The sequence below is a fragment of the Balearica regulorum genome, chromosome 6 (genome assembly GCF_011004875.1).
Source record: "Balearica regulorum gibbericeps isolate bBalReg1 chromosome 6, bBalReg1.pri, whole genome shotgun sequence".
NCBI lineage: Eukaryota > Metazoa > Chordata > Aves > Gruiformes > Gruidae > Balearica > Balearica regulorum.
In genome coordinates this window covers 1949862-2165142 of record NC_046189.1, presented here as the reverse complement: position 1 = coordinate 2165142, position 215281 = coordinate 1949862, and the positions used below count along the sequence as shown (strand labels likewise).

General features: G+C 46.6%; 6 protein-coding genes, 1 long non-coding RNA gene and 1 pseudogene across 23 annotated transcripts; 4 read left to right on the top strand and 4 right to left on the bottom strand.

Moving 5' to 3' along the window:
* The first annotated feature begins 18385 nt into the window (after positions 1 to 18385).
* On the top strand, positions 18386 to 55236 carry SH3BP4 (SH3 domain binding protein 4). Of its 4 annotated transcripts, none has more exons than XM_075755891.1 (5): positions 18386 to 18449; positions 40477 to 40691; positions 43764 to 46126; positions 52134 to 52322; positions 52553 to 55236. In XM_075755891.1, exons 2-5 carry the CDS (start codon positions 40574 to 40576, stop codon positions 52775 to 52777), a joined length of 2895 nt encoding a protein of 964 aa, XP_075612006.1. In that variant the 5' UTR covers positions 18386 to 18449; positions 40477 to 40573; the 3' UTR covers positions 52778 to 55236. The 4 variants fall into 4 exon arrangements, with proteins under 4 accessions (XP_075612006.1, XP_075612008.1, XP_075612007.1 ...); XM_075755893.1 differs by having other exon boundaries at positions 18396 to 18462; XM_075755892.1 differs by lacking the exon at positions 18386 to 18449 and adding an exon at positions 26759 to 27015.
* Positions 55237 to 60144: 4908 nt separating this feature from the next.
* Positions 60145 to 66831, top strand: LOC142602304 (uncharacterized). 2 transcript variants are annotated; one of them, XR_012835965.1, is made up of 5 exons: positions 60145 to 60313; positions 62078 to 62363; positions 63753 to 66072; positions 66503 to 66578; positions 66700 to 66831. It is a non-coding gene; the product is annotated as an uncharacterized LOC142602304 (long non-coding RNA). The 2 variants fall into 2 exon arrangements; XR_012835964.1 differs by having other exon boundaries at positions 63753 to 66578.
* Positions 62951 to 98406, bottom strand: LOC104637473 (UDP-glucuronosyltransferase 1A1). Of its 6 annotated transcripts, XM_075755899.1 has the most exons (6): positions 76355 to 77148; positions 70951 to 71044; positions 66647 to 66778; positions 66310 to 66397; positions 65323 to 65542; positions 62951 to 63998 (listed from the first exon to the last, which is right to left on the bottom strand). In XM_075755899.1, the coding sequence occupies exons 1-6, from the start codon at positions 77122 to 77124 to the stop codon at positions 63701 to 63703; spliced, it is 1602 nt and encodes a 533-aa protein (XP_075612014.1). In that variant the 5' UTR covers positions 77125 to 77148; the 3' UTR covers positions 62951 to 63700. The 6 variants fall into 6 exon arrangements, with proteins under 6 accessions (XP_075612014.1, XP_075612013.1, XP_075612010.1 ...); XM_075755898.1 differs by lacking the exons at positions 70951 to 71044; positions 76355 to 77148 and adding an exon at positions 97466 to 98406; XM_075755895.1 differs by lacking the exons at positions 70951 to 71044; positions 76355 to 77148 and adding an exon at positions 79795 to 80722.
* Positions 77544 to 79503, bottom strand: LOC104637474 (UDP-glucuronosyltransferase 1A1-like; annotated as a pseudogene).
* On the bottom strand, positions 84015 to 88304 carry LOC104632580 (UDP-glucuronosyltransferase 1A1-like). Its single transcript, XM_075755774.1, has 2 exons — positions 87357 to 88304; positions 84015 to 84202 (listed from the first exon to the last, which is right to left on the bottom strand). Exons 1-2 carry the CDS (start codon positions 88195 to 88197, stop codon positions 84015 to 84017), a joined length of 1029 nt encoding a protein of 342 aa, XP_075611889.1. The 5' UTR covers positions 88198 to 88304.
* A 1898-nt stretch (positions 98407 to 100304) lies between the features above and the next one.
* Positions 100305 to 139213, top strand: USP40 (ubiquitin specific peptidase 40). 7 transcript variants are annotated; one of them, XM_075755882.1, is made up of 32 exons: positions 100305 to 100437; positions 103193 to 103409; positions 103954 to 104021; positions 105044 to 105157; positions 105740 to 105904; positions 106492 to 106638; positions 110357 to 110500; positions 111476 to 111604; positions 112110 to 112211; positions 112543 to 112650; positions 113931 to 114252; positions 114771 to 114852; positions 115896 to 116067; positions 116866 to 116950; positions 118129 to 118199; positions 119360 to 119679; positions 120629 to 120755; positions 121470 to 121527; positions 122170 to 122223; positions 123848 to 123936; positions 124576 to 124662; positions 125448 to 125484; positions 128260 to 128324; positions 128906 to 128980; positions 131634 to 131760; positions 132863 to 132957; positions 134178 to 134296; positions 134633 to 134698; positions 134926 to 135136; positions 135275 to 135370; positions 136175 to 136269; positions 136744 to 139213. In XM_075755882.1, exons 2-32 carry the CDS (start codon positions 103211 to 103213, stop codon positions 136850 to 136852), a joined length of 3738 nt encoding a protein of 1245 aa, XP_075611997.1. In that variant the 5' UTR covers positions 100305 to 100437; positions 103193 to 103210; the 3' UTR covers positions 136853 to 139213. The 7 variants fall into 7 exon arrangements, with proteins under 7 accessions (XP_075611997.1, XP_075611996.1, XP_075612000.1 ...); XM_075755881.1 differs by lacking the exon at positions 100305 to 100437 and adding an exon at positions 100501 to 100654; XM_075755883.1 differs by lacking the exon at positions 100305 to 100437 and adding an exon at positions 100511 to 100536.
* Positions 139214 to 140708: 1495 nt separating this feature from the next.
* On the bottom strand, positions 140709 to 146115 carry LOC104642773 (anterior gradient protein 3-like). The gene is made up of 7 exons (XM_075755889.1): positions 145977 to 146115; positions 144899 to 144962; positions 144496 to 144548; positions 143838 to 143914; positions 143315 to 143378; positions 142599 to 142682; positions 140709 to 141443 (listed from the first exon to the last, which is right to left on the bottom strand). Exons 1-7 carry the CDS (start codon positions 146113 to 146115, stop codon positions 141394 to 141396), a joined length of 531 nt encoding a protein of 176 aa, XP_075612004.1. The 3' UTR covers positions 140709 to 141393.
* Positions 146116 to 153472: 7357 nt separating this feature from the next.
* TRAF3IP1 (TRAF3 interacting protein 1) lies at positions 153473 to 196502 on the top strand. 2 transcript variants are annotated; one of them, XM_075755873.1, is made up of 15 exons: positions 153473 to 153682; positions 154532 to 154600; positions 158840 to 159001; positions 160848 to 160988; positions 161145 to 161615; positions 162820 to 162897; positions 169598 to 169673; positions 174848 to 174946; positions 180174 to 180264; positions 181014 to 181097; positions 181731 to 181851; positions 182001 to 182037; positions 182903 to 182979; positions 193161 to 193384; positions 196073 to 196502. In XM_075755873.1, the coding sequence occupies exons 1-15, from the start codon at positions 153560 to 153562 to the stop codon at positions 196236 to 196238; spliced, it is 2019 nt and encodes a 672-aa protein (XP_075611988.1). In that variant the 5' UTR covers positions 153473 to 153559; the 3' UTR covers positions 196239 to 196502. The 2 variants fall into 2 exon arrangements, with proteins under 2 accessions (XP_075611988.1, XP_075611989.1); XM_075755874.1 differs by having other exon boundaries at positions 153498 to 153641.
* Positions 196503 to 215281: the final 18779 nt, after the last annotated feature.

Here is a 215281-nt window from a genome sequence, read left to right as displayed (position 1 = left end):
ACTCTCTATCTGGGGGTTTTTTGGATGATTTGTGGCAGGTCAGATGGGCAGGGCAGGTTTTGCTGCAGACAGCTGGCAAAACTTGTGCGTGCCGATGCGTGAGCTCCGGAGGAACGAGCGTTGCTGCAAACGATTGCCAGGAGCAGCATTTCCCTCCAACCAGACCTCGGTTTAGGCAAATGTCCCACGTCTGCAGCAGCCTCTCCAGGTGATGACTTCCAGCCTGGCCACCAGAAGCCACATTTGCTCAGGCCTCCATCAGCCACACCAGCCTGGAGCAAGGCTGTGCAGAAGTGCTCTCTGCAGCCCCTGCGCTGTGCGGGGCACAACCCCGGGGAGGGGGGGGGGGGCTGGCCAGCATCTCGGGGCCACGTCCCCAACCCTGCGCAGCTCCTGCTCCAGCAAGGCACGTGCTACATCAAGGTACACCCTCAGGTGTAGCCACAGAGCGATCACAGCTTCTCCTCCCTCAGGCCAGAAAGTTTTGGAGCCGTGTTGCCCTGGAGGGAAGGGAAACACCCCTGAGTTTCTGGCTAGCTTCCTTCTTGGCTGCAAGTAGTGCTTCACCCACGTTCTACCTAAACCAGCACAGGAAGAGCACCTAGCTTTGCACCAACACCCCTTTAATCCCATGGAGCTGCCATTCCTGTTCCTTGTGTGCTTCATAAACTTGGCTGGAGCCTTGCTTCCCTTTGGCACGCTCCCCGGCTTTGTTTCCAGCCCTGCATGGAGGAAAGGAGCTGCAGAGCTATAGCATGGGTTGTCCAAACCCCACGGCCCTGAAGGTATGGTTGCACCAGGTAGGTGAGAGGCCGCACGTGGAGTTGCAAGAGCTGAGCAGTGCACAGGGCAATGCTGCTGGGAGGGGAGGTGGCACATCCTTCCCCAGCAGCAGGAGTAGCCCAGGAGCTCTCTGTCCTCCATGCAGGGCAGGGATGGAGAAAGAGGTGACTTTGCACCACAGCCATCCCTGCAGCACCTCCTGCTAAATCCTCACCTGCCTTCTGCAGATCCACAGCCATGCATCTGCTCCCCATGGGTGGAAAGCGAGGCTGAAATGGCCGGGAATAAAACGAAGCTGGTGCAAATGAGAGCAGGCTGTGGCCACCAGCCGGGTTAGGCTCTGGGGGGACGCTGGAAGCCCTTGGGGTGATCAATGAGCCGACAGGTACGAGCAGAGGATGCAGCCTCTGGTAAACAGGTGTCAAAGAAGATGCACAAGATGTCAGGTCTTTCCCCGTCGTGTCGCATGATAAACATGTTGTCCTCTTTGCAGGACACCCCCGTTTCCTAGAGGCAGGAGAAAGCGGTGGCTGCAGGACAGCAGCCCCTGCAAGGTCACCGCTCCTGGTCTGCATGCTCAGATGTCCCAGCTCTCCCTCCGGAGGCAGGAGAAGGGGCACAGCAGCACCCCAGAATGCTGCAAGGCACCTGGCAGGGTTGGGATGGGGATTCCTGGAGGAACAGGGCTTATTCTGGAGCAGGAATAAGCAGCCACATGGTGTGGTCCAGGTTGGAATAACCAAATCCCTCCACTGGTAAATAGTGTGCACCGGGGGAAGAGAGTGTGAATGGGATTTGCTCCTCGAAGAGGCTTAGAGCGGCTTTGGAAAAGCCTGTCCGGTGCATGAGCCCTTGCTCCACGATAAGGCACGGTGCGCTCTCCTTCGGGGATGCGCTGTGCACGCGGGGCCCTTCTCCCAGCTCCTGCCTGGGGGATGAGGTTGGGGTGCTGAAGGGACACAGCAGAACCGTGCCACCTTCCTGACTTAAAAAGGTTCATTTTCAAAAGAGGGGATTAAGGAAATAGGTTTTGTGCACAGTAGCCCCCTGACGTTACTTATGCCTATCAGCAAATTAGGACCGCTTGTGACATCTGTCCCTGTGTTTTGCAAAATAGATTGAGTTTCTTGGGCCTGATGTCTTTCAAAAGACCAAGAGAGTGCAGGTGACGTGCTGGAGCTTTGCAGCAGCCAGGGATGTTGGACATGGAGAGGGCGATCTCAGCCACCGCGTGCAGCAGCTCGGTCCAGCCACCTTGATGGAGACTTGAGCTGCACGACCATCGCTGTCAGCATCCTCTTCCATGAAAAGGCTGACTACAGCTTTGCTGGCAGACCAAAGCGTCGCTGATTTCTCAAAGTGGCCAAAAATGTGGCAAGTTTAGTTTCCCCGGGCCACACTTCCAAAAAAAAAAAAAAAAAAGAAAAAAAAAGAAAAAAAAAGAAAAAAAAATCTGTAGTTTCATACACTCAGTAAATGATATACCAGGCTTGCCTAAGAAAGAGCAAGTAGTTTTATGGATAGTGACGTGAATGTTAATAGTAAATGAGTTAGAAAGTCCGGTGAAGCATGACACTAATCAGGAAAGGTGATTGCATCTGCGCTTTAAAGTATGTGATTAACCCCGCATCACCCGAATCTGCTGCTCCGCAACGGCTGGTGCAGCGGAGCCTGCAGCGGGAGGAAGGCTGCTCATCGCTAAGGGGACCTTGTGAGTTTGACAGCTCTGATGAGTGTCTCCTGAGACCGTTTCGCAAAACCCTGGAACTAATGAAAATGCCACTCGAGCAAGATGCAGTATTTAGGGATGTAAAATACGGAGCTGAATTGCTTTCTTGGGACTGAGCGAAGGTGAAGAGTCTGAAAAGTGAGTGGTCCACAGCTGGTACGGGCACCTCAGAGTCCATCGTGACCTTTTCCAGGTCTGGAAGGGACATCTCATTCTCTTCTGCCCTCTTTTTCGGGGCCGGGCGAATCCACCAGGAGACTTGGATCTGTTGTCCTGGTGGTCCAGCCTGTCCCGGATGTGCTGGACTCAAGGGCTGAGATCCTGGAGAGTGACCAGCGACCCCGAGGAGCAAAAGTCCTGTCCTCTGCCGTTAGGTTTGGTGGGGTAATGTGCTTTATAAGTATCTATATAAATACACATCCACGGTTTTAAAAACATATAGCACATATATAAAAATATATTTATATACCAGATAACAGTTTATATATGTTTTAATGAGCAGATTCTAAAAGCCCATGAGGTCTCACTGTACTAATTACAAAATGGGCCAGGCCTAAACTTTCCTTCCCTGTTACCCATGTTCCTCCTGTTGATTTTGAGTAAGCCAGACTCGACTATTTTTATGCAGTCTGAAGCAAATAAATAAAATAACAGTGAAGTGAAACATGCCATTAATCTGTTGGCAAACTGGCAAGCTTCCGACTCTGCAAATGATTTACTGGAATCTTTAATGAAGCCTGCATGAGTGAGTTATGGACAGCAAAACTGGCAACAGCATTGGGTGATGAAAAGGAGAATAAGGATAGAGTATTTTTTTTTAGCCATTTACCTATCAAATTTATGCTTTTCTGAAGCTTTATGTTGCTTGGACATAACTCCTGATATATTTTTAAAATGGTGTTTTCATCCCAAATGAAGATTGCGTTGTAAAAATGTCCGCCACAACCTATGTCATCACAGCTGCTGCAACACCCACGTTAGTTTTGCCACTACCACGGCACCAAGTTATCCGGCTGGGCTGGGCTGGGCTGGGCTGGGAGGGACACAGGCTTTTCACATCGCTGCTGAGGTCCTGCCTGAAGTTTTTCCACTCTCTGAAAAGCTGAGATATGCAAAAAGAGCCATCTGCTTCTACTCAGGCAGAACCATCTGCGGGGAACCAAACGATTTAGCTTACGTTTTTAATTCTTTTAAGTAAATAATGAATGTACATGACACCTCCTTCCTGCTCAGCTGTGGCTTTCACAAGGCATGAAGATGAAGCCATCAAGAAAAACCAACTAGTTTGTCGTATCAATGTTTATCTGCCACCTCGCAGACCAGAAGAAAAGGGATTTGGACACAAATCAGAAGGGTTGGTAGAGTTGGGTCCAAATGGGCCTAATGCCTCGACCAGACTGTGGCTCCACGGGAAGGTCCTCAAGCTTGGGTTGACGTTGTGCCTCTGGAGCCCATGGGGGAGATGGAGAAACGCAGCTGGACCTGCTCAGGGACAACGTCTTGGGCTCCAAGAAGATGGTGGTGGTGCCTTAAAGTTGTGTGTCGAGTTGAGTTTCCCAAGGCTGCAAGCTGAATTTCTCACGGCTCCCCTCCAAAAATGTTAGCCTCCATCAGTGGTATTGAAGCCCGATTCGGGAGGACCCTTGTCAGTTCCTTCCATCAGGATGAAGGCCAGCAGGCAGGCTCCCTCCATGCTGGCTGCACGCCTCCTTGGAAGGAACCTTGCTGAGAAACCACCAGCCTCATCCTGTGACTCCCCCTGCCCTTGCACTGGGTCAGGAATCACAACAAATTGAGGTTTCAGGAGCCCCAGCATCTGAGGAGGAGGAGGAGGAGGCTGCTCCTTGCTCCCCCACCCTTACGGCACCGGCTTCACCGCCCGAGTGTAAGATCCATCCTCGTAGTGCTAAAGGCTGTGATCAAAGCGGTGTCCGTGCTTTCCTGTTTGTCCCAGCTCCTGACGAGTGCGAGAGCTGCTGGGACCAGATAGGAGCAGGGAACGTGCTCTGGGGGAGGTGAAAGCCTTTTGAACTGCGGACTGCGTGGCATGAAAAAGCTCGTCTGTGTTTCCCCAGCCCTCCCACCTCCTGCAAATCCTTTGGGGTGGGAAACCGCCCTCATCCCAAAAGCTTTGCTGTGCGAAAGAAGTCGAGGAGTAGCAGTTGGGTGCTCGGAGCTCTGTGTCGGCATAACCTTGGTTCTCCTCAAAGCCCAGGGAGAAATAACTCCTAGAAAAGCAGTAACGCTGGTTCTGTCGGTTCAGCTCGGTCTGCACGGGGGTGTTTGGGGTACGGCTGCCTCGAGTTTATGATTTTTAAGGCTGTGTTTCTGTGCCAGCTGAAACCTTGGAGGAGATATGGCAGCGTCGTACACCCCGATGCAGCTACAGCCAGCCTCTCTGTCCTGCTGTCTCCCCCTGCATTGCCCTCTAAGCTCTGGAGCGTGTTACGGGCTGAACCATCCCTTGCTACCTGGGAGAAAGCTTCTGGATCCAGCTTTTCGCTACCGGTTTGCATTTGCCCAGCCAGGCAGAGCCAAATCCAGCCCTGCCAACCCCAGGGAGCTTCAACCAGGGGGGAGTTTGGCCCAAGATGTTTCTATCACAAAGCTGTCAAAGCCAATCTCCTCTGATGGGACTGACTTGAAATCCCAGCGGAGGCAATCCATCAGCTGCTGGATGCTGGATGTATCGGCAAATAAATGTCAGAGGCAGGAAAGCCTGGCTGGAGATAAGAAATCTTGTCCTGTGATGAGAGGTTATGAACCTATCTTATCTTATCTTATCTTATCTTATCTTATCTTATCTTTTATCTTTGGGTTTCACAACGAGAAGCCTGATGTGGCGATGGGGCTCACGCCGAGCAGCCTGTCCCTGAGCCCCCGCTGGGTGCTGGGGTACCTGGGGGTGGCAGACGGACCTGGGGGTGCTGCAGGGGGACAGCCAGCCCTGCCACCCCCCCAGGTTTATGGTGTCTCTTCCAGGATCAAAGACGTGATCTTTGGGTCCGCGGGGCTGACTGCTGGCACAGCAAAGTGTTTTCTCGTGCCTTGGGATTGGGGGGGTGCGGGGTTGAAGGACGAGGCGGGGAAGGAATGTGCCAGCGTTAGAGCCATGGTGGATTTAACAGCAGATACTTCATCTGCTGCCAACACGCAAACAAACCCCTGTGGGAACGTGCCAGCCCTGGCCAAGGTCCTTCCTACAGAGCTCTCGCCCGTGTGCCCATGGTGGCTGCTGCTTTGGGGTGCAGCCGTGGGATACCCCGGCATGGGCGCCAGCAGTGCAGCATCTTCATTCCCTTCACCTCCTGCTCATGTTGTCCTTAACGGTGGTACCTCCACTTGCCAGAGCCCTAGGACACCTCTGAAGGCCACCTGTGACCACAGCTCCGGGCATACGGTTCATCTCCATGCCATGCAAGACCCCAGCACCTCCATCCCATCCCACCTCTCTGGAAACGGGGTGATTTTTGTTTTCCTATTTGCCTGCAGTAGCTGTTACACATCTGCTGAGTGAGCTAACCCACGGGGATGAACCCATTCCACCAAGCTCCCATGGGAAATCGGTGGCAGAAGCAGGACTGGCCACCCCGTCCCCCGACTCCCATCCCCGCACCGCCTCGCTGGCGGCCGGCATCGCAGCAGCGAGGAGGAAATGCTGGGGCTTAAGTGATTTAGCTTGGGGAGTGGGTGAAATCTACTTATATGGGCTAATTGATAGTGAATGATTCCTTAATTAGAAATTATAGAAGTGCCTCCTAACTGACGAGGAGAACAGGACCAATGAATTGAGGAGCTGAGGGGGATTTTTCGTGGCTGCTGTTGATTTTCCTTCGGAGATGCTCTTGCCAATTAACTTTTCATGACATAAATTTGTTTGCCTTAAAATATCCAGTTAGAAGCATTTTCAGATACATTATTTATGGCCTGAAGATAAATATTGGATGCTCAGGCTGTGCTTTGTGAAAGCTCAGAGCAGCTTGCCTTCTCACTCAATTATTGATCGTGCTTTCCGCTGCATTGGAGACGCTCCCACAGGCACAGGGGAAAAATCCCGGCTTGTTTACTCGCTCATTCTATTTCTCAAAGTCTCTAAAAACTCATCCAGCAACGGATTTGGGATGTTTGTCACAGCAGAGAATTTATTTCTGATGCTAAGGCCCCATCAGGGAGCTGCCAGCCCCTTCTCACCGCCGGCACTGAGGATGGGCTGATGTATTTCTGTTAAAAGGGGAAATGCCGGTGATGGCACAACACATTTCGATCACCACCGGGAAAGGTGAGCCTTGCATATTTGCTAGCTGGGTAAGCACAGAAGAGCTACCAAAGCCTGGCTTCTTCAGCAGCCAAGACTGACTGCACGGTCTGATGGATGCTTTTCTCGCATTAGGGACTTTTATGTCTCTCTCTCGATGTGGGCTTTCTGATGTTTAATAAGGTATGAGCATCTCATGCAATTTTTTTTTCCTTGCTGAGACATCTGCAGGGTTTTTTTCTTCTCAACGCAGAAGTTATTCGATATAAAATTTTGCCAGGACATATTTTTATCCTTGGAATTGCCACGCTGATGTCAGATTTGATTGCAATTAGCCCTGAAGGCTCCTTAGGGAGGAGAGCAGCCTGCCAGCCAGCGTGGTGGCTTGGACCTCATCTTCTACAAGCAGCAGGAGAGAGGAGCGGCGAAAGCTCGTAGCGGTTGAGTAGCTACGAGTTATGAGAGCTGGGGGGGTGGAGGAATTGCATCAACTTCACCTTTGGAAGATTGCAAATGGGTTCACGGGGATGTTTGAGGGATGCAGTGCCCCAAACAGGCTCTCAACCCCTGCGAGACGCCAGCGCCCAAGAAGCGCTCGCCCTCGGCTTCGTGTCAGGAGATCTGCCAAAAATTTGCCGGTGGAAAACCGGTTAGCCCGGCTGTCTCGCTTTGCAGCCGGAGTCTCGACAGAAATGGCGTGCCCACGGGGAAGGTTTCCGCACCCCGTGAAACATTGCCACCCAAAGAACGCTGCTCTGACGGATGCTTCTTGAGCAACGGGAGCCCCAGCATCACCCAAGATGGGTCTGAGCGTCGCCAGAGGCAAAAATAACACGGGACCCGTTTCAGAAGTGTCGCACGGGGGAATTCCCTTCGCAGCCCTGCTCCTTCCCGCACGACGAATTGGAGCCACAGAGCTTGAACCCGATGCGGACTCGCAGCCCTAATTAATATTGCAAACAACCCGGCAGGCTCCAGCTACGGGCTTGGCTGTCCGCAGGTCTGCAAAGTCCTCTTCGTGCTAAGGCCGGCGGTCAAATCCAGCGGGAATTTCACCACTGACGTCAAAGAAACCAACGTTTTGCCCCAAAGCCCTGCTTCTCCCGTCGGCTGCTCGCCTGCGACGCCGGCCCCGGTGTGGACCACGGCACGAACGGCCCACACGAACCCCAAGTCCTTTCCATCTGATGCCCACCAGGACATAACCAGCTCGCTCGACGCTGCCTCTGTCTGCTTTAACAACCTCCAGCTCCAATTTTTCCTCTTTTTAAATGGGAATAATGCCGTTCACACCGGTGGCGATTCCTGTAAATAATGCTAAGGGGGAGGAAGCTCAGCTTTTTGGGCCGGCGTTGCCCGATTGCCGCCGTTATTGCAGTGAAGGGTACGGTTTCTTAACATCCGTGCAAATAATCGCATGGCACTGGGAACTAAATGAGAGCCCCGCGCTTGCCAGCTGGAAGAGAAGAAAACTGGGTATTTCTTTGCCATAGAAAAGGAGTGCGAATAATGGACTTATAAAAGAGGGAGCGTGAAAAAAAAAAAAAAATTGTAGACCCGAGCGCTTTCCGTTCTCCTTTACATGCTTATAAGAAAGCAATTCAGGCTCGGCGCATGCATTTATTAAACAAACAAAAAAAAAAAATTCTTGTGACTTCGTTTCTTTCCAGGGCAGTCGAGCAAACTGCTCGATACGCCGTGACCTTGAAACATAATGAAGCATTGAAAAGCAAATCCGGCGGTACAGAAAGGAAGTGTGTTTCGCCATGCAAGAGGAGGTATTGAGGTCCGAGCAAGAAACAGCCAAGCGGTTATCTCTGACGGCTTAAATCTCATCCAGGCAGCGCTTTTTCACAAGACTCCCTTTGTTAAGAGAGCCACAAACGCTGCAATGTGCGGAGGGCTCTGCAGAAGAGTACCTGGCATCGTGGCGCGCATCTGACATTTAGCATCATTTTATATAACGGTATAACCGGCTCGCGTTGCTCTTTGCCCTTGCCAGCGTGTAATAACCCCCGGGACCAGCCCCCGCGCACCCGGTAGCGGTGGTGATTGCAAAAGGCGACGGCGTCCTCGGGTGCTGCTCCGGGGAGGGTAGGGCAGAGGAGATGCCTCGTGCGAGTAGGAGAGGGTTTGCACGTGGTTATGGATTTAAAATCCAGCCAGGGTGCTGGGGGCTAACGAAGGAGCTCCGAGCCGGCCCGTTGCACATCAGCATCGCTCCATTGCCACCGGCAACAAATGTCCCCAGTTTTATCTCAGAGCCAGTTTTGGGTAGGTGGGGTGAGAGTCCTGTGGGGCAGCAAAGAAGCCAAGAAGGGGAAGATGGGGGAAAGGGACGGTGGGGCTGCTCAGGAGCTCCTGGGGGGAGAGTGCTGGGGTGAGGGTGTCAGCAGGGACATTTCTGCAAACAGAGAGTACCCAGAGTTAAGATTAAAGGACAGCAAGTCTGCAGGTATCTGGTATTGCAGAGTCCTGGGTGCCCTCTGGGTCCTGGCCGTGCTCAGCATCGCCAGGATGGGACCCCACGGAGCCACGCCTGGCTCACGCGTTGGGGCTTGTGCGCGTCAGAGGAGGAGCAAAGTCAAGACCCTGCTCCTGCCTGATGGTTAAATGTCCCTCAGTGCTCCGAAGAAGGAAAGAAGGGTGAGAAGCCTCAAGACCCGTGCGAAACTTTCCTAATTTTCATTGAAGTTTAGGAAGGGAAAGGGCATGAAATGTGGAGCAGCTCTTCAGGTGACGTAGGCTTCAAGCTCTCCCTGACCCGGGTTATAACACACTTAGGACGGATGCAAGTTTCTTCACAGAGGGATTATTTCAACTCCAAAGTCTTTGGGATGAATGGAAAAGTTTCCAACGTCCCTTGAAAATCAGCTGGAGCAATGCAGCCCCGTCCGGCCCAGCGCTCTGGAGGAAAGCCAAGGGGACGGCACGAGTTGCGCAGGGGCTGGCAAACGCCGTCGGGAAGGGATCTTGAACAGGATGCTGAGAGGAGTCTGTGGGAGAGAGCACCTCTTGACGGGCGGCTGCTGTCACGTTAATTACTGATTAGTAGAGTCACTACCTGCGCGACCCTGACATCCGTGAGATCATCCAGGAGATGCTACACAGATGACTGGCATCTCAAGGTGGGACAGCAATCACTGAAAGTACCCTGAATTACGGGCACGTTTATGCCCCGGCTGTGCTAAATGGGCAAAATGAGGATGACGTGTCCCCAGCGGACACAGCGGCCGTGGAAATGCAATCACACGGGCTTCAGCCTGAGCAAAACCGCCCAGGAGAAAATCCTGATTGCCAGGGTCTGGATGGGCTTTGGTAAATAAGACTCAGGGACTGCAGGTAGGAAAAGGAGGATGAGAAGAAGGGATGTCCCTCCTGCCTATGGGGCAGCAAGGAAAAAAATAGCGTCCACGGACCATAGGAACAGGGGGAAAGCGCCGTGCTGGTTGTGCCGGTGTTTGCTTTGGGAAGATAACGTCGCCATAAATCATCATCGCACGTCCTCTGCCTGCCGCTGTGACGCTGCCGATGGGGCACGCGCTCCGGCAGGTCTTGCTCCAGCCCTCCTCGCCGCGGGATGGACGGCTCTTGGCTCCTCTGGGTTCCTAGGCTAATTCCTCGCTCCCGTTTTCCTGTGCCTCTAAAGACCTGGGAATTATTTTTTTTTTTTTCCCTTATCTTTTGAGTCCCGAGCCCTCTGGGGGGGTATGGTGGGGAGACCCGGGACCTCCTGCTGCTTGCTTCAAGGTGGAAACAACCGCGAGCAGCTCCGCTCTTCTGACAGATCGTCACGTTAAGTGGGGCTAATGATGTGAAACAGCTGCTCCAAACACAAGCCGGTGCAATCATCAATTCAATTAACCACATTGATTAATACAGGAGCTCAGCAAACGTCATAAAGGAGGCTGCCCGTCACCGAACACGGGAAATTACCGCGTCTTACACAACTAAAACGAGGAAACTCTCCTCTGTTTTATCACGGTGCTGCCCGAAAGGTGGAAAGGGTCTGGCAGCTATTCCATGGAAGGAAATAAATGACGGGCATCCCCCCCCCAGCACCCTTAAATGGCTCTTGCTCCCCGTGTCTTTGCCCCAGAGAAGCTCTCGAGATGTACAGGGGGAAATGTGGGAGTCGGCAGCCAAAACTGGCGGAGAAAAGGCTGCGCTGAGCCTCCGAGGGACACGGAAAGGCAGCCCGAGAGGACATGGTGCTGAAGACCAAAGTCCTCCTTGGCTGTACAACCCCTTTCTGCTCCTCTAACTCCCTCCTGCAAGCTCTGGGCCTGATCCAGACTCACAGAAATCCGCTGGAACCTCTTCACCGACTGCAAATCCTGTAATCCAGCTGAATTTGTCGCTTCACTGGGGGCAGAGGGTGTTGGTGGGAGCCCGTCTCTCACCTCTCATCCTCATTTCCAGGTTCACGGCGATGCATCGATGGATAATCGCGCCCTTTTGCACACCTCCTCTGCTAGGCAGCGATATTTGTCCATCTACAAAGCCATCATAAACGGCAGCGATTTCCCCCTTCCCATTAGCTTGGCGTTTTCCCCCCTAACGATGATAACACAGACTCATCTTGGTGGTTAGTTTTTTTTATAGAGCCGTCATTGAGCCTCGGCATTTTTTGCAGCTTCCGTCATTCCGTTGCCAGGAGAATCTCCATCGCGAACAAAAGCTGTTTTATTTTGCGCCATCGGACTCGGGGAGGAAAAAGAAAGTCTCTATGGGAAACCGCAGCGTTAAGTCGTGGGTCGTGGGTTTCGCCATTGCGATCGGCGCTTTGGTTTGGCCAGCCGGGGTGGGAGGTACGGCCGGGGGATTGCTTGGCTTCTACTGAAAGGGTGAAGAGTGCTATTGACCAGAAATGGTTGGTTAAAATAAAGGATTTTGGTTAAAATAAAGGGTTTTCCAGGAGGAGGGAGGCTGCCCAGAGCAAACTCCACCGCCCGTCCCTCCCCACGGGGCAGAGCGAGTGGTGGGTAGGAGTTGCGCCGTTTCAAGGGTGGGGGATGCGGCGGGGGCGGAACGGCGTGCAAGGCTGCTGTGGGTGGAAGGACGCTGTGGGTGCAAGGACGCTGTGGGTGCAAGGCTGCTGTGGGTGCAAGGCTGCTGTGGGTGCAAGGACGCTGTGGGTGCAAGGCTGCTGTGGGTGGAAGGACACTGTGGGTGCAAGGCTGCTGTGGGTGCAAGGACACTGTGGGTGCAAGGCTGCTGTGGGTGCAAGGACACTGTGGGTGCAAGGACGCTGTGGGTGCAAGGACATTGTGGGTGGAAGGCTGCTGTGGGTGCAAGGACACTGTGGGTGGAAGGATGCTGTGGGTGCAAGGCTGCTGTGGGTGGAAGGATGCTGTGGGTGCAAGGCTGCTGTGGGTGCAAGGCTGCTGTGGGTGGAAGGATGCTGTGGGTGCAAGGACACTGTGGGTGCAAGGCTGCTGTGGGTGCAAGGCTGCTGTGGGTGGAAGGATGCTGTGGGTGCAAGGACACTGTGGGTGCAAGGCTGCTGTGGGTGGAAGGATGCTGTGGGTGCAAGGCTGCTGTGGGTGCAAGGACATTGTGGGTGCAAGGCTGCTGTGGGTGCAAGGACACTGTGGGTGGAAGGCTGCTGTGGGTGCAAGGCTGCTGTGGGTGGAAGGCTGCTGTGGGTGGAAGGATGCTGTGGGTGCAAGGATGCTGTGGGTGGAAGGATGCTGTGGGTGCAAGGACGCTGTGGATTTTACCTCCAGGACCACAGAAGGTGCAAGGCGAGTCCCGGAGCCTCTCTCACCCCTCACCTCCGCCTCTTTGCTCTCCTTTGCTCCTTCAGTCCGTCAGTCAGTCGATGTCAGGCAGCCAAAGCAATGAAAAGCCGCTCCGGAAGCCCTGTCATTCGCGTCGCACACTTCCTCATCAGCCTTAAAAAAAAAAACCCTACTCCCTGTTATTAGTAGGAAGCAATCATTACCTGGCCGGCTGTTTCCCTCACAAACACCGTACATGAGGGCTCAGCGGTTTGCACGGCGGTCACGGGTGACTTGCAGCCCCCCCCCACCATTCCTGCAACTTTCCTCTCCCTTCGGTACCAAGGCGGCCCCGAATTTACGAAGGGAAAGGGGTACTCACCTGCTGCAGCGCAACCGTCACCCCAGCGAACGCGTCCGGGGATGCCGCGCTGGGAATCTCGAGGATAAAACAAAAGTAGAGGCCAGGCTTGCAAACATAGCGTCGGAAATTGCGGCTTTCAGCCGTTGCAACGGATGGAGACCTCGCGTTACGTTCGCGGCGCGTGGTGGAGGAAGGAACGGAAAACAAAATCTCCGGACTCCAGCTACAAAAGCAAATCGGATAAATGGACGTTCGAAGAGGAGACGGGCGTCGGAGGAGTGAATCTGCCCTGCTTTCATTACAGCCCGGCGTAATCTAATTCAGAAAATGAAGCAGAAAAAGAAAAATCCATTTGGGGCGTCTGGCGAAAGGACGCCGCCGCTTTGTTCGCCAGTTCCAAATGCACCGAGACTTATTTATTAGAAACTTTTTGCGGGTAACCGGTTTTGAAGCGAGAAAGTTAGACATACAAAACCAAATCTTGCCTGAATCATTTATTTACTTCATCCTAGTCATAAAACCCAAATATCCTGACCAAGCAGAGTTCAAACCCCTGGAAGTGCCTCCTGTGCCAACGACGCTCCGGAGCCTGCCTTGCTCCCTGCCGAGGGATGCGAATAAATAAAGAGCCGATGCTTCCCGGGAAGGCAGCGATGGCTCTGCCGACCGCTTCCACAGGAGAAGATCTGTCTTGGTACGGCACAAAACTGAGAGGGACATCGAAACCCGCCAGCTATCCCTATCCCTCATCATTAACCAGCACGGCCGTAATTAATTCGCAGCAAGGGGAAGATTGGCCCCGGGAAGAGCTCACCCCGGGGGAGTTTGCCGGGCTCGCTGTACTAACGAAGCGTTGTTAAACGTACCTTGGCAGCCACGCGCTCTTTTTTTTTTCCCCAGTTCCGGAAAGCAATCTTATAGCATGATACGGGCAAAGGGATTTGCTGGACTCCTACCAAAATTGGAGGATCATGGAAAAAAAAAACAAACCCAACAAAACCAACCAAAAAAAAAAAAACCGCTCCCTCCGGCGCGTAGCAACAGGCTGGAACAAACCCGGGCTGCAGCGGGAGCTCGGACGCTCCCACCGAGGGCCGGGATTTTATTTAGATTCCATTTGGGAAGTAGATTTTATTAGGCTTAGATATGGGAACACTCCTGTCCGCAGGGTTTCAGGAGCTCAGTGTTAGCGGCTGAGCCACCGCTTCGCCCATAAGAGCATCTGCAGCCCCCGGGGAGGGCTTTGGCGCTGCCGGGTTTGGTGCTCGGCAGACCCGGCCTCGTTTGCAGGGCAGCTCGTTTCAGTATTTTCCTCTAAAACAAGTTTCTAGCTGCAATTTCTTTAAAGGCAGCAGCAGAGCAAAGATGATTCCTTCTCGTTCTGAAAGAGCCGGACGCGCTCACGTATCTGAGTCACGGGTATGGCATCCCGGACCAGCCCTTCTCCTAAGCGAACGGAGACAATTACCGTTCAGTTTGGTCTGAGCGCTCGACAAACCACCGCAGGCGCGCGGACGGGGAAAGTCTTGAAAGGAACTTTACCGTGGAATTCCTGCCGGATTCATTCCCAGCACCGTATAAAAGCCTGAACTCGTTAGGGCATCCCATCCGGGTCTAATCGCTCACGGGTATCGCCTCCCGGCAGGGGAAGGGGCACACATCCGAAGGTGGGACGGTTCTGCCGCCGCGCCCGGCTCGCGCCCGGCTCTCCGCGGTGGCGGGGGGGAGCGGAGGGGACGCGGCAGCAGAAGGCAGGTACAGGCAGGAGAGGGGTAGGAGCAGGAGCCGCCCCCCCCCCGGCCCCGGCACCGGCGCCCGCTGGAAGGATGCTGGGGGAGCATCTTCCTCCGTACCCGCGGATTTTGGTCCCTGCCACGTACAGCACCCACCCTGCGAGCAAACACCCCGTGACCTTGTATCGCTCCGAGCTTCCTCGGGGCGTTGCAAAAGACTCGTTGCAAAACAGAGAGAGGGACGAGATGCCGACGGGGATGCTCATCCCTCCAACCCCAGGCTCGGCCGGACCTTCCCCACCACCACCGTGCCCAAACGCGCATCCTCGGCACCCGGAAAACAGCGGGCGTCGCGCGTGGATTGCTGATTTTCAATTAAGCCACGAGTTTTGAGCGTTTAAGCTCGGTTTTACCGCCTGGAGACGTGGGTTTACCGCGGAGGCATCACGAGGCTGGCTGAGCTGAAGTTCTAGATGCGCGTAGGGTTCCTCCAGCCCCGGCAGCCGGCTCATCGGAAAAGACGCTTTTGTCCCCAAAGCGTCGAGGCGTCGGGCTGGGACGCCGCCGAAATCTTCTCCCCCCCCGCCCCGGCCCGGCCTGGCCCGGCCCGGCCCGCCTCATCACTTCTCAGGGCTTCGGCTATTTTGGAAACGGTTAAAACGAGGGAGAATAAACTGGGGGTTGGGGGGCAGAGGGGAAAAGTCGATGCAAATTTTGTCGGGGACGGGAGAGGATTTACCCCTGACCCGGAGTCATTCCTTCAAGAGCGAAGCAGGACAATAAATTTTGTGAAACATCAGCTTTTTGGGCATCGGAAGCTGTTTCCATAGGGAGATTCGATCCTTTAGTACCTCTAATCTAAAAACATCGAGCGCGACACGGAATTTTGGACTTTACGAGAGGGATACGCGATCAGAGAAAGGACGGAAGAGCTAAATAAATCGGCGGCTCGAATAGTGCCGCCCGCGGGAGCTTTGCACCGCCCGTGCGGGGGCAGAGGGACCGGAGCACCCGGGTCGGGGTGCCGCGGGCTCGGCGTCGAGGACGGGAGCAGCACCCCGGCACCCGCGCCAGGACCCGCAGCCGCACCGGCCGCCTGCCCGGGAGAAAACCCCGTCCCCGTCCACGGCGCTGGAAGTTTGGGAGCAGGAGGAGCCAACGCCAGGAAAAGGAAATTTAATCGTCGGATCCTAATTAATCCCAGGAAAAAACAAGGCGGGGGTTAGGAAGAGCGGTGGCTCGCGTAGCCCGGGCTCGTCCACGTGCTCGCCCCGTTATTTCTCGCCCTGTGATTTCTCGCCCTGTGATTTTTCACCCCATTATTTCTCGCCCCGTTATTTCTCGCCCCATTATTTCTCGCGTTATTTTTCGCCCCGTGATTTCTCGCCCCGTTATTTCTCGCCCTGTGATTTTTCACCCCATTATTTCTCGCCCCATTATTTCTCGCCCCGTTATTTCTCGCCCCGTGATTTCTCGCCCCATTATTTCTCGCGTTATTTCTCGCCCCGTTATTTCTCGCCCCATTATTTCTCGCCCCGTGATTTCTCACCCCGTGATTTCTCGCCCCGTTATTTCTTGCCCCGTGATTTCTCGCCCCGTTATTTCTCGCCCCGTTATTTCTCACCCTGTGATTTTTCACCCCATTATTTCTCGCCCCGTGATTTCTCACCCCGTGATTTCTCGCCCCGTTATTTCTCGCCCCGTTATTTCTCACCCTGTGATTTTTCACCTCATTATTTCTCGCCCTGTGATTTCTCACCCCGTTATTTCTCGCCCCGTGATTTCTCACCCTGTGATTTTTCACCCCATTATTTCTCGCCCCGTTATTTCTCGCCCCGTTATTTCTCGCCCCGTTGCTGTTCCCAGAGGCGTTTCAGGACGAAGCGGCCACCGCGACGCTCCCCGTGGCCACCGTCCCTGCCTGCGCGTTGCGTCCATCCCCGACCCGACACAGGGGTTGGTTTTTTTTTGCTCCCGGTAACCCCATTTCTTAATCCAGCATCCAGCCAGCGCCGGGGTGTGGCACTCAATTAGTCCGTCCGGTTTTAACGAGCACAAACCTTTTTTTTAAATTTTTTTTTGTTTTTTATTTTTTATTTTTAATTTTTTATTTTTAATTTTTTAATTTTTAATTTTAATTTTAATTTTTAAAATATTTATTTTTATTTATTTTTATTTATTTTTATTTATTTTTTATTTATTTTTATTTATTTTTATTTATTTTTATTTATTTTTATTTATTTTTATTTATTTTATTTCTTTTTATTTATTTTTAATTTTTTATTTTTTAAAATTTTTTACTTTTTAACTTTTTTTATTTTTTAATTTTTAGGTTTTTCTTTTTTATATTTTAATTTTTTTATTTTTTTTTTTCCCCCCTGCATCGGGGCCGGAGCTGTCGCAAGCTTTTTGAAGCCGCCTTCTGGAATCGCGCTTAATTCGAGAAATCGGGTTGCGCGCCTTGCGGCTTTATTGAGAACAAAGATTTCGGTTGAGCCTTTCCCTCCTCGGTTTTTCCCCTCTTGTAGGAATTTCCATCCTTCCCATCCCGGAAAAGGAGTTTTTGGGGAGGATTTTTCACTCCGGTCCCAGACAGCGCGGGGAGTTTCGCAGCGAACGCTCGCTCCCTTTACAAAAACGCACGAAAATGCAAAAAAAAAAACCCAAACCCCCCCAAACCCCCCCCCCACCCCCATAAACCCGGAATTGCCCAGTCCGTACGGATAACGGGCTGGAGCGTGACCACCCCCCCCGCCCCCCCGCCGCCGCCGCGGCGTGATTTGCACCCCCTGCGCCGTGACACCCCCTTTGCACGAGGCTCGGCCCCCGCGGCCCGTCCGGCGTGGAAGCGAAGCCCCTGCGCACGCCTGTTTGGCACGAGGATTGCCCCTTGCACAAGCACGCTCCCGCACCCCGCGCGCATGCCTGCTTTGCACGAGCGCTGCCCCTTGCACAAGGACACCCCCTGCACACACCTGTTTTACACGAGGGCTGCCCCTTGCACAAGGACACCCTTGCACTCGCCTGTTTTGCACGAGGGCTGCCCCTTGCACAAGGACACCCCTGCACACGCCTGTTTTGCACAAGGACGTTCCCACCCCCCTGCACATGCTTATTTTGCACGGGGACTGCCCCTTGCACAAGGATGCTCCCACACCCCTCGTTATGCCTGCTTTGCACGAGGGCTGCCCCTTACACAAGGACACCCCCTGCACACGCCTGTTTTGCACGAGCACTGCCCCTTGCACAAAGACGTTCTTACCCCTCATTATGCCTGCTTTGCACGAGCGCTGCCCCTTGCACAAGGACACCCCCTGCACACGCCTGTTTGGCACAAGGATTGCCCCTTGCACAAGGACACCCCTGCACACGCCTGTTTTGCACGAGGGCTGCCCCTTGCACAAGGACACCCCTGGAGACGCCCGTTTTGCACGAGGATTGCCCCTTGCACAAGGACACCCCTGCACGCGCCCGTTTTGCACGAGGATTGCCCCTTGCACAAGGACGCTCCCACGCTGCCTGCACGCGCCTGCTTCGCGCGAGGGCTGCCCCTGGCACGAGGACACCCCCTGCCCGCGCCTGCTTCGCACGAGCGCCGCCCCTGGCACGAGCACTCTCTCACACACACCCCCCCCAATCCCCGCCCGCGCAGCAGCACGCACCCGGCCCTGCACGCGCGGTGCCGCCGCTCGGCACGCGGGCTCTGTCCCCGCCCCCTCCCCTCCCCTCCCTCCCCCCCAAAGCGGACGGTCTCGAGCTCCCGCGGGCGGCCCCGCCCCCTGACGTCAGTGCTGGCGCGGGGGCGGGCGGGGCGCGCGGGCAGTGCCCGGCGGAGCGGGGTCGGGTCCGGGAGCGGGTCCCGGTGCGGGTCCCAGGTAAGAGCCGGGCCGGGCCGAGGGGGGCCGGGGGGAGCACCGCCGGCGGGGAGAGGCTCCCGCGTCCTCTGCGGTTCCGCCGCAGGCTCCCGGGGTCGCCCCGCCGCCAGGGAAAAGTTTGCGGCGGCGCCGGGCGGGCCGGGCGGGGAGTCCCCGTGTGCCCTCGGCTGGCAGGCGGCGGCCGGGCTCGGCCGGGGTGGGCAGCTCCGCTCCGCGCCTCCGGCGGCGGCTCCGGTCCGGCGGCCTTAGGGCGTGGGGGGCTGCGGGGCCGGCTGTGCCGGGCGGGTGCGTGGGGGGGGGCGGGGGTGGGTGCCCCGTGTGTGTGCGAGTGTGTGAGTGTGTGTGTGTGTGTGTGTCCCGTCTGTGTGCGAGTGTGTGAGTGTGTGTGTGCACCGTGTGTGTGTGTGTGCACCGTGAGTGTGTGCACCGTGATTGTGTGTCTGTGTGTGTGCACCGTGTGTGTGTGCACCGTGAGAGTGTGTGTGCGTGTGTCTGTATGTGTGCACGCACCATGAGAGTGTGTGTGTGTGTGCACCGTGAGTGTGTGTGCACCGTGTGTGTGTCTGCATGTGTGTGTGCGTGTGTGTGTCTGCGTGTGTGCACCATGAGTGTGCACCATGAGTGTGCACCGTGTGTGTGTCACCGTGTGTGTGTGTCTGCGTGTGTGCACCATGAGTGTGCACCGTGTGTGTGTGTCACCGTGTGTGTGTGTCTGTGTGTGTGCACCATGAGTGTGCACCGTGTGTGTGTGTCACCGTGTGTGTGTGTCTGCGTGTGTGCACCATGAGTGTGCACCGTGTGTGTGTCTGCATGTGTGCGCGCGCATGTGTGTCTGCGTGTGTGCACCGTGACAGTGTGTGTGCGCACCGTGTGTGTGCGCACCATGAGAGTGTGTGCGTGAGTGTGTGTGTGCGCACCATGAGTGTGTGTATGTGCGTGTGCACTCTCAGCGCATGTGCACCGTGAGAGTGTGTGTGCACCGTCTGTGTGCACCGTGTGCGCATGCGAGTGTGCACCATGAGCGTGCACCGTGAGAGAGTGTGCGCGTGTGTGCGTGTACCCTGAGAGTGTGCGCGTGCACCGTGAGAGTGCGCGTGCAGCGCTGGCCAAGTCTGTGTGCGCGTGCCTGCCCTGCAGCGCAGCGTAAGCGCGACGCCGGGTACGCGTGTGCGGTGCCGCGTAAGCACGCGCGCTCAACGCCGCGCCGCTGCGGGCGCGCTGCGCTTGACGCCACGCGTGCGCGCCGCTGTATGCGCGTGCACCCCGTGCGTCGCCGTCTGCGTGTGCCCGCCGTGGGCGCGCGCCCCCGCGCAGACGCCCGCTGCCAGAAACTTCTGCTCGCGCCCCGAGCGTCGCGCGGCTTTCGGGGCTCTTGCACGCCCGCCCGCGCCTTAGGGTGCCGCCCCGCGAGGGGACGCTGACGACGGCGAACCCTCCACGGCCGGGCGGACGCCGTGGGCTTCGTGGGCGACGGGGTGCGCTCCGGGGACGATGCGGGAGCGTTTCCCGACGCGTCTGGCCCGTGAACTCCCCGGCCCGGCTTTCCTTCCCCTTCTGACCTCATCGGCCCCGGCTGGGACGTTCCCCGCCAATTTGGGGCTTTTTTTGAACACCGTTGCGCCGGCTTGTGCCCGGCGGTTTATTTTCCCGGAGGCTTTGAGGGAAGAGGGTGCAATGCCCGTCGCACCCCCCCCCTCCGTCCCCCAGCCTGCTTTTCCCGGCAAACGCTACCTCAGATATGCAATAATTAAGTTACGGCCGTTAACGAGCGGAACGGCAGCTCGGCTGGAAGTTGGAGGGGGGACGCGCGTCGTGTTGACGTCCGTGTCTAGGTGGCGAAACGTCCCGCTCCGCTCTGGGGGAAGGACTCATCCTTCACGTCCCGGTGCCTGACTGCAGCGATGAGATGCTTCGATTTGCTTAAAAACAACCAAAACCCCCCCGATTCCGAGAATTCCGGTCTCCCGGGATGTCCCGTAGCTCCGAGTACTTGCGTCCCACCCTGGCTCTCGGCTCCCGCGTGACGCTGTCGGCACCAGACCCCGCGCGGGTGCCCTCGTGCGACGTCTCCGGTAGCACCTTTTCTCTCCTTTTCCTCTTTTTCTCTCTTTTTTTTTTTGTTCCTTTTCCGTCACCCTTTCCAGCAGTTAAACGCTGGCCCAGGGTCGCCGCGCTCTTCCCACGGCCACCTTTAACCCCCCGGCCGCCAGCGGCGAGAGCGTGCCGTCCCCTGCGACGCTCGCCGATGTCCCGCGGCCTCCCGGCTGGGGATTTTTTATTTTATTTTATTTTATTTTTTTTTAACCAATTCTCCGTCTATACGTTTCCAAACTAACTCCGGTCGGGCGGCGGAAGGCGGCGTGCTTTTAATCGCGCGAAGGCTGAGCAGCGCGGCGCCGCGTGGAGTGATCGCAGCCCGTCGCTCGCCTCTGCGCTTGACGTCCCTAATTACGTTTTCATTTTAATGAGAAGAAAACTATTTGCGAAGCAAAATATTTATTTTAGCCTAGCGGGTTTGGTCAGAAGAGCTTGTATCTGTGTTAAGGAGGTGGTTTAAACGGTGTGTTTTGGTTTTTTTAAATGTGAAAAAAACCCATTTGAATACGGCGAGAAGATTTTTGGTCGCGGGAGCCTGCCTGCACGAAGGGAGCCGCAGCGGGCGGGACGGGAATTTGCATCCTCCTTAGTCCTCTTATTTTGAAGAGGTCTGAAAGTTGCCTCGCCTTCTGCTTCGGCGGACGCGTTTCTGACGGCGGCCGAAACGGGAACGAACGCGAATCGCCTCCGAGTCTCTCAACCCTTCGCTTTTACGCCTGCCTCTTCTCTCCTTTCCCAAAATCGCCTTGGAAATACCCGAGCTTTGCAGAACGCCCCGCGGGCTTCCCCGGGAGACGCCGAGGAGCCGCGATGGCTTTCCAACGGGGCGGAGGTTCGCCGTCCCCGCGAAGGGGTGCGCTTTGGGTCGGCGGGAGGGGGTTCCCCAAGCCGGGGGTCTCTTGCACGTTGGTTCCAAGACTCTTGGAGGAGTTTCGTAGCCAAACGGTTGAGTTCGTAGTGACCAGCAACAAGCCAGATTTGAAAGAGCAGGGGGGGGGGAAATGTATTTGTGCTTATGAAGCGCGATGTATACGTTGCGATACGTACAGCGAAATGGTCTTCGGTGCTTCACCCTTGCAGGGCTTTCGGTCCGATTTGCTCTTAAAAGTTGCTCGGACGGGATGTCCCGGAGGTGATGGGCTGGGGACAACGGCCGGGTTTCGTGGGTGGCTTTGGTGGCATCGCGCACGGGGCGCTGCGGATGCCGAACGGAGAGCTTGCTCCTTGCAAAAAAAACCCAAAAAAACCCCCACAAAAACGAGCCCCCCCCCGTCGTTCCCCGCGGGACGTGAACGCTGGCACCAGAGCTCGCTCCCGGTCCCCGCGCGAGCCGAGGACGTTTCCCTTTCGTCCGCTCGCTTCTTGAACAATCCCCGCGTTGAGCCTGCCGGGCGGCCGGCGTGGGCGCACGGGGCCGGCGTCGTTCGAGGATGTCGAAACCGCCGACCTTGGCCGGGACAGGGAGCGCGCGGAACCTGCCGCCGGCCGCGGACGTGACCGGGGAGCGAACCCTTGGGAGGAGCAGCCGAAACCCTGGGGAGCAGCGGGAGGGTTGCTGGATTTCTCTCCCTAAAGGACCCGAAGAGGTGGGTACGGGGGCGCGAGGACAGCCTCGCCGCTTAATTACGGAGCCGCGGGGTTTATTAAATCCAAAAAGCGCCAATTAGCAGCCTGAGCTCTCGCGGCGGCTGTTAAGTAAACGGTTGGTTTTTAAAAAACTAAGGAGAAGAAAGCGCTTGCAGGACACGTAACTTTGGCCGACGGGAGCAGGTCCTCCGGCGGGGACGTGCGTGTCCTGGCGAGCCCCTTTCCTTCCGGCGCTCTTCCTAAACCAGGCGGAGAAACTCGCTCCTGGCGGGTCGGATGGTCCCGTCATCGAGCGACGTCCCTGTTCCAGTAATGCCGCAACCGTGCGCGGAACCACGCCGAGGGATAATTTTTGAGGATCCCCTCCCGTGATCCTCGTTGCAACCCGGGATCCTTAATTTCTCCCGGCGGTCTTCGGAGCGAAATGATTTCGGTGTATTTCTGCTCCTTTGGGCTCGTAAAGACAAGCGCGGGAGTGTGGAGAGGGGTGGATGCCGATGGCTCACAGCACCGGGAAAATGACGGAGCGCGCGAAATCCCTTCGCTGCTCCGGGCGCTTTGCAGGTCTGGCGGGCAGCCGCGCTCCCCTGTGAGCGTTGATGGCGTTTCCAGCGTAAAATCCGGTTTTGATGGGTCAAAGCGCTGACCGTAAAACTTCTTTCGTCCTCTCCTTGGATTCACATTTTTTTTTTTTTCCCCCCTCTCCTAGGAAGGTCGACGTTTTGGGTGGGTTGCGTGTTATTTGAAGAAGTCGCCGGTGTCCCACAAGTGGTGTCTACCGACTTTAATCCCATTTTTTGGTGGGAACCCAGCACTGTCTATGGGCCGGCCGGTCTGCCGCTCCTCCGTTACGAACCCCGACCGCCCACGCGAAATATTTCGATTTTTAACCTGCTGATTTCGCTTGTATTTGTGCAAGGGTTTATTTTCGGTGCTGAGAGGTAGTCATTCCCAACTGGCGTATCAACGGGCTGCTGGGGAAGCGTAACGCTCTCGTTACCGATAGAAGAAAACGAATTGCAAGTCCTGGGGCTAAATGTTCGGTCCTGCGCGAGTAGTTGCTGCTGCTCTGCCTGGGCGAGACATCGCTTCAGACCCGCGGGCGGGAAGGCGGTGCGGATTGCGCCCCATCTCCTCTTCGCCAGCGACGGCTCGGCTGCCGCCCGCCGTCCGCGTGTGCCGATGATGGACGTGAGAGCCACTTTGTAGCCTCAAACCGGTACGTATTAAAATACAAAGGTAGAAGGTGGCCGAGTCGCTTATTTTTTTAAATTTTTTTTTTGTTTGTTTTTTTGTTTTCACCTCTCCTGTGCTGTTGCATCATCGGGATGCTTTTGCGCCGGATGGTAACGCGCGTTTGGTTTGCGGTCCCGTTAAACAACGGGGGGAAACCTGCAATAATGATAGTAATAATAATAATAACCGTAATAATAACACCGACAATACGAAAGCCTTTCCTTTCCACGCTTCTCCGCGGGCTCTGAAGTTGCTTCCTCTGCACCCTCCTCCTGCCCCACGCGAGGATTGCCCTGGGGAGCATCCCAACGTTTTCAGGAGGGGAGATCGCCGCCGCGAAGCAAAACCAGATGTTTTCCAGCCGACTCCAGGAAACACCCTTTCGACCCGGCAAAGAAACGCCGGCTGCCATACGTGGTCTTTCGGCTGGGTCGCTCACCCCGCGTGCCGCAGACGAGCCCCGTGCGAAGCTCTCGCTTCCCCCTCCGGCCGCGCCAGCCTGACCGCGCCGCTCGTGCAAAGTGCTTCGGGTCTCGTCTTTGCACGGCGCGCGGCCTCCTTTGAACGACGCTGGCTGTTTCCTTAGGGACAGAAAAGGTTTTTTGGTTTTGGTTTTTTTTTTTTTGGAGTCGGAACGATGGTGCGTCCCCGGCTCGGTTGGCGGAGAAAAGCGAGGCGGGAGGTGTTTTACGGTCGCCGCTGCCGATTAGCTCGCCGGCGAGGGTTTTGCGGGGCTCGGTGCCGGTCGTGCTGCTCCTCCACCATGGATTTACGTCGCGTCGGCAAAGCACTGGGGCTCGGGGAGGAGGGAGCGTGACCCGCGTTGCTTTGAGTTAGAGGGGTTTGAATTTGGAATTAGCCCGCCGCTGGGTTTCCCTGGACCCCTCGGCTGCGGCTGTCCCGGGTCGGCGTCGGCGCAGACGCGACCGCCGGGAATCGAGACCGAACTCTGCTGGGTCTCGCGTGTGCCTCCGGGAGTGAAAACAATCTGTTTGAGCTCGGGTCGCGCCTTCGCGGGAGATGTTAAAGCTTTAAGTCCCCGCGTTACTCCCCTCTGCCGTGCCGTCGTCTCGGTTCGCATCCGTTCCCAGCGCGGCCGGGGCGACGCTGGGTCCCTCTGCGCCAGCGCTGTACCGCAGCTAGAATTAAACAAAGAGAAACTTCTTTTTTTTTTTTTTTTTTTTTGTTTTGTTTTGTTTTGTTACTGATCCAGCTTCCGGAAAATGGCAGAACTAGCTGAAGGGGAGGGAAACAAAAACAACCCTTTGCCCAGCCAGAAAACCCCTCCTCACCTCGCTGGCATTTCCTTGCTTTCTTTGCCCCCGCCCCGGCCAGGCTCCCTCCGCAGCCCCTTGCATCCTGGCTGCCGCGTTGAAAACCTCGCCATCAGATTAGCCGTGCCGGGGTGGGGTTGCTCTCCGAGAAACGTTTCCCAGCCGGCGGCGTGCGTGCAAACCGAGCCTTGGGAAAGTGCTCTTCTCTCTTCCCCCAAGCACCGTGCCTCCCGTCCCAAACCCCTCCACGCTTTTTTTTTTTTTGTGTGTGTTTTGTTTTTTTAACCCCCTTCCTCGCCAAACCCCATCGTTGGCGTTTTTTTATTTTCCTGCGCATCCGACTGCGCCTTCGGTGTGGGTTGAGCTATTAAAGTCCACGGGAAAGCGCAGGGAATAGTTCCCGATGCACGTGGCCGTGGAGCAGCAACCCGTCCCTGCAGCGTTCATAAGGTTTGGAGTTAGGGTTGGGGGGGCGGGGGGGAAAGAAAGAGAAGATGGGCAAGTGCATCCCGTGAAAAAGGAGGAGGAGATGTGGGGGTGCATCCCACAAAAGGAGGAGGAGATGTGGGGGTGCATCCCGCAGCTTGTCTTCCCGAGCGCCGGCTCCTCCTTACCTATGGATGCTGTTGGCGGCAGATTTATTGGAGGATAAATAAATCAATCGATCGAATGTATTTATTTATCCGTACAAGTGGTACCTCCGTAGGCATTCATCCCGCGTTTGCTCGGACGGAGGAGGGACAAGTAGGTTTTTTTTTTTGGGAAAGGGGGTAAAAGCAATGCGGTGGGTTGGTTTTTGGGGGTAGTTTGTTTGGTTTTGTTGGTTTTTTGTGGGTGTTTTGTTTTTTTTTTTTTAATACCAGCTTCCTAGGACACGGCTCCTTTCTAGCGCTTACAGCAACCGTCCTTGTCGGGGAGCAAACCAGCGGCAGCCACAAAGCAAGCCTTTCTTTTGGAATTCGTGGTTTTGTTTAGTTCTCTCCGGGCAAGGGCCGCGGACAAAGTATTTACTGTCCCCTCGAGATGGCGATTACCCCGGCAAAACAGATAGCCCGTCCTGCCGGCGCTGGCCTTGACCGCCTTATCGTCCTGGGAGGTACGGGCAGCGTTCCTCGCTTCCCAGAGCTTATCGTGTCTGCTTTGTGCTGCACCGAGGGAAAGATGCTCCGGGGATGGGACGTCAGGGTGGTGGGTCTCCTCCCTCCCATCCATCCGCTACAGCCATGCCTCGGTCTTCTCCAGCTCCGCCGGAGCTCTGCTCTGCTCCGCTCGGAGGTGAAAAATAAACGAAGGTTTGGGGGAGTTTCTGGGTGTTTTGGATTTTTTTTTTTTTTTTTTTTAGAGGTGGGGGTTTTTTTTGTGGTTTTTTTTTTTTTTTTTGAAGCTGCTTGGAGTTGGCGAACGCTGCTGAGAAACAGCTTGGTGCCATCAGTAAGCGCTTCCGAGTAATTTTTCCCGTCTCTCCTGCTGCTCCCGAGGTGTGGCCGGTGCTCCCTGGAGAGACCTGGAGCCGCTCTGGAGCGGCGCGCCTAGAAGTTAATCACCGCCGAAAAAAAAAAAATGCTTTAATTAACTCAATTAGCCAGACGGTCCATCTGGACTCTCGCAGCGCCTGGTGAGATCCCGTGAAACAAGGTCACAGCTCCACCCCGGCACCGGAGGGGGACACACACACCCCCCCCCCCCCGACTTGTTCAGTTCCCCGGGGGACGTGCTGTGGTCTCCGGCGCATCCCCGCGCTCGTGGACCTGCAGGGAACGGGAGACGTTTTTCCAGGAGGTGCGTAAAAAATTTGTGCGGTGACATTAAGCGCCGATCCCAAATGCTTTTGGGTGAGCAGGGCTTGCTTTATTTTTTAGATTTTTTTTTTTTTTTTTGGTCTTTTGCCTGATTTTTTAGCACCTTGCCTTGCAGCGGGACAGCCCCGCCGCTTCTCGGAGATGCGACTGGCCAGAGCAGCCGGTGCCTCTCCACCTCCTGCTCTGTCTATTAATAAAATATTCACCGAATCCAGGACGCGGGGCATGACCGGACATGGAAACACCGAGCAAAAAAAACCCAAAAAAACCAAACCCAAAACCTTTAGCCCAGCACGCTGTTTGAGCAGAGGAATGCAGAACCCTGCAGCGGGGATTTGGGGAGGGCGAGCGTTTAACCCCCTCTCTGCAATCACCCTGCAGCAGCGGGGGTCACCCTTCTGCCCCGGCTTTACCTCCGTGCCCCGGCTCCTGTTTTAAACCCTCGCCTTAAAAGCATCCCGGGGGGGAAAAAAGCTGCTTGCCGTCCTGCTGCCGGTTTTCCGGCTACCCGGCCGTGATGGGAAACCCCGGCGCACGCGAGCGGAGACGCGTTCGTTTAGGTAACGGGGAGGGATGAGCGTCCTGAGGGGTTTGGGTACCGGCGGATAACGCTGGGCGGGGGAAACTGAGGCACGGAGCGTCACCGTTGCTTGGGTTCGTGCAGCGGTACGATCCGAGGGTCCAACTGGAGGCGTCGTGCCCGTGCTTCCAAAAACGTGCTTTAAAATCACTTCCAGAGCGCGTTTGGGGAGGATGGGGGAAATAAATCGCTGCGTTCAGATTGCCCTGCACTTCAGGCAAGATAAAAGGAATGAAAATAGTTGCAGCTTGGCCCGATTTTTGAGGGGATTGGAGAAGCCGCCTCAGGCGGTTCCCTCGCTCGCAGCGGGAAGGGAAAGCGTTTTGCTTTGGGAAAGGGCAGGTGGTTCCTGGGTTAAGGCTGCTTTAAGGCAATTTAGCTTGTGAAAGCAGAGTGTGATTCCCCGCGGGCAGGCGGAGGCGATGCTGCCCGTGCCGCCGGGATCTTTGCGTGCAGAGCATCTTCCTTCGGGCTGAGCATCCGTTGCCCGACGCTGGTGGTGGTGCTGGTGGTGGTGGGTCCCAGCTCATCCCCGGGTCCCAAGCGGTGCAAAGGCGGAGGAGTCCGAGCATTGGCCTCATTTCTTTCTCCTTCCGAGGACGGGATATGTGGGAATCATTGGGATCTGGAGGTCTGAGCCTAACCGTTAAAATTCCTACATCATGCTGCAAAAACTTCTCCCGCCCTTTTGCCTTTGAGTATAAAATCCTCATCCCTCATCCTGTGCAATAAAGAAAATATGAGTAATGTTAGAGAAATTTGGGATGAGGCCCAGCAAATGATCGGATATCCGGCTAAGCACCTCTCTGACTTCTGAACTAAAAGCTCCCAAATGAATAATGCGTCAGAAGAAACAGCAGATTTTTGAAGGATTATGTTTGCTGTTGGTGCTTTGCTTCCTCTCTCTTCAAACTTCAGTCTGCAAAACTTGGAAATGGGTTTTTTTTTTTTTTTTAATCACCTCGGTATATTTGTTTTATGCCGAAGTAGTAACACATTGGTAGTTGTCCCGCTGAAAATAAAGCTGACGGTAGCATGCGCTAAATTTAACAAAAATAAGAATAATGCCAGCTGTCTTGTGAGTGCGCGTGATGTGTTTTGGTCGATAGTCTTTACGTGCGCTCTGCGAGCTGTAAATGTTCTTTACTGGGATCGTGCGTGGAAAAAAAGCTGGATTCGGTGTAAAAGGGGAGAGTTGGGGGGCTGAAATGCTGGTGGATGTTGCCCTTAGTAATAATGGGCGGCGATGGATGTTTCTCTTTTGGTTTTCTTTTCTCCTTCTGGACAGTGCCAAAAAAGTTTCCATTCCTTTCCTGTTGATCGAGTACTTAAGTCTTTCTTCTAAATATAAATCCGTCCTAGTGCGTCAGCTGTGCCTGGGATTTCACTTCTTTTATGTCTCACTTCAAGCAAGTTTTAATTAAAAAAAAAAAAAAAAAGTCCATCTGCATTGATTTGATATTTAGGCTCTCTTTTTCCCATCGAGAGCAAGTCTTAATTCTGGCCTGACCCTGGCCCTTTGACAGCAAAGTTCTGCAGGCTGCGTGTGGGCATCTGATGGTTCTCCTGGGGAGCGTCCCCTCCGCTCCTGGGGAGCTCTTGCTGCCTCCTCTGCTTGTCCTTGCAGAGCTGCCCCATCACCAGCACCCAGATCTGCTGCGCTTCTGGACACGAGTGGCATTGAGACATGGAAGAGCTTGATCCTAGAAGGAAGAAAATCTGGGGCGTTGCTGTGGAAGATGCTGGGAAAAGGAGGTGTTGTCTAGGCGAGTCGGTGAAGATGGCCGTAGATGGTGCCCTGGCGTGGGGGTTGTACCTGGAATTGTCTTCTCTAGCAGACAGCCTGCTGCTGGTAGATCCCAACCTGTGTTTTAGATATGGAGCCAAAATTAAAATACACACATCACCGTGGTTGATCAAAGCAGCCTTGAGCAGAGCTAGCGGTGGGATTGATGTTGCTCACCATAGATATCAAGCCAACATCCAGCTGACCCAAGGCATCTGTCCCTGAATATATGGGGCTTTTTAACCAGATTTCAGTCCTTACTTTCTAAAACGAGGCATTTTTCTAGAGGCAGTGGACAAGCTTTGGGCTTTTCTGTATCCCCTTGCCTAGACGTTGGCAACAACTTTGTCTTTTTTTTCCTCTAATCTGGGTTCTTCTGTGTTGGCCTTAAGACAACCCCGTACCACGGCCGATAACGCTTCACCCCTAATTCAAGCTGCAATAATCCAAAATTCGGCGGCGTGGTCTGTTACCTTTAGAAATCTCAGTGGGAACGAATGGAGCACCCAGCTCTTGGGCCTGACTGGGGAGGTCCCGAGGTTCCTCAGAGCCTCGTGTCTTGGGCTTGAGAAAGGAGAGCAGGTACATCTCCTTAGGGCCTCGCCTGGGGCTGACTTCTTGGAGAAGACATAGAGGGAATAACTCGCCCTTTGGAAATATTCCCCCTGCGGTGGCTTAGAGTTGCCCGTTTTTTTTAGGAGATGCTCTTGCGAAGGTGCGTCGCGGTGGTTTGGTGCCCACGCGGGAGGGTGTTCTACGCTTGCAAGGAGTGCGGGGCGGAAGGTTGTAGAAACCGACTCCTCAACCCACCACCACAGCTCTGCTTTAAGCAGGGGAGAAAAAAAAAAAATCTTCCATCACTTGAAGGTGACTTTCAGGCGTCGTTTTAATTTTACCCGTTGACTAACGCTGCGAAGACTGTCTCTGAGGTTCAACCCCTCTTCGTCCGGCAACGAGAGCAAATTTCGAGCAGAGGCGAGGTTTTGCCAAATTTATGTAAACGACTATTTCCATGCCCAAGCATCTTGCTAAAGAGAGGTATCTTTTCCCAAAACGGCTCACCGTTTTTGTTAAAGATTATGTCCCGGCACAGAGAAATGGCGTGTCTTTGCCGTCGCATGTGGTGGAGGCTGTGGAGAACGGACTCGGGCTCTCCTTTTGTACCACGTTAATTTTGAGAGCGTCCAGACGAGGGCCTCGTGTATTTTTAATTGACGTAAAACTAAACAGTTCAAAGTGCGTAACTCTTGTTTGCAGATAAACCCTTCCGATAAACGCTCGGGTCTTAAAATGATGAAATCTGTTTTCTTATCGGCCGTCTGACCCACGGTGACGGAATCGAGCAGCTTTTAACCTGGCGAGACCGAAACGACAAACCCTGAAATACAAGCAGATGGGGTGGGTGGTGTTATTTTGGGGGTTTTCCCTTCACGGCGCTGTTGATGGTATGGAAAATGCTCGGAGCCACTGCTTGGGTTAAATCTGGCATCCCTCACCCCTCGGGTTGCGTTCCTCGTAGTTAATTTGCAGGTTGCACGAAGCCTCCGTGCAGTTTGACGGGCTTTAATTTCAGGGGGAACTAATTAAACAAGCAGGCGTGGTGTTTACTCTCCGCGTTGCGTAAACACCGGGCTGTTTTGGGTTTATCTCGAACACCCTCCTGGCTGGCAGAGGTGGGTGCCTGCACCTGGAAAGCTAATTCCCACCCGCGGACAAGCTGTAATTTAAATTAAGGCAAGGACTTTTGTGCCCGTGTAATGGGTCTGGTGTTAAAAGCGTGCTCTGCATTGAGGCAGGAATACTTGCTGGGATGCAACTCGTTGGATTTGCAGGTGAAATCAAATCGAAAGACCGGGGCTTTTTGCAGCGAGTCCTAACGCACGCTCTGGGCTGGAGCAGATGTCCGTCCTCGCGTCCGCTCCTTGCTGCGTGCCTCCCGAAGGGCATCGTCACCTGGGGGTTCCCGATGCCGTGCCGCTCCCAGCGAGCTTCCCGTCTTTCCGACGTGGGTTCGTGGATCTGGGATTAGACCGAATGTAGGGCATCCGGTGGAGCCAGCAACCCGCAGCCCGGTTTAACCCCCGCGTTGCCTTCCTAGGAGAAGACCATCAGCTCCAACAAATGGTTGAGCTGCTTGAACCCAGGTGTCGTGGGGAATCTGGTCTGGAAATGTTTACCGAGGACGAGTGCTTAATAAAAAACCCCCAAACCCCTCTGTTTTGAGGAAATGTGTCATAATGTGCTGATTGCATTTGTTTTTGCCTGCCTCGGGCTCGTGATGGTTTTGGGTCCCATCAGCGTTTGCAGCATAGCTGCAGGTGTGGTGTAATCCCCCAGCAGATCAGTACCTGGACTGATCAGCAAGGTGTGCGAGAACGTTAAATCAAGGGTAAGCTTTTGCACGAGCTTATCGCTCGAATGAGTTCTTCGGTTTGATAATCCAGAGAGGTTTTATTCATTAACGAGAGAATCTGGCTGCTCGGTGGGGGCTGCTCGGTGTCCGTGGGCATGTTCGGGCAGCGAGCTGGGAACAAAACCCCTCTTTTTCTTCCCCCCCCCCCCCCCCCCCCCCCCCCCAAAATGGACCTCCTGACTGAGGTCAAGGGCAGGTCCAGCTGACCTGGGGGCTGCGGCTGTGTCCTGGCTACCTGCTTACAAAGTCACTTTTTGGGTGGCCCATGGGTGGCCACTGCCTGCCCGTCTTGCCCGCGGCATCTGCATCTTGAATGCAGCACCCTCTTTTTAAATGACGGGCGGGTCAGGTAAGTCCAGAGGACCAAGCAGGACTGATTTTTTTTTTTTTTTCCCCCAGCCTTTGAGGTTCTTTGCACAAGGAAGTGGTCAATGTGGGGAAGATACATCTTGGTGGAGTACTTGGACAGGGAGAGCTGCATGGAGTTGGATACGTGTTGGTCTACGGGCAAGTTGGAGCTAGCTCATGTCTCTGGTAGAATTTTTTGTTGACCTCTCCGTGTGTCACTGCATCAGTTGAAGTGCCAGCCTCCCCGTCCAGCAGCTTGGGTGACTTTGCTGTGCCTGCCCTTCTCTGGTCACGCTGGTGGGACTGGTTTCCCAACGTTGCAGCTGGGAAGAAGGAGAGCACGTGGCTCTGCGCATTGCACCAGCAATACAGCTGAGAGCAGCTACTTCTTTCCATCAGACAAAGACGAAATTAGTGAAGGGTGATGGACGCAGGGCTCTGAAGTGTTGATGCAGTTAAAGCTCTGTCATCATCTCCACTTGGGGGAAGCACAGCTTTTCAGGGACTCGGTTGCTTCAGCTTTTGACAGCTCTTGAAGTCCCAATTAGCATCCAAATTATCGTAAGTAAGGAGACACTGCCGTGACTGTGACCCTGGGAGTAGCTTGATACTGAGCTGCTCCAAGACTTTCTCAATGAAAGCCATTTACCGTGCTTGAAGTTTTGGTTGCCCTGGTTAATTTGATGTCTTGAGATGGGGAGGAGGGGTTTGGGTTGCCCCCCCCCGCAAGGTGCACCAGGTGTTAATGAGATGGTTCTTGCAGCACCCGTGGAGACAGGAAACCATTTCTCCTCCTTTATTATTTTCCGTGGTTGCCCTTAGTCTGCTCTCTGTGGATGTTTCCCCAAAATCTCCTGGGGCACCATGAGGAGGCGTCTCCTCCACCACAGCATCACACAGGGAGTAGCGTGGGTGGTTTCTCCTGGCGATGGTCCTACATGGGCCCACGGCACGCTGTCCATACCGTTCCTCCAGCAGCCGGCAGAGCGGGTGCTGGCAGCCGCCGCGGAGCTTTGCCCGCCATCCCTGCTCCGGCCCAGCTCCTGCAGACGTCTGTGCCAGAATGCAGATGTGCCCTTAGAGTTACCCACCGATCAGTCTGTGGGGCTTAAAAACGGAAAGGAGAGATTTTCTTCCTCTTCCAAGGCAGAGGATGATGACTATGAGCCATGGGTGGCATGTCTGTTGTCAGACAAGGCTGGTTCTTCTTCAGAAGTGTCTCCCTCTGGCCAGTGGCTGGATTGTGGCTCTGGAAATCCGGGGTTTGGTTCTCCTCTGCCACCGATTGCCTGTGTCAGCTTGTGCTGTTGCTTGATCCGGCTCAAATCTGAGTTCCCCTGGTTTGAAAGGCGCTTGGTCCTTGCTTTCGGCCCTAAGCATCCCTCTGGAGGAGTCTTGCTTTGCCTGTTGGGTGAGCTCATGGGCTCCTGAAGGACTTTGGAGGGGCTGCAAGGGCTTGGAGGAAGAAGGTGATCTCCTGGGCTCCTGGTCTCTCCAAGGGTTTTAAACTTGAGTTTGCAGCTTTTGCATTTAACCCCTGGTAGCTCAGTGCTGGATGTGATCCTGGGTTTTCATGCTTTAGTTGGTCCCCGTGAGGACTTGGCTGGAACAGACTCCTTGCCCTGGCAGAGGAGAGTCCATTCACAGCTCCCTGTTAAAAAAAAAAATAAAAAATCCAAAACCACCTTTGGGACTGCCCTACCTGAATTAAAAAGTGTTTTTTTCCTCTTGGAAGAACATTGAGCAGACACTAGGGAGGGGGCGGATCGGGACTGAACTCTGCCTCTTCTGATAGGAGGGCTAGTGGCCATCGGACGGAGCTGGTGAGAGCCTGTTCCTGACGGAGGAGACCCATGGAGTTTCTTCCCGAAGGACATCACGGAGGCAAAAAGTGTACGTGGGTTTAAGGGAAGACTGAACAAGTCCTCCCTTGGACAAGAGGTCCAGCTGATGTTGCAAAATGGGCAGAGCGTCTCTGTTGGGGTGCTCTCCGGTCACATTCCTTCACCATGAGATGTTTGGGTAGACGCTTTTTTTTTTTTTTAAATTAGTTTTGTGGAACAGAGAAGTCTGTAGGGCATACCAGGAGGTACCCCGCTCTCTGTGCCGGCGTTTCGGCACACCGACTGCACCGCGGACTGTGCCACTGGAGACGTCCTTCGCCCCGGAGATGTGACTGGTCTCGCAGCCCGTGCTAGCCTTGAAACCATGGCAGCAAATACAACTTTATTTACTTCCCTGCTGTATTATCGGGACTCACGTGCGTGTCGTGGGATTATTGCTGGGAAGCATTGCTGTGGCGTGGTAGGACGTGGACTGGCAGCCCAGGAACACCCTCTTTATGGCCCTGTAAACCTCATGAGATTTCCTGCTAGTACGGCCCCGCCAGCACCTTCCTACGCTCGCAGGCTTTTTCAACCTTTGCCACACTGGCACCGTTTTCAGCCATTTTAGGAGGGGCTTTGAAGTTGCTGTGGGTGCTCAAGGGTGGCACCAGCATCTCCGTGACCTTCCTCTGCCTTGGCGGTCGGTGCTGCTCTCTGCTTGACGCCAAGGCATCCGGCTTTCCTTACCACGGGTGGCTCTCGGGCCATACCTGACCCAGTCTCACTGGCTTCTGCAGTGCTTTCTCCTGACGTGGTGGATGAGTGCACGGGACACGGGTGACCAAAATCAGGGGGTGGGTGCTGGGCTGGAGCCTGTGCTTGGCAGCGGCAGGAGGTCCTGCAGAGAAAGCTCTCTTCTCCCTCCCTGGTGAAAGACGCCTAATTTGTATTTGAGTCACTTGAAAGTCAGCGCTGGAGATGGATATCCAACGGGACTCGTGCTCCAAAGTCGTTGCTATAAAAGGAAACTTTCCTGTCCGTCCTGCTTCGCTCACGGAGGGTGACATCCCCATCAGGGACACCGGGTGCCTGCAGACACTGGCCACACGTGTTTAGCCATAATTACTTCCCCCCACCCCCCACCCCTTTTTTTGCTTCCTTCTACCTCTGCCCCATCAAACCTGCCGTGTTTGGTTTGCCCTCGCCTGGCAGCGGGCAGGAGCAAAGCCAGCCTTGAGCTTCAGGCAGGACTTTTCCCGTGTGATTTCCAGCCGGCGCTGCTGCCGGTGTGATGCTCGAGCGGGGACGCTGGGCGCGAGCATCCCCGCTGCTTGCCGCGCACGGTGGGGATCGGGTCAAAGGAGACGAAGATGCTGCAGGAGGGTTGGGAGGTCCCGATATTTCCGTAAGCTCCTCCTCGTTTGCTAGAAGAGGGACTTAAAATGACACGTCTTCTGTTCTGGTGCATCGAGAGCTCCAAGGCTCGTTTCGGGATGTACGTGAGTTCACGCCGACGTGCTCTTTCTGGTACAAAGAGCTTGTGTTTTGTGTTGTCTTAAGGGGCGGTTTATGTTTGGTTGGGTTGGTTTGTTGGGGTTTTTTTTGAAGATTAAAGCGTTGGCTTTGCAAACGCAAGTGGTAAAGTAGGAGGAGGAGATAAGAGAAAGGCCACAAGGCTGGGAATCGCTAGGGTGTGCAGCATTGCTGGCAGCGAATGTGCAAAATGCTTGGCCCAGACTGCTGGAGGGGAAAAGAAAACCCAAGAGCAGCCAGCTCTTCCCACCCATCTTCACCAGCAAGGCTCAAACCGCCTTACTGAAGTGGTCAGGATCACGGGGAGCGAGATGCTCTGTCTCCAGGACAAAGGAGAGGGTAGAGGAACCATCCCATTCTCCCTCCTAACCAAAACCCATCGTTCTCTGCGGGCACTCAACCGCTGCCAGATGTTTGGAGATCCTTGGAGGTGTCCCCTGGCCAGAAGACATCTCCCTGTGCTGCAGGGCATCTCCACGGTGTCCTGCAGTGGTGTGGATGGGGCAGATGCTAGGCAGTCACTTGGTGGGGGGTAAGTCATGGGGTTGCACAGGTCAAGGTGGTCTTTCCCAGTGCTGCATGTGCCCTGAGAGGACCTTGGGCCATGCTGCCCTCACGATTGCATCCAGCAAGTGATGGATACCCTACGTGGCCGCTCGTGGAAGCGGGGGAGTCAGCCACAAACTAACTTCAGAGATGAGCTGCAAGAGCGTCCATCTTTCCGCCTCGCTGCCATGGGCAGCAAGAGGCCACCAGCAGTTTCAAAGCCATCCCAGTCTTGTAGGAGGCTGCAGAAGGCCTGGTTGGGTCCATGCTGATGTTACCGATTTAGAAGATGATGTGTTTTTCATGTGTACTGGAAGATCTGTTAATGCAAGCATGGAAGAAGCAGGCAAATCTCTAGATGGTCAGATCATTTTCTGCTGGGTGGAAGTGTGTTGAGCAGTTGAAGCCCAATGGCTAAGGTTGTGTCATAGCATAGTCATGAGGAAGCTCTTGAAGGGCAAACCCAAGTTCCTAAATTGGACTGCTAAATTTTGGCAGTTTTAGCCGAAAAGGAGGCCAAAAATGGCCTCTTTTGGAGGCCGTAGCGCATTGCAACGACAGAATCTGGTTCGTGCTAGTGCTCCCAGTGTGTCTGCTGGACTCCCTGAGCAGGCAGTCATCAGCTCCTTCAGGGCCGGGGTGTCCCCTGCGCGTGTCCCCTGGGTTTCCAGAGGAGTCCCTTCTGTGACCGCTTCCGTGGTCTTGAGTTACTTCAGGTTTTGTGACTGATAAAAGCAACGTTTTCAGTAAATGGCGTTGTGTGGGGTGAACGTGCTCTGTGAGCAGCGCTGTGGCTCTGGGAAATGAATTCCTAGCTACAAAGAGTTAAATTCACTTGTCTTTAAGCAAAGCTGACTGTTTTTAAAAGAAACCTCCAAAAACATTTCTATGTTTGTCGGAGAGCCTGGGGAGCTTGACTTTGGAGAAGGAAAAGGCGAATTAAAAGCCATTAGCAACGAGTGCCTGGAGTTGGTCTTGGCTTTGGCGTGGGAAGAGGATGACAAGTGATTGGTTAGAAGCTCGCTCTTCTCTTCCCACCTTTCGGTTTGTGGCCAAAGGTAGGCGGAAGAGTTCCCCTGAACTTACACCACGGGCATAGGGCTTGACGAGCTTTTTATCCGTTACCCGAGGACAACGGACGTGCCGTTATGGTGGTTGTCGCAAGGTTGACGCGTCTTGCGTCGCGGTGGCTCCTGTTCCTGATGCTTCCCGTGGACACGTGCGTGCTGTGGTGGGATGGACCCTGTAGCTCCCTGGCTTGGCTGAGCTCCGGGGCGGGCAGGAGACCGTCGAGTCCTTCCTCTCCACCTCCCTTTGCTGGCACCGCACGTACTGCCCTTCCTTTGGCTGCGTGCGGAGGGACTTGGCTCCATCTCCAACCACGATGGCGCTTGGTACTGCCCAACCCTGCCGGCCCTCCCGAGCCTTATCAGCCCAAATTCTTGGCAGTCGGGGGTTTTCCATCACTGAGGCTTTTGGAGGGGTCCTCTCCCGCCTACGCTGGGCTGCCGTCAGCGCTTGCTGGAGAAGACCTCCCCTTGGCCAGCAGCAGATCCTCCTTCCCATCCTCGGGGTTTGCACTTTGAGGTATTCCCACGTGTTTTAGTGCATTTCTTTGCTCGCAGCCGCAGGGCTTACGCTGCCAGTGAGTATTTTTTCCTGGGATTGCTTTGTTCGGCACGGCCGGATGCCTGCGCTACCACTTTGATTTATAGCTCAGCGGCCGGGCAGAGCTGGGTCCGTACCGGAATCCCATCAGGACCAGCTTGGTGTGATGGATGGAGCTGGGAGCGTTGCGGAGGACGGGGCTCCGCTGCCGACCCCGCCGTACTGCCGGGGGGGGTTTGGGGGGGGGGTGTGGTGGTGTCCCCCCCGGGTCTGCGGGGCTGGGAGGGGAAAGCCTGCGGTTGGGTTTCCGGGCTAATCCGTGCCAGAGAGATTGCAGAAGTTATTTTTAACCTTTTCTGTGCTGCGCGCGGGGAAATGCTGCCGCTAGCAATCAGCTGAACGCCGTGCATTCAAACGCTGCGGGGAAAAAGACCTTTGGGGGTTGGTTTTTTGTGTTTTTTGTGTTTTTTGTTGTTTTTATTTTTTTAATAGGTGCTACACCGTCACCAGCCCTAGACCCTCCCCAAACCTGCTGCCGCTCCATGGCTGGTGGCCCTGCCCTGTGAGTCCCCGTCGAAGGGATTATACCCTGCAGCATTGCCTTTCCCTCGTGGGAGGCAAACAAACAAAAAAAAAAACAACAAAAAACCCCCCCAAAAAGGTGTGAAAAGCGAGTACGGGTGCCTTTGAGCTGGTTGCACGGCGAGCCGAGCCTTCCTCGCTCGCGCGGGGCGAGCTCTGGTTGCTCACCAGTTTCCTTCCCCTCCCCGTTCATTTTGGATGCTGTTTATGGCTTTGGGTAAACAGATGGGGCTGGGTTTTTCCCTCGTCTATATTTAATCCTGGTCTATTTTTAAAACGCTTTCAGAGGAGTTGGACCATTGTCTCAGCCGTGGCTACAGAAGTAGAAGATTTCTAAACAAATCTTGCCCTGTCCACCCTTGTTCCCACCCCCCACCCTGTTCCTGCCTGTCCCCTTTTTATTCTCACGTAGCCCGAATTTGAAGCTTTCCTGGTCATCTGTCCTGCCTCTGCACTCCGAAACATCTCGGGTCCGTCCCTTGGGACGCTCAGCTCCGAGTCCGGCCGTGGAGGGGGACGATGTACCCCCATCCTTTCGGGGGTGTATGAGAGCATCGCTCCATCCGGAAAGGACTGAGATGCAGCCCGGGCGCTGCTTTCGGGAGAGGAAATACCTTTTCATAATCACTCACTTCGCTGGGCGTTCTTGCTGCCTTTTGGGGCGGCGGGGTGCATGCGTGTGTGGGAGGGGGGGATTTTTTCCAGCTGTTTCTCTACGCGACCACATCTGTCACAGATCTTTAGCGTAAAGCTTCCTATATAGTTACATAAATACAGGACGGGGGAGCGTCCCTACAAATGCCGGGCACTGCGAGGCGCGTGGTGAGATGTCTGTGAGAGATGTCAGTACGTATAATGTACTATATTATTGATATTAAAAAAAAAAAAAAATTATTTGGTGCTGGACTGCCAGGCAGGCGTATAAAAATATATTCGTGGCTTACCCAGGTAGGGCGGTCACCTAGGTGTTCCTGGTTTCTTGCTTTGGGCAGTGCTCACCAAGCAGGGGTGACCTCCGGGCCGTCAAAGCGTTTTTTGGGTTTTTAACAGGATTCTGTACAAGTGTCGCTAAAATTGGTGAAAACCTTGCTGCTCGAGCTATTTCTGCAACCACGGTGCTGTGCATCTCGGGCTGGATTTTCTTGCCCGTGTAGGTGCGGAGGGGGGGGAAAAAAAATAAATAAAAAAATCTTAAAAAACCCTTACAAGAGCCTAGCTGGCGTCTGCAGGGTCTGTGACCCCAAGCAGTGCCTGGCATTAATGCGGAACAGCACCCTGCCCGTCCCGGTGGTGCTTTGCAAAGGAGCGAGCCGGATGGGTGGTGAACCGTGCCAGCTAAGGAGAGCACGGAAAAAGTGTTTGCACAAGTTCTCCCTTCCCTTTTCTGGCCGGAGCCTGGTGCATCCCTTCCAGCAAACCGCATTCCTGGCATTCTGGCCCTGGGGATGGCTTGGGAAGCGTTTGGAGCAGGCTGGAGTATCTCCTGCTCAGGCTCTCCCCTGCAAATTTCTTCTCGTTGCATTCTGGAAAAAGCCACCGAATCCTTCAGGGTTTGCTGCTCCTCCTCGCTGTGCCGGCGGGGAGAGACGCGCCGGTTTAATAACCGCCGGCTGCGGCCAAAGCCGTCGACGCTTGTCTTCACGTTTCCTTCAGCTCAAGGAATTTGGGTGTGGGCGTTATTTTTCTGTTTGAGATGATTTTTCGAGGGGGGCGGGGGGGGGAAATAAATTGCATGGGAAGAGGAGAAAGGGTACACAGGGAGAAGGGAAAAAACAGGATGTAGGGATGGACGGTGGCAGGATTTACCGGCATGATGCCAGGTACGTGGGACTCCATACCTACTCCTTGGTGCAAACCTGGAGGAGCAAAGCCTGGCTCAGGCTCTGCCTTGCCTTCGGTTTGCGGAGAGGCGCTGGGCTTGCCTGCTCGCCCACGTGCTTCAGGCTCCAGAGGACGGGGGGTGACACCAGCGGAGGTCTCACCCGCGCTTGTGTCAGCCGCCACGCTGGCGGCCGAAGTGCCGGGTACCGGGAAACGGGTTAATTTTTCTCTCGGCTCTGGGGCGCTGATGCAGCTGCTCTTCCACAGGGTTTCCGGGAATGTTTTTGCAAGCGTTTCTGGGGAAAAAAAGGAGCAAACAATCCTTTATTTTTCTTTATCCGTTTGGAAACGTGTCTCTCCCCCCCTCGCCCCATTATCATCCCTGTACTGGCTCCGTGCAGCAGCTCGGGTGAAGGGTTGGTGCAAGAAGGGACGTTTCTCTGCCCGGCTGGCCGAGGGGAGGGATGCAGGCAGCAGGCGGGAAGAGATCCCGGTGCTGCGGTGGAAGGCAGCCATGACCTGGTTGAACTCGTAAAAAGCCCGGTCCCGTGCGCCCTCCGCACTCGCTAACCACTGCCCGGGGCTCCCGCAGTGTCGGAGTGCTTGATGGGTGCTTGACGGGTGCGTGTTAGGGCAACATGCAAACGCCCTCAAAGCTCTTACGAAATGGGGAGGAGGACCGGTTTATGAGCCTGGGAGCAACGTATCCCCAAATAACTCCTAAAGGCAAGAGGGATGCTTCGTACGGGATGGCGGCCAGCAGTAGTGTCGTGCAAGACCAGGCTGTCCTCCGCTGCCAAAGCCCGTGGCGATTCGTAGGCAATGCCATGCTTACAGGGAGCACCCGCGTTGTCTTTCGTGATGCTTTAAGGAGAACACGAGGATGTTCTCCCGTGTCGGTGCCGCAGGGGAGAGCGTCGTCGGGACGGTGGGACGTGGAGCCTTTGCTAACCTTCTGGGGTTTGTTTCTCTCCCAAGGTGACGCCGGGGTCCTCGTAGCCGACTTTGCTCGCGGAGAGGCCATGGCTGCCTAGTGTCCCCCCTCCCCGGGACCAGCGGGGTCGGCGGGCCGGAGATGGCGGCGCAGAGGATCCGGGCGGCCAACTCGGGCGGCCTGCCGCGCTGCAAGTCAGAGGGGACGCTCATTGATCTCGGCGAGGGCTTCTCTGAGACCAGCCTCTGCGACGTCAAAGGTGCGGAGGGACGGGGTGGGGATGATGCCCTCCTCTCAATTCGGGTGCGTCCCTTCGCCCCCTCGGGTCTGGGAGGGGGGTGGTTAATAATTAGCAGGCGGCAGGTGATGAGGAAAAGCAGCAGGCGCTGACGAGCGCATCCACGGGCACGGACCTGGCCCCGAGAGATCCAGCAGCCGAGAGAGGTGACAGCAACGAGGCGGTTGCAAGGGTTTGTTTTCCCCTCCCCTGGAGCTGGGAGCTTGCAGCTTGCTCGAATGATCTTTTTTTTTCTTCCTTTTATCACTTTTTTTTTCAGCTGTATTTACCTTACCCAGCATAAAAGCCACGTGCGGGCGAGAGGGGAATTACTGTTCCCCCAGCAGAAACGGATCCCAAGAAATAATTCCAGGTGGAAGCTGGCATGTGCCGAGGGCCTTTAAAAATAAACTCGCACAAAAGCCATTGCTTTTGCAGGCGTAGCAAGAAAAGACCCGAACATCAAACGCTCTTGCCGCAAACTAGATTGGTTTTAATGCAGAAATGGGAATCGCTCGTATTCTCCGAGGGGTTCGCTGGTTTTAGCGCGTCCCCGTTAACCCTGCTGCCGCGCCGGCTGCGTGCACGGCTTTGGGGACGCACACACACAGGGACAGCCGCTTGTCCGTCTGATCCGAAGGGATGGGGAGCCCAAAAACGCCCCATCCTGCATGCAGCCGAGTGAACCCTGCCTTCCTACCAGGGCGGTAAAATATTTTCAACGCGGAGTTTATATATAGTTTCACGCTGAATAAATGTCCTCGCGACTTTGCCTACCTGCTGGCGGAGCAAACGGCTTAACGCCGAGCTGTTTCGGATGTGTACGAACTCTTCTCTTCTTAATATTTGATCCCTAGCGTATATTTAAAGATTTTTCTTTGCTCGCCCTGTGTCTTCCCTTGCTTCGTAGTTTCCATGTCCGAGAGCTGCTGCCAGCCTGCGGCTGGTGACTGCAGAGAGCTCTGGGATTTTAGGGGCTTCCCGTGTTTCTTAAATCCCCCTTTTTCCCCCCTGCAGAGAGCTCTTGAGCCCCTCGAAGCAGGTGCTGCCCCAGTTCTCTTGCTTTTGCTGAAAATCCAGCTCTCCTCGTTTTCTTAGGTCCGTCTAGCGAGATAACGCGCTTTTGAACGCTGACGTAACATCACCCGCGGCTTGTTTCTGGCGCTTTTTACAGAAACAGGTCCTAAAAGTTGAGAGCAAACTCAATAATGGGGGTGACAGCATATCTGTAGGCTTGGTCGTCATCGGGATCCCCTGGCAAAACGATTTTCAACTGGCACCGCTGAAAGGGACGTCGGACATGCTGCGAGGACCGCGGCGGCGCTGCGGGAGGGCGATGCCGTGCTGCTTTCTGAGGGTTCAAACAACGCGATCTTCTTCAGAAATGGAGCTAACTTTTGTTGAGGAGCTTTGAAATAATGAAAAAAAAAAAAAAGGAGTAAGATGCTGGTGTTTTCGGGTGGTGTGACGTGAAAAAGCAGGAGTAGGATGCGCCCTTAGTTGTTTCTTACGCTGAAACGGGTTTCACACGTGCAGGAGAGGGGTTACGGCGGAGCGAGAGCACTTTTAGCCTGTGCTCAAAGTTATCTGGGGTTTCCATTACCTTGGGTTACCACATAATCTCCTTGAAGAGGAGGCGCAGACAACTGTTTGCGTGGAGAGTGCGAAAGAGCTGGTGGCCGAAGACCTTGAGATGCCACCGAGTGAGCTGGCAGGGTAACGGCTCTTCCCACGTAGCGACCATTGGGAACTCCCCTAAATTAACTTCTGTTATTTTAATTGTGAATGTTTAAGGGGGTGTCTGCCGTTCCGGCACGTGGCCGTAGGAGCTTAGATCCCGGCACGCCGGGTGAAAAGAAGAGCCAATAAGAAGTGACTCCCACTCCCTCAAAACTCCCTCCAGCACATCTTGTTGTTGCTGCTTCCCCTGTCTTGGCTCCCGCCCTGGTCTTTCCGGCGGCGTTGAGATCGTGAACCCTTTTGGGGGAGAGGAACCTGAATGTATCAAAAGTAGCGGAGGAAGAAGTTTTGTTTTAAAATTTTAGGAGGGAAAAAAAAAAAATACCTGCAGGTTCGAGAGGTGGTAAAACTACCTCATTTCACCTCTTAAAGTAGCGGGGATTGCTGACCTGAAATAAATGATTGCAAGTTGGAGGGAAGGGATGCCATCCAGAGGGACCTGGACAGGCTGGAGAGGTGGGCCCGTGCAAACCGAACCGCATGAAGTTCAACAAGGCCAAGTGCAAGGTCCTGCACGTGGGTCGGGGCAATCCCAAGCACGACTATAGGCTGGGCGAGGAAGGGATTGAAAGCAGCCCCGAGGAGAAGCACTTGGGGGCATTGGTTGAGGAGAAGCTCAACATGAGCCGGCAGTGTGCGCTGGCAGCCCAGAAAGCCAACCGTGTCCTGGGCTGCATCAAAAGCGGTGTGACCAGCAGGTCGAGGGAGGTGATCCTGCCCCTCTACTCCGCTCTGCTGAGACCCCACCTGGAGTACTGCGTCCAGCTCTGGGGGCCCCAGTACAGGAGAGACATGGAGCTGTTGGAGAGAGTCCAGAGGAGGCCACGAAGCTGATCAGAGGGCTGGAGCACCTCTGCTATGAGGACAGGCTGAGAGAGTTGGGATTGTTCAGCCTGGAGAAAAGGTGGCTCCGGGGAGATCTAATTGCAGCTTACCAGTACCTGAAGGGGCCTACAGGAAAGATGGAGAGGGACTGGTTATCAGGGAGTGTAGTGACAGGACAAGGGGTGATGGGTTTAAGCTGAAGGAGGGTCGATTTAGATCAGATGTTAGAAATTCTTTACTGTTAGAGTGGTGAAGCCCTGGAACAGGTTGCCCAGAGAGGTTGTGGAGGCCCCATCCCTGGAAGTGTTCAAGGCCGGGTTGGATGGGGGTTTGGGCAACGTGGTCTAGTGGAGGGTGTCCCTGCCTGCAGCAGGGGTGTTGGAACTAGATGATCTTTTGAGGTCCCTTCCAACCCAAACCATTCTATGATTCTATGACATGACCCTCTTGTGGATTGCTTACAGTGCTGTTTTCTTCTTGGCTTTGCAGTGCCTTCTCCTAGTGCCTTGCTGGTTGACAATCCCATGTCTTTTGGAAATGCGAAGGAAGTCATAGCAATCAAAGATTACTGTCCGACTAATTTCACCACCTTGAAGTTCTCCAAGGGGGACCACCTTTATGTCTTAGACACGTCGGGAGGTGAGTGGTGGTACGCTCACAACACCACGGAAATGGGTTACATCCCTTCCTCCTATGTCCAGCCTGTAAACTACCGCAACTCTTCCTTAACGGACAGCGGGATGATAGACAATCTACTGGAGAGCCCTGATGAGGGGGTCAAGGAGTTAGACCTGCTCGGAGAATGGGCAGACGTGAAAAGAAACTCTGCGAAAACCTACAATAACAACCCCTTCTTGAACGGAGTCCAGACAAACCCGTTTCTGAACGGGAATTTGCAAACGTTGCCCAGCTCGGACAAAGAGTCCAACTCCAGCGTCGCTGTTGACTTGCTGCTCTTCGACACGGGGGCTCCTACTTCAGCTGTTTCCAGTTCGGCCGCTAACAGCAGCTTGGGTAACATTTTTGATGAGTTTCCATCCACAAACAGGCTGGACCTGGAACAGCCTGTGAAAAGGGACAATCCCTTCTTCAGAAGTAAACGCTCCTACAGTTTGTCTGAACTGTCCGTTCTTCAGGCCAAGTCAGACGCTCCGGCGTCGTCGGGTTTCTTCAGCGGTTTGAAGTCTCCAACCCCTGAGCAGTTCCAGAGCCGGGAAGATTTTAGGACGGCATGGCTGAACCACAGGAAGCTGGCTCGGTCTTGCCATGACTTGGATTTGCTTGGTCAAAATCCTGGCTGGGGTCAGACGCAACCGGTGGAGACCAACATTGTCTGCAAGCTGGATAGCTCTGGTGGAGCCGTTCAGCTTCCAGACACCAACATCAGCATCCGTGTGCCAGAGGGACACGTGTGCCCTGGGGAAACTCAGCAGATCTCCATGAAAGCGATGCTGGATCCACCGCTGGAGCTGAACAGTGACAAGTGCAGCACCATCAGCCCGGTCCTGCAGATCAAACTCAGCAATATGGAGGTGAAAACCTTCATCATTCTGGAGATGAAAGTGTCAGCAGAGGTCAAGAATGACATCATGAGCAAGAGTTTGGTAGGACTGCAGTGCCTGCGGAGCGACATGAAAGAGGGGCCGTACACACCGATGCAGCTGAGCTATTCGTATGGGGACACGATCCAGGTGCAGCTGGAGAACCTGGAGCCTTGCATGTACATCGCGGCCGTAGCCCAGGGGCAGAACATCCTCTACCCTTACACCGTTTGGGATTACATCAGCAAGAAGATCACGGTTGGCGTCTACGGCCCAAAACACATTCACCCTTCCTTTAAAACAGTCGTGGCCATGTTCGGGCACGAATGCGCGCCCAAGACTCTCCTGGTGAACGAGGTCACAAGACAGTCCCACAGCCCGGCTCCCGTCGCCCTCCAGCTCTGGGGTAAGCATCAGTTTGCTCTGTCCCGGCCTCAGGACCTCAAGCTCTGTATGTTCTCCAACATGACCAACTACGAGGTGAAAGCTAGCGAGCAAGCCAAAATTGTGCGGGGCTTCCAGATGAAGCTGGGCAAGGTCAGCCGCCTTATCTTCCCCATTGCGTCCCACGATCCCAACGAGCTCTCGGACTTCACGCTAAGGATACAGGTCAAGGATGACAAGGATGCTATTTTGACCCAATTCTGTGTTCAGACGCCGCAGCCGCCTCCGAAAAGTGCCATCAAACCGACGGGGCAGAGGCGGTTCCTCAAGAAGAACGAGGTTGGAAAGATCATCCTTTCACCTCTGGCTGCCACCGCCAAATATCCAGTTTTTCAAGACCGGCCGGTATTGAGCTTGAAGTACGGCAAGCTGCTGAAGACGGTGGTGAGGCAAAGCAAGAACCACTATTTGTTGGAGTACAAGAAAGGAGATGTCATCGCCCTCCTCAGTGAGGAGAAGATCAGGTTAAAAGGGCAGCTGTGGACCAAGGAGTGGTATATTGGCTACTACCAGGGAAAAATAGGCCTTGTGCACACCAAAAACGTGCTGGTGGTTGGGAAGGTCAAGTCCAGCTACTTCTCTGGGCCGGATCTCACCACCAGCCTGTTGCTCGAGCAGATCCTGAGGCCCTGCAAGTTTCTGACCTACATCTACGCCTCCGTGAGGACTCTGCTCATGGAGAACCTCAGCAGCTGGCGGTCCTTCGCCGATGCACTGGGGTACTTGAACTTGCCGCTCACGTTTTTCTGCCGAGCGGAGTTGGACAGCGAGCCGGAGCGAGTGGCCTCCGTCTTGGAGAAGCTGAAGGAAGATTGCAACAACACCGAGAACAAGGAGAGGAAATCTTTCCAGAAGGAGCTGATGACGGTGAGTCTGAGGTCTGACGAGGGGGGCTTAATTCCTTGCTGTGCGGCGCGATTGCGGTGAACGGGAGGTGGACGTTTCCTAATTCAGCCTGTAGAAAATGAAGTCCATCTTCAAGATCTTCTGCAGGCTGCTCGGCACAGCCATGTGGAAGTTCAGCCCTGCGGCTGTACGTGTTGGTGGGCTCCTGGTTTAATGGGATAATGGCCATAAACGGGGGACGTGCTGGGTGAAATACCGTAGGTACGTGTTGTGTGAGGGCAGCCAACAGGTTTGCTTTGGAAGGTGGCTAATCTGAACCCCCTCAAGATCAAGGTGGTTTTAGTCCAGTGTGTTCTTAGGACTCGACTGGTCCCTGCTGCTGGGTATTTGCGTTTCAGCCTTCGATGATGCACGGTTCAAGGAGTTACCCGAGAGCTGCTGGTCTCCTCAACCCCAGCGTCAAAGCGTGCATCGTGGAAGGCAGTACCGGTGGAAAACTGGAAAAAGGGGCAAGAAACACAAAAGCTTTTCCTATAGGGAGTGGGGCGGTGAGCTGCCTCTCGGGTCACCTCCTTTTGCATCACGAGGTGTGTCAAAGCATGCCGGAGAGGGGTTGTACGGCTGCTGCGAAGAGCGATGCTAGACCTTTGCCTTCATGAAACCACTTCAGATTCCCCTATAATAATGTCGGGTTCTGTCTGCCCCATCTCCTGGAGTGGCAGCTAAACCGAGGGCTCCTCTGAGCTGGGATGTCTACGTCCAGCTGTGGATCGCGTTGGCAAATGGAAATGCGTGGCTTGCTTCTGTCCTAAAAGGCGCTTGGGGAAGCGCAGCCTTCCAGTATTTCTGGGATATCGTTAGGAAGTCTCTTACGAGAAATCATCTTCATGATAATTTCTAGCGTTGCGTAGGAAGCGAGCCAAAGAAAATCCAGGATGAAATATCTGGAAGAGGTTTGCAGCTCTCGCCTCTTAACAGTCTCTCCCGCAGAAGCACGATAACCGAGTTATGGCCAGTCTTGGGGTTTGAAATGCCAATTGAATTAAGGAATAGCGAGAGCTTCGCTCGGCGATGGTGGGAGCAGGCAGCAGAAAGCGAAATGAAGTTACGAGTAGGCAGCCTGGGTAAAGAGGTCCGGAGCTGGAGGAAGGATTTAATTTCCCAAGCTCCCTTTAATAGGAAAGGGGGAAATTTGGGGATTGAGCGTGAGGGGTAAGGCGTCGTGAAGAGTCCGGAGCTCATCGTTACTCATGGAAGTTATTTCCCAGCGAGTTCCCGGTGCCTGGGTACCGCGTTGTGGCCCGTGGGGCGATGTTTTGGCTTCAGTAAGACGCAGGTCACGGCGTCCGTCGTGCCACCAACGCTGCTTTTGTCGAGGGGTTCTTCTGCCCGTCATACCTCAGTTCTCTTTCTCCTTTCTGGGGCCATCCAGGAAGGGAAAATACCCACCGTGGTGGCCCTGTGGTTCCCTCAAGGGAGGGTTTGCTCCGTTAATCATTAGCCTCGGCGAGTGATGGGATGAAATCCGTGCTCCTCTGGCAGGATGCTCCCAAAGACTGCGTGGCATTCGCCTTGCCGCTTTGCAAACCTGTAAGCGTTTCTTTTATCTATTCCCTTTGTCCCCAGGGGTCCCAGACAGTCTGTAGGTCATGGAAAATCCATGCCAGACCTCAGTGGGGAGACGAAAGGAAAGATAAGGTGCTCTCGGATGCTCGGGGAGCAGCTAACTCAAGGGGAGGGCTGTGAGCTGCAGGAAAACATCCCCTTCCCCAAGGGATGCCCGGAGTGCAGAGTCCCAGAGCAGGTTTTATTTTCCTTGTTTGAATGGAGGCTCACCCCGAGCGTTGGCTCTGTTTCCGATTCTTTGTGAGTCTGAGCCTGTCGATAAAGGACGAGCTCCCTTCTTGGTGGATGATGCTTCTCGGTGCTGCCAAATCCTCCTTAGCTCACAGAGAAATTAGATTGAGCCTGGCTTAAAAAAAATAATAATAATTAAAAAAAATAGACATTTCAGGGGATGACAACAGAGCAGTAATGTATTTTATTGTGTTTAAATCTGATTTTATTTGTAACAAATGGACTCGCTTTCTGACATCTGCTGGCAAGAAGAACCAGTTGGATTAAGTTCTCATCTGGCCGTTTCATCTTAAAAGTTGGTTGTGTCATCTCAAAGGGACTGCGAAGGACAAGGTAGTACGCAGGCTTATCTGCCTTCGGTGCTTGAGCACACAAAATCGCAGCGGCAGAGCCATGCACCAGCAACCGAGCGTGGAAAAGCCTAGTCGTGGCGACTAGTTAATAATTAATCTGCACTTAATTATTTTTTTTTTTCCCCCTAACCTAGCACTAGCAGCGGTGTGTGAAGGTAACTGGAGGAATGTTGCTCAGAAGTTAGTCACCACACCAGCAGCAGAAACCTACCTCTCCCCTCCCTCCTCCCTGCCCGTCGAAAAAAGGCAGCACGCAGATGCTCCTGCTAAAAAAAGCCAAACCTGGGCACAGATGCAAGAAGACCTCGTTGCAGCTGGGCCGCCGGTACCTAGCCGTGCACTACGTGGTCCGTGGGACCCGGGGTTAGACCTGTGATGAGACACGGGTGTTTCTCTCTCTGGGTTTTCGGGACGGGGTTTTTACAGAGCCTCGCGTTTTATCGTCCTTTCCAACAGACGCTGCTGTTGGGGAAAAACACGGGTCTTGTGGGAATGCCGCTGGGCACGTCCGCAGAGAGCTGGGGAAACAATGAGCTTTTGCTTCTCCAGGCCGCTTCTAAAGATCATGCAGAAAATGATGTTGGAGTGGTTGGTTTTTCCCCCCCGCCCATCGTTTTCTATCGTTCGTTCTGACCGCAGGTATCTGCACGCTGCCTTTCTTCTACCAAAAGATACTGCTTGTCCCTGCAGACCCCCAAGAGCTGCTGGTGGGCTCAAGCAGCCCTTGATGTCCTGGAGCCTGCCCAGCCCAAGGTTGCTCACGTTGAGCCCCTCTTGCTCCTCCATCCCAAAGCAATCTGTCCCTGAGCTGAATTTGGGTCTGGGGAGAAAACCCAACTCCTGCCCTTCTTTTCTCTTCATGGGAGCAAATCCCCACCGCACGTACAGATCCTGGGCGTTGCTCCCCTGAGGGACCACGCTCAGCCGTGCTGGAGTTGGTGGGGACGTTTTCTGTAGGACGTCTGCTGAGTCGTTTGCAGCACAGGAGTCGCGTGCAAGCTTCCAGCGAGGTCTTGTTGTGCACAACCCGTGTAAGTTTTTGCCCTGCGCCCCTATCAGCTAACGGAAAGCTGCAGAAATGCCGCCGATGCCTTTCGGCAGGCTCGTTGCTCCGCAAGGCAGTACGAGACAACCCACTTCTCCTGCCAGCTCCAAAAAATAAATCTTTGCTGCCTTCCCATTCCCCAGTTGCAGACCCTGCGTTCTCGCTCCCGCGCAATTTTGCCCTTGCAAGAAAATAATAAGAATAAAGCCGCCTGCGTTGCGTTGATGGTACCTTCTCCAAGCCACCGCGGAGCGTGGCTGATGGCACTTGGTGTCGTTTCAGAAGTGATGCCGTAAGCACCCCAAAACCCAGCCGGGCACCGTGTTCAGGGAAACTGTCCCACAGAGCCTGTGCCTGCCTGTGTTAGGTTTTTTAAAAAAAAAAAAAAAACAAAAACGTATTTAAGATGGTGAGCGTGTAGCACAGTATCTTGAGTGCGTGTGACTGGTGATTTTGGGGGTGCTAACAGCCAAAAGAAGCGAGCGAAAGAGATGTTTAATGCCTAAAGCAAGTGTTATTTTGGGGAGCGCTTGTACACAGCCGGCTCATTTGGGATAAAAACCTGACCTGTGTCCCGGAGAGGACGATGGAGATGGGAGCATCCTCTCACCCCTTGGGGACACAGGGCCTTTCTCCCCGTGTTTGAGGAGGTCCCAGGTGGGAGCTGCCACCCCAGGCACATCCCCTGCCCGTCCTACCCGTCCTGCCCGTCCTGCCCGCTGCGCTCGGGTCGCATCCCCGCCCTGGCGCACGTCCCCGCCGTGGTTAACGGGACACTAAATATTGTGGTAACCCCATCTCTGCTTCCCCTGCCGAACACCCTACAGACATTTTGGGGGGTGACTAATGTGTGATAACACCTGGGCCCCCCTGGGGTGCCTTCCAATTTCAATGCTATTTAAAAAAAAAAAAAAGTATTAATTTAAAAAGTCCGTTTCCCTAACAGCTTCCACGTGGATCTTGCACGGCGCTTGGTGGGCACCCGTGAACTCGGGGCTGTTTTCTGCTCCTGGGGCAAGGGAGAGAGGTTTTTACTCCTTTCAGTTTGGCCAAAGGTGGGGAAGAAACAGGGACCCCCCCCCCCCTGCTGCTCCAGGGCCAAACCAGCTGGGGTTTGCCCAGACCCTCTCCTCCATCCCAGGAGAAGGCGTCACGACCCGCGGCGGCAGAAAGCGGGTTGATTCTGGACCACGACGTCCACGATCTCTGTCGTAACCAGCCCCGTGATGTTCCCGATGCGGGGGGGGACGCGTGTGCCGGCGCGGTTCCTCGGGTGCTCGCTGGTGTTCAGCATCTCTCTCGGGAAGCTGTCCCTTTCGTCCCTGAGCCGCGGTTTGCCCGTATCGAGGTGGGACCCCCTTGTTGAAACACTGACCCCTTGGCGTTCACCCATCCTGGAGCCACCAGCCTGTGAGTCCGCTGGTGCCACGACTCTGGATCCGGCCGTAGGAAAACCAGAGGGTACTCAGCAAACCTGGGCTTTCCGCGTTTTAACCGGGGGACGTCGGTTTTGTGTTATGAACCACCTGTCCGAACTGGAGGTTCGAGGTGGGATTCGTGGTGGGACTGGGGTCGCTGCTGAGGCTGCTGGGGTCCCCGGGCTCTGGCAGAGGATGGGGGAGCCCTGCTGAGCGGGGTGTTGGTGCTGTCGGTCGGATCCTGGCCTCTGATGATTAAACCCTTCCTTTCCTGGGCTGCCTCCTGGTTTTTTCCCCTCTTGTGACTTGCTTTGCGCTCGGAGCAGATGTCAGTGTGATTTGGTACCTGAAGATGGGACCCACGGTCCCCTGGGTCGCCTGCCGTCCGCTGCCTGCCTTGGCTCCTCTTTGGTTTTTACCACCATCCTGCTGGAAATCGTACCCTGCTCTTTTTTTTTTTTTCCCTTTTTTCTTTCTTTTTTCTTTCTTTTTTCTTTCTTTTTTCTTTCTTTTTTCTTTCTTTTTTCTTTCTTTTTTCTTTCTTTTTTCTTTCTTTTTTCTTTTTTTTTTTCTTTTTTCTTTTTTCTTTTTTCTTTTTCCTTTTATCCTTTTTCCTTTTTCCTTTTTTCCTTTTTTCCTTTTTTCCTTTTTTCCTTTTTTCTTCTTTCCTTTTTTCCTTTTTTCCTTTTTTTTTCCTGGCTAAGTTATCGCTGGTTAGAAAACTGTGACTGCTGCGGTTCCTCATTTGCAGGAAATCTCACCTTTTCGGTCAAGAAATGACACAGGAGGAGGTGGGGTTTGATCCGGAATGGGAAGGAGCAAGAACATCCCAAGCCAAGCAGTGGTCCCCCAGTCCCACCAACTGGCCCTTTGCCTGGGTCTCCTCCCCACCCCGTCTCCTCCTGAGGCTGGTGGCCAGGTCTTGGCCCGAAAATATTCTGGTTGGCCCGTACCCACCCGTCCGTGCTGAAGGACGGTGCTCCTCCGGGCTCGGGGAAGGCAAGCTGCACGAACCACGCTGGATTATGTCCCTTGATTAAAGGCATCTGTTCTTCTCGGCCCATGGGATGCTTTAACCTGCTTATGGTGGCGCCTGAACATCTTGAGGGGTTGCCTGGAAAATGAGGCGGCGTTGGCCGCAAGCCTCGTTGAACAGGGGTAGGGCGCTTAGTGCAATTAATGAGATTACTCTGCTGTCCAGCCTGGTGGCCTAATTTCACCGGCTGTCACTAGAAAGGGGGTGGGAGGATTTTTGGGGTGGCTTCTTGAGGGGCTTCCCTGCACGGTCCCTTGGGTCGCCTGCCGTCTGCTGCCTGCCTTGACTCTCTTGTTCGGTTCTTACCACCGTCCTTCAGGCCCTGCTGAAAATGGACTGCCAGGGGCTGGTCGTCCGGCTCATCCAGGACTTCGTGCTGCTGACCACGGCCGTGGAGGTGGCCCAGCGCTGGAGGGAGCTCGCCGAGAAGCTCGCCAAGGTCTCCAAGCAGCAGATGGATGCTTACGAGGCCCCGCACCGGGATAAGACAGGGGCGGTGGACAGCGAGGTGAGAGCAGATGGGTCTCCATGGGTCCCGTAGGGTTGCAGATACCTCCAGAGCACGTTCTTCTGGAGCACCTTTGGGGGTTAAAAGGGATTTGGGTGTGCTGGGGAAATTTGGGGGTGTTTTTCTCCAGGAACGCGCTTGTTCTGGAATGGGAGCGTGTTGGGGATGGCATGGCTTGCTCGCTGGCCATCCAGCTCAGCTCTGATGTCCTCTCCCCTCTGCCCCATCAGGCCATGTGGAAGCCGGCATACGATTTCCTTCTCACCTGGAGCAGCCAGATGGGCGACAGCTACCGCGACGTCATCCAGGAGCTGCACACCGGGCTGGACAAGATGAAGAACCCCATCACCAAACGCTGGAAGCATCTCACCGGCACCCTCATCCTCGTCAACTCCTTGGACATGCTGCGGGCAGCTGCCTTCAGCCCACAAGACCACGAGGATTTTGCCATCTAACTCCTGGTTTTTGTCCACATCTTGTTCACTGGTTTTTTGGTTGGTTTTTTTTTTTTTTGTTTTTCTTCTCTCTCTGCTTTTTTTCCCCTTTTTTTAAAGCAGTTGACTCTAAAAGAAGTGGAAGTCGTTCTCCCTGGGTTTTAAGAGGCCAAAGTTTGGAAGTTCTCCACCGGGACTAGAAATCAGCAGGAGATGGGAAGGCATCCAGAGGGGGGATGGCTTTTCATACGGCATTGATACCAGTTAAACTATTTCTTACTAAAAAAACCTTTAAAGGGGGCAAGGGGGCGGGGAGGGATCACAAAAGAGATCACATTTTTTTTAGGCATTTACAAATAAACGTCTAATTTTTGTAACAAGCAGTAAAGGTTGTAACCACTTTGGGGACAAGCTGTGGCTGGTTTTTACGTTGTAGGAACCGCTTTTAAATTATCATTTTTGAGACGACCGTGAGTCATGTAAATAAGTATTTGAAGAGGAAGCACAGTAAATGCCCTCCCCCACCGCCACGGCCAGGCTTTGGCAAACTCCCAGACTGTAAAGCACCATATGAACTCGGGACGTCCTCAGCCCAACAAGCATCTTACACCAAAAAGGAGCTGATTTTTATTTTTATTTTTTTTTTTTCCCCCCTTGGCCCTTTGACCCCGTTCGGTTGATTATTATTTTATTTCCACGTCTCTGCAAACGTGCGTCTTCTCATTTGCGGACAGGGAGATGCTCGCTGCCTTTTTTCAGATGCACGGGTACCGTTTTTTAGAACCAGGAGAAGCGGCTGCCGCCCTTCGCGCTTCATCCCGCCTGGGTGCTGCAGGACGTTTCTGGAAGAAGCTGGAGGAGGTTTGGGCTTCAAGCAGAGATTTCCCGGGGAGATAAACCGGGAGGATGGTGAGAGCGGCTCACCCTGCCGTGGCAGCGAACGGGGCTCGGGCTGCTCCTCTCCAGATGCTCCTGCTCTGGGGAAGAAGCCAGAAAAAGGGAGGGAATTGTTGCCATCCGTATATCACTTTAGACACACCTTAAAAAAAAGAAAAAAAAAGGAAAAAAAAAGGAAAAAAAAATAAAGAAGGAAAAGAGAAAATATTTCTCTTAATTTGAAATTGGAGCTCACCGGAGATGCTCCAGATGTGCTACACGACGTAACGCTCATCGCCGTTGGTCTCGGAGGGCTTCGAGCGGGGCTCTTCAAGGCTCCTGAAGTCCGGTTGAACTTGTAAATAGTCTTTGCTTATAAACCTGGTGCCATCGAGCTAAAGATTTGCAGCACCAAGTGCCCGTATTTTGCCCCGTTTGTTTTATAGCCGAGTCTTTTGAATGAGCTCCCCTCCTTCTTCCGCTCCCCGGCTTTCAGATATTTTACATGGGAGGGAAATATTTTTGCACAGAAAGGTTATTTTAAGTGCAAAGTCTCTTTATAGTGAAACGCTGCTACCACAGAAAGGTTAGTTGTTACAGGATGATTTTTCTTTCAGGTTAATCCAAAAAAAAAAACAAAAAAAAAAACCAATGGGAAAGGCATCCGGCAGATCGTGCCGGCACGGTGGCCTCAGGAGGGAACGGTCCTTTCCTCTTCCCAAAATCACGTCCCCAGAAACGGTCATTGGACCCCCACAAGAAGTAAAAATAGCACCTTAATTTCTCCTCAGGGGCTTTAAGGAGTTTCCTATGCAACTCAACGTAGCACAGAGAGGGGTCCGCCAGCAGCCGAGCCCGCTACGCGTCCCCACTCTCTTTCCCGAAGAGCACGTTTCTCCGTGCGCGAGCAAAAAAAAAAAAAAAAAAAAAATCTCCGCTGCGATGAGGAACGCCTCCCGCGGGAGCGCGCGTGCGGCACAGGGATGGCTTTTTCCTGGGGTTTTACCCAAATCTTGGCTTTTGCCATTCTGGCAAGGGCCGGAGCTCTGCAGAACGGCCGCGCTGGGGACGCCCCGCAGCGAGGGCAGGAGTTTCAGCCTCCTGTGTTTCAGGGATGTCCCTGAGTAATTTCAGCTTGGCGGGTTTTATTTTTTTTTTTTAAATTTTTTTTTTTTTTTATCCCCCCCACCTTGTTTTTTCTATCTACCTCAGGTACTCCGTACGCCCAGCGTAACATTTCAGCGGCAGCCTAAATTAAATGCCGCGCTCAGCTCATCGGCAGCCTGCGCCCTCCCTGAGACCCGCCGGAGTGTGGGCGGCACGTTTCGGGGGCCCCCGGGGTGAGGGCTGCGTTAATTTGTCCCTGTCCTCGGTCCGAAATCCAGTCCCTGCTCAGGTGCCGGGACTGGGCGCGTGTCCTTCGGATGCCTTCCGCCCGCTAAATGTCAAGTTTTCCGAAAGCTCCATCTGGGCTTTGCGTTATCACCCTTCGTGCAGTAACTCGTTGTTGTACTTACCGTTTAATGTTCCTTTTTTTTTTTTTTTTTAAAAAAGAATTTTGGAAAAAAAATAAATATTACGATTAAAGCTGTTACTTTTCAGTGCTCCCGAGTAGATGTCACCTACTGTTGTCTTTTCATCCCAAAGCAGCTTGGGCGCGTGCGATTAATTGAGTGGGTTTTCCGCCACGCGAGCGGCGTGTTTCTCGCAGCGCGTTTCCACGCCTAGAACCAGAGTTCCTCCGGGTCTCATCTCGGTCCCATCCTCCTTCCCCGTGTCTTTCCATCCTGCTCTTTCCCGAGCAAAGTCGCTGGAAATGAGCCGACCTCCTGAGCTGCTGCTTATGCTCAAGCGTTAGGTAAGAAACTTTGTGAAGTGGGGAAAAAGATTTGGTTGCAGGATTTGTTTCGGCACAGATTTGATTTGATTTCCCCCCCCCCGCCCCCGGTTGTTTTCTGAACGGAGAAGCCGTTCTTGTATTTAGCCGAGGCGGTTGTGGTGCTCCTGGTATGAGCAGAGGTCGGATTTCAAGCCGTGAAAGCGAAATGTTCGGATATTTGGCTGCGGCTTCAGTTTGCCGCGGGTGCGGAAAAGGGGATGGTTTGATTTCATCCCTGGTAACACGCCTTGCGGTCCGGCACGGGGAGGCACGTCCGGGGCTGCTGAGCCAGGACCGCTGCGTCTCCTGGCTGGCGGGGAGGACGCGTTGTACACGAGGACGTGCTTGGACTCTGCTCGGCGCCCGTTGCTCCATCCACGCCTGGGTGGGTGTTTTGTGTCCTCTCCTGAAAGGCTCGGTCCCTCCTTCCGTGGCCGCAGGAGGATGCACCGCGGGCGGCTGATGAGCACGGAGCTGGGTACCAGACCCTGCTGATACCCGGCCGTCTGGCTCACGGGAGGAGGCTGCGAATTTCCTTCTCGGTATAACGTCACTTGGTTTCCAAAGCAAAACCAAGGTCCAGCCTAGGAGAAGATGAAGAGAGTGTGTGGGGGGGGGGGGGGGGGGGAAATAAGAAAGTAACCTTTTTGTGGAACTCACGAGCTGAGGAAGGTACCGAACATCCCTTCGCGTTGTCAAAGGGACCGAGCAAACAAGTTCTTCCCAGGGCTGATGCACCAGGAGGCAGCTGTTGGCTCTCCTCCTGTTGTCTCCGGATCTCAGCAGCCCCTTGCTTCCCGAGCAGATGCTCTCCCACCTAACCCATTTCATTGTTCAGCCCTACCTTCAGGAGGGCGTTGGCCTCCAAAGCAGGGTGACGGACGTAGCGCTGGCGTGCTCTTCCAGCCCAGGCTGCGCCTGCTCTGCTCGGTTGGGTGCCCAGACCCGTGGCCATCGTGGGGTTTGGGCTTTCACATGCTGCATTTGGGACGAAGTTGTCATGGGGAGGATGCTGCAGTTGAGGCGCTGGTTTACTCGCTGCTGCTGCTTCTCAGCCCTCCGTTTCCTACCGATGCTTTCCTAGAGCGTTGCTCGCTTGGTGTACGTACACGTGGTTTGAGATGGGCGTGAGCCGAGAAGAAAAATGGGAGTATCGGTCCCGGATTAGACTACACGTGGATCTGCTGGTCCAATAACGATGCGTTGGCTTCCGTAACCCCCACGGACGGCTGTGCGTCCCATTGCCTGCCTCTCGTTTCCCTCGTTTCCCATTGCTGGCAGGTTTCCGCTGGTGAGAAGGTCTCTTAACTCAGCGTGTCCTTGTTGCCTTTCCTCTGCGAAACTGGTCAGCGCTGGGGCGGTGGGCGACGTTGGGAGCTTCACAACGTAACGTGGTGTGAAAACCCGTCCTCCGGCACAGGAACCGCCCGGTGAGAATGCAGAAAGATGCGTGAGGTGATGGTGATGGTCCGCTGTGGCTTTTTCTGAATTATTTCTGAATGATGTACGTAAAGGGATGGTTTCTGCTGGGGTTATCGCTCCTCTCCTGATGGCCCTGATGTTGTAGCTTCACCCCCGGGATGGGTGGGGATGATCCCCCAACCACGGATGCCACCTCGCTCCTACCTGGTCTGGGCAGGAAGGGCACCGGCCATCTGATTTGCGCAGTTCCCTGTTAGGTGCTTCGCTGCTGACCGCCTCCCTCCGCTATTTCAACTTTCAAGGAAACGATTTGGCTTTTTTTTTGCCTTTTTATTTTCTTTCTTTCCTGGGGCCAGTCCAAGGGAACAAAGTGCTTCAGCGCAGGTCACCTTGGAAATGCCTCGCACCATTTTCTCCTTCAGCCATCAAAATTTGAATGATCGTCTCGCGTCAGCTCAGCTCAGCGCTAAATGACTGAAGAAGATACTTCAGACGGGGAGGAGGAGGAGGAAAGGTCACCTTTGGGTTATCAGTGTCTGCAGAAAAGCTGCTGTGTCTGGGATTTTTCTTTTGTCCTCGCCAGCTCTCGGTGTCCGGATGCCCAGTGTGGTTTGCGATGAAAACTAGAGTCTAGGATTAAAGACCCTGGAGGGCTCTGAGCATCTGTTTGCGTCCCTAGAAATCCCTGCTGGAAATCAATTGCTTTGCTTCCTTCCCAGTTAATGAAATGCTCGCTGTGGATTATCCGCTGTCAGGACACCGTCCCGTCTTGCAATATGGGGAGCTGGTCACCAGTGCCTGGGGGAGAGGAGCTGCTCGAAGGGTTGCTCCTAGGTCTTCCTCTTGTTGGCACGTTGCCTTTGCCACCAAAACCCCATCCTTCCCCCGGCTGTCCCCTGCGTCCGCCCTCCTCCGATGGCTGTACCCGCCGTGCCAGGCGGAAGCACGATGGCTTGCTTTGCGGAAAAACACGGTGCATCGCTTGGACTTCTGCCCTGGGTGTTGGGCTTTGTCCGCATCCCGGGCACATCTGGCCCAGCAGTCCTGTTCCAGGTTTGGGTTTCCTTGTTCTTTGCACCTTAATTACTTAAGCCAACTTAATCAGGCCTGATCCCTCATAAAACATGAGCTTGGATGACTGTAAATTAACGGAGGTGGTGATCATCCCTGGAAACGCAACTCCCATCGTGCGGTCGCAGCGTGACCCGCTCCAGCCTCCTGTCGAAAGCCTTTTTTTTTTTTTTTTTTTTAACGGGCTTTGCCCAAAGCATCCCCTGGGGCTCACCACAACTCAACAGGGTGAATCCATTGGTGAAATTCAGGGAATTTCAAGCAACAAATGACACATTTGGACGTTTTTATTATAATGGGGAGGGGAGAAGCAGACTATAAAGGCATGTTTTCCCCAAAGGCTGCGTGCAGAGGAGCCTGGCCAAAAGACGGACGAGGTTCAATCGTTGAGCGGTCAGTTCTGCAAGGGGTGACCCATGGCTTGATTTGGGGTGGAAGGACCCTGATGTCCTACAGGAAAGGGAAGGAGCCTCTGGCTGGGGAGATGCACGGGTTATTTTTGTTACTGTTCAACAGACTGGCTCGATGTCAGGAGCGACGCTGGTTGTGGTTTCCCCTTCCTTCCCCTGCCCATCACCGAACCCATCCCGCAGCAGCAGCCCTCGTGGTACGCTGAAATCATCTCAGACCCACCCCTCCAAGGAGTTCGGACCAACCGTTTGTGGCCAAAACTCAAAGGACGGCCCCACCGTCTCTTCAGCAGCCTCCGGAAGATAACGAACCTTGGGTTCCTGCCCTGCTTTGATTACCCCCCGCCGAACGTTAATTAAAGCTTCCAGCAGACGCTTTGCAAAGTCTCGCCCGGCACAAAGCGAGTCAGTGGGATGCGATCCGATCCCTCGCTGGGAGAGGGCGATGAGCCGGAGAGGGATGCTTGGGAACAGATGCAGCTTGCTTGGATCTGCCCCAGAGAAGGGGGGGGACCACATCCTCCCAGCCCCCCCCCCCCAAGATAATCTAGGCTGCTAGCATTTCAGGGAAGAAATCTGCTCCATTTGTTCAGGCTGGCTTTTGAAGACGGGTCACGCGGTTAGATAAGCCAGGCAATATCTGGCTGGGGCGGGATTTAGGATTTGCTGACGGTTGTACAGCCCGTGCTGATGACTTGCTTTTATCATCCCGAGCAATCAGATCTGGCGTATGAAACCTTTCACCCATCCTTAACAGAGAAGGAATTGATGCTGGGAGCACTCGCTAGTACCCGGCAAAGCCGAAGCTTTTCTCCTGATGGTTGGCGTGAGCCGTGAGACCCGCCGTAGGCAGGGCAGGGGTTCGCTCTGGGAAAGATGAGCTCGGAGACAGCGTCGCCTCTCCCCAGAAATACCGGCATGCTCAGAGAGCGGGGAGACATTTGTGGATGGAGATTTCATCATCTTCTCTTTCCTTTGTAAGCCTGGTTCAGTCCCGGCAGCCTGCGGCAGCAGCGGGGTTACGGACCAAGCTATGGACTGAGCCCAGCTGCCGCATGGGCTTAACCTGGCTCACGGAGCTTAAATCCTAAAGCCGGAGCAGTTTGCTCCCTCTCTGGGTTCAGCAGGGCACCTTCCTCCCGGGGAGGGACAGGCTGTCCTGCATTTTCTGCCTGGTTCGCTTTGGCAATTGCTTTCCCCGGTTTTTGTCAGGCTCGCCTATAAATAACTCCTAAAAACACCTCTGCAGGTGATATAATTAATCGGAGAGCTGCGTGGCTGCTCCAGCTAAAAGCACCTGGCTTGCCAGTGCCAGCTCCTCGCCGTCCTCCAGGCAGCGCTGGGGACCGGAGCTGGGCGTCACGCGGCGTGTCACGGGACGGGACATCTCCAAGGGCCAGGCTGCGGGGTACAGCTCACCCCCCCGGCCCGGGATGCTGCACGCGTGTCCGCAGCTCCGGAGAACGATGCTGAGGCCAAGGCAGGACGCGGGGCGGGGAGCTCAGCCCCTTGCCACAGGGACCGTGGGGGGGCCGCATGGTGCTGCCCCCCAGCATTACCCCTGCACGGCTCCTCAGGCTTTCGGGGAGGAGGGCAGGGCTCTGCGCCATCGCAGTCATCACACCTGCAGTCTCGAAGCAACCTCGTTTTGGGGTGCATGTGTGCTTGGGGGTGGGGGTTTTTGTGGTTTGTGTTGGTTTTTTTTTTTAAAATGATGCTGGTGCTGCTCCTGGCAGGTCGGCATCCCTCATCCGCACTCCTCAGGGCAGCAGGCACGCACATCGCACTTCTCATCTCAAGCTTTCAGTGCTTTCCCAGGGTGGGAAACAAGGCTGAAAGGGGGTTTGGGAACTCCTGTGAAACCCCCCAAACTGGAGTCATGGATGATTGCTGGCAGCAGTAAGTATTTACTTTGTACAAAGCCACCCAAAAGATAGATCTTTTAAAAAAAAAAAAACCAACACAACACCCAAGTAATTGCAGGTCTGAGTGTGAGCATCCAAGTGAGAACGCGCAGGATGAGGTAGCACCGGGACCCGGCCGGGGGTCTCCGGCCGTGGGAGCCCTGCGCTGGGGAGGAGGAGGAGGAGGAGGGAGCGCTCATTGGCAGGTCGCTGCTGTTTCTCACTCTGCCCTTGAATAACGAGCAGATCTAACTTCTCAGCATTTCTTTAAAGGGGGCAAGTCTGAGCGCTGCGTCCCTATGGGCCAGGGGTCTTCTTGGACCCTCGCGCCGGGGAGGGGGAGGAGGCAGTGGAAAAACCTCAGCATTGCCCTTGGGGACAGGAGGGCTTGGGGTGAGGCTGCAGAAACCCTGTGGCTGCAGAAAAATGTCAGCAATTCCTGTCATTTCCCGCGGTCCGGCTGGTGGGAAGCAGCGAGAGATGCCAACTGCATCCTCCCAACGGAGCCAGGGCTGCTGTGTCCCCCAGGACACCCCCATCCCGAAGCCAAAGAGCCTCTCGCCCGTGTTTTGCAGCCAGGAGGGTCCGAGGGTCACCAGAGGAGCCAGGAGCAGCGCTGGCTTGCGCTGCTTTTTTATTCCCAGCCTTACCATTGCAAGCCTGGATGTTAAAATCCAGGCAAAAATAAAATCAACACTACCAAAATCCCCAGGTGGGAGCAAGAAGTAACAGCCTCTCCTCTCCTTTGGCAGCTCCGAAGGGGTGTTACGGGCTGCCGCAGGCAGGAGGTGTTCGTACCGCCTTTCTCCAAGGGCAGCGAAGGGATTTTTGGCTGCTGTCTTTTGGCAGGTGTTTAAAAACAGAGATTTAAAGGGTTTGCTGGAAAAGCTCAAGCTGCAGTGCCCGGAGCCCTGGGGTGATGCGGAGCCTGCGCAGTTCAGAGAGAGGAGCAATGGCTGGCCCTGCCTCAGTTTCCCCTTTTGGGAAGTGACCCAGTCTCAGCTCTGTTGAAATACATCATGGCCGATGATTTCTCCTTCTCCCGGTGAGGGCAGCAGGGGCTTGGGGCTCTCTGCCCTGCTGAAGGGCAGCACAGCTCTCTATGGCACCCAGTTAGGAGGCGATAAGAGGGGACGGCATCCCCAGCGTAAGGAAGATCCCTTGAGAAGGATTGGGAAGCATTGTCCCACGCAATTTGGCCCCTAATTCACTCTGAAAATCATCTCTGTGCAGCAGGGTCTGTATTTCTGGAGCAGAGATGGATGAACAAGTCGCTATCGACTTCCACCGACCCACTCGGGCTGGCTTGGTGGGGACGGACGGCTTGTGCCTTGCTCCCTCCTGTTAGCGATATCGTAGTGTCCTCTGCTGGGCACAGCTCACAGTGGACACGACGTGACGCTTCTCCAGTCCCGGCCTCCTTGTTTTTCTGGTAAGCCAAGGGAAAATGAAGAGCAGGACAAACTAGTCGAGGCTGAGAGCAAAGGGAAAAGGAGAGGAGGAGGAGGGGACCTGGTTTCTGCTGCTGGTTTGCTTCAGCTTTGTTAGAGATCTTTCTGAAATGAAAGCCATGGAATGGGCGTTTTGCATCCTCTTCCTTTTCTCCACCTACACAAGAGGGTTTGAATTGGGGGGAAAAAACCCAACCCAAACAAACGGCTGAATTGGGTTTTTTGATTGGGTTTGGGTTTGTTGTTTTTTTTTTTACTTCAGTTCATCTGATCTGAAATCAAGGGGTTTTTCTCTTGACCGTGCAGAGGAAGTCACTGGATCGATCCAGAGCCTGTTTGCAGCAGGGTCCTCAGACAACATCTCCGTAAGGACATTTTCAACTGCTTTTTGCATCAGACAGCTGCTGGAAGCCAACCCCGTGCTCGGAGATGACTGAAACCACCGCGGCTGGTGATGCGATGGGCACTGCGAGCTCTCCAGAGGCGCTGCGTAACGTTGCACAGATGCGCTGCTGTCACCTGGCTGCAGCCGGGACAGGCAGAGCTGTCACTCCAGGAAGGTGTGGAGCTGCAGAAGCTGCATGTTAAAAGCAGGTCGGCTCTTACGCACCGTGGGGACTCTCCGTGTGTCCTAAAGATGCGTTTCTCTCTTTACTGGGGCAGGAGGAGGAAAGGGAAAGGCAGAGGATGGAAAGTAACAGTCGGCACCGGTGCTGGACAGTTTGCAGGTGGCGTGGATGCCCACACAAGAATCAGGCACTGCAGAGGATGAGGAGGAGAGGGACTGTTGCCTTGAACTTAACAGCTTTCACTAAAAGCAAGTACTAAAGTACTTGCTTTTTCAAACAGCAGTAGAAAATAACAGTACCAAGTACTTTGCAGGACGCCTGCCGATGTACCGGGATGCCCCAGCCTGTGTTGAGCCCGGAATATTAACTCATGTTTAAGGTCTTTTCTGACTTTTTCTATATGTAGTAGTGGGGACTGTGGCAGCGTCAGGCTGTGACCCCTCAGCAAGGACCAAGGCACCGAGCAGTGAGATAGTAATGCTGAGAACTGGCTTTTGTTCCTGAGGTGGCTTTCACGCCACGGGGGATTGAATCTTTCCCTTCTCCAGCTCTCTCTCCGTGACCCACAAGCGTTCAGCCCCATACCTCTCAAGTCAGAAAACACAAGAGCCGTTATTGTTAGTATTGGGGGTTTATTTGTAGGGCTGGGGTTTAGGTCTTTACCTGAATCTCACTTACAAAGAGTAAATCAGTTGGGTTTTTATAAACATCGCTTACAAAGGTCTCATCACCTAACAGGTACGCTCCAAATACAGCACTGTGCCTGATGGAGAATTTGGGTAAAACACCGGTGGCTTTACAACCACTTCCCTGCCAAAACCTTAATTTTGCTCAGGGTATTGTAAACACGCACAAAACCCATTTGCGATGTGCGTCTAGCTTGGCGTACGTGACACGTATTGTCAGTGTATAACATTTGCCTCTTCTGTAACAACAGCTATACAAAGATTTCAAAGTGCTTGATAAACCTGAGTCTTACAGAGCAAATGGTTCTCCAAAAGGTCTTGAAGCAAAGTCTTATGAAATCCTGATATATCTCCATCGCATATAGAGGTTAAAAAAAAAAAAGATATGTCACCGTGAGTCCTCTGTACATCAAGACGTGGAAGCCAGGAGCCTTGGGCTTCACACTAATGTCTTCCCAAGTGACTGAAGCACTCCTATGCAAATTATTTTTAGCAACTGATTCTTAATTAAAGGCAAAAATTATATCAGTGAAACAACCCCTCCCCTGGTGCTAGTTTAAAGGAATGCTGTAATTTCTTGACTGAAAGTCAGCAATTATTTTAGTGAAATTTGAGATGTTCTCTGATCCTTCTGGTCTGGAGCAGAGGCCTTATCTCCTACCACTGGTTTCATCTGCTAGTGGGACTTTGGTTTGGTTGACTTTCTTGTTCTTCCCTTCTTACAGCAGCACCTGCGGCAGCAGAACAGGCAGCACTTCAGAGAAATGAAGAGGGAGAGGAGCACCACGGCGAGGAGGAAGGCGATGACGTCCAGGGAGTGGTACTGGATCCAGTTCAGGTCGTGAGCAGCAGGTCGCAGGTGTGGGGCCCCTTTGTGTCTCATTACAAACTCCACCCAGTGTACAGCCAGGTCCAGGGGGTGAATTGGTCTGTCGAGGTGAAGCTCTGAGAGACGCTTGATGTTGTCTTTGTACCTGCCAAGAAAAGATGTTTGGTGTTTTCAGTGAGTTGTGCTGCTGAGACTGAGCCCCCAGGAAAAGGGGATGCAGTGTCAGTTGTCTGGTGGCCTGCTGGGGGCATCTCTGGTGGTCTTTCCCCAACCACCACCCCCTGAGAAGGATAATGGCAAAGTTATGGGCCCAGAAAAGTGCTGTTGTCAATGACAAAGGAGAAAAGGTATTAGAAAAAGAAGAAAAAGCTTAGTTTGAGCTGTCAGCAAAATCTCTGCGGTGAAGGATGAAGGCATCTGGCTGAAATGTGAGCCTGGGTGTAGAAAAACTGTCCAGCTATAGAACAAGGTGCAGTAGTAGTAGTAGTAGTAGTGCTGTAAGAACGATGGGTAGGAAGCAATGGCAATAAGGTGCCATTTCTCAGAAACACGATGGGGAGGAGATGCCAAGGACTGAGGGGCCCTGATGACAACAGAGAATGGGAGCGGGGAAGAGGACGGTGTGTCTTAAAACACCTTCCCTGTGATGCCTTAAAACACCATGGGCATGCTGACTGCAACACTATGACATCTAGCGTGGTACCCACGCGCGTTCCTCCTGCTCTGTGCTGGAATTGTCCAGCCTTGCTGAGCCAGGCGGCAGCTGGCTGTGCTCAAACAGCTCCTTGTGAGCACTGGGCGGGGTGGGAAATGACTGAGAAAACTGGTCTGTAAAATAAATGAGTGATAATAGCTATGTTGACTAAACACTACCAGCTGGAAGGCAACGCTTCCCGATGCAGTACAGCTTCTGGACTACACTGAGGCACTGCCACTTGTCTCCTTCCTCCCGCTGCGGTGCAGACAGCATCTCTGGGCAAGCCTCACGCAAAGAAAACCAGCCAGGCAGCTGAGCCTTTCAACCTTTTCAGGCTTCCCACTGACTTATGTCACCCCTGATTTGGGGAACAAAAACAGTTTGCCACATCTCCCTTCACCGATTGCCTTTTCTACCACATTGTGTCAACACCCTCTACATCACTGCCTGGTAAATTTGGCTTTGAGCAGGGGGCACATTTTTTGTTAACTTGATTTTTGCCATCGCACTTATGTTGCATCTTCTCTGATACCTGCATCCTCTCAGATCAACCAGTTCGTGTCACCTAATGATTATAATCCCGGGCAGTGAGAAGGGCAGTGCCGTTACGGGGACAGGACGAGGCTACCCCTGGGCAAGCATCAGCTTCTCAGTGATGTAGCTTTGATATAAGGTGGCATATAAGAACAGATTAACATTCTGTTAAGCTGGAAGCTAGAGTGCTGGTGTTACACAACAGTAGAAGGAGAAAGGCTGTGTTTCTATTACTGACTTTTTATCATTAATAACTGCTTTCAGGGCGGTGGATATGTCCTTCGAAGTCATTTCAAGTATATTCAGTGTCACTCCTGCTCCCCGTGACTCTACTCGCTTGGCGTTGTCCATCTGGTCTCCAAATAATGGCATTAGTACCATCGGCACCGCGTTGCATATGCCCTCGTAAACACCGTGTGAGCCTCCGTGGGTAATAAAGGCACGAGTCTTAGGGTGAGCTGTGGAGGAAGGAAAGACTTGCTTAGCTTTTTGATTCATTAAGCCACAGGAACACATCCCCGGGGAAAAACTTGCACAGAAATGGCACTGGTAGGTATAGATCAAGAACTTTGGGCAGGACATTACAGGAGATTGAGTGAATCTTGGGTCGTAGAGCTCTGTCTTGGTTTGGGTAATCTCCAGAAAGCCTTGGATAATCCTCCAAAGCTTCTCAGATTTTAGAATGAAATCAGAGCCAAGTGATTTTAAAGAGGATGTTACCATCACTTTTTTACCATGTCTTCCATTTGCTGGTTTTGCAGATCTCCCACAGCTGAGCCCTGTTCTCTAACCAACAGATGCACTCCTGGCAATAGCACCTACAATTTAACCACTTGAAAAGCCCGACGACCCGTCTGGAAATGCTCACTCGGGGACCTGAAATTTTCTTTTCAGTCCAGTAGACAAAACTCTGACAAAAACCCCATGGCTGGGTGTTGAGACTGGCTAGTCAGAGACAAAGACACCCCCCCCATTTTTGACAGTAAGGGTAGGCAAGTTTTGGAACACCTTTCCAAACAGTGTTGTTTTATAATTCAGCAATTTTGAAGTTGCAATCAGCTAAGTTTCTAAAAGTCGAGCTCTGGTTCAAACAGCAAAGGCTGTAAGGAAGTCTTGGGACACAGTGATAGAGGGAGTCAGCACAGATGATGCTAATGGGGGCCATACAACAGCAGTATCAGATTAAAAGAAACAGCTGGTATCACTCAAGGTATCTCAGACCTACCCAGAAGATCATTCTGTGGCAGCCATTTGAGGAGCTTTACGTTCTTTGGCAGGTTGGGGGGTACCTCTCCTGTGTATCGCCACAAAACCTTTCAAAAGAAGTAAATATAATGTCAGTTCTCAGCAACTGGCCTCTTTTTTTAGGCACACCTAAAAACATTTGTGGTGCATAAAACTTGTTTTGTCGTGCAGAGCAGCTGGGGTGATTGTTTCTTGTGGCATCAGGGAGCAGGAGAAAGGAGGGAGGACCAAGCGCACTGAAAACCGAAGGTAATCGGGTAGTGTATTTGAAAACAGTCCTGAATTGCTGTGCTGGAAGGGGGAGAGGGAAACCGTACCATTTGAGGGACTGTTCCCAAGGCATCTGCGATTTCTGTGGCTGTCTTCATAGGAATCTCAGAGACCATGGAGCCCAGCGAGAAGACAATGATGCCGTGTTCTCCAGAGGCATTCACGATAGCTTCAAATTCCTGCCAACACAAAGCACATCCTTAATTAAAATCCCTTCCATGTCATATGCTGCAATTTCTGTCACGTTCCCACAAAAGTATCTGGAAAGGCAATAAAATGAGCAGTCAACACAATGAAATTATGATCAGGAAAATTAGTTATCTATATGAAAATGAGTCCCAGGGAAAACGAATGGGCACAGGTGGATGAACAAAGTTATGGATGCGTGTGCGTGTTTGCAGAATTGAAGCCCAAAGTGAGATTCAGTATGGACACGAGAAAAAATTTACTTTAAAACAGTCATGTAGCAAAGCCTGCCTGCTCAAAGACATCAGTTTCTGTGCAGTAAAAGAGATGCTGTACCAAGACCCAGGTGAATCCATTGTGGTTTATTTGTCACATTTATCACAAGTCAGATACTGTGGCTTTGGAGCTGATGCTCTCCTTTTCAGACCATGCAGCTGCAAGAGAGAATTAAGATCTTGAAAAGTGTTCTGACAGCAGATAGCTCTAATTTCCCATATCTAGATTTACTGGGTCTGCTTTGAGTATGATAATATTGAACTGCTGGCAATTTTTTTTTTATCTGTTTTGTTGGTTTGATTTAAATAAATGAAAGACTAGGAGATCTGTCACTGGAATCCACGAACAAAAGGATTCTGATGAAGCACAAAAACAGTCAAAGGCTGGAGCAAAAATCCTGTGCCATAGAAAAATATTTGGTAAACCCAAGGAAGGAAAGACAAAACCGGAGGGAATTGTTGCAGGCAGAGTTAAATGAGAGGAATAAAATGAACTAAATGTTCCCGTAAGTCTGACAATTGAAATGTTATCTCTAGGGTCTGAGGGGATAACCGAGACCGACCCTCTTAGTTTATGCTCCGTTACTTAATTTTGTGGCTGACCAGAGTGCTGTGGCCCTTCACTTGAGACCGGATCCCAAATAGAAGGAGCCATGGAAGGTCTGGTGATAGCTGCACACTGAAGAGCAGACCTGATACTCTCCTGGGGGCAAACAAGGTGAAATGTAACTCTAACTTCAGGGCTTGGGTCTGTCTCACCAGATTTCTCTGAAGACACGCTCTCCGTTAAGGCATCGTAGATGTCTGGTTGGGAACTCAGATCTTTGTAAACTCACAGACATCTGGGAAACTGCAAAATCCGCCCCAAATTACAAATGTGCTCTTGGTAGAAAATTCTTTGACAGTTCCTGATGTGGTGGACCAGATACGGTGATTTCAGGGCGTATTTAGCTCTTATTTATTTTCTGTGGGACCAGGCACATATTGGTTTTACTCTGTTCTTTAAATGTTTTCGTGTGCTAAGGTTTTCTGCTCAGAAATGCCACTACCATTATGAAACTTTTTGTAGCCCTGCTTTGGGAATAGGTGGGTTATTTTACTAAAGTCTTTTTAACCAGCATCTGCTTGTATTGGTGACCTTTATGAAATACCTGCAGTGGACTCGCACTGAAAAATAAGAGAAAGCACTAAGAATTAGGAGGATTTCTTAGTGGAAAGTGGCAGATATCCCATACTTAGGAAGTCTGACATAGTTCAAGCAAAATATAATTGCAGTCCAGATCTGGGACAGAATATTTTTACACTAAAGAGGTGGATCTCTTGCTGCTTGACTGGGTGGGGGCAATTTCATTCAGGTCTGCCACTGTCTGAAATTCCTGCAGAAATGCTCCTCTGCTCGAGGGCAGAAGACTAGCATGATTTGGCCTCCTGCATTACCCCAGCTAGCACCAAGTCTTGCAAACAAGTGTACAAAATGGAATTACTGGAAATAGGCCAGTATTGAGGGAAAAGCCCAGCTTTTCGTGCATGTTTGTCTGGGAAATCTGGAGGTCTCCCACAAAATAACTTACTCCTCATTGCGCAACGGATGCAGAGGTGCAAAGTGCTTTCTTAGCTGCTTCCACCTCGCTCTTTCTCCTGTTGTTATTTGTTACTGCTGAGAACTCCATCTCATGGTGAGAGCAAACAGTGCAGCCGTAGCTAAACTAGGGGGGGGAAAAAAAAGGTAACTAACCTGTGATAATGCTTTTTCTCGAGTGCAGCTTATGCCTCCGATTAAGACCATATTAGGCATTAAAGGCCTGGAGTACTCAAACACAAAGTCATATTTCATGAGCCAAATGGACGCGTGGCTGAACAGCTCGAGCACTGTTGCCTCTCGTTGGAGGAATTCTTTGATCAAATGATCATACGGTGAATAAAGAAAGCTGCAAGCCAGGGAACTGCTCAGGCTAGCTATGAAATTGCCCACACGCTGGAGAAATGTCATGCGGTCCGTGTAGCGAGTGAAGAACCTAGGAATGTAAGAAGGAGGATTTGGGCAGAGGGTAGCGTGGAAGTCTAGGCTGCACGGCAATCCCCGTACAAAGTACACAGAAGGAAGGGAGAGATGTTCGGCCACTATCTGTCCACATGGAAAAAAAGGATCCATAAAGACAGCATCAAAATTGCTTTCTTCAAGGTATTCAATCAGCTCTTTGTTAGACAGAAGACGTTTGCAGGACTCTAAGAACATGGTTGTAATATTTGCCATTTTGGAGAATTTTTCCAAGAAGGGTTGAGGCGTGAAACTCCTATAGCCCGTTTTTTTAAATTCTGCCTCCACATACTCCTTGGTGTAAGGCACAGAGTATGTTTTCATGGTATAATGCACCGACGAGTCTATCCGCAAATTTATCTCCGGCGCAACCACCACGATTTCATGTCCTCTCTGCCTGAGCCGCTCCACAACCGGGCGCATGCTGAGCCAGTGGCTGCCATCGATAGGTACAACCAAAAGCTTTCCACCTTCAGAAAAGGTCCACAGGAGCAAGAAAAATGTAACCCAGGAGGCAAGAGAATGAAATCCTAGATTTGAAGAAGCCATTTTCCTTGTGCTGGCAGCAAAGTTTTAAACGGCTGCAAAACTACTGCAGGGGACAAGGAGTGAATCGTGGGATACTTTGCAGTTTAATCTTAACTAAGGTAAGCGTTTAATTTTTAATGGACTGTATGTTTGTGGGCAGAAATAAGGGTAATTTTTAACTGTGGGTAAAGGTTGGGTTTACCACCTGTGCACAGCAAAGGCTTTAAGCGACTGGTAAGGATAAAGCTGAGTGTTTGAATTAACATTAGAGGATTCAAATGCTTGAGGGAGAAGCGTCGAGCAATTGGCAGCGTGTGGCACTGACAGAGTCATGAATGGGAGGTAACACCTGCCCAAGCAATCGCTATCTCATTAACACCCAGTTAATGATGAACTCCCTGCCTTGAGTTTGCTCAGCTGACTGGACACAAAACTCACAACAAAAGTCTGACCTTTGGATTACCCTGTGCTCTCAGAGTCTAAACAAGAAGCAATGATTGACAGAGATTTGATATACAGTGGGTTGATAAGGTTTATCTTTAGATTTGTCTCTATATTGTAGCTGTTGTCAAAGTGAAAGCCCCGAGCCTACAGTAGGAAATGTGACGCGAGCTTAGCAATAACTTCTGCTGTTTGCAACACCACCGTGGTCTGAAAAATAAAATAAATGCAGTATTTATACAGCCCTTTAAGGAGATCGAAACAAGCTAGGGAGGGAGGGTTGACAGGTAGAATTCTGAGGCTTCTTTTTCCTAGTCATCCTCTTATGTGCTATCTTACACTGCTTCTTACACAAATTCAGAGGCAAAAGAGCTCCCTCTACCATCTTCGATTGCATACACCTGGTTTTGGGGTATTCATCCACATTACCAATCTCCATGGCACACTATAAGTGCCTGGGTATATACAGAGAGTTTGTTCCACATTTCCATTTTTTGTCAAGTCAATTTATCAATATTCCACAACTGTTAGGGATATTAAATCGTATGACGTGGAATTATTTTGTCATTTATCTAGATATAGCATCCATGATTGTCTAATATTATGGTATTATGCTTACAACAAGCCACCCTATACCTAGGCAGCTACACAGCTTCGACAACATAGCTCTCCCGGAGAGAAAACCCTTCAGCAGCTTGCAGTGCAGGTCTTGTGGTCATCTATCAGAGCCTGAGATTCCCACTTCCAAATCATGCCATCCTGGTATTTGATCACATATTGGCTCAAGCACAAATACTCTTATAGGAAGCACTTAAACAAGCAAATCTGAAATAATCTCTAATAAATGCTGTAATACCCTCAACGTAAGTAAACAAGGACAAACCTTTGATAATGGGTTCTTCTCCTCACAGTTGATGCCTCCAATATAGACCATATTGGGCATTATTGGGCGCGGATACTCAAAAACAAAGTCATATCTCATCAGCCAAACAGACGCTTTGCTAAACAGTTCCAGTACCGTTACTTCTCTGTGAAGAAACTCAGAAGCTAAGTTCTCGTATTGTAAATAAAACAGGTAGCAAACCAAATGCTCTGAAAACCCAACCAGGAGGTTCTTCACACGCTCCATAAATGTCATGTGATCTGAATTGGATGTGAAAATCCTTGGCACATAAGAATAAGGACTGGGACACTGAGTGGCTTTGTAGTCTAAGGTACACGGAAGACCACGCATGAAGTACACTGAAGGGAGGGAGAGATATTCAGCAACAATTGGTCCACAAGGCAACACAGGATCCATCATAATGGCATCAAATTTGCTGTCCTGGAGGTACTTCATTAGTTCTTCATCATGTAAGAGATGCCGGCAAGTGGAAGAGAACATGTTGGTCAGTTCTGATATATTGCTGAGTAAAATTGTAAATTTTTCTAGAATGGTAGGGTTTTCAAAACACTTTTCACCAATGGAATGGTAGTATCTATCCACAAACTCCTGTGTGTAAGGCACAGAGTAAGTTTTGATGGTGAAAGATTGTGAGCTTTTCATGAGCAAAGTGGCTTCAGGAATCACTGCAACAACTTCGTGCCCCCTCTCACGGAGTTTCTCCAGAACCACACGCATGCTCAGCCAGTGACTTCCATCCTGGGGCACGACCAAGAGCTTCCCACCTTCTGCCAAACTCCAGAAAGAAAGAAAAAGGACGAGCCCAGCGTGTATCTGGTACCTCCACATAACTGTCATGGGACTGTCGGCAGGAAAAGAAAATAACTCTTCCTTCTTACTTCTTCAAGCAGCATATGAATGCAAAAAATAGTTGTACCTCATTTATAACTTGATGGTCTTTAATCTTTATGTCTACAAAATGTTTACTAAGACAGGTTGTTGGAGTTCAAAGATCATGCTTTATATGGTGATAAAAGCATTGATAAGAGTGCTATCAAGGGATCTAAAGGAAGAAGCAGTTCCATGTGCTTACACTATCTTAAATGATTCAGAGCAATTAGCAGGGTCTTTGATTAGCAGAGGTAGCAGTTGTTTGTAAAGGGATTTTTCTGGATCAGAGTTGTTTGAAGCGAGTCACTGTGCACTCGACTGTCCTGTGCCAGATTAAAGTCAGGAGTACTCCTTCCCAACTTTCGTGGCCAGTCAGCTTCTCCATCCCTGGAGGTGTTCAAAAAACATGTAGACTTGGCACTTCGGGACATGGTTTAGTAGGCATGGTGGTGTTCGGTTGACGGTTGGACTTGATGTAGAGGCTTTTTCCAATGTTTATGATTCTATGGTTCTCCAGAGAGCTTCTAATACGAGAAGCGTGTTGCACTATTCACATGAAAGACCTAACCTCCAACGTTCTCTCTTACACCTTTGCTCAGAAAGGTCCCTAGAGTTCACACAGGACATTCCACATGGCAAGCAGGAGCTGACGCACCAAGCAGTGGTGTCACCAAAGTTTGGGTAACATATTAACCAAACACCTTTTTATACAAACAGTGATCCAGCAGAATATGCAGTTCTTGCTCAAGAGGGGCCATAAGAGTTTGTAGGCAAGTGGCTTGAGGCCAAACATCTTTTTGAAAACAATGATGCAGCAGAATACGCAGTCCTTGCTCAAGAGGGGCCATAAGAGTTCATAGGTGAGAGGCTATGGGCCAAAGGTTTTTGAAAGTTCTTAATAATAGCTGTTTTTCAAAAGAACTTAATAAAGCTTGGCTGTGGTATAAGCCAAAAGAGAAGTCCACGCTTGTATCCCATGCTTACCAGAAGAAGGGAAAATCAGAGTTTCTGAGCTGCTTCTTCATGTGCTATGATAAGATCTTTAAGGCAAAAAAAAAAAAAAAAAAACCCAAACCATCTTGGAAGTCCTATTCTCTATAACACTCGACCACAGCCTACAGCTACTCGATGGGGAGTAACAATGATGACAGAGCCAAACTTTTCTGGGTAGCAGTAAATAGTATAATAAAAGCCACAAATGGCAGTTTGGGAGATTTGGACTGAACATATAGAAAAAGCTTTTTTACCTCTGAGGTTTTGAAGGTTTGCCCATATAACAGCACAGGTGACATGATCTGATGTGGAAGATAGTCCCACTCCAAGGACTTGTTTAGATATCCAAATCAGGTTGATTTAAATGAGATTTAAGTGCCTAATTATTCTTGAGAACCTGGGTTGAAGCTGCAGCAACTGATGCAATGGATACTCAATGGGTAGATAGATGGGTGAATGAAATAGGTGCCTAGAAACAAAGCAGTGTCCTTAGATAGTGAGAACATGCAAAGGCACGTGAAAACGTTAAAGATAAATGTAGAAAAGCAGGTATCTGCAGTTTGTTCTTAAAAGAAGTGCCTGACCAAGCAGATTTTATCTGCCATTAAGGCACATTTCATGGAAAGAGAAAAGGTGGATGCCAAAGGTTTGCAAGTTTTCAAAAGCAAACCAAGATACAGGACTGGTAGCTGAACAAGAACAATTGCTGGCTGGAGAAGAAAAACATTTGAGATCCCCAACAAAGCACACCTGGTTGGAGAGAGCTCTGTATGGCTTCTTCACACTGTGCAGCAGCCTGGAAGTTGTCCTGGAGCAGGTAGGGGTGATGGGATATCTGGTTCATGAAATGTCTACCTTTGCCAAAGGTACCTGGGTGTGATAAGCACATTTCAAGGCTAATACTGTGTCCTAAAAGGTTTATTTTGATAGGAAGTTCTCCACGTGGCATGTTAAAAAAGTGATTCTTTTCCAGCAAGAAGAACTATAATACCTAAGGAAACTGCATTAAAGAGGAAGGAGTGTCAGACATCAATACAGTCCCATTCTGCAGCCTGTTAAAGCAAAACTTTCTAGCTGACAGTGAGGTGATATTAAAAGACCGAAACCTAAAGGAGGTGGACAGAAGGTATGCTCATGTGCAGTACCTATGTGTACATTTTCACATTTCAGCGATAAAAAGATCTCGCAGTAACCAGGCGATGCAGCATTACATATGCCCTAAGGTGGCAGCATACACTCACGTATTACCCCAGAGTTGCAGACATACTGTTAGCCTATGGTAACCCATAACAGGCCCCCAAATCTCATATTTGATATATAGTAGTCTTTAAGTTCTGCTGACATTTCAGCCAAACACGATTTAGCTGTGTAACACCAATCTATAATGCAATAAAACAACATTAAAGAGGTAAAAACCCAAACCGAACCACCTTAAGGCTAATGGCATGTTCTTAAGAGTTTAAAAGTTGTGTCACTGGATTTTGAGCAACACACAATTTCACATGTATATGAGTCCAGAGACTGAAGTCCACAAGCTGAACAGCAAGTTCGGCCCATTCCAAAGGCAAGGGTGAAAAGAGATATCTGTCAGGAGAAAGTAAAGCTTAAAGTACAAAGTTGAGTGCCACTGTTTTACACTGGTTTTGTCTATAAAAAAAATCTGCTGGTATTGAGAAGCGGATATTTGTTTTGTTTTGTGCATGGAGTGAAAAAATACAGCCTTTTATTTCCTGTAAGCTTGCTGCCGCCTCATTTCAGTGTTAGTCATAGGTCAAGTATTGGGAGAAACTGCGTGTCAGTTCCCCTTTCACCTTCGCGACACTTTTCAGGATTTTATAGACCTCTGTCGTAGTTCTTTTCATAGGTTTAGCTATACGGTTTATTCCATCTCTGTTTTTCTAGAGAGTGTCAAGTTTGAATCCTCTTAAAAATGCTTCATTTTTACGGCGTGAGATTCAGCTTTTTCTGAAAAATAAGCCCTATTTCACTGTTTTGCAAAGTCAATATCTGAAAAACTTACTTAACAGGAATAGTTATTTCTCAAAATAGAAGCTATGATGTTATTTTACAAACCACAAAATGTATTTGAATATATATTTAAAAAATTTGAAATATATCCAACATTCATTTTATAAGAATAAAGTCAGGTAAATCACACTTTATTCTTATGATGCCAGTTGATACTTCAAATAAGGAGCATCACTGGCTTGGGATACACAAAAAGAATGCCACAAGCTGGAGAAACAGGCCAAGAGGAGCCTCATGGTCAGCAAAGGCAAAAGCAAAGTTCTGCTGCTGGGATGGGATAACCCCATGCCACAGGACAGGCTGCACTCCAGCTGGACAGACAGCAGCTCTGCCAAAAATGACCCTGGAGTCCTTGTGGACAAAAAGTTGAAGATGAGTCAGCAGTGTGCCCTTGCAGCCACAGAGGCAAGAGCATCCTGGGCTATACGAGTAAAGGTGCAGCCAGCAGCCGGAGAGAGGTGATCCTCCTCTGTTAGCACTTGAGAGACATCTGAAGCACATACCCAGCTTGGGGCTCTCCAGTACAAGACAGACATTGACTTGCCGGAGGAAGTCCAGCAAAAGCCAAGAAGACGGTTAGGAGCTGGGGACCATGACGTAGAAAAAGAGGCTGAGAAAGATGAGCTTGCTCAGGATTCAGAAGAGAAGGCTAACAGGAGATCTTATTTCTGTCTTCAACTCCCTTCGCAGGAGGGCATAAAGAAGACAAAGCCACGCTCTTCTCACAGATTCACAGGGACAGGACGACAGGCAACAGTCACAAGTTGCAACGTGGAAAATTTGAATGGATACAATAATAAATTTGGTATACTAAAGTGTTTTCACTGTAAGGGTCAGAGGGGATATTCAAAACTTGACAAGGCATGGAATGGAACAACCTGAACTAACCAGACATGCTTTGATTAGGAGGTTCACTGAGAGGCCTGCAAGTGACCTTCCAAACAAAAGTTATTTTATGAGTCTATGACAATTCAAAAGGAAAAGAGAAGGATTCAAGAGAATCCTTCTTTAAAGAAAAAAAAAAAGACAGGAACATAGAGGAAATCAGCAATGACAAGTTGGACCACAGGATGAGCAAAGGTTCCTCAAATGAAAATCTGCACCACATCAACAGCCCTGAGTGAAGAGGCCCTGAGCAACCTGCTCTAATGTCAAAGCTGGCTTTGAGCTGAGGCACAAGGACAATGGGAAGTTTCCCAGACCTAATTCCATACACAACTTTCTCTATCTTTATACTGTGATATTCAGATGCCTTCACTGAAACAAGTACTGGCACCTCTTTGCAAGGCAAAAGGGGTTTGAAATCCTTCTACTATCATTAACAGAAAGAGACCTTTCTAACACAACCTGAGTATGTAAGAGCCTGCAAGAATGACAAGAAAAAAATACAGTAGGACTCACCTGAGTTAGCTTCTTATGAGCACAGTTTACTCCACTAACCATAATCATGTTGGGCATCAATGGTCTCGGGTAGTGTAAAACAAAGTCTAGCTTCATGAGCCAAATGGAAGCCTGACGTAAGAGATCTGGCACAGTCACATCTCGCTGGAGGAACTCAGAAGCCAGTTTTGCATATGGGTGAAAGACAACATCACAGAGAAAATAATTTGGGATTTCAAAGATCAGGTTCTTCACCCGCTGGAAAAAGTTCATGCGGTCTGTAAGGTCTGTGAATACCCTGGGGACATAAGAAGGGGGATTGGGACACTGAGTGGCTTCAAATTCTAAACCACATGGAATTTGCTGCAAAAAAAACACGGAAGGGAGTGAAAGATGCTCAGCCAGTATCTGCCCACAGGGTAGTATTGGATCTGTAAAGACAGCATCAAACTTGGTCTCCTCAAGATATCTGACAAGCTCTTTGTTGTACAGTAAGCGTGTACAGGTAGACAGGAACATGGCAGAAGTATTTTTCACTCCTTCATATATTTGAAGAAACCTTTCCAGAAAAGATCCTTCTTGAAATATATCCTGGCTAGTTCTCTGGAAAATATGATCCATCTCTTCCTGTGTGAAAGGGACCGGGTACGTTTTCATAACAAAATTCTTTGTTGGCTTTATGTACAAACTGATTTCAGGTGCAACGACGACTACTTCATGCCCCTTCTGCCTGAGACCATCCAACACTTCCCGCATGCTGAGCCAATGACTCCCGTCCACCGGCACCACCAGCAGCTTCCCACCAGCAGCCAAACCGAGCACGGACAGGAGCAGAACCAGCGTCGCCGTGACTTGCGGATGAGTGCTAAGCACCGGGGCCATGTCTGCAGAAATCTGGTGAGTGCTGCCCAGAACGAAAACCGCTGGTGGCACTGAAGCTACAGCACCAGCTCTGAGCTTTTAAGCAATCTGTGCTACAACATAACTTTTGATCCTTCAAGGTATTTGCTTTGTAGTAAATGTATAATCACCGAGTTCATAAAAGGCTACTTAGCAAGTACTAAGTTCAGCTAATTACACAGGCTAGTGGTGTGTGGTGGATAACCACCATCTGTTTCTATTAGATGAACAGTAAAGAGTGTCCCAGGAAGGAGCAGGGGTGGTTCTGGATGAGACTGCACTTCTGAGAGCTTCACCCTGGCTGACCCTTTTGCACATGCAGGAGATTTGTCACATCCATGTCACTATTCAACCTAGCCAAGGCTGCTCCCCTGGCCAAGACCTGTCCCATATCTTTTGCTTCACAAAGCAAATGTTGCCACGGACCCTTGCTGCTGCGGCAAGTCAAGAGAAGAATCTGCTGTAGGAACTTGGTGGTTCTCCTAGCAGCAGATAGTGAGAGAAGGCCCACAAGCATAGAGTCATCCTTTAAGTAAAGGCAAATGGGAAAGAGCATAGCTGGAGTTTCACAGGTGACTATAGTCAGTGCTCTCATGGATATCAAAATGTCTTATGCCCTTCCCACCATCTTTTCTTTCTCCTAGCTCTAGCAAAGAAGTTGAATTCATCAGTTGGTGGCAGGAGGTGTTTGGGGGGAGGTATCTGAGCAAAGCAATCCCATTCAGTCAGACCTTCCACAAATCTATGTGGACTTCAGCAGAGCTAAGCCCATTCAAAACACCACTCCCGTTTTTATGCTGTGATACTCAAGATCTCTTCGCTGAAATTAGTACTGGCACCTCTTGGCAAAGGAAAAGCAGTCTGAAGCAGTTTACTATCCCTCAGAGACCTTTCTAACAAAATCTGTGCTACAGAGTTCTCCAGCGAACACAGGAGCATGACCCACCTGAGTTAGCTTCCTGTGAGTGCAGTTTAGTCCTCAAATTATGATCATGTTAGGCATCGATGGTCTCTGACAGTGGAACACAAATTCTAATTGCAGAAGCCAAATGGAGGCATTGTGTAAGAGATCTAACACAATTACATCCCGCTGGAGTAACTTAGAAGCCAGTTTTATGTATGGTTGAAAGAAAAAAATCACAGAGAAAATAATTTGGGACATCAAAGATCAGGTTCTTCACCCGCTGGAAAAAGTTCATGCGGTCTGTATGCTCTGTGAATAACCTGGGGACATAAGAAGGGGGATTGGGACACTGAGTGGCTTCAAATTCTAAACCACATGGTATTCCTCGTAAAAAAAACACGGAAGGGAGTGAAAGATGCTCAGCCAGTATCTGCCCGCAGGGTAGTACAGGGTCTGTAAAGACAGCATCAAACTTGCTCTCCTCAAGGTATCTGACAAGCTCTTTGTTGTACAGCAATTGTGTACAGCTGAGGATTACCAAATCAGAGAGAGTTTTCATACCCTGGTATACTTTAAGAAATCTTTCCAGAAAAGATCCTTCTTCAAGTACATCTCGTAAAAATGCCTGGAAATTTCCATCCATCTCTTCCTGTGTGAAAAGGACCGGGTACGTTTTCATAACAAAATTCTTTGTTGGCTTTATGTACAAACTGATTTCAGGTGCAACGACGACTACTTCATGCCCCTTCTGCCTGAGACCATCCAACACTTCCTGCATGCTGAGCCAATGACTCCTGTCCACCGGCACCACCAGCAGCTTCCCACCAGCAGCCAAACCGAGCACGGACAGGAGCAGAACCAGCGTCGCCGTGACTTGTGGATGAGCGCTAAGCACCGGGGCCGTGTCTGAAGAACATAACGTTTGATGCTTTGTGGTAAAAGTATAATCACTGATTTGATAAAAGGCTGGAAAACAAGCACTAGAGTTCAGTGATCTATGCCAGCAGTTGGTAAAAGTGGTGGATGCACCAGATAAGCCCCATCAGTTTCTATCAGAAAAGCTTTGGCAGCTCTATTGCCTTTGAGCAGGATCTGCCAGGCCACCACAGCCCCTTCAGGCTCATCAAGATTGATTTTGTTCTCAGATCTCACATGGCCATCACCAAGGCAAAAATCCTCTGAGGCCTGTCTGTAAACAGAGACAGTGCTGCTTAGCCTGAGAGTCCACAACCTGAGACATTTCTGCTGATTCCAGCTTTGGAAATACCCATGTGATGGAGCAGACTAATTAATTGACAAAGAAAGAAGTGGTAAGGCAGCAAGGGTGTCCCAGGACAGAAGCCTGACGTGTTTCTCTGTAAGTACCAGACCCTACTACAACAATTTGCAAAGCTGTATGGATTATACCTAACTGCGAGGCTTTGACAACCCCTCAGACTTGTCTGCTGCTCTTCCATTGCTCACTAAGGGAGAAAGAGAGCACCAAGTTACTCAATGTTACACAAAATGGCTTTGAATCCTTGCAATGAAAAAGGCATCAACTGAGCATACTTCATCAGTGAGAACCCATAGCTGCCTACACAGAAAATGGAAAGTGAGGAAGAAAGTGGGAGAAAAATTATTTCTTTCACGAGTATTTGTCTAACTCACCCTAAATGGGAACTTGATTCCGATCCACAACACAAAATTCCACCCTTGTTAGCACAGAATTTTATCAGAGCAAGAATTAAAAACAGAGCATGACCTACCTGAGGTAGCTTCTTGTGAGCACAGTTTACTCCTCCAATTGCAATGATGTTGGGCATCAAAGGTCTTGGATAATCTAACACAAAATCTAACCTCATGAGCCACACGGAACCCTGGCGTAAGAGATCCAGCATAGTCACATCCCGCTGGAGGAACTCAGAAGCCAGGTTTGCATATCGTTGAAAGACAACATCACAGAGAAAATAATTTGGGACATCAAAGATCAGGTTCTTCACCCGCTGGAAAAAGTTCATGCGGTCTGTATGCTCTGTGAATAACCTGGGGACATAAGAAGGGGGATTGGGACACTGAGTGGCTTCAAATTCTAAACCACATGGTATTCCTCGTAAAAAAAACACGGAAGGGAGTGAAAGATGCTCAGCCAGTATCTGCCCGCAGGGTAGTACAGGGTCTGTAAAGACAGCATCAAACTTGCTCTCCTCAAGGTATCTGACAAGCTCTTTGTTGTACAGCAATTGTGTACAGCTGAGGATTACCAAATCAGAGAGAGTTTTCATACCCTGGTATACTTTAAGAAATCTTTCCAGAAAAGATCCTTCTTCAAGTACATCTCGTAAAAATGCCTGGAAATTTCCATCCATCTCTTCCTGTGTGAAAGGCACCGGGTACGTTTTCATAACAAAATTCTTTGTTGGCTTTATGTACAAACTGATTTCAGGTGCAACGACGACTACTTCATGCCCCTTCTGCCTGAGACCATCCAACACTTCCCGCATGCTGAGCCAATGACTCCCGTCCACCGGCACCACCAGCAGCTTCCCACCAGCAGCCAAACCGAGCACGGACAGGAGCAGAACCAGCGTCGCCGTGACTTGCGGATGAGCGCTAAGCACCGGGGCCATGTCTGCAGAAATCTGGTGAGTGCTGCCCAGAACGAAAACCACTGGTGGCACTGAAGCTACAACACCAGCTCTGAGCTTTTAAGCAATCTGTGCTACAACATAACTTTTGATCCTTCAAGGTATTTGCTTTGTGGTAAACGTATAATCACTGAGTTGATAAAAGGCTGCATAATAAGCATTTCATTCCAGCCAAGTCCACCAGCTGGTAGTCTGTGGTCAATGCACTGGATAACCACCATCTGTTTCTGTTAGATGAACAGTAAAGAGTGTCCCAGGAAGGAGAAAGGGTGGCTCTGGATGGGACTGCTGAGAGCTTCTGACAGCTTTCCCCAGCTGACCTTTTTGCACTTGCAGGAAATATGTCACATCCATGTCACTATTCAACCTAGCAGAGGGTGTTCCCTTCCCCCTGGGCAAGACCTACAGAATCATAGAAGTGTTTAGGTTGGAAAAGACCTCTAAGATCATCAAGTCCAACTGTTAACCTAGCACTGCCAAACTAACCTAGCACTACCTGTCCCATATCTCTCTCTCTTTGAAGACTCATCTCTAGGAGGCCTGTGGCCCCATAGCAGGTGCGGAAGAGCTGTTTAAGATGATTTCTGGAGTGAGAAGACAGATGGAGATGGACGCATGATACTAGGTTTTTCTGCAAGACAGATCACCTGCACTAAGTGGTACTTCTAGCGTCTGAGACCTGCCCCAGGGATGGAGGGGCTGGCTTTGTGAGCTGGGAAGGTAGAGCAGAGGTGTATGAACACTCTTTGAGGGGGACTTTCCATGAAATAATTCAGGGCCTCTGGCAAATCTTGCATGGTGTCCAGCAGCGGTGGAGTTGCATGAATGCTCAGGTGGCAAATTACAGTGTCCGTGAGGATGTCTGTAAGATGCTGCAGCCACCTCCACTGTGTGGAATTGCCACACGGGCTTGGTGACCCCGTGGTGCACAAGTCCTAAGTAATAAGACTGAAGAGAAAGCCAGGGCACCAAAGCCAACAGTACAGCTCTCCAGGCTCTCCCACAGAGCAGCAGAGGAGGCTCAGCAGTAAGAACTGTGTCCATTGCTATCTTCTGTGTCTGGGGCATCAAAAGCACATGCCACATCTGAGAGGCTAGCATAATCCCCAAGGCTGCATCCATCCCCTCAGTGCTAGTCGTGCTGTGCTAGATGTGTCAAAGCAGACCTGCTCCATGGCTCCATTCAGTGGGACTTGAGTTTTGAGCTTGGAAAGAGCTTTTAAGGTTTTCTGGGCCATCCCATGAGACTCACTTATAAGACAAATCCAGCACTTTGTCCTACTGTCCACAAATTCTGACAATCCCTTTGGCTGGTGGTTACAACATCCCATCACAGACCTTCACTAGAAGACCCTAGAGCTTCGGATGTCAAGGATTAGGTTCTTTATGTGCCAGAGAAAGTTCATGCGGTCTGCACGCTCTGTAAATACCCAGGCGACATTAAAGGGGGATTGAGACGCTGAGTGGCTTCAAAATCTAAACCACATGGCATTACCCGCAAACAAAAAAAAAACCCAGGTAAGGAACTGAAAGATGCTCAGCCAATATTTGCCCACAGGTTATTACAGGATCTGTAGAGACAGCATCCAACTTACACTCAAGATACCTGACAAGCTCGTTGTTGTAGAGTAAGTGTGCACAGATAGAAAGAGAAACAGCAGACATGCTTTTCCAGAAAAGATCCTTCTTCAAATACATCCCGTGACAAAGACTGGATACTTCCATCTACCTCTTCCTTTGTGAAAGGTATTGGATACATTTTCATAATAAAAATCTCTGATGGTTTTATAGGTATGTTTTTCAGGTGCAAGGACAACTATTTCATGCCCCTTCTGCCTGACTCCTGTCTACCAGCAGCTTCCCACCAGCAGCCAAACTGAGCATGGACAGGAGCAGAACCAGCATCGTCGCAACTTGTGGATGACCACTAAGCACTGGGGCCATTTTTCTGCAGAAATCTGGTGAGTGCTGCCCAGAAAGAATATCCCCAGCTCCAAGCTTTTAAGCAATCTGTGCTATGGTTCTCCAAATGATCTTTAGACTTATTTGCTCTGCGGTAAATGTATAATCGTGGGTATGGCAAAGACGGAATAAGAGGTGTTAAAGGTCAGCCAATTTGGCAGACTGTAATCAGAGCAGTAGCTAGACTGGGAAACACCCACTTCTTTGTATTGGAGGAACACTGGGATTTAAGGAAATGAGGGATCCTTCATCAAGTGGTCTGCTCAAAAGTGCCAATTAACATATCATTGGTTTTCCCAACAAGATTTTTCAGTGTAACAAAATTCCTCCCCTCCTGCCAGTCCAGATAATTTTCTATTTGTAAAAGGTTAGGAAAATACTAATGCTTCACATGGGAAATAGTCTGGTTTATCAATTTTATATCTTGACACTGTAATGAAAATGGAAAATTAGCTATCAAAGTGCATTTCCCTGAAAGGCCTCTTTTTGGAAAGATGAAGTAGAGGCTGGAAGGAGGAAGAACAAGGGCATGGTTGTTTGCCAGATATATTTAAAACTGGATTAGCAACTCAGAAATACTGTTCTGTATCAGTCTGGAAAGAGCATGCCCCAGGGCCATGAAAGCAAACAATGCTAATGCATAGACAGGACTTGCAGATAATCAGTCCTAATTATGAACATGATTGCACAGAAGTAATTTTGCCCATACAGTTATTTACTATGGAGGTTGATAGTATGCACCAGAATTTTTTTAAGGACATTTAGCAAACTACTGCATCTCTAGGTACACCCTTTGTAGGGAAACTTTTCAGAAAGCACCGTAACCTGTTGCAGATGGCTCAGTGCTGGCTAGCAGCTACCAAAACCTCTAACAGTTTTGCAGAACATCCATGCGGTGAAAGGATAAGCCCAGACTGACAAAGCAACCAGAACATTACCTGCCAACCGAGGTCTTTATTTCTAAATTATGAAAGGATGGTTCTATTAACTGAAAAGATTCATTGTTTTCAAAAATCAATTGTGACAGTAAAACAAATAGTTTGAGGTAATAATACCCATCTGACAAACATAAGCAGCAGACTTGCCTGCTAAGATGGGGGATCACCCTCACTAGTGGATGTGTGCCTTGTTAGCAAGAGTGCAGTGATGAACTACTTCCACGTAGCCCAAAGAAAACACTTGTGTAAGCAAAAACACTAGATCCTTCCAATGCTATAGAAAAGTACTTGCAAGGGTGGGAGAGAATGAAAATAAACTCAGTTTCTCACCTATTTTCTTTGTCTTTACAGTATTCCTTACTGCACGTATAAATTCCACACACTCATGTATACAATGATATACACACAGAGCATTGGCAAACAGCATTTTCCCTTCAAACCTTAACGTATTTTATCAAGGAAATCACTGACCTGAGGTAATGGCTTTTTCTTTCCACAGTTTATACCTCCAATGAAAACTATGTTGGGCATCACTGGCATGGGATACTCAAAAACAAAATCCATTCTTTTAAGCCAAATAGATCCATGGCTTAAGAGCTCCTTCATTGTTACTGGTCTGTGGAGAACATCTGAGGCCAGAAGTTCAAATGGCAAATAGGCAAAATTGCAAAGAAAGGATTCTGATGATTTCAGAACTAAGTTTTCCATGCGCTGGATAAATGTCATGTGGTCTGAGTTGTCTGTAAATGTTCTTGGGACATAGGAAGGGGGGTCTGGACACTGGGTAGCCTTCAAATCAAAACTGCAGGGGAGTCCCCGTAAAAAGAAAACAGATGGGATAGAGAGATGCAGAGCTAGAATTTGTCCACATGGTACAACAGGATCCGTGAGAACAGCATCAAATTTACTCCCTTCAAGATATTGCATGAGATCCTTATTGTGCAATAACCTGGTACAAGAGGAGACGTAGAGGCCGGAGATGACTCGAACTTTTTCATAAAGCGCAGTAATTCTTTGAAGAAAAGGTCTTCTCTTGAAAAGATCATTCGCAAATGAATGCATGCTTGCTCCCAGTTCTTCCCTCGTTAAAGGCACCGGATACGTTTTGAGAGTGTAATATTCAGATGCCTTCACATTCAAGTTTACTTCTGGTGCGACAACGACAATTTCATGCTCTTTCTGGCTGAGGGCAGCCAGCACTGAGCGCATGCTGAGCCAGTGGCTGCCATCCATTGGCACCACCAACAGCTTTCCACCGTCGGCCAAGCAAAACAGAGATAGGAAAACCAAAACTCCCGCAGAACCTAAGTAACTGTATTTACTTACGTGAGCCATGTTCCTAGAAAGCCAAAGTCTGTTCATCTGCCCTGACCTAAGAGATTTTAAGTAGACCCTTAGCCCCCCTGCCAGATTCTCACATTCCTCCTTAACGATCCGGCTTTTCCAGCAAAACCAGTAGGCATTCAAGGCACTGATGAATCGTTTAAGGAATGTGATAAATCAACTTGGGTTGGGCAGAACTGGGCTTGGTATCTGAGGCTTCCTTGGGACGAGTCCTTTCTGATTGATTCCCTGTGCTGATTGATGTTAGAGTGAAAATAAAATCAGACTTTGGAAAAACAAAATCCCAGGTTTTTGAATAGTGCAGGCACTAGGAAATAACTGGGCTTGCTGAAAGCAGGTGTTAAAATGCTTTCTTGCTTTTCTTCTTTCTTTTTGATAAGCATTTTGTGGCTGTTCTGAAATGCTTGTTGAGTTTATGTTTAAAAATACAAAATTATGCCACTATACAGTGCGATATCTATGCAAATCCTAAGGAGGAGCCTTGTGATTTACATACAGCTCAGCACTGGGGCCAGGTACACCACCAGGTACAAATTTATTACAATAAGCAACATTGCAGCAGAGGCTTGCATCGGCGAAGGAAAACCACCGAATCCATGCTGTCATGCATAATAACACTTTGTTCTCGTCCTGACCTATCTCTCTGTGCCTCTCTCAATCATTTTCTTCTTCAAGGAGCAATAGGAAGGAAAAGCCACTCAGTTCTCCTTGTACCTAATTAAATACAGGAAAGCCTGGACAGAAGTAGCCAGTAACAGCCCTCTTGTTTCAGGCCAGGAACTGATTTTAAATGGTAAGATGTGGCATTATTACTTCAGATGAAAAACTAAACGTGAGATACCATGTCTGAGCAGTTAACAAGTACTTGTGATAAACTTATCAACCTTCAGGATTATATTTTGCCGTTAGATGTAACTGTGTGATGCAGAGGCATAGTCGGAAGACAAGAAGAAATCAGGACTGAAGAACCAGTCCTTTGGCAATAAATATTGCTGCTGGACTATGATCTTTAGTCCCTGAGCAAGATGAGAGTGAGCTTTGTCTTCAGAGGAAAGTCTGATTTTAACCTGGAGCTGCCATATGGCCTCGCCTCCAAGCAGGATGCTGCCTTCCCAGAGGATCTGCCAACTGAGGAGCCATTAAGCAGCTCTGATGGACAGAACAGATAGGAAAAAGCACTACCCTGATAAAAGTGGCCGTGGGTGGGAGGGGTTGACAAGCAATCTGAAAGAGACTTTCACGAAAAAACAAGATAGGAACACTAGCAGGTCAACAGAAATAAACAGTACTTTCAATGGGCAGCATCAGGAGGAGTAAAGCAAAGCCTGAGAGCAGTTAAGGTTGGCTCTGGGGAAGATGTGCCAGGCTTGTAAAATGCAAATCTGTTTTCTTGTGAAGCTTCAAATTTGGGGGAAGAGTAAGAGTGGTGATAGGCAGGACAACTCCATTCCCTAAGACTCAGGGAAGGCTGGCAAGTGAAAAAAGTTCAAGGGAAGAATAGAGGAGAATCTGTTTATTTTTAGGAAATGTTGTTCACAAAGGATAAAACTTTATCCTTTTCTAGGAAACACTGTGATTTACTGCTGAAACAGCTGGATGACACTAACTACAGATTCATCATCTGCTGAGGAGAGCTGTGTCCTCTCTCTCCTTTTTCCACTTTGTCTCTGGCTTTACATGAGGCTGTTCTTACAGCAGAAGCAAACAAGAATATACATCACATGCAGCACCAAGTACATCATGAGCACCAACAAGCTAACATACACCACATGCATGCCTTCATCAAGTACTTTTTAGACCACAGATCCCCAAGCGTCCACCCATTAACATTTCCCTATCCAAACTGGATGTCTCCTAAAAATGCAGTTGAGAATTCAGCTGTCTAGTTTTTGTGATGGAAGCCGTTTTTAAACCCAAAATCTTCAGCATTATTAGATATATTAGCCTGCAACACAAACACGAGACTGCTGCTACAGAAAAGAGCACATGATGCTATTGCACATAACCCAGTGAGTTACTTTTCTGACTGGATAAGCAACTCCTGAAGAAATACTCTACTGCCTCTTTATGTGGGGCACAGAATTTTTGGAAGAGCTGTTATAATTCACCTACCCTTTTTTCCATGAATTCCTGGGCAAGGTGGTGTTTGTGTACCTGACTTCAGCTAGAATTAAACACCACATAGCATGTGATCCTCTCACCGAACAAAATCCCTGTGTTGGGCAGACCCAAGGAAATGAGGTGGAATCACATCTGGTTCTCCTGGTCTGCTATACCACTCTGTTTTTCATGTGGATTTGCTATACGGAAAGCGTTAATCAAAATTACTTCTTTAGATAAGAAACGGACTTATCAAACACGCTATTAGACCTCACCCAGATTGTGCAGGTGTACAACTGCCAGAACTTTTCCCTTATTATACTTTTCCCAGCCAATCACTAACCTGAGATAATGATTTCTTCTCTCCACAGTTTATGCCTCCAATGAAAATCATATTGGGCATCAATGGCATGGGATAGTCAAAGACAAAGTCAAGTCTCTTCAGCCAAATGGATCCGTGACTTAAAAGCTGCGTAAGTGTCATCGGCTTTTGGAGAAATTCTGAGGCCAGGCTTTCAAATGATGAAAAGATAATACTGCAGGTGAAAGACTCTGAAATGCTGATCAGGAAGTTCTTCACTCTCTCAGGAAACGTCATATGATCTGTATTGAGCGAGAACATTCGTGGGACGTAGGATGGTAGGTCTGGGCTCTGAGCAGCGTGAATGTCTATAGCACATGGGACACCCCGCAAGAAGAAAACAGTAGGGATAGAAAAGTGCAAAGCAATTATCTGTCCACAAGGTGTCAGAGGATCTGTAAAGACGGCATCAAATTTACTTTCTTCAATGTATTTCATCATCTCTTTGTTGTACAGTAAGGAACTGCAGGAAGCTTGAAACATGGCAGAGCTCTGTCTGAAATTATTCCAGGTATTAAAAAATCTGGTCATGAAAGGTTCTTCGCTGAAACAGTTTGCAACAAGTGAGTGCATTAGTTCTTCCATCTCCCCCTTTTTGAAAGGTACAGGATACGTTTTCAAGTCATATATCACCGAGGAATCTATCATCATTTTGCTCTCCGGTGCAATAACAACTATTTCATGCCCTCTCTTGCTTAGTTCTGCCAGCACTTCTTTCATGCTGAGCCAGTGGCTGCCCTCCATCGGGATCACCAGCAGTTTCCCGGCAGCGGCAGGACTCAGGCAGCACAAGAAGAGGAGCAGCACTGCCGCCAGCATGTTGCGAGTTGGACAGACAGGAACCCATGCACGAGAGAGGCCGGGGTGGTTTGCAAGCTTTTGTAGCTATGCTCCACCTATGCAAACACACCACTTGGCAATGCTTTGTCATGATACCTCTGCCCTTTTGACTTGGTTGGCATTTCAGTTGTTCACAAGTTTGCACGCAATGGAGTCATGGTAGGTGATTAATGATTATAAAAGGTTGAGATGAGGTTTGTACTTCAAAAGCAGGTTTGCACTAATGCTAACACAAGAAAAGTGTGTCTCCTATGACACACTTTGCTTGCCCAAGCTGAGACTACAGGTCAATGTCTCAGCCTTCTCCCCATAGTAGGACCGCATGACACTTCTTACCGTCAACCTCCTTTACAGACATTTACTGACAATATGCTCTGAGGTACATGGGAATCCATGAAAGAAATGCATCCACAGAGTGGATGAACAGAAACACTGCTGGGATTACCCCACATGGTAGTACTGGGTCTGTGAAGAGCACACCAAAATTACTCTTTTCCATCTAGTGCTGGAGTTCTCTGTGCCACTGAAGGCTGTCAGACTTGCCATAGAGTGTAGTAACATGGTATTTTTTATAAATACTTTTTTTTTTTTTCCCCTAATGAAGCTGAGGCAAGTTGTACAGTGAAACATAACCTGTAGTAAAGATAACGATGAAGACAGGCTGAGAGAGTTGGGGTTGTTCAGCCTGGAGAAGAGAAGGCTCCAGGGAGACCTTAGAGCCCCTTCCAGTCCCTGAAGGGGCTACAGAAAAGCTGGAGAGGGGCTGGTGCCAAGGGCAGGGAGTGACAGGCCAAGGGGAATGGCCTGAAGCTGCAGGAGGGGAGATGGAGATGGGATGGGAGGCAGAAATCCTTCCCTGTGAGGGTGCTGAGGCCCTGGCACAGGTTGCCCAGAGAAGCTGTGGCTGCCCCTGGCTCCCTAGCAGTGTTCAAGGCCGGGTTGGATGGGGCTTTGGGCAACCTGGGCTAGTGGAGGGTGTCCCTGCCCATGGCAGGGGTTGGAACTAGATGATCTTTAAGGTCCCTTCCAACCCAAACCATTCTGTGATTCTATAAATATGAGAAATCAATGTTAAAGTACCAGGGGTTTGTTTTTTCCCTTTTTTTTTTTAATAACCAAAACCAATTGGTACAACTGAGAAAAATGAATTCTTTTTTCATTGATGCAAATATGTGGTTTTTTGAAGATAAGTAGCCAACAGAAAATCTTTCACCATCTCTACATATAACTTCCATCTAACCTTTTGTCCTACTGGGTGTAAAACTAAGTTGCAAAACAGCAGTTCACCATTGTACCTCAGATAACGTAAACCAATGAGTTTCTAATTCATGAACTCACGAGTTCCTGGCCCATGTCAGTTTAGTTCATAACTGAAACAGTTCATGAACTCTCTGGGTCCAGATCCTTCTCTGTTGTAAACTCTTGGGGTTTTAAATGTTTGTGATAGCCTCTCACCATAAAAGTTTGTAAGTAGGTGGCTGGGCAGGTGCCTTTGAGATAGTATTTGCTCCTCCTGGGCGTGCAGGGCTCTATATCACTGGTGGAGCTTTCTTTCACGTGTAGTTTCTGCATGCTTATTTTCAAGCCTTGTGGGAAAGCTTTGACCTTATTGAGAACCTGCCCTCCAAAAACAGCAGCCAGCTCCACCACCTGCACTGGCCCCATATCGGTAGTTTACAACATGGGAATTTTCAAAGAGCTCAGAAGAAGGGGATGCACAGAAACAGACCTGTTGCTCAGAACCTCTGAAAAGGCTGTCAAATGAACACTAGAAGAAGATGCTTTCAAGCTAGAGTGACAGATGAATACAGACAGTCATGCACGTCTCACTTGAATATCTGATCAGAAATCTTTCCCGCTCTTGACTCCATGTCCTTTTGAAAGACCCCTTGTGAGCAACTGCTGCTCCTTTTCCTTCATTCGAACATACATAACCAGCTAGAGTGAACCGAGTGGCACTAGAGACTGTTCTGGTAAGAGGATTTGCTCTGCCGCTTCCAACACAAACACTAAACATACTTATCTGGACAAAAGGGGAGGATATTAGGGGTTTCTTCTACACTACTCTGTTTCAGGGGTACTCAGGGGTATTCAAGTATTTGCAATACTTGAATATACTTTTCCTGCTTTCGATCTGCTATAGAATATGCTGTACTCGATTCAGAGACCTGGTTGGTACCCAAAAACCTGAATGGGATTTTACAGAAGACATCCATGCCTAGAAAAGCTTAAAACCTAATTAAATAACCTCTGAAAGAAGGTTGCATACTAGGAAATGACATTTCTGCATCATGCAGGATTTCTCATTAGCTATCTTTAAATACCAAGGTGTTGTCAGTTAGGATGCTTTAGACATTTATTTTCTTTTCAATAAAAACAAAACAAAATTTTGTACCTGAGGCAGTTTTTTCTTCTGATCACAGTTTATCCCTCCAATAAAAACCATGTTTGGCATCACTGGTGTCGGGAACTCAAACACAAAATCGTATCTCATTAGCCAAACAGATCCACGGCTTAGGAGGTCTGTAGCTGTCACTTTCTTTTGCAAAAAAACGTATGCAAGTTCTTCAAATTGGGTGAATATGGGCTTACAGTAAACAAACTCCAGCATACGAACCAGCATGTTCTTCACGCGTTGAGTAAATGTCATGCTATCTGAATTATTTAGGAAGAGTCTGGGGGCATAGGAAGGAGGGTTTGGACACTGGGTAGCTTCAGAATCCATGCCACAAGGAAATCCTCGCAAAAAGTAGACGGAAGGAATTGAAAGATACTCAGCAGTTATCGGTCCGCACATCAGAATTGGATCCGTGAAAACCACATCAAATTTGCTCTCTCTCAAATACTGTATCATGTCTTTCTTGTGCAAAAGGCTCTTACAGTTGCTGAAAAAGTACTTGGAAATTTCTAACATGCTTCTATACATTGTAATAATAATATTCAAAACAGATTGTTCAATAAAATGAGCATTAACAAATGACTTGAGCACAACAGCTAAATAGTCCTCTGCGTAAGGTATTGGATATATTTTCACTGTATAATTCTGAAGCTCCTTCGGCTTCATATACAAACTTGTTGACGGTACAACCAACAACAACTTCATGCCCATTTTGCTGGAGTTTCCCCAACACTGGGCGCATGCTGAGCCAGTGACTTCCATCCTGAGGTATCACCAGGATCTTACCACCTTCAGCAAAGATTAAAGATGACGTCAGAAGAAGAAATATCCAAGTACGTTGATAAAAACACTCAAACGGAAGAGCCATTTCGGTGGAAGTAAACCGGAGAGTTCCGCTCTGGAGGCATCCGACACAGTCCTTTATATGAAGGTATGAAGGTCCATGCAAACTTTAACTTTTCTGCAGGGAACTTATTGACTACAGAAATAAATATTTAACTTTCCAATATTGTTGTGGTTATCCTTCAGTATTGGAATTGCTTGTATAACAGGGAAGGGGAGCACACTGCTCTTGAAAAAAAGATTTCCCCTCTGCACTTTTTGTTAATTTTTAAGCTTGGGAGTATGTCAGCACATTCCTTTCTTCATGAAACTAAGACGACCAGGGACGTCATGTTGTAACAATAATTGTGGTTAATACCAGACTTGGTAAGCACTCAGTGACAAAATAAGCCTGGTTTTGCTTTCAAGAGGCAACCTTTAAAATACACCCAGCAGAATGAATGGAAATGGCAACATCATTTATTTTATGGACTAGCCTGAGAACACCTAACCAGTATGTAGCAGGTCAATGTTAAATTCCCACATCCTCAAAGCTGTCAAACCTGCATGTCCTATGAGTATCTCACAGCTACCGGGATGTACCGTGCAATCCCAAAACTGAGGAGAACAACAATCCTGTTTGGCTTTTCTCCCCATGGTACTAGAAAGAAGGAAAAAAAAAAAAAAAAAAAAAAAGAACTAAATGATAGGTTCAGGGCAAGTGAAGGGAAAGGAGGCTGGGGTAGACCTTTTGGGACACAAAGAAGGAGCCTTGGTCTTTGGTGACTGTCCTGAAAACCCTTTTTATATATTGTAAGCAAGACAAAATTTAGGAGGAGATATGATATCTTTTACTAATTCCACTGATAACACATACAGACAAAACCCCAACAAGCCAACTAGGCTTCTGAGCTCTCCTCCTTTCACAGATACAGGTGGTAACATAAGCAACCACATACAGGTGTCTCCCAGACCTCTTCAGCTACAAGCCCTGACAGAGCTGCAAACTTTCCTTTCCATGTTCCCTTTTGAGCAACAGCTCAACTTTGATGAGAAGAAAGATCCGCTCTTAATCAAATTAGCCAGGAATTTTGTAGTTGGACCTGGAGGTTTGAATCCACTCACAGGGAAGCACAAGCTGTCCCTAGAGTACATGTTTGCTGAGGGAGGAACTGATTGTTGGGCTGTTATAAAAAAAATAGGTGGTAATACCCCAGCTTGGGTTTCCAAAGAAAGCTCTACTAGGGTAGTGTGACCCCTTGTTTGCTGGCATTTGCTGCTATGGTCTGGAAAACTGCAGTGAACCAAGGCCCTCAGGGCTTTGCTGGAGGCATGTTTGCTCTTTATGCAAGTAAAACCAATGCCAGACCAAAGTCTTTTGGCTGGTGTGCTAAGGAAGAGGTCCTTGTGAAGAAAAGAGCTGGTCTAAAACTAGTAAAGAAAAGAACTGGTCTAAAACTATCAGCAGCACAAAGTTTTTCCTGTTCCTTCCTTTCATAAGCAGCTGTGGGATTTCCAGCATCTTCAGTATGGAGAAACAAACCCTTACAGCCTTAGGCAATGGGGTTTGTCTCAGTAGACCCCCAAAGGGTGGTAGCACCACTCTGCGTACCTCCACACTGTCATGCTGATGTGGAGGAACCACCTTTAGACATGGAGAACAGCCAATACAAAGTTCATCTTCCAGTCTCTGTGTGAGGATGAGTCTCTTGCTAGTATGGCTACACTTTCTTATGGACTCAAAAGACTCCCTACTTTTTGTACCAGACCATGAGCAAAAACTGCAGAAAAGGTGGAGCAGCAACAGGAAGGACAGAATTAAGAAAGAAAAGAAAAGATAAATTAGAGGTAAACAGAAAACAAAGAAAGGATAGCACAGAATCAGCTGAAGTCAGATCTAAGCGGGGTAATTATTATTCAGAAAATTAACAGACTGGCTCATTTTTCAAAATAACATGGTAAGGTTTACATGTGTTTGTTGTTCATTATCCAGTAGCGAAGAGCACCTGGACCTTTTGGGTTTGAAGGGTGTGGTGCTCGTTACCACTCCTATTTTATGTGCAGTGGAGAACCACAGAATGGTTTGAGGAGCAGAGGTTTCGAAGAGTGAGTACTACATGCTAGCTCCTGGCATCTGGGAGGAAAGGCATCCCCACTGGATACTGAAGGGCAGACATTTCATGGTCAACAAAGCTGAAGCTTGGGTGACTCAAGACAGCAGGTTACTTTTCCTTCCAGGAGTATCTTCTCACCATAAGACTGGTGTGGGTTACTCCAGGCTGTTTCTTTTTGCAGGTGAGGTGCATTGAGACTGCTTGGACCTTCAGCCATAACTATATTGAGGGGTTTGGGTGTAGGCGTACTTACCCCTCACCCTATGATTGCTTCAGCTGGAAAAGGTACTAAAACTCTTGGAAACTCCTTATCTCTGAGTTGGACTGGTTGTGATGTGTGGATTTCTTCTAATCTGAGCAGCAAACAGTGAGTGGCAGTAAGGGAAGAGGGTAGCAAATGGATACCTCAGCAGCTACTTGTATTAGTAGCACTAAAACTAGAACTAAACCCAAATTTTTTTTGATGCAGCCTGGAAGTGTTGGTTTCCTCTACTGGATTTGTTTTCCTCTTGTTAGATGAGATTATTCACCCCCTTATGCTCTGGGTCTTGTAAACAGGAACAGGTTGCTCAAATGCATGAGTAATGATGAAATTTGATTTACCAGGTTTATGGATGATGGAACAGGCTTATATATGGAGGAATCCTTGTGTAATTGAACCCACTCCTTTTTTTTTTTTTTTTTTTTTAATGCTACACAGTGTCAGACAAAAGGATGCAGGTTGGTAGCTGCTGATGTGAACCTGCCTGATTCCCTCCTTACATTTTACATAGCTGTGGAGTCATACTGGCATTCGCCTGCACTGGGTAAGACAGTGTGTAGTTTGGCTAGCTGACTTCAGAGGAAAAACAACCCATAAAACTGATGACAAAATGGACTGCAAGTTGGAAAGTAACCTTACTCTAAGTCTTTGCAGTAGCAAGAAGCAGCAGGCAGGTAAGCAAATCGCAAAATACAGATCACTTCTAGGGCAGCTCTTTCCTCAGCAGTGAATAGAAATCATATGAAAGTGAATTGTATGTGATCCTGAAATTAATGGCTGCATCTTAACAGAAAGACAGGTGACACTTAAGGCTGCCCAGGTAACTGTAATTGGAACATTTCCTAACTGTTGTAGGGCAATGTTTGATATTTGTACATTTCATGCTCTTATAGCCTTTCTAGATTTTTGTGCATAGACATCTGTCAAATACTGTACCTTTAGACTCGCATTACAGAAGGTGTTTTAATTTAACCAGAAGACAAACTTCCCACAGAAAGGGAAACTAAGGCAGTAGTTCCATTTGATATGAGGGAATTTTTGTCGAAAGAACTGTTTTACAGCTTCCTTCAATATCTCTTTTTCAAAATACAGGAGGCACAGGGATGCGGACAAGAGCAGACTGAAGAGGATTGTGAGATGAACTGTGTGGTTACAGCAGCCGTTTAGGTTGATACATACCGTGCACTGAAGATGTACAATGCATGACGGTTAAACTTCCTTTTTCAAAATCAGTGCTGCTTTTACTTTCCTGATGTTGTGTATTTTGCCCTTGCAATATAAGGCAGATGAATGGGATTGTTGGCTTTAAAGGCGCTCAATATTCTTTACAAAAGAATAACAACCAGGTGCTGACGTGATATCGGGCTGCTCTGAACTGTCAGTAGGTTCATCAACACCCTGAATATCGCACCAAAAAAGTAACCTGGTTAATGAACAGTGATGACTACTGCTTCAGTGCTGAAAATGAAGAGTTCCCCTATAGCTGTGCTGATCTTAGCTGCCCACGTTAGCGAATGGACAGTACCTGCAGACATGACAGGAGCCTTTCTGAGGTTACACAAAGTGACGTTTGGGTTGTGCGGGCTTTTTGAGAAAGCGTGTGTGCCAGGGATGTGTGCGTGCTTTAGTGCTGCTTACTGTATGCTCTGGCTTCTTGACAAAGTCTTTGAATTCCACTTTAATTGTACGTTTCAAAGGACCAGTTAGAAATGTCTCCTTATCAGAGCTTCCCAGATGCCTCTGGCTCTGGCAGGAGGGTTTCAGAACAGGACCTGTTTTCTTAAACCTTGTGCTGGAGGGACAAATCACAAGGTCTTTATTCAGTTATACTTGTCCTTTACTTAACTACCTACTTGAATTTTAATGTTTTAAGTTAACCACTTGATTAAATGAGTTTGGAAAAAAAACCACAACTTTGAAAGGCTGCTGTAGCTTACATTTCTGATCTTTACTTTGATCAAATCATACAAACTTTGTTTTTACGAGCTGCCCAACAAAAAGCAACTTTGCATTAACTTTGGCTAAAGAGGAGATGTTTATCAAAGTGCCTCACGGCTCGAAGTCCGACTTCGTTTTGCAATGCTCCCCTAATGAGGGACCGCTTACTGTGCCAGCCTTCAGGTTCTTCTGGAGTCATTAGAGGGTGAGTTGGCGCAGGACCTCTGCTTAGTCATCCTAACTTTTTGTTTTCTTGTCTGTTGAGCAATGGGCTACCGGGTTTCGCAGAACTACCCGTTCTTATCATACGATTTTATTTCTGAACAGTAATGATCAACCCAGGGTTTACTACTGTGTATGGATAGGGAGGTATTTTTTTTTTCCTCCCATATGAATCATTTAACATTTGTTTACTTTCCACTACATTATTGCCTTGCTGCTGGGCACTGTTCAAAGTGAAATAGGAGAAACTCCTGTGCTCCCTGTTGAAAATGTAGCTAGAAAAGGCAGACTGAAGATATAAAAGGTTTTTCAAGGTTTGGAATGTGTGATTTCCCCGAAATGACAAATGTCAGTGTGACGATGGGAGATGCCAAGACTAAAATGAGGGCAGGATGGCTCTACCCTTGTAGCAAGCTACAAACTACTTGCAGTCTGAGACTGTCAGGATACAGATGTAAAGACTTATGCCATAAAACCAGCAAGGATTTGCCTCTTCAATCTCAATGTATTAAGTGCTGCTCTCTGGAGCCTAATGTGAGAGAATGCCTTATTTATAATATTATTCTAATTTATAATATTATTTTTTATTTGCCTTATTCTTAAGTTCAGTGGACTCTGCATAAGCCTGTCAAAGAGTATAAAATAAATCTGAAAAAAAAGAAAAAAACCCCAAACAATCCTTCAGCTCAAAGGTCTTGTACTGCTATTCTGCAGTGAAATTATGTGAGCACAATTCAGAAGCGAGGGAGTTACTTCATAGGAAAGAGATTTGTGTCCTGCTTTGTGCCTGGAAAGAAATGTCTAGTGCTATTAATTGTTTTAGAGATGATATGGTAACTATCAAAATAGATTTCAATTTCTAGATTAGCTTTAAAAAACCTGCAGAACAATTCTGGTAAAAGCAAATGTCAAGAAATAGATGTGAAAACATCTGAGTTTTGCATAGAAGTGTCTTTCACCAAATACACTATTTTAGATTAATTCTTCCCATTTCAGCATGACATTTATGTTTCACCATGATCTGCAAACAGAAATAACTTAACATAGATGGCCAGTTTGGAAACCATATGTCACCACAACCAAAACAAATTAACTGACTTTGAGCCTAGAGTTAAAAGACAACTCTCAGAGCATGGTCTTTGAGTTTCTGGTGAGGTGAAAGAAATATATGTTGGGCTCCAGGAAAATTAAATCAAAACTGCATCTGGTGGGTAAATAACATACTGTCACTGAGGATGGTAATTTGTAGCTGGCAGATAAAGTGCTTTTTGTTGTTGTTGTTGGACTTGTCAGAAGATCCTCGTTAATGCAAATAAGTCATCTGCCTCCATCAAGGTAATTTGATTTCAGCTTATGGAAAACAACTGTGAAAACCTAGTTGTTGTAAATCATTACCAGAAATAAAAAAAGCAAACAATAGCACTAAACTTTCAGAAATGACATAATCACATTTCATTGGAAAATACATAATTTGGAGGAAAAAGACCATACCTTAGACAGTGGTTTCTTCTGAGCGCAGTTTATACCTCCAATAAAGACCATGTTGGGCATCACTGGTCTGACGTACTCAAACACAAAATCAAATCTCAGAAGCCAAATAGAAGCAGAGTTCACAAGGTCTAGCAGGGTTACATCTCTCTGAAGAACTTCGGAGGAAAACTTTATTGCGTCTGCATAGAAACCATTACAGTACACAAGCTCCAGGAGGGCAACCAGAGCATTTTCCACTCTCTGGAAAAAAGTCATGTGGTCTGAGTTGAAGGTAAATAGTCTCGGGGTGTAGGACAGAGGGCTTGGGCACTGCGGTGCTTCGTAGTGTAAGTTGCAAGGAAATCCCCTCATGAAGAACACAAAGGGAAGAGAAAAATAATTAGCGACTGTCACTCCGCACATGAAAACGGGGTCTGTTAGGACAGCGTCGAAGTTGCTTTGATTCAAGTACTGCAGGGTCTCCTTGCTGCTGAACAGGTTCTTGCACTGAAGGTAGAACATCTGGAAAACATGCACTGAGCTGTTGTACAGTGCAAGAGCGTTCAGCGGGAAAGGCAGGTCCTTCAGGTGAGCAGCAACGTACTCGTGAAAGGCATTATCCAGCTGTTCTAATGTGTAAGACACCGGGTATGTTTTCACGGTGTATGCCTCTGTTGTCTTCATCTGCCAGCTTACTTCTGGTATAAGTACCACCACTTCATGTCCTCTCTCGGTGAGCTTTTCAACCACTGCCCGCATGCTAAGCCAGTGGCTTCCATCCATGGGTACCACCAGGAGTTTCCCTCCATCTGAGAGGCCAGGGAGGAGGAAGAGGACAAAAATCCAGGCACAGCAAAGCCTCAAAGCCATCTTCCTGCAGCCACAGTACGGACTGTGAAAGAGTCGTCTCCTTTGGTAGCTTGAAGATGCTTTTGAAGGAAGCTGATGGGTTTATCTGTTGAGTTGTGCTGCTTTGTCATAACTGTCTAGTTAATGATTCACTGCTTTGGGTTGTGGGTTGTTTGGGGTTTTTTTCTTTCATTACTTGTAAAGCCAAATGTCGTGACCTTTTCCTGTGCTGAGTCATTGGAGCTCCTCAGTGTTCAACAGAGAAATAGCTCCTCAACGTGCTAGCCAGATTCCTTAGGACTTCTCTCTTGATCATTGATGTGCTCTGTCTTACACCTTGGCCAGGACTGCGGGAGGCAAGCCTGGTGCAAACAACTCCAACACCACAGTAACAACTGAAAACAGCCTCAAATTTCATTGTGGTTGGAGACATGGATGCTCAGATAATTTTTCTGAGGACACAACAGGAGACCCTCAGGACAAGGGGAAAGGCCAGATGAACCAACTCTTCTGAGCTAGCAGGTATTTTCACAGTCTACAATGACACCAAGAGAGGGTGACCTGGCAACTGAGGCAGAGATTGAGCCATGCAGCCTCTGTCCCTCGGGCACACATCTTCTTTTCTCTCTGTTCTGTACCGTGGTCAACGCAATTAAATTAATTGTGTATTGCTTCCTTCATGTTTTCCTATTAGTCTTTTAATTTCTTTTTTCATTTTAACAATGTCTGTAACTTTTTTTTCTTGTGTAGAGAAATTACTGGAAAAGCAGCAGAGAGCAGTTTTCTTTCAGGATAACTTTTCAGAAAACAAAATATTTGAGCTTCGGAGTAAGGTGGAGAAGCTCTGAGGTAAAAGTGGAAAAAATAGTCTCAGAATCTTTCATGTTGTTATAAACTGAAAGGAAAAATTATGAATAATAACTAAGCTATGTTATTTCCAGATTTATATAAAAAGCACTTAAAAATGATCGGTGGGAAGATGACCAGTTTAGCAAACAGCATTTGCTCACACAAAGGTTAATTGATATGTTTTGCAATGGTACCCCATTATTTTCTTGAAGAGGGGTAAGCAGAGAGCTGGTAGGGAAACCTCCTGCCCTCCCCTCACTTCTGCAGTAGGACGAATTTGCCACCCAAACCTTGCAGCACCCTTAACATGAACAGAATGGGTGCAAAGGCAAATCCAGGACAGGTGAAGTTAATCAGTACCTCAGACACATTTGAGAGTTTAGCAACAACTCCCTCAGTCGGCTTGGTTATCTGGCAGGGCTTTTTTGGTGAGTTAAACTTTGCTGGGTTCAAGGGAGTGCAAGGTTAGAGTTGCTTACCTCTCAGGCGTGGTCATGCATGCAGGAAGAGAGTGGGAGCTCTGAATTTGGGTAAGAAGCCGCGTAGCTGGGGAACGCCAGGGGAGGACTGGAGAACCCCGAGAGAGAGAGAGAAGGGGGGCTGTGCTGGATGGCTGTAGTGGGAAGGAGGGGTGTTGTGTCAGCACGACTGCTGCCTGTGGCCCTACTGGCACGATGAGCGTGATGGTAGCGGACCGTAGTGGGAGTCAAAGCTGGCTCAGTCTGGGCTTGGTGGCAGCGTTTGGAAGGCAGCAGTGAAGGGCTGTGTGTTTTGAAGAGGGAGCTGCTCTGCTCTGGTCACTGCCCCGGCTCATCTGTGCTTGCAGTCCCGGTGCCGGTACAGCCCTGGCCTACGCTGGATGGGGCCGTGCGATGCCTAGGAGGGAACCGGACCAGGAGGGGTGCCTGGAGAAGCAGCCCCAGCCTCCCTGAGGCCTTTTCCTTGCACCAGAAGCCCTTGCACTACAAGGCCGGTGCGCTGAGCTCCATCCCCGGCTATGGTTTTCAGAAGGCTTCGGTGTTGGGAGCGGTTTGGGTGATGGCGGAGCCGTGCTGCCCGCCTCCCCCGGCAGAGAACTACAGCTCCCAGAATGCCTTGCGGGGAGGCGGGCCCTCCCAGCGGGCACTGCGGCTCCCTGGTGCCGCACTACGACTCCCAGCAGGCCTTGCGCCAGCCTGGGGGCCGCGTTACCGGCCGATCTTGGGTTGGCACCGGCGATTCTTTCCCGCTCCTCGCTCGGGGGAGCGGGTGGAGCGAGAAGGCGCCCTGCCGTTCTTTCTCCGGGGCTTCGCCAGGTACGTGAAGTCCCGGGACCGCGGGAGGGGTTTTTTTAAGTCCCATCATGCTTTGCGCGGCGCCACAACAAACATGGCGGCGGCCGCGGGGCCGTGTCGGTAGGTGCCGGGCCGGGTGCTGGCTCTGGGCGGTGAGGTGTGAAGACGGGGCCCGGCCTCTGCGGGAGGTGGAGAGAGGCGGGAGGGAGCCGGGTGAGTGGAACCTGAAGAAGGGAAGGTGAGGTGGGGGCCGTACCGCCGTCGGGACGGTCTGGTTCTTGGTGGGGGTGCGCTGGGAGGTGCCGGAGCCAAGTGACGAGGTGGGAGGTTCCCACCTGAGAGAAGAAATACAGGGCAGGGGCTACGAGGGGGGGTGGGATCCCCTTTTGTGGAGGTGCTCCGGCTTCGACAGGGTAAGGCCCTGATAAGCGATGTGTTCTAAGTTGGCTCTGTGTACTGAGAGCGTTGAACCAGAGGCATGCAGAGATTTACTCTAATCTAGGTTATTTCATGGGTTTTTTTGTTTGTTTTTTTTTAAGGGAAGGTGCTAGCAGCAGTGCTTTGAGGTTCCTGAAATAAGGAGCGCGGGAGGATTTGGCAGTGTCCTGCTGAAGTGCTTTCCTGGAGTGGTGGGTGGGTGCAGCAGCCTGTCAGTAAGATGATGGCTGTCTCCTAGATATCTGTCTTTTCGTGGGGAGCAGACTGATTAGGAGCAAGCTGTTGTGTGTTCAGATGAGGAAAATAGGAAGGGTCGTAATCTTTGGGTGGTTAAAGTGCAGCAGGCCTGACTGAAAAATAAATGAAGGCTGTGAGACAGTTTGGAAAGAGTGCTGAACCTGGCAGTTATGTCTTGGAGAATGGGAGGTGAGACCTTTACAGGTTTGGGGTTTTTTTTAGGTGATCTGTGTATAAGAGCTACATTCAGAGAAGTAAAAACTCATGCAAAGAGATCAAAATGATCTCTTTTCTGTCTGGGTTCATTAAGAAGGATCTCCAGCCATACAATTTTATTTTGGGGGGTTTATAAGGGGATACGTATTGCATGAAGTGCTGAAGAAGCATTCCAGAACAAGCAGAGTGCACGCTGCCGCCTTGCTTCGTAGTCAGCTGCTCCGAGCGTAGCCTTTCACCTAAAAACTGCTTTATTGTGGGAAGGACTAAAATGAGTTTCAGGAGATGCCTGAAGATCTGCTGGTTACATTTGGATTTTCAAAAGGCGTTCAGTAAGGTTTGGCGCTGAAGGCTGTTAAAGAAATTAAGCGAACACGGGAGAGGAAAGTTGTTGCTTGATTAAATAATCAGCTAAAAGATAGGAAATGGGAGATCAGCTGTCGCAGAGGGGAGTGAGGGGGAGTTTCTTTGCATCTTTCCTAGGGCCTGTGTATGGTGCACATCATAATTTATCAGGAAAAAAGCAGTGAATGCTGAGGCGATCAATTTTTTTTGTGAAATCACTGATCTACTGCAGTAAAGACAAGTGCCGTCAGTGCAGCTTTAAAGCCTTCATGCTCGCAGGTGGCTGAGTGATACAATAACAGGTAATATTACCTGTAGGTGAGTGCAGAGAGATGCAGCATGGGGCAGAGACAATCACTACCTTACAGTTATGTGTGTAAATATATACGCATATTTATGTAAAGCGTGTATGTAGTGCTGGGGTTTGAAGAGACCATACAGGAGTGAGACCTTGGGATAATAATAAACACTGCTTAAAGCAGTTTAGTGCTCAGCAGTTGTCCAAAAAGAGAACAAACCAGAGCATTAGTATTTATGAATAGAGAAATAATACATATATGTATATTCTCTGGTTTGCACACATCTTGAATGTTGTAGGCAGATGTGGTCCTCTGATCTCAGAAACAGGGAAAGAAGTTTCAGGGGTTGGGAGGAGGTAGACAAGGAAAATTGAAGATGGGGGACGAGTTCAGTTGTAGGAGTAAACATGCCTTAGAGGAAGCTTTTGTCTGGAAGAGATGTTTGAGTGGAACGTGATGATCTGTAAAATTGCAAGTGGAATGTAGATAGGGGAATGATTATTCACTGCTTCAGTGTAACTCATTAATTACTCGCTGCTAATACAAGAGCTACGGCATACCAAATGAAATTATGGGGTGGCAAGTACAAGATGAAAGGGAGCTAACTTTAGGAATCTTGGTACGTGCTAAAAGGTCACAAGGCTTTCAAAAAAGACTGAAAAAAAATTCCCCCAAGAAGAATCACTTTGTTGCCATTGAGTTTCTGGCTCTCAAACATCTGGAAGCAGAGATAATATTTTCATAAAATATCACTGTAGTTTGGACTGTTTATTACACTCTTTCCATCTGGCCGATACAGAGACAGTTTGCTTGTGCGCATGGATTTATTGAGAGACAGTCCAGCGATTTTGATGAGTTTGAGAGGCCTTACGTACCTTTCCTGCAGGAAACCGGGCAACTTGAGCACTAGTTAATTATAAGTGTTTAGAAGGACCTGTTTATTTTGCTATGCGTGTTTTTGCTTGTGAAAAATTCAAATGTGATGCATTTGATTCTAGTTAAAAGCCTGTTCAGACCTGTGCTAACGTGAATGCTTTTAATTCACTTTTTTTTTGTCGTATTAGTGCACACTTTTATATGGATCTGACATTAATTTTTAGAATGCACGGAATAAGATGAAAACAATTACAAACAAATTCTTCAGTCAGGGCTGAAAGGTTCGTCTTGGAGGATTAGAGGTGAGTGGATTCAGTTACATTTTTCATATTAAATAGATTATTTTATATATTTTTTTTTTTAAGGACTGTTTTGCCTTCACAATGTTTGGCGATTTATTTGAAGAGGATTTTTCCTTTATTTCAAACAATCATTGTGGGAAAGGGAAGAAATCAAAGCCCAGAGATTCTGAGCCTCCAGCTCCCAGGGATTTCACCAAACTAAGTGGTATCAAAAATCAAGGTGGGACCTGCTACCTCAATTCCCTTCTGCAGACTCTGCTTTTCACACCTGAATTTAGAGGTAATGTGTTAAAAATCTTCTTAAAGTAATGTTGGAATTGATATTTTACAGTGACTTGCGTTCTAGTTATTTAAGAAATGCCACAAACAGATCGTTTTCAGGAACAGTTCACTTCAAATAAGTTATTATAGAATACTCAGAGCTATTGGTCTGTGGGATTAGTATCATCACTTCTGCGTTAAATGTGAGTATTGTAAACATTACATTTTCTTACAGGTAGACAGTCTACAGTTTGTGTAAATAAGAGAGGTAATTGTTATCCATAAAGTGTCATTCACTTTTTAATGCAACCACTACAATTCCTAAAAAAAAAAAAAAAAAAAAATAAAATTTTGCCATCTAAACACCTTAATGCTTACTTCTGCTTCTTGGTTATAGCTTGAACCAGTTGTAAGGATGAATGATGTTCAGAAATTTTGTTTAAGATCTTAATTTGCCAAAAAGAATAGCGTCATAATGCGTGGCAGTTAAAATACAATAAATCTTTAAAGAGGAGACGACATCTTTCTTTTTTTTAATTAGACATTTTTCTTTGCGATTACAGAGGCACTGTTCTCTCTAGGACCTGAAGAACTTGGGACTCTGGATGATAGCAGTAAACCAGACGCAAAGGTATTTAAAATATTCTTGTCATTAGTCGCTGCTGAATGTTGATTCGGAAGAATATTGTTTGAATTTGCAGGAAGCCTTTTGTGAGAATGAATGAAAGCTTAACTTTGATACTGAAAGACAGTTGGGCTGGCCGATATTCGATTTTGTACCCAGATGTAAGTTTTCAGTGCCATAAGCCTTTGCTTCAAAAGTAAAATATTGATCCTGTTTCTGCTGAAGTTGATAACAGAGATCAGTTTGTCTTTAAGGGGAGCAGGAACAATCCTAAATTCTGTACAGTCCTCTTTTATTTTTTTCTCTTCTGTAATCAAAGCTACAGTGCTATTATTTGTCAGCAGAAAAAAAAAACCAGTCAATGTCTGCAGCCCAGATGATTATACTGAGCTGTCTGAAGGTTTAACAGCCCACCTATGCACAGGATGGTCTGAGACTGGAATTTAATTTTAATTTAAAAAATACTTACTAAAGTTGACTACAGAATTTCATTCTTCAGTTCTCAGGTTAAAGTGATGCAACTGGTTGCTTGGAAAATCTTTTTCTTTCTAAGTCAAAGATAAATATAGGTCGCTGATCGAACTTGTGGACATTAACCATTCTCCTTCCCATCTTGTTCCACCCCACCACCAAACCCTTTACTGAGCAAGGAGCAGCACCTGTTGGATCTGCATGTTGTGATCTCTTGTAGCTGAGTTCTTAGGGCTTAGTATTACAAAAAAGACCAGAGAAAGTTGTCCTTTTTTTACTACGGTGATGGCTTGATTTTAATGCGTATAGGTTTGCTTTATCACGAAACGTATGTTCCGTGACTATATTTGCGTGAGTGAGGTGAGGCACGGTAGATTTTTGGAGATCAAGTCTGACCGATGTTTTGGTGTGAATTCAGTAACCTATGTTACAAAAGCTATAGGCGGTGGTGGTTTATTACAAGTTTTATACTAAATTATTTTTCTTTTTATTTAAATGATTGGTTTGAAGACTCTTTCTGATCTTTTGGGTATATTTTGGGTTTTTTTGATTTCTAGGTTCGAATAATTCCATTACAACTTCAACGGTTATTTGCTCAGCTTCTGCTCTTGGACCAGCAAGCTGCATCCACAACAGACCTTACGGAGAGCTTCGGGTGGAACAGCCACGAGGTACAAATCCCTGTCAGTGATACCATCACTGATGAACTTTTTCCTGAAGGTTTTTTTTTTTTTTTTTGAAGTCTGACACTTAAGAAGTATCTTAAAATACCTCAGGCTGTGGAGGTAGCATTGAATTTGCGTCAACTATTGTATCTCCGTGTGAAGTACGTGCTGTAAACAATTGGCAAGTGACAGAAGAAAATTGTTCTGTTAGACGTCAGTAGCTTTTCCTTTGTTTCTGCAGGAATGTTTTTGCAACAGTAATTAGAGTTCTCGTCCCCAAATACTTAGATTCTTACCTAAATTGAACTGTGTAACTCATCTTGGACTTTAGGCTAAATCTACTCAAGTGAAAGTGTCTTACGTGGGTTATAGTTTATGTACTTGTAGCTACTCAGAGATGACTAAATTAAGTTAATAATAAATAAATTAAGAATAACAAATAATATAGTAATTTACTACTCAAGGTAGTAAATATATGAGCAGCTTTGTTACGCTTAGTATATGCTGGTTTTAAGCAGTAAGCAAAGCAGATGGCACTATTTTATTTCTTCAAGTTTGTTTTGGTTTTTTTTTTTTTCTATGGCGCAGGAAATGAGGCAGCATGATGTGCAGGAATTAAATCGGATTCTGTTCAGTGCTTTGGAAACTTCCCTTGTGGGGACTTCGGGTCATGACCTTATCAACCGATTGTACCATGGGATTGTTGTCAACCAGATTGTTTGTAAAGAATGTAAGAATATCAGTGAGAGACAGGTAAAGCCAGCTGATTTTCCAGGATAGGTTTCTGTTCAGTCTATTGAAGATACTTTAAATGTTTGTTGTTTTTTTTTTTTTTTTTTAAACTCCAAAAATCTCCAAACATCTTTCTTGAGTGTCACTGGTGGCCTTGTTGAATCTAGGTAGTGTGTATTGGTTGGGGTGCTGCGGACTTGAAAACATGTGAAAATTATGCATGACTTTGTTAAGTCTTGGCTGGCATTTTCTAAACCACCCACATCACGCTGTGACTCAGAGGTAAAAAAACAAGTGTTATTGCATCTTCTGAGTTGGCAAGCATTGCCTTTAGTAGATGTAGTTAGCAGAGAGCCAGAACAGGGAGGCAACGATAGCAAAACATATCTTCAGTCTTTTATGCTCTTTGTAATTTAAAAAAAGTTTGGGTTTTTAAAAATTAATTTCTCTTCTGTGGATGTATGGTGGTTTTTCCCCATCAGCAGTGAAAGCAAAATGAATGCTTACATCTGCTGTGGTGAATGGGATGAGTATCTCTCTAGTGTACCGTGAACTTACACCACTTAACTACCTTTTCTGGGGTTTTTTTTGGTTGTACTTCTGCATAGGAAGATTTCTTAGACCTAACAGTGGCGGTAAAAGGTGTTACCGGCTTGGAGGAGGCCCTGTGGAACATGTATGTAGAAGAAGAGTACTTTGAAAATGAGAACTTGTATCGATGCGGAGCCTGTGATAAACTTGTTGAAGCTTCAAAGGTAATTGGTGATTTTCAGTCTTCAGTTTGCTAACAAATAGGAACTTTGTTTACGTTGCTGTATCTGCCCTCTAACTCAGAAATAAAAACAGTCTGTATCTTTAATCAGATAGTATATAACAAGGATTCCAAAATCTGACCTGTTTTTTTTTTAAACCTCAGCAACTATGTCAAGAAAAGCTCATGTGACTCATTTCTTGATTTGAATGTTGTTGCAGTCTTTAATCTCACCAGTGGTGAACGGGATGTCGTGTAGTTTTGAGAGTATTGCCTCATTCACATGCCTCTACTGCTCCTGGCTTTGGGCTTTTCAGAGGATAGGCTAAAAGATAAGCTAAAGCATAAAGAAAAAATAAACAGATCCATGTAATGAAGAAAACCATGGAAATTCTCTCATGAAGAACCCAAATGGGAGAGAAAAATAATGAACAGTGGTTACTCTGCACAGGGAAATGAGATCAGTTGATGAAGGTATTGCACTGTTTCTCTGGTGCTGAACAGGTTCTTGCAATGATAAATTAACACCTTTTGTAGGTGTTTTCAATACGTTCTGTAGTGCTGGAGTCTTCAGGTGAGAAGGAATGTGTTCAGGCAAGGAACCAGCCAGCTCTTCTAATGTGTAAGACACTGGGTATGTTTTCAGAGTGTATGCCTCTGTTGTTCCCATCCACCAGTTTGCTTCTGGTATAAGCACCACCACTGCGTGTCCTCTCTCGGTGAGCTTTTCAACCACTGCCTGCATGCTAAGCCGGTGGCTTCCATCCAGGAGTTTCCCTCCATCTGAGAGGCCAGGAAGGAGGAGGGTAAAAATCCAGGCACAGCAAAGCCTCAAAGTCATCTTCCTGCAGTCACAAAAGTCTTCTTCAGGCAGTAGCTTGAAGAAGCTTTTGAAGGAAGCCGATGGGTTTATCTGAGTTGTGCTGCTCTATCATAATCTAGTGAGTGAATCACTGCTTTGATCTGTGCTCAGTTATGGGTGAGAGCTGTCAGTTTTTAGTTGCTTTTTTAAAAAATTACTTTTAAAGCTAAATGCAGTGATCCTTTACTGTGCTGAGTCATCGGAGCTCCAGCTTGTCCCTCTTTGTTGGTTTACAACAGTTTGGACTGGTTTCCCCAGCATAGTTAATTGAATTTAACAATTTTTTTGTGTTTTGTTATCTGTCCCCTTAGCCGAGGCCAGGGAAGGGCAGCCCGGTGGGAGCTTTATGGGACTTGTAGGTCTTTGAATTGTGTTTTTTCCAGAATGATAAAAAGTGGTGGTTGGTTTTCTTCTGGGCTAATTTTTCATGTTGTAATTTTCTTATAAAAAGTGTCTCCTTTTTGCCTTTATTCCCATTATTTTTTGTAAAGGGAAAGCAGACATAGGTTCTTAGTGCACTCTACCTTTGACATGCTTTGCCCTCTTCACAGCAGCGCAGCTCTTTGGCCTGCAGTGACTTTTTCCACAGCAAGATGAGCGCAATCCAACCTTGCAGCACCTTTAACATGAACAGAATGGGTGCAAAGGCAAATCCAGGACGGGTGAAGTTAATCAGTACCTCAGACACGTTTGAGAGTTTAGCAACAACTCCCTCAGTCGGCTTGGTTATCTGGCAGGGCTTTTTTGATGAGTTAAACTTTGCTGGGTTCAAGGGAGTGCAAGGTTAGAGTTGCTTACCTCTCAGGCGTGGTCATGCATGCAGGAAGAGAGTGGGAGCTCTGAATTTGGGTAAGAAGCCGCGTAGCTGGGGAACACCAGGAGAGGACTGGAGAACCCCGAGAGAGAGAGAAGGGGGGCTGTGCTGGACGGCTGTAGCGGGAAGGAGGGGTGTTGTGTCAGCACGACTGCTGCCTGTGGCCCTACTGGCACGATGAGCGTGATGGTAGCGGACCGTAGTGGGAGTCAAGGCTGGCTCAGTCTGGGCTTGGTGGCAGCGTTTGGAAGGCAGCTGCCTAACACTGCCACCACCTGCCCACACCTAGCCTGGGTCAAAGACAAGATGGCCCGTGCCTACCCACTCCATTCCTTCCTTCAGTGCGCTGTGGCTCTCTGGGTAACGTTCTTCCCCCTTTTCTGTCTTGGCCTCTAGAGAGTTTGGTATTTGAAGAATTTCGGGTTCCAGAACCTTATCAAATTTCAATTGTGCAGTCTGATTATCACCCTAAACTTGGAAGAGCATGCAAAATCCATTGTGCCGCTAAGCTTTGCACAGAACTCTTTGCAATTGGCGCAAATTAAATCCCTAATTCAGGGAGTTTCTCAGGCCGTGTATGTGTTCCTGGGAGGCTGTCTGGTATGGCTCTGCAGATGGGGAGTTGGGTGGAGACATCGGAAAGGCTCAAAGCGTGTCCGCTGAATCTACGCTTACGTTCAGAGGCAATACAAGATGGGTTTACTTTGCATCAGGGTTCCCCATGTGCTTACGCCCCAAGTTGTTTGATCTAGATTAATATTCTTCCTTACTAAAATGGATTATGTTGGCTTTCCTGCCTTGAAGGTCCTCTTCTGTATAAATGAGGGAGACTTTAAGTCTTGCTTGGTTGTTCTGTGGCTGACTGTAGGGCCTTCCAGGGTACACCTACCCTGTCTAACTCAGGCATAGCATCGTGCTCCTTTACTGTAGCCCACAGGTCTCAGTCAAGACCCTTTTCTTCAAACACCCTAGCAGATCTTAAGCTAGATGCCACTGTGATATAGTCCGGTGACATTTTTCAGACCGTTCCTGTTATGTTTGGAGGCAGCCCTCAGTCACGCAGCAGCAGGCTGCAGAATATATGTGGGAGTTACCTCTTTTTCTGGACAATATACACCTGTAGGAGCTAGTTATGTTACAGATAGATAATTTCTGACTTCCACATTTGAAAACACTGTGCCTGTATGAGCCCTGACCTATACTTGGGGAAACAGAACCCCGGAGAACTGGAAAACTCCTCAGAGGTCATTGGAATAAACCTCAGATGATGTACCAATGCTGTGTTTTGAGGAGCTAACCAGGAGAGTAATAGTCCCAGCCTCAGTTGAGGTCCTTTCCTCACACCACAAGCAAGCATGTAGGCTACATTTGTAGGTTGAGCTTCATTTGTAGCTATATATATTTTTTTTTTTTTTGGATGGCTTCAGCGCCTGCGCCAGACGCTGATCATTGCACTGTTCATCTGGGAATGGAGAAGCTACCACGAAGCTGTGTCGCTCTTCTGCAGCACTTGCTGTTCAGCAGCAGTTGAGTGTGGTTTTGCTTTTTTTTTTTTTTATTTTTATTTTTTTAGTCTGGGCTCCCAGGATTTGGGTGGTGGCAGGTGCCAAGAGCAAAACTGCTGGAAAGATGCTGTATAGTCTGATTTCATGCATAAGCGCACACCCAGGGGTTTGAAGTGGTTGCTTCTTAGTATAAAATTCAAGAAAATCCTCTTGCAATGAACGTGTGGGCTACGGAAATGTCATTACTGACTAGAATTTCAGCAACATCCTCCTTGGTTTTCTGGAGTGGGGTAAAGTATGGGACTGGTGATCACCATTCAAGGAAGGTGTAGAGCTTAACAGAGGGGAAAGATCTTGATTGCTTTTAGTCTAGTCTGGTAGGGAAACTGAGAATTAGGGAAGAAATTTTAAAAATGAAGACACTTGTCACGTCTGCTTGATTGTAACGAAGCTTTGTTGGAAAATAGAGTTGACCATAGCAAGGTGGAAACACTATTCTGTTACAACTGTGTGCTTACAGTTTTTTTAAAATCATTTACAGTCTGCTAAACTACGCAAGTTGCCACCCTTTCTCACCGTTTCTCTCCTGAGATTTAACTTTGACTTTGAGAAGTGTGAACGATACAAGGAGACAAGCTGCTATACATTCCCCATCCAGATAAATCTGAGACCTTTTTGTGAGCAGGTTTGTACTGTTGTATTTGTTAAAGTCTCTATAAGCCCAGCAAAGAACCAATATCTCAAGGATAAGTTTTCTTTTCTTTTGCATTTTGTCGGGGCAAGGTATTTGAGAAACTTTGTGGGGTTCTCTTCTCTCCCTAATTCCGAATTTTTTGGAATTCCAATTTGTTTCCAAAAGACCACTTTCTGAATGGGAAATACCTTGTAGCTATACAAGGGGAAAGGGTATAATAATTACCTAAAACTAAATCTGATATTTCCTTGAAAGGAAGATTATCACTTGGAAATTGAAATTTATATTTGTATTGTCATTGTCTGATAACGTCATGTATAAATGAGCTGTATGTGATTGATGTGCCTGTACTTATTTCATTTTCCTTAGGAATCTGTCCTTGCATTCATATATAAATACATGCATTTTGATTATAAACTGCGCTATACCGTTGCTCAGTGACAGTTTTTGATCCTTGAAATATCTAAAGAATAAACTTACTAGAGGCGCTGTTATTGAAAAAGACATTTTTCTTACTGAAATGTTGCAGTGCAAGCTTGGAAATTTCTCGGTGTTTGTATTTGAGGAAGACTTCTCCCCCCCACCCCAGTTGGTTTGTGTATATAAATGTGTTGCTTGTTTTTTCTCTAATCTTTGAAAGAAAATGAGCCTGGTTATGAACAAACTGGCTGAGCTGTTCTATTATTTGCATCAATATTTCATTATTTAAAATTTTAATTTAATTTAGAATTTCCAATATTTTTCGGAATCATGTTTAAAAGGTTCTTTAATAACCCTGTGCCTTAGTCCATGGTTTGTGTCAGTCCATGCTTGTGTTCCCCAGCTCTGAAAAGCCATTTCAGTCGCTGCACATGTGAATGCACACTGAGAAATATCTGAAACTATGCTGATGGTGTAAAACTGTCCCGTGAGTGAAAGACTTACTGATATATGTTATTGTTACTGTTATTGTTTTTCTTTTTAAAGACTGAAATGGATGATTCAGAGTACATGTATGAGCTCTTCTCTGTTATTATACATAAAGGTGGCTGCTATGGAGGACACTATCATGTTTATATCAGAGATGTGGATGAATTAGGAAACTGGCAATTACAAGTAAGTCCTAAAGGTTTTTCTTCCTTGCTTGATACGGCTCATTTTTCACAAAAGTGTTAAGAGCTAGTGGATGAAATGTGTATCCAAACTAATGAATATTTTTGTGAGGCAGTTGGTCTCTTGCCTCATTGAGAAGGCTGGTTCTCCACAGTGTACCATCTCAATCAAGATTTTGTAGCAAAATTCCAATCTGCTGAACTATCTCACTTTACCGGGCTCACTTTTTTTTTCCCCAAATGAATTACTATATTTGCTCAAGACCGGCACAGTCATTTTCACGTATGATGCTGGTTGTTTGTAAATAATGCAAAAAAAAAAAAATTAAAAAAAAAAAAAAGATAATCTGTATGACAGTATACAGTCTGTAGCAGGTGGCAGAGGCAGCTTATCAGAACTTCCTTCACACTTCTAAATTGTGCATGCTAATGTTAGTACAGACTATAATCGAAAACTGCTAGTGGTTTGTGAAACAACAGTATTTGTGAGTCTTATTTTTCTTATACAGGAAGAAGAAGATAGGCTGATTGAAGATAAGGCTTTAAGAGATATTGAAAATGCCAAAGAAATAGAAAATCCGTTGGCAGTCTTAAAAGGGATTTTAGCAGAGGTATGGTATGTAAGGAGTTTATTGCTTCGATTTTGATATTAGGGAACCTAGAAGAAGGGGTTAGTGTATGCAAGAGTGGGCAGGTTTAAGCGTACAGAACTCTTCTGAACTTCTTGTGAAGCATATAAAACTTGTAAATTAACCTGACTTTAATACTAATAGTGACTTTCCGTACAGAAAAGGGCCCTCTTTGAGTATTTCTTAAGTGGCTTACTGAAGCTGTTGTGAAAGGCAATGTTACTTTGCCTTATTAACAAACAGGAATGACTTAAGCACTTCAGAATTGGCTTCTTTGTAGCCTTCATTATCCTAGTTTTTAATTTCTCTGTAGGAAGAATCTAAACAAATTCCCGTGGATCAATTAGGGCAGAAATTATTGGAGGAAAAAGGAGTATCCTGGAATAAGAAATACCGAAAACAATATGGACCGTTACGAAAGGTAATATGCACGTATGCTAGTTTGGTTTTTACTGTTAAGATAACTTTGCATTTATATGAATAGTCAATGGGATGATAATTTAAAATATTGGCCCTTGGGCTAGCAGGATAGGGATGATAATTTAAAATATTGGCCCTTGGGCTAGCAGGATAGAGCATGCGTAAGGGGGGTTTGTAAGATAAATTAGTAGATTGGGGAACGCGGACAAGATTCTCAGGAGATTGTCTGCCTGAAAGCTTGTGTCTTTTTTTTCCATCTATATGGTTGGCCTATAAAAAAAAAAAAAACAACCTTATGTACTGAACCTTGTGTCTATGGATCAAGCTGCACCAGCAATACTACCACTTGAAACCAGCAGCAGTGATGAGAATTAAAGAAGAAATACATTACCTCTTCACAGTTGTAACAGAAATGAGGTTTTGGAAATGTATGCCACTCTTTGGTTGGTTAGAGCATATCTGTAAAATTAACACTTGCAGTAAAATCTTGTCTTTGTTCAATTGGTTATTGTATTTTTTAAATGCTTTAAGGAAAATACTTTAGCATTTGTGTTATAGATACGTGGAAAATTCATGTTGGACTGTGTTTTTTGAATGGACCTAACAATGCAGGTTTCACAATGATCATTTAAAGGTAGTTGTGAAATCTGAATGTTAGTCTTCTGCGGAGGTAGGTGCTTTTCTGACTTTGACAGGGAAATGGTAGAAACAAGTTGTGAGCTACCCAGTATTAACCACTTCAGAGTTTGAGTGCTGTTGTGAACATTACCAAAGCTGACTCTTCACAAGTGCTGATCTACACCAAAAGCACATTAATCAGTGCAATACTTGCCTTATTGAAATAACTGTACATTGTCTTACGGTTTTTGAACTATCCAATGAGTTTTTGATTGTAATTGAAACTGAAATTCAGTTTTTGGGGGCTTGTTTTTTATTTGGGTTTTACTTTTTGAGGGAGTGGGATGTTTTTTGTTGTTTTGGGAGGGGGATTGGAGGGTGATTGGTGTTCAGCCCCCTGCCTCCATCTCTGTAGAGCCACAGCCTTGGTTTGTGTCGTTTGGACACTCAGCTTCTCTGCAGTATCTGTGTGCTGCTAAAATTAAAGTAGAGAACAGGGTGGATAAGCTGGGTGATACTGAATGAGTAGGCTTTAAGTTCTTGAGATGCCACAATGGGCAGCATTAATTTGGGTAAGATACAGCTCTGCAGACCAGAATTGAGCTCAAGAGCTATATTTAAAAGCTGGGTATCTTCTTCATCTTGTCCTTGCTTTCCTTTCAGTATTTGCAGAATCATCCTCAGATATTTCAGTTCAGTCCTGATGAAAATAAGGTTGGTCTGAAGGAAAAACACAAGCTCCCGTTTAAGTCGGATTCTCAAGGCCAAGATTTCCAAAGCTCTCCTCAGAAGAACGATGTCCAGTGGAATTCAGAAAAAAACCCTACCAGGCTAAGGGATGGTTCTGCTGGTTGCCATTGGTTTGATCTGAATGATTCAAAAGTCCAGCCCATCAAGGAGAAGGATATTGAGAAACAATTTCAGGGTAAAGAGAGTGCCTACATGCTGTTTTATCGAAAGTCTGAGTTAAAGAGACCACCTGAAGGTACACAGAGCTCATCTTGATATGCTGGGGGCTTCCTTCATTGGCAGTTTATGTTCTGAAGGGTAAAGGCTCTTGGGTATTTCTGCCCTTTCGAAGAATTGAAGATACAGTTGTCCCTCTAGTGATCATTTGAAAAAAGGGTTAACTGAGGATACAAGGAGGTTACCTCCAAGGAGGTAGTGACCAGTTAATTGGCTATAGCTGACACTAACTTTTTTCTAGTACGCTTGACAAATACTAGCAAAACATCTCCTACTGAAACAAATAAAAGTTGTTGTTAACGGCATTCATGTATCTGTTTCCCTTAGGGAAAGATTGATGGGAAGAAGTAAAAGCGCTTGTTTGTTCTTTGTATCATCTTGCAGTTTAATTTTCTCTTATTACGAAAGGATGCAACGTTATTGCTCTGAATTTTCAATGATTACCTTACTGTAATGTCTCAACTTGATCACTTTTCTTGTTTGCCAAAACACATTTTAAGCAGCTGAGGCCAAACTAGCCTATATTATTTGTTGCAGCGCGAGGAAATCCAAGGTACCAAATTCCTGAACACCTTCTGAATGAAATGAATGCTGCTAATACTGAGCTGCAAAAAAAGAGGTATATTAATGTAACTGTACCGATCTCTTAAACAGCATTCTTAATCTGCAGATCTCCAAAGTGGTGTAAAACGAAAGAAACTCATTGAGTAGAGCCAGATACTAAAATGATTCAGTGTCATAGAGGTTAATCGAGGAATACAACTTGTATGTCCAGATTCCGCCTTTACTGGTTCCCTGCTGCCCTGTTAATAGCGTAACTAGGCATTCTACAGAATTTCAAGGGAAACTTACAGTTTAAAATTGTCCCTTTTTTTTTTGTGAAAATCAGTGCAATTCTGGAAGGAGAACGGAATACTTTATCTTAATTGTGTTTATCGAGGGCGTTCTCCACTGGGAGAAGGGGGAATGACTTGCTTTGCTGTGAAACAACAGATAAACGGTATCTTTTGCCAGAAACATGGAGGTATTCAGGTTGGTTGAAACTTTTCCTTCGGTTGAGGAACACCCAGAACTGATGATACACCTGAATCACAGTTAAGCTATCAAAATACAGACACAAGACTTGTGTGATATCTCAGTCCTGTGCAAATTTCACTCCTTGATTTTTTTTTTAAATGGTGTATTTGCTGCTACATTCAGCTACTAGAACTGGATACAGGTATGAAGGAGGAAGGCATGGCTGTGTCTGTCCTGACTCAGTTTCCATGCAGTTTTTCTGCCTCTGCATTTCAACAGAGAGTACCGATCTGCAACACAGCCTGAGGGGGGGGGAAAAACCAAAACCAACAAACCTATAATCTCCACATCCCTGGAGATAAAACTTGTCATTCTGTTTAGCAAAGTTAGAAGCAAGTGTAGAAACACACAGAACACAGTGCTTGTGAGGAGGATGTCTACGCTAGCTCTGCGTTGCACACCGTGTAAATCGCTGGCATCTTTGACCGCCTCTTTGCATACCCCTTGATGGAGGGGGGAACGTGACAGTGAATTTAGTCATGAGGGTATCGGTTCCAGGACAACCGCACAGAAGCATCTCTGAGATAAGCTAGCCGTTTGTCAGTGCTAAATTCACCGGTTTATTATTGTGTCATTCTTTCAAAGAGCGGAATGTGACTCGGCAAACAATGGCATTGATTTACATCTCCATTTGAGCTCATGTTATAAATTTCACAATGGGGCTTTGCATCCTTCACTTACTTGGAAAGAGAGTGTCGTGGATTTGACTATTGATAGAAGAAAAACGCTAGGAGACCTTCGACAGTCGGTATTCCAGGTATTTGCTATATTAAATGAACTCAAACACTTTGTTTTTACTTGAGCTGCAACAACATTTACATGTGTATTTATGCCGCAGTTTTAACTTTGAGAAATTTTCAACAGTTAATGTAGTTTCGGGAGGCTAAAAATTATATGGGTTCGCACAGAAGGAAACATTGGTTCTCAAAGTATTGAAGAAACCATGAAATTGATGAAATTTGAGTTGTGTAGACTTTAAAGCTCTTGTAAGCTAATTATTTATATTTGGGCAGCGTGTACATCAGCATGGATTGATGCTTTGCAGAACTCCAGGCTTACTCTTAACATTTCAGTTTATGACAGATTTGTCCGTATTTTCAGTGAGCTAGCTGGCCTTAACAGGAAATAATCAATGTAGTTTAGGAAAAAAATAGTTAAATATTTAGCTTAAACATTGAATGTAGTATAGTTGCATTTATTCTCTACTACATTAAAGGAATATGATATTTTGTAAAACGCTTTTTTTATAGAGATCTAAATCAAAGCTAACTTAATGTCAGGAAACACTGTTTGCTTTTCCTGTACCTCACAACCTTTGGTTGGCATCCAGTTGAAACTGTTTTCGTCTGTCTGATGACTAGTCTGACAGGCCAAGTCCTAAATGCTTGTCTGTTTTCTGTGTTATTGGACTTGTCGAAATAAATATCGGCGATCTAAGTGTCAAAGCGAGCTTGGCTGCCAGGCTGTAACAGCTTTCAGCAAAGTTGTAATTTTGAGTGATGTGAGTTGTTGCTGCTGTTTTATATAAACTTACTTTTTTATTCTTCCCAATCAGATGTTGGAGTCTTGGGAAGGAGACATGATTCTCAGTGTTGCCAAGTCTTTACCAGCAGGACTGCATCTTTACCAGATACTTGATGGTAAGACTACTACATACATTGTTTCCGCATTATTTATGTGTTGTATTTACTGCAGACAGCGAGGATTTCATATGTAAAACATCTCGGAGAAGTGTGTTACTGAATGCTCTTCAAACTCAAACTTACATGCAAGTCCACTGCTATTATGTAGGACCCTCTTCTAAGTGAAATGAGGGGTTTTGAGACCTTCGTATGTAATCTTTTTTGTGAAGTGCAGTAAGACTGCAGATCTTGTGCAAGTTAAACACGTTTGCTGACAAAAATATATCCATCTGTATTTTGACCTTGATTTGCTGATGAATGTTTGTTTTCGTAGTGTTTACCTAGTCAGTAGAGGAGAGGATAGAAGAGAGTAGCCAGGGTGACATGAAAGAAAAATGTAGGTTAGACTTAAGCTGAAGTAGGAATTTTGTAAAGAAAAAGGCTTACATTGCATTAATTTATTAAGAGTACCTTGGTATTTTAAAATCATGAGTTCTGTCTCCAGCTTTGCACCGTTATGCAATTCTAGGTGTTTGTCTTTGAAGGCTGACTTAGCCATTTTTAAATTTTATGGTCTTTGTGGCCTGTTTCAGAAATTCAGGGTTCTACCGGAACATAACTCAATGTTCCATGATGTTGACATCAAAACAGAGAGGCACTCATAGCTATTAAATATGTAAATATTCTTCCAGCTGCTAGTACAGTTCTTTAAATGACAACAACTTGTAAAAAAATCCAAATTTGATTTACAATAGGAAGGTAAAAGAAACTGCAGCGTGGGCATTAGTATTGCAGAGAACAGGCTTGGAACGTACAGTACGTAGCTCGTTTATTAAATCCAGCCTTTTTGTTTTAAATCTATCAATTCACTGTTAAATGTCACGTAGATAATCCTGACCGAGCAGCTTTGCCAAGTGCTGACCTGGGCCTCGGTTTGCAAGGGAAACTGAATTGAAACCTTCGTGCTGCGGCTCTCTGTACTCAGTGAGGCTGCTATAGGGGTATGCACCTGCTTGGGTTCGCTCACGTAGCAAGAGCAACCTGAACTTACCCCCTGTAAGTGCTGATCGCACAGCAGTTTTTGTAGAGATAGACTTGAGCCAGAGTAGGATGTGCCAGCGTATTTCGGTTTACCAGCTGACCCTGCTTCTCTGTTTTGCCGGAGGGGAAGAACTTGATGATTTGTTCATTTTTAGGAGATGAGCTGACACTGGATGGCATCGGGCTGGCTGATGGAGCAGACCTCTTTGTGTGGAATGGGAAAGAGGTAAAAGAACCAAATACCCTCATTCCTTGACGGTTCTGAAGAGATAAGGTGCAATCTCCAGACACAGTTTTGGAACTGTTGATGTGTCCTGCGGGATGTGCTGCTGACATACCAATGTTGGCTTTGGGGACACTGCTTCAGCATCTAGGATGCTGTGTTCTTACAGCTTGTCAGCGTACCTCGAGCGATGTACAGTGTGCTGCTTGAGAAAACTATAAATAGAATTAAACAATGCAGAATGCGCCATGGTCAGATTGATAGGTGCCTGTAGATCTCCAATGCCAGTGACATTGAAGTGTATTCCGAAAACATCTGATGGCTCTTGGAAGGAGATTGGTTGCTAGTAATGCAATAACAAAACCTTCTGTCCTGTAGCAAATCATTCCACATACAAAATTAGACCTGTCAATGACTACATTTGTGTATGGTCACCCTGAAATACTGTGCTGTTTTTCTAGTGTTGCACTTTCCTTTTAATATTAAGACTTCTGCTTAACTTTGAGATGCTTGCCTCAGTGGTTACGTAGCACAGCATTTTATTCCATCTCTGTAATGGAATAATCTTTTACTTCTTAAAAGATTTTTTTGTTGTAAAAATATGCATTTTCTTTCCGATTTATCAAAAAAACCCCCACAAAACCAAAAGAAAACAGCTAGTAACAGAGTTGTTCTTGTCTTGGTTTTATTTTTGGTATGGTCTTCACTACTCCGGTTTCCTGTGTGATTAAATTGCCTAGTTCACGGAACTATGTTCTTTGCCTAGCATGAATATCAGAAAGGCCAGATTTTTAAAATCTAACTCTTTTGATCTGCCTCAGTCACACTTTTGGGTAGTTCTTTAATATCCTGAGGGGCTCAGTTCCTCTGTTCTTAATCTGATGGAGACAAAGTGTTCGCTGGTTTCCCAGCTGCTGTTAACTGATATATTTACTATGTGTGGAGACGCGGGACAGACCTCAGTTATGTTTTCTCTTCCCAACACTTTGGAGTTACTCTAATTATTTGTTCAGTAGGCATTTGGTCAAAGGTGGTTTATTTCTAACAAGGAGAGAGGGTCCATCTTTTTGTCTTGATAATTTTATTGTTGTCATTCATTGCCGTCCAGTCTTTTCTGTGTTTTATTGATCATCGCTGCATAAATCTTGCATTCTTTCCTTCAGGTTGGTGGTACAAAAGTGATGACAGGCCCCGATCACGAACCTGTGGTCATAAATGTTCTTCGTTTAGCAGAATATAACGAAGGAGGGAAGGGTCAGCATTTCACAGAATCACAGCACGTCTTTTCATGCAGCACGAAAGTGGCTGATCTGCACACAGCCTTAGCGCCGTCAGGAGGAATCATTCTAAAGAATGGCTCAGGACTGGATAAAGAAGCCAAGAACTGGGAAGTTTTCCGTGAAGAAGATATGAAGGAAACAGTCAAAAGCGTTGGTCTGACGGATGGGTGCTCAGTACTAATCTTAGACAGCCATGACCAGAGGTAACCATTTTGATAACAAGTTTAACCAAAACAAAAAAGCAATTTTAGCAAAATCTGTTTAGTTAAAATTATGTTATCTATATGTATACACATGCACTTTTTTTTAACTAACTGTCACTTTAAGCTTTTTAATTCAAGGTAACATAATCTTTAATTTTGGGGATCAGATACTTACGAACAATTAGATATTACTTTGCTCTTGACGTGCGGATGCAGTCGCATCCTTTGACTTGCACTGGTAAAGGGAAAAACCTAGCGAGAACAGCTTGTGCCCAGTGTGCTGGCACATCTTTAGCATATCCTGAATCCCTGAGGTTTGAGTTCTGCGTGGTTCTCCGAGGGACTTGGCGGGATGAGAGAACAGAGCAGTATCAGAAGAAAATGCAGCTGTGCTGAATCTCCCAGTTGAATCTAAAGTTGTCAGGGGCAAATTTCTGGTCTCGTTTCGCTTCCCAGTGTGTAGCCCTGAGGTTAGGTTCCTGTTTTCAGACACGTGTATACGTACTTGTGACACAAATTCTGACTTCCTAGTTGAAAGAGTACTGAAAAATTGAGATTAAATCAAGCAGCGAGAGGGTTCTTCACCAAGAAGTGTTTCTGTGTTTATATACAGTAGCAGAGACACAGAGAAAATGTCATATTTTGGTTATGACTAGGTGTGCTTTTACAGTATTTTTTTCCAGAAGCCTTAAATCCAGCCTCAGAAAGTGACTTAGACTCTGAAGTGGTTTCAGAAACGCAAGTCCCATCGAAGGCCAGTTACCAAAACATATTTCAGAGGTGCCTGGATGCTCCCCGAGGCCTCAGACTCTTACTCTGTGCCATGCCGTTGCTATTAACGACCCAGGTGTTACCGGTTTCTTTCAGAGCTTTGGGCAGTAGGGATCTAACCCAGACAACGTGCAGTTTTCCTGGTTTTGACCGTCTTTGCGCTGCTCATTTTTTACAGCTTTGTGAATGTGTCAAGTGGCAATCTGACTGCTTTTACATATGACATCAGCTGGCTCCAAGTGAAAAACTTCTGCAGAACGGATGGAGACGAGAAACACATTAAAATTACTGCCACGATTGAAACGGTAAGGAGTCTGATTGTTTGGGGGTATAAGTTTCCCTCAAAATCTTGGCCAGTGCACTTGGGCCAGTTAATGAGGAGTGGATTTGGCCTCAGGGCTGAAGTTTTTCTGTGATGAAAATAGCGTGCAGCTTGGAGTTACCGTTACTGGGATGCTTTGACTGCTGCGTAATAAGACGGTGATGCTGGTAACTTAAACCAGTGCCGTCTACTTTGGTGCGAAACAATTTGCTTTTTGGACCATCTGTAAATGTATGTTTGGTGAGGCTATGTTGGTAAACAAAAGCTAAAGAGGAGGAAGGTATTATTTCTTGCCTTCAGCATAGGATAGGGAAAAAAATGCTGCTTTTCCCCAAGCAGTGGGCTTCTCTTGTCACTTTTCTGCCTTTTAAATTCTTCCCTGCTACAGCACATAAGAAGAACTACTTAGTTTTGCTCACAAAATTACTGTTTGTGAAATATTAGTCTTTTGATAAATCCCCAAAATTAAATGCCATCTTCTTTTCTTTGGAATACTGTTTTTAAGGAGAATTTCCACAAATATGATACAATATCAGTACGTTTATTATATATATTTGGTAAGATAATGTTGGAGATGTTTTCTCAGCTGTGTGTAGTGTTAACAGGAGTAAGAACATAATTGGGATGCATTTCAAGTGTAGGCTGCTTTGGTGGACTGGCATTCTGTACTAGAGGTGTTAATATTGCTTTCTTTTAGGTGATGTCAGATATCAAAAGGAAAGCAATACGGGAGCTTCAGCTAGAGGAGGAACTAGGTAAGCGTTCGGTTGCTTTACTCTTAGGTCTGATGTTAGAATTTACCGGCTAGCTTTCTGCTTTTTGCATCAGTCTACTCAAAACAGCAAATCCATTGCTGTTAGGAGGTTTTTTTTCTGTTGGAAGAAAGAGGGTGCAAAGGACTTAAAATTTCATCTAATTCTGAAAAAAATTATTACTTTTCTAGCCTAAAAAAAAATATCAGTGTAAATTTTGATTAAAATACATTTTTCGAAGCTGTTTGTGTAGGAATAATCATGTTGTCTTACTAAACTATTACACTAAGAATTGAAGATTCTTTTTTAAACTTACTCCTTTCTTTAAGACACTCCAGTTTTCTTTCTTTAAAGCTTTTGTTGATACCTTTACCTTTGGAAGCACTTAGCTGGTATTTTGCTGGTGTGGTTAACAGCTAGCTTCAAAGAGAAAGTAATCTTTCAGTAAAAGGGTAAAACTGAAAACAAAGTCTTTAGGAATCTTTCTGTAATTGTACTTTTGATGTAGTACCCCCAGAGGAGGCCTCTAAGATAAAGCTGGTTTTGCCGTTAATCTTAAATATGTTCTCTGTCTAAACTTCTGAGCCAAATTTCTTTGAGATTATTTGAATTAATTATCTATCTCTCCTGCCCTTTTTGTTACAGCAAATGACAGCTGTCTTAGACCTATTAGCGGAAATGGGAAACTTCTATCTCCAGGTAAACTTATTTATTTAGTCATTGTTCTGTAAGAAGTTCAATTGGGAGACTTTAAGCTTCCCTTTGGGAGAAGTACACACGTAATTCCACTAATTTCCAGGCTTAACTGAAGCAGTTGTGGGATTTTTTTTTTCTTCCTGTTTTACTGTTTAACAGTACCAATACAAAGCTAGAAGTTAAACTTAAACGTTCAGCTTGGGTTTATTACTTGCATCCCTAATGAGTAAAACTGATTAGCATACCTGCCGTTGTTTATTGACCACTGGCCATGTGCTTCAAGACTGTGGGAATTAACAGAGAGTTCTGTTTACCATACTCATTTTATAAACTGAAAAGTCTCTAAATAATTTGTTTTGAATCATGTTTAATACATTTACAGAGCAACTTTCTCACTGTTCCAGGAAACAGTCATTGTTCCACATCTTTGTAACTTCTATTTGCTGAAACAAAATGGACTAAATGTATTGGTTAGAGTATTGGTGTGCAAGGTTGGATTTCAGAACAGCTTGAGTGGCAAATTTGAGTCCCGTGATGATGGAGGAAGCCTTGTCAGGCTCCTCTTTGCTGTGAGGAGGCAGCTTGTGCACAGAGCACACTGAGTAATGTGTGGATTTCCACTTCCTTTACTCTTATGGAACGTATTCATCCTGTAGCTTGCTCTTTGATTTAGATGATCGTGCAGTTGCACCTGTCGCTATATAACTGTGTTGCCGATGGCCGGTGTTCAGCAGAAAAGAACCACCGGCTTTGCTTTTGCTGTTGTCAGGGCAGTGGTGAGAAACTGAGTGGATCAGCTTTGTGCCTGCTGAGGAACATTTTCTGTGCCTTTTGCTATTTTGCTGATATATTGCATTAGTAAAACACAGCCAGGAAGCCAAGGAGAGATTCGTTCCCTTCCAGTCAGCGTTTGTCAGACGTCTGGAGAATTGTGTCCATTTTGCGGGTTCCCCAGCATGAGATGGAAGCCCTTACAAACTAAAGCTGGTCCAAAGGAGAGCACCTGGCATGGTTTGGGACCTGGAATGTAGGAGAGAGAAGGGAAGCTGGGTTTTTCCAGCCTGAAGAGGAAGAGGCATGGGGGAGTGTTGGGTGTAATTGCCATCTTTAACCCTTAACGTGGACCTACAGAAAAGGCAGAGCCAGATTATTGTGAGATGCATATGGAAAGGATCAGAGGCAGCAGGCCCAAGTTTGAGCAAGGGAAATTCCAGCTGAGTCTGGTGGGAGTTTGAAAGGGAATTCACGCTGGGAGTGGTCGAACAATAGACACAGAGCCCTGGGGTCCCTGGAGGTATCCAGAGTTGTACTGTAAAAAGCCCAGAGTGAACTGATCTGACTTCAGAGCTGGTCCTGCTTTGAGCAGGAGTTTGGGCCAGACAACCTCCAGAGATCCCTGCCAACCTAAATTCTTCTGTCAAGGGGTGGCGGGGAGGAACCTTTATAGGAATGCGGCTTTGCCTGTGTCTTAAGAAGCTTACAGATCTGACGTCAACGCTGTGGAAATGAAGTTCTCTAAATGTCACTGAACCTCTTTATCTTACTCTAAAGAGCAGCATAATAGAATGGATATTTTCAGGAAGCAGCAGCTTATGATGTTCTCCTTTGTTTTTTGTTCTCCCTGAAGTGCCTGAGGATTATACTGTCAAGGAAGCGGAACTGAAAATGGGAAGCTTGCTAGGGCTGTGTCACGGGAAGGCTCCAGCTTCCACTCAGGTATAGTAGCACTGTGACTGAAAAGAGCCTTGTGCTGCTTTTACACTTTGTTCCCACTTCCCGGTATTTCATGTAGTCCTCTTCTGACTCCTGCAATGGTTGTAAACAGCGTGGAAAAAACGTTTGGTAACACTGAGATTTGTACGTATCGGCATAAAGGCTCACACCATTTATCTCAGTTGCAGCCCGCCAAGAGCGTATACATAGCCAGTTAATATAGCTCATATGACTAATGGTAAATCATTTATCATTCATCTTCTGTGCTCTGATGTGCATGTACTTCTGTAAAGAGCATAAAGAAAAGCGAGGTACTGCTCTTCATATCTGCAAGTTGTAAATATGCAAGAAAAAACAGTTGTGTATTTCTAAAGATCAGAGTGCTAGCAGTTTTCATCTCTTGTTTGCAGCGGGTAAGTACATGTACAGCTGGTTAACGAAGCTCTACTGAGGGCCATAACTCAGTTGCATGTGCTCCTCTGTTCGTACGGCTTACATGGTTTGCTTTAGCCCAAAGGAGTTTCAGTGCTGTTTGATGGCAGGTTTGCAGTAGCTAGTGTATGCACGTATTAGCGGCTGTTATTTCACAGTATTGCCGTGCTTAAATATGTATTCTGATAGCTTATACTTGCTTTTTTTTAGCTCTTCTTGTATTTTATTGTTGGGAGCGACCAAAACGCAAGCCCTGAGATGGAGATAGTCGTGGAAGAGACTGTCTCTGTCAAAGAGGTAAGTCTCGCTGCTTTTAAAAGCTTTTGTCATGCCTGGGGCAGGTCTGCTGCTCCTGGAGAACTTTGCCTTATAATCTTGCATCACCTTAGGTCACCGGGAGACACTGAGGCAGCGTTTCAGCTCCAAAAGGCCAGCAGGAAGAATGCCTTCATCTTTCACCAAGCAGCAAAGAGACATCCTTGCTTTTCCCCAAGGATGAATGCAGCCTGAGTGCTTCATGCCTGGCTAGCCATTCCCTTTATACACAGCAGTCCTCAGCATGATAGGCAATCGTGGCAGAGCCTGCCACAATTCCGTGTAGCTCATCAAACTCTGAATGCACAGAATTGGAGTGAGAAGAGTCAGGAAGAACCGTGCGCAGAGTGAAGGAAGCGGTTCTCAGTACTGCCAATCCAGACTTCTGGCACCGAGTGCCAACGTCTGAGTAGTGGCTGGAAAGTGTTGAGTTTGTAGTTCGACTTCTGAAGGGTGCAACTTCAAACTCTGAGACAGAATTTGTTCAAGCAAAGCAACAAAGTGACAGCACAGATTTCTTTTTAACACTTTGTAAAAGTTGACGGGCCTGACATAGTAAACTTCTTGCCTGAGAACAACCTCATGCTTGAAGGGTTTAATATATAGCTCAACTACACCATGCCTGTGTAATCATATTGTTTTCAGGAATTGACCAGGAATCAGTCACTAAGTTTTTATGTTACAAAATTCTAGTGTAGATTTGCTGAAAACTTTTATTTCCCAACCAATACATTGAGACAAGTCTCACCGTATGTTTCTTTTTTCAGTGTCTAAATTTAATGCTGGAAAAATCTGGATTATCAGGTTAGTTGTATTATATTGTTATTTAATGATTTTTTTTTTTTTTTAAGGAATTTCCAGATTTCTAAGACAGCTCTTGTTACCCTAAAACTTAAAAGTTGTAAGTTTGTTACAGTGATCTATGTAGGAGGAGGGTGCACAGCAAACTCACTACCCTGGGCTTGAGGAGAGCAGACTTCTTCAGGGACCTGCTTGGTAGAGTACCATGGGAGGAAGTCCTGGAGGGAAGAGGGGCCCAAGACAGCTGGTGGTTATTCAAGGATCACCTCCTCCAAGAGCAGGAGTGATGCATCCCAACAAAGGGGAAGTCAGGAGGCCTGCATGGATGAACAAGTTGCTCCTGGGCAAACTCAAACACAAAAAAGGAAGCCTACAGAGGGCAGAAGCAAGGACAGGAAGCCTGGGAGGAATACAGAGAACCTGAACAGCCAGGGATCAGGTTAGGAAAGCCAAAGCCCTGATAGAATTAAATCTGGCCAGGGATGTCAAGGGCATCAACGAAAGCTTCTATAGATACGTCAGTGATAAAAGGAAGACTAGGGAAAATGTGGGCCCTCTCCGGAAGGAAACGGGAGACCTGGTTACCTACAATGTGGAGAAGACTGAGGTTCTTGATAAATTTTGCCTCAGTCTTCACCGGCAAATGCTCCAGGCACCCTGCCCAGGTCACAGACGGTAAAGGCAGGGACTGGGAGGATAAAGAACCGCCCACTGTAGAAGATCAACTTCAACACTGTTTAAGGTGACACGGACAGTGGGATCGAGTGCACCCTCAGCAAGTTTGCCAACGACACCAAGCTGTGTGGTGTGGTCGACACGCTGGAGGGAAGGGATGCCATCCAGAGGGACCTGGACAGGCTGGAGAGGTGGGCCCGTGTGAACCGCATGAAGTTCAACAAGGCCAAGTGCGAGGTCCTGCACATGGGTCGGGGCAATCCCAAGCACAGCTACAGGCTGGGCAGAGAATGGATTGAAAGCAGCCCTGAGGAGAAGGAATTGGGGGTGTTGGTGGACAAGAAGCTCAACATGAGCTGGCAACATGCGCTGGCAGCCCAGAAAACCAACCATGTCCTGGGCTGCATCACCAGCAGTGTGACCACTAGGTCGAGGGAGGGGATTCTGCCCCTCTACTCTGCTCTGGTGAGACCCCCCTGCAGTGCTGCGTCCAGCTCGGGGGTCCCCAGCACAAGAAGGACATGGAGCTGTTGGAGCGAGTCCAGAGGAGGCCACGAAGGTGATCCGAGGGCTGGAGCACCTCTGCTATGAGGACAGGCTGAGAGAGTTGGGGTGGTTCAGCCTGGAGAAGAGAAGGCTCCGGGGAGACCTTAGAGCCCCTTCCAGTCCCTGCAGGGGCTCCAGGAAAGCTGGAGAGGGGCTGGCTACGAGGGCAGGGAGTGACAGGACAAGGGGGAATGGCCTGAAGCTGCAGGAGGGGAGACTGAGATGAGATGTGAGGCAGAAATCCTTCCCTGTGAGGGTGGTGAGACACTGGCACAGGTTGCCCAGCGAAGCTGTGGCTGCCCCTGGCTCCCTGGCAGTGTTCAAGGCCAGGTTGGATGGGGCTTTGGGCAACCTGGGCTAGTGGAGGGTGTCCCTGCCCATGGCAGGGGTGGGACTGGATGGGCTGTGAGGTCCCTTCTGACCCAAACCCGTCTGGGATTCATTCTCTGATTAAGGAAGAGATATGGACAGCACTAGCATGACAAATGAATTTCCTGAGTGAGTGTCTCTTTCCATTGATGCTGATGGTGGGGAAGGAGAAGAGACTGGGAGTGGCATTGTTTTCCAGCTTTGGTTTTAAACATTCGTTGGATACTGAATTTGTGTTGCAGTGCAGAGCTGGCTGCAAATTCAGCCGTGCTCTGAAATACATAAAAGTTCACCTGAAAGACATTGCAGTCAGAATATACAATGAGTAGCCCAAATGAAAACTAAATGTTGTGCTCTTGTGTACGTGTATGTATGAGTTGATGTAGTTAATAATGTCTTGGAAATCTAACGTAACCTTTTTCATTTCCCTATAGTATAAGTCTACTGCCAAGAAACAATGGTTCTGTTTTAATTGCTTGATTTTATATTACCATTTTTGAACAAGTGAATTTGGCCTTGTGTAGAGATTTGTGATCTGACTGCTCTCATTGAAAGAAATGTCAGACTTCAGTGGATTTTGATGTTCTTGTTGTTAAAAAAAACTACTAAGAGTTTGGGGTTTTTTTCCCCACAGAATTTATTGATGAGATTTCTTCTAGGCTTGGTTTTCATCAGTTATTTCGGTCAAATTGAAAAAGTTTCAATTATATTTGTTCCTTCGGTACCTGGTACGCTTTAGATATAGGTGCTAAATCTTGTAGTTTCTGGATTACACCATTTTTTTTTTTCTTCTTCAACATGAAATCTCCAGGTAGACAGTTGGAGAGGGGGAGTTGAATTTTTCCTTAAAGTTTTCATTTTAAGGAGCCTGTCATTGATTCAAATGGTATGTTGACATGGGAATTCCTTCTCTTTCCTCTTAAACCGGGGAAATTAATTAGGTAGGTAAGGAAAAGACATTTATAAAAACAAGAGAAGACTATTTCCAAACAGCAAAGTGTTTCTATGGTCTGGGGAAGGACGTGAAGGTGGTACTACATTCATTTTGTCAGAGTTGTGTTTAAAAAAAAAAGACAAAAACCAAGTAAAAGAACCCCTTAACACTTATTAAGAGTTTTGTAATGTTTGTTCTAAACAGCATTGTTGGCTAATTAATTCTCCATATGTATGTTTTTGGTTTTTTGGTAGGTGACGACTGGCATTTGAGGAGGATTGACTGGTGCTATGAAGCAGGGGAAGCATTAAGTCAGGAAGTAAGAGGATCCTATTTTTGACCCAAATCATACGGTAGTTTATTTCCTCCATTTTTCTGTAGAGACTTTCCCTGAAGAGAGCCGCATTAAAGCTAACGCATGGTGGTTTTGTGTGTGCTACCTTAGTCCACACGCTGTTTTATTTCCGTACGGCCTTTTGAAGGCGGTGTTGAGATACCTACGGTTAAAATCTTGTGTGCCCACCTCTTACTTTCAGGGACTAGGATTAAGCCATATCCATGTAGTTCTTTCTAAAGTCTTAAGCCTTTAAGGCTTACCATGCCTTAAAGATACATCTACAAAGAAGCGCAAGGTGTCAGCTAGTGAGATGCGGAGGCACAGAGGAAATGCGCAGCTCCGCAGGATGCTCCAGAAGGACTCCTGCAGGTGCAATACTTGCGTGCTGCCGCAAAGCTGTCTCCAAGCCGTGGAGTTAAATGGATATTTCTGTGCTCTTTGGAAAAGCAAAACACCTTGACCCTTTGGCATGCACGGCTTAAAGAATCACTAGCATATACATTAGGAAACAAAGCACAAGAACATGCAGACTTACAAGTGTACTGTGCTTTCTCTTCCTACAGAATGCCACGCTGAAGGAACTGAATGTTTGCAGAGGAGATACTTTGGTTATAATGGAAGGAAAGCTTCCACCAAAGGTAAAAGGGGGGAGATTGGGTTCTTTAGTCAGTTGGTGGTGCCTGGAGACTTGAATGTGTGATAGTCATTTCTTTTTTTTCCCCATTGCTTATTTTAAAAATACTTCCATCGGAAGAAAATTCTGGTCGGCAATAATGAATAATGCTTTTTGTACTTTTACAGCTTTTTTCATTTCAATCAATGTTTATAATATTCTTAGTTGGTCTGTATGTATTTATTCTTTGAACTTCTATAGTAAAAGCCTTGCCCATTGCAGCTCCTTTGCCTAGAAGTGTGTTGGGATTGACAGATCTGGAGGAAATCTGTATTTCTGGCATGCAAGGTTCTTGCAAAGGCACAACTCTTACACTACTACTTCCTCACGGAATCATAAAACTAGAGGAACTTAAGTGTTTGCTTTCAGTTCAGACTTGTATTGAGGATCGCGTTTGAAAATGGAGGGCCCCACTGCGGGACTCTCTTGTCTGCGATGGTGGTACCAATGGAAGGATTCTTTGCTAACAAACCTCAAGCAATATCGTAGACGGTTTGGGTTGGAAGGGACCATCTGTCACTAGATGGGGTTGCTCAAAGCCCCGTCTGGCTCTGGCAGGGATGGGGCATCCACAGCTTCTCTGGGCAGCTGCTCCATGGTTTCACCACCCGCATCACCAGAGGCAGTTTCCCCAGCCTGCTCTTGTGCACGGCCCCTCGTCATTGTCGAGGGCTGGGCTGCGCTCACCTGTACCCGTCGGTGTCTGTCTAGGACTGGGGAGACCAGGAGAGGACAGAGGAGTCCAAGTGCAGTTGCCCGAGAACCAAATGAGAGAGGAGGAAAGCCTCTGTACTGTTCTTTCTCTTGTTCTATTGGTGGTTTTAAAATTGGGCAGTAACTATCTTGAAAAGAACTCCTGATGAAGCAGCTAGAAGAGACCTTAATGCTGAAGGCCAGCGCTTCTTCCTGCCAGACCTGTGGCCTTCGGCTTCTCCAGAGGAGCAGCTGGAAGCTGTTCTCTCTGGCCTCTTTGTTCAATCTCTTGCTGCTCTTCGTGCACCACCACGGAGGGTCGGGCTTCGTCTTCAACCGCTCTTGTCCTCAGACTGAAGGAACCCCACCTCGGTGGCCCTCTTGAGGGACAGCTCCTGTCACCTCAGCACAGCAGCCCGGCGGAAGCTGTGCTGTCTTGTCCCCTTTCCTTGGGGCTCAGAGCAGAGGAGATGGCAGCCCTTCAGAAGAGGGGTAGGGGCAGGGGAGGGGTAGGACAATGGGAGAGAAGGGCTTGCACTGTCCATGGCAATCAACAAAACTGCTGGTTGCTGGGAGGTGGGATGGGCGAGCTGGCAGAATGGCTGGGCCGGTGGTGGGGCGCCAGCCCGGGTACTGCGCTGGTGTTGGTGTGGTATTGTGGAGGGGAGTCCTGGCACAGTGGTGTGGTCCCGGAGGAGCCATGCTGGAGGTGGATCTACTTGCATTGGCTTTTCTGGGTCTTTGGGTGGATCCACCTCCACGGGCTCCATGCCATCGGCCACATGAGTGATGCCCGTCGCCATCTCGCACGGCCTCATCTTCCTTCTCGGTTCCCGCAGCCATCTCTGTTCTCTCGGACTCAGAGGCGGACAACCACCCACCTCACTGCTCCGAGACCTCTTGGTACCAGGCGTTGCTGGCACGAAGGTGCCTTGAAGCTCAGCAGAACTGTGGGCCAGCCGCTGGGGTCCCTGTATTTATAGGGCCTGGAATGGAGGGCAGTGGGGTGGCTCATGACATCAGGAGGCTGCTGTGATGATGATGCGTGTGGCCAAATACGGCTGTTCTGGGAGCTGGGGGGCCTGTGACCTGAAAGATGCTCTAATGTGGGAGGAGGAGAGGGATTGGGGGGAGGACTAAGGTCCCCTTTCCTGGGGGTCACTGCCCTGTGCCATTCTGCTGCCCCTTGGGCACAGGGACTGCCCTCCACCTCCCCACGTGTGCCCTCGGCTCCAGCCGCTTCCTCATCCCCCAACCCTGCCCTTGGAGCGGTGGAGTGGTGGAGAGGTGTCACCTCTTTTGCACTGAGCCCCTGGGGAGAGGGGAGGAGAGGGCCTGGCATCCTTGGGGCTGCAGTGCCTGCGCGAGGAGCCTATCAGAGGTGCTCTCTGCAAGTGAACATCTTCAAAAATAACACGTCAGGTCCTAGGACAGACTTGAGCTGTTGCACATTGCCAAGAGGTGTCTTCTAGAGATGGTTGTAGGGGAGTTATTGGAGACCATGGATATTGGTTATTCCTGTAGACTAGCTACAGTCCTAATCTACTTTGACAGCTGTGGCATGCCTGTCGCCGTTTCCACCCACCCCTTCCCTCTGAACGTGTATTTTCGTGATTGTCATGGTGAAGCTTTTCTGCAGGGACATACCGTTACAAGATTTCCTGTTTATCCGGCAAATTTTGGAGTTCTTCACAAATATTGTTCATAAGGTATCTGACCTTTACCCCCTGTATGGGTTACATATAACTAGTCCCTGTAAAAGTAGGAAGTGAGAGTTGATGATGTGTGGTCTTAGATGAATGCCAGTGGCTTTATAAAAGCTCTGACTTCAACAAGTCTCTTCCTTCTTCCTGAGATGAAGGTAATATTTTTCATTGTCTGCATGGAAAAACATGCTACCCGGTACTTACTGTTCATTTTTCCAGGGTTTCCTGAAAATACCCATCTGGTGGCTCAAGTCTTCAAGTCATAAGAAGCATGGAGAGAATGCTCAAGACCAGGTGAATGGGATGACCTGCAAGATGGATGCTTTGCAGGTGTCTCCGTCAGGAGGTGAGCTTGATCAGTTTGTCAAAAGCAATCCTATGGCCTGATTGTCTGTCCTTGCTCTGAGGGCTTTGAGTCAAAACCAGAATTTTAATCCAAAGCCTTAAAATCCTTCTGAAACCTCCGAGTGACTATGAGTTTCAGCAAGTTTATAGTGAAAGGAACCACTGGGGAGACAGATGCCATTTTCCACAAGGCCACGAATGCTGGGTGTTCTGCTCTTCCTGAGCTATATTTGGTCAAGCATAAGACCTCCACTAAATTTTAAAGCAGAGGCTTTTTACTTGTAAGTAACATCCCTTCTCCGTACCTGAAAGCAGTGGCAGTGTTGCAAAGCATCTACTCAATGAGCATATATTGGCTTCAAATGCCATACTCCTGATACCACTTTTAATTCATTTCAGGCTATGTTGCTTTTTGAGAAGCTGTAAAAGGAGCGATGAGTAAATCTTACCTAGAAAAAAAGACATTGCATACAGTATTTTAACCTACGCTTGTTCTTCTAAAGGTCAAATCCAAGTCAAAAACCAGCGAGGGTAGGAAAATCAAATGAGGGTTGAGAAGGAAGAAGAAAATGAAGCAGGGACAACTGTGGGAAAATGGGAAACAAACTGATTTTTCCTTTCTACAGGAAAAATAGTATTCTTCCTTTGCTACTGAGTTGTGATGCAGAGCAGGACCCCTCTCCTTTTAGAAGGTTTATTTACATTTTTGTCAACTTTTTCTGAATCTTACTTTCTGCCCTCCTGCTTTCAGTAGCATAGGTAAGAGCAGATTTAAGTTCCCTTGCAACACGCTCTACATGTCAGTGTCAGAACCGATAATTAATTCTATTTACAGATGTGAATAACTGGTCTTGGTTTTAAAATTTGCAGTATAGGATCAGTTGGAACTTCTTCCTGTTCGACAAGTATCAGAATGTATTTTAGCAACGGTATATGATGTTTCTTTAACTGCCCTCCAAAAAAAAAAAAAAAATTGAGATCAAGTCCCTTCTCTAAGTGAAATCTTACCACAAAGTGACTGTTGTCTCTTAGAACAATAAACAAAGTCATGTTGACTCTTGTGTTGTTTCTTTCTTCCTCCCCCTTCTCCTGCCCATCTAAAGATTCACCAGAATACATCCACCCAGACATGGATCTCTGTTACGCTGGCAGTATAGAAATAGCAGGAGAAGCTTCTCTGGAAGATCTGAAGATGCAGGTTAGATGTTCTCCTGTATTGGAAATGTACAGCAACACCGTGATTAATTGAGCTCTATTAATACATATTTTCTATTTCCTTTTCCCTTGTCTCCAGTATGTTCTGATATGGCATTTGCTTATATGCCATGTTCAGTGGTAAGTACCGAGGGGCAGTTGGAGCATGTAGCTCAGAGACTTCCTTAGTCCGTCCCCTGCAGTTGCCATTGTACCTGTCATCTGTCCTGACCCGCAAAAGCCTTGTTGCACTTCATCCGGAACTTTGGCTTGCAGCCCTATCTTTATTTCACAGTGTAAAAAAATTATTCATGAGAAGCACACGCATACAAGCACCTCCTAAAAAGCCACTTTCCATTTCCACATTGTTCCTGTATTAGTTTTCTGCGTCTTTTTTGGTTTTTTTTTTTTTTTTGTCTGTTGAATCTAACGAATAAATAATTGCTTTTGATGCACAGAAGGTCATGTTTGTCATTCGGGAAGGTATAGCTTAGTTTCTTTGGCTGGAAACTAAGGTGCCTTTTAATGCTTTTTTTAACCATAAAAGTATGATTTTAATGCACTAAAAAAAAACCCAAACAAAAACCCAACAAAAATAAAACCCAACATTAAAAAAAAACCCCAAAAAACATAAATCAGTCCTATCATAAGGCTCTTTATTGTTTAGCCAGCTGGTTGTTCTACTTAAACTGCATGGGGAAGGACATCTCCTCTGATTCTGATCCATCCCCACGCTTTACTCTTTCGGGTGTGACTTCAGTTTCTGTCTCTGCCAAATTACTGCTGTGAAAAACCGACCGTTTGCATCTTGTGAACAAGGAGAATTGTCTTAGCATGGAAAGTGTTGTGTCCTTCGTAAGGGATTAAAGGGGCTTGCTCAACGCTCGGCTAGAGATTGGGGTAATGATTCTGTCAGCCTCCTTCCCTCCTGGTTGTACAATTTTTGGTTAAAAAAAGAAATTTCCGTAAGTTAAGTTGAGAAATGTTGAGAGGGAGTGAAGTCCAACTTGCTTTGAGGTTGAAAAGGGAGTATGTCCATCATAGCCACTGCCTGTAAGTCACAAGCGACGGCTGGTATGGAACAAATCGAAATACCTTGCCCTATTTCTGGTTGCTTCAGTATTGCACTGAGAATTAATCAAGGGGTTTTCTTTTTTCCAAGGAGACTGGCTGCTAAAATTATTGAAAAAACGTATCTTTTGGTTGTTGTTGGTTTTTTTTCAGGCCATGACCTTACCATGCTGCCAGGAGCAGATTGTCCCACTGCCCTCGTTTCTCAGAGCGTGGACAGTGGACAGTAAGCGCCCAGGGAAGCTTTTACGGAACAACAAGCAGCAGCTCGAGTAGGTTTCTTACTGAACGCGCAAGTAGCGTCGCCACGGGCTGACTGTTGGCTGGGTTGTGGGATGGTGGGGAAATAAATCGGCTCAGGCATATGTCAACAGAAAGCTCATTTCTAGTTACTTCGGTTTTTTGCTGAGCATGGTTTTTAACTCACACCTTGCTTATTCTGCTAAGGTTTTTTAGGTATTTTTAAATGCAATTTTTGTACTTGTCTGAGTTTTCTGCTTTGGTTTTCCAGATAAGCACAGGCCTACTTGACTAAAACAGTATTTTTCTACTCGGGAACTTAGAATATATGTGACTGGAAATGTGTATAATCTTTGTTTTGTTTTCAGTGACTATAAGCTGGGTGCCAGAGTGGAAATCTGCATAGAACCCCTGCAAAAAGAAGAGCATTTGGGGTAAGATCTCAAGATACTTCTTTCTTACAGCAATGCATTTGAGATAAGACTTAACTGAGCAGGTTTTAACTCAAAACTGTCAGGATTTCAGATATCAGTGTTTGAGAAGACTTTGCAGGTTATTTTTTTGTTTTCCATGAACAAAAATAAGGGAGAAAAAAATGGGGAATTCTGGATTCTGAAAGCGTGACTCACAAGAACGGTCTGTTTTCTCTTCCTGCTGACAGCCCCCACGACCTGCTGCTTCGTGTCCAGATGGGCATACCAGGGGAGAGGGACTACTACAGCTCCACGGATTTGGTGTGGGATATCTCCAAAGAATGCACAACCTGGGCACTGAGACAACGAGTGGCTTCTCACTATTGTCTCCCTGTAGATAAAATTGAAATCGCCAAATATTTCCCTGAAAGATTTGAGTGGCTGCCAATATCTAGCTGGGTAAGATCTGGAATGAGAGAGAAGTGTGTGTCGGTTTGTGCTGCGGTTCTTGAGCAAATGTATTTAAGCAGATTTCTGAAATCTGCTGTGTAGGAATCTTCTGTTTTGATAAATTTATTTATTTATTTATTTATTTAGACACAGCAAATTTCAAAGAGGAAACGGAAGAAAAAACAGGAAAGTTTGCAGTCAGCGCCTTACCACCTGAAAGATGGAGATATCATTGGGGTGAAGGTAAATAAACTTGGCTTTAATTGCTGCACGAGGATTAGGTGCAGGCGCTGTCCCCTTTGCAGTATCTTAATTTCTTCCTGTTTTTCCCGTATCCTGCTACGTCTCTACGAAAGTTCTGGGACGTGAATCTGGACAATACATTGTGTGGATAGGAAATCTGTTGCTGCTGAGGCTTTTTCTTTTTTTCCTCCTGTTCTCTAACCAACCTGATGGAAGTTTCATGGTTTTCCCCTTATATCTCAGTATTGGCACTAGAGGGCGATACCTTAGAGGCTCTTGTGCCGCTCTCAGCCAGTGCAAGCAGTTTCTGAACGCTATCCAGGAGAAACTGGGTCTTTTTTCTTGCTCTCATTTTATTGACTGTAGGGTTTTTTTCCCCAACTCTGAGTAAAATCCGAGAACAGCGCCCTTTAAAAATCATATTGTAAATTGAAACTCATTACGTTTTCCAAAGAACTATTACAGATCTATTTCATTATTTAAAGAATTTCACAGGAGCATATTGAGCTCTGAATTAGCAATAAGGCTTATTTAGGAAACCTGGAAGAACATAGTTGCTGGGTTCTAAAGCAGTAGGCAAAAAGTCTGAGGTCCCATCCTGACGCATTAGACCATGGAGAGAAATCTCAGAATAAGGCAAATTCACTGTTAAGTGCAAAAGTAAAGAGAGGAGTTGAAAAAAATTTTTGACTCTTTGCCACTTAGTTAATTTGAAGTCAGAGGGAATGCTCTGAAAATTCATTGTGTAAACGGCGAATAGTTTGAGCTTGTAATTTTCATCTCCCAAATCCTTTTTCACGACAGAATCTCCTCCTCGATGATAATAAAGACTTCAGCACGGTGAGAGACGACATTGGAAAAGAGAAACAAAGGCAGCTTGCGTTAGAAAAAAAGAAAAGGTATTGAGCATTTACGTTTATTTTTCTGTAGAAATACGCAAATTATTCTTTGCTGCTTTTCAGACTAGCTCGACGCCTGGATTTTTGGCACAGTGCTAGCTGGGTGCTCTTAGAGCACGTAATTCCAGTACTCCTGAAGGAAGTGCTCCAGTAATCCCAACTCCTGGCTTTAAGTGCCAACTTCCTACACCGAGCCTCAGTTTGGTTTGGGGTTTTTTTGGGGTTTGTTTTTTGTTTTTGTGTTTTTTTTTTTTTTTTTTTTGTTCTTGCAACACACCGCGATGTTAGTCACTGCCTCTGGAGATGAAAAATCAACTCCTTGGCCGCACTGGCCCTGTGCAGGCTGTATGTGTGAGCTTGCAACGTCATTCTTACTACTAAGTGGAAAGCGGGTTCCAGTCCAGGCTCATGCCGCTCTTGGTGCGAAGGCTCAACGCTAATATTAAGTGGCATCTTTTTTTTTTTTTTTAATAGTCGGCAAGCTGAACGCTTACAGGACCACGTTTTCTCTGAGGAAAAGCTGCATATTAAGCACCGTAAACCAGAAGTGGCACTTTCTATCAACGTGGGCGTTTTCAGATAGCACCAGGAAATGATTTGCTGACCAGACCGTACTACTGATGTCCTGGATTGGAGTGGAGTACCTCAGCTGGACCAGCAAGGGGGTCTTTCCCGAAGTGCCCTCACGACTCGCCGAGACAAACTGGATATAGGATTCAGGATAACTCTGATTTTCTTCTAATCTCTGTTGGGGAAGTGCTTTAGCATCCCTTTATCAATGTGGTACTTATTCTCAGGCTAGGTAAATGCACTTTATCCACAAGAAAACTGATTAATATATTATATAACCTTTTTCTTTTTTTTTTTTTGGTCAGATGCTGATGTCTTGCACCATCACTACAGAGTTTGCTGTTTATTTTTAATGCAGTCATCATCGTCTCTTTTTAGTATTGGGTTTTTTTTCCATCTCTGATCATTGAAGTTACTAATGATACCAGAATTTGCTTTTCTCTCTTTCTATAGAAATCGAAGTCTGTAGTAGCTCGAGTCAGATTTCAGGAGTGAAGGAAATGTGGAAATCTCTGGACCGAGTGTACTAAATCAGCTCTTAAAAAGGCAAGTTCAGAATCTGTCAAGCACTAAAACCTGAAGACCTTTTGTGATATGGAACAGCAATGTGGGACCTTTATATTTTGAAAGTTGCTAGGGCTTTTTTGTTGTTCAGAAGCTTCATTAACAAACAAAAGGGATGGAAAAAATTGGCAGATCTGATGTTTGGTCTTAAGTAGGTTTTATTGTACTCAGGAAAAAGGCTTGTATTTCTTTTCAGTACTCTGATTCAGAAGACTTTCCCTCATTTCTTATCTTTTCAATTGTTCTGCTGGTCTTTGTTACATTTGAGAAAAAGTTTCTCTTGGTGTCACAAAGCTGATTTCCAGCCGCCGTTACAGAAGGGGATGTATGCGGCCGGCTGCCAACTGAACTCAGCATCAAAGGTTCTTAAGCATAAAGTAGAACGTTTACCGAATGCTGGTGAGATTGGATCTCAAGATGGAGAACGCGTGTAACTAGCTGCTGAGAGACTGTACTTTTCTTACCCCTGAGGCTGGGAATCAGGGTTTAGAGAAGTTATCGAAGCTTTTCTAATGCTTACGGCACTTATACTGCGTTTCCCCTGCTGTACGTGACTATTCATAATGCAATTTCCCATCAGGCTCAGAATTTTCTTTGAGCGCAACTAGTGCTGACAAATTAACTCAAACTCTTAATGGAGTTAGTGGTTTATAATCAAATTCTAAACGTGTTTTGAGTGCCGAGGTGAAAATGGAACGGTGGAAGATAACTCACAAGCCTTTCTGTGCTGCATTACGTGCTGGTGGCATCTAAGGCGTTGGCCTTTTACGGTTGGGAAGCTGTGTGGATGGATTGCCATATCGAGTGCAGTCTGCTGCCAAACACACTGCGGAAATGTCCGGAACCCTGTTCTGGAACCAGCAAAGCAATCGTTCAAAAATAGCGTAGAAGATTTTGTAGTAGAAGATGCTGGTACAGCAGACTACTAAAATTTTGGCTAACATGAGAAGCTCTCTCACTTACCAGAGTATCATTAACCTATAAAAGGTTATTTCAGACGCCTTCAAGACAAAACCTGATGCTCTCAGCTATCAGCAAAAACCCCCGTATGATTAGTATTTATTTCCTCGCATATCTTTAAAATGTAGCAGGTGCTTCTGCGCTTTCTTGGGCTGATCGGTTCAAGAAGGGATTACTTTAACTTCCTCACTGTAGGTAGGCTTTACTCAAATCTTGAAATCTTAGTTTTAGGGATAGATTTTTCTGACTGAGGTGAGGGCAGCCGATTGCTTTCCCCATCTTACTTTGCATCGCCTTCTTCCACACCCACAAGCGTTCTTGCAAGCCAGGGTTTGCGGAAACGATCGCACGTGCTGATGACTGAGGTGAGCGAGAAAGGTTTGTGTTTGCAGCTTGTTCCGTTGCCTTGCTGTCGCTTCAGTTCCTCCAGTTCCTCGCTGGACAGCTGTACTGAGCTCAGCCTTCCTGCCCACCTTTAATAACTCCAGTCTCTTCTTGAAAACGTGAAGTTTGGAGAAATTTAAATACGGATTACAAGTGCTCACGTGGGGACTTTAGTCTGTGCCTTTGTTAAAGTGTAATGTAGCAGCGCCTGCACTGAACCAATCTTGGATTATTTCTAATGTTGGCTCAAAATGCGTATTTTTTTTTTTTTTTCTTAAAACTCTTGTGGGTTGTTCCACAATGAGAGAGTTCATTAAAAATGGGGGTGGGGAGAGGGAACACCTTTTTAAAATGGAGTCTTTGTGATTCCACAGTTTATGATGGTTATATTCCAAAGCCTGAAAAAGCTTTCATCTTTATTTTTCAAGTGTTCTTCACAAAATAAAAAGTCATTTCTATATGTCTATTCGATTTGTCTGTGTATGTCTCGCCAATAGATTGATCGGGAATGGCATGAATTGGCTTCTAACGCTGGATGGGACACAACCTTCGTTAAGCTTTAATTTTCCAGTCTGTTCCAAAGATAGCAATCTGATCTCTGCGAGAAGTTTCCCCAACCTGGCTGGGGTCACAATCTGCGAAGAGCTGGGTTCAGCTGGAGGACTGGGATTTTTCTGCAAGTTAAAGTGATTTTTAGCTCGTGTTCTTCCCATTTTTCAGAAAGCATGATCTGGTATTTACTTCCCATTATTTCAGCTCCGTAGACGTGCACGAATAGATTCATCTGGTCAGTTTTTCAGGGGAACGAGCATAAATCATCTAGAGGACTGCGGCTGCTCCTGGTGCAGTCCTTGCCAAAGAGCGAGTGTTTAGCTCTGGGAATCTTAAGAGAAAACTCTGCATGTTCTTTTTTTCTTTTCCTCTTTCCTGTGCTCAGTTGATTACAGAGCAGGAGGAAGTGACCCGTTTAAAAAGCCAAGTCATTCTTGCTCGCTTTAATCCTCCCTCAGCGGCCGCTGAGCGGAGCGGTCACGCTCTGAAGGGTGTCGTAGGGACAAACCCCGAGAAGGAGGTGTGACTGGGACGGGGGAGCGGTGGCGCGGAGGCTGCAGGCTGTGCTTGGGGGGAAGCTCCCTGCTTCTGGGGCTCACTGGCTGCTACAGCTGTTTCCCCAAAACAACTGTTCTCTTTTCTGACTGACCCTTGGTCAGCGCGGCTCTGTGTACAGATAAATGACGTGATAATGATACAGCTCCTTCCATGGATCTTTCTCGCAGCTGGGCAGCAGAGGATTCAATAACCATCAGCTTCCCTATAAACTTCAGCCGCAGCCCAAACCGCGCGTTTTCCTTCAAATTCCTTTTTAATTCCAGGTGATGGCAGGGAATCGCCGATCACTGTGTGTGTTCAGAAATCTCCCGTGTTTCACACAGAAGCTGATGAGACCGCTGTGTAATTCTGCTGCTGTACCCCTCTGGCTGCCGTCACTGGCCAGAGCCACGTTTTGCCTGGACGTCCCTGCCAGCAGCCCCGGGGACCGCTCCGGGGTGACTTCCATGAATTAACCTGTGCTCTTAATGCCTTAAGGAATTTAACCCACCAGTCCTTTTGCTCGTAACGAGAAAGGTATTTGTTAGCTACCACGGCTTGTTTTCTTCACTGGATGCTCCTGACAGGGACAGGCTGTGATGGGGTTTGGTTTTTCGGGGGTCATAAGTAGGTAGAGCCACCATCGTTTCTGTTAAACTGATCCTTGTTTGGGTTCCTTAATAAATGCTAATAAACTCATTATTGCTGCAGAAAGAAGACAGCTGGAGCTGTAACGTACACATGGAGCATATCTTCCTCTGGGGTGGTGTGTAGGACCGTTAAAGATTCCTCAGTCAGGATTTACTTGCAGTGATTTAAGAATTCTTGATTTTTTTTCATATCCTAGACTCAGCATACATGGCTGGGGCTGAATGAACTCGGTTAACGGCCAGGCTGTGAGAAGAGGGACTTAACTCAGTTCTGTGGAGTATCAATTTATTTATTTATTTTTTAATTATGGCCGTGCACATAAAATAATGTGGAAATCAAGGAAAAGAAATCTGGAAAGCAAAAGTTTTAACAAAGAATAATAAACTGTTTTTCTGAAATTCACATGAGTGTGGCAATTCACAAAGCAACAAAAATACAAAACCTATCTTAACATAGACTATAGCTGCATGCGTTTGTTTCTTACTGTACTAAAAGGTTTTCAAACTAACAGACGAGGCTTAAAAATAGAGGGGGGGGGGAAGAAAAGAAATTGTGGAAAAATCACCGCAGCAAGAACAAGGTAGTTAGGTGTACATAAGACAACCCTAAAAAATGTAGTTCTAATCTAAGCATCCTTTTCAGAATGATGCTAATTGGGGTAAAGAAAAGTTTGTAAATGCTACGATAGAAAATTCTTCTTTATTAATGATAATCGTAAAGTCACTAAGATAAACCGCCGTTAAAAACCAGCGGGCAATGCTTCATTCCGGGTATCTCTTGCTCTGTGGGGTGCGCTGGCTTCTCCTGGCCGTGGCTGCTCCGCAACGACCTGCGAGGGGAGGCGCGAGGGCGGCAGGCGTGTGCTGGGCTGTGTCTCGGCGTGCGCGGGCCGGTGCTGCCCCTCGCTCACAGCTCCGTGTGCAGCAGCAGCTTCGCTTCTCTCATGTTTTCAATCACTGCAGAGAAAGCACTGAAGATGCGAAGGACGGCAGGGAAGATGCCTACGTCCATCCTACATCCAGCTTAAGGTCAGAAATTAAAGCCACTCTGCATAGCTAGAATTCTAAAAGGTGGTTTGTTTTGTTTTTTTTTTTTTTTTTCAATTGTAATGAGTAGTTTTGACTAGTTATTTTGTCTCAGCAACAGGTTTTAACTGGAATTAGTATCTGGCTTTAGAAAATACTAAGACGCTTGGGAGAATTTTTTTTTTTTTCTTTTCCTTCTCTTGGGGTGTTTTGTTAACTCCTGTTGGTGGCAAAAGTGTCTGTAGTGCTGTGTTTTAATCGGTGCTGCAGGGACAGAATGCCATCAGAATACACCACCTCATCCGATGGAGTTGGTGGGTGGCACGGATGGGTTTTTTTGCATTCTGTGGGTGTCCCGTGAGGCTCAAAGCTTTATCGGAGTGTCAGGCAAAAGTCCGTGTGCCGCTGAAGCGGAAAGATTAGGAGAGGGGACTGTGAACCCAAACCACAGAATTGTGAGGAGCCTGCTTGTCCCTGCGAAGGGGTTGGTTCTGTTACCCTTAGCTGTTGAGCCTGGCTCATCCCAACTCCCTACGACCTGGGGGTCGAGACAAAACACAAACCTCTCAGTGTTACTAAAGTGGGCAGCCAGGAGAGGGGAGTGTGGAGACATCAGCCTTTAGGAATTAATTCCAGTCCTTGTGAGATATCTATTTGTAAATTTTGGTTACCCATAGGGTGAGAAGTACTGAAACGGGTTCTGCGGTTCGGGTTATGAAGCGGAGCGGCAGTGTCTGTGTGTGCCTTGGACCAAAGCCGGTGGGGTTTTGGGCCAAACCGCCGCTGCGTTTGGAAACTCCACCAGCAAGGTTCAGACACTGAGGACACCTCTCCATGCTTCACTACCCAGTTTTTCAGAAATATTCAGCTATGTTATTTGGTGTCGTGTCCCGTGTCCCCCCCAGAAGGCACTTACACTAAATTTACTTCATTCATGTTTATAAAGGGCTCGGAGTAGATTTTACTGCAGAAATAGATCCAGCATTTCTCAAGATTCTCTTACTCCCTTTTCCTTTAACCACGTTTGTCTTGTATAAATTCGAGATGGCTAAAAAAAAGGATCAGTAAAGTGCTCGTTTCACTCACAGGTTGAAATATCTTCTGGTTCGTAAGTGTACATCCTGTTCTCGTATTTGCCAGTTAGATCAGCGCGAACTGTCATTGAAGGATCTTGAGGGGGAGGAAAAAAAGTGCAAGATATTAGTAACGTGCGCTTTGTGAAGTGGGGCGGCAGTGACTAATTTTATGAGGATAAAAGCCCTATAAAAGGGTGTTGATTGGCCTTTTTGTGGCCAGAAAGGTACATCTGGAAGCACCAGGCTCTCAGCAGCTGTACGTTACTGAAGGAAGTCTGCTTTTGAAACCCTCACGAGTAGATCCTCTACGTACGAGTCCCGTCTGGTGGCTCCAGAGTACTGCCTGTTGTACCCTTTGTGTGCAGAAGTTTGGTAAATTTGCCTTCCGTATAGTTGTTGGGCAGAGTCAGTGATGGGCACAGAGCGGTTGGCTTTTGTCTGAGGACAGGCTTGGAGTGACAGGCCGTTCATTTTCACTACTGCAATAAGAATGTCACAGTCCTGATTTTTAAAAAGACGGTAGTGGTTTTGGATGCCCAATTTAAGCGCAGATTGTTAAATCAATTTTGATTTCTCCAGTGAAGCTGTTCCATTTGAAAATCTGGGTTATTCCTACAGCTTTAGTGCTCAAAAGGAAATGAGCTATTCCATGGAGCGACGTGAATTCAATGGGGACCGTATAGAAAAAACGCTGCCCTGATTATTCCCCTGGCCCCAGAGACTCACCCACAAAGAGGATCCGCGGGACGTAATGGCCATCGGGTGCCATGTTGTCATCGCTGCTGGAATGCTGTCGGAGTTAGAGAGCCTCTTAGTGACGGGTGACTGTCCGAGCGCTAGAAACGGACTGAATGAGCTGAGCTTGCCTCGTCTACCAACTCCTAACAATTCCGGTGTGATCAAATACGGAGTTTCCCTGTTCTGTCCAAGTTGTCCCGTGCTAGATGCTTGGGGATGAGGACAGAAACCCCAGGCAGGTAACTCAGAAACCTGATGACTGGGTGTTTTTTCCGTGTATCAGAATACTACCTGGAGCTGGAGTACACAAAATGTGGGTATGGAAGCATCTCCTTGCCCCCTCTCCAAGGAGGAGCTGTCTTGGTGGTGTAAACCCTGTTGTACATCCCCATAGAAGTGGGAGAAGAAAAGATAATTTCAAATACTACTTCAAAGCTGTGCAGAGCTTTAATGTGGCTTAACCCGTTCCTGAGGAAACATTTTGATTTAACATTTTAACATTCAGACTCACCACCAGATTGAGCATGATAAAGTCCTCCTGAGCCATCTGCTGGATCTCTCGGCTAGAAGCAAATGCTTCCCTTAAAGCTAAAAGAAAAACATTATTTGGGTGGAAAAAAAAAAAAAAATCTGGATCACTGCTTTCATGGTTTTGAAGGCTATAAAGATACTTTTCCTGGATACCTGAAACTTGAAAGCCATGGTATAAAACAATGCAACGGAGACAGTGTGATGCCTAACCTTGTGGGCTTGACATCTTTCAGGGACTCTTTTTGGGGGGGATACAATTTCCCCAAGTTTTAATCACACAAGCTGATGATTTCTGTGCTTGCTGGGGCTCAGGACTGGAGTTGGGAGTAGGTGGGGAGGAGAACTGACAGGAGATCAGGGGTGGGAAAGAGGATAAAGGAGGAAAGCTTGGTGTCTGCCTGCCTGTTTTGTAGCCATGTGTCTCTGCCAGGGAAGTTTTGACCTAGAGCACGTTACTGCCCAGAACAGCTTTACAACTGTTTTTTAGCCCCAACTCAAGGGTCCCCAGTGGATATACTGTCTCTCCACCTTTCCCTGCGTGAAAGGTTTCCCACCAAGTGCTCAAATGCTTTGTAAGGAATGAGGACTGGCACAGATTTGGATCTGCCAGGATGTTTGGAAGGGTTTGTTTTGCTCACCTTGGCTGTAAGGACATTCTTCCAAGTGATGAATAACCATCAGTGGCTTCTTGCTGAAACGACATGGCAGGAAAGGAGTGGGGAGGCAATTCAGACCTTGTACATACCACACTTGCAAAGCGGCTCCAGGGATGTGTTTACACAAGTATTTACATTTTCGAGGAGCAGTAGCGATGGGGCTAGCAGGGAGGTGTGGACGCTGTCACGTACTGAGGGGCGTAATGCTGAAGGCACTGCAAGGGTGTTTGCTCAGCTCCCAAAAGGTAAGCTCTCGCCAAAATCTTGTTCAGCCTCCGTATCACGCAGCAAAATACAACTTGTATCACCAAGCATCGTGTTAGAGCGTAGCTTCGTTCCGTGCAGTTAAACGTATGAACCAGCATAACAAGAATTGAGGTGTTACCTGTGTTTTGATCTTGCTAAACCTTCTTCGTATGTCTGCACCCATTCAATGTCATCTCCCCAGCCTGTTGAGAGCACCCATAGTTAATTTGCTGGTCAGTATGGGTGAGGATGCTCTGCTGAATGGGGAGCTGGAGCCGCACATGTAACTGGGTGGCACAAGCTAAGCACCTTCCTCAGGGTGTTCAGACCCTGGTTTGTGGGTACCAGGAGAACCCCAAGCAAAAAGGTGCAAGGAAAGGGATGCTAGGGAAGGGGGGGGGGTGAAAGCCCAGCCTTGCTATAGCTCAGGGGGTGGATTAGGAACACAGACAGGTATTTCCAGACGCTCAAAGCTGGAGCTCAGAGTTCTCCCTGAATTTGTCCACCCTCCCAAAGAGCCAAACCAGGCTTGCTGCTTGCATCTGGTTTTCTGCAGTAACAGAGTGCTCGACAGGCTGGGGGCTGGGGGGGGAGCAATGCAGGAGTGCTTTGGTGTGAGGAGCTTGGATCGTACTTGATGGAGCAAAGCTTGGACCTGAGTCTGGAGCCCCTTCCAATGGCTACAGCCCCCTGCTCGTGCCCTGCATCACCCAAAGGAGAGCCCAGGGAGGAAGAGGATGCACCTGCAGCCCATGCTGGGCCTTTGATGCTGGCAGGAAAGCAGACAGCAGAAGGGTTGAGCTGGCCGTAGCCCGGCTGTGTGCCTCTGGTCTCCTGTGTACACAGCATGCCTGCGGGGGTCGGGGCTGCCTATCAAGCCCAGCCCCTGCAAAGGTGATCCAGCAGCGGATCAGCGGCCCATGTCACAGCCTGGCTCTTGGCTCTGTCCCCAGCCCAGGTTTGGAGCAAAGCATCTGTACCTGTTCCCAAGCACAGAGCGTGAGGATTTCTCCCCTCCTGAATGCACCAGTGCTCTTGGCCACGGTGGAAACGGCACCTATGAAAGGTAGGTTTGGGCTTCTGCTTTGGAATGGTGACACAGGGGGGATCTCCCAGCCACTGCTCTCAGACGTTTGCCTGCCTGGCTATATGGGCGGAGGTGCACGCTGGGGAAATAGGGGTGCCTCAGGACTGCCTCGAGCATCCCAGTCACTCACCTCGAGAGAGAGTCTGCGGGGTCTGTACCTGAGCCGGGCTTTCTTCCCCTTCATCAGGGAGCTTCTGGATCTTTTTCTGTGCAGCCACTATTACATCATTGCAGAGAAGGAGGGAGCACAGTAACGGAAAGGCGTGCATGCTTCTGCCTGGCAAAAACCGAAAGAGAAAAGATCAGTTCAGGTAGGCAGAATGTGACAAATACCCAAAACCTTCAGGAGGAGAAAAGAGAGGCCCATGAAACATTCATCTCCCTGTTAAGAATGGACTAACTTCAAGGTTGATGCTTGAGCAAAAGCTTTGGGAGCCTCTGAGAGTTTGTCCCGCTGGTTGATCTCATCAAGAAAGAAGAGCTGTATCTGTCTGCACTTATCTCCGCAGCTTACCTTGCAGCTGAATTCCAACATTTGGTCGCATGTTCCCTACCATTTATTGAGATCCGGAGAGAAGCTGCTCAATCCACTGTGAAGTGGTCTATATTTTCAGCCAAGCAAGAATCAGCCAGAGCTCCGGTTAGGTTTGATGGGAGATAAGGTGGCAGAGAAGCAATGCAGATCAGGTCATCTCTATCTGAAGGCCTGAATGCACTTGGAGCCTGGTGGGTGACTTGGAAACGCAGGCTAAAATAGTCATGGGGCAGCAGGTACCCTCTGTCCCATCAGCAGCCCCTTTCCTCACGTGAGATCTCTACGCACGTTAGCTGGTTTGGCCAAGCAGTGCTCGCTTGGGTACAATTCCAGCAACCACATCTAGCAAAAGCCACAAAGAGCGGGGACACCAGCAGAAAAAGAACACCCGGTTCTCCTCAGAGACAAGACAGTTTCATAAACAGCCATTTACTTGGAAGTGGTCTCTTGCCCGGCAGCTCCTGCTGACGCCTCGACAGGGATGTCCTTGCTGCAGCCTCTCCCCTCTGGCCGGGTAAGGCAAGCTCTCTTTATACCTCTGTATTTGCACAATAGCTGGGTATGGACGTCAGCTGAAATTCCAGGATATCCTGCTCCCACCGAGGCGCAGAACAACCTTTTTACAAAAGCTTTTTTTCAATCAGCCTGGCAACGCACGTGTTTTTTAATCAAGGTATATTGATTTCTGAAAGCGTTCATGCAGAGTTTGTCAGACACACCTTGCTCCTTGGAGGTGGACTACGGGTCTCCGGGCACAGCGAATTCTCCCAGAGGCAAACAGAGATACAGAGAGGATGCATACACCCTTCACACCAAGAGTGATGCAGAATGCGCCGCTCTTAGAAGAGGTTTAGCACGTTTTTGTAAGGGAAAATAAAATATTAACGTAAGAAATCCCAATGTAAACAACATAGTATGAACTGAACGGTGTCACAGTAAAAGGGAACAGCAGCATAATGAAAGGGCCGTGCAAGGATAAGACTTAACTCTGTGGGATAACCAGGACTTGTGTCGCAGCCTAAGGAGATGGTCTTCTCCCATCACCAATTTTAAGGAAGTGAAACACCAGCTTTCCATGGAGGGCTGATAGCTTTTTGAGGTGAAAAAGACCATAACTTCCATTGTGGAACCAACCACTGGCCTGTTAGGAAATCCTAGCTCTGCTTCTGAATGCAATCATATTGTGGTCTTCGTTTCTATCTGCTCAGTTGTGTTGAGTGTGATCAGCTCCCGGTGAGGACCCCCTTCTGGTGTCCCATGGGCTGGGCTCTCATGAGCCCGGGACATCACAGTAGGGTTTTAGAAGAGCTGGAAACAGTGTGTCCCCTGTGAATCTAATGCTTGGTCACTCAACCAGAAAGATGCTTATTTTAATGCCATTTTGTGTGAATGCCTTTCCCTGGCACTTTTTGAAGAAACAGCCTTTGCCTATATTTAAGGTCCAGCAGGACTTTGACTTTCAACATCAGCGCTTGTTTCTCCTGCCTGAACGACAAGGGACAACAGCCCTGGGCTGTTTCTCAGCTAGACCTTAGGGCTGGTGATGGCTGCGCTCACAGAATGGAGGCAAACCTCTCTTCTTTGGAGCCCTCAGAGCAAGATGAGGGGTTGGAGCCAGCACATCTCATGGGAAAGGAGAGACCTCTTCTTTCCTTTGACTTGCCCTCTGTCTCGCCTCCTCCTCCTATCTTTTATTGAGCCAGTGAACTGGGTCCCAGGTGTGGAGGGTCATATATATATATATGTTTAAATACAACACTAGTGTTTTTCTCCTATCTCCAGTTGATTCGCAGGGTGAAGAGGCAATCTCCAGACATGGAGTGTTGCAAAGCAAGCTCAGGAGCATGGCTTAGACTCCACACGGTGTTTCACTGCCAGTGGCTTGCAGCACATTGCCAGCTCGAGGCTGAGGACAGTTTGCGCTGACATGTGCAAATATCACGCGTTTCTTGAACCAGAGGGATACCACACGAAATCTGGATATAAATTGCACGGGCAGGTTGAGTTGTGCAGTGGAAGATGGATGGTCATTTCAGTAAAATTCAAAATTTCTGTCTGTTTGCAAAATGAGGTATAAAATTGCAAGTACGCTGCTGTGCTCTGCATGGCAGGGCAGACAGAATAGATCCACACCGTAACTGCAGCCGTGATATATTACACTGCTTCAATAGACCCAGAGGGAACTGTTTCTCCTGATAAAAGAAATAAAAGAAATGTGATTGTGCAACATACACCCATTAATTGCAAAATTCTTTTTATATGATTTAACAGAATAAATCAAACAAGCCTTTCCATTAACACTCCTTGGAGTAAACATGTTGCAGCTTTCAGACTGCTTATTGTGGTTTGGGTCTTGTCCAATACACCAAACACAACTGGCCAAACCAAATTTATGCTAGGGTCCTGAACGGTCCCTCCATTTAATATCTTAAGCAAGTGAAGATAAGAAAACCAAAATATTTTAACAAGTTTTGTCTAGAATCTGTACTGAAATGATCGAAAACAGCAGGAAACAGCTATCTAGGAAACCACACAGCTCTGTTTGTCTAGTCATTATCTCCACACAAAATGTATTTAAGGGGTGTTTTATCAATTGATTGCTTTCATATCTGAAAAAAATAACTCGGGCAATTCACCTCGTTTCTCCTTTGCTTTCCACAACGCAGTGCTCCTGAGACACAGCATCTGTTTGTCACCTTGAGGATGGAAAGGCCACAGCAAGCCCGCTTCACCCTGATCCAGGCAGGATCAACCAGCGAGCTGCATCCGTATCTCTGGGACACGTCTCGCCAGCTGGATTGTTGCTGGATGGCAGAGTCAGGGTGATAGAGCCTCCGTGGAGCTAGAAGTCCTACAAATATGTCTCATGGCAAGCAGCCAGGAAATGAAAGAGATACCAGGGGCCATGCCAAGCCCCAAAAGAGGTATGTAAGAGGCCAGGACCCCACCTGGCAGAAAAAGGTTTGCTGAGATTCATCCTGTATTCAGAAAAACTGAAAAGGTGTAGAAGGTGCCTATGACTGTGTATTACCTGTCACCAGGTTGGCTGGTACAGAGAAGTTCCCTCTACCATAGACTTTATCCTGGTGGAGGTGGTTCAGATTTTGAAGTGAAGTGTGTTTTGAAGTGTGAAGTCACTTCCACACTTTCAAAAGAGATGCTGAGCACTTTAAAATATCTGCCTGCTTCATTGTGGTACCAGATTGGAGCGAAGCAGTCACTAGCATCTGTTAGCGTGGTGAGATGGAGCCCAGCTGCCCTGGAGGAGAGGGAATGTACGCTGGAGATCTCTATCCAGCACACAGAGGAAAGGAGAGGAGTAGGTTCAAGCAATTTGTGGTTGACCCTGAATTTTGTAATCTGCAAATCCGATGGAATAAAAAATGATTTTTCTTATTGCAAGCAATGGCTTAGCAATGCAGAGCCAGCAATGGGGAACACCCTTCGTGTCAAATGCCAGCTTCGTTCTCCTTTCCAAATTGTGTAGGTTCCCCATCATTGACCTTTCTTGCAATTGGAATTAAAAGAGTAAATGAAATTCAGAAATCATTAGCCCCAGAGCTATAGTCACTGATTTCTACATGGCTTACTGGTAGGAAGACAGCTAAGTAATGACACGGAACACATGGAAAATCTCACTGGGTTTCCATATTGCAGGTGTTGGGCTCATGTGATTACCTGTTAGGACAACAGAACTGCATAAGTGGTCATGGGTGGGAGCTCTGCTGACTGTGACGTCCCATCCTTGGAGCCTGCTTTCTGAAACATTCATAAGAAGATGCCACATCAGAGTGTCTCTGGTACGTCTGTGCCAAGCGAAAATGGTTCATTTTCTGCTTCAGTGGACTTGTGGTATTAAAGCAGCAGGGAAGAGAGGGGCACAGTCACAACCCTTAGTTTTCCGGGTTAAAAAAAAATTGCCAGTATAGCGCAGAGTGTGGATTCACATCTGAGTTTATTTGTCAGATAAATCTGGGCTGCTGGTGGAGTATAACTGTTCCCAACCTCAGAGGGTGTATAGATGAGGCCTCATGGTAAGGGGAGGTCTGGCAAGCAAACTCTTGCCATTGTCAGGAGAACTAAGCTCAGGACTTCAGACTGGATACCAATTTTCTGAATAATTTTGGAATCCAGACACCATATTTAGAGTAAAGAGTAAATAGATGTAAATAGGTCTTCTTGTAAAAGAATATAAGCTGTTCTCAGGGAGTGCAGCGCGCACTCCTTGTAGTTTTGTAGCTTTGGCGGCCACAGTTCTCGTGTGGAGATGCTGTGTGGCAAAGCTGGTATCGGTTCTGGAGTTGGTGGCAATAGGACAGGAGAGAAATCCTTGAAAGAATAAAGGATATCTAGAGATGCAGGCAGTATGGACTTCAACAGGACTCTATGGCACCTATAGGATGGTTTACCTCTACATTTTTTAAGGCATCTTGCAGAACCTGCCAACAAAATATTTCAGGTGTGTGCAGCACCAAAATACAATTACTTCAAATCAACTAGGAGCAAAGATGTACAGCCCGACAGTCGTTTGCATTTCATTAGTTTCCTGCTGATCTTCAAAACCATACTGCCTTCACAGTGATTTAAACTATGTTTGATATATTTATCTCATGGGCTGGGAGTAATTTTGATGGCTGATAGTAATCCAAAATGTGTGGGACTGCTGGACAAAATTCCAAATTCCACATTGACTAGCAGCTCAAAAGGCAAAACGTGGCTTTTAAGGGGTGAGAGCAATTTAAAAGGCAAACAAACCTGCAGCTGTTTGAAAGGGGAGAGGGGATTGGAGAGTTCAAGAGCACATTGAGAGCGGATGGCTCTCTCCCAAACAAATGCCATTATTTCCACATCTCGGGCTCTTTCTGTGGATTTGGTTTGGTTGCTGTTCCTGATGTTAGGGTAAGAGGTACCGTGTGAACGTTTATTTCTGCCTGAGGAACTGATTTCACTGTAAACTGCCCAAATCCTATCCCCTGGAGATCTTTGGAGAAATCCCCACTTGGTTTAGAATTCTGCACAATTCCAAGCTGGTTTCCCGTTACCTTCTTCAGGTCTTAAACCTGAGAAACCCAGTGAAGTACAAAAACCTCCTAACATTTATCATAGTCAGCAACAAAAAATCTTGTTCTAAGATAATACAGTCTGTATGTCTTTCCATGCTACTCATGTCCCGATACCGGTCTCCTCAGGTCTGAATGAGGTGTGTCTTTGAGATATCTGTATTTTACAGCAGCATTCAGTAGCTCAGGTGATAGGGGTTGGAAACTACGTATATACATGTGTGCTTAAGCTACTGAGTCCATAAGGCTATTTGAGACTGGAGATAGTATCCTGCCTTTCGTGGTATGTGAAAAGAAATAGAGTTAGGGAGCTTTACACTCCTGCTGCTGGGCTTTGAATATTTGGCCAGCGATACGTACAATGGTGCTGTCTTGCTGCTTTCCAGCCTATTTCTGCAAAGAATTTCTGCTGTATTATGTCAAACTAGTGGCTGGAAAGGGCAGAGTCCCTTGCTCTGGGAGGAAGCAAAGCTTGGAGGAAAAGGCAGTGTGCGTCGACATCAATTCCTGTTTGTGATGGTGGTGAAGTGCTCAAAACAGCAAGTGTCTCTACCAAACTTTTGGTGTTAGGATGGCTTTTGGCACGTGCCAGAGATCTGTGAGTCTTGTCTTGAGCCGTTTGGTACGCTGTTTTGTCTCGTATTGATGCTGTGTGGTCAGCTGAAATTCGTACTGATGTCTTTGGGAGGATTGGTCTCAGCTTGCCCAACGTCTGTGAACAACTCTAGTCCAAGGTCCTCAAAAAGACTAGGTCTCCAGACTAAACTTGAAGCTATCTGTTTTACGGTGGTCTCTCCATTCCAATGCCTCCCTTTAGGTCCACAGGGATTTGCGGAGACTCTGTGAGTTGCTAGCTTTTTGTTCTTCAGTTAAATTGAGCTGTGCTTCCTCAGGGTACTACCTCTTCAGCAAAACGTGCACGCCAAAGGTCAAATTTCACAAACCTCCTGAGATTCCTTCTCAGGCATCTCAGACGCTTCATGGAGAGCCAGTGGCAGAAATCCAGATAAACCACACGATTCCAAAACAAACAACCCTCTTCCCTAGAGCAGCTTCTTCCCACTCCTCTTGCTTCCTCTGAGACCTCTTCCGATGCCCTTGGATGTAGAAGCTGTCGACACCTCCTCTTCTTCCCAGGCTCACCAGACCCTGTAGTCACAGCCTGTCTGGGAACCTCATCAACCCACCAGTTTTGGGTTGGGGGAAGACACAAATTGCTCCCCTTCAACCACCTGCTCTCAGAAGCCATCCGCTTCCCCTCCTCTGCTGAAAAAATAACATCTTTCATTACTTGAACTAACACCAGATAAATGTATTTTGTAACACGTCTCTTTTTTTGTTCCTGAATCTGGTCTGTTCTTCCAAGGTTGTAAGCTGAAGTATGGCAGCACAACCCCCATGCAGCTCTGTTGAAATTCAGCTTTCAAACATTAATGTTCATGACTGGCCGAGCAGAAAAGCAGTGTATTCTTTCTCAGGTTCCTGAACCTGGTCAGGGAGATTGGTAGCAATGTGGAAGCTGGGGCACGGCTTGGTTTTTGTTTGTTGATGAGGGCTGCGATGGAGTGAGGACGAAGCAGGTTGCAGGGAGCGTGCAGTATGCTGGCTGGGGGCAACGGGGAGGACGAGGATGTCTCTGCAGGAGACAAGGACGGTGCTGAGGGTCCCGTGCTGCTCTTTAATGGCTGTGGCTTTGCTTTGCTAGGGAGTATGATGTGAGATCGGGCAATCCTGACATTGGCTCCTTCTCCCTCATCCATCACTCTTATTTTCTACTTCTTTACTTCAAGAACAATTTTTAAAAAAACACCAAAAGATACAACTGAAGTTTCTGAGCGCTGTTTATTTGCAGATTATTCAAACAAGGGGCAGGTGTGTGACTAGTTCTGTGAGCCAAGAGCCTTTGGGCTGACTCCAAGGCCTCTTCCCCCAGGCCAGGGGAGGTCAGGGCCTAACCAGGCCGCCGGCCCGGTTGCTAAGGCCGCGTTGTGCCTAGCAACCGCCTACCCCGGCACTGCGCTTGCGCAGTGAGGCGCCCTGCGCCGCGGGGCAGGCCGGGAATGCTCGAAGCCGCCGGTGGCGGCGGCGGCGGCGTGGTTCCGCCGTCCCGCCGCCGCTATGAACGAGGCGGTGGTGCGGCGGACGCAGGAGTCTTTGGGCCGAGTGATCCGTAAGCCGCCGCTGACGGACCGGTTGCTGAGTAAGCCGCCCTTCCGCTACCTGCACGACGTGATCACCGAGGTGGGCCGGGAACCGGCCTGCGGGCCCGCTCCGCTGTTGCTAGGCAACAGGGCCTTCCCTGCGGGCTCGGCCGCCCCCTGGCGGGCGGGGGTATGGCTGCCGCGGGGGGGGGGGCGGGGGGAGAGGGGGTCCCCCAGGCGAGGGGCTGGGGGGGGGGGGGGGAGGCTCTGCCGGGGGGGGGGCCCGGGGCCCTGAGCGCTCCCTGGCCCGGGAGAGGAGACCCTGTCAGCTTTCCGGGGCCCGCACAGGGCTGGGTGCAGCACGGAGGTCACTACTACAGGGGGTACGCTCGGGGTAGTGAGTAAACCTTGAGGGGTTTTAGGGGTGGTGAGGAAACTTCAAGGGTTTTGGGGTGGTTGCCGGTGGTGAAGACCAGACGAGGGGTCTGGCTCCTTCCCTCAGGCTGCTGGGCATTTGATCCGTCATGAAACCTGCTAGTAGGTTGTTTTTCCACCTTCCATCGAAAAAAAAAAAAAAAAATGTTAATTTTAATAGTTACTGAGCTGCTGCTTTTATATATAATCACATGTAAAGATGCCAATAAGGGAATAATGCAGAGCTGCATTTAAAATGCATATGCTGGTGTTTACACTGTGAATCTCCCGGGTTCACTGACCATCAAGGTTAAAGATGGAATTAAATAGGAAGGGAGGCCTGAGCCGTAAGCGAGGATTAAGTCTCGTTGTTCCAGAGACACAGCAGAGCTCCGAACCTGCTCTAGAAATAGTTCTAAATGAGGTGTCATCTCTGAGAGCAAGTAAGGCCAATGTATTTCCTGTTACCACACGAGCTTTATTGAACAGAGGCCTTCAAGTGTTCTCAACTTACTCCTTTTCTTCTCTTTTGAAGGTAATTAGAGTGACAGGTTTTATGAAAGGACTTTACACGGATTTTGAATTGAAATCAGATAACGTTAAGGTGGGTATGAAACTTCTTTGTTTATTTAGCTTTAATATTCGTATTCTTTGAAACTCACCACAAGGTACTTTTGGTCTTTTCTGCATTTGATGTCAAGTACCTGTCTTTAGTTTTGTGAAGAAATTGTAAAAGCTGTTGCCTGTTGGTTATATCATGCATGAGGGTAAATACCTGTAGATCGCATTAGTGGATGTGACGCAAGCAAGCTGTCGTATGTAAAGAACTATTTCTTTACAAATTTCAAAACAGTGAGGGTTAATCTAAAACCAGGTTTCCAAAAATCCTGTTGTATTACAGATGAAAAGAATCATTATGTAGCAAGATAGTACATGCCTTGAAGTAGTTAAGCATCGATAATAAATCGCGAACACGGGAAATCCACACACAGCTTTGAAAGAGTCTTGTGCTCTCTCAGTGAAATGTATAGGTTTATATTTATTGGTTTATATATGTGTGTGTATACACATGTAAATGTACAGATATGTATACATACATACACTAAATATTCTTGCTTAGTATCCCAGGACTTGCTGAGGCATTCGTCCAGTATTTGCATTCCACAGTAGCTTTATTACTGTATACAAACAGCTAATTACTGAAAGAGGAGGTTAATGTTATTACTGAAAAATGCTTTTCTGAAGTACAAGGGTGACTTTAGTCTCTGCTTGCTGCTCTTCTACTGTCTTCTGCCTCTTTGCTGAGCCAGGGATGCTGACTTCTCCCAACTGCTGACTCGATTAGAAACTGGTCACTTATTTGGCAAGTGATGCGGTGTTTGTATGTTGTTAGGCAGCTACATCCCTTGGTGATTGTTTAACATAGCAACTGAAAGTGTGAAAGGTCTCTGAGCCTGCCTTGTCACCCAGTTGCATGGATATTTTACGCACTTGCAGCTAATTATTGCATTTATTTCTGCGACTGTTCTTATTGTTGTCAGGATAATAACTAAAATCTAAGTTATTTAATCAACGGAGTGTTGGTTTTGTTGATATTGTCCCTGTTGAAACTTGTCAGTAGGTTCTGTGATGGAGAGCAGCTTAGCACCTGCTGCTGCTGCTGCTTTGGAGAGCACTGTGCATTTTGTTTGTGGATCGAAAAAGCAGATTTCCTAGCAACTCCTGACTAGATCTTTGTTTGTATCTATATCCTGTGATAGCTGTGAAGTTACGCCAATCTTGAGTACCTCTCTGAGAATTTCTTTCACAATCCATAGGAGTTTTCAATAATTCAGGGAGAGGAGATCAAAATGCAGTAACGTGGGGGAAAATATCTCTAGCTTGCATTCCCCTTCTCAAAACACTGGTCAGGAGAAAGACTTGGCTGTCACAGGATGCTTCCTTACTCTGATTTCTGTCGGAGTTGTAGAAAATCAGGAGAGTAATCTTTATGCAGAAACCAAAACTACCCACAGAGAGCTGGAGTCTGAGAGCAGCAGCCAGAGTCTGTGTTGTGAGTAGCTGTTATGTGTTTTTATGTGAGGGTGATCTGCTTTATGTAACACTAGGGACTGATACTCACCTGGTGTGATGATCTGGCAGTGGGTGCACGGACTTGGAACTGGCAGGATGCTTTCAGAAAAAAGAAGAGGTTGGTACTCACTGTGAAATAGTCCCAGAGCTGTAGTCCACAGCTTGCTTGCTGTGGGCTGGGAAAAATTGACAGGTGCTCTTTGCAAGCTGGCTGTGCTGTCACAGATCACGAGACTGAAATTAGGCAAGCCCAGAGATCGTGGTCCAGCCTCTGTGGTGGCTGCGGCTGGCTCCTGGCTTGCACATCCCCTTACATCCTACGCAGCGTCATGCACACATACGTGCAGCAACTGTCTTCGTTTCTAGTTTCCACTCACGTCTCCCATCTGGATGTAGCAGTGGGGTCCTGAAGTACCCACCGTTTCTTCTGTGCTACCTTTTATGTCTCCACTGTTGGGGTAATGCGTTCTGCTTGGATAGCTGGTCCTCTCCTCCTGCATAGAGATATGTAGGAGGCAGACTGGAAGCATCCCACGAGCCAAATCTGGCCTGGAGGGCATGCACATGGACCTCACTGAGTTCTGGTGTGTCTCAGGGATGTGTAGTCATAGAATCAATTGGAGAGAGATGTAAGGGGGATTTAAAGCGTGAGGATTCCTCTGAAACAAATACACCTCTTCTACCAGCTACATTGGATGACGTTGCTGTCTGCCTGTTTATCAGAACGGTTTGTCTTAGGTCTAGTAAAAAATTCTTCTCTTATAAATGGAAAGATTGGATATCAGGCTTGCTCTTTTAATCTTTCACATCAGCTTTATATACACACACACAAAGTCTTTATATTTTTTTTATATATATATATATAAAAAAAAAGTACTACCACTTGAAATAGGGGAGATACCTTTTTTGAAATCTATCCTATCTATTAAAAAATATTTCCTTAAGCTCTCAGCATTGCTTCAGATGTTTGTTTCTATTTTGATAGAATTTTATTTACTGATGCGGGTGGGAGCCGTACATTTTTCATTGGGTTCCTGAGGATTTCTTATATGGACAGACCGCACTGATAATATGACTGCTGAATACGATGAGGATGTAGGAGGAAAATTTGGATCTTTATTTGGAAACATGTTTGGTTTAGAATGGTGTCCTGTCTCCTTCCCTAAATTAATAGATTGCATATGTCCTTGGAAGGACAGACAATTATTTTAATAGGAGGTTGCAGTATTTCCTTCCTTTCCTTTTTTATTTTTGAATGCACTGGTGAGAGTGAAGTGCTCCTGAAGTTAACGGAGACAATCTGAAAATCCCAGCTATGTGGCAGTTGTTTGTTTTCATTGTTTAGGATGAGTCAAAGACGGGAAATGCCCTGACTCTGGAGACCATCTTCCCACGCGTTTAATTATCATTCGCGTGCTTGCAGGAGAACCCAGATCTTGTTTATGGAGAGTGGCTCTGGGACTCGAGATGCCACGTGAACGGCTCCGTTAAGCTCCAGTGCCAGAGGAATAGATAGGGCTACCAGCTGGCCTTGCTCAGCTGAGGGAATACTGACTTAGGTTGCTTTCCTCTGTATCGGTACGTCTGTCAAATTTGATCCAGGTCATGTTGGATCTGTGCACCTGAGATACTCAGTAAGTGCAGTGCAAAATCAGGTGTTTTACTGGATAATTACAACTGCTCCTTCTCTGAATTAACTGAAATGGCTGTGGTCTGCTTTTCGGTTACCAGTTTTGAATGCTGTAGTTTGTATTCTTTTGAAGCAATGCCTATTAAAACATGCACACAGATTTCTTCTGACATGGGTTTACTTTTTAACAGGCTAGTAAAATACTTTCTTTATCTCCACTCATGACTGTAAAGGATGAGTGAGTAGACTTCTGTGCTGGGCCTGGTAAATATTCCTTGAATTTTATTATGTTTTATTAATTAAAAACCTTCCTCCCGCCCAAGTATTCTGCAGCTGCAGAGACTTCACACCGTGATTTCATTCGCTGGGCTAGGAACCCTCCAGTAAAATTTTACTTGGTGGGGCTTGGTTTATTTTGTCTTTCTTTTTTTCTTATGATTTTGCATAATCACCAAAAGCCATCATCTCTACTGAGGGGCACTTGGGGAAAGTTGTTTGCAAAGTGTAATTATAAAACTGAAACACATCTGGCAACTGTGGAGATAAAAATATGTGCCTGTATCTCTTTCCCACCCTCTCTCGTATGTTTTCTTTACTCACTGTTAAGTCTGGTTTGTAAAGTATGTGTACAAGCATGTAAGTCAGTCCCTCAATTTAGACTTATGTTTGTCCCGTAACTTTGGGACTTCTGTGCTGAAAAAGGTTCAAGGCAAGAACTGTCCTTCTAAGCAATTCCTGCTCTAATGATGCCGTTGTAACTCTTTAGTGATTCTTTTGGTAATACTTGCAGGATTTGTTAAACAAAACTTTATCATCTTCATCATGGAATCTGTGAAAACAGAGTGCCAAAAGACTTAAATGCACTGGAGCTATAAGCATATTAAAAAAGACAGAGTTATACTTTGGTCGTTCCAGTTCAGTGTTGATCTGTTATTAAAGCTGTCCTTTCTTAATCAGAAATAAATAGCTAACTCTAAATCAGGGGCAGCCCTCTTTCCTGACCTTACAAACCACTTGCTGCTCTTGTGGTACGGATGCTTTCCACAACTGTTCTTCCCTTCAGAGGTTTTCTAGTTTTCTAGGTGGTGTGCAGAATTATTTTGGAGTCTCAATATTATTTCTTAATTGCTCTTTTACCAGGATAAAGATGCCAAAATCAGCTTCCTTCAGAAGGCAATTGATGCTGTTGTAATGGTAACAGGAGAGCCGCTGTCTGTAAAACCGGCGCGTGTTGTGGCTGGACACGAACCTGAAAAAACCAATGAATTCCTTCAAGCAATTGGGAAGTGTTGCTTAAATAAAGTAAGACATCACATATATATTTTATACACATGGTGATATATTATCAGAGCTTATTTGCAACATTTATTGACACTCATCTGCTATTTTTAATTACACAAGGTAAACGTTGGGTTACCACTTAATAATAATAATACATAGTGTATGATCCTTAGCAGAGTTTGAGCCAGGTCCCCATGCAAATACGTTCTGGATATTTTAGTGCTTTTAATGTATACCGGTTTTTATTTTTCACCTTATTCATTGATCATTTAGTAACATTTATTAGATTTAAAGAAGATTATAAAGCTTTTAACTTTTAAAACTTTTGGATGCAGACATGTTAATTATATGACCAGATGCTGCCACCTTTGACTTTATCTTCTTTAAAATTTCGGTCAAATCTCTAATTCTGTAATGAAAGTAATTTTTCCAATGTGCCGCTTTGTTGGTGTTTTTTGGTTTTTTTTTTTTACTTTTTTGAGTATGGAAATGCAGCAAAGGAAACATTTGGTAACATGTTAAAATAACTGCAGGGGCAGTTCTTAAAATAATTGTTGTATTCTTAAAATAATTGTTTCATTAAAAGTAATGTCAATTCTTTGCTTATAGGTGTTACAGAGATTTTTGAAATACAAAGGTATTATCTAAACCCCTTGAATTAATGAGTGTGAAGAAATTGTGTTTACAGGCTCTCTGGAGGTTTAGTTTGGATTATCTCTGTCTGATAATCTACTCATTTAAATTTATGTTATTTTGTTTTAATTAGCTGAGTGCTATGAGCTTCTTCCTTATGAATTGCTTCAGATCAGGAAGGGGGAAGTTGATAAACATACGCGCAGAGACTGGACGAGTTGGAAAATGTGCTTGATGGAATAGCTTTGTAGAATGTTGGGATGAGTTTTAATATCCAGAGGATATAGTCTTACCCATTTGAGCTAAGATAATTAGCCCCTTGGCTTTTATTGTGCTTAATGTGTATTGTGCAACAGATTTCCTTCAATCTCTGTCTTGATACTTTTAGTGCTGAGCTGAGCACGCTGCTTGGAGTTACGTAGTTCAGGAGAATGTTGCTAATGTGCAGAAGTTTGTGTCCAAATATGAAAATCCACAAAATTTCGTAGTTTTGCATTTAGAAACCAGGAGAGAATCAGGAGTCAACCCCCAGGGTGATATCAGTTTTAGTGATCTAAATGCTGTTCCTGTTTCAGGAAGGAGAATTCCCTGGCAATGTGGTGGGTTTTTTCTTTTCTTTCTTTTTTTTTTTTTAATTAATCTAGTCAAACTCTTTGCCGCTTGGACATGAAAACATGACGTTAACTTGCTGTGTAAATAATCTAATTAATAATTGCTTGTTGTCTTAATAAATGAACTAGATGTAGAAGCTTTTTAAGCAGTGTTCCTGCAGCTTATTGAAAGTCGTTCTTCATGTAGTTATCTTTAGTGACTGTTGCTGATTGAGCAAGTATTAGGTGAAAGTGGAGTGGCCTAAGACTGGATGCAAATAATGTGGTTTTAAGAGTGTTTAAACAATCTAGCAGTTGTGGTATAAGGATTTCACAGTCATTTACCTTACCATTTTGAAAAATAATTAAGTTGTTGCTATTGTGCTATAATACATAAAAAGCACCATATATTTGTATAGCTCTGGCCCATATAATCAAATTATTACAAGAATTACAAGGAGCTGTTTGACATAAAAGAGCATTATTACTCCTATGAAAGAATGTTTCCAAAAGAGCAGAAATATAAGCTTTATTTAAACCTTCCTGGCCCAAAACCCAGTCATGTTGATGACAGAGATGAGAAGAAAGGAGATATTTAATAAAATAATTTCCTCATTTCCATGCTGTTTTTCTATTCCTTGCAGCTGTCCAGTGATGTTGCTGTAAAACGGATCTTAGCTGGGGAAAGAATTGATGCTAAAGGGAAACCTCCCTCCTCTAAATCTCGAGATAAAGAAAGCAGAGACTCCAAACCAGAAGAACAAAAAAGCCATAGAGATAGAGAGGTAGGCATTTGCAGCTTTTGTGGGGTACAGGGGCTACTGCTTTTTATGGTTTATTGTTTGTTTGGATTTTAGCTTGCATTTTTGTCTGTGGAAAGTAACTGCATGATAGAGTTGCCATGTATTGGAATTAATTTTTAGTTTTTACTTTCTTTTTAGGGTAGAGGAGACATTGAAATTAAAGACAGAAGCTCAAGCAGAGACAGAAAACCCAAAGGAGATTTGAAAGAGGGCGAAGAAAGAGAAAAGGAAAGTGATAAACAGAAGGATAATGAAGACAGGCACAAAGACCCTGAAAGAGACACCTTTAAGGATGGAGAAAAACAAGAAAGGGAAAGAAACAAAAGCAGAACAACCAAGCAAGGGAGAGAAACAGAGAAAAACAAGGGAAAAGGAGACATAGAACGAGAAGCTGATCTTGACCGTGATAAAGGACAGGAAAGAGAGAAAAAAAATGAAGGAGGAAGAGAAAAGGACAGAGTGAAAGGAAGAGACAAGGATAAGGCTAGGGACAGAGAACGAGAGAAAGACAGAGATAGGGGAAAAGATCGGGAAAGGGATAGACACAGGGACAGAGAAAAAGATGGGGAGCATTCAAAAGAACATGGAAAGGATAAAGCAGAGAAAAAGGTAATTGAAATCTTGTTTCAGAGAGCGGTACCTTTTGGCGTGCTGTGGTAGGGAGTGAATGTTTGTTGTAACGACCTTGCGTGTTTGTATTCTCTGCTCATTTAACAATGAAGTACTTTCCTTAACAGCAATTACTCTTACGCAGTGGAAGTGTCGGTGTGGATTTGATCTGTTAAGAGCATGACTGAGGCCGTGTGTGTAACTTCATGTCTCTGTCATGATATATCTTGACTCGAGCCATCAGACTCATCTGACTGCGCTTCCTGAACACCTAATAAGCAGTTTCTTTTCTGAACTATGCATGTCTGAATTCTCCTGATTGCATTACATTATGTTTGGCAGAGAGGGGTGGCAGCAGCTGTTGGAACTGTGTACTTCTATCCTCACGTGTCTTCCCAGTAATACGTGCTGCCGTTGCAGCTGTAGCCAGCTTTTGAGGAAGACAGGGCTGAAGAGCGTTCCTTTGGGCCATAACTAGTTATTAATATCTCTCTTAAGTTTACTTCTTCTGTAGCAGGACACACAGGATGGAGTTGTACATCTGTATTTTTTTCTTTTCTGTCTTTCTTAAGCTGCTTGCTTCCAGTCTGATTTTTTTTTTTTTTTCCTCGTGAAAGAACTGTTGGGAAGCCCATCTAGATTCTCACAAGGGTGCTCTATTTGCAGTGGACTCTGCGCATCATGTTGCGTCTTTGAGAAGGAACACATCCACCATTTCCCCATCCCTCAGACCTTCTCAGTGTAAAGTCCTAAACTGCCTTAAGAGCTATCTCTTCATTGCCTTTCATTTTGTTGTTCTTTTTATCTTCTCTCTTCCTCCTCTAAATATTTCCTATTTTCCTTTTCTGTTCTGTTGCATTCTGGTTCACGGGAGAAATTTGGGATTAATGGGCATCAAAGGTGCTTCTGTTAGGGGATAGCTTAATTTTGTTAGAGGAGAGAAAGCACTTCTGTCAGTATCTGTCTGCTGGCCTTAAGGATTCTTACCTTCCTGGTATCACTCAGAAAGAACAATGTTTAACCGTCAATTTTGCTCGGTTAGTCTCCTGCGTGGGAGAGGCGAGGTGAAGAGGGCAGGTAGATGGATAAGAATACCGTTGTAATGTGCTCAGTTCTACTCTGTGCTCATCTCCCCTTTCACGTTTTTCAGGTAAGTAGCTCGCTTGTCAGCATGCTGAATCTAAAACAATTAATTTCTTTTCAGTCCACAGATTCTGAGGAATCCACACTTCGAAAAATGCAGAGGCCAAGTAAAGACAGCAAGTGCCAGCTGGATAATGAGGTTAGTAGTACAGAAGATCTGGGAAGGTGAATATTGAAAGTGTTGCATTTTAGAATGATTTGAGAGTCCGCATGAAAGGCATGTAGAATTGAAAGGTAGGTAGATGAAAAGTTTTAGGGCTGTAAAATAGATGCTTGTCTGGTTTTGGGGTGTTTTGGGGGTTGTTTGTTTTTTAAATTTCTCTGAGCTAAAAAGTCTACTCAGTTTATTTAATTTTCCAGATTTTATTTCTGTGTATTAGTATGTTGGGTACTTCAGGAAAAATATTTGTTCAAAGTTTTCAAGTTTTCTGTTTATTCCTCTGAATCTTTCCTGGAAAGCTGTTAGGGTTTGTTTGTTGGGTTTTGGTTTTTTGGTGTGGGGTTTTGGTGGGGTTTTTTGTTTGGGGTTTTTTTACTTTAATAGAAGTTACTGTTTCGGAAAGAAAAGGAGTCCAATGTTGTGTGTGGGCCCATGTTTTGGAGCTGGATGATGGTAGGGTAGAATAGCAACTCGCTGCTTGCCTCTGAACAGTAGCTGTTGCTTGTGATACCATTGTGTCTGCATCTGCTGCTCCTTGATGACCTGAGGCAATCTGGGGAATTATCGTGCCATATGGCTAAATGTTTAAAGAGTGAGACTTCAATAAATTAACCTAAAGCTGCTCAGCCTAGGAAAAAAATAGGCAGGATCCGAAGTCTAGCACGAGTCTCTGTTAGGAGTCTACGGGCAGCTGACATCATCGTGTCTTCTCTGTGAGATGACAAATTTATAGCTATTCTTTGACTGAAATCCAACCAAACTTTTTAAATTATTGGCACTTGGAGGGAGAGCTTATAAAATAGTTTTTAGCCTCAAGCAAATGTTCATGGCCAAGTTAAACTTCCTGCAAATTGGGTCTCTAATGGAAATTCTGAGCCTCATCCCAAACTATCGTAGTGCTCTTGGGCACCACAATAATACACCAGGGCAGTAAAGTTTCATTTCCCGTCTTAAGTGCTTTTGGGAGTGATTCCAAGGCATGTGGGTTTATTACCTTAAATCTAGATGACATTCTTTTCCTCTACTTGCTTGCATAACAGTAGACGCTGCTTAGTTTTTAGGTAATGAAACCACACACTTTAGACCAGTGCATGACAAATGGTCAGCATCTTAAGGCTGTGGAAGAGAGAAATGAAATGAAAATGTTCCCAATGAATTTTTCGAACTGGAGAGCTAAGATAGCTGCACAAAGTGATTTAGAGGACATTCCAGCATGAAAAATTGGAAAGTGCATCTAATGGACTGGAGTTGATCTTCCTGTCCTCACAGTGGTTTCATAGCAGGGTCATGCCTTTATTTCCAGGGATTTACCCCTGATTTAAACTACTGTAACGCCATTTAAGTCATGTGACAGTGAAACAAGTGTATTAAACAGAAGAGAAACAATTTATGACTTTATGCACGTGAAGGCTATTGAATCATAGTTTGTAGTTTCTGCTGTATAATTAATAAATCTTCAGCATCTGTCTTTAGCTTTTTGTAAATATAAAATACAAGTGAAACAAGCAGCCCCTCTCGAGCAGTAGCTGATATGCCAATACCTAACATTTTCTTTTCTGCCCTAAGGATTGACTTTGTCTTCTTTTCTGGTTTGTTCCTGTCGTGCTCACTTACCCTGGCTCCTAGTCCTGCTCTCTTTATCCTTGTGCTCCTAGCCACAGCTTCTCTTTCTTTCCAAGCCTTGTCTAATGTGACTTCGTGTCGTAATGAGCTCTTTGTCTTCCACTTGATTTTCATCTCCTTCCGTGTTTGAATTAGGCCCTTTCTTCAACCACGCTGCTTGGCAGCATAAGGATATGGAAACAGTCCTTATGGGGGGAGAAAGCAATGGGGAAATGGGAACTTTTGTTTTGTTTGAGGTGTCCGTGGAATTTCAGGCTGAATGGCTTCTATGCTGCATTTACTTTAGCGAACAATTAATTTAGATTTTTTTTCATATTCTACATGTACAGCAAAGCTATCACTTAAAGTTTAGTTTCTGGCTGTGCTCCTCTAACATGAGAAGTCTAAATAAGATTCTATCTATATTCATGCAAGTCTTAGTTTTTCTTGCTGCTGATTATCAGAGGCCAGCTCTAAAATGCTGCTTAAATTTTGACAGGTTGACTTGTGTTGGGTGTTTTTTATTTAAATGTATTTTTCTGGTACTAAAGAAACTCTGTATATTACCCAGCATGCAATAGTCATCACATGGGTATCTATAATTTTCTGGAACTAAAAGAAAGCAAGTATAAATAGGAATTAAGAAGAGACATTTGGCTAACATATGGCAATCAGGAGAAGACTACTTGCTGCTTCAGGGCTTGCTGTTCTGTACAAAACTCTGTGATCAGAGCGAGTTGAGTTGTATTCTCTTAGCTCTCAGTCCATCTCAGGTAAAAGTCCATTTTAAACAAGACGCTTTGTAGCATGACTGATTGACCTTCTAAATAATAAAGATAACTTTGTTTTTGACAAAAAATGGTTGAGGTCGTAGAGCTTCTGAGCGTATGGTGCTGTTTATATGAAAGTGGCTACAGAACAGGTATGTCATTTACCCCTAAGGCCAAACACGTTGGAAAAGTCTCTTCCATTTTACAGACGGCTGCCGTAACTCTTGGCTAAAGCTTTTTTGTAATATCCTGTCACTTTTGGCCACTTCTATAATGACTTTTATTTTTGCCCTACAAACTGCATTGCTCTGGAACTGGTCATTTGAATCAGCCTCTAAGTCATATCTAATCACCTTCTGTTGCTGTTGGAGCTCATCTCGACTATATAATGAAACAACTACTGAATGAGAAAAAGACATAACTGCTGTAGAAGCAGCAGAAAGAATCGTTCCATGGAAATCTACTGGATGTGGTTCAAATATTTTTTGTTCCGGTGCTGTCCCTCTCTTTTTGGTGTCAGTTATTCATAAGATTTTTTGTGTTTGAAAGGTTTTAATTAACCAACACCAATAGAAAACCACCATGCGAGCCTTCATTTGAGGAAAAGATAATTGATTGATATTTTCCTAATCAGTTTTATCACCACAGTTTTATCACTAAAGTGACCTTAGCAAATAGAGATCTTTCCTTGTTGCTGTTGCACACTAATAAATTAATAATGATAGCTGGTTTTTTATTATAGGGAATAAAGACAGTTTGAGGGAAACAGCAAAGAAAAGCTTTGAGGGATACATAGCTTGCAGTATAAAGCAGTAGTCATGAGCTGTGTTTATTTACTGAGGAATAGTCTGTTGCACAAAATTAAAAAGTGTGTTTGTTTACGTAGTTTTATTTATATAAAACTTCTCTATATACATACTATTTACCTTATATGTGGACATATACCTCCTGGCACTGTGGATCTGATTAGAAGCCATCCAAAACGTTTTGGAGGGAAGATTGAGTTAGATTCTTATTCACAGACTTAATTCTTGTTTATTATTAATGAACTATTGGTGGATCTGATTAATTAGAGGGGGAAAATCCCAGTGGCGTATTTATATAGTGAGTTGTCCCCCTTCCTTGCTTGAGGAGGAGTGTTTTTTCTGTCTTGGACTGTTGATGCATGGCGTGGCCGTGGCTAGAGAAGATGTATGTTAAGCATGTACAAAATTAATTATGAGAGCGGTATAAAAGTCACTGATAGAAACTGTTCGGGACATCCTTTCCATGACTATAGAGGTTGGTTGTTGCACAGAAAGGAGGAGGAATTAGCAGGATGTATTTTCTAAGCATATTCCTCTTCTTGACCTGCTGAAACAGTAGAAATCATTGTTTTCTTATGTCTTGAAGTAAAAGTCAACCTATTTAAAGGTTAATAATGAGGACGAAATAGCGGATTGGGCGGTTTACAGCAGGCTGCTCTATCGTCTCCAAATAGAAACGTAATTACGCAAAACTGGGAAGTGTGCATACATCCATCTAGGATTCTGCTTTAATATGTTGTTTTTCCAGGATGGTGGGAGATGAAGTGTAAGATTTCTTTTTAATGGCTCCAGTGACTGCTTTTCAAAGTCTTGGAGCCTCTGAATTTCTAAGAAGGAGAATGACCTATTTTGTCTCCCTTTGGAAAGACTCAAATCATAAATATTGTGGGATTTATGTTTTTGTGTGCTACCACAGTAATTAAATTTTAGCTTTTACTTTGCACCTGTTGCCAGTGTGCACATGTGGCTCTACGAAAACATTAAGCACTGTTTGTAGTCACTGCCTGACATAAATAAATGACTGAATCCACTCCACCAGAAGCCTCAGCACCTATTCTCAACTCCTTCCCCACCTGTGCTAATAATTACGTCACCCAAAGAGCTGCTGAAGTTTGAGAGCACCAGATGTGGCCTGTGGGCCCATAGAGCCAGGCTCTGATGGTATGTGAGCTTTATTTTTGCTCCTTGCATAATGTTGTGATTGTGAAAGATGGTAGTAATTAAGATGAACTAAGATTAACCACTTCAATATTAGCCATGTGTTTTGGACTTCTGTCTGATTTTCTTCATAACATGCCAGTATTTCCTAACAACTGAAAGAAAAATATTGGTAGCTCTGGTTGTGGGTCCAATAATAATTGTAATAATCCAGTGAAGATAGCGTAAGTCAAAACTACTTTAAGTCGAAGCAGGACCATGTACTGTCCATTAGGCTAGGTTTTTGCAAAGCATAGGATGTAAGGGACTTTCCTTTGGCTGACTGAATACCTGAAATTCTGAGTGTGCACATTATATTACAGGCATGGAGATGAAGATGTAGTTTCTAAAGGACCTAAACTAACTGTTGAAGCTGACTTGCATAGACTGCTCACTTTGCTATAAAGCACTTCCAAAGAGTTCAACTTCTCAGTTTATCACGGTTTGCATACTGTGATTGTCTGCATTTCCCCTTTGTCAAGAACTTCTTTTGAGCTTGTGGTGCTTTATAGCATTTAAAAAAGCAACATTTGCCTTCAAAGCAAACTTATCACTATGTTTCTGAGACGTAAACTTCCTTCCCCTTCATGTAGCTGTCTCTCTGGGGCCAGTGGGTACGTTGTTGTAAGCTTGTAGAAGTGGGATGTTTCTCTTGCGCGGTCACCTAAAGTAGGTTGGGTTCATATGCCTACCAGTATCCTATGTTTTTAAACATCTTGTAGTGTTATTTTCCACTGCAAAATGTGTGGTCCATTGTCCTATATGAACCATATATATAATGTAAAACATTCATTTTCCATGATATGAAAGTATCATGGAAAATGAATGTTTTACATTATGTAATTTGACAATTTTCCCTTACAGGTTATAGGAATGTATAATGTTAACATTTGCATAGAAAAGGCAGAATTTGTAATTCTCATTTATGTTATTGATATGGTCATTATCAGCAGGGTTGACAATAAATCTTGAACGCAGACTGCATGGACTGTTAATGCACACAAACTTCAATAAAGCAGATATGGAGGAAATCCTGTGAGGTGCTAAGCATATTTTGGGATTTTGAATGATGTGTTATAGGGAGAGAGAGCATAGAAACATAAAATGGTATTTTGTAAATCACCTGTACTTCATCTGTTGCGTTCAGAGGTGGTGGCTTCCTCTTTAGCAATAAATGTCACTGAAGAAATCAAGGAGTTAGGTAAAAAGACAGGAAAGTTATTAGAAGCATGACTGGTGTGTGGAAAGCTACTGGTTTATTAGTAATTACAGTATTGGAAGAAGTGGGGAGCCCTGTGTGCGTCCGTAGTGGGGCAGATCCCATCATTGGCTCCATCCTCTGGTCTACTTCCTCTGGCTTCATCCTCTAGCAAGCAGAAGTCATAGAATCGTTTAGGTTGGAAAAGACCCTGAAGATCATTGAGTCCAACTGTTAACCTAGCACTGCCAAGTCCACTGCCAAGTCCGCTCCTTCTGCTAGCCTAGATTGGTGTAAGGGGATGGACTGCCTCCTTCCCACCCTCATCCCATACCCAGGAGTCTTCTTGGGCTGCCAGAAGTCCTCCTTGACACCTTGCACCTTCTCTGGAGGTGTTTGGACCCCAGCTGTGCTTCAGGTAGTAGTAAATCTGTAGTATACCCTAGCTATAGTAGTGGCAGCTGTCACGGACCTGCCCCTCTGCAACATTGTGCCTTTGTAGAAGGTATTATTGTCAGTCAGGTGTTCTTGACCGCGAGCTACATCCAGAGAAAACAAAAGAATTCTTGTGTGCGCTTGCCTGCTTTCATTTCCTGGCCTCTCCGAATCACTTTCGGACTAAGGTCAGAATCCTCAGAAGTGTCCTGAATTTTCCTCCAGTTTGAGGAAAGAGGAACTGTGTATCTGATGTAGCTGAAACATATAGATGATTGTAAACGTCTTACTCCTTTTGGTAGCTCACTGGTAGCTAAACATTGTATGCCAAGACCAGCAGTGGCATCACAGATACTCTACGGGTTCCACAAGATTGCTCTGCCTTGGATACTCTTAGTTGACGTTTGGAAGCTTTGCAATAATGAAATCTAATCATATAGGTTCATTTAAAAGAAAATAGCTAGCATGTATCCAGGAAAAATACCTGCAGACTTTGAGGAAAATAGACTTGATATATTCTTAATCTTATATGTGTGGGTCAGTTTTGGAAGGGAATATTTTTTACGTATAATACATATAGATAAAAAAGCAACGCATGTATATAAATTGTATATATATATTTTTTTTTTATATACAATGATACACATTTGTGGGCTTTTTGTTTTTTAAAGAGTGAAAGTCCTGCGGGAATGTCAAGGCAGCCTTCAACAAAAGGATCAAGGCAACACGCCAAACCCGGAGGAGAAGGTAACTAGAGGGAGGATATTATTTCTAATAATATGCTGGAGGGTTATTGAACAGGAATGGCATAAATACTTAAATATCCGTGTTTATTATTTTCAATGCTTGTTTCGTACTCCCAGTCTGCATTTATGAGTCCAATAGGCAATTTTTCTGCATGGATTTGATACACAGAAAGTGGTGCGCAGTTTAGTTTGCTCGTGTTCCTCGTGCGCGATTGCAGCCATACATTCAGCTTGCTCTTGATACTTATTGTGTTCTCTCTGAATGGGCTTTTGTAGTTGGTCTACAACTATTTCTTTTCCTATTAGTTTCACAAGAACTGTTTCTTTGCTTAATAATCTAGCAAGTTTAGACAAATATGCCTTGCAAAACTTTGGTTGTTTTTATTTCTATCACTGAGGATTAGTGGACGGTACGTCTGAGTTGATAAAATTATTGCATGTTACCTTTACATAAAGTCACCTGTAAAGCTTTGTTATATGTTTGCAGCAGAGCACTATTCAGCACAGACTTAAGATACGTTGTTTATGGTTGTTTTCATAAGATGAAAGACATTTATGAGGCAGGATGTGCTTTTCCTGTAGGGATAAATCATACAGCTGTGAACCCTGAATTTGTTACTTTATCATTTACTAATAGTTGGGAAGAGTGCTCTTCCTAAATTTGGCTAGGGAATCCAAACTTCATTTATTTTCTGAATTTTTCAATCATTTCTCAAGGATCCGAAGTCCTAGTGTTTTGTCTTTAGAAATTTTGGGTTTATAAATGAAAAGATCGTATTTGTCAAAAAAAAACCCCAGCCAACAAAACAAAACAAAAAAGGAACGTTCCCTGAGATTTACTGAGTACTGGACTGTGCAAAAAGGAATTTCCCTGGGTGTTTGTTTAATTAGCAGTATATTAAGCCATCTGCATTTGTGTTAAACTTTTTGAGGTTTCTTCGGCAAAAAGATGGTTGGGTGACCAATCAAACCTTTCTGAGTGATTTCCATAGCTTGAGACACTTAAAATACTCCAGGTGTAAGCTGGAGAACAGATTAAGATAAGGTGTTAAGCAAAACCTTTGGCATTTGATGATAGAGAAGATTCCTCTGAGTATTGAAATGATGGCACATGTTTGTAGATCCTTGACTCTCTCTCATGTCTGTCATTACAGCTGTGGTCAACTGTATTGGACTTGGGCTGGTGTCAGGCCTAGAACCTTGTGATTTGGGTTGGAACAGGGAAGGTGACCTGGGTATCGTCAATACCAAATCCTATCCCATGTCATCTCCCACTGTAGCTCAACCGGGAACCAAGCCCTGTGGCGTTTCTGCTGAGATCGTTGGGGAAGGAAGGCCAGATATTTATTTCTTATCGAGGAATTATCAGCAGGAAATGAGAATCTGTCAAAGGCCCATCTCTTTGTGCCGGCCAGGAGTAGCATGGTGATCACCAGCCTGATGGGTGTGCAGTGCCAGGACTCTGGACTGAATCCTGGCGCCGGGAGTCCAGGCAGGAGGTGGGGAGGTAGCTCTGAAATCATCTCATCCTTGCTTCCCTGCTAAGTCTGTCAGTACTGTCACTTGGGATGATAGATCTATGGTATTCATGCTTGCTCATTAGGGAGTAGATTGATGTAAACTGTAATTGTATTGATCACAGGCCGTTTTACCAGCCTTTGGATGATAATCTCTTCTGAGTCTTTGTCAGCTGGAGCTATTTAACAAATGGTACAATCATCAATAAATGTTTCCTCCTCATCTGCCTCACGCCTGCATCAATCATTTCTCTTTGTCTCTTTGGACAAGATTTAAGTGAAGATTTAAGTCTCGAGATGGTTTTAACTGAGTTGAACAGGCAGTTGTGCCAGGCTTTGCGAATAAGTAAATAATTTTATCTGTTAAGGTGCTTCATTGCAATTGATTATGTCACCAGCTTTTGTATGTAAGTGTATTAAATATTGTATTTGTGTACTAATCGGAAACTAGATTCTCTTCAGACTATCCCAAGTCCTTAATACTTTCACGTCAGGAAGGAACCTAAGCTTAGTACTGCTAGCTCTTTGTGTAAGAAAGCCAAGAGGAAGAGCCTAGAGAAGCACTTAGGTAAGGAATAAAGCCAGCTGGTACCCAGACCTCATATAACGACAGTGTAACTGCAGTTTCTGTCTGTATTTAAATGCCTTTTCCACCCTGCTTTTATTTCAGTGACCTGATTATTTACAATGATTCAGATTTTCTTTCAACGGCTTTATGCCTTTGGCACTGATATTTTATTTGTAATGAAGAAACCACTGTACATAAATCAGTTTAACATCTCAGTTCAGAAGATACAATAACACCTGTGAATTGATACCTGTTAAAATAGCTATTTCTGGCTAAAGACTGGTACTGTTTAGATGAATGAAGCATTAAGATCTTCATACACTTAATCTTCCTATGTCACTATTATTAATTTGTGTGAAGAGATTGCATGTTGCTGTGTGTCTTCCCGAGCATCCATGTTTTCTTTGGGTTTCTGTTTTAGTAGGTTTCCATGTGTCTGGGGCAAAATACTGAAGTTAGATCAGAGCTTGGGTGGTGTTTTCAAAACAATCAATAGCCATGTTTTCAAAAGGACTTGGGAAAAAAATTAAAGATATGTTTAGGCACCTTAAATACCTTGGAAAAGATCTGAAGATCTGGCACTTTGGATATGAATGTAGGCTTAGGAGCTTAATTCAGGTTGGTACTTGAAAATTTTACGTCACATCTCATGTACTTATGTGCTGTCAGGTTTTAATAATTCTGCAGTTGAAAAAGACTGTCTGGATTCCATTAAGTAGGGTCTTATTTTACTACTTAGTGATCCTTAGCTGATCCTATAACTTTTTTTATTTCCCAAGATCGGAATATTTGTTTTGTAGCTTGAACTGGCACTGAACTACAGTGACCAGACACGCCCCATTTTATTTTATAGGATCATCCCTTCTTTAAAATCAGGATTCAGTTTTTCCGATAAATGAAATAACAGTTAAACGACTTATCCTGTATTTTGGCTTTAAGGTAAATATTTTAAAATACTCTTTTTTTTTTTTTCATGATGCAGCACTCCCAATTTCAATTTCAGAGCTGCAATAGGTGAGTAGGGCTCAGAGGTGCTGCAGTGAGTCATCTAGAGGGTAGTAAAATGCCTGTTGTGCACTGGTCTCTGTAGTTACTGGTGATGGTGATCAAAGCTGTCTCTATTTTCTAATACTTAACTGGAGATAAATATATTCACAACAAGAGAATGCAAAAGGGCTAGTGGCATGACTAAATTTTTCATAAACAAAGCTGAAGTGGTGAATGGAGGAGTAGTTAAGCAAAACCGGGTGTATTTGCTATCCTAGTAATTAAAGCAAGTCATACCAGCATTTGTTCATCTCTATTATGAACAAATTTCTAGTGGTATTGGAACAAATCTGGGGGTATTTTTTACAATTTTTGTTACATTTATTACTACACAGGCAATGACTGCTTTTATAGTTGCAGCATGCCTTGCAGCAAAACTTGTATCATGCGATCGAGACCATTTTTGCTAATTTAAAAGTTGATTGATGAATTGAACGTAGGTTTTTTTGAACTTGCAGTTGCTTTTAATTGAGATCTGAACAGGTTTCCTTTCAGACCCTGAGTTAGTTTCTAAATGGAGATGATGGAGTAAAGTGTTTATTTGGCTTTTCTGCTCAGCTCCAGACCTTACGGGGAACTTGTATGATGAATGTTTAAATGCTTGTTTCAATTTTATTAAATGAAAATTCAGCCTGGCCTTAGCACAGGTAGATTAACATGCTGATTGACCTTTCTCTGCTTTGCGTTAATCTCCTCCTAAATGAGTAGAAGTCAGTTTTTCTACTGCGATGGACTATGTATCTTTGCATATGCTTCCCGCGGCATGGGCGGAATAGCAGATCCTCCGCTGTTGATCTGTCTGTCCCGAAAGCTTCAGTTTTATGCTGCACGTGGTAGTGTCATTGATGGTGTTGGAAGTGTTGGATGTTTCAACTCAAGCATTAGGCAGGGTTGTGTCTAGTAAATCTTTTCCTGTGCTATCGAAACCGTTTGCTCATTTGTTTTGGTGGTGGAGATGTTACCCGAGGTGTCCTGGCTGTAGATCCGGGGCCCTGTGAATCTGTTCTTTACCTGAGAACTGAACATATTACTCCAAACAAACGTGTGTGTGTGTGTATATTTTTAATGATAAGATTAATGTAAATATTCTACCCATACTGTATGTATCTTGACAAACTGTATGAGTAGTTTAACTTTTCTTGACCACGTGCGTTCAACGTACAGGTATATTTTCAGGAATGATGTGCAAATGGTGCTGAATCATTTCTCCTTTGCGTCCTTCTGCCCCGAATGTCTCTTCTCCCAGGGTAGATAATTTAGAAATCAGATGTATACCTGAATATTTCAGCTTGCTTCCACTGTGTGTTACTTTGCTTTTGTCAACATTGTCCTATTGTAACTGGGGAAATTAATTTAAGGGAATTGGTAGATGAAATGGTCTTTCCTTTTTTTTCCTTTTTTTTCCTTTTTTTTCCTTTTTTTTCCTTTTTTTTCCTTTTTTTTTTTCCTTTTTTTCTTTTTTCTTTTTTCTTTTTTCTTTTTTTTTCTTTTTTTTCTTTCTTTTTTTCCCTTTTTTTTCTGCCAAAAATGAACCTGGTTTAGGTAGTGTCAAAAGTGAACTAGGCTTTTCTATGGCATTACCAGCAAGTTGTGGAGTTCAGCTACCAGAAATCAGTTTTACTTGCTTGAAATTTCTTTATGGCTTTAGTATGAAATGTGTTTAAAGTGAAAGCCTTTCAAACAAACCAAAATGCATTATGCATTCCAAATAGTATACAAACAATATTGTGTATTTTAGCAATTACTTAGACTTTATGAGGTAAATATTGCATTGTTTCACCAGCTATAGGCTAATAAAATCTGTAAATCGTTTCTGAATTGAAGCAGTTGCCGTTAGTTTGCAGTAAGATAAGGAGTTCAATCAGCGGTCATGTAAAAAGTCTTTGTGAACTTTGAACGTTATTTATTTACACTCAAGATGGTTTATTAAACTAGGATAGTCCTTAAAGAAATAGTAAGTGTAACAGGTATTTAGCATGGCTTTTTATTTTAAATTTTTATTGTATCTTTGGTTTCATTTGACTATAAACCATTTTGGTACAGGAACCGTGGAAATGAAGAGCATGGCAGATAGGATTTCAGAGAACAACGTTGCTAAACCGCAAGAGAAAGCTGACCCAGGACTTCCAGTAAAACAGAAAGGTAGGGAGAATAAAAACTTGACTGCCTTGGAAAGTCTAACTTGAGCGCTTTGTGGTCGAACTTGAATCCGTGCAGCTAAAAGATTTAAGGAGGGTGCTTTACACTTTTTCCAGCTGCTGCCTTGTGTTTTAATCACATTTTGTGATTAATGTCCTGGTTTGAAAAATGTACGTTCCTTGATAAAATAGTTACTTTATATTCTCTTCTTCCTTACTGTTATGCAAGTTTTCAGAGAGGCCAGTGCTTACAGTGTCTGAATCCCTTGATGACTTGTTCTGTGTAAGAATCGAATCATTGCACGTTGCCGCCTTCTATGAGTATTTCAGATTCTCACTTAGTGTTTGCATTGTACAGGATTTTAGAGGAAAATTCCATTTCTGCGTACTTATTTCTCCATTTTTGTATTCCAAGTTGTATATAGCTCCCAAGACATATGTTGTTAATGAGGTATTTGTATCCAGCTACAGTACACGTGGAGCCATAGAAGCAAAATGTAGGAAGAACTGAGATTTAAACAAAAAGCTGCATTTTTGTTTTCTCCAGATCCAGGTGCTTGACCTAGTTGGAAGGGTTGACACTGTGTCTGTGGGAGGTCAAAGGCTGTTTCCCAATCCACCTGTGGCCTTCAGGGCCTCATGGCTGTGTCAGTCTAATGAAATGTATACGGTTGGCCAAGACATTTGTGTGACCTTACGCAACAGGGACAAGTTCCACACTTAGTTCTTTTAATCTTTTGGAGCTCTCTTGTCTATTGGAATGTATCTGTTATGGAATAGAACTTTCTATTCCTCTATGTCTAATTTGAATGCTTGTAAGAGGAGTACCCCCAAGTTCATTATGGATTTGGATTGGATTCTCAGGCGGTATAAGAACCAAATATTGCACTGACTGATCTTTATTTTCAGCTTTATTAATAAGATAGCGTAGCATGGTATTGCATTAGTGAACATTAATTTTCTCTGAGTTCTTGTGGAGATGAAGTCGTCATTCACGCGTTCAATAGCTTTCACAGTTGGAACATGAAATCAATTACGACAGTCGATAAGGACAGTCATTGCGGATAGCTAAGTTGGATGCTATTGGCAGTAATCATAAGGCAGTGATCACCTGTCCCTTCTTGCTCTGTTCTTGTGTCTTTAACTGCAAATGAAAGCTATGAAAGTTTCCAAAGAAAGAATCATTTATAGGATTTTAAACACAGTGTTTACTGGCTGAAATAAACATCTTTTCCTGGATCTTTTGGTGTATTATTTCTGCATTCTTCTTCAGTCTTATATACTGTTTCTGAGCGTTGAGGCTCTGAATCTTTCCATTGTGTTTTGGGGTTCTGTGGGGGGTTTTTTTGGTTTGTTTTTTTTTTTTTTTTAAATGAGGATTTGTCAGCATATGAATCTTCACCCTTGTCCTGTGTTAGGAATCCTTGCTGGCTAGTCCATGGCAGACTCTTAAATAAGAAGTATACGATTAAGGATTTCTGGCAAGAGGGCATTTTGGCCTGCCTCAGCTATTTGATATACCCCTGAAGTTACTTAGGTTCCACTTGCTTTAGACATGTGCACGTAAATGCAACCCGCTGTGGCAAGGAGGAGGAACAGTTGCACGTCATGGTCACTCCATAAAGTGTGCGCCTGCACGAGGCTTTTTCAGAAGCTGATGATTACGTAAGATTTTTCTGAAACTTGTTAAATTCAAAAACGAGCTTTTTTGGGGGGGGTTCACTGGTGCAGTTTATCTTCTTACTTATCTTTGGTAATTATGTTGAGTTACGCTTCTCTGGGGAGGAGCAATGCCAGGCTCCTCTCTAAAGTTTATCTCAGAGTAACCTTAAGATGGTGTCGTTCATTCAGTTTGAGCCATCACAGCCACCTACCACCCAACCGCAGAGAACTGGCCTACGTGTAAAATACAAACATCCTTTCCACCAGCTGGGCGCAGGGGCGTTAGTATCTTAAACCGAGTCATGCTAATCCAGTTCTTTGGGCAGCATGTTAATGCGTGTGCTGACGGGAGGGAGCGGGAAGTGTGAAGGCAGGAGTGTTTATTTGGCGGCAGTGCCAGTTTACACTAGTAGGAGGGTTTAGGAAACTCTACTTAGCTTGCCAGTGCCCTTTGAAGCGTCCTACAAATCACAGTCCTTGCAAGCTGCTTAAGCTCCATCTTGTTTGCTTATGTAGCTGGTCCATGATACCATTTGGTAGGTTAATTGCTCATTAAGATTTATACTCTAGTGGAACTAAATGGAAACTGGGTGTTGAAACTGCTTGAAAATCACTGTCGCTGTCCTCCCACAACTCCAAACCTACCTTTGGAGTAGGTTAGTTGGAGAGGAGCTGAAATTAATTCTTCCACAAGGTTTTCAAGGATTTGGGGGGAGGTACTTGGGACAAGTCAAAAAGAGATATTACATTCTGTGTGCTGCTTCTGATTTTCCTCTGGACCTTTCATTTTTGTATTTGTGGACTGTGTAAACTTACTTTGAGGGGTGAGCAGCCCTTGTGCTTTAGTAGTTCAAAGTAGATTGGCATGGCTTTGCCTCTTAAATCTGTTGTAGCTTTTACACATCTCATTTAACTTTCAGGAGCGTCTACTGGGATATTCTATCAAGTCAAACATTTTGTTCCTCCACTGTCTTTTGATTTTTAAAAAATGTTTCGTTTCTGATGAATGTTCACCTTAGTGACCAGAACATCCATGTCTTTACCACAGAAGTGTGAGTTTGTTCAAAATGCTCCCTAACGTGTTCGTCCCTGATCTCCCGGCCCCAGTAGTAGTTCCCAAGTAAGAAGCTGGCTGTAGTTCTTGTGTGCTTCATATCTTAACTTGGTCAGACTATTATTAAAGAATTTATTTAACTTACCTGAAAAATCAATGTATTTGTTATTTCCTGGTGAATTTGCCAGCAACTCAGGGACATTATAGTGACAAAAGACCAGCACTGAACATAACCAATGATACTTAAAAACTTCGAGTAGAAAAAACCAGTGCTTTTAATAAATAAAGCACTTCTCTAGTTTTTTTTCCTTTTATGCTGTGTTTGAAAGAATTTTTAAACTGTAACAAAATGGAATTTAGCTGTGTTTGAATGTTTTGAGTAGACTTTATCCAAGTAGTTTCTGTTTAAAAGAATACCAAAAAGCCATCTATGAAAGTGCTTTGGGTAAAAAAAAAAAAAAAAAAGGGCAAAAAAAAGCAAAAAAAAGGTAATAGTTTATAAGCACATTATGGGTTCTAACTTGAAAATAAGCAGAACCTGTGGGGAACTTTTTGCAGTATATTACAGGTAATTATTAAAACAGATTAATAAAAATGTACATTTTCCATTTTCTTAATGTCAGTACATGCCTTCGTTGTGTTACTTGTCGTGTTTGTGGCTTCCGTTCATATTAAAAGCAAAACCCACAAAACCTTTCCTCAAATAACCGGATAATCGGGCCAGTAACAGACGGTGAATCTGGAAATCTCCTGAAAACCTGGTACGTGCGAGGTCCCTGAAGCATCTCTTAGTTTGCTCCGCTCAAGTGCCACAGCGCTGTGCGGGGATGAACCAGGGAGGTGAGGTTTTACACACAGAGTAAATGAATGCTTGCAGGACTCCTTGCAACTGTTGACTTTCTATCTTGTGAGCAACTGTTAGATCAGCGTGATGCATGTCAGGGTGTACCCAGAGCAAGAAATCAGCTGAGACCTTGACTGTGGCCGATAACTGCTCCAAAAGCTAAATTCCTTTAGCACTCTGCACTCTTTGCTTGATGGTAGCTGTTTCTTTGAAAACAAAAGCAGCGATTCTTGCGGACAATGTTTCCTGGGAGCTGGGTGTATATAGAGGCAAGGGAGACCTGTACGTGTTTCCCACAAACCTGCGGAAACCCGCTGTGCCAAAGATCGGTGATGGCTTTCCAGTGTGAGAAGTAAAGCTGTACTACTAACAGACTGAACTTAACACACAAAAATATCAAAAATCCTGGATGCGCTCACTCATGTCGCCAAGCCTGTATGCATAAAGGCTGCCAAAGAGTTTTTCCGTTTGGTCTGACTTACCTGGGGTACCCACGGTCACCGGTGGGCTGTCTCAGCTCCTGTGATTGCGTGTGCAGGCACTCAGCAGAGCCTTTATGCAAAATCTACTATTTTATTAAGACTGTGGGAAAGATACTTGCATTTCTTTGCCTAAATTTGGGCTGGTAAAAGCCCAGCTGCCTTGGCCTTTTTTCTTTTAATGGTGCCATTTGTTGGTGATTTCAGAGCAGAAGGACACTGAAGTGGACAGTAGTGTTAGAGGAGTCCTTTCCGTGTGTGGCATTACACGGAAGAAATCCTTACAGATTATTCATCTGAGCAAACTTTCTAGATGGAATCCAAGAACATCACATGCTTTTTAGCTACCAAAATTATTTGTAGAAGTGCTAAAGGAGAAAGTAGGGAATGATTGTCAAGGCAAAGATGTCATTCATTATAGCAAGTGGTCTAACCTGAGCTTGGCAGGCATGGGTTCGTGCTGTTAACTGCACTGGACTGGTCAGAGTAACTGGGTGGGAAACCTATCAACTGGGAAGGAGCAGTTAAACTGGTTCTGTTCCATTTAAATTGCAAATGAGGTCAACCCTATGGAAAGTATAACTGTGGTGGGATTACAGAAGAAGCCCTCATCCTTGAATCATAGAATCCTTGATGTTGAAAGGGACGGACGGATGGAGGTCAGCCAGTCCAACCCCCTGCTGAAATCTGGGTCAACTAAGAATACCAGTAGGGGAAAATAAGAAGTTGAGGTAAACAAAAACGTTTAAAAAAACCCCTAACATGGAGAATATAGGGTTTTTAATACAATTTTTCCTCTTACGATTTTGTATAATGAGCAACTTGACATATTGCAAAGGTTACCATGCAACTATGGAAGAATTGAGTGACCTGATGTCATTTTCACAGACGGGAGAATTTCACAATATTAAGAAGCGAATAAAGAGTAAAGAAAATTTAAATGTTTTTTTCAGTGTCCCTTTTGAATTGTGAATGCTCAGAGATGTTGAGAAACTGAAAGTTCGCAAGATGTTTAACTTTTATATAAAAGCTTACAGTTATTTTATTTCTGATTTTTAAAGTTTTGTCATGTGATGCATTTGATGAGCGCACATTCAAGTATAGTGCTGATAAGATTTGAAATCCTGTTGTAAGAGAAGTTAGATTTGCTTGGGCAGCTAAGCCAAAATTGTGTGCTTGTTTCATTTAATAGAAGGAGAAGCAGAGAACGCAGCTCCTGAAAAACCTGCAGTATCTGAAAATGGTGAAGTACCTAATGATCTTCCACCTCAGCCTATCCAAAGGTTTGTTTTTTATCCTTTATTCTGTTGGAGTCAAACTATGATAGGACTGGAGGTAATACAGTCCGTTTGAAAAGAGCAAGGAAGCTTGGGAGCAGTATGTTTCTGCTGGTGGTACCAAATAATAAATATTATCCCACATCTGATTCCCTTTATTTACTTTAATTTCCTTCAATAAAGAAAACTTTAACATTGTAACATGTTTGGGACTTATTTTCTCAATCCATGAAATGCTTTGATGTAATGTTATTAAAATGAGAGGGACGTGTGGAGACTCTAATGAGAAGAACATTGCATTGCATACATGACTTTCCTTAGTCTGGTGTTATGGATAAGATGAACTCGCCTTTGAAATCCCAATTTACTTTTTCTTTGCCCAGCGAAGGCTTGCGTATCACTTGTGAAAATAATTTTTTCCCATTTACGTTGCAGTGTGTACTGTTAATGCTAAGTTTGTTTTTAATGGTAAATAACTGTGCTGTATACACAGGTTATTTTTTAGTGAAACAAATCAAGAGATGGTTCTACACGTAATCGTGATTTTTTTCTTTGAGGACACATTTTCTAGATTTTTCCTAGACTCCTACTAGGATAGCAAGTATTGTGATATTGGTTTGTACACTGGGGATGTTTTCAGTGGTTTTATGCATCAGCTAATTTTCTCAGCTCACGTGTGTACGTATCTGTTCCTTTGGAGGACGCGTGAGGTTTCCTTTTACAGCATAAATCAAAAAGCCTCTTTGTTATTGCAGACGTATTCCCCGTCCGAGCAGCGCAAGACCAGCACCGCCCCGAGTAAAACGTCAAGAAAGCACAGAGGTCTTGCTTCCAGAAAGGTAAGGAACATGGGAGATGCAGAGCAGATGTTTCTAGCTCTTGCGCCACGGTAGTTTCAGATCTTCTGTGCTTCACCTGCTGCTCCGCGGCTTTAGGATGGATCATCCCACCGCTCATTGATTCAGACTGGAAAATTCAAGCTTGCTCTATTTGTTTTAGGGTTTCTGCAAATCCAGTGCATTATTTAAAAGTTACGGTTGGTCGTCACATCTGGAAGTTCAAAAATATGATTTAATTTTTTTGTCTTTGGGAACTCTCAAACAGATAACCCTAGAGTGTTCATCTAAACTAGAAGAGATCTGTAAAACATGCAGTGAATATCCCTTGTTCAAAAAAAGGCTGAAACAGCCATTTGAAACTGCAGACAAAATGCCTTACTTGATCTCTGACCAGTGCCAGTCACTGAAGTAGCGTGTTTACGAGGAAAATATACGTCTTTTTGCGAGAGAAGGCTGGCTAACTGTTTTCAGAGTTGGGCAGTGAGCGGGAATGACAGAATTTGATGTGCTTTTAGTTGGTACTGCTTTATTTTATGGGAGAAAGGGAGGGTACTGCTGTCTCCTGTTCTGGATCAATATTAATAGGTTTGGACAGATCTTAATAGGTTTTAATTGTAATTGTCTCTCTTACAGGAGTGGTAGTGGTAAAACAGTCTCCAGCATCATCATAGACCAGCAGATTTCTGATGATGATGATGACCAGTTTGTGGTGGAGGCAGCACCGCCACTGCCAGAAATGCCAGAAATGGAAATGGTCTGTTCATGTTGCAAAGTAGAGAACCTTTTTCCGTACTTTCTTTGTAACTTAATTGTTTAAGTAGCTTCTAGCTGATTATTTTTGAATAGTTGTATGTTATAGCAGTGCCAACTTTTTCAACTAAAGCTCTCTTTCTGCATGTGTAGGAGCCAGAAGTGGAGCTTGTTGAGGATGAAAAGCATGGTATGTCTGCTTTTACGTATATTTTTTTATATATAGAATAAAACCATGGGGTTAAAACAAATGCTGAACACTTAAAATGCTGAATAAAGCAGCAAAATATGTCCTGCGGGTAGGAGCTTGCAACTTTTGCAAGAAAACCAGGAATTATTTATCAAATGCGGTCTTGTTTAGTTGAGCAGCTGGATTTGCAACTGATGTTAAGTACAGACTTTCTATACATCTTTAACGTCAGCAGCATTTAAAATTCTGCATAAAAAAATCATAAATTAATGTTTCTTTGAGTATCGTGTACAGCTTGTCAGCTCTGAGATATGAGGTGGTATTGGCTGATCAAGGCAAATAATAGAAAAGCTCTGAGAAAAATTGACGCACTGATTCTTAACAACATTTACGCTTACTTGTGACCTCAGATCTCTGAGTCAGGGGCTTCCATTATGGTTATACTGGCTGTGATTTAAGCAGATATACTTACCTGCATCCGAAAATTCCTAGCAAAGGAATATCCATCTATCCATCTATCTATCTATATGCCTATCGTGTGCAGTTCTTGAATTCTTCCAAAAGAGGGGTGCAAAGGAAAAGCCTTTGTGTTAATACAGCTCAAGGATTTGGTTCCGTACCAAGATTTGTTCAGTAAATGATACTGATGATACAGTTTGATTTAGAGGACACTGGAGAAAATAGATCAAATAACAAATACCTTGTATCTCAGTAATTAAAATACATAATAAAATGCTGTTCATGTTGTTCTAAAAATTTTTACATTAAAAAATATTAAGCGATTGGTTTTGGCTTTTTATCTGAATGTTTAAAATATTATTTTAGTGCCAACCAATGCTGAGAAATTCACTGATTTTTTCAACAGGTGGCCTTGTAAAAAGAATTCTAGAAACAAAGAAAGACTATGAGGCATCACAGCAATCATCAAAGACAACAGAGAGGGTAAGATGGTAATGGCCTTCACAGAAGTGTGAAATACTGTAGTCGTGACCTTTTTCTCTACCTTAAATGTGTTTTTTCCATTTATGATCAAGCTTTCCTCCTTGATGTGTTACGCTGCTTTTTTTTTTCTCCATTAGTCTGTCAGATACTGTTACCTTCTGCGGGTAGTGCTCTCTCTTTCTCACCTTTAATTTTTGTGGTTTGGGGTTGGGGTTTTTTTTTCAGTATTTAGTACTTTTTTTTTTTTTTAGGGACCCTTCTTTAGCCTATTCTTTTATTTTCCAGAATAAGGTCTGCTGATTTCAGCCTTGCCCTAGATGTTGTAGGGCACGCTCTGCATTTGTACAGCTGCCCCATTATTGTTTCAATCTTACTTGTCCTCTGGGCATTTGAAGAGCAGTATCCTATTGTTCAGCAATCATTATCATTGTCTAAAAAAAAGATGAATCTCTGGTGCAGTTAACCATATAAAGCATTTTCGTATCTCTAAATGTTTCCCTAGTGATGTCCTAGCATAGCCCAGCATTCAGGTCTGGATCTACGAAGTGATTTCATTTAATTTGATTCCCCCCCCGTCACTGTCAGTAGTGGGAAAGGGGAGGTTTTGTTGTTGCTGTTTTTTTTTTTTTTCTTGGTTTTCTTTTGATTGCTTAGAAACGGTCTAGAAAGGATCTAGTAGTGATCACAAACCAAAAGCAAAAGGTTGAACCCCTCTGATTTCAGTGTCTTCCTGTTACAACTGGGGAGCTCTTGCCTTTTCAGCCTTACAAAGCTCATGTTACAAGAAGCAGCAAAAGGCAGAGTATTTTAGATGGACTTTTCTGATCCATTGCCCTTTTGGAAAGTTTCTAAATCACTGAGATAGTTTGATGTGCTGGTGAGGAGGCGCTGAGGAATGCCGTGCAGAGTGCTGTTATAAAAATACAGAGAGGTACGTAATGGTTTGGAAAGGTGGGTGCTTTTCATGAACTCTTAAATCTTCGATTCCAATCACATCATCTCATTTTAAAAAAAAGTTAATTCAGTATTGTAGGTTTTTACTACCTCTATTCTTTTTCAGAAATGATCTGTAGTTTGGCAGACTCTTTGAAGGTGCTGTAACTCAGACCTCAAGCATCCAGCTTTTCACAGAGCACCAAGCTCTTTCAAATAGCTGTCTGAAATCAGTAGTGACTTTTGAAGCCTTGACTGCTCGACCACCTCTTTTGGCTTTATCAGCTCTAGTAATTTGGCAGTGAGTAACGATATTATGATGGGTTATGAGCAAAGTGTACAGCAGAAAAAAAAGTCCCTGAGGGACTAAACCCGTGGTAGACAGACTGCTTTTAAAAACCCGGTCTTATCTAGAACCTGACTTGATAATCGCCTCTACAATCTACAGCAACAGTGACACAGTGTTTAACTTCTAGGATTGGAATTTTGGGAGGGTAAACCCAACAGTTTTCTCCTCTTAAAGAGAGATACCCTCATATGTGTCCAGTGGTAATGGGTTGTGCTGCCACACAGACACACTTTTGCGTTCCTTCCCCAGCAAGTTAGGGAAGTTGGGATCAGACCCTTGGGGAGCATCTTCCTATCTGCAGTTTGGAACTATCTGAGATCCAGGCCTGCTTGGCTGGAAGATAATTCCTTTCACGTATTGCAAAGGCTGAGATTATAGAAGGAAATGAATTCTTAAAATAGGAAAACACCACTAGTTTTCCTGTTCAGAATCTATTATGAATAGGTACAGCTTTCACTTGCTGAAGTATATACCATTTATTATAAACGTGCGGCTTTGCAGTGTCTGCATACTGCTCATTGAAACGCGGTTGACTATTTCTAATGAGCGCACCTGACGTGAACATTTGCCTGCTTGAATCAGTTCTGTCTTTATGTAACTGTTTGGAGAGAAAAAAAGGGTTAAAAGGCGATATTGCTCTGTTTATGCAGTAGCTCTGCAGCTCATTACTGGAGTGCATGTTGAGCTGGCGCTTGTGAGAACAAACAGCACAGCTGTTCCTGTCCCTGGTTTTATAACTAGGTGGTGCTGTTGAATCATTAGTCTGGAGACTAAGCTTGGGGACAGCATGAGTAGTTCATTTAGTAATGTCTTCTGCCAGTACATAATTGTGCTGAGGGCTGTACTGTTTGGAATTGTGTCCTGTCAACTGAAGCACTGGACATAGAAAGGGACAGTGAGGGAGGGTTTGCAAAACCACACAGATTTCATGCTCGGGAAGCTTCCTCCGGTGTTTGTGCTAAATTTTCTAGGGTTTTTTCTGAATAAGAGTAACGAACTAACTGAACCAATTCCCTTTTAACCCCTTAGATTTATTTTTTTAAAATGCACGTGGACAATTGTGTCCTTCTACAATAACCGTTTAGTCTCGTTGCCCGTTTTCAGTCTCTAAAACATTCATTCAGTCCTTTTGTCTTTTGTTGCATCTTTTGAAGGACTGATCTGTGTTAGCAGCACTGATAATAGACAACTAATTCTGGAAAAACCCCAAACGTGCTGACTTCCTAGTCCATCACGTGAAAACTTGCATACAATGCTAAGCTCCTGGAATATCATCCGATCTCATATCCAAGCAGCTGGCTGCTACTGCAGTAGGTTTCTTTGCTGCTACTGCTTTTCAAATTATGTTGTTGAAGTTGTTGCGATCCAGAGAGGAGAAGCATAGTTTTCCTGAGAGCAGAGGGGGGAAAAAAAAAAAATCAATGGAAAAGATGATTAAAAATGCTCGGAGTTAGTGACTGGGACTTGACAGATGTAGTTCAGAAAACATGAGCTGGAGACATTACTGAATCCTGGGAATTTATTTTAGAGGACAGAGACAGTGTGACGCAGGAGACAGTAAAAGTAAAAAATACATTTCCAACGTGGCGTTGCCTCTGGGAACGTTTCAGGGGGCAGCAGGTGGGGGTCTGGCGTGCTGGTGTGGCCCTCCCTGAGGGATATTCCTAACATCTGCCAGGCAGTGGCAGGCTTTTTTTTCTTGCGAGACTGCAGGAGGAATAGTTCCTGCTCTGTGGAATCTCTTTGGAGAGAGGCAGCAAAAATAATTAAAAAGAAGGAAGAGTTTTGAGTGGTTTATTCCTGCCAAGTGGTTTAGGCAAGGCAAGTGGAACCACGTCCTGGTGTGTTAATGGGACTGGGAGAATGGGTCAATGAACTCTGGCCGGCGTGTGCTGTGTTCAGATGGCCGTGGGTTTTGTGCCAGGTCTAGCTCTGCAGTCTGCTGGGAAGCAGTATCAGTCTGGGATTTGACCATTTCTCCCCAGACTGTCAGTTCTTTTATTTAATTAGTTTTCCATCAAACTCTCCAGAAGAAATATCTTCTACATCAGTATGCAACTGTATTCCAAAATGTATTATGCATTGGAGAGTAAAATGTAATTATACTTCTGTATTTCAGAGTAAAGTAATCAAAAGTCAGTGAAAGTTTGAAAGAATACTTGCTTTGGGAAATTACATCTGATGAAATGAAGGGTTATCCTTGTGTCTGTCAGTGAGAATGTTCATCTTCCCTCATTTTGTTAAACTCTTCAATACGTACAAAATAAATGAAATATTTTCCCAGTTATATTCATTAGTCTTTAAAGCCTTGTTCTTTTGCCAGTTGGGAAAATGAAGGAAGAAAAAAGTAATATGTTTGTAGTCTGAGTGCTGGAACTTTTAGCTAATCCTTTATTAAGTCAAATATTCAGGAAAAAAACCCCAAGTTTAATGGATCTGCATGATTTATTGTGGATTAATCAACTAGAAATTAGGTGAAGTTGGTGAATTAATACTTAATCCAAGTGTAACACTGGTGAACTCTTGGGGATGTTTTACACCTTCACTTCTAACCGCTGATTGCCAGGGAGCATTTATTTGTATTAAATACATTCTTCTGAAACTTTTTTCTGTGCTGCGTTTGCCAAACATGCATTTGCTTTTTAAGAAGTTTTAATGAAGAAAAAGAAGAGAAAAGGAAAGACGACTGGGACTTTCATCATCTAGGTTTTGCATGTGCAGAAACTTGAAATAATATACACAATTTTCAGGTCAAACAAAGAGGTCATTCTGGAAATACACAAGATTTCTGCTGCCTTGATTAGCTGTGTTCAGCCTAACAAATTCCTAAAAAGACTTCCTAAATGTATTTGTTTAGAATCTAACCCTCTAATGTTAAACAGAGAAAGAAACAGATGTTACATTTTGTATTCCACTTCATTTATTTGATGTGTGGAAAATGTAGGCAGGTTATTAAATAGTTTAAGCAAGTGGGATCACAGAATTCCCATCTTTGCACTACCAAGTACAGTTCACAGGCTTCAGAAAAGAAACAGCTTTGAGGTTTGTGCTAGGAACAAGTGATATTAAATAGCTTAGCACCTGGATAATATTAACTTTAATTACAAACGTGATAAATTAAGTATGTACTTCTAAGCTTAGAACAAATACAACCATTGCTGATTCTGTTTGTTTAAAGTTCTTCAGGTCATTGATTTTTTACATTAATCTATCAGCTGGATGACATTGGGTGTCCCCTCCAGTCGATGCAATTAGTAACGTGTCATGTTAACCAGATGTATTCATACGTCCCACCGTGTAAGTATTTTGAAGAGGCTCGCCACCATTCAAGACCACAGCTTCTCAGCATCCTGCCAGCTTAATAGGCCATAAGAAATGCCGACAGTAAGTAAAGTTTAATAGGAGTTACCTGCTGAAGGGCTTTAATCTTTGTGTGACAGCTCTGTTCATGATGACGTGACGTTAACGCAGTGATCTGAATAAAGCCGCAGTGAGAAATTTTTGGTGCGCGCGTGCAATTCCTTCAAATTAAGAACTGTACCCAGCAGTCCGGTTATGCACAAGCACCAGAGGAGCTTAAATCGAAGGAGTGTGTGCTCAAGTGTCCTTGTTACACTACTACAGACTCTCCAAAAAAACCCCTGCGATGCCCGAGCAATTGTGCTCCAACTGTGAACACAGGAACAGGATTTGTGTCACTCTCGTGATATTCCTGGTGTCGCGGCTCCTTTGCCGTGGCCTTTGCACACAAAACCACCAAATGTTCTCTCCTGTGGGTACAGTGTAAATACCACAAGAGACAGCAGATGGGTACGTTAAACAGAAAGGATATATAAAAGTGCAGTGAGACAGCTGTGATAGCCATCCCTAGGAGAGGATGCAGTGTATCAGCAGTGTGTTGTAGGACACAGTACAGGTGACTTTCACGTATTTCAAGAAGCTCATCAATGGGTTTGACTGGGATATTCTGCTGGGGCGTAGACTGGTGTGAAAGCAGCTGGTTAACACAAGAAACGTGTTTATTGCAAATTCTTTTTGAACGGGGAAGAGGCTGCTGTTTCAAGAGAAGCAGAGTTTCAGCAGTGTGGGCAGAAAAGGAAAGCTGGGCAGGACTGGCACCCAGTATGCCGTGATGGGTGAATTAATACTATCTGCTGGTGTTAATTACCGCTAGAGTTGGCACGTGTGTGGTCAAACTTGTAGGATTCCGCTTACTTAGCCTGCCGAATACTGCACTGAATACCCGAGGCTTTGTGAACTGACTTCTCCCCGCCGCGGACTGAACGTGAATAAGGCAGGCTGGCTCTGTACGTCTGAAAAGTCTAGCTCTTTTTAGAGGTATCAAATGTGAACTGGGGGGCAAAAAAACCACCACCACCCCCCCCCCCAAAAAAAAAGGGAAAGGAAAAAGCCCTCTTTAGAGAGCTATCCTTTGCTTTTCTTCTGGTGCCTTCCAGCTCAGAAGCAGGTCAGACTAAATCGAATGGTAAAGAACATTGTGTCTCTGATTCCTTGGCCTGTTACTGAACTCGGTACCTGGCATAAGCAGAAAAAGCATCCTGTTCATTTGAAATGATTTAACATTTACTGTTTTCCCTGTGTTTCTGTGAAAGAGTTTCTTATGGTGATCCCTGGTGGATAGTTACAATCTACTTAAAATGCAGACTCTGTAAAAACCAGGAAAAGAAAACACTCTTTATGATGAAAAACTATTTTGTACGATAAAAAAAAACAACCCACCTTGTTGTTTTTGCATTGAATGTATCAAAATTACTTGTCCAAAATGAAGTTTCTGTCCTGTCCTATAGAAAGAGGTAGGGGGGAAATAGTATAGCTCAATAAAACTATGATTACTTGGGTCTGTTTTCATAATGGGGCATAATACAACAGTTAAAAGGGGCTGTAGAAACTATTAAGTCCTTGATGGATGTTTGTTCTAATTTGATTCATATTTAAAACCTGTTAATTTAAAAAATGGCAACAAAGGAGAAGCTATATAAAAGTAAGCAAATACTTTTTCTAGAAATAAACTTTGCAAACAGTGGGGGAAACTAAATATCTTATCACCTCTTTAGCTTGGTAGATGTCAGGCACTTCAAATGCCCTCAGCAGCCCAGCTATCGGAAACGGATGTCTCGTGAATGATCCACTTTATGGAGCTGTGCACGCTGCAATATTTATCCTAATTGCTTTAGCGAGGGTAAATTAAACCCAAGTAAATGCTGGTGGTTTCTGGAACCCTGTTGATAATTTCCCCTTTATTGATGAAAAAGAAAATTCCTGCTTTTTAATTTCTCAGGTCCCCGCATCCGAGTCCACGTTGTGTTCTATTCGCATTGAGGTAATGGGAAAGGCAGGCTTTTTCCCAGGACTCCAAAATAAACATTTATCTTGGTGCCTTATGAAAAACACGGAGGAAAGGAAGCGTGTTGGGCCTACAGAAGCGATATAGTCTTTTATATGGGGATAATTTATTGATTCTCGGGCTTTTGTGAAAGGAGAGTTCATTGAGGTGTATGGCCTAATTAAATAGACTGGAACAATTCTGATTTTTCTTAAAACGGAATATATCCTGTTACATGTTTGTGCAAAACGAGCAAAGGTGGCATTCAGGACTCTTACCACCCACGTTGCCTGTTGTAATAAACCATCTGCCATAATTCTTAGTGATTTAAAAGAGTGTCCCACGTAGATTTTTAACCCATAACTGTAACTATGAAACTGAGAACAGGCAGTATATGGCTTTTTTTCGCTCCCCTTAATTACTTATAATCAACAGTAGCTGGCAAAGCTTGAGTGCTTCGTGGCGATAGTGCTCTGTCCTGAGCTCAGCTTTCTGTAGACTGCAGGAACTGTAACGTGGCCTCTTGGTAGTATAAGTGGCGGTGAAATGAAAAATAGGTTTGATGGTTGTTCTTTAACTCCCGCGAGGAGGGACAACAATGTGCCAGTTCACCATCAGGCGTTGGGAATTTTTTCTTGGGAGCTTGAAATTTAAGTGCTTCACTTTTAAAGAGATGTTCTTATACCACTTAGACATATGTGTTTCAAAGACCCAGATTTTTTTAACAAGCCTTTTGATGTACCTGTTTAAGTCTGATTAGTATTTAATGGATTTTTAGTTGTAGTACGTTTCTGTACTTGAAATTACTTTGGATGGGATAATTTTTTGTCCTTTTTATGTCAGTTTTGAAGAATTGAGCTACACAAAGAGTACACGGGAGTTACAGGGACACTAAAATTATTTTTGACTATTTGCTGATACACTTTAAGGGCATCTTCCTGATTCATAGGAAATATTTAAGAGTGTTTTATTTCCACTTGAGCTTCTCAAGCAGCTGTGTATCTTAGCATGGATATTTCAAACTGTTAGCTGGCTCTGTGTTTTAAAGTATACAATTCTGCTTTGCTTGTTTACTGAATTGTGGGATTTTCAATTCTTTTTTTATTTTTTGTTTTCATACCACACTGGCTGATGTTGAGAAGTGTGGCTCCTTGCACTGGCTAGGTATCAGGGAGGTCATGCTAGCATTGCAAGGACGTAAGGCATGGAACTCACCATTTGGAAAATAAATATGAAGCATTCTTCATGTTTTCATACACCCAACTATCTCCTCAGATAATGGACTGGCAGCCGGGCCAAAAGCTCGCTTCTCTGGGGAGCTGCAAGGTCACCAGGGAGAGAAGCCTGACGACGTCGCTGGGAACACCGTTGGCCGTTGTGCTCAGAGCTTGGCCAAGGAGGAGACCCAGGGAGAAGATCTGCAGAACAAGGGGTGCTCACCAGCTCTCAGGGTGAAGAAACAAGAAGCAGCGCTTTCGTCTTTGCGTCGTAAAGGATAGCAACCGCGTGGATGGCTCCAGAAAGTATCTAAATAACGAGGTTTATGTAATGTAGTATAATGAAACACCTGCTTCTGTGAGAGAGGTACGGGTCGAGTGAGAAGGAATTAAGATGAGTGTTATTTTTAACAGTTTAGCCAGCACTCATGAATTGACTTAGGAAGCAAAGGTCACAAGTTCAGCAGCATTTGTCACTTCAGCCCAGTTTCTAATAAAACAATTTTAACTTTATAAAATCGCAGTAAACTCAGAAGTCCCACAGTTTTCACGCGCTGCGTGTGTGGCAAAACACAAGCATCGGACGTAAGTAAATCTCAGCCTTCAAATCTTTAGAGGTATTTTTCTAATATATATATTATATATATCTGAGTTCATCAGTAAGCCAAGGGCTGCTGAAATGTGTTTGGCAGTAGTCCCTGCTGCCTCCAAAGGCAGCTGAACAAACAGCCCAGAGCTCGCACAGGAAGACAGGCCAATTGGGTAGGAGGGCAGGAGGGGACAGCCTGGTAGATTTGGTGTCCCAGCAAGAGAGAAGCACGCTGCCACCTCTGTGTTTATATAGCCGCTAGGAACTGCGCTTAGGAATTGGTCGAGCCTGCGGTTGGGGTGGTAGAGAAAGACCTTTCTAGTTTTCTGGTGTGTATGAAATGACCAAAATTACTTTAAATAAACTTTACTTAAAGCTTTGTGTGTCTTAAAGAAAAAAAAAACCAAACCCTCTATTTGGGAATTTGACCTGTAGGGCTCTTGGAAAGAAAGAAAAATTAGGTTGTTTTTCTTGAAGGGGATGAAAAAGCAGCAGACTTGAATGGCGATTGTTATTTTCAGGGAAGACTTTCCTGGAATAAGAATATTACAGCGCATTAGTAATGCGGCATCGCTTTGCTCTTTTTATGGCATCCTTTTGCTCTTCGTGACTTCGCCGCTTTAGCAAACCCTTTCCCTGTATTTAACTTGCCGTAAGCTGGGAGCCTTCAGGAGATCGACCACAGAGACTCTGCTGGCTGCACATGAGGGAAGCGCGCACAAGACCAAATTATTTTGGAGTAGTGGAGTTTATTGAGGCCACATCTGCAGCCTGCATGATTTTACGACCACTGTTAACAGAAGTACAAGGCATGGAATAACCGCTGTCTATTTTAGCTGTGCGGCGTGAAGCGCTATTATTAGGACCAGCATTAGGAGCTGGAAGTTCAGATACAGGCGGTGGGGGGAGAGAAGCGTCTTGAAGGGACCGATTTAGCAAACTAGAAGGCTGCTGTGCCCTTCAGCACCCGCTGAGTAGCAGCAAAACACTGTGGCAAGCAGGTCCAGGGAACATTTATGGTGCGGTAGCCTGTAACATCACGAGCAGGGGGGCTTCTGCTTCTCCAAATTGCTGTCTTTCAGATTTCATCCCCTTCCTCCAGAGTTTACCGTGACGTTTTTTTCAGTCTCGTGATGCGCTGTGACTTACAGCGGTGTTGAGTAAATGCCAGTCCACCGAGTCGTGGTGCAGGGCTCTGGAGTGGTGCGATGACAGTCCGGCCTTGCCCCTCGGAGCGCGCGGGGGAGGATGGATGGATGCGTGATTCACACAGCAAATGTGTTGGCAGCACATTGATAACAAAAGGATTGTTATTACATGTCCGTCGAGAGTTTCTGTTTAATGATGCCACGTTAAGCCACAGAAAGAGGTTGAAGTGAGGCTGAATGTGAAGGAGGTTCTCCCTCCCAACACCTGCTGCTTTGGGAAAGGTCACGTGGAGAATGAGAACATCGGTGCGATCATTTTATGGGATCAAATACTAATTTTGCTTTTGTGCACTTGCGATGGAAAAGCAATTTAATATTGCTGATGCTGGTGCAGAGTGTCGTAGCAGTCCTGTGGTGACCTGGATATGGTGCACTTTCTGCTCATTGCTAGACTATTGATTCGTTTCTTCTCTGTCATAAATATTTCTCTGGATACTTCACCGTTAGCCATCTCTAAAACATTCTTCATTCAATACCTCATGTGCAACAAACATTTTTTCCTAGTTTTGATGCTTGCTTTCTTGTTCATCCTTTCTATTAGGAGACGCCGTTTGTATCGGAAGCAGCTAGGAAGAGAGAGAGAGACTTGGTAGCCAAAGAAATTGAGAAGTTTCAGGTCTCTATTCAGACTCTGTGCCGGAGCGCCCTTACGCTTGGCAGGATCATGGATTACATTCAGGAGGACGTGGATGCCATGAAGAACGAGCTGCAGATGTGGCGGCACGAGAACAGACAGCACGCAGAAGCTCTACAGAAAGAGCAAAGGTGAGTGTGGTCAGGGAAATTTTGATTTATCTCTTGAGACAGATTTCCGTTTTTAGGAGAGGGGAGAGTTTTGCTCACTTTTCAAAGCAAATTTGTCATCAGTCATTTTTGTGGTTTGGGGATATTTATTTGCAGTCTGAATTAGGTTTTTTGAGGTGTTAAAGTCTTAAGGTCTTTTCGGCTGAGTTTCTTTCACATGATGTACATGACAGCAGAGATGCAAATGTTCGTGTGATATTAGGAGGCTTGATTTGGTTTCTTCTTGTCACAAATATGTAAGGAGCAATGGGGGAAGAGCTTTGTAAACAAAGCAGATTATTTAATCGAGACTAAGAGTGGGTTCCTAAATCACAGCCTGCTCTCTTTGTGCCATTGAATTCAGCATGTTCTGCAGTGGTGGTAATAACAGTCGTTGCAAGGTTAAAAAACAGCAGTGGAAAGTTAGGGGAGTGAAGGTTACCTGCAGGATAGAAACGAGGAGGTCAAGCCTAGAAACAGTTTCTTTGGCCTTACTTGTTTCACAAATACGTCTTTACGCTCCTTGAAAACAGAACATTCCTTCCAGTTGTGTGTCCTCTGATCTCGAACATGAACTAGATATGATTTTTCTTGGATTCGCAATCAGCCTAGATAGATATGCTGCTCCCTGAATCCACGTGCTTCATTCACGCAGAGCATGTGTGGGTGATATTCTTAGCCTAGTCCTATCCTGGTAGGTAGCGATGTGTTAAATGTTGGAAATTTACGGCTGCTGGCCGTAATTCCCACTGGCTGGGGTGGGAATTAGGGCTTTGCTTCACATCTGAAGGGTAATGATGTTAATTCCTTGCACTTACGTAGCGCCTTCTGTCCTAAAACCTTCACAGACTTTAAAACTCTGGTTGGCCTCAGAATGCACCACCCCTGTAAAGAGAAATGAAATGGTATTTGCCTTTATTTTACGGTTGGAGAAACTGAGGCATTGACTCGCTTGCACCCTTTGCACCACACCTAGGGATGGGGAGCAAGTCTCAGGCCTTTCTCCAGGCACCTGCTTACTCAGTGGATCCACTTTAGCCTTGCCAAACAAGTCATTTACACTTCGGCTGGTTTCCCAGTACGGGGACAGAACGTGCTTCACTGGCTCCTGTGTCCCCTGAGTTCCCAAGCAAACTTGCTGAGGACGAGACAATCTCCTTGATATCGGTGCAGAAGGAGACAGGGAGCGGGTAGAAGGAACTGCCCAGCTGATTTTGTTTGCAGATTTATGTCAAACCAAGCTTTACAATGGCCAGCTGTTTCGTGCAAGAATGAAAGAGCAGAGCCACTCGGTTCCGTTTCATGAGCTAAGGCTGTCGCAGCGTATCCCAGCACTTCCCAAAGTTTCCTGTGAGATCCTAATCAGATCAGTGTAGTGCTAAGGCATGCCCAATCCTTCAGGAAAGAATTACCAAGTATCAGACACGAAGATGACAATTCTTCCCATATGTACTGGAATTCGGATGCATGTCTTTGTTTTCTTTGCTTCTGTGAAAGACAATTGAAGGATCCCATTGGGGAAATGTTAGTGCAATTTCTAGCGATGCTTTTGGTGATTTATGCTAATGTGGTAGAAAGGAGGGGAAAGCTAAATGATTTTGAGATGTGGACTTTAGCTAATGAGTCCTCAACGTGACTGGGTAATTCAGAATGACAGCAGGCTGGTTCGGTCTGTCATTCCCCTGCCTGTTCAGCGTTTCTGAAGATCAGCAAAGCATTACAGAAAGGGGCACATTTGTTTTAAAGCCAAACAGCCCCACTCACTTCAGATGCATCAGTGTACTCGTGGTGTATTAGCACAGGATTTATTACATTTCCTATTTGCGTGGGATTGCCCGCCCTTGTCAGCAGCTAGTGATGGGTCAGTTTTCAAACACCTTGCCTCTTCTCAGACGTCTGCCTGCTTGGTGCTGCTGGTGTCTTGCTGGTTTGCTGGTTTCTTGTTGGAAATAGCAGGTCGCAGGCCAGCAGCCTCCACAGCAGTTGTATTTGTCCCTCTCTGCCACGTGCTTCTCTCTTAAACTCTTGCGAGACCCAGAGGGATGGCTGGTACCGTGTGTATCATAGTAGGACCGGCGGCCCCTGTAAAATGTGGGTGTCCTTAGAATCCTGGAATGGTTTGGGTTGGAAGGGACCTCACAGCCCATCCAGTCCCACCCCCTGCCATGGGCAGGGACACCCTCCACTAGCCCAGGTTGCCCAAAGCCCCATCCAACCTGGCCTTGAACACTGCCAGGGAGCCAGGGGCAGCCACAGCTTCTCTGGTCCTCGTTGTGTTCTATCCCACAGCGTTGGGTGCTGCTTCATCCCTGGGCCAGGTGGTTGCAGCTTTTGGCCGGGTAAAATGAAAGAAGTGCTTGACATACGCCTAGTGTGGGGTGAAATAACTACAAAGCAGTTTTTAGCAGAAAGCAGGATTTTAGCAGAAAAACTAGATTAGCCAAGAAGTTACTGTTTACTGTAGAATTGTAGGTGATCTCTCTTGAACAGTATTCTACTCTGTTCCTATTGTTGGCTTTGCCTCTGTGCTTCTTATTCTAAACTTTCTTTCAGGAAGGTTGGGCGCAACTTAAATTCTTTGCAGACTTTCAGGTGTTGAATGTACTTTCTTAAATAACCCGAAGCAGCATAGTGTTTCCAATAACATTACGCTCTTTGTGTCTCTTTCAGCATCACAGACAGTGCTGTAGAACCATTAAAAGCTGATCTGGCTGAACTGGAACAGTTGATTAAAGACCAGCAAGACAAGATCTGTGCTGTAAAAGCTAATATTTTAAAGAACGAAGAAAAAATCCAGAGGATGGTTCTTAGCATAAACCTGTCTTCAAGAAGGTGAAGAAGAGGGAAATTAAAAAAAAAAAAAAAAAAAGCAGCCTTGGGACTGACTGACATTCCTACCAAATAAAAACAAAATAGCAGAGAAAACTAAGATATGCCTTGTTTAGATATAAAATGTTAAGGGGACCAGAAGCCTAAAAATAATATAAAAGCCCATTATTGCATTGATCTTTAGATGTTGATATTACCCAGGATAAAATTATATTTGTTTGAATGCTCAAGTTGCAGAGCTATTAAAATAATTTGTTTGTTTAGATGTGAACTGCTGTTACTCACTTACCAGGTCTTCCCAGCCCTCTTTCTCTGCCTGGCCTGTTGAGCACGGTTCCTGAGCCAGTTCTCTCTGCATCTCCTTCTCCTCGTTTCCACTGAGGTTAGTTTTGAACACGCTGTCATGAAAAATGAGTATTAGATACTTCTTTTGCCCCCTTAAAAATATATTCCAAACTCCTGCAGGTCAGAAGGTTCCTGAATCCTGTTTGTTATTAACGGGGAAAATAATCTGCAAATCAATGCCACGAGATGAAGAAGTAAAGCCTTGTGTAACTTGCAGTTCTTTGCACCATTACAGAGATGATGTCATGTTTTCAGAGTTATCAGGAATCTTATTAGGAACAACTGAAAATGCAATACCAGCATCACCATGTAAGGGAGCAGAAGTATTTTATCTGCACAGGTGTTAATTCCATTTTTATTGCATATGTTCATTTGGAAAGGATTAATTTAAGTACCTGTTTCCTCCCAAATGCATGTTCCTGTAACTTTCTGTACGTGAATAATTCCGCTGATTTTTTTTAGTTAACTGCAGATGTCTGTACTCTTTTCCTAATGACCTCTTGAGTGTACTGCACATCAGAGTCCAGCTTTACTTATTTCTAAATCTGCAAAGTGTATTAGCCTAGACACAACTGTATGACACCGCACTGAGCACAGAAGGGCTTTAGTCCCCTGCAAAGCTGTTCTCTCAGGATTTTTACCATGTGCAAGCACATCTCCTCCTCCCATGTTGTTTGGGTTGTATATGAAGTGCTAGTGTCTTTTTTTTTTTTTTTTTTCTTTCTCCTTCTTTGCTTTGCAAATCTGTGGGATTTTTTGGGGTTTTTTTGTTTCCTTTTCTGGTATCTGGACCTTGAAAAACCTACCAAATGGATCATCACCAATAGCGTGAGTATTTAACGTGCTAAATACGGATGCTTTGCTGCATGGGGTTTTGGTGGGGCAGAGAGAAAGTAGGGGACTTGTGAAGGAACAGGAGAAGTATTCTGATCTGACACTATGCTCTTTGCTTTTGAACTGTCACTTGAATTGTTTTATTTCAATATGTGAACTTAAATGGCGAAGCAATATTCCGGGTATGGTCCAGAGAAGTAGGACTCCTATGACCCAGCCCTGCCTTGCCACCCTCTCCTGCCCTGCATTGCTTCTCACCCAGGGCTGGAGCCTGTCCCCTGCGTCCCGGTTCTCATCACACAAAGGAAAAAAGGGTTCAAGGTCTCCACCAGAATCCCCAGAACTGATGGTGAAAGCCTGCGTGGTCAATATGTAACTTGGGAGCAGTTTGAATGCTCCCTCCCGTCTCCCTTTAAACCCGAAAAACACGGAGTTTGGTCAAATTGCTCAGACCCCGCTTAGACGGTGTTTGACTCTGTGAGCCCCTGGTCCCTTGGTATTTCTGTCGTCACTGCTAGAAGCCACCCTTGGAAAGCGCGGAGGGATTTGTTACCAGTCCCTCAGCCTTTGCCATCCCCTCGGTGCCTCTCCCACGCTCCTGCATCCACAGCCAAGACAAGCACGGTGCTGCTGGAGCACGGGGCAGTCATTGCGTTGGAGGTGACTGTCCCCTGAAAGCCCTAGGGCTCATGTAAACCCAGGGCTTGGAGGATTTAGTTCCTGGGAGACCTTAGGAATAACTTCTTGCATCTTTATGCACCTGTTTTCTTACACTTTCTGCATCAAATATCACTTTAAACAAGAATTGGTTAGTGTTAGGGTTTCATAAGGTGTCTAACATCTCCTGCAGTCTTAGCTGGCGCTCGGTCTCGCTTTGCTTTGTTTTCCAGTGTGATGGAACAAAACTAGTGCCTTGGAGCTGAGGCTTGCTTTAATTTTAAAGGCAGGTTGAGGATGCAGCTCCAAAAAAGCAGAGAGCTGTGCCTCACGAAGGGGAATGGAACCGCGCGTCTGCCTGCGGCTCTCCTGCACATCACGCCTTGGGCTTGCGTTTCAGCTTGTGGGTGGTTCATTAGCAAAGGAAACTTCGCTAGCGAGGTGGTTTGGGGTTTAAAACCCTTACATCGTCAGTCCCCTCTGGTGCTAATGGAGCCTGACAGTTCTGGGAAGCAGGACTTGTATTTCACGACGTGCCTGACATTCCTCTCTCGTGCAGGTCGGGAGGTGGCTGCCAGCCCCTCCGGGTTAGGGCTGGGGAATATTCCTCGCCTGAAAAGGTGCAGCTGTTGGCAGGACGCTGGAACGCGGCGGGTAGCCAGCGAGGGACACCGATGGGGCGACAGGACCTCCCCGCATCAGGAGGACTCAGGTCCAGAGGAGGCTGGAAGGGGAAGGTTGGGGGAGCTCGGGGGTCTCCATCTGAGGACATCAGAGAGTGGTCTGGCTGTTGAAGACTGTTCCCTGGGGTGGGAGTGGAAGAGGCTTAGTTCTGTGTTCAGCGGTGCAGGGGAAAGGAAGCCTGAAGGGTTGAAGTGTGTGAAATGGGACTTGGATGGAGTTTAGGTACCAGAAGGTCCAACTGTGGTGGTGGGGGCCCCCCCTGCTCACCTGGGATCTCAGCCCTCAATTCCAGATATGCCAGTGCCAAGTGTCCTGTGTCCAGATGTGCTGACCATCTAAGCTGCTTCTGGATCCAGCCCATTTCTTGACCGTTCTTCAATTCACCTCACTGCCAGGCTGAGTTCAAAAAACAGGGCTCCCTAGAAAAGCCCGTTTCTCAGATAAGGCCGTTTACTATGCCAGTGTCTGAGGTGGTGAGATTTGTCTCACCCACCCATGAGTTATGAGTCCTGCAGACTCGGACCCTGTGTCTTAGCTGTGAGATCAGGTGTCTCTTCCCATCTCATGGAGGCGATCTGCCAGGGTTCCTCACCCATCACACCAGTAGATGCTCTGGAAAAAGTAGCAGGCTCTGCCAAACCCCTTCTCCCCCAAATTCTCGCTCCCCACTGGTACCCTCCAGATGGAGACAGCTTCTGTAATTCAACCAGCTTGCTCGGGGCCAGAGCTCACTCTTGGTTTGGTCCTGATGGGACATGGTCCTGCTTGGAGGCATGTCGATGGGGAATTAACAGCTCTGTAAATGAGCTGCTCTTGCCAGGGCTGGCACTGGAGTGTTTGTGCTTCAGCCTCGGAGGTAAATGCTGCGTGGTTTGTCTCTTCCCAAACTGCCTGCTGACCCACACATCGCATCCTTACCAGCTTGGGCAAAAAGAACACCAGCATCGTTATTTTTGCCTTGAAACTCGAAATTCCTGATCACGTGCAACCCAGGACGTACGACCTCCAACACAGCTGTAGCGCACGTGTCCCCGAGTTGGATCTGGGTCTCTCCGTGAGCTGATGGTCTTGCTGTAGCTCGCTCCGACCTGGCTCAGCGATACTGGGTTGCTGTGGGATCTGAAGAGCAGATGGAAACTCCTCCTGCTGTCTAAGCCAGGACTGAGAGAGTGACATGTCGCTTCCTTCATCGCCTGCCTTTGCTTTCGGCCGATTCCTCGCTGTAATTTGCTGTATTAGATTTCTTCCTTCGTGAAGCCAGAATAATTCAGAGGCCTCGGAGACGGTCTCTTGCCTATTGGGTTACTTCCCGTGAGCACATCTTGGAACGCAAAAGGGAAAATGCCAATTACTTTTAAATGCTTTAGGATTGCAAAGCTCTAGCTATATTTCTGCGTCGGTAGAGAACAGCCTGGCATTTGTAAGCCAGCCAGCCCCTACATGATTTAGGGGATGCAGCCCATTAAAAGCTAATTGAAACTGGCCTCCCAAACAGCTTTGCTTTAAAAATTAAAAAGCACTAGTGATTTTTTTTTTATTATTTTTTGTTTTTTCCCCCAAAGCGCCTTGGATCCAACCACTGAGGAAGCAACCACCGCAGCCTGATATTGCTGCTGTGGTTGCAGAAGAGGGCAGGACCGTGCTTGGGTGTTTCAAGGGCTTTTGGGAATGGATCCTTCTCCGCCAGAAGAGTCCAAGAGTCTGAAGACACATGGAGAGGCAACTGGGATCTGCGATGCCGAGGCACACCTCTTCCAAAGTGCTTCCTGCCGTGCTTGGTGAAAAAATATTAAGAAATAACATTTCCATTTTCCAGTGAGAAATTTAATTAAAGGGATTAAAAGGTATAGTTTATAGTTTAATTTAATGTGATGAAAAAAGGATTAGCTCCCTCCCTCTCCTCCCCAAATCCCAACCGAAGACGACGGCAGCCTGGCCTCCAATTGCATCTGACAGCCACAGAAGGGAAACGCTTCCCAAGGAGAAAAGGGAGAGAAATTCCAGCCAAGATTTACGACTTGTGAAGCAGAGGTTGCATGGCTTAGCCTTGTTTTATGTCGCGCTGGGTCCCACAGACTTGACTTTGTTGTGTGCCTGGGAATGGGCTGAAAAACTGATTTTTTTTTTGCTGCTTTTGCAGGTCACTTGTGTGCTCAGGTGCTGTTTTGGGCCACTGAGGCTCTAGGTTGTGTGTACATGGTGAAGTGTCTGTTCAGATGTGGGGAGCGTGCGTTTGTCCCTGCAAGGCGGGGGTTTTCCCTCCCAGGCGCTTTCCACTTTTTGGCATTTATTTTTTTTTTTGGCTCGTGATGGTGATTAGGAGCATCAGGCAGAAATGAATGGGAAGGGTTTGGCCCCAGGGACTTTGACATCGTAAGGTTCCCCCATGCCACTGCATTCAAGCCAGTCGGGTGGGAAGTTCTGGTGCACAGGAGAAACTCTCTACCTGGTGGTCCCTGCTCCAGCCCTTCTCCATCATCGATTTTTCCAAAGCAGACATCTGCTGTGCAGGAGGACAACTCAGCTCCAGTGGTTTTGCCCCAGAATGGGCTCTGAGGTGGCACAGGGAATGCTCCGTTCATTCTGGTCATGCCTTGTTTCTGCACCAAGGGCTAAGCTCATCGCTAGAGCTGGGACCAGGATGGAGCTTGCAGCCTGGGCTAGTGGAGGGTGTCCCTGCCCATGGCAGGGAGTTGGAACTAGATGGGCTTTGAGGTCCCTTCCAACCCAAACCAGCCTGTGATTCTATGATTTATTGGAAGTTTGGGAAGCAACATGGCTTGAATGTTGGCTGGGAGGCACGCGACGCCAGACCAAGTGACCCAGTGATCCTAGAAAACCTCTAATCCTACTGTAGTATCTGCGCCTGGTGGCAAATGTACTCCGGGTGTTCTCCCCAGGGGCTCCCAGGACACAGAGGAAGAGGGTGCCCAGCCGTTGCCTGGCCCGGCGCTTCACCCAAAGCACAGCACTGGGAAATGGACTGTGGGACACACCATGAAGGGCAGGTGCCACCTTTGAAAATGCATCCAGCGCCAGAGGACAGGGACTACGACTGCCACGTTATTTTAGTCTCACTCTGGCCTGTGCTGGATCGGAGAAGGCAAAGGTGATGTGGAAACACCATCATTGGCCTTACGGGAAAGCAGCACCTGAACACGTATGGTGACAACCTTCTCCTTGAAGCCAGGGAGAAAATGGACATGTTCTGCAAATCAGTCCCCTTCTCCAAGGAAAAGGAATGCCTTTTTCTTTTCCCAGCTTTTGAAGAAGTGGGCATTTCTTTTAAAGATAAGTGTCAGTGGATCTTTTTTTTCCCTGTATGTGAAAAGGCCAGATGATTTCTGTCCTTCGGCACTTCCAGATGTGCCGGTTCTGCAGAGGGACTGGACAGGGCTGGCGTTAACTGCTGCCGGTCCCATGCCCTGCAGGTGAGAGGCTTCCACAGATGGCAAAGGACGTCATCTCCTTGTATGTGGGGCATCACTTAGATAACTCCCTTCTACAAACCGGAGCAGCTACAACCCCAAAATTGAGACAAATGGAAGGAATTTCATTTTCCTGAAAAAAATAGCAGATATAGTCCACGTGCCCAGGGTATACCAGGACCTGTTGTGTCTCTGTCTCCTACTGAACCACATTTAGGGAGGTCTCGTGCCGCAGTGCTGTGGAAGGGAACAGCCCATGGTTTCCATCCAGTGCAACTGCTTTTGTTTGAAAGGCTAATTGTGGACATAAGTTCCTCCCTCCCCAAAAGGCCAGAAGAGCCCATTCCAGATGACCGGGATATAAACTGAAAGGACTCGTATTGATTTAATGGAAAACGCATATTTTAACAGAGCTCTTTTTGTTTCAGAAGACTGACTCGGTCTAGGAGGAAATGGATGGGAAGTGGTAGAGGCAAGCAGCGTGGAGGAGCTCCAGAGTATCTCCCCATTCCTGGGCTGGCAGCCTAGCCACAGGGACCATTTTCTGGCTAACAGTTTTATGTCGGATTAGGTTGGTGGCAAGAGGTGCTTAATTTCTTCTGTGCTTTCAGGTTTCTCTGCTCTTTGGAACAGCATCTGCTGATGCTGGAGACCAAGTGTCGGCTGTGCTCAGGAGGAGCTGGGGATACACGGCGTATTGTGGAGCTGTCTGGGAAGGAGAAGCTGTTTGGATAAGAATCAGTTGCTCCGAGCGAGAGGTTCCAAGCTGGTCTGGCTTTAACCTCAAGAGAGAGAAAGGAAGTCTTTCTGTCCAATTCAAATAATCTCGGCGGTACTTCCAGTGCACGTTACAAAGCTGGAAACTGGAGTCAACCCGAGGTAGGTCCTGGGTCAACATCAGTGCATGGAGACTAGGAATGCACAGGTAAGAACCAGAAGTGACAAGCAGCCTTTAACCATTTGCACGATGCTTTTTAAAATTTTTTTTTTTTTTTTTTTTTACTGGAGAGATGGCAGTGGGAAGAGAAAGAGCCCAAGAGGCTCCTCTCCACAGTAGCCGAGTTACTCGACCATCACAGGTATCTGTGCTGCAGTTCTCATTGTAAGGACAGATGGGAAATAAATGGGCGCGGTGTTTTCATAATTCTCAGCTACTATAACATCTGAGGATGTGGAGGACAAAGAATGACTCTTCCAATGTCTTGAAGTGTCTTCTGAATCTGATGACTGGACATCAGAAAAATGGCATTAGCCAAGTACGTTGAAACAGTGTCAACAAAGCACTCAAATGGTTAAATGCGTGTATAAAAATGTACATAAATACTGAATATTAAAAGGCCATGATGAACTCCTTTCTCCAGGCCTTCGTTTGCACAGGTATTAAAGTCCGTAAATTTGGCAAACTGGAACAAAATGCTTGTAAAAGTAAATGTTTCAACATGTACGTTAACCTGAGAATAATCACTGTAATACTGTGTTTTGACTTTGTGTCAGCACTGAGGGCGATGACTAAAGATGTCCTCACCCCACTGGTGATTGTGCCTAGAAAGTCCCAGGAAGTACTGGGAAATGATGACTTTAAAAAACCCGTAAAGCCAGGCACGAGTGAGCTTGGTGAGCTCTCACCCAGCCTATCTCACTCTAGCCTCTACTGGAGCAAGCTGAGACCTCATTTCTTTTCGCACTGGTTTTACAATCATGTTGGTTCAGAGAATCACAGAATAGTTTAGGTTGGAAAAGTCCAACCATTAAGCTAGCACTGCCAAGGCCACCACTAACCCATGTCCCCAAGCACCACATCTACACGTCTTTTAAATCCCTCCAGGGATGGGGACTCCACCACTTCCCCGGGCAGCCTGTTCCAGGGACTGACAACCCTTTCGGTGAAGAAACCTTTCCTAATATCTAATCTAAACCTCCCCTGGCACAACTTGAGGCCATTTCTTCTTGCCCTATCGCTTCTTCCTTGGGAGAAGAGACCAACACCCACTGGCTACAACCTCCTTTCAGGCAGTTGTAGAGAGCGATCAGGTCTCCCCTCGGCCTCCTCTTCTCCAGGCTCAACACCCCAGTTCCCTCACCCGCTCCTCATCAGACTTGTGCTCCAGACCCTTCACCAGCTTTGTTGCCCTTCTCTGGACACGCTTCAGCACCTCAATGTCCTTCTTGTAGTGAGGGACCCAAAACTGAACCCAGCACTCGAGGTGTGGCCTCACCAGTGCCGAGTACAGGGGGACGGTCACTGCCCTGGTTCTGCTGGCCACACCGTTTCTGATACCAGCAAGGATGCTGTTGGCTCCAGTCAACTGGCATCTCCCTTGTTAGCCAGGACTGCTGATAAATGATGGAAAGTGGCTTGGTGAGCCCTTCTGCCCGCTCCCTCAGCACCCTTGGTGGATCCCCTCCAGCCCCACAGACTTGTGTGTGTCTAAGTGGTGCAGCAGATCGCTCACCATTTCCCCTTGGGTTATGGGGGCTTCATTCTGCTCCCTGTCTCCCAGCTCAGGGGGCTGGGTACCCCAAGAACAACTGGTCTTACTACTAAAGACTGAGGCAAGGAAGGCATCAAGTACCTCAGCCTTTTCCTCATCCTTTGTCACTACGTTTCTCCCCGCATCCAATAAAGGATGGAGATTCTCCCCAGCCCTCCTTTTGTTGCTAATGTATTTATAGAAACCTTTTTTTTAATTGTCTTTTACGGCAGTAGCCAGATTAAGTTCTAGCTGGGCTTTGGCCTTTCTAATTTTCTCCCTGCATAACCTCACGACATCCTTGTAGTCCTCCTGAGCTGCCTGCCCCTCCTTCCACTGCCCTTAAACTCTCCTTTTGTCCCTGAGTCCCAGCCAAAGCTCCCTCTTCAGCCAGGCCGGTCATCTTCCCCGCCGGCCCGTCTTTCGGCACATGGGGACGGCCTGCTCCTGCGCCTTTCAGATTTCCTTCTTGAAGAGCGTCCAGCCTTCCTGGACTCCTTTGCCCTTCAGGCCTGCCTCCTGAGGGACTCTGCCAACCAGGCTCCTAAGCAGCCCAAAGTCTGCCCTGTCATTGCATGATCATGGCCACCCATGACCCCATCATCACCCGTTCACTGCCTAATGCAACGCGTACGTCTGCATTGCCAAATCTCTTTTGGGCTATCACCACTGCAGACTCACAGCTGGCTCTTTGTGCGCATTGCCTTTCCAGAGATTTGGGAGACAGAGAGATAGGACAAGTGAGGAAAAAAATGCTCCCTTTTACATACCAGTTAATCTGGAATTCTTTTGCAGCTGATGTGGAGCTCATCTGTCTTTCAAGATGACTCTTGCTGTGTTACATGTAGCTGTAAAACCCAACTGCGCTTGGATTTTCCTCTGCAGCTCTTGCAGGAAGGGTTGTCTTCCTGTCCCCTGTTTAACGTCCTTTCCAGATTTCACTCTGTTGTGCTCACCTCTTGCAGGCCAGGAGAGTTACACTTGGAGAGGGGAAGCAAAAGAGGACTGCAAGGAGGGATAGATGTTATTTAGGTTGGACAAAGATGTATAGCCCTTCCAGGGGCGTGCAGCTTGATGTAGCAGGAAGGTTTATTTGTTCTAGTCACACTAAGATTTTTATTCATGCTTCTTGTTGCTCCTGGCAGGGCAGGAGCTGAATTAAAGTACTTCTCTGTCCCAACAGTTTGGGTCTTCAGCAAACAGCCATGGGTCAGAATAAAAATGTCCTGACAGGAGAGCAAAGGGAAAGCTGTTTTGGAGGATGCACCGAGGCCTTGATTTAAAGTGATCCTGAGCAGCCTGGATGCTAGCAAGCCGCTGAGCAGAGAAGACCCCAAGGAGATTTTCCAACAGTGACAGGTTTTCACTGTGATGAAGCTGTGGCTGGAGTGGGACAGGGCAGAGGAGAGCAAGAAATGCCCCTTGGTGGCCTCAGCATCCCTGATGGGGTTCCCGGTGGCTGCAGGGGCAGCTCAGCTGAGGAGCACCTCATGCTGGAGACCAGCCCTGGAGCCAGGAGGAACCCATGGGCCACCCAACGTCCGCAGTTCATAGGTAACCCTGTGCCGATCAGGTAGCCTGGGAGGAAGGAAAGGTGTTCTCCTCCAGTTTTAGTGCTCCCTGGCTCTCAGCTTTCCATTCCTGTCCACAGAAGTGTCAAGAAAGGGCTGGTTTTATGTTTAACTCCGTTAGAGAGAGGGCTGTAAACTCAGAGCTCACGTTAATAGGATACTTGTCTTTCGGAGCCAAAATAGAGGGTGAGAGACCAGGGTCTCTCGCAGCTAAATACTGTTCTATTGTGCTGCGTTTTATATCTGCTGGTAGGAGCGACCAAAAGCTGTGTGGGAACACGCGTTAAATGTGTTATTTCGTTAAAATGTCACTTTCTCAAGTATCATGTGCTGTGTTTGCACGGGGCTTGCGGGCTCTCAGTATGCGACTGCGGAGAGCAGCCGGAGCATAGGACCACCCGAAGGCGTCCAGCTGCTTCCAATGCAGCGCCGCAGAGGGGGGACAACCCGCGGTGGGAGGTGTGCGTGAACTTCCACTGCTGGTCTCAGCATCCGCCTCTGCTGCCACCCGGGCTGGCTCTGCTGGTGGCTTGGGCTTTGTGGGAGAGCCACTGTGTGATGCAGGACAGAGGATGTCTTCCCGGTAGGAGAAAAGCATGCTAGGAGAGGGAAGGAGACCCTCCAGAAAGGGTAAAGTCCTTCCCAAGTTTGTGTGGATGGGATGGCTTGATGGTCACGGAGGGCTGAGTCCCAGTTTCCTCCTGGTGCTTCTGCAGAAGAGGAGTCAGGGAGCTGGAGGCTTTGTTGCACTGTTAAAGGCAACAATGTTTTTGGAAAATGTTGGGTTATTAAGTGCAAATTTCCGTGCCCAATTAAGGCTGAAGTTTGCTCAGAAGGGAGAGGAGTTTGTGTCAGGTGTCTAATGCCCACTGCCGTGGTTTAACCTGGCCAGCAACCAAGCCCCACGCAGCCACTCGCTCGCTCCCCCCGGTGGGAATGGGGGAGAGATCGGAAGGGTAAAAGTGAGAAAACTCGTGGGTTGAGATAAAGACAGTTTAATAGGTAAAGAAAAAGCCGCACACACGGGCAAAGCAAGCCAAGGAATTCATTCCCCACTTCCCATGGGCAGGCAGGTGTTCAGCCATCCCCAGGACAGCAGGGCTCCATCACGCGTTAACGGTGACTTGGGAAGACAAACGCCATCGCTCCAAACATCCTCCCTTCCTCCCCCAGCTTTATATGCTGAGCATGACATCATATAGTATGGGATATCCCTTTGGTCAGCTGGGGTCAGCTGTCCCGGCTGTGTCCCCTCCAACCCCTTGTGCACCCCCAGCTACTCGCTGGTGGGGTGGGGTGAGGAGCAGAGAAGGCCTTGGCTCTGTGTAAGCACTGCTCAGCAGTAACAGAAACATCTCTCTATAACAAAAACATCTCTATACTATCAACACTGGTCTCAGCACAAATCCAAAACATCACCCCATAGCAGCTACTGTGAACACAATTAACTCTTTCCCAGCCAAAACCAGTGCAAAGGGCAAAGTGCCCTTTCTCATGCCAGAGATGTCACTTGCTTTCCTGCCACCCCTTTGTCTCTCCTGCTGTGGACCCCCACATCTTCATTTACTCACAGTACTTGCTTTGACTGTCTCCTGGAGCTTGGCTCTCTTTTTACACCCTTGAACTCATTGTCAAGGCTGTAGACGTACTTGATTGGGAAAGCAACAAGGTCAACCCCCAATGCATCCGCTTGGTGATGGTCTTGTTGCTTGTTCTGAAGTCCCTGGGTGGTAAAGACAACAACTGCTGAGGTTGTTTAAGAAATTGTCCTCTTTTGAGCTGTATCTTCTCTAAAGCTTTGGGAGATGGAGCATCCCAAGAGTGTTCCCAGGCTCAAAACCAGGGATTGACACGTACATTTATATGTGATTGGCTCTGACTCCTCCAGGGGTGGTTGCCTTAGAGATCTTGAGGGTTTTTTTGCTGTAACAGGAAAGAAAGTGTTGGGTATGGTGCTAGACTTTATCTGGCTGAGAAGATCAGCATCTCTGCAGGCATCTAAAAGCAGGCAGGCAAATCTCAGGCACCTTATTACTGGATTCGTGAAGAGGGAATCCTGGAGTGGGTCTAAGCCATGCTTAGAAAAGTGCAGAAGAAGCTGTTCAATGGACACTGCCTTGCTTGGCAGAAAAGGCATCCAAACCGTCGCTTGAAAGGGGGGTGGTGATACAGCTGCTGTTGAGTCAAAGGACTGTGTCAACACCTCTTCTAGGAGGGTGGCTAAGCTGCCTCCTGATTGCAGAGAGCAGCTTTCGTGGGGGCAAGGGAGGACCTTGTGCATCTTGTAAGCACGCTGCAGGACGGCTGGATAGTCTGACAGGTTGACCTGGAGGAGCTTTGCAAGTAGGTCTTTGCTGTGCCCCAGCCTTAATTTGTGATCCATGAATGTTCCTGCCTTGCAGTTCTTCTGATCCAATGGTAGTGCCAGGAATCTCTTTCTCCCATATCCTTTCCTCCTGTCTTCTGGCAGCTGCGCACTGGACATCTGAGTTTCCAAGCCAGAGCTCAGACTTGTGCCACCAGAAATTCATCTGTGAGGGTGATGAGTGGGACAGCTCTCCAGGGCAGCAGGAGAAAAATGTTGTTGGAGGCAGCTAGACCCCTACTTTGAGGTGAGGACCGTTCTGTTTGCCATGTCTGGGGTCGTGGGGGTGGCTCGGGACCAGCGTGCTGCGGTAACAGGAATGAGGACAGATTCAAATAAGACAAGTGATACATTACTTTTAGCACCGGGGAAAGCAGAAATGGCTTGGTGAAGCTGGGACGACATTTCTGGAGCAATGTGAGGTTTTTTTTAAACAATTTCCTGATTACTTTGACTGCTTGATCTTACAGCCTGAGCATTGCCCTGGTGTTATTTCTTTGCATTTCATTTCCTAAGACGTCCTGAAGAGCAGGGAGTGAAAAATAAAATAAAAACCTGGCGTGTATTTTACAAGCTGCGCCGGTTTCTCCTGCAGACCCTGTCGACTCTTTCAACCACAGCTGCTCCGATAGCTGAGGTCACTGGAAAGGCTCCTACTGACTTCAGGGGGCTTTTGAACTCACCCGTGAGTAGTGATGCACTTGCAAGCGTGACCGTAAGTCCATTTTGGTGGAAAAGCTCCTGCTGGCTCCAGGAGGGGCTGGGTCACAGCCTGGCCGTGGGCTCTCACGATGGAGGAGCCACCTTCATAACGCCGTTGCTGCTGGCTGCACCGTAAGCTAGTGGAGCTGCATCGGCTACGTGCCACCCGCTACTTGCCCGACAGCAAGGGATGGAGAAGCACCTCAGTTTTGAGTCTTTGGGGTGGATCAGGGTTTTCAGCCCATTGCTGGGCTCCAGTCGTCTTCCTAGAGTGTTTGTGGCAGCTCCTGAGCATCAGGGTTTTTTTTTCCTTTGAGCTCCACAACAAGAAGTGTAGTTAGAATTTTATTTTTTTTTGAATGGGGAAAGTTTCTTGCCTCAGGCCAAGCACAGAAATGTGGAATGGATTTGGATCAAACTTTTTTTTTTTCTTTTGGAATTTTATTTAAAGAAAAAAAAAAAAAGTGCCTTGGGCAAGAGCTGAAGCATGGAAAATTTTATCCCAAAAGGTAGATGCTTTGTGAAATTATGAGCGTGTGAAAACAGGTGGTTAAACTGAAATGGTTTTACAGATTTAAGTACAGAGGGTGCTACCAAAAACCTGTTATAAATCCTGGAGTGAACTCCTCTTGAAAGGCAGAGGTAGAAGAACAGGCCATCAGCAAGTAACCTGAACCACTACCCAAACCCACAGGCGGCTCCAGAACCGGTAAAGAAGCCAAGCAAAATGAGAAGAGGCTTTCTGAAAGGTCAGCAAGGGAGCCAAGTCCAGGCCTGGGCTTCGGTATTTAAACTCAGTCTCAAAAACTACACCCTAGTGACTGGTATCTGGCTGGGACAAATTTTACTAGCAGCACCTGATCCAAAACCTGCTCCAGTCAACGGCAAAGGCTCTGCGAACTCCTCCGAGTGTTGGATCGGGGCCTTAAACGTGCAGCCAGGAGGGAAAACATGTAAGGACTGTGCTGCAGCACGTTGCACGGTGGGGGAAGAGCTGGTGCTACGCGAGAGCCAGAACCGCGCTGCCCTTTGCCGTGAAAACCAGTGGGCGCGCTGCTGAAGGTGGAAATGGCGTCCCGGGGAGATGAAAGTCACGGTGAGGTGGAGGTCTGCAGCTGTGAAAGATCAGGAGGGAAGGCTTTACAGCCGTTATTGGTGTTGTTACAGCTAAAGGGGCTTAATTAAAGCAAGGCTTTGCTGTGCAAGGCGCTGTATAAACACGCGACGGGAGAGGGACCCTGTCCTGCGCTGCTCTTGGTTGTTGGCTCAGAAAAGGGGTAGCGGTGCTCTTCAGCTGCCTGGATGGTTCCCAGTGAGCACAATGTGTGGCTGTCATGGTCCTCTTGGCCATGGACTGTGTTTCTGCTGGAGCCCGGGGCCTCAGAAACATGTCTTCTGGGTGGATTAAGTTAAAGTAAGAAAGAAAATACATTTGCTTGTTCAATTAGTGGAATTAGTGAGTGAAAGTCCCTTTTCTGTGGATGAACATGCCTACACGTGTTTGTACACGCTGTAAAGGGTGCCTGACTCCATTTTCTATACTGGCAGACTGTTTATTGTCTTTAAACGTCCAGATTGTTGTCCTGTGCGCTCATGAGATTAAAAGAATCTATTTTGGTCCTATTGTCTTATCTGTTCTTCAGATGTCCTCGCAGAAACGTAGGACGTCCCCAACTCATCCTGACGATCAGCCTCAGAGCCCCACCAAGACAACACGCACCAGGAAATGTCTACCTTTGTGCAGACCTGACGTAGCTCAGCAGGGACCTGCCAGGGAATGAGATGCTGCTCCCAGTCCCCGACTCCCTCGAGTTGAGCGTCGTCCCACCGAGTTTCTCCCAGGGGACCACTGAGGACAGCGGTGGGGGACAGTGGTCCCAGCTTCGTTGTTAATGCGCGCTGGAGTACTGCTTTGAGGCTTCCCGTGTCACCGGGAATGGGCTGATTTCTGTCGTGTTGCTAAAATGTAAGTGTGATTATGAAGTGTTATGATATACGGTCTGCAGAATTTTACAGCTGGGTCTTAAAGGGCTCATAACAAGGGGGAAAAAAAAAAAAAGCCAGGAGTATAGTTAAATTAAGGCATACAATAGCAATGCTAATTAAAACTCCTCAGAGAGAAGAGGGGGAAGGGAAGGAAATGACCTAACTCCTAGTGCTGTCACAGGATGGTTATTGCCCAGGGACAAAACAAGGGAGAGGCAAACCAGAGGTTGGAGAGCCTAGCTTGGGCGATGGGAGATAAAGCCTTACCTTCTCCTCTCTCCCCTGCTGCAGAGCAGGTGGGTATCCTCACCTTGTCCGGAGAGCCGGATCAGCCATGGAGAATTTGCCCATTGCCTGAACCCTTTTTTATTCATGGAAGCCACTAAAGAAGACCTCAACCAAGGCAAAAAGTTGCAGCCTGTGGCACTTTGTACTAAACATTTCCACTAGTTCTTTTCACATTAGACAATAAATCTTTTAATCATCCACAGAGGGAGTTGGTTAAAAGTGTTTCTCTGTAGTTCTTACCTCACGAGAGCATGGGTGCAGGCTCTGCGCTCTCCGCCTTGGGAAAGAAGTGTGTGCTGGCATCTCCCTGGCAAGTCCAGTGACCAAGAGGGTTCTTTTGGACCCCTCACAGTCAAACCATGAAAAAATTAATAAATGAGCATGGCACTCATCAGAACAAAAGCTAGAACTTTGTCTTTATTAGCAGGAAAGTTTTAAGGTTGCTGTTTTCCTGCAGAAGAGATTGTTTTCCTAGGAGATAGACATAATCTGATTTTGCCCTGTTTTCTTACTCTTTCTTCCCATGTCCTTTACTGAAATGCAGGACCTCACCACCGCGCTTTGACCCCTGACAGCTTTGTCTTCAAGTCCCTGTGAAGCACTTCAGCACTCGCAGTGGTGAAGCTGCAGCATTTTGAGATGACCTCATGTCCACCATCCAGGTTTTCTTAGAGGTAAGTGGGAGCGGATGAAACTTTTTGACATGACGCCACTCAGCTGAGCTGCTGGATTACACAGCTCGATCCAGGTCAGTCCAAAATCCAGATAAATTTAGATCAGACATCGAGCCCTGCCAAAGACTTGCGGATCAAAGCAATAAGAGTACTGGCATGGGAACACAGTAACGTTCGCTACGTTGGCTTCCTCTTCAGTTCCACGACAGACCTCTGTCAGTTTGGGGCAGGTCATCTCCCTTCCATCGCTCTGATTTAAATGGCTAACAACAAACAGCTCCATCTTTGTGCGTTTTCTTTAGCTTGCAATTGTGCTAATAGAGCTCAATAGTAATGATAGAGAAGAATTAGTAGGTGCTAATAAGGACTATTTCTCCATCTGTTGGAGACTTGCTTTCTTATATGATCAGGTACAACTGTCTGTCTCCTCCCGTGTTCCTGGCCTGCAGCACTTTCTGCGTATTTCCTAAGCGTATTTGGCAGTGCGAAATGCCACGCCGCGTTTTGTGGCATTGAAAGACTCACTTTCTCGGAGTTAAGGAGTGGTCCTTACAGACTAATTTGTGGTACCGCTAACGCACTCTCTCAAGTGAACAGTCAAAATACCCTGTCACCACAATGAGTAAGTAACCAGGATAGGTTTTTATAGCTGGAAAAGCTGATCCACCATATTCTGCATATAGGAAAGTTAATTTCTCTGGTTTTGTTGGGTTTTGGTTTTGGTTTTTTTTCTATGTCTAAAATGACTCAAACGCTTTGCTCTGTGTTCTGGAAGGATGTAATTTTCAAGGTGGTGAAACCTCACAGCGGCAAGAGCCGAACAAGTTCACAGAGAGCTGATCACACCCACTTGCAAGAACCCAGGCTACATTTATTTCTTCTGGTTTAATGCTGGAGAGGAAAAGGCAGGAAGAGAACATTTCTGACATAGGATCTGGCAGCACAGCATCTAAGGTAGGGCTGATTTGAAGGCAGTGCCCAATCTGCCCAAGGCGATTAGCACCAAAGGCGCAGCAGAATGTAACTAAGCTTGAAGACACTGTCTTCTCTTAAGCTGAAGGACTACCTTTTATTAGGACAACTGTTACTCTCAGAAATTTCCAGCCACGTGGGCATTTCTTCAAGGACCATACACAAACCTGGACTATGTTTCCAGCTGTACAGCTGGCCACTCTTCTGGAGCCCAGCATCTGGGAAGGACAATCGGCTCTTCCCTTGGTCAGCCCGAGCCTGTTTGCACGCTGCCTGTCACTGTCCCACATCTCTCCTTTGCTGCAGCACCGGGATCTGGGTGCCCAGCTGCATTCCTTGCTTCAAGCCTCCTAGAAGAAAACCAAGTGCAAGAAAACCAAGAAAACTTGAAGGTCAGAGAGGGTCACACTTGTTCTATGCTAGCAATCTCTTGCTGGCAAGGAGCCACTCTGGAGCATCCAATTCCTTGTCATTACCTAGAGGAAAAGCTGCTTTTGCCTTCCTTTGGCTTTCTTAGAAGCTGGACCCTTTTCCTCAGGTGAGGAAAGGGGCTCGCCTCTCCAAGGTGACCTGGTGCATGTCCTCACGCCAGCACCCAGCGGATATAGGGCAGAGAAAGTCTTTCCAAGCGGGACAACACAGTGCTGGTACATCACAGAGTCTTTTCACTGGGGTGCTGGGGTATGTCTGCTCTGGCACGACGATGAGGCATAGGGCAAAATCTGAGCAGGATGACCCAAGTGCTATAGAGTACATTATCGGGGAAGAAAAAGCTGATTTGCAGGCTTGAGCAGTAAGGAGCTAATAGCTTTTTCATCACCTTGTGTTAGAAGTCAAAGCTGCTGAAGAGCTGGCCATGACCAGAACCACAAGCAGAACCCAAAAGCCAAGTCTGGGCAGAGACAGGCTTGTGCCAAACCGGGAGCAGCCTGTGGTCTGCAGAGAAGAGAGAGGCAGGGCCAAGGACCCGGAGCGTCCCTGTCCCTTAGTCGGTGTTCAGTCACCCATGGGCTTTTTCTTGGCAGAGGAATGAAATGTTGCTAATTGCTAACTCCCCAAGGTCAGGATGAAGTTAGAAGGTGAAACAATAGGTGCGAGCCCCAGAAATGAGGAGTTTAAGGGTGACAAAGTAGCCCTGGGCTGGAGTTTCCAGCTGTCTTTGTCGCTTCCTAGGGGAACGAAATAAGCACTCAAACCTGACCAAAGCCCCTCCTGGAGGATACATTTCCTGGGAACTCTCACTTTGATGCCTGTGAAATCCATAAAGTAGTTGTTCTTGTAGCTGGGAAACTACAGTCAAGCTCCTGTGGGGCTGTCCTTGATTAAATAAATGATGGTAAAAATAACTCACAAATGCAACACCAACATGGGCACGTAAATCAACGCCTGAAGTGCCCGTGAAGGTACGGTGCCCTCTTTTTAGCGGGGGGGTGGGGGGTGGGTGGGTTGTCTGTGAAGAAGTCATCCAGTTGAGAAAGAGAAATCCAGTCGAGAGGGAGGAGGCAGAGTCCCACCAAGACCTGACTCACAAAAATCCATCAGCAATTTCGTTTCAGAAGAGATACAAGGATTTAACGCGGCTGTCAACAGCATTCTTCAGGTTGCACTGCTGCATAAAAGAGAGTGTTAGAACCTGGGACTTAAACTAAACAGATTTCCTATAGGAAACACACACAAAATTACATTGCTTCTAAAGTTACTTTTATAGACATTTTCCCTGAGAAATATTTCTCCCTGGAAAAATAAATTCACAGGATGTAATTAAAACAGTTATATGTGTACACTGGAATGGCCCCCTTTAAGTGCTTCACCAAATGCACCACTAAATAAAGGAATGAAAGCCAGCTTTGTTTAAATCTATTAATAACAATATGTATTAATTATAAAATGAGACATTGTTCTCTTAGTTTATGGTTATGAAAATAGCCTTTAATAAGGCTGAGCCTAGAGTACTCAGCTTTTCAGTTGTTTGTGCTGTTAAAAGGCTTTGAAAATCTACTTTTACTTGTCAAACCCTGACCTGATAAAGGCAGTGGGTATCAGATTCCATACCCCATGGATTCTGGTAATAAC

Bases quoted from the DNA above. Each gene is read 5' to 3' on its own strand.
- LOC104632580 (XM_075755774.1), bottom strand. From the start codon at position 88,197: ATGCTGGCGGCAGTGCTGCTCCTCTTCTTGTGCTGCCTGAGTCCTGCC. The intron at 84,203-87,356 runs GTGATTGGCTGG...TTCTGGCCTCAG, and splicing joins GAAATCATTATCTCAGGTTA to ATGTTCTCCACAGACCAGTA.
- SH3BP4 (XM_075755891.1), top strand. From the start codon at position 40,574: ATGGCGGCGCAGAGGATCCGGGCGGCCAACTCGGGCGGCCTGCCGCGC. The intron at 46,127-52,133 runs GTGAGTCTGAGG...ACCGTCCTTCAG, and splicing joins TCCAGAAGGAGCTGATGACG to GCCCTGCTGAAAATGGACTG. The intron at 52,323-52,552 runs GTGAGAGCAGAT...CTGCCCCATCAG, and splicing joins CAGGGGCGGTGGACAGCGAG to GCCATGTGGAAGCCGGCATA.
- LOC104637473 (XM_075755899.1), bottom strand. From the start codon at position 77,124: ATGGCCCCGGTGCTTAGCACTCATCCGCAAGTCACGGCGACGCTGGTT. The intron at 71,045-76,354 runs GCTAGACTTTGT...TTGGCTGATGAG, and splicing joins GCTTCCATTTGGCTCATGAA to ATATGACTTTGTTTTTGAGT. The intron at 66,398-66,646 runs GTACGGTTTCCC...TTCTTTTGAAAG, and splicing joins TGGGAACAGTCCCTCAAATG to GTTTTGTGGCGATACACAGG.
- USP40 (XM_075755882.1), top strand. From the start codon at position 103,211: ATGTTTGGCGATTTATTTGAAGAGGATTTTTCCTTTATTTCAAACAAT. The intron at 106,639-110,356 runs GTAATTGGTGAT...AATCATTTACAG, and splicing joins AACTTGTTGAAGCTTCAAAG to TCTGCTAAACTACGCAAGTT. The intron at 119,680-120,628 runs GTAACCATTTTG...CATTTTTTACAG, and splicing joins TTAGACAGCCATGACCAGAG to CTTTGTGAATGTGTCAAGTG.
- LOC104642773 (XM_075755889.1), bottom strand. From the start codon at position 146,115: ATGCACGCCTTTCCGTTACTGTGCTCCCTCCTTCTCTGCAATGATGTA. The intron at 144,963-145,976 runs GTGAGTGACTGG...TGCTCTCAACAG, and splicing joins CCCGCAGACTCTCTCTCGAG to GCTGGGGAGATGACATTGAA. The intron at 144,549-144,898 runs GTAACACCTCAA...ATGTCGTTTCAG, and splicing joins TTAGCAAGATCAAAACACAG to CAAGAAGCCACTGATGGTTA.
- TRAF3IP1 (XM_075755873.1), top strand. From the start codon at position 153,560: ATGAACGAGGCGGTGGTGCGGCGGACGCAGGAGTCTTTGGGCCGAGTG. The intron at 182,038-182,902 runs GTATGTCTGCTT...TTTTTTCAACAG, and splicing joins TGTTGAGGATGAAAAGCATG to GTGGCCTTGTAAAAAGAATT. The intron at 193,385-196,072 runs GTGAGTGTGGTC...TGTCTCTTTCAG, and splicing joins GCTCTACAGAAAGAGCAAAG to CATCACAGACAGTGCTGTAG.